At 41.0% G+C, this 266,781-nt stretch overlaps 2 protein-coding genes across 5 annotated transcripts; one reads left to right on the forward strand and one right to left on the reverse strand.

Annotated features, from left to right (window-relative positions):
- Positions 1 to 35,350: 35,350 nt before the first annotated feature.
- Positions 35,351 to 73,757, forward strand: brd7 (bromodomain containing 7). The gene is made up of 17 exons (XM_063066893.1): positions 35,351 to 35,470; positions 46,675 to 46,877; positions 47,751 to 47,871; positions 50,424 to 50,478; positions 51,069 to 51,213; positions 53,988 to 54,098; positions 58,983 to 59,170; positions 59,964 to 60,093; positions 60,295 to 60,370; positions 61,046 to 61,153; positions 61,487 to 61,622; positions 62,156 to 62,267; positions 66,601 to 66,657; positions 67,846 to 67,951; positions 68,485 to 68,628; positions 70,086 to 70,223; positions 73,531 to 73,757. Exons 1-17 carry the CDS (start codon positions 35,422 to 35,424, stop codon positions 73,635 to 73,637), a joined length of 1,986 nt encoding a protein of 661 aa, XP_062922963.1. The 5' UTR covers positions 35,351 to 35,421; the 3' UTR covers positions 73,638 to 73,757.
- A 12,234-nt stretch (positions 73,758 to 85,991) lies between these two features.
- On the reverse strand, positions 85,992 to 241,552 carry adcy7 (adenylate cyclase 7). Of its 4 annotated transcripts, none has more exons than XM_063066898.1 (28): positions 183,819 to 183,833; positions 167,105 to 167,198; positions 156,977 to 157,536; positions 151,349 to 151,546; positions 150,239 to 150,400; positions 146,107 to 146,256; positions 142,892 to 143,037; positions 142,404 to 142,515; positions 140,001 to 140,128; positions 138,652 to 138,810; positions 136,424 to 136,556; positions 128,007 to 128,198; positions 127,869 to 127,912; positions 126,841 to 126,921; positions 124,336 to 124,405; positions 123,166 to 123,263; positions 122,995 to 123,079; positions 121,749 to 121,880; positions 115,963 to 116,013; positions 111,115 to 111,165; positions 106,976 to 107,145; positions 103,051 to 103,141; positions 102,799 to 102,957; positions 98,763 to 98,909; positions 98,544 to 98,651; positions 93,067 to 93,181; positions 92,563 to 92,687; positions 85,992 to 88,696 (listed from the first exon to the last, which is right to left on the reverse strand). In XM_063066898.1, the coding sequence occupies exons 3-28, from the start codon at positions 157,148 to 157,150 to the stop codon at positions 88,565 to 88,567; spliced, it is 3,213 nt and encodes a 1,070-aa protein (XP_062922968.1). In that variant the 5' UTR covers positions 157,151 to 157,536; positions 167,105 to 167,198; positions 183,819 to 183,833; the 3' UTR covers positions 85,992 to 88,564. The 4 variants fall into 4 exon arrangements, with proteins under 4 accessions (XP_062922968.1, XP_062922967.1, XP_062922964.1 ...); XM_063066897.1 differs by lacking the exon at positions 183,819 to 183,833 and adding an exon at positions 176,403 to 176,419; XM_063066894.1 differs by lacking the exons at positions 167,105 to 167,198; positions 183,819 to 183,833 and adding an exon at positions 241,138 to 241,552.
- Between the last annotated feature and the right edge of the window lie 25,229 nt (positions 241,553 to 266,781).

A 266,781-nucleotide genomic window follows, 5' to 3' on the forward strand; every position in this document is an offset into this window, starting at 1 on the left:
TCGGGACCATCCGGCCCGAAACGTCGACTGTACCTCTTCCCATAGATCTGCCTGGCCTGCTGTGTTCACCAGCATTTTTTGTGTGTGTTGCTTGAATTTCCAGCATCTGCAGATTTCCACATGTCTGCATACTCTTTTCTTGCAGTTGCCATCAGGTAAAAGGTACAGGTGCCTCAGGACTCGCACCACCAGGTTCAAGAACAGTTACTACCCCTCAACCATCATGCTCTTGAACAAAAGAGGATAGCTACACTCATTTAAGGACTCTGTTATATTATTATTTCATGCTCATTATTTATTGTTAATTATTTATATCTGCATTTGCACAGTTTGTTTACAACTTACAGTTCCCGATGTTTACCGTTATGTTGATATAGATTTGCTAAGTATGCCTGCAGAAAAAGAATCGCAGGGTTGTATGTGGTGACGTGTATATACTCTGATAATAAATTTTACTTTGAACTTCAATGTCTCTGTGCCTTCATTCCCTACTTTATTGGTAGGTTTACATGAAACTCGGGCAATTCAGATAGTAAAAGGAGATGGAAAGGGGCAGATCCATTTGTAAGTGTATGTAAGTTAAGTACTGCTTATGGACCAGCATGAACAAGAGAGTTTCTTCTCTAAGCAATGAATATCCTGTAAGACCTCCTTTGTAATGGAAACCTGCTCCCACACTCCAAACAAACCAGAATATCATGATACCATCTAATCCTAACTAACCCCAAACGAAAACCTTATACTGCCTGCCACTCTGCTGTGGCTGCTGCAACTTAAAAGTGTAAAGTTACATTCACTTGCATGTAAAATGGAAAGCCAACTAACAGGAAAAACTACAAAAAAACAAAGTTAAAAACACTGTTTTTTCAATAAGTTCTGCAAAACCATGATTCTAGTTTTGTGTGCACAATTTTTTTCCTCTGTATATGTCATCATCATAAGATCTCATTGTCTATAGTATAGGCAATTTAGGCAAAAGATTGCTTGGAGAAGCATGGTCTGATTAGAGGTAGTCAACACGGCCTTGTGTCTCAAGAGGCTGATTGAATCCTTTGATGAAGTGACAAAAAATATTGATGAAGGCAAAACAATGAATGTGCTGTATATGGGTTTTAGTAAGGTGTTTGACAAGGTTCCCCATAGTAGCCCATTTAGAAAGTCAACAGGCATGCGATCCAATGAAACGGCTGTGTAGATTCAGAATTGGCTTGCCCACAGAAGGAAGAGGGTGGTAGCACAAGGGAATCACATCCATAGATCCATTGGGGTTGCAGTGCAAGTTGATAGGGTGGTTACGAAGGCACATGGTGTATTGGCCTTCATTACTCATATGAAACCCTGGTTAGACTACACTTGGAATATTGCCTCATTATAGGAAGGATGCAAAAGCTTTACAGAGGGTGCAGAGAAGATTTACCAGGATGCTACCAGGAGTTGAGAGCATGTCTTATGAGGATAGATTAAGTGAGCTCGAGCATTTCTCTTTGGGGAGGAGGATGACAGTGACTTCATAGAGATGTACAAGATGATAAGAGGCATTGGTAGAATGGACAACCTGAAACTTTTCTCCAGGGTGATAATGGCTAATATAAGGGGATATAACATTAAGGTGTTTGGAGAAAAGTACAGGAGGATGTCAGAAGTAGAGGTGTGCAATGTGCTGCCAGGATTGGTGGTAGAGGCTGATACATTAGGGACTTTTAAGGGACTTAAATAGGCACATGGATGAAGTGTGAGGTGGTACACTTTGGAAGGACAAACTCCAAGGCAGAGTACAAAGTAAATGGCAGGATACTTGGTAGTGTGGAGGAGCAGAGGGATCTCGGGGTACATGTCCACAGATCCCTGAAAGTTGCCTCACAGGTGGATAGGGTAGTTAAGAAAGCTTATGGGGTGTTAGCTTTCATAAGTCGAGGGATAGAGTTTAAGAGTCGCGATGTAATGATGCAGCTCTATAAAACTCTGGTTAGGCCACACTTGGAGTACTGTGTCCATTTCTGGTCACCTCACTATAGGAAGAATGTGGAAGCATTGGAAAGGGTACAGTGGAGATTTACCAGGATGCTACCTGGTTTAGAAAGTATGCATTATGATCAGAGATTAAGGGAGCTAGGGCTTTACTCTTTGGAGAGAAGGAGAATGAGAGGAGACATGATAGAGGTGTACAAGATAATGAGGAATAGATAGAGTGGATAGCCAGCGCCTCTTCCCCAGGGCACCACTGCTCAATACAAGAGGACATGGCTTTAAGGTAAAGGGTGGGAAGTTCAAGGGGGATATTAGAGGAAGGTTTTTTATTCAGAGAGTGGTTGGTGCGTGGAATGCACTGCCTGAGTCAGTGGTGGAGGCAGATACACTAGTGAAGTTTAAGAGACTACTAGACAGGTATATGGAGGAATCTAAGGTGGGGGCTTATATGGGAGGCAGGGTTTGAGGGTCAGCACAACATTGAGGGCTGAAGGGCCTGTACCGTGCTGTACTATTCTATGTTCTATGTTCTATGTTCTATGAAAGAAAACTGGAGGTCTATGTGGGAGGGAAGGGTTAGATTGCTCTTGGAGTAGGCTAAAAGGTTGGTACAATATTGTCAGCCACAGAGCCTGTGTTGTGCTGTATGTAAGCCATAATAGAAAGTATGCAATGTATGATTTAATATAATACATGCTTGTTGGTTTACCTTGAGGCCTAATATTTTGAAGGTGCATACTGGGTGCTAGGTATTAAACTATGACTCCTATCAACCTGACCAGGTAAACAATTAGGCTACTGGCCCAATGTTCAATAGAGCAAGATTCTTCTCCTCATGCTCCTCCTATACTCTTCATAACAGACTCCACTAAAAGCATATTATTGCATTCATCACAATTACTGTTATGGCACATTGATGCACTCACATTTTCTATCCTGCTACTTAAATATCAGCACTCACTGAATGATTACACCCCAAAACCTCAAACTGTGAACATCCAAGGTACGAAGCATGGAATAACTACAAAATTGAGAGGGCAAGGAATGAAACAGAGAACTGTGAATCAGATTTGGAAATTTGATCAAACTGGGAAATGTAAAGAAGGTAAGAGGAGAAGAAGAAATCTGGCAAGAAATACAGAGCAAGTGCGGTTTGCCTTACTCTGATCCACTAAGGCTCCATGAAATTCCAACACATGCAACTAACTCTGGTATCCAATCACTTTCTTCTTTGGACCAAGTCCACACTACGCCAACACCATGAGGTGACTGATGTGCAAAGGCAACCCCCCGCCCCCCATGTAAAGAAATAACACACAGGTAAGTCACCTTTGCTAATAAAGAAGAAGATAAAACATAAGAGTGTTTTCCCTTTCCATGAGAGCAAATGGTTAATTTTCCCAGGTCATTCATCAACCCAGTAACCACCAAATTAATACACAGAGCACTGAGAATCCTCTGTCATTTTTATTTTAAAATAAAATAGTCAAAAGGTTGCAAGTGTAATAGAACAGTAAACATGTTAAAATTATTTTTATAATAAGATGCATAATATATCCTTTTCATAAAGAAAACATCTGTCAGTGACTGTATTAATGTGCTGATTGAAGCTGACAGAACTATACTTGCACCTTTGACAGCACACTCTGAAAAATGCAGAGGAAATCTGAAGTCAAGTTTCCTATTAATGTGCTGACAGCCTTCTTCCCCATCTCTTATAGTGTTACATGCTCTCTCTGACCCCTCCAAAAAATATGTCTTGAGAAAAGTAATAAGAAATAAAAACACAAACAATTTACCAACCCATCCATCCAAATTGTGTAAACTGAAAGTAAGGGGTTGGAGAGGATTAAGCCAGAGAGCAGTGAAGGGGTTTGGGACAATGGGCTAGGATTACCAGGACACTGCTGCAGATTCTTGATCATAATCATGGAGAAACTAACAGAATTAGGATTTAAAAATTGAGGCACTGAGGAACTGGCATTCAATGTGGATCAGCATGAAGAGGTACTAATGAGGGAACAGTATTGGGTGCAGTTTACGATGTGGAAAACAGACTGTCGGGTATGTGAAGTTCATAGAAATGAGAGGATGGAAAGGAAGGTATTAAAAGGCTGGGTAAGACTTTCAGCAGAACGTGAAACTAAAATGTTGCAGATGGAAGCACTATTACAAAGGTAAAAGTAGGCAGTATTTGTGATAGAGGTAATACAGACTCGGAGGATCAGTTCAGCATGCTTTTGTCAGTATAACATTTAATTGCTTATTGACTAAATTCCTACGTTGTTCTCATTTTCACTTGATAACTTTGGACATCCATTATAACACCTTCAATCTTCCAAAACCTGCTTCCTTAGCTATAAAACACTTCAAGACAGTCCAAGGTTGTGAAACAGCCATACCTTTATTTCTTCCCTTCACTTTCCTTCTTTTCCCTGGTCTTTCCTTTTTTATCCCTACTTTCCATCTTTCTTTCCTTTCTTCTATTTATTTAGAGATACAGCACAGAACCATGCCCAACGAACCATGCCACCCAACAACCCAACAACCCACCTATTTAACATAGAAACATAGAAAATAGGTGCAGGAGTAGGCCATTCGGCCCTTCGAGCATGCACCGCCATTCAGTATGATCATGGCTGATCATCCAACTCAGAACCCTGTACCTGCCTTCTCTCCATACCCTCTGATCCCTTTAGCCACAAGGGTCATATCTAACTCCCTCTTAAATATAGCCAATGAACTGGCCTCAACTGTTTCCTGTGGCAGAGAATTCCACAGATTCACCACTCTCTGTGTGAAGAAGTTTTTCCTCATCTCGGTCCTAAAAGGCTTCCCCTTTATCCTCAAACTGTGACCCCTCGTTCTGGACTTCCCCAACATCGGGAACAATCTTCCTGCATCCAGCCTGTCCAATCCCTTTAGAATTTTATACGTTTCAATAAGATCCCCCCTCAATCTTCTAAATTCCAGAGAGTATAAGCCTAGTTGATCCAGTCATTCATCATATGAAAGTCCTGCCATCCCAGGGATCAATCTAGTGAACCTTCTTTGTACTCCCTCTATGGCAAGAATGTCTTTCCTCAGATTTGGGGACCAAAACTGCACACAATACTCCAGGTGTGGTCTCACCAAGGCCTTGTACAACTGCAGTAATACCTCCCTGCTCCTGTACTCAAATCCCCTTGCTATGAATGCCAGCATACCATTCGCCTTTTTCACCACCTGCTGTACCTGCATGCCCACTTTCAATGACTGGTGTATAATGACATCCAGGTCTCGTTGCACCTCCCCTTTTCCTAATCGGCCACCATTCAGATAATAATCTGTTTTCCTGTTCTTGCCACCAAAGTGGATAACCTCACATTTATCCACATTAAATTGCATCTGCCATGAATTTGCCCACTCACCTAACCTATCCAAGTCACCCTGCATCCTCTTAGCATCCTCCTCACAGCTAACACTGCCGTCTAGCTTCGTGTCATCCGCAAACTTGGAGATGCTGCATTTAATTCCCTCATCTAAGTCATTAATATATATTGTAAACAACTGGGGTCCCAGCACTGAGCCTTGCGGTACCCCACTAGTCACTGCCTGCCATTCTGAAAAGGTCCAGTTTATTCTCACTCCTTGCTTCCTGTCTGCCAACCAATTCTCTATCCACATCAGTACCTTACCCCCAATACCGTGTGCTTTAAGTTTGCACACTAATCTCCCGTGTGGGACCTTGTCAAAAGCCTTTTGAAAATAACAATAGCCTAACCACAGGACAATTTACAATGACCAACTAAACTACGAACCGACGCGTCTTTGGAATGTAGGAGGAAACTGGAACACTGAAGAAACCCATGCGGTCACAAGGAGAACGTACAAACTCCTTACAGACTGTGTCAGAATTGAGCTGCAGGATCCAGGACGTCCCAGGTTGTTAATAATATTGTGCTAACTACTACGCTAACATTTTTTCTTTTCCTTTCTTCACCTAATAAAGTTCTTCCAAATACAATTAATGTATATACACAATAGAACTACAGATATTGATCAAAATCAGAATCAGAACCAGGTTTACTATCACCAACATATGTTGTAAAATTTGTTGTTATGCTACAGGAATGCATAGCAATACATAACAATAAACTGTTAATTACAGTAATAAGTATACATATCTTTAAAAGTTTTATTAAGTACGTAGTGCAAAAAGAGAAGAAAAAGAAAATATAGTGAGGTAGTGTTCATGAATTCAATGTCCATTCAGAAATCTGAAGGCAGAGGAGAAAAATCTACTCCTGAATCGCTGAGTATGTGCCTTCAGATCCTGTACCTCCTCCCTGATGGTAGCAATGAGAAGAGTGCATGTTCTGGGTGATGGGGGCCCTTAGTGATGGATGCTGCCTTTCTGAAGATGCTGAATGCTGAGGAGACTAGTACCCATGATGGAACTGACTCAGTTCACAACTTCCTGCAGCTTATTTCGATCCTGTGCAGCGCCACCCCCCACCCCCCGCCATACCAAATGGTGATGCATTCAGTTAGACCATCCTCCACAGCACATCTGTAGAAATTTGCAAGTCTCTTTGGTGAAATACCAGTTTTCAAATTTCTAATGAAATATAGTCGCTGCTGTGCTTTCTTCATAACTGCATCCAGGATAGATCCTCAGAGATGTTGACCCCCAGGAACTTAAAATTGCTCATCCTTTCCACTTTGGATCCCTTGATGATGGTGTGAGCTCGTCTTACCCTTTCTGAAGTCCACAATCAATTCTTTACTTGAGTGCAAGGTTGCTGCTGTAGCACCACTCAACCAGCTGATCTCGCTCCGGTACATCTTCTTGTCACTATCTGAAATTCAGCCAACAATAGTTGTGCCATCAGCAAATTTACAGAAGCATTTGAGCTGTGCCTAGCCACAAAGTCATGGGTGTAGAGAGTAGAGTAGTGTCTAAGCACACATTCTTGAGGTGTGCCAGTGTTGATTATCAGTGAGGTGGAGATGTTATTTCTGATCCACACAGACTGGTATAGTGGTCAGGAAGTCAAGGATTCAGTTGCAGAGAGAGGTACAGAGGCTTAGGTTTTGGAACTTTTTTTTATCAGAACTGTAGAAATGATTGTTATAAATGCTGAGCTGTAGTCAATAAACAGCAGCCTGACATAAGTATTAGTCTAATAAGTATGGAAGTGCTTATGTGACTAATATGTGACATAAGTACGGAAGTAATTAAACCAAAAAAGGACAGCATATTGAAATCAGTGCAGCTGTGTACATTTGAAACAAAATAAATTGCAAATAGTAATCACTTGTGTTCTTTCAAATCTTTATCTGCATGTGCAAATTGCTTAAGGATTCTGGATTAAGTGCACAGGCTGGTGGGAAAAATCATAGAAATTCAAGTACATTGCCAGTTTCTCGTATCTTTTGAGTTGGTTAAAAATATAATGGAAGAAGGGCCAGCTTTCAAAATGGACCATGTATCATATAAAATTAATCATGAAGGCAAGTTTACACCAATTAATGTTTTTGAGGGCTTTACTAAATTACTCTGTTCTTTTAATAAGTGTAAGGACAGCAACAGATAGCAGTTAAAATACATGAACACGAGGAAATCTGCAGATGCTGGAACTTCAAGCAACACACATAAATGTTGCTGGTGAACACAGCAGGCCAGGCAGCATCTCTAGGAAGAGGTACAGTCGACGTTTCAGGCCGAGACCCTTCATCAGGACTAACTGACAACATGACCACGTTTTCCAGTGGATTTTTCAGGTTAAAAGTCTATATATAAAGATTGAAAGAATTTTTTTGCATTGACAATTATTAGCATTTCTGAATTATTTAAAGATCATTCTAGTTCATAATCCAATTTGTTCTTCAAACCATACACAAATAGTCATAATGTGGGCCCACTTCTCTCCATTTATATACAGTACAAGTTGGCACACCTATCACGTCTTTTCCTCCTGCCCTTCCTCACATCTTTTTATTCTGTGTTCTGCCCCTTTCCTTTCCAGTCCTAATAAGGGGTCTTGACTCAAAATGTTGACTGTTCATCTTCATAGCTTGTCACACCAGACAGCCAGCCACTCTAGTGTTGTCTGGTTGATGTTGAGCAGGTCAGTGTCAGCTAAATCAGGTGAGAGTGGACAGTTGCGCAGAACATGTTCAGTGTTCTGAACCATTCCGCGACACTCACAGGATTCGCTGGTCTTTAAACCCCACTTCACCATATTGTCTCCCGTCCTACAAACTCCTGCTCTCGCTCTGTTGAGAGTGCACCACTTCCGTCTGTCAAGCAGTGCCCCGTCTGGCAACATTTCTGTGGGGTCTTGCACTGTATTGTTTGGTGGGGTTCTGGCTTCTGTTTGTTGCCAGAGGTCAATCCTGTATGTTTGGGGGGATGTTCCGTGTGGTAGTTCCTCCACTGTTTATTCCCTTCCACAAATGTTATCTGACCTATTTTGTCTGAGTTGCTCATGGGGTTACATATGGCCGATGGATCCAGGAGAGGGTTGATCTTTTAGGAGAAGGCACCTCATCCTATAGTCTTTCTTTGCCTTGTGGTTTCCAGCATAAGACTGCCAAAAGGCTTTCATAGAGATATGGAGATTCCATTTTAAAGCTGTCTGTTGCTATTTTCATCACAAAATACAGAATGGAAGCTTCTTCGAGAATGTTACAGGCAATTCATATATAGGCCTTTTGAACTACCACGTCCATGCCAACTTATTTGTCCATATAAGATCCACTGCAGCTGGTGTCCACACCACTTCCTTTCACATTAAATGTCAATGATTTGAATGACAGAATTGATAACTTTGTGGCCAACTTTGCGGACAATACAAAGAGGAATTGAGGGATAAGTCATACTGAGGAAAGCAGAGAGTCAACCAAAGGATTTAGACAAATTAGGAGAATGGGCAAAGATGGAATACAGTGTAGAGAAGTGTCTGGTCATGTGTACGGTAATGTAATTGGTTGAAAGGTACATAATTCACAGCCTCTGACATTGAGTTGGGGTTCATTTTAGGAAGCTGGTCTGACATGATGATGCACAAAGTAATTACGTAAAGTACTTTTACTGAGCTTTGTGTTCAGTGTTTGCAATACAATAACTGAGCTGCTATGTTTTTTCTTAAACATAAAATATCTCCCCCATTTTTATTTGTGAAACTTACATTGGTGCCCCCAATGCTCTAGGACGATTCCAGAGTAATTGAAAATGTCATCCAATGCAGTCGCTTTGAAACTGCTGGAGTTTTGGGAGCAAAATGCCATTGCTTGGTTTGTACAAGCCAAGGTCCAATTCACGCCACAAGAAACCTCCACCAACACCACCAAATATTTCTAGGTGGTGGTATGGTTCAGAAACTCCACAGCTGTGAGAGTGGTGAGTCTACTAGAACAACTGCCTGAACACAATAAATATCGATCGCTGAAAACTCACCTTTTACAGACTTTTGGACTAATGAAGTCTGAGCACTCCAAACAGTTGTTCTCCCTCGCCCGGCCTCAGTGATGCTAAGCCATCATCACTAATGGACCATATGCTGTATCTCCTGGGAAATCACCATCCTTGTTTTATTTTTAAAGAACTCATCATGCAGCAAATGCCTGATCAAGCTTGCATAGTCCTCTCTAATGCACCCTTGAAGGACTATAGGGAGCTTTCTACAATGGCTAATAGTCTACACTCAGCCAGACAGTGGTGCATCAATCCTCCTTCTTTCACTGCCTCAATAAGACTGGTCAGCAAGGCCCCTAACAAGTTTGTCCACACCCATGAAACAGATGACGCCAGACCTGGGTTTTTATGATGCTTACTTAGGTACAAATGTTCAGAAGTGCCAACCGCCTTGCAGTTACGACAGTGCCAGCACTTCGGGACATCAGAGATCCGTGATCACCATGGGTTCCAGTTGCTAGGGTCATCTGCTGTTCTTTACAGATAACCTTTCAGGACGATGTTTCCTGTTGGACACGGCTGCTCATGTGAGTGTGCTGCTGGCATTGTCTATTGATGAGAAGGCAATGAAATCTCATTGGAGGCTGCCAACTTACAGGATACAACAGATGATGCTCTGCTTCAGTGGGTGACATTACACATGGCTCATTGTCCTGGCTAAAGTGGTTAGACCTCTGCTCAGTGCGGATTTCCTGTCTGCCCAAGGACTATTCGTCGATCTTAAGAACTGCCAGCTTGTGGATGTCAAGGTAGTTACCCTGCTCCCATAGTAAGTTCCCCACAACAAATCTGACAGGCACCTGCACCACTGCTTGTGAGTTTACTTGACTGCTGAGCGAATTCCCAAACCTCACCAAGCCCACGTTCTCTACTACAGTCACAAAACATGGGGGTCCAGCACCACATTTCTATAACTAGCCCACTAGTCCATGCACACAGGACCCAGAAAACCTGGCAGCCACGAAGGCTGAGTTTGCCAACATGGAAAGACTTGTCATTGTACGCCGGTTGAATAGTTCCTAGGTTTCGCCCCTCCATATGGTCTCTAAGTCCGATGGTAGTTGCCGTCCATGTGGTAATTACCAACACCTTAACGTGGTCGCCACCCCCAATTGTTGCCCAGTCCCATACTTCCAAGACTTTTCGGCACGTTTAGTGGGAAAGTTAATTTTCTCCAAAGTCCATCTACAAACGTTTGTAGTTAGGGGCTAACATCAGGTGCCTATGAACTCGGAGGACATTCCCAAGCAGCTGTGATAACCTCATTTGGTGCTTTGAGTTTGGGCTGAAAAATGCAGCACAGACTTTCCAACAGCTGATGGACTCTGTATTAAGACTTAGATTTTCCTTTTGTTGCTTGCATCCAAATCCGAACACGTTTATCATCTCCACACACTTTTCGTGCGCTTAAGCCAACACGGGTTGATTACTAACTCTACTAAATGCCAGTTTGGGTTGCCAACCATTGACTTCCTCGGCCATCGCATTTCTGCGGTGTGAAACCTCACCCCCCCCAAAAAAAAAGGATTTCCCACCGCCCTGCACTACTAAAAAAAAAATTACAGGAGTTTTTAGGAATGGTGAATTTCTATCCCCACTTCATTCCATGAGCTGCTGAACTTATGCACCCCCTGTATAGTGTGCTTCAAGGCAACATCCCTATTCAAGTGGTTGACTGTTCAGTGGACATGACCAGGGCACTTGATGATACCAAACAAGTTACTTCCAATATGACTCTGCTAGCACACTTACTCTCCAACACACCCATAGCCATTAATACTAATGTTTCTGACTATGCCATGGGTGCTGTGCACAAACAGTTGGTTGGAGGCACGTAGCAGCTGCTCGCCTTCTTCAGCCGGCATCTCTCTCCCCCCGATAGGAAGTACAGTATGTTTGACCGTGAACTTCAAGACCTCTATCTGGCTGACCGCCATTTTTGTTTTCTTTTAGAGGGTTGCCATTTCACAGCGTTTGTTAACCACAAACCCTTCGTGCATGCGATGGCCAAAATATCAGACTGTTGGTCTGCACAGCAATAATGCCACCTGGCCTACAGATTAGTGTTCACAACTGATATACAACATATCAAGAGGGCAAATAATGCCGTGACTAATTGCCTCTCATAGCCAACCATTGAGGTCACACACATAGGGGTAGACTATGCTGGCACAGCAGCCGACAAAGTTACTGACCTAGACGTCCAGGCATACTATATAGCAATCATGCGCCTGCATCTGGCTCACATTAAGTTCAGGGAAGTTGGGGTTCCTTTTGTGTGAGTTGTCTCAACCAGTCGCCCTTGCCCCATAGTGCTCACAAACTGAATGCAGACTATTTTTAACTCCATATGTAACTTCTCGCACTTGGGCCAGAAGGCCTCACAGAAATTGGTTGCTCTAAATTATGTGTGGCATGGCCTTAGAAAGGAGGTGCGCGATTAGGCTACAGCTTGTGTGGAGTGCCAGAGGACGAAAGTTAACCATCATGTTCAGGCACCGTTGGTACCTTTTGATACCCCTGAGTGATGGTTTGACTACGTCAATGTGGACCTTGTTGGTTCTCTTCCCCCACCCTTTGCAGTTTGACACACCTCCTTACCATGGTGGACCATAACACAAGGTGACTAGAGCTCTGGCATCGATGCCGGGCACATACATGGCTCGTACGTTCATCAGCACCTGGGTTGCTCAGTTTCCTTTGAGCAGATTTCCAATTCATTTCAGACCTCTGGGTTGCAATGGCCCAGAACCTTGACATTAGGCTATATCACGCCACAATGTATCACCCACAGTCCAATGGCCTATGCAAGCATTTTCACCACTCCTTAAAGGCTGCTCTGAGGGCTTCCCTGATGGATGAGTGTTGGCGTGACCATCTCCAGTGGGAACTGCTGCAACTCAGGACAGCTCCAAAAGAGGACCTGCAGTCGTCTGCAGCTGAGATGGTATAAAGGCAGACGTTACGAGTGCCAGGTGATTTTATTCCTGATGCCATGACTGCCTGGTCGGCCTCTCAACAGCATTCCACCCTCCTCAATAAATTCAATTCCTTTGCACCTATTCGTACCTCCCGTTATGGTATACAGTTCTCTTGGGTTCCCGTTGACCAACATTCCACCTCATTTGTCTTTGTCCTCCTTCTCAGACCCTTTACAATGGCCCATTCCAGGTTTTGGAATGGGGAGAAAAGTTTTATCATATATGAGGGGTAAACCTGAATGTATTTCAGTAGATCGCCTTAAACCGACCCACCAAGACTTGGAGCATTACACAAGACCCAAGGTGGACAGATCTTCCGAGCTCTGGACAGATTTACAATTCCGGTTTTAGTTGATTCTGTGTAGGGTAATGTAATTGGTGGAAACATACAGAATTCACAAGCAACATTGAGTCGGGGTTCACTTTAAGAAGCTGGTCTGACATGATGATGTAATTACATAAAGTACTTTTACTAGGCTTCATGTTTTTATGTGCGAAAACCTATACATGCACTTTGGTAGAAGGAACAAAGGGACAGAATATTTACTAAACAGGAAGAAAATTCAGAAATCATATAACCCAATCGCTGAATGGCCTAATTTGCTCCTGTGCCTTATAATTGACGGTCCTTCTATAGCCTTGTCTATTCAAGTTTCTCTCAACATCTCTCTTAAGTATAGTGAACGTATTATATTCCACAATATCCTCCGGACTCCAGATATTAACCATTTTCCCCTCAAATCCCCTTCTTTTCAGCTTAAACCTATGCCTCTATGCCATGGGAAAAAGATACTGACTATTCCTCATAATTTTTTATGCCTCTATAGGTCAGTCCACAGACAACTTCTTGCCAGGCAGTGGATAAACCCAGGCTATCCAATCTTTTTTCATAAGTAAAATCCTCTCATCCATACAACATCCAGACTATTCTCCCTTACACATTCTCTAGTATAATTGTATTTTCATATAATATTGCAACCAGAACTGAACATAATACTCAAGCAGCAGTCTAAATAATGTTTTGCAAAATTGCAACATAACATTCCAACTTCTATATTCTATGCTCAACCAATGAAGGCAAACACGTTACATAGACAAGAGGTGCTGCAGATGCTGGAAATCCTCAAGCAAAATGCTGGATGAACTCAGCAGGTCAGACAGCATCTATGTAGAGGAATAGAGAGTCAACATTTTGGACCGAGTTCTTTCCTCAGTACTAGGAAGCAAGGCAGAAGAAGCCAGAATAAGAAGATGGAGGGAGAGGAAGAAGTCCAAGCTGGCAGGTGATAGGTGAAGCCAGGTGAGGGGGAAAGGTAGGTGGGTCAGGGAGGGGGGAATGAAGTGAGAAGCTTGGTGGTTATAGGTGGAAAGAAGGAATCTGATAGGAGAGGAGAGTAGGCCATGGGAAAAAGGGACAGAGGAGGGGAACCAGAGGCATGCCATATGCGTTCTTCACCACCCTACCTGTTTTACTACTTCCAAAGAACAGTGGGCATAAACTCCAAAGTCCTTCTGTTCATTAGCAATCCTTAGTAGCCTGCCATTTACTGTATATGTCCTACCCTTATTGGACTTCCCAAAATGTATCATCAAACCTCTAAGAATTTATTAAACAAGAGCTAGATGCAAGATTAAATATGGCAATGAAACATGAAATTTTGGCAACCTTTGCTTAAAGCATCTTCAGCAATGTGGCAAGAGCTCAGTCTATATTGCACTGTCAGCCTAGACTGTTTTGTGTTCAAATCTCCAGAATGGGTTTTGAACAAGACTGCTGGCAATTGCTGCACAGTTGACATGAAAGAGTGATTACAGATGGACTGTTTTAGATGTTCAGTGGAACCATAATGAGATTTAAGATCACTAAAACAAAAATCAAATTGAGATTGGAAAGCTAATCTTGATACAAAAGATGGTTGAAATCTGGAATTATAAATACCATAAATTATTTCAAAGGGATTTAATAGCTGTTTGAAACACAATAGCTTGCATTTAGATGGTATCTAACATAAAATAAAAACATAAAAAGAAAGTAATGTCAAAGGAATGGAGAGAGGGCAGAATATTCAGATTAGACCGGATAGCTCATGTGGAGAAAACATCAGTATAGATGAGCCCGATGGTCTATTCCTATATTGTATCAAGCTTTGATTTTATTATATTCAGTCCCTTTGAAAATTTACAAGGGTTGGTATATAAATATTCTCACCTTATTTATAATGATTAATATTTGAGTAAATAATGATGTTGGTAGAAGGAGTAGATATACAATGTGGTGCAAGCTAGTGCATGAGAAAGCCTTTGATTTTTCTTCAATTATTTAATTCCAACAGTATTGGTAATGGCAGTATTACTATTCCTCAGCTTCATTGTACTAGGAAAGAGGACAAAAGCAAGTTAGACTCCTAACCAATGACTCTTACTAAGAAATATATGGTTATAAACATCAAGTAGGGATATTATCTGCATCTAGTGCAATGCCCCCTGTGGCTTATCATTCCAGAAAACCTTTATCTGTTTATTAACACATCATAGCTACAACAATAACTAAAAAACCAAAAGCTTCAGGTTTTGCACTTCAGAAGGAAGATTATTCCAATGCAAGATGACAATTGGCATGCAAATTGTTGATGGCCTGCTGATGCTCTTGAACTATAAACTAGCATATGTTAACAAATCAAAGATAGACAATAAGAAATACAGAACAAACTGCACAAACTTTTTTGGTCATATGCATTCAACCACTGGAGTTTCTTCTTGCACTTAGCATAAAAGGGAACTATTTTATGTTAGCGTACAGGAAATCATCTTTTCGTAAATATTTTAGGCTGAAAGGTCTCCACAAATACAAAATGTACAAATTTCATTTAATTTGATACCTGCTTTCTTTGATTTTATTAGATTCTTGTTTATAATTTCTTTGGACTGGTTGCAATAATTTCAAAAGATCTCTGTTCAATTGTCTTATAGCACCCCCAGGAGGAGAAGAAACATACATGCAAGATACAGTGCAATAATGTGATTGTAAATACAATGAAAAGTGACACACCAACATTTGAAGCACTATCAATTCCATATTAAAGTTCAAAACTCAGAAAGAAGCAAGCACTTAAATAAATTACCATATTGCAGAGTACTAATTACATCAAAATAGCTCCAGATATTATAGCTGACACATTTACTCTGGATTTTTGTTGGCTAGAAATCATCACAATTTCTCTTATCCCTCTGCAACTCTCAATAAAAAAAAATCAATTCTAATCTCCTACAAACATTCTTCCAGGACTACCCTGCCAATCAGTGAGTTAACTTGAATATATGGATTCATATATGAATTTTAACCACACATCAATAGGGTTATAAGTATGCTAAAAGTCTGTTACTTCACTTATCCTCATTATTACTATCAATCAAGCTAATTTTTCCTGTGGTTCCAATTACATTGTTTACAGATCCAATGTACAAGTAAATTATTAATCTAGTTCTTGCAAAGTTGAAATATATGGAATTATTTTGTATTTCTGTTGGATTTAAGGCGGTTTACAAAAGTATTTCATGTTTTTTTCCCCATTAACTTCCCTTATACTGTATTTAGTGAAGCCAGTTATTCATGCTGGGATATAATTCCAAAAGCAGAAGTAACCTAGTATTGCCTTCTTTCAATTCATTCTCATATTCACATTTCTAACACAGTTTGCTTTACAGCAGTAAGGATTAATAATTTAGGATATTTTTTTCCTCACGACAAACAATTGAAATCTCTATATTTTATCTTCAATTCCTGATTATTAGGATAAATCTGATTCAAATATTAGTTACAGTTGGATCCAGTTCTTTTACATCATTGATTGTATCTCACAATTACATTCTATTATTGAGTATTCATAAGGAAAGTTCAGGTTGCCAGTCTATGGAATAAATGAGGATGAAGAAGGAAATTTTAACACAGAGACAAACATGGGTTTTAATGCAGGTAGGAGTTTAAAGTCAGTGAGAATGGGTACAAACTCCCATCTTTGACTCACACACGTTAGTCTGGTTGAATGCAACAGCCTTGGGACAGCAAGATTTATCAATTAGCAAATGCTCATTGATAATATGAACTAAAACTCCAATAAATTTTTTAATTTAACACCATACTTATGGCCATCCCAAATTCTCTGAAATTTTCCAATGAAATAAAATAACAAGGCTAATTAATTGCCATTCAAATCCTTGAATAAATATTTAAGGATTTCAACTGTTTTTTTTAATCGACATCAAGTTCTGTAAGTCCCTCTGCTATGTTTTCTTTCTGCACCTTGGAAGTTTCCTGAATAAGGTTGCATGCCACGTTGTTTTCCTTAGATTGACACTTTCATGAGGAGAACAGCCCATGAAAGAGTGATCAGTAGCAGCAATGATCTACAGAGGATAGATCTGAAGCTGCAGAAGTGTAAGGTATTATTCACAAAGCAGGAGTTGCAGGCAGAACCTGAACTTCCTTGAGTTAACAGATCCGCAAAGATCCTGACACTCAGGTTGTAGTACAGATGTGAACTAACAGCCTGCACAATTGGGCAAGGCAGTCACAATCCACAATTAGGAAGTGCCCAATGCTTCCTCTGAAGCTAACACACAAAAGATTCACTACCTGCTCTTTGTAAAGATTTCAACATGCAACAATTGTTAATGCCCAGTGATCACCAGTTTCTGGAATGGCTGGCACAAGTTAAATCAAGGCCACTGTCATCTTCTGTTTTTTTTTCTATCATGAACCTAGAGTTCTAGTTGTTCTATAGGCTTAAAGTGATGCAGTCACACCTACTCTGTGAAACTGCAGAGAGGAAAAGAGAGCAAGTCAAAGCAGACGTGCAGGAAGAATAGAAAACATGGTTGATGGGCCAGTCAGCTATGGTAGAAGACAAAACACAGTTAATGACTTGTAAGCCGAACAAGTGCTACACATGCCCTTACACTTTCTCCCTCACCACCATTCAGGGCCCCTAGACAGTCCTTCCAGGTGAGGCGACACTTCACCTGCGAGTCAGCTGGGGTGATATACTGCGTCTGGTGCTCCCAATGCGGCCTTCTATATATTGGCGAGACCCAACACAGGCTGGGAGACTGTTTCGCTGAACATCTACACTTTGTCTGCCAGAGAAAGCAGGATCTCCCAGTGGCCACACATTTTAATTCCACGTCCCATTCCCATTCTGATATGTCTATCCACAACTTCCTCTACTGTCAAGATGAAGCCACACTCAGGTTGGAGGAACAACACCTTATATCCCGTCTGGGTAGCCCCCAACCTGATGGCATGAACATTGACTTCTCTAACTTCCGTTAATGCCCCACCTCTCCTTCGTACCCCATCCCTTATTTATTCATTTATTTATTTATCTCGCCCCCCCCCGTCTTTTTTCTCCCTCTGTTCCTCTCACTATAAATCCTCGCCCATCCTCTGGGCTTCCCTCCCCCCTTCTTTCTCCCTAGGCCTCCCATCCCATGATCCTCTCCCTTCTCCAGCCTCCTCTCCCTTTTGCCAATCAACTTTCCAGTTCTTAGCTCCATCCCTCCCACTCCTGTCTTCTCCTATCATTTCAGATCTCCCCCTCCCCCTCCCCCTCCCACTTTCAAATGTCTTACTATCTCTTCTTTCAGTTAGTCCTAACGAAGGGTCTCGGCCCAAAGCGTCGACTGTACCTCTTCCTGTAGATGCTGTCTGGCCTGCTGCATTCACCAGCATTTTTTATGTGTGTTGCTTCAATTTCCAGCATCTGCAGATTTCCTCATGTTTGAGTTTATATTGGATAATGGTTTCTCATCTGAGATGAAGATACTGTACTATTGTCAAAATGGTATGAACATGTCAAAAATGTGAGCAACGTGGTAGCTGGCAATAAAAGTAATGTAAATTTGAGTCTAAATGTGTGTAGGGAGAAGTACCAATATAGCCATCATTATAACAGACAAAGAGGAGAACCGAATGCTGAATGGAGCTGAAAAAAGGATTGTTCCTCATGTCCACAAAGTGCCTGGTTTAGCATAGTCTTGTGAAAGTACCATAGCTGTGATTTGGTGAAAGTTGCAGAAGAAAGTGTTCAATGCATTCAGCCAAGCAGAGAAGGGGATTGGTTGGACCTCTGTTCAAGGAAGAAGTGAATAGTCCTCAGGTCAACCTGGTATGGGACGGTGGATGTCCACAGTGAATATGAGTTTTTTGGATGAGGAAACTGAAGATGTCAAAATGGTAAATGCCATGGAGTTGTTGCACAGGAAGGGACTGGAGAAGCGGAAAAAGACAGAGTAAAAAGTAGGAAGGAATAAGTTTTATAGGTAAACAAAAAGCTGAAACATTGGATTTACCAGGACAGGCCTGTTTTTCAGGTGCTTGGGAAGGAGATAGAAGTAGCTTTCGGTGGTTGGTTGACTGTTAAGCTACCCAGAAAATGAGAGTAGTAAAGGTCAGAAATCATTGCCTTGATGTTCAATGATGACCATGGCTGCATTGGAAGACAACTGCCAGCTGACATTTGAATTTTATAAGTTAGAGATCTGTGAAACAACAAAATCACAACAATAATGCATTTGTCACCATGTTGGATGATAATATTGGTCTTTATTGAGCACAGTATTACAGGTTCAGTGGGACATAAATTAGAGTGTTTGTGGGCAATGGAAAAATTTAGGTGGTCAGCATTAGTTGGTGATTAATAATGAGTAAATCTCATCGCTGTGGCTATCCCTCGAGGTCGAGGATGATGGTCTTCATTGATCTACTTATGGGCTCTCAAGTGGCTTATGAGTCCAATCTTGGCTTTGAAAGTTCTTCCGCATTCAGGACAGGTAGTTCCAGATGGCAGATTGGGCTTTGGTTGTTGCTGCCTCTCTTTCCATTTTCTTCTCTTTTCTTCTAATTCTGCACATCTGTTGGCTTTGAAAGTTGCTGTTCCTTCTCGGATGATAGCTTGCTAGAGTTTCCTGTCCTTGGCATTGGATTCCCAATTGTTGATGTCGATGTTACATTTCTTCATGTTGGCTTTTAAGACATCTTTGAATCTCTTCTGTTGTCTGCCTCTTTTACATTTACCTTCTTTAAGCTGGGAGCAGAAGATTTGTTTCGGCAGACATTCGGCTTTCATCCGAACAACATGACCACTCCATCTTAGTTGGTTCTTGATGACAAGAAACTAAGAAATTAAAAGGAGATGTCCATACGGATATGGAGAATGGAGAAAGAGTCCCCTATCAGGAACAAATTCTACTGTTGAAAATATTGAGCACAAAGGTAAAAACAGTATAAGAACAACCCAAAGGCAAGAAATTCATTAAGAAGGGAAGGAAACTAAGGCATTTTCTAAGCAGTTGTTAAAGAAACTAATGTGCCTGTAGAAGCAGATTTTGATCAATAACCTATTAATAACAAAACCATTGAAGGTGGAGAAGGTAAATAAGACAGGTGAAAACCTATCCGAGAGAAGTTCTATCTTCAAGTTGGTATTCTTGGAAAGAAGAGGCAGTGTTCTGAAAGATAATTGAAGTCAAAACAGAGAAGATACTGGAAATCTGAAGCACAGCATGTAAGTGCAACTAGAAAGTAAGCATGGCAGCACTTCTACTTCATTAGGATGAACACAAGAAAGACTGCAGATGCTGGAAATCTAAAGCAACACACACCAAAATGTTGGAGGAATTCAGCAGGTCAGGAAGCATCTATGAAAATATATAAACAATTGACATTACAGACCAATACGCTTCTTCAGGACTGGAAAGGAAAAAGGAAGACACCGGAATAAAAAGGTGGAGGGAGGGGAAGGAGGATAGTTAAAAGGTGATAGGTAAAGCCAGGTGAATTGGAAAGCTAAAGGGCTCAAGAAGAGGACAGTGGACAACAGGAGAAAGGGAAGGAGGAGGGGAACCATGAGTAGGCAGGTGAGAAGAGGTAAAACGGCAGAGTGGAGAATAGAAGAGGGGAAGGAGAAGGATTTTTTTACTGGTAGGAGAAATAGATATACATGCCATCAGGTTGGAGGATACCCAGACGGAATATAAGATGTTGCTCTTCCACCCTGAGGGTGGCCTCATCTTAACACAAGAGGAAGCCATGGACTGACATGTAAGGACAGGAATAGGAACTTCCACTGGGAAGGTCCCTTTTTTTGTGGATGGAGCAGAGGTGCTCAAGAACATGGTCACCCAATTTATGATGGGTCCCACCAATGTAGAGGAGGCCATATCAGGAGCACCGGATACAGTAGATGACTCCAGCAGATTTGCAGGTGAAGCGTTGCCTCACCTGGAAGGACTGTTTAGGGCTCCAAATGAAGGTGAATGGGCAGCTGTTGCACTTAGGTTGCTTGCAAGGATAAATGCCGGGAGGGAGATTAGTGGGGAGGGATGAAGGAACAAGGGAATAACAGAGGGAGCCATCCCTGCAGAAAGCAGAGGGAAGGGGAAGAAAATATATGTTTGGTGGTAAGATCCCTTTGGAGATGGCAGAGGTTGCAGATTTACCAGGCTTCACTTATCACCTTCTAGCTATCTTCCTTCCCTTCCTCTCACCTTTTTATTCTGGCATCTTCGCTCTTCCAGTTCTGAAGAAGAGTCTCAGCACAAAACATCAATTGTTTATTCATTTCCATAGATGTTGCATGACCTGCTGAGTTCCTCCAGCATTTTATATGTTACTTCAATAAGGATTTGCGAAGATTCAGCATGACATCTAAAACTTTGAGACACTTTTATAGAGGTGTCATGGAGAGTGTATTGACTGGCTGCATCACAGCCTGGTATGGAAACACCATTGCCATTGAATGGAAAAGTATACAAAAAGTAGTGGATACAGCCCAGTCCATCACTGGTAAAGCTCTCCTCACCACTGAGCACATCTACATGGAGCGTTATCGCAGGAAAATAGCATCCATCCCCGAGGACCCCAGCAACCAGGCCATGCTCTCTTCTCACTGCTGACATCAGGTAGAAGGTCCAGGAGCCTTGGGACTCACACCACCGGGTTCAGGAACAGTTATTACCTCTCAATCATCAAGGTTCCTGAACCAGAGAGGATAACTTCACTCAACTTCACTCATCCCATCACTAAACTATTCCCATGACCTATGGACCCTTTAAAGTGACAGGAAACACACATACAGCATTTTTGAAGACAAAGAATTGATATGTCAGATCAACGACCCTTCGAAAGATTAGGATAAATGAAAAAGAAAGGACATTACAGCTGTGAGGAAGGGGGGTTGGAAGAGAACAAAAGGAACAAAGGTGATATACTAGGGAACAATGTTTTTCAGGTAATAATTACTTTCCATGCTGACAATTAGAGAGAGGGATAAGGAACAAAAGAACATGGTGGAACTTAGATGTAGGGACCAACAGATGTTAGAAATCTGAAACAAAAGAGTGTGCTGAAATACACAGCAAACCAGGTGGAACCCGTGGAGGGAGAAAATCTCAGCTCTTGCTCAGATAGTTGATTCTTCTTCAAAACTGTCCAGAAATTGGTTCCCAAAATTTATTGAATTCAATACCAAGTCATGAGCACTTCAATATACCTAGTCAGAAGTCGGAGCAATGCTCTTCAAGCTTATTGTAGCTAAAACATCAGCTGGAGCTACAATATTCTAGGCAATCTACAGTCCATAGAAGTCAACATTAAATTGATCCATTTCAGGTTGCCTGCTTCTGCTGTTTGTGACCAGACCAGAAAGCATTTATGAACATTAATGTAGTTTTCCTCTCTCCACAAATACTTGACTTTTTTCTCCAGGCCATTTTTGTTCCATATTTCTGGCAACTGCTGTGCTTAGATCCCATCAGTACCAACATTTGAAAACGCAAACAACAGGAAATCTGCAGATGCTGGAAATTCAAGCCACACACATCAAAGTTGCTGGTGAACGCAGCAGGCCAGGCAGCATCTTTAGGAAGAGGTACAGTCAACGTTTCAGGCCGAGACCCTTCATCAGGACTAACTGAAGGAAGAGTTAGTAAGAGATTTGAAAGTGGGAGGGGGAGGGGGAGATCCAAAATGATAGGAGAAGACAGAAGAGGGAGAGATGGAGCCAAGAGCTGGACAGGTGATTGGCAAAGGGGATATGAGAGGATCATGGGACGGGAGGTCCAGGGAGAAAGACGGGCGGGGGGAGGAACCCAGAGGATGGGCAAGGGGTATAGTCAGAGGGACAGAGGGAGAAAAAGGAGAGTGAGAGAAAGAATGTGTGTATAAAAATAAATAACGGAAGGGGTACGAGGGGGAGGTGGGGCATTAGCGGAAGTTAGCGAAGTCGATGTTCATGCCATCAGGTTGTTGGCTACCCAGACTGAATATAAGGTGTTGTCCCTCCAACCTGAGTGTGGCTTCATCTTTACAGTAGAGAAGGCCGTGGATAGACATGTCAGAATGGGAATGGGATGTGGAATTAAAATGTGTGGCCACTGGGTGATCCTGTTTTCTCTGGCGGACAGAGCGTAGGTGTTCAGCAAAGCGGTCTCCCAGTCTGCGTCGGGTCTCGCCGATATATAGAAGGCCACATCGGGAGCATCGGATGCAGTATATCACCCCAGCAGACTCACAGGTGAAGTGACGCCTCACCTGGAAGGACTGTCTGGGGCCCTGAATGGTGGTAAGGGAGGAAGTGTAAGGGCATGTGTAGCACTTGTTCCGCTTACAAGGATAAGTGCCAGGAGGGAGATCAGTGGGGAGGGATGGGGGGGACGAATGGACAAGGGAGTCGCGTAGGGAGCGATCCCTGCGGAAAGCGGGGGGGGGAGGGAAAGATGTGCTTAGTGGTGGGATCCCGTTGGAGGTGGCGGAAGTTACAGAGAATAATATGTTGGACCCAGAGGCTGGTGGGGTGGTAGGTGAGGACCAGGGGAACCCTATTCCTAGTGGGGTGGTGGGAGGATGGAGTGAGAGCAGATGTGCGTGAAATGGGGGAGATGCGTTTGACAGCCGAGTTGACAGTGGAGGAAGGGAAGCCCCTTTCTTTAAAAAAGGAGGACATCTCCCTCGGCCTGGAATGAAAAGCCTCATCCTGAGAGCAGATGTGGTGGAGACGGAGGAATTGCGAGAAGGGGATGGCAGTTTTGCAAGAGACAGGAGGAATAGTCCAGATAGCTGTGAGAGTCAGTAGGCTTATAGTAGACATCGGTGGATAAGCTGTCTCCAGAGACAGAGACAGAAAGATCTAGAAAGGGGAGGGAGGTGTCGGAAATGGACCAGGTAAACTTGAGGGCAGGGTGAAAGTTGGAGGCAAAGTTAATAAAGTCAACGAGCTCAGCATGCGTGCAGGAAGCAGCGCCAACGCAGTCATCGATGTAGCGAAGGAAAAGTGGGGACAGATACCAGAATAGGCACGGAACATAGATTGTTCCACAAAGCCAACAAAAAGGCAGGCATAGCTAGGACCCATACGGGTGCACATAGATACCCCTTTAGATTGGAGGAAGTGGGAGGAGCCAAAGGAGAAATTATTAAGAGTAAGGACTAATTCTGCTAGACGGAGCAGAGTGGTGGTAGAGGGGAACTGATTAGGTCTTTAATCCAAAAAGAAGCGGAGAGCTTTGAGACCTTCCTGATGGGGGATGAAAGTATATAGGGACTGGACATCCATGGTGAAAATAAAGCGGTGGGGGCCAGGGAACTTAAAATCATCAAAAAGTTTAAGAGCGTGAGAAGTGTCACGAACATAGGTAGGAAGGGATTGAACAAGGGGGGATAAAACCGTGTCGAGGTATGCAGAAACGAGTTCGGTGGGGCAGGAGCAAGCTGAGACAATAGATCTGCCAGGACAGGCAGGTTTGTGGATCTTGGGTAGGAGGTAGAAATGGGAAGTGCGAGGTGTGGGAACTATAAGGTTGGTAGCAGTGGATGGGAGATTCCCTGAGCGGATAAAGTCGGCGATGGTGTGGGAGACAATGGCCTGGTGCTCCTTAGTGGGGTCACAATCAAGGGGTAAATAAGAGGAGGTATCCACGAATTGTCATTGTGCCTCGGCAAGATAGAGGTCAGTACGCCAGACTACAACAGTACACCCCTTATCGGCAGGTTTAATAATAAGGTTAGGATTAGTGCGGAGGGAGTGGAGAGCAGAGCGTTCAGAAGGAGTGAGGTTGGAATGGGAACAAGGTGCGGTGAAGTCGAGACGGTTGATGTCCCGTCAGCAGTTAGTGATAAAGAGATCCAGAGCAGGCAGAAGACCAGAACGGGGTGTCCATGAAGAAGAGGAGGGTTGAAGACGGGAGAAGGGGTCATCGGTGGGGGTGGAAGAGTCCTTGCCGAAGAAGTAGGCTTGGAGACGGCGGAAGAAGAGTTCCGCATCATGGCGAACATGAAACTCGCTGAGGTGTGGGCGAAGGGCCTTCTTTCTGTACTCTCTATTTGCCATCACCAAACATAATTGGTCAACTCAGTCTTCAGCCCTTCACAGTTTGTTCACTCCAACCCTCCATCTCTGAATTTAAAGCATGCCTATTTTCTCACTTTTCCAGTTCTGATGAAGGGTTCAGTAACCTGAAACACTGCCTTTGTTTCCCTTCCAAAGGATGCTGCTGAACCTTTATGTGCTTCTGACACCTTCTACTTGTTTTAGATTTCCAGCATCTGCATATTTTTGCTTCAAACAATAGGTGAGACTGCATCACATTAAACTCATCAAGAAGCTGGTGCATGCCATTACTGGAATGACTATTATTGAGTCACATATAGCATCAGGACAATAGCTACAGAAGATGACAGCATACCTGTAAATACATATATGTCTTGTCCTCTATCTCGTGAAATATGCTGATTTACAAGCTGCTTAAGTTGTAAGCATGCATTCCTTACTCTCACATTGAACTACCCTTTAGTCTTAATCCTTTAATAGAATAATGTTAAGGAACACAGAGGAGTCATGCATTGACCTTGCACAGGGGTTTGTGCAGAATTCAGAACCCATTCTTTCCATCTTGAACAAACTAAAGATGTGATCATAATCCAACTGATGGCTGCTTTCTCAACCTCCACTGCAGCACAAACAAAGGCTGTGTGCTCCAGTGGAAACTCAGACATCTTATGCAATGTCAGCTTGCTACTCTGCACACTCATATTGCTATCATTGTGGCTTTTGATACAAGCTGAGTGTCACAGCCTCCATAAGATTAATAATAAAACCAGGGGCACCGGCAATAACTCCATGGAGCAGAGATCTGCTGCCTCTCTCTAGATGACAGCATTTGTGATCCCATCACTTCCAATCACTGGTATTGAAGTTCCCTGTCAGCAACCCAGCCAGCTCCAATCTATCAGGCCAAGCTGATGCAGTGCCAACACAGAGCTACTGAAGGTCATCTGCGAGCATTGAAAGTCAGTAGTCTTTCATAACAATGCTGCAGCCACTGGTGTATCAATGCACAGCAACATTGAAAATTGCAAATGGATACACACAATTGACAAATAGCACAATTTAGTTTCAAATTTGATTTTGATTACTTAGTTTACATTGTCTTTTAATGCTGGCTATGTGGCAGATTGAAGATTTGATGGTCTGCCACTAAAGAACGCAAGATGTGATCCATTGGTAAACAAGGGTTTCAAAGGTCAGCTCTTCATTTCCCTCCACAGAAGCTGTTTCTCCATCTCCTTTATATATTATCACATATAAAATGCCTTTACTTTTTGGTAGCATGAATGAATGAATTTGCTACAAACATTCCTGACCAGAACAGTTAGCCTGAGTTATTTCCACTTCTACTTTCTGTAAAGAGGCTAAATTTGATTCCTCTTTGGTATATGCTAAAACATGCAACACAAAATGAAAGTTTGTAAGACATAATGGTGTCAGCTTGGAATGTGGGAACAGCCTGGAGATGTGCATGAACACACATCCTTGGGATTAGATACTGATAAAGAATGTTTTCCTCTGACCAGACCCGTTGTCTCTGTTTCCAAGCTTTGTGCCTAGGGCAAAGGTCACAAGAGATAAGAAGGTACAGGCTTGTACCACTAAGAGATAGAAAAGTACTGGGATAAGAGTTATGTTACATTTTGGAAGGGTATAAAATGGGGCAATTTCTTCGTGCAAGTGAGAACCATTTCTTAGGCTGGGTCACAACTACTGCTAGAGCTGGAGAAAGAGACAAGATGCTGAGAGGAGGAGAAAGAAAGAGAGACAGAGACTGGAAAAGCTGTTGGACATTTACGGTTCCCTCCAGCAGTATATTGTGTGGCATAGCTTAGCAATTAGTTTTTAAATATTATGTAGTCTCTCCTCCAACATTATTAACCTTTTTTATTCCTGTATTTTATTCTTTGTCTATCACTAATAAAGTATAACCTTTAATACACGTACAGTGCCTCCTTTGTGGATACCTCTTGCTGTTGAATCAGAAAAGAACATGGAACAAATTTTAAAATATTCTCATTACACCTCCTCCCTTCTCTCCCTTCACTTTTCGCAGGTCTGATCCCTCATGTGGATAGCATCGCATGCAGCAGACTACCTTGTTGTTCAAGATTCACTCAGCCAAGGACTTGAAGGCCTTGTCAGCAGAATCATTATCCGAACATGGAAGACCCTTCTCTGTCACATTTTGTTTGATCTCAGATTGCAATACAATGAAGCTAGATCATTTGTTTTGTTATCCCCAGACTAAGAAGGTTTGGCTCCCCCCTCCCCCCGCCAAGAATCTTCAAAACCCAGAGATCATTGTCCAGAAGAATCTGCCTCTGCCAAAGGGAGAGCTTTTCATTGTAGTCCACAAGGAGTATGCAGGGAGTGTATGAAAAAATATTTCTGTTCCTTGGCAACTCTTTTTCAGAGCACTATTCTAAATGTTGACAATTCATGCTTGCAATTCACAACCCTCCACTGCCCCCTACTTCCTGCTATTTGTTTGCTGATGAATGTGAAGAAAGGAACTGAGAGAAACCAAGGTTGAAGCATGAGTTAGGGGTTATGGTACACAGGGCTCCTGGTTGTTTACAGGACTGCCTTAAGTTTCTGACATTAAATGGGTCGGTTGAGGAGACAGGGGATGTTATATTCCGATATGAATCCACTTGAGTGAATCTTTGATTAAGAAAAGCATTAAAATAGCAATGTGAACATTTAATGATTCTTCAGGAAGATCATTTTCCTCTTCTACAACTTCCTATATACAGTATATTCCCAGGCAATCTGTAACCTGTGTCCTCGTGCACCTCCTAAAGCATCGCTAAAAATATTTAGCATCTCAAAGGCTTGCAAATTTAATTGTAAAAAACCTTTCACTGAAGCACCCCTGAATTTCATTACTTTGTTTTTGTATTATCCAATAGGGAATCAAGAGATATTATTTTATTCTCATTCCTATCCCAGTCCCTCTCTGACACCTATGAGTCGTTGGCCTCTTCCACCATGATAAACAAATCCTAAAGTAAGCTTCAGCAACAGTATTTTATTTTCTGACTTTTCTGACTCAGGATTGTTCTGTCCCAATAAAAGATGATCAACCTGAAACATTAACTCTATAACAGCTGCCTAACCAGCTGAATATTTCCAACATTCTATGCATTTATTTCAGATTTCCAGCATTTGCATGGTTTTGCTCATCGAATTTATATTTCACAGGCCTAGTATATTTTCCTTTTCCTACACACTGCTCTAGTTGTAATTTTTCTTCTTATATTTACTCCTCTACCATGCATGTCAGCTATGATTAACAAGCTTTATCAAAAGCACAAGAGATTCTGTGAATACTGGTAATCCAGAGTAACACACAGAAAATGCTGGAGGAAATCAGATCAGGGAGCATCTCTGGAGAGGAGTAAACAGTTGACGTTTCAGGCTGAGGCCCTTCATCAGGATAACTCTTTTAACTGGGGCCTCATCACTTGTGTAATTTAGTCTTTCTTGTCCCCCATCTTGTCACATACACTCTCCTTTTTCTTTCCACTTTCACCCTTCTCTGCAGTATAAAAGTTTTTTTTTACCTTTCCTACTCTAAAGAAAGGTCATGGACCTGAAATATTAAGTTTGTTTCTCTCATCCCAGCTATTGTCTGACCTAATGAGATCTTTTTCAAATTTCATGATTCTATTGTCCAGCTCCATCTGGTGGTTAGATAACAACACAAAACTAAAATGACTTCGGCTGTCTGCTGATGCAGTCAAATGTGTTAAATGCAAGAGTTGTCAGTCAAAGTGTGTGTATACTGGCCTGTTTCACTGTAAGTGTTTTAATGTATGACCAGTCATTGAAAAGAAAATTTCTTGATTGCTAACAGGCTTTCTCAAGTCTTCTTCCAAATACAAAGAAATCAGGCATTTGGATCTCCTGAGGATAAAAACATACCCTGAGCTTATACATACCAGCTGCATAATGCGAGGGAGCTCTTGCTATACCTGACCACTACTGATCGACTGAATGCTGAGTACATGAATTGTCATTTGTGCATGGATGGCACACAAACCTGAAAGTCAGCTTAATCTCATAAGCATCAAAAATCAATATGACTAATTGTCGATTTGGGCAAGCAATTTATCAACCTTAAGTATTGTTGACACTGGCAATACCATAAAATTTTCTGAAGGTTCCTTGGAATGGATCCAATGGGAAGATAATCAATAATGGTCATTTTGACAATTACAAATAATGTGTGGCTGTTGTATTCAACATTGAGAAGGGACTTTTCTACGACAATAGAGATCTCAAACACAAGATCTTGCAGATGTTCAGGATCTTGAGCAACTCACACAAAATTCTGGAGGAACACAGCAAATCAGGCAGCATCTAGGAACCTGCAAGACTTATCCCAAAACGTCGACTGTTTATTTCCCTCCATAGGTACTGCCTGACTTGCTGAGTTCTTCCAGCACTTTGTGAGTTTTGCTCAATATAGAATTGGTTTGGTTCTTACATTTTGAACATAATTTGACCACAGTATTAATAAGATGTCAAAGTGTATCACACTAACCATTGCTGGAGATATAAAAAGTGTAACAGATAATGGTATCAGTTATGAACAGTGGCATGGTGACATAGTGTTTTAACCACTGCACCAATGGTTCAGAGTCTATCAGTCCAAATCTCACCAGAGCAGTTAAGATATTTAAATACATTTCATTAAATAATCTGGCATTTAAAACAAAAACAGACAAAAGAAAGCTAGTAAGTCACAAACACGGGAAAAATCTAGATGCTGGAAATCCACAGCAACACACACAAAATGCTGGAGGAATTTAGCAGGCCAGGCAGCATCTATGGAAAACAGTAAACAGTTGATGTTTCAGGCTGAGACCTGACGAAGGGTCTCAGCCTGAAACATCGACTGTTTACTCTTTTCATAGACATTGCCTGGCCTGCTGAGTTTCTCCAGCATTTAATGTTACAAAAGAATGCCAGTCCCAGTAATAGAAACCAAAACTACAGATTATAAAAACCTAACTAGTTCACAAATGTATTTCAAGAAAGGAAATCTGCTGTCCTTACTTGATGTGCCCTGAATGTAACTTCAGACTCAAGGTAATATCCAAGTATTACAAATATTTATGATTCTACAAAGATTTGGAGCTTTTCAGTTCCTTAAGTTTGCTGCAACCTCGGGAGTGAAACTGCAAATGCGGATACAAATACAGATACCAGTGCTGTAGCTCAACTCTGTTTTACATTGGAACCAAGAAGGACTCACATTGAATGGTAACTGGTGTTTGATCATTGATGGAACCTCTAGGTCATTTGGTCATGATGCCTTTATTCTGCAACAGCTTTTACATCATTTGTGCATGACCCATGACAATACCATAGGGTAGTTATCAAGTGGTAGGGTCTGTCTGCTGATGACATGGTTGTTAACCAGGGAGTGTGAGTAGTAACTTTGCAGTTGACACAAAAGTTGATGGAGTTGATTGTGAGGAGGGCAGTGTTCAACTAAAGAATGATCTTGATGATTTGGTAAATAAGCAGAACAATGATAAATGGAAAATAATCTTTTAAAATGTGAGGTAGTACATTTTCAGAGGATTAATGAAGCTGGGATGTACACACCTTTAGAAGTAATAAGGAAGAGAGTAACCTCGGTGAAGCTGGCCAAGGGATATTTACGTATCTTTAATAGCAAAGCAGAGAAGGTCAAGTACAACAGTATAAAATATTAGTTAGGCCACAGCTGGAGAACTAAACAACACATACAAAATGCTGAAGGGAACACAACAGGTCAGAAAATGACCTAAACTATGAAGATGTTTAAACAATCGACATTTCAGGCCAAGACCCTTCAAGAGGACTGCAAAGGAAGCGGGAAGATGCCGGACTAAGCAGATGGGGCGGGGGGAGAGAAGGAGAACAAGCTAGAAGGTGATAGGTGGCCAGGTAGGTGGGGGAGGGGTGAAATAAAATGCTGGGAAATGATAGGTGGAAAAGGTAAAGGGCAAGAGAAGAAGGAATCTAATGGGAGAAAGTGAAGGAGGACCACCAGCAGTAGGTGATAGGCAGGTGAGAAGAGGTAAGTGGGGTTCCAGAGTGGGAAATTGAAGAATCGGGGAGAGGGAGAAAAAATTACTGGAAGCTGCAGAAATCCATGTTCATGCCATCACATTGGAGGATATCTAGACAGAATATAAGGTGTCGCTCTTCCAACCTGAAAGTGGCCACATCATAGCAGAAGAGGAGACCGTGGACCAACATGTCGGAATGGGAATAAGTATTGAAATTATAATGGTGAGCCACCTGGAAATCTTACTTCTTGCAGATGGAATGCAGGTGCTTGACAGTCCCCTAGGCTATGTTGGGTCCCACTAATGTAGAGGAGGCTGCAAGAGGGGCACTGAATATAGTAATTAACCCCAACAGATTTCCAAGTGAATTGTTGCCTCACCATGGACTGTTTGGGGTCCCCAATGGAGGTGAGAGCGGAGGTGAATGGGCAGGTGTAGCACTTCTTCTGCTTGCAAGAATAAGTGTCAGGAAGGAGATTAGTAGGGAGGGATGAATAGACAAGGGAATCACGATTCCTGTGAAAATCAGAGTGGGGGGGAAGAGGTAAAAATGTCTTTGGTGGTAGGGTCCCAAATTAAAGATGGCAGAAGTTGTGGAGAATGATGAGTTGGATACAAAGGTTCATTGTGTGGAAGTGAGGACAAGAGAAACTCAATCCATGTTAAGGCAGCAGGAAGATGGGGTGACCGTGGGCCATCTTCTTATTCTGGCATCTTCCCAGTTTCTTGGCAATCCTGATGAAGGAACTTGGCCCAAAACACTGACGGTATATTCATTTCCATAGATGCTGCCTGACCTGCTGAGTTTCTCCAGAAGTTTGTGTGTGTTGCTCTTGACTTCCAGCATTTGCAGAATCCATGTTTATGATTTTCCGCTCACCATACTCATCATTGGAAGGGTACAGACAACATTCAGGAGTTTGTCTAAGATGTTGCATTTCAGCTTGACAGGATAGGCTGTGATTATTCTCCTTTGAACACAATAGGAATAGGACAGGGAGTAGAAAAAGATTAAAAAGTCAAGTTGCAGTTTCAAAAAGAGCTCTAATCTGCATGCTGTTGATGAAAAATTCTGGTAATGATAAGAGTGACACAGGACTGAGTAGCTTGATGAACAACCTGATAAATATGAAAGCAACACAGGAATGAGTAGCCTTAAGATTTACAACGTGAAAATTAACAATCAAGAAGCAATATAGCTTACACCAAAAGTGAATGGCAAATTAATTAAAACAGAATTGGACACAAGCTCAGCTATCCCAGTCATTCCATAAAATGAGTTTAAATGACATTTCAAAGATACTAAACTGAAGCCTGCAGATATTCAACTAAGAACTTACACCGGAGGAAAGATAACTCCTGTGGAAATGATATTCATGACAATAAAATGCAACAACCCACAAGCCTCATTGAGCTTGTACGTGATAAAAACAGAAGGACCAGCATTGTAGGCCCATGATTGCCTGAAACAGCAGCTTGATTGGAAATCCATCCACAGTTTGCATGCCACATCTCCTGCAATAGTTAACTGAAAGCAAATTAAGAAAGGTACTGAATAATGCCATAGCAGTGTTCAAGGATGGCATTGGAAAACTCAAACATATCAAGGACAAAATAGTGTTAAATGAAAATGCTACACCCAAGTTTTACAAAGCTCGTCCTGTTTCTTATACCATCCATGATAAAGTAGCCAGTGTGCTGGATCACATGGAAACTGAAGGAATTCATTCCAAGGTTGGAGTGGGACCCATGGGCAACGTTAGACGTCGCAGTAGCCAAGAAGGATGTGTGGTGATCTGTGGTGATTTTAAGGTTACCATCAACCCAGGATAGAGGTTGTCTTTGCAACCCTTTCTGGCAGGAAACGCTTCAGCAAAGTGGACTACGTTCAGATGGAGATAGAGTGGACTACGTTTAGATGGAGATAGAAGAGTCCCAAGTGCTTCTCAACATCAACACTCACAAAGGGTTTTATCGCTATAATAGACTTATTTTTGGAGAAGCACCTGCACTGGCATTCTAGCAGAAAGTTATAGACCAGGTACTGCCCAGGCACTCTGTTACCTGTGTGGTATTAGTGTTACTGGTAAGGATGCCAAGGGACATCTCCAATATCTGAAAACAGTGTTAAAAAGATTAGAAGCATATGGGCTCAGAGCACAACACAACAAGTGTGAATTCTTCAAACAAGCATCACTTACTGTGGTCACACCATTGTTGCACAAACATTACACAAGCAGCTGACAAAATTGAAGCAGTAGTGGATGGATGCCCCAAGGGCAAAGGATGTGTCACAGTTGCAGTCCTTTTTAGGACTTTTCAATTATTATAACAGGTTCCTGTCAAACCCAGCTCCTTCAACTCATCGGGAAGAAATGGCAACAGACAAAGCAATGTGAGGTGGCTTTCCAAAAGACAAAGGAAATGGTGTCGTCAGACATTATAATCCAAATTGTCCAGTAATGCCTGCCTGTGATGCCTCACCTTATGGTGTCGGTGCAGTCATGTCACATGTTATGAGTGACTGAAGTGAATGCCTCATAGCCTTTAAATCACATTCCCTTACATGTCAGTAATCTAGGCATTGTCAAAATCAAAGTGTTGGCTCAAAGCATTGTCTGATGGCCTGGGATAGATCAGAAGATTGAGCAGCTTGGACATGCACTGTTCAGGATGCCATCACATCCAGAAGATGCCAAGAGCAGTGCCTCTCCATCCCTGGGAATGGCCCGCATTGCCCTGGCAGAGGATTCATGTGGATTTTGCCAGACCATTCATGGGCACAAATTTCTTGGTAGTGGTGGATGCAGCTACAAAGTGGCCAGAACTGTTCCCAATAGCCTCCACTACAACCTTGCACACTGTTGATGTGTTGAGAAGCCTCACCTCAAGGACTGGTGTTCCAGAACACTTAATCAGATACACCGGACCACAGTTTGTTGAGGAACAATTTCAGTAATTCCTGAAAATGAATGGAATAACATGTATGACATTTAGACCATACCATTCAGCTACAAATAGCTTGGTGGATAGGTCTGCCCAAGGTATTATATGTAATGTAATACATTACATATTTGAGTTGAGATGCATTCTATATTGAGTTGAAGTTTTTGGCTAAGCAGGGAGGAGTGTAGCGTTCTCAATATTTCAGTAATATTTGAGTAGTATTGTAAATATATTGTTTAAGCATTATTTGCTTACATAATTCATTTTGAGTTACATGCAAGAAGAATGTGAATGCCTTGCAGCATCATGCCACATATGCGACCACCACACTAAAGAAAACAAACTAAGTAAACAAGTATCCCAGGCTCCTGTGTTTTTCTTTCAACTAGTTCATTAAGTTACAAAACACTACAGGCTAGTAGAGTGTGTGATACCTTTTCCCTCCTTTGCAAAGGTATACCTTTTCTCTCCCTTGCAAAGGTATGTATAACAAGAGGGCATAGACTCTTGTTACACATACATAGACTCTTGTAAGGGGTAGGAAATTTAGAGAGAAATTGAGAAAGAATTTTCACCACCAGGAAGATTGAAATACGGATCTCAGTAGTAGTTAGAAACGGCAAGAACTTCCAGTCTATCATTGTACAAGCTCACGGAATGTTTTTGTCTTAAGGCATCCTAACAGGGTGACGGAGGCAGTACTTTCACAGCATTTAAGTACTTAGATGAGAGCTTTAAATGACAAGGCATAGAAGGCCATGCACCGGAAAAATGACATCCGTATAGATAAGTACTGATGGTCTTTACGGATACACAGGGGCGAAGAGCGCGTTTCTCTTCAGTATTATTTGATATGTCTATGCCCTCGTTATCCGGTGACTACTTGGTAAATCAAAGCCAGGAGTCACTTAATTGTTTTCGTGGAAAATGTAGGAAGCTACAATTACACTCGTGGAATCGGTCTGAAGTATGGGTCAGGCCCCAGGTTCAATGTGGGCGTGGGCTGGGATCGGGATCCAGGATGCTAATGGTTCAGGTTGTTTTCTCAAACTAAAATTTTCTACATAGAAGTGATCGAATCCAGCAGCCTCGGTGATAACCACAGTTCTTCGTATTATTCGCAGGAAGTCCACGCCTCATTCTCGTACGAATTATGAGGAATATCTTAAGCGTTTCTTTTAACCCGACGGCCCTGATCGATCTGCCTTCAAAATAAATTGATGTTCTGCTGTTAACTCGTTTCTATTCTGAGTACCAGCGGCATCAATGAAACCCAAAACATTGACAATATTGACAAAGTCGACAAACAAACCTTGTTGAGCTGTGAGGGGAAAGAGAAATCCAAAAATAAAGGGGAAAGTGGGGAGAAAGCTATCTGCTGCCATTGGCCTCTCCTTGCGCCGGCCGCCCGGTCGCCTGGCGATAGTCCGGTCCGGTCCTGTCCTCTCCTGTCGAACGTGTGTGGGCGCTGCCGTCCATCGCCGACTGCGCCTGCCCGCTCGCTCGATTGATTGATCGATCGATCGATCGAGGTGTCTGCGCTCCTCTGCTCGCCCTGGCGGCTGTGGCTGGGCCGCGCATCGCCTCTATTGTCCCGGTCCACCGCGCTCACGATGGGCAGAAAGCACAAGAAGCACAAGTCGGAGAAGCACGCCGCCGAAGGTAAGGGGGCGAGGGAAGGGGCCGCGGCCACCCTCCCCAGGAGCTGCCCCACGGGCACCCGGCCTGCCAGCGGGATGAACGCTGCCATTTCCCTAGCGCAGCACCGCCGGGCAGCAGCTACTCTGCCTCCCCTCGGGTGGGTGCAGGCCTGGTACTTCTACCCTTGTCTGACCACCCTCCTCACCCCATTGTCTCTTAACGGAGAAGGTTGGCTGCGGTCTGGCCTGTTTTCATTGACTCTCCCTGTCGCATTTGTCCTGCGGAACTCGGGAGGGGGAAAGGGGAAGCTGGTGGGTAACAGCCCCATTCATATTAATTGAGGGGACCCTTCCCAACTCCCAAGAGTGTAGCAGCTGGGGAGGGTAGCAGAGAGAATCTGATTTAATTCTGATTTCACAACATGTACAGTGACTTTTTGACGTCAAAGGCGCCATTAATCGGCTTCTTTCTTTCCCCACCCCAATCTTTTTGCCCCGGTTGTAAACTCGCGTAGCGGGAAATTTGAATATTTTGGGGCCGAATTTTACAACATTGTGAAAGAACACGCAGCGTTCTCTACGCCTGAAGCTTCCATAGTTTTCAGCGTTTACTTATGTACTGTGACGTTGCAGAGCCAGAGAGATACTGGAAGAAAGTCAGCTGTACAGCTTAACAATTTGCTTTGTTTTAAACTATAAAAACACGAAATGAACCTCTCTGAAGCATTTTGGGAGCTTTTAAGCACCTACTGAAGAGTTTGATTGATGGCAAATATTTATGACATTTATGACATTCTCGTTGGTAATTTGATATCATTAAGACTTCGGTACCTCGGGTCAAGAATGATGAGTTCGGAGGAGGACATAAAGATACGGAAAGCACTGGCGTGGAGGGCTATGAACGACATGAAGGAAATCTGGAAGTCGAACCTGACCATAGGGCTTAAAAAGAGGATTTTCATAGCCGTCATAGAGTCCATTCTCCCGTACAGATGCGAGACGTGGACACTCACAAAGACTATGGAAGTCTCTAAATGTTTGCTATACAGGTATGCTCCAGATGGCTCTTGACGTGAGTTGGCAACAGCATATGATGAACGTCGAGCTCTATAACGACCTACCGATGCTCACCCCTAAAATCGAGGCGAGAAGACTGCAACGCGGGGCACTGTCTACGCCACCCTGTGCTACCTGCTAGCCTAGTCATCGTATGGGAGCCCAAGCATGGGAGGATGAACCCTGGGCACCCTCCCAAGACTATGGTCAACACACTCCTAGAAGACAGCGGCGCAGCTAATATAGATGAACTGAACACACTGATGAGGGAGAGGGAGAAGTGGAGAGTCCGTCATCGTGCCCGACGCCGGCCCCTAGACCTAAGTCAACATGGAAGTAGTAGTAGTATTGGTAATTTACAGTAATTTGAACTGCAGAACACCTATTTCATAGGAGCATACTGAATTTAGAAAAGAATGAATTTAGCAGTTAATGGCTGGCTATGCCACATATCAACGTGAGGAAGGGGAAATCTTTTAGATGATAGTCTACACTAGTCATTAGAATGTCAATTTATCTAGACCCATTTGTGAAAAATCCTATGCCCCACTGACAGGTTTTCACGGCACACCAGTAGGCTTGTTAGATGATCAACCTTATGTCTTTTGGGGTTCAGGATTTAATAATCTTGTTTCTCGCAAGCTTGCCCTATGTAAAAACTTTGCAATCGTTGAAAATCTCTCTGCTCCCCTGTGCTTTTAAAATCCTTGGCCTCACCCCAACTTTTTAACCTCTTAAGAGGCAATTTGCTTTTGCAACTCTACAGAATTTCACGCTCTACATCTCCATTCCTCTTTGTTTCTTCCGTATTAAAGCATTTAATTTCTTTGGCTCAACAGCATCAAACATAATGCCCAAATCCATTTGCATGGCTTTCTCTGATCTCCAAAAAGTTCCAATATACCAGTCAGCACGATGACCCATAATCATTGGGAAATCATGTATCACAAGTCTATTAGAATTTTTTGAAGGGGCAACCAAGAATATTGCTGAGTGCTTGGCAGTGGATGTTATCTACAGCAAGGTACAACATGGAAATTTAATCTGGAAGGTTAGATTGCATGGGATCCAGCGGGAGCTAGCTACAAATGGATAAAGTTAGCTTGATGGTAGGAAACAGAGAGTGGTGGTAGAAGGTATTTTTTTGGATTAGAAGCCAGTTACTGATGGTGTGCCATGGGTCAGTATAGGATGTTTTGTGTTTGTCATTTATATAAATGCTTTGTACAAGTATGGTTCATGAGTTTGTATACGACACTAAAGTGGGTGGTATTGAAGGCAGTGAAGATGGTTATCAAAAATTACAGGAGGATCTTGATCAGCTAGGTAAGTGGGCTGAGGAGCGGTAAATGGAATTTAATCTATATAAGAGAAAGGTGTATTTTGAAAGTCAAATCTGGGTAGGACTTTCACAGTGAATGGTATAACCTTAGGAAATGTTGTAGAACAGAGGGATCTTGGAGTACAAGTATATAGTTGCCTGAAACTGGCTTCACATGTGGTCAGCACAGTGAAGAAAGTATTTGGCATGCTGGCTTCATCAGTAAGGGCACTTAGCTTAATAGTCAGGAAGTTATATTGCAGTTATACAAGGTGTTGGTGTATTGTGAATATTTTGTTTCTTTCATTACAGGGAAGATGTTACTGGTAGAGTGGACAAATATATTCCAGTAGTGGAAGAGTCTAGGACCAGAGGGCACAGCCTCAGAATAAAGATGTCCATTTAGAAGAGAGATGAGAATTTTTTTTAACCAGGAAGTGGCAAATCTGTGGAATTCTTTGCCACATATGGCTATGAACGTCAAGACGTTGGATATACTTAAAGCAGAGGTTGACAAGTTCTTGGTTAGTAAGGATGTCAGGGGTTATGAGGAGAAGACAGGAGAATGCAGTTGCGAGGGAATGATCAATCGTGATCGAATGGCAGAGTAGAATTAAAGGGTTGAGTGGCCTAATTCTGCTCCTATGTCTTATAGTCTTAAAAGAGTGCAAAGAAGATTTTCAAAAATGTTGCCGGGACTTGAGGGGTTGGGCAGGTTCGGACTTCTTTCCTTATAGCTTTGGAGATTGAGGGGTGAACCTTGTAGAGGTGTATAAAATCACAAGAGGCATAGATAGATAGGTCGAGCGCATGCAGCCTTATTCCCATGAAAGGGGATCAAAAGGGCATAGATGAGAGGGGAGAGATTTTAAATAAATCTGAGGGCAACTTCACGCAGAAGAGGGTGCATATATGGAACGAGCTGTCAGAAAAAGTGATTGAAGCATGTATAATATTTGGGTAGCATGATAGTGTAGTTTTTTTGAATTCATTCATTTACAGGATGTGGGCATTGCCAGCTAAGCCAGCATTTATTACCCATCCCTAGTAGTCTTTGAGAGGGTGGTGATGAGCTGCCTTCTTGACCTGCTGCAGTCCCTGAGGTGTAGGTACACCCACAGTGCAGTTAGGGAGGGAATTCCATGATTTTGACCCAGTAACAATGAAGGTATGCTTTAAGTAGTGGTTAACATAATGCTGTTTCAGCACTGGTGTTCAATTCTGTCTGTCGGGAGTTCTACCAGGTGCTCCAGTTTCCTCACACATTTCAAGGACGTATGGTTTAGTAGATTAAATGGTCACATGGGTGTAATTGGATGACATGGGCACATTGGGCTGGAAGAGCTGGTTATTGTGCTGTGTCTCTAAATAAAAATAAATATATTTAAAGTTGGACAGGTCTATGGACTGGGAAAGTGGAGGCAGGCCAAATGCAAACACACAAAACTAACTTGCATGAGCATCTTTGTCGACATGGACTAGTTGAGCCAAAGGACCTGTTTCTTTGTGGTACTTCTCTATGAATACTTCATACCTACCCCAAATTTATTATAGCTCACTGGCCATCATTACTTCTGAAGTGGTTTGGTATGTTTTTTACAGTAACTGTTAATATAAACACAAGTTTTATCTTAAATCATACATGAATTTCAAAGTCACTTATTTGTGTGTAGATGATGGTTAGACAGCTGTCTAGTAATAAGGATTGCTTGCAGACCAGAATTGTGATTTATGAAAAAGGATATTGTTTCCAGAGCCTTGTGAAATCTCTCTCCTGCCACCAATAAAAGAACGTGGTTATTTATTTGTAAATTTAATTAATACTTTAAGCCATTCCATACTGAACTTTGTAAGAGGTATTGAAAGCACTGTGTTATATTTGTTGCATCAGTAGTTTAAATGACTGACCAGAAATGTGTATTACCTCATTATTTTTACATTGCAACAGAAACATAGTCTCAATGAAAAAAATGAGTTGACAGATACACCAAACTGCTCACATCTCTTAAATAGCAAGTTCAGTGACTTCAAAACTAAGACACCTCATGATTAAAGAAAACTTAATTTTTTGTCATATATTAACTTGTGTCAAGTCCTTTTCGTCCCTCTGTTGTTGACAGGGAGCCTGAGTCTGACAATATTTTTAAGAATTACAACACAATGTTCTATTTATCTTTTCTGTTACCTCCAACAATTTCCATTTCTCTTAATTCTGTTTCTTGCTCATCTGTCAAGTCCCCATATTTCATCATCTGGCACATTTTATCGATCATCCTTTGTAGAGGTTAATTGCTTTTATTGAGCATAAAATTTACTGCAGTTTCATTTTCTTTTTTGGATCCCTAAGTAACTACTCTATAATACCCCAACTCTATCTTTCCTCACTTAACTCATTATTTTAACATTGCCAGCTGTGAGTTAACGTTAGAACACAGTACTGGACTGGACAAGCCATTCAGCCCAGGATGATGCCAACTAATACTAAATGTCCTCCTATTTATCAACCATATCCCTCCATTCCCTTCATATTCCTCTGTCTGTCAGCCTCTTAAACTCAACCAAACCTCCTGCTTCCACGATTAACCCTGATACGCTCTTTCAGGCACCTACATAACCTCTGCTTGAAAAACAAATCACATCAGTCTTAACATTCTGCCATCCAACCTTAAAATCATGTGGTGTTTGCCATATCTACCTTGGGGAAAAGATTCTGAACCTACCCTATAACCATGCATCTCATAAAAACCTCATTGCTTAGCTTCCGACACTCTAGGGAGAACAACCCAATTTGTCCAATCTTTCATTGTAGCTCATTATCTCTAATCCAAGCAGCAAGCATCTTGGTAAGCCTCTTCTGCCCTCTCTCCATAGTTCACCACATCCGTTATGTAATGGGGTGATCAAAACTGCATGCAATACTCTCAAATGTAGTCTGACTGCAGTTTTATATAGCTACAGCACAACTTCCTTACTGTTATGCTCAATGCCCCTACCAATGAAGGGAACCATGCCATACACCTTCTTTACCACCTTATCCACTTGTGTAACTACTTCAGTGAACTTTGCTATTAAAGGAATCTACCATTAATGGTATACTTTCTCTTTTCATTTGATTTCCCAAAAGGGTAATGCTTCACACTTGGGCAGATTAAACTCCATCTGCCTCTTCTCTTTACATATCTGTAACTGATCTATATTCCCCTCCCCCCCGTATTCTTTATTATTCCTTTACAATGTCCATTCTTGGATTCATCCACAAACTTGCTACTCCACCTACCAATCTTTCTGTATTTTATATATATATCAAGAACATCAGAGATCCCAGCGCTGATCCTTGTGGAACATCACTAGTCCAGGCCTTCTGTCTGCATTCTGTGTCTGAATTCAAACTTAATAATTCATCCTGGATCCCACGCACCTTTACCTTCTCAATCAACCAACTATTAGGGACCTTATCTAATGCCCTACTGAAGTCTTTATGGATAATTTTCGCTGCTTTACTGTCATCAAACTCTTTTATCACCTTATCAAAAATTCAGTCAGTTTTGTAAGGCATAATCTATGCTGTACAAAGTCATACTGACTGTCCCTAAGCAAGCTATGCCTTTCCAAATGTGCGTAAAACTTGTCCATCAGTATACTCTCCAACAGTTTTCCTACCACTGGCATGAGGCTCACTGGCTTATAGTTATCTGGAATATCCCCATTTCCCTTCTTGAACAAAGGCTAGGTCCCAGAAGACTGCTACCCTCTAATCCTCTGGGACCTCACCTACGGACAGCAAAAGACTGGTGGGTAAACTATCCTCTTTGGGACTCAGCAGTGCTCATTCTGCTGCTGTTCACACTGCTGACTCACAACTGCACTGCCCGATTCAGCTCAAACGACATTATCAAGTTCACTGATGATATTACAGTGGTTGACCTCATCGGCAACAATGATGAGTTGGCATACAGAGAGGAGATAGACTTGAAAAGTGGTGCGAGAACAACTTGAGTCTCAACGTGGACAAGACATAGGAGATGATTATGGACTTCAGGAAGGCGCAGGTCAGCCACTCTCCATTGCACATCAGTGGCGACATCATGGAGAGAGTGAAGAGCACAGAATTCCTTGGTGTGCACATAACGGTGATCTAACTTGGACCCACAACACCTCACTAGTCAAGATAGCACAGCAGCGTGAAGGGATTGAGGCATGTAAGGCTCCATGCCCCCATTCTAACAAGTGTCTACAGGAGCACCATCGAGAGTGGCCTGTCTGGCTGCATCATTGTGTGGTATGGAAGCTGCAAGGTATTGGACTGCTAGACCCTATGGAGGAGAGTAAAAACCACTGAGGATCATTGGGATCTCCGCCCCCCCATTTGTGACATTTACCAGGAGCATTGCAGATGGAGGGCCCAATGATTTGTTGAGGATCCCTACCACCCATCCCACAATCGCTTTGAGCCACTAACATCAGGAAGGAGAGGTACAAAAGCTCAAGTCTAGGACAGCCATACTGGCTTACAGCTGCTTCTCTCAGGCTGTGAGACAAATGAATACCCTGCCACCACTGAAGTCTTGTCACAGGACAGTGACTCGTTTACTGATTCCCTGTGCTGTGCTTTACTATATGCATGTTGAATTTTTTTTTACCTCTAATATAATATTTTGGTTTATGTGTGATGTATGTTGTGTGGGTGCACCATGGTCTGTGTTTGGTTTATTATATATGTACTATTACGAGAAATAGTTTGTGAACCCTTTGCAATTACCCAGCTTTCTACATTAATTACTCACCTAAGTCACAATAATAGACAAACACAATCTGCCTGAGTGAGTAGCACACAAACAATTGTACTTCTGATCAGTACTGAGTACACCATTTGAACAATCACAGTCTAGGTTCAAAAGTATGTGAATCTCTGTGTAAGCTATTTGGAATCAGGCGTTCCAATCAATGAGATGAGATTGGGTTGTAGAGGTACGTCGTCGTTTCCTTCCACGCCGCTCTGACGTATTGGGAAATCGTGTACGTGGCAAGTTACAGCATTGCCTTCTGCCGAGTGAGTTTTTTTTTAAGAGATCACCAGCTCTTAACCCAGCACAGATGGAGCGCGTGCAAGGGAGCCGGCTGGATTCGAACTCGGGACCTCTCACCCCGAAGTCCAGCGCTGATGCCACTACACCACCAGCCGGCATTGTAGGGGTACACTGCCCAATAAAAAAGACACACAAAGTCAGGTTACTGACAGAGTCTGTTACTCTGAAGAAAGATCTGTTTATGTGCAGCATTAATCAAAACAACTTTCTGAGGGCCTTGGAAGAAGAATTGTAGAGATGCATAAAGCTGGAAAATGCTACAAAACCATTTCTAAAGACCTGAGTGTTCATCAGTCCACAATAAGAAAAATTGTCTACAAATGGAGGAAATTCAGTACTGTTGCTACCCTCCCTAGGAGTGGATGTCCTGCAAAGAACACACCAAGAGCACAACAGGCAAACAGGAAAAGACCTGCAGAAATCTTTAGAACTTGCTAAAGTCCCATTCACGTGTCCACTATATAAAAAAAACATGGAATAAGAATGGTGTTCACGGAAGGATACCACAGAGGAAACCACTGCTCTCCAAATAAAACATTGCTGCACATCTCAAGTTTGCAAAGGACTACTTGGATGTTTCGCAACACTTTTGAGACAATGTTCTGTGGACAAATGAGACAAACGTTGAACTTTTCAACAGAAGTGCACATTACTATATTTGGAGGAATAAGGGCACTGTACACCAACACCAAAACCTCATCCCAACTGTGAAGCAAGGTGGAAGAAGCATCAAGATTTGGGGCTGCTTTGTGGCCTTAGGGTCTGGACAGCTTGTAATTCTCGAAGGAGCAATGAATTCAGAATTGTATCAAGGTATTTTACAGGAGAATGTCAGGGTAGTGGCCCATCACCTGAAGCTTAATAGAAGTTGAATGATGCAACAAGACAATGATTTGCAAGACAAGAGTAAATCAACAATAGAGTGGTTTAAAAAGAAGAAAATCCATTTTTTTGGAATGACCAAGTCAGAGTCCAGATCTTAACCCAATTGAGATGCTGTCTCATGACCTGAAGAGGGCTGTTCATGCAAGGTATCCCAGAAATATTGATGAACTGAAACAGTTCGGATTGGAGTAATGGTCTAAAGTTCCTTGTCGCCATTGTGCAAGTCTGATCAGCAGCTACAGGAAATATTTGGTGGAGGTTATTGCTGCTAAAGGAAGTTCTACCAGTTATTAAATACAAGGGTTCACATACTTTTTCCAGGCTGGACTATGAATGATTAAACAATACGTTCAATAAAGACATGAAAAGTACAAATGTTTGTGTTATTAGTTGAGGCAGATTGTGTTTGTCTATTATTGTGACTTAAATGAAGATCAGACCACATTATATGCGTAATTAAGGCAGAAAACCCAGTAATTGCAAAGGGTTCACAAATTTTTTCTTGCAACTATACAGTCAGATGACAATAAACTTGAACTTTATCAAAGCCCCAGCAATCTCCTCACTTTTAATATTCTGGGACATATACCATCAGGCCCTGTGGACTTGCCCACCGTAATGACTTTCAGAAGACCCAGCACTACCTCCTCCTCAAACTGAATGCCCTGCCCCTGCACACTAGCATGCCCCACTCTGCTTTCACTATCCTCCAAATCTTTCTTCTCAGTAAATGCAAAGACACTCATTTAGTACTTCGGTCACTTGCTCGGACTCCAAGTTCAAAATTCCCTCCTTTATCCTTGAGTGGACCTATTCTCCTTAGTTATCCTTATCTAAAATAGTCTGGTTTTTGCCCTGTCTTTGGCACCAAAATAACTTTATGGCCACAATCACAATGGGTGAGCCCATGTTGTCCTATTAATCTCGCCAGATGCAGTCAGTGCAGTTCCAGCAGCAGCTGCTTTAAATCCTGCCATCATCACATCTAGAATTCCTGAATATCATTAATCTTCCTTATCAATGCATAATTATAGGCATAGAATCAAATTCCAAATATGTACTGTTGAGATTCAATTCAATTTCTCCAGCAGTCCTTTTAAATTAATGGCTACTTCTGTGCTGTTTAATTTCCAGTTGGCCTTCCCAATTGAACAGCAGTATTATAGATGCTTTTGTTTTCAGTCTTCACGCAGAAAATACACATTGTTGCGGACCACCAGTTCAAACTAACACAATTCATGCAAAGCATCTGCACTATGTGAAACTTATAGCTGTCCTCCAAGACAAGTTCTCCGGTTGTCAGTTTCCTTGCAAGCTTGTCCTACTTGCCAACCTTTTAACCACAGGCATAGGGTCAAATTTACCAAGTTTTAGTTAATAACACCAAATTGTCTACTTATTTCAATCTGTACATCCTCTTTGTTGCTAGAATGTTTCTCTAACTTTTGGTTCAGTTGAAATGTCCTTTCTTTGAAAATGGAAATATTAAAGTAAAAAATCTGGCAACCGTTACTGTTGTATTTAGAAGAGACCAACAGCTGAATTAAGTGTGGGGGGCGGTAGGACCTAAACAGCACATATGGGAGGGGTGAGGGGAGGGTAAAGCTGGGAAGGGGAAAGGAGACGGGGTGGTAGGGTTTCCTTTGCTTTTTGCTTGTTTACATACATTCATTTGATTTTCATTATGTTGTTATAAGGAAAAAGAAGCTTTGTACTTTAGGACTTTGTCTGTTGTGGTTAAGTTGATGTTGCTCCACAATAAAAACATTTGAAATGAAAATGGAAATATTAAAGTCATCCTGACCCTATCTCTTTACAAAATATTATCCGTTATTTATCCAAACAGTTTGCCATGGTGGTTTAGTAGTTTACCCAAAACAGAGCTTCTTCATTATTGAAGTTGAGTTTATTGTCATATGCACAAGTGCATGTATGCACAGGTACAATGATAAACTTATTTGCAGCAGCATCACAGGTACATAGTGCCATTCACGATAAGCAGCATTCATAAGAAAAATGTAAATTGAACATACATTGGACCCAATTTTTACAACAAAGCACACTGAACAAAACAAAAATCCTTTTTACGGCAAAGTAATCAAATGGGTCATAGTGTTGCTAAATTGTAGTGATTAAGGTTTTGCTGATTGGTTCAAGAGCTAAATGGTTGAAGGAGAGTAGCTGTTCTGTTGGTGGAGTACTTGAGGTTTTGGTACATCCTACCTAATGGTAGCTGCAAAAAGATGGCATGGCCCAGATGGTGGAGATCTTTGATGATAGATGTTGCTTTCTTGAGGTAACACTTCCTATAGATACTACAAATGTTATTTTTAGATATTTCAACTCTCTTCTGTCCAGACTTCAACTTCCATTCTTCTCAAAGTCAACTCAAAATTCTACTACTTTTATTTTTCATCATTCAGTTCTAAATTACAAAATGCTAATTCTGGCTTCTACTGTTTTGTAATTCTGACCACTTCACAACCTAAATGAGTATGTCATTCATCTCTTTCTTCCGCTTTTGCCTCTTCTAGCCTCTTTTGCATTCGTTCCCTTATGTCCTATCATCAGCGCCCATTTCTTTAACCAGCTTGGCCCATGTTCTGCCATTTCCTTTCTAAACCCTTCCATCGCCTTTTCCTTGAAGCTCAACAGATTAACAAAATGGCATCAATTTTAGTTGAATTGTAGTGTTGCAAAACTTTTTTATCTTAATGCTGTCAAGGTGCAAAACTTGTCTCTTGTCTAAAGTTTGTTAAACAGACCCATTGTTCCTAGCCTTACTAGACTGCATTGCTTTAAGTTTCCCCTATGCTTTGAATTTAAAACCGTCAAACATGTTCTCAAAATCCAAAACCCTGTTCTTCTGTTTTTCAGAATATACAGATAAGCCATTAAAGCTGGTACTTAAAGTGGGTGGAAGTGAAATAACAGAATTGTCAACAGCAAGTTTAACTCATGAATCTAGTATAAATGAAGACAAATCTGATCATGATAAACACAAAGAGAAAAAGAAAAAAAAGAAAAAGAAAACTGAAAAGGAGAAACGAGTAACTCCAGATGAACGAAAAAGGAGAAAGGTATGGATATACAAAGATATTTTCAGATACAGAGCTCTATTTATATAAGCATAATTACAAGATGAATATATGTTTCACATCTTAAAATGTCCCATCATTGTGACCAGCTAAGCAGTCAAATTCTGAAGAGTTAGTGCATCGAAAAGAAGTGTAGTTTGGCTTAGATTTTATAAATGGCACAAATACTAGCATTGTAGCTCAGACACTAGGGGATTCTGAGAACATATAAACAGGATAAACTATGTAGCTCTTTAACCAATCAGAATGAAAATTCATTACTGAGATACAAAGGATATCAGCCATGAAATTAAAATTCAAATTTTCCGTTGGAGTATCTAATGTCAAGTTACATGCAAGAAGCAAAATCTAAGGCAAGAAAACAAGGCTTATGGAAAAAATGAAATATATATTTTTTTAATCTTCAGTAATAATTAATTCTCAAGAAATAATACTCCATGCTTTTAAAAGTAAAATTTCTGTGCCAGCAAGAAGATTTGAGAATAGTTAAATAAAATACAATGAAAAGTTGTCTTGCACACAATTGGATAAGACCTCGTTTTCCTTCATATTTAGTGGGAATTGTATCATCACACACATCATAGATAGGAACGCCAAGTACCTTACAGTCAAGTCTTTAGAGAATCAAGACATTTCAGGCAGCCTGATATTTCATTGAAAGCTTGTCCGAGAACGTGTGTGAAATTGGTGTCCAGATTTGCCCATTATTAATCACCTCTCATAGTTTTCCTACTGCAAAAGGGACATTGTCTTTTTTACATTTGATAGATTATAACTTACTTTTGGCAAATAGGGATGAAGATAAAATAACTTGGTATGTTATCCAATTTTCTTCCCCCCTGCGAGGATGAAAAGAAAAGGCGGGAGAAAGAGCCTTCTGCAAGTGAACGGGAAGAGGAAGAAAGAAGTCGATCTCCTGCAAGGTTTGAAATGCCACCAGAAAGACACATGGCTTCTCCTTTAATAAAAGTGGAAGGTGAGTTTTTGATGTTTAGCAGCCTCCTTAATAATTCTAATTTCTGTACTGATATTTTTTCAATAGTATATATTGTATCCATAAATGTAAGGTATTTTAAGAAAATGCATGGTTAATTTTGATCAGTTGTCCACATAATTTCATATATTTGTTGATGATATTGATGGAGGATGTCAGTACAGTTAAATTCTGATAGCTAATACCTTGCTATTTGGAAATTCCAGTGGTTTAGCATCTGGCTTACTGAGTAATGTTTGTCAAGCTCCCTTTCCACTAACCCGAGACATAGTTCTTACACTCCCTTTCCATTCAGCAGCATCCCAGTTACCATTCTCACGTTCCCATCCCTTCATTCAGGTCCTCTGTTATTCACTTTTTAATACACTACGAAGGCTCTTCCAGTGCTGATCTTTTCATTCACTGGAGCTGATTTTTCTGTGCCAATCTTAAAGCAAAGGGGCTAGGTTTCCTGCACTCTCCAGGATTTACTCAGGCTTCCTTTCCATTCACCCTGGTCTTGGTTCCTGTGCTCTCTTAACACTCCTTAAAACACCAGGAAGCCTTTTCCTGCACTCCCTTTCAGCTTACTTGGTCCCTGGTTCACGCATTCCCTTCAACTTTCTATCAGTATTTACAAAGGAGGACATGGAGAATGGGGAAATTATTGTGATGCAGGCTAGTTTGCTAGGGCACTTTGAAATAAAGAGGGAGATACTGTTATGTCTCAAAAAAAAACACATTCAGATGGGTAAGGCCCCAGGGCCTGATGGGATATATATCAAGTTACTGAATGAGGCAAGAGATGAGATTGCTGGGCCTTTGTGAATATCTTCCTGCCCTCTCTAGCCACACACAAGGTCCCAGAGGACTGTTGAGTAGCTAAAGTAGTTCCATTACTCAGGAAGGGATAATCCTGGAAACTATAGACCAATGAGTCTCACCTCACTAGTAGGGAAATTACTGGAGAGGATTCTCAAGGATTAAAAAACTATGACCTAATTAGGGAGAGTCAGCTTGGCTTTCTGCAGGGCAAGTTATGCCTTACTAACTTGATTAGGTTTTTAAGGAGGTGACAAAGGTGATTGATAAAGGTAGAGCTGCGGATGACGTCTACATGGATTTTAGGAAGGCATTTGATAAGGTACCTCATGGAAGGCTCATCCAGAAGGTTAGGATGTGTTTTGGATTCAGAGTTGACTTACCCATAGAAAGCAGAAATAGTGCTTGATGGGACCTACTCTGGCTGGAGGTCTGTGACAAGTGGTGATCCACAGAGATCTATACCGAGACCAGCTACACAGATTGATATGGTTGTAAAGAAGGCATATGGCCATGCTTGTATTTTATTTGTCAATGAATCAAGTTCAAGAGTTAGGAGTTGTATTGCAGCTTCATAAGTCTAGTTATGCCACATCTAGAACATTGCATTCAGTTCTTGACATGCAGTTATAAGAAGGATGTCGAGGTTTTAGAGAGGTGCAGAAGAGGTTTACCAGAATGTGGCCACTCCGTGAGAGTGGCTACACAGATTGATAAGGTTATAAAGAAGACATTTGGCCATTCTTGCATTTTATCTGCCAAGGAATCAAGTTCAAGAGTCAGAAGTTATATTGCCAGGATGCTGCCTGGATTGGAGGGCATGTCCTATAAGGAGAGGTTGGAGAGTGTTGGGTTGCTTTCTCTGGAGTGGCGGAAGCTGAGCAGAGATCTGATAAAGGTTTATCAGATTATGAGAGGCATCAATAGAATAGAAAGCCGGTATCTTTTTTCCCTGGTTAAATGTTTAATACTTAAGGGCATGTATTTAAGATGAGCGGGACATTGTCTCCATCAAACCATTTCTTATTATTCCCCATGCACTTATTCCTGTTCATTTATCGGTCATTGAAATTTCTTCGTGGATGAGGGATATTCAGCTAATGTTACATGTTCTGTTTATTAGGAAAGTCATTTAACTTCGTTCCATAGGAATGTTCCCTGTAATTATTTTTTACAGTTGCAAGGACCAATCATTGCTCTGAGGAGGAATTTTTTATACGGCCTGAAAACCACATGGCACTTTAAACGTTTTTTTTATATAGTATGCATACTGTGAATATTTGGAATGAAAGTTGAAAAGTCACGTAATTTTGAGTTTATTTATTAATTGAAGAGTATAATATAATACAGTACAACAAAGAAAATATTTCACATTTCGTAAACTTTTTCGAATTGCATCCAATTCCAGCTGCGTGGCAACAAAAGCTTTGTGTATGGGAGCATTTCAGTTACTGCACAGCTTAAAGGGAACAGTGTTCATATCATTGTGTATCATTTTGAATATCTCTCCAACTCTCTTTACACTTAGTTATGAAGTTGGCTTTCACTGTCTTTTCAAATAAAAATGTATCTCCCCAAACTTTTCTCTTAATTTGGCAGTGACTGTAAATCCAAGATTTCATAAATCAAGGCTAGAAGGAACGTGCTTTATGATCAGAAGTTTGCAAGTTTTTGCATTGCCTTTTAACCATATACATTTCTAGCTAACATGTTTTCCTTTGTTTTTGTTAAAGAACATCAAACACCTTTCCAAGAGTTGCTCTATCAGCTTTTAAGACAACTTCAGAGGCAAGTAGTAACTACTTAAAAATATTGTTTGGCTAAGGGGAGGATAACTTAGGGGGAAAATAACTTAGAGGTCATTTACGAGTATAGTTGGAGACTTCGAGAAGCAGAAACTCTCTTCATTTTTAAAAACAATTGTAAAGTTATCACAAATGTTTTTGGATAGTATAATAGATATCTGGAAATTTGAGAGCATGTTTTCAGAAGGCACTTCAGTTAATGCGGGGCTTGTGGTTAAATTTAGATATTGATTTATCGATTCTGTGTCCTAATTTGGCCAGTTATTTTTTCATAATAGTTTCAAATGATGAAAACAGGTCTTAACATGCAAACCATTTTCTTGGTGTTTTGCAATAAGTATATTAATTTTGAACATGCTGTTTTTCAAAACAATTTGAGAACTTGGAAATAATGAACTTCATTTTGTCATCACATTTCGTTAGACTGAGATCCCAGTTTGGGATCTCCAAGAAATGAAAATAAATTGCCAAGATAAAATTAAGTTTTGAGATCTTTGTAAAGTTCATGTACATCGGCCAGTGGTATTTTTTTCGTAAAAGATCTTCTTAGATTTTCATTTTGCTTTCTTACAGGAAAGACCCCAATGCATTTTTTTCATTCCCAGTTACTGATTTTATCGCTCCTGGATATTCTCTGATCATTAAGCAACCAATGGACTTCAGTTCGATGAAGGAGAAGGTGAAGAAAAATGAGTATCAGAACCTTGAGGAATTAAAGGTATACTCATCAAACTATTGGTTCAATATGATTAACATTAAATATTGAGAAAAAATCTCATGATTTTAGAACATCAAGATACATAATTTCATTCAACATCAACTACATCATCCTATATCTAACCATTTGAGCCATCAAAAGAGCATCGATGAGAGGAACAAATTTCAAAGGTGGTTTGAGGGTGATTTTTTTCATTGAGCGTAATTGATATGCACTGTCAGGTGACATAGTAGAGTGGAATCAGATACAATAACTTCATTTAAGAGGCATTTAGACAGCATTTGAATAGACAAGACAGAAGGATATGGTTGTTATGCAGACAAATTAGTGTATGTGGGCAAAAAGATCAGCATGATTTTATCGCTCCTAAAAAGCTGTTTCCATGCTGTATGATTCTATAACTAAGATATAAAAGATTTAAAATGTTGTTTCAATAATTAATGTTGTTCCATTTTTTATTTTGTGTGGCATATTCAAAATATAATCAAAATGTGTAGTTATTGCTAATTTTCTCAGGATTCTTAATTTAATTGTTTTGTTAACCTGACTTAATAGGCACACTGTAGCCTGCATATGACAGCAGTCAGTGTTAGGAAAGACCAGTTATATACCACAACAGGGCTAGATCTGTGTAGGCAATTCTCTTAGAGGTCGGAGACAGGAATTGTTATTTCATCACTTAATTTGAGTCATATGTCATATTTCTGATCCATTATAATCCATTATAATTATTTTTAAGTATTTTTTATGTGGATTAGAAATGGGATGGTGTAGTTGGTGTTGAATAATTTTAATAATTATTTTTAAATGTCCTTGGTGATTATTTAAAAATTGACATAATCTGGTCACCTTAAATGCAAGTTTTACTTCAGAGTTATTCATTCATATGGCTGCTGGTTCTGAAGTTATGTCAATGGATGGCAGGAATTGAAAATTTATTTACTATTTCTATTGATGATGGTCAAACCCTCTTCATTACAAATGTGTATAATATGCAGTACTGTATAAAAGTCTTAGGCACATGTATATAGCTAGATACCTAATACTTTTGCACAGTACTCTATTAATTTTATGTATTGCACTGTACTGCTGCCACAAAAAAAAACAAATTTCATGACATATATGAGTGACAATAAACCTGATTCTGATATGGGTTCCTATAGTGCACTGATAATTGGAAGGAGGCAGGGAGAGAGGCGCAAATCCATGGTCTCGCGAGACTAATGGATGCCACCACCACCACCAGGGAGAGGGAAATCGTGGTTGGGAAAAGGGGTGGGGGCGAGAAGCACCAGAGAGACATTCTGTAATGATCAGTAAACTGATTGTTTGGAATCAAGTGACCTTTCCTAGCATCCACACCACTTCCTGCTCCTGGCACTCCTCTGCCACCTGTCTCACACCACTCCTGTGGCACTCCACCCTCACCATTCCTGAGATGCTTTGCTCCCAGATTTACAAATTCGTTCTCCATTTCACATTAACAAATACAGTACTGGGCACCCTAGCTCTATACATATCTCAAAGACTTTTGCACGTTACTGTAATTGGTACAAATACTGCAAATCTCCATTTGGTGGAGCGGGCATTTACTTGATAATTATTAAATTTTGAAAAGCAGTCTGCATCATATGATCATGTAAGCTGTTTGTGATTGTGTTGTGTCCTCATGAAATGGTATTTTCTTCTACAGTGCTTTGTGTAATGTCATAGAATGTATGAAGTATATTTTGGATCAGTACTGGTATTAAAATAAAGTAGTCATTATTATAGCAACACACATCAAAGTTGCTGGTGAACGCAGCAGGCCAAGCAGCATCTATAGGAAGAGGCGCAGTCGACGTTTCAGGCCGAGACCCTTCGTCAGGACTAACTGAAGGAAGAGTGAGTAAGGGATTTGAAAGCTGGAGGGGGAGGGGGAGATGCAAAATGATAGGAGAAGACAGGAGGGGGAGGGATAGAGCCGAGAGCTGGTCAGGTGATAGGCAAAAGGGGACACGAGAGGATCATGGGACAGGAGGTCTGGGAAGAAAGACGGGGGGGGGGGTTGACCCAGAGGATGGGCACGAGGTATATTCAGAGGGACAGAGGGAGAAAAAGGAGAGTGAGAGAAAGAATGTGTGCATAAAAATGAGTAACAGATGGGGTACGAGGGGGAGGTGGGGCCTAGCGGAAGTTAGAGAAGTCAATGTTCATGCCATCAGGTTGGAGGAACAACACCTTATATTCCGTCTGGGTAGCCTCCAACCTGATGGCATGAACATTGACTTCTCTAACTTCCGCTAGGCCCCACCTCCCCCTCGTACCCCATCTGTTACTCATTTTTATGCACACATTCTTTCTCTCACTCTCCTTTTTCTCCCTCTGTCCCTCTGAATATACCTCGTGCCCATCCTCTGGGTCAACCCCCCCCCCCGTCTTTCTTCCCAGACCTCCTGTCCCATGATCCTCTCGTGTCCCCTTTTGCCTATCACCTGACCAGCTCTCGGCTCTATCCCTCCCCCTCCTGTCTTCTCCTATCATTTTGCATCTCCCCCTCCCCCTCCAGCTTTCAAATCCCTTACTCACTCTTCCTTCAGTTAGTCCTGACGAAGGGTCTCGGCCTGAAACGTCGACTGCGCCTCTTCCTATAGATGCTGCTTGGCCTGCTGCGTTCACCAGCAACTTTGATGTGTGTTGCTTGAATTTCCAGCATCTGCAGAATTCCTGTTGTTAATAGTCATTATTATAATAGTATTAGATTCAAGAATCTGTAATAAACCTTTATTTTACAGGGAGATTTTAAAATGATGTGTGAAAATGCCATGACCTATAACAGGCCGGATACCATTTACTACAAAGCTGCAAGGAAGCTATTGCACTCTGGAATGAAAATTCTCAGCCAGGTAAAAACATTGAAATATATGTCAAAACAAACTAGTGCTATCATTTTACTAGTGCCCAAGGGAAAACACTACTATCTTTGTGGTGGATAGCATGTGACTCCAGACACACACCAATATCATTGCCTCCAAACTACCCGCTGAAACAAGGCACTTAGAAGTTCGTGAACGCGATTAGAGAGTGAGAACACAAACAAGAGAACATAAAAATTATGAAGCATAGAGCTGGAGGACAAGTCATTGAGCCAATATCAGAAGGATCAGCCTGTCCTGAGAAAGCAAGTTAACTAAAGCTGCTGAACTTGCATCTGGGCACTGCAATAAGTTGGTTAGACTAATGCAAGTTACAATGGGCAAAGGTGAATTTGGCTGTCAATATGAAGGGGGGGGAGAATAAATAGGAAAAAAAAAGCTGACTTCTATCGTTTTGGAAATATAACCATGATACCAGTTTGAATGGGCAAGCTTTTTGTTTAGTATTGGAAAGAATGGGCTCAGTGCAACAAGGTCCATTCCTTATTCCAGACCTTGTTACACTGTTATGTACTCAACAACTAGAATGTACAGACTGGCATTGTCTAATCTGGTAGATAACTGAATAGTGTTTTAGTTTTACCTGGTAGACCTATTGATGGTATGCAGTAGCAAATGGCAGGAAGTTCGTGGATAAGCTCTACAGTTAATATGCGGGACATGGATGTACCAACTTTTTTGGTGCATTGCAGAAGTACAGGAGAGGCCTGAAGTACTAAAACTTTCATGGCACAAGTCCAAGTGGGTTAGGAAGTACAAGATGGGCTGTGGTAGCATGCACGTAGCGGGAGATCCATGTGTTTTCAGAGCAGATCATCTACTTTATTAATACAAAGAGTTCTTGCCTACAGTTTGGGATCAAAATGAAGGGGGGCAATGTACTCGAGCAACACACACAAAATGCTGGAGGAACTCAGCAGGCCAGACAGCATCTAGGAAAAGAGTACAGTCGACATTTTGTCTGTATTGCTCAGATTTCCAGCACCTGCGGATTTTCTCTTGCCTGGGTGGATCAAGAACTGAGTTCGTTTCCTGGTCGAAAGGAATTTTGGCCTCATCTTTTGTGTTGTCAGTGGTTGTTAGCCCATAGTGCGTATATTGAAAACTGTTATAGTACTAACCCATGGCATCCCGTGAAGCCCAAGATAAGTTTTCAATGAAAAGTGGGTTCTGCTCAACAGCCGGGTCATCCATTGTCATAAGAATGTGGGGAAATCTCAGTGTTAAAGCTTTGAGCAGGAGTCAGTAGAAAACTGAAGAGCAGATTAGTCATATTTTCTCTATTTAAGCATAGACCTGGAAAAGAGAGAGAAATGGCAAAATTTCCATCTGCAGGATATCTTAATCATTCTTATGTGGACCATTGCCACCCCGGCATGTATTGTTAACTTCTAATTGTTCCTAAAATGAGGTGAAAGTTGAGTTGAACACCTCTTGCTACGGCAGTCTGAGGTATCCGCCTGTTTCAAGCAGGCTTCAATTATACCAGTGCCTAAGAAGAATGTGGCAGTCTGCCTCACTGACTATCATCCAGTAGCACTTGCATCCAATGTGATGAAGTGCTTTGAGAGATTAGTGATGGATATGCCAACTCCTGCCAGAGGAGTGACTTGGATCCACTCCGATTTTCCTACTATCACAACAGGTCAACAGCAGATGCCATTTCATTGGCTCTTCATTCAACCCAGGAACATCAGGCTGCTCTTCATTGACTATAGCTTGGCTTTCAATACTCTCAACCCGTCTGAACTATTCAACAAGCTCCAAGACCTAGACCTCAATACCTCCTTGTTCAACTGGATGCTTGATGTCCTTACTTTCAGATACCCAGTCAATTCGGATTGGCAATAACATCTCCTCCATTAGCACCATCAGTATAGGTGCACCACAAGGTTGTGTGCTTAGTCCCCTGCTCTACTCGCTTTATGCTTAGAGGTATGACTGTGAAGCTAAGCACAACTCCAAAGACATACTTAAGTTTGCTGATGACACCACTGCTGTTGGCCAAATGAAAGATGGTGACAGATCAGGATAAAGGAGGGAAATTGAAAATCTGGCTGAATAGTGCCACAACACCCACTGCTCCCTCAATATTAGCAAGGTCAAGGAGCTGATTAGTGACTTGTGGAGGAGGAAAATAAAGGCCCATGAGCCAGTCTTCATCGCGTATCTGAGGTAGAGAGGGTCAGCAACTATGTTCCCTCTAAGCTGTGCCCGTGTGCATGCGCACACACATTTTTCAACCAGCACACAAAGGTAATTAATGTGTGCACAAAAGGTTAGTTACCTAAAATAATGTAGTAATTAATAATTATACTTATTGAAAATAATATTTTAGCTAAATGTTTCTGTTAACTAGTTAGTCGGTTTTTCAAACACCACAATGCACATCACTAGTTTATGTCACCTGTTCCGGTTTGTACAGCTTCATCACGGTGGCAGCCATCTTTGGCGGACAGTGTTCATAGATGTAAAGTTTACAAAGATCTGTTTCAAGTCCTGTAGGTAGCTTACTAAATTTTTATTGGAAAAAAAATTGATTCATTATGTCAAATTCAAAAGAAGCGAAGGGCGTGAAGCACAAAAGAACTGCAAATTTGTTTAACAAAATAGTAGAAACTGCTACACCGAAAGCTCATGAGGTCATGAACGTTCAGCTGTGAGAAATATTAATGTATGATTCGGAAACTGGAGTTACCTGTTTGTATTGTCAATGATGCGAAAGTTGCTGGAGAATTTGTTAGTGGAAAGAAGTGGGATGATAGTTGGAAACTTGACTTTTTGAAGCATCATGTGGCAAGTAAATCGTATTTGGACGGTGTACAAAAGCTCAGGCAACAGAACCCATCATTACCCATTACAGGAGTGCTACACGTGTTACGGTTGAGTGCAGATGAGCAAGAGCGAAAACTAGTGCGGACTGTGAGTGAGGTTTTAGCCTAATGAATCAACTCAAAAACAAGCTGAGAAACTATTTAGGTAAATGTCATTTGGCTATGTTAATGAGAATCAAAAGCTGGATTGGATGGAAGTTGTATTAGTCTAGATAGAGTTTACAAAGAATGGGCAAAGACAGGAGAGAGAAAAAATAGCTGAGTGACTTATGTATGTATGTTACTTTGTGCAGTTTTATGTCAAATATTTTGTAAACCTACATAAACTGTGCCATGTGTGTGTGCATTCAGTGCGCACACACTTTTGTCACAGGAAAATAATCTGCACAACATAAGATTTTTACGCACACTGACTACTGAAAGTTAGAGGGAGCACTGGTCAGCAACTTAAAATTTCATTGTGTTATTATTTAAGAGGATCTAGCTTAAGTCCTGCATGTAAGTGCCATATGAAGAAAGCACGACAGCATCTCTACTTTCTTAGAAGTTTGCAAAGATGTGGCATGCCAGATAAAACTTTGAAGAGCTTCAATAGATATGTGGTGGAGAGTATATTGACTGGTTGCATAACAGCCTGGTATGGAAACACCAATGTCTTTGAAGAGAAAAGCCTACAAAAATAGTGGATATGGCCCGGTCCATCACGGTTAAAGCTCTCTCCACCACTGAGCACATCTATACAGAGTGCTGTTGCAGGAAAGCAACATTCATTATCAAGAATTCCCACCATCCAGGCCATGTTCTGTTCTCACTGCTGCCATCAGGAAGCAATGCAGGAGCCTCAGTATCCACACCACTAGGTTCAGGAACAAGAACTGTATAGGTGGTGCCACCACAAGGTCCTGCTGTCCCTTGCTGACACACTGGAGTGGGAGAGGTGTAAATTGAGACCAGCTGGCAGAGCAGCAAACAAAGCAGTTATTGTCATCGAGGAGAGGGCTACGCCAATCGTATCAAAGAGGCCTAAATCCATTCTGCTGCAAAATGAATAATCATGGGAGATGCGGGTCGATGTGGGTTGGAAGCTGCAGTTCCCAGAGGTGGTGCAAACCACACTTCAATCAGACATTGTACTTTGGTCCACCAAAGACAAGAAAATCATCCTGGTGGAGCTCACAGTACCATGGGAGGAAGGATGTGAGGAGGCTCACAAGAGGAAGGCCCTGAAATACCAGTCCTTAGTCTAGGAGTGCAGGGGCAAAGGGTGGCAGACGTAGCTAATCTCCAAGGTGATTGGCTGTAGAGGGTTCCTGGCAAGCTGAGCCTTGACGAAAAGAACAAGATCCAAGCAGCTCGCTTGCTTGGATATATAAAAGTGAGATGTTGCATTGTCGGAAGATAGTGTCAGACCTTCACAGTTAACAGTAGGGCCCTGGGGAGTGTTGTACAACAGCCAGATCTAGGGGTACAAGTATGTGGTTCCTTGAAAGTGGCATAAAAGTAGCGAGGTGAAGCTGGCCTTTGGCACTCTGGTGTTCTTCAGTTAGGGCACTGAGGTTAGAAGTCGAGATGTTGTGTTGCAGTTGTACAGGACGTTGGTAAGGCCGCATATGGAATATTGCATTCAGTTGTCACCCAAAGCTAGAATGAGTGCAAGGGAGATTTTTGAGGATACTGCTGGGACTTGAGTGACTGCGGTACAGCCTAGTTCTGCTCTAGAATCTCATGGATATGGGTCAAATACAGGCAGGTGGGACTAGCTCAGATGAAAATTTTGGGCCATAGGGTTTGTTTCCATGCTGTCTGACTCTGATTCTTGGACTCTATCTGCTCAATAGAGAATTGTGTTGTTGATTTTTCTGCATTTGACACCTCCATGACGAATGCAGGGAATATTTTCAGACACATAAGGTTACATGAAAGTGAATGAAGTAACATTTATGATTATGAATTCTGCATTGTCACCAGAATAGAACCAAAAATATTTTCTTTTAACCTTTGCAAATGATTGTTTTCTTAGGAGAAAATTCAAAGTTTGAAGCATAGTATAGATTTCATGCAGGATCTGGAGAAATCCCACAAGCAGGGAGAGAAGGTGAGAACGGGAGAATGCAGTGAGGAACACAAGAAGGATGACATGGATATCATATGGGAGACAATGAAAAATGAAGGAATAAGATCAGCTGATCAGAGAAATGAGGACAGAAGGTAAGGTGTTGTGAAAACTGCTTGTTACTTCCAGTATTTATATGGAGTCTTTAGTCATGGAAGAATACATTTCTATTTAGCTGGTTTGAAGTTAAAAGAATTGATCACTACGATTGGCAAAAGAAATGAATTCTCAAATGATAAGTGTCTCAGTGATTATGTTTTAACTCTTAACAGAGTAAATTTTTACAGTACGTCAGAAATAGTTACTGATTTGTTTTGAGAGTGTTACAATGTGATGAAACTAGAAATTAATATCTGTAGGTTCTAACCGTTCAGTATTAAGATGCATTATCAGTATCTTAGGTCATAAACAACTGCTGAGTGTTCTTTAAGTAATGGAATTTAATGAAGTGCGTTGTGTAATACAAACAGCCTAATTGTTACATCGTGTGATAAAATAGTCTGGAATGCTGAGCATCCAAGTTCATACCTAACGTTCACTCTGAGGTAATAGTGGTCTACTGGTATCTGAGAAACTATATTGCAGTAATTGAGGAATAAAGGAACAGACAGAATGAGATGATGGAAGTGACATTCATTGCTAGCTTTTAACTGAATCCAAATACTATTTAATATTTGAAAGAATTGTTCAAACCATAATATTATATTGCTACAGGAACAAAAATGTTGCTTTTTCTGGTCATTCGTGTACTACATTAAAATTACAAAGGTTCAGTAATTGAAGATTAAATTTTAATATAAAGCAGAGTTAATTGAGGCTGTGCGGAGGCAGTAGTGAAATGGTTGTGAACTCAAAGTGCTTATTTAGTGGTGGAAATATTTTGCACAGGTCAGAAAAGGAATCTGGGGAGGACCTGCCTGGCAGTGGCAGTAACGTGATTGACAGGGAGTTGGAAAAGGTTGATCGTGTTATTGAGGAATCAGCTGGAAAACTCACACGGCGTAAAGTAAACAGCAAGGTAATCACTTTTTGTAAGTTTACGTGTCAGGTACAAACTTGTACTTTTTAAAAGACTCTGTAAATCCCATTAAAGATTAAATAAGATATCAGAGAGTCTTAAACATGCCTGAAGTTTTATCACTACATCCAGGTTAGAAAAGCTGAAGAGAATAATATTTAAATGGTTCATGTTCCCCAAATTATTAATATTTATTTATAGTTTGAATTCCAGAGAAGAAAAATTGATGGTACTACCACTCTAGGAATTCTCAATCCAGTGGAGCCCGACATGGGAGGTAAGACCCAGTTAAATTGGTGTCAGAGCACTGTGACCTTTCACTCCAGTTGCAAGGAAAGCATTGGTAATTTGAACCTGCAGGTAGGCAATGCCTTGGATTGCACCTACAGGCCTTGTGTATCAGATCTGCAGTCATTTGCTCATTCTTGGGTTGGTCAGTGTTGTTTGCCTGCTCGCCTTTTTCACTAATGTTAGGGATCCTTGCCTTACAAAGCTAAATATTTTTGATTTAGCATCAGTTTCTACCAAGTCATAGAGGCCGCTGAGTGAATGTTGTTCATGTTCAACAGTTTTGAGCCCAGCCTTAGAGAAGCAGTCTCAGTTATCCCTCCATGGTATTTCTTGTTTCCTATGCTAGCCACTCTGGTGGTTGTTAGCAAAGCTGCAGATGTGTGCGTGCGTGTGCACGCTGATGTAATTGTTATATTGTGTGGATCTGTGCTGGGATGAATAAGCACATTTCCGTGCCCCTGCTGCCAGGAGAGTCGACAGCCCTTTTGTGAAATGTACTCATAGGCAAAGCCCAAGAATGAAACCTTTGTGATATCATACAGTGTTACATCTAAGTGTCTCTGTCATCTTACTTTATTTGAGCATTTGAACAGCCTTGTGCTCCCAGGTTTTCTATTCAGTTAGAGCATGTATTGTTAATTGTGCTTTACCTTGGTTACAGATACAAATTACTGCCCAGTGAAGCTTGGTATGATGGCTGGTAGATTACAGTCAGGTATCAACACTCTTCAGGGATTTAAGGAGGACAAACGTAATAAAGTCATTCCAGGTTAGTGCTGCCTCTGTGGTGGAAATGAGTGCTCTTACCAGTGTGTTGTAACATCTTTAAGAGTAAAAGCTCATAGAGAACTGATCCTGAGTTAACTTGTATGGGAGAGTTTATCATTTAATTGAGATTCCTAGTCATTTCTATCAGGAGTTTTTAAGATGAAAATTACTTTTGATTAACTTTAGTTTGTAACAGTCAGTTGCTAAAAGTTGAGGTAGTTAACATAAATTAAGGAACCTTTGTTTCAGTTGGGCTAGAACATGTCTTTCATGTGAAATTGCTTTCCCGCAACAATTTTCACTAGGTGTTTTTTTTTTCAACATTTTGCTGCAGTGACATATTTGAACTATGGACCATTCAGCTCTTATGCTCCAGTATATGATTCTACTTGTGCTAATCTCAGCAAAGAGGATTCTGACCTCGTATACTCAACCTATAGTAATGAATCGAGTCCTCCAGGTTCCTTTAGGTGAGTTTTCTTTCTTTAAAGAAAGCTTCTGGCATGCACTCTACAAGAGGCGTGATTCACAATCACAGTGTTTGTTTTGATAGTTTGCACCAGTGGATAATCCATCAATTCATAAGTGGTGAGATATCACAGCTAACAGCACAGAAGAACATTTATTTTTGAGGGTTAACCATTTTTTGAACTCCAAAACTGAGGAGAAGCTAAGCATTGCTTGTTTCTTGCCAGATCTATTTTTAGGTGTTTTAAATACAAAAGACATGATGTCACTTGATAAAATAATATATATTCTGTTAATTGCTAATGCATAGATTATTCAAGTGTAATAGCATGTTGCACACCACTGATTTATTCATCTATACTGTCAAAAGTGATATGAAGAATTACAACTCAGCTTAAGTTGTTAAAAAGGCCAAAATCACTCACTAAATTAACTGTGCTTAAGTCAGTTAATTTTGAATTTGTAGGAACAAATTACTATCTAAATAGGGCAAATAAGAAACTTTAGTGGTATTAAATAATCTGTTTGTTTGCAGTGTTCAGCAGTTCCTGGCAAGTAATGAAGACTACAGCGTGAATATGGTGGATAATTTATTGGATTCCCTGACTAATGGAGAACATTCTAAATCACTGAAAGAACTGGAACTAGTAAGTCTGCAATTCTCTGCCATAAATATTTTTTCCATTGGTATCTAAACATCGTCATTAAACTGAGTGCAGGGCTTTGTGTATTATTTCAGTTTTGTGGAGGTGAAACAAAATAATATTGAGTGCAATCGTTACCAATCACCAATCCAATCAAGAAAACTGCTAAACTATAACCATCAGGTCTCACCTAATGCCTCTCATACCATGCTGACTCTGATCAAACTCTGCTCGCTACTGCTGGTGTTTAGCATCATCATCGAAGCTGAAATTACATTGTGATTAGATGAATTTGTTTATTGGCAAGTAAGAGAAAAGATTTCATTTATGTGGATGGTTTCCATTCATTTTAGCATATCTACGGTACTCTTCTAACACAGTCACTGGCAAAGAAAACTAGAGTAAAGATTGCCTGTATTAGTTGGCTAAAGAATATTGTGCAGAACTGAGATAATACACTGTACGTAACATGTGATTGGACAGGAGAGGATGTTCACAAGGATGCTGTATGGAATATAACCATATAACAATTACAGCACGGAAACAGGCCATCTCGGCCCTTCTAGTCCGTGCCAAACTTTTACTCTCACCTAATTTCACCAACCCGCACTCAGCCCATAACCCTCCATTCCTTTCTTGTCCATATAGCTGTCCAATTTAACTTTAAACGACAACATTGAACCTGTCTCAACCACTTCTGCTGGAAGCGCGTTCCACCCAGCTACCACTCTCTGAGTAAAGAAGATCCCCCTCACGTTACCCCTAAACTTTTGCCCTTTAATTCTCAACTTATGTCCTCTTGTTTGAATCTCCCCTACTCTCAATGGAAAAAGCCTATTCACGTCAACTCTGTCTATCCCCCTCATAATTTTAAATACCTCTATCAAGTCCCCCCTCAACCTTCTACATTCCAAAGAATAAAGACCCAACTTGTTCAACCTTTCTCTGTAACTTGGGTGATGAAACCCAGGTAACATTCTAGTGAATCTTCTCGGTACTGTCTCTATTTTGTTGACGTCTTTCCTATAATTTGATGACCAAAACTGTACAGAATACTCCAAATTTGGCCTCACCAACGCCTTGTACAATTTCAACATTATATCCCAACTCCTATACTCAATGCTCTGATTTATAAAGGCCAGCATACCAAAAGCTTTCTTCACCACCCTATCCACATGAGATTCCACCTTCAGGGAACTATGCACTACTATTCCTAGATCCCTCGGTTCTACTGCATTCTTCAATGCCCTACCATTCACTATGTATGTCCTATTTTGATTAGTCCTACCAAAATGTAGCACCTCACATTTGTTAGCATTAAACTCCATCTGCCATCTTTCAGCCCACTCTTCTAACTGGCCTAAATCTCTCTGAAAGCTTTGAAAACCTACTTCATTATCCACAACTTCACCTGTCTTTGTATCATCTGCATACTTACTAATCCAATTTACCACCCCATCATTCAGATCATTAATGTATATGACAAACAACATTGGACCCAGGACAGATCCCTGAGGCACACCACTAGTCACCGGCCTCTAATCTGACAAACAGTTATCCACCACTGCTCTCTGGCATCTCCCATCCAGCCACTGCTGAATCCATTTTACTACTTCAGTATTAATACCCAATGATTGAACCTTCCTAACTAACCTTCCATGTGGAACCTTGTCAGAGGTCTTACTGAAGTCCATATAGACAACATCCACCACTTTAACCTCGTCAACTTTCCGAATAACCTCTTCAAAAAATTCAATAAGATTTGTCAAACATGACCTTCCACGCACAAATCCATGTTGACAGTTCCTAATCAGACCCTGTCTATCCAGATAATTATATATTCCATCTCTAAGAATACTTTCCATCAATTTACCCACCACTGATGTGAAACTCACAGGCTGATAATTGCTAGGCTTACTCTTAGAACCCTTTTTAAACAATGGAACAACATGAGCAATATGCCAATCCTCCAGCACCATCCCCGTTTCTAATGACATTTGAAATATTTCTGTCAGAGCCCCTGCTATTTCCACACTAACTTCCCTCAAGGTCCTAGGGAATATCCTGTCAGAACCGGAGACTTATCCACTTTTATATTCCTTAAAAGCGCCAGTACTGCATCTTCTTTAATCATCACAGTTTCTGTAGGATGGCAGATTATGGGTTAGAGGAGATACTGCCAAGAATCAAATGTCATTTCCAACAACAGAGACTGAGGGGAGATTTAATTGGTATGTAAAAAATTATGAGGTACGAACAATGTGAACAGGAAGGAGCTATTTCTCATGACATTAAGGTAAGTAACTAGGGGCATGGATTAGTAGAAATATTGTTTGAGAACAAATACTTCCATCCAAAGAGTAGTAGGTGAACTCACTGTAGTGTAGTACTATGGAAAGTGTAGTAGAAGCAGACACTGCTGTTACATTTAATAGTTAAATGGATAAGCATTTGAAGAGCAATGGCCTACAGGGCTGTGGGGCCATCAACACAGATACAACAGGTTCAACTTATTCCTATAAATCTTCACTATTTTGTGAGAGGATAGTTGATTGTCTAGATTATGGTTCATTTCATGCAGTTATGCTGAATTCATATCCAAGGAATACAGAAACATTTCCCAATCTCTGACCATTTTAATAAAACTCTACTTGTTTTTCTTAACATAGATAATTGAAAATTGCTAATTTCACATTTATCCATATCATACTGTATCTAACTTATAATTGCCTGCATTGTGAATTTATCTAAATTATATTGAATGCTTTTTTGCATTCTAACAACTCTTAATCCTGCCCAGTTTCACATCATTGGCAAATTTGGAGGTATATTCAGTTCCCTCATTTAAATCAATGCTACATACTGTAAACGGCTGGAATCAAAGCACAGAACCCTGTAGCATCTTCACCACCTTCCAAAGTGAAAAGGGCCATTTGTTTCTACTGTTTGTTTCCTGTCTGTCAAACAATTTTCAGTCTATACCAGTATATTACTCCAAACACACGTGCTTTAATTCTGAACTCGCCTCTTAGATGAATTTTATCAAGGACGATGCAAAGACAATGCATCCACTAAGGACCCCATATCTATTTATCGAGTTACATCCACAAAAAAATTGTAATGGATTTGTCAAACAATTTCTAATCTACATTGACTTTGTTTAGTATCTTAAGCTTCCCATGCTCCCTTGAAACTTTGAGGCGCCTTGCTTCCTGCACACCCTGAAAACCACATAATTGTTCCTTCCCTTGAAATACTTCCCTATTTTGTAGTTCCTTGTGTTGTTTTTTGTTTGCTTTTTTTAAAATTATTTTGAAACAACCTATTGTCCAGTAAATCACATGATTCAGCACCTGGCTTACAGGTGATGTTTCCCTGGGTCCCATGTCCCACTTACCAGGTTCACTGAGAAGTTGTTATATTGTTGTGTACCATCCAAAGGAAAAGTGAATTTCAAGTGTTTTGGGATATAATTAATAATCTCATCAATAGTCTGTTAATTTGCTAGTTCAGCAGTGCCATGTTGCTGGATTAATGAAGCTTTACAGTAATGGAGATACATTAGCCACTCTCTAATCTGCAGGAACTGTCAAATTATCTTTAAGGTTTAGGAAGATGACATAATCAGTAGACCTATTTCCATGGCCGTCTCATTTTAGTACCCTGGCATACAGATTATCAAGCCCTAAGGACCTAGAGGCTTTCAGCACTATTGTTTTCTCCAATACTATACTTTTCACTAATGTTAGTTTCCTTTAATTTCTCTTTTTATCTTTAGTTTGCTAACAGTTCTGGGAAGTTATTGGTTCCATATCAGTGAATGTACAAACATCCTTGTAAAGTTGCTATGCTGTTCGTTCCTTTTAATACTTCTTAATTTATTATCTTAGATAGTGAGTATATATTTTTATATAATGCAGTAACCATAGGTGTGTCTATTCATAGAACAGCACAGGCTCTTCAGCCCATCATGTTGTGCTAACCAATATAAACCTACATCGTGATCAATCTAGCTCTTTCCTCTTATACAGCCTATATAACCTTTCATTTTTGTTACATCCATGTGCCTCTCAAGAGTCATTTAGTTGTCCCTATTGTATCACTCAGCTACTACCATCCCCGGCAGTGCATTCCAGGCACCCACCACACTGTAAACAAAAAAAACTACCTCTGACATCTTCCTTCAACTTTCCTCCACTCACCTCAAACGGATGTCCACTGGTATTGGCCAGTTACTGATTTTAAATTAATATTGACAGTCATTTTTCAGTAGACATACTTCGAAGTACTTTTTCTGATGAAAATAGTAATTATTTTCATTATTATGTTTTTACAGTCCAGCGATAACCATGAAGATGAAGTGAGGATTCTTCACGGTACTGAAGACACACAGGTAATACTAACAATATCTGCTGATATAATACTGACCTGCAAATCCCTGTTAGTTAAATCTGAAAGGTGCAAAGTTTTTTTTTGCCAATATTCAGTCAATTTGTAATAGCACTGTTCGTTGTCTTGTTTCATAAAATGCTTTAAACATACTTTCAGTTCCTGAGATGGAGGGCATCAAGATGCAGTATAGTTGCAACTTTTTCACTTTTTTATTCACACTGTTCTAAAGATTTGCTGATCTTTCAAAGAGTACCACAGTGCATGTTTAATCATTCATTAACTGATTTTCAAAGCTCCCAGGTTGGTAAATGAGATGCTTGTGTATGTTCTTAAGGTTGAAACAGCAGCATAACTTCAAACAAACAGGATTGGGTTTTAGTTTCTGTAAAACTTAAAGAATGGAATAAATGAAGATCTCCAAAAGCTTAGTTCTAATTGCACTTAATGTGACTGGCAAAAGCTATCAAAAAGAAAAGGTGATTGTAATACAGACAAAATATGTGGTGAAAAAATTAAGGTTTGTTCAGCTCTAATGAAAACAACAACTGCATTCAAATTTTCGCCTAATAAGTGCCAATAAGACTTTATCCTTATTTCATTGAAGTTTAGGAGGATTTCATTAAAAGCTTGCCAAATATTCAAAGACCTAAATAGAGTGGGCATAGGGAGGATGTTTCCAATAATGGGTAAATCTAGGACCAGTCTCAGAATTTAAGGACGTCCCTTTAGAACAGAGATGAGAGGTTATTTCTTTAGCTAAGAGGTGGTGAATCTGTGGAATTAATTGCAACGTACGGCTGTGGAGGCCAAGTCTCTGGGTACATTTAAAGCAGAGGTTGTTAGGTTCATGATTAGTAAGGGCATCAAAGGTTACAGGGAGAAGGCAGGAGAATGGGGTTGAGAGAAAATGAATCAGCCATGATTGAATGGTTTAGCATGCTCGAAGAGCTGAATGGCCTAATTCTGCTCCTATCTCTTCTGGCCTTATTTACTATAACCCTCATTATCTACAGAATTGTGGAGACTTGAAAATAATTTTCTCATTTGTTTGGGGAAACAAAATAAACATGAGGTGTAGTTGAAGAATCACCATCTCCACATTTAGCATTTCACCCATGTTTGACTCCTTAATAAGATTAAACTGCAGTGCATGCTTGTTCTGTGTCACATATCATTTTGCTTTATCCAGGTTTCCTCAGCTGAGTCTCTGCAGCCATTGGAACATAGTTCTGGGCGTGCTTACGACAATTTTGCTTCTCTACAATCATTAATAAATGCAGAACCTGAATCAGCAGGTATGTAAGCTTTTCAGAACTGGTTTTATTAGACAGACACTACAGCAGAGAGCCGGCTGAACACAGAAAATGCTGCAATACTCAGCAAGTTGTGCAAATATTGTGGAATGGAAAGGAATTAATATTTCAGGTCCTGGACCCCTAGTTTAAACAAGAGAGGTGACAATTTAGTTTTAGGCAGCAGTGAAGTTGTGGGAGGGAAATGGGTGGAACAGATTTTTCTAAGATGAGGCCATGTGATCTAATGTGACTGCTAAAAACAGATTAAGCTTTTTTATTTGTGTAAAACAATGCAAATGAAAGGGCTGTGGAACCCATCCAACAGATCAGACTGTACAGACAATGTAGTCGGCATCTTGTTGTGCTTGTAAAACATTTTTTTATATCAGCTAGGATATTTACAATGCTGGAAGAACTTGGCTATCTGATATTAATGCACCATTCAGATGTCCTTTTGTGCTGTACCAAGTGCTGACAGGTTAGAGAGAGATCCTTTAAAAGTTTGTAATATTAATTCTGTTTCTGTATTTCAGAGTGTAAAATGTTTCAAAGGAAGCTTGATGAAACGACCAAACTGTTACAAGATCTTCAACAAGCACAGAATGAACGATTTGGAACCCGACCCCCGTCAGCTATGATTTGCCTATTGGGACCTTCTATTAGAGAGTTGTTACTTGGTAAGTCTGGTGTCTGTATGGCCAGCAGTACACATATTGGTTCAGCTGCAGGGAAATTTACAATGCTTTTAAGAATTTAATTTTCCTTCTGTTTAGAAAAGATGAACAAGTAGGGGTGGGGTGGGGAGATGTAGGCCATGTGCAACTAGATACGTAATTTAAATCAATGTCAAAAGACCGAAGGGACTTTTTCTGTGCTGTACGTTATGTTAAATGCTTTTTCCTTTATTTTTGTTGATTTCACCATGCTCCAGAGTTGAACTTGTAATCTTGAATATGTCAGTGTATCTCGCCGAGAAGAATATATCTTGAAACTGATAATTATACAGTTAATTACTTTTTGATCTAATCCTATTTATGAAAATAAGTAATAGTAGAAACAAAATATAAAGAACATCTTCTCTGATGAAAATAGACGAGACCCTTCGTCAGGACGAACTGAAGGGAGAGCTAGTAAGAGATTTGAAAGTGGGAGGGGGAGGGGGAGATCCAAAATGATAGGAGAAGACAGGAGGGGGAGGGATGGAGCCAAGAGCTGGACAGGTGATTGGCAAAAGGGATATGAGAGGATCATGGGACAGGAGGCCAAGGGAGAAGGAAACGGGGGAGGGGGGGGAAAAGCCAGAAGATGGGCAAGGGGTATAGTCAGAGGGAGAAAAAGGAGAGAGAGAAAGATGTGTGTATATAAATAAATAACGGATGGGGTACGAGGGGGAGGTGGGGCATTTGCGGAAGTTAGAGAAGTCAATGTTCATGCCATCAGGTTGGAGGCTACCCAGACGTAATATAAGGGATCTCCCCCTGCCCCTCCCACTTTCAAATCTCTTACTAGCTCTTCCTTCAGTTAGTCCTGACGAAGGGTCTCGGCCCGAAACGTCAACTGTATCTCTTCCTAGAGATGCGGCCTGGTCTGCTGCGTTCACCAGCAACTTTGATGTGTGTTGCCTTGAATTTCCAGCATCTGCAGAATTCCTCGTGTTTGTGTTTGTTAAACCATCCTTGGGTTTCAAAAATTAAATATTGATTAGAGCAATAATTTGGAGTAAAGCTTATTGAAGCACAAACATCAAATTACATTCCTGTGATAAATATGAACTATCTCTTAGAAGAATGATTTTTTTTTAAAGTTTTATAAGAATTTTAGGAGTGTCTCAATATATATGCCATGAATATCAGACTTTGAAGTCATCTTTAGCCTGAATTTAGGGTAAACTCCTGAATTCAACTTGAAGTGCTTTGTTGGTCAAAAGAGTTCATGTATTGTCTTTAAACTGGGTGAGAATGTTATGATTACAGAATGAACCAGTCAAATTTAAACATGGCTTTCACAATATGTCCTGAAAGGCCTGAGATAAAATATTGATAATTATAAATCAGGAATATTAAAATTGTACAGCAATGTGACCAATGCTATTCTACTTCCTACAACTACTGAAAAAAACTTAATTTTTGTTCAGCTGAGAAGGTAACTGGAAATCTGAAAGAATTGGCAAGCCAAGTAACTCCTGGGGACATAACCAGCACTGCTGGAATTCGAAAGGCCATGGGAATTTCAATCCCTTTAGAAATGATGGATTCTTTAGATCCACTGTTTGGTAAGTATGGGAAAATAAAGTTCAAAAACTACACTATAAAGCTGAAAATATGAAAATACATTGACAAAATTAATGGCACAAGTGGAATGACTATTACCTGTTCTCCTATTTTAAGGAATTATTTTCGGCGTACTCAGTTACATGAATTGGAGTAGTTTTCTATTTGTATTTGACAGTATTCCAAATTTCTTCTTTCTTGACATTAATTTTTTGGGAGAGTAAGAGTGTAAGAATGAATGAATACTGTTTTTGGGTTCTGGCACCCTTTGGTAATTTGCCCAAGTGGTAGTTCCTTTCGAAAGTCCCGAGATTAGCTCTGAAGCAGTTGGTGACATTGGGAGGGACTGTACCTGCTCCATTGCTTAACTTTACCCATTGTTAATTTGGAAAGAAACAGCAGATGGCAGCAGGAACTTAGTTTGATTATTTCCTTGTTACATCCCTGTGATCTGTGCATGACACATCGGGTGTTTTCAAGAATAAATACTTAAATTATCTCCCTGACACAAAGCAAATAATTGCTTTCATGTTTTCATTGTGATCCAATGTATAACAGTAAAATGGCTCCAGCCCAGTAAGTCATTGAGAATGTTTTTACTGTACTTGAGTTGTAACCATCTCTGCCAGCTGATAGGAATGTCACTCTCATGAGGTACTGGGGGCGGTTCTGCTAAACCATTATTCCTAATCGATTGGCATCCCCCTAGAGCAGGGGGTTTAAATGGGGTGGAGTTTGTTAAGTGTGTTCAGGAAGGTTTCTTGACACAATATGTGGATAAGCCTACAAGAGGAGAGACCGTACTTGATTTGGTATTGGGAAATGAACCTGGTCAGGTGTCAGATCTCTCAGTGGGAGAGCATTTTGGAGATAGTGAGCATAATTCTATCTCCTTTTACAATAGCATTGGAGAAAGATAGGAACAGACAAGTTAGAAAAGTGTTTAATTGGAGTAAGGGAATTATGGGGCTATCAGGCAGGAAATTGGAAGCTCAAATTGGAAACATGTTCTCAGGGAAAAATACAGAAGAAATGTGACAAATGTTCAGGGGATGTTTGTGTGGAGTTCTGCATAGGTACGTTCCAATGAGACAGGGAAGTTATGGTAGGGTACAGGAACCGTGGTGTACAAAGGCTGTAATAAATCTAGTCAAGAAGAAAAGAGAAGCTTACGGAAGGTTCACAGAGCTAGATAATGTTAGCAATCTAGAAGATTATAAGGCTAACAGGAAGTAGCTTAAAAAGGAAATTAAGAGAGCCAGAAGGGGCCATGAGAAGGCCTTGGTGGGCAGGATTAAGGAAAACCCCAAGGCATTCTGCAAGTATGTGAAGAGCAAGAGGATAAGATATGAAAGAATAGGACCTATCAAGTGTGACAGTGGGAAAGTGTGTATAGAACTGGAGGAAATAGCAGACATACTTAATGAATACTTTACTTCAGTATTCAGTATGGAAAAGGATCTTGGTGATTGTAGTGCTGACTTGCAGTAGACTGAAAAGCTTGAGCATGTGGATATTAAGAAAGAGGATGTGCTGGAGCTTTTGGAAAGCATCAAATTGGGTAAGTCGCCGGGACCGGATGAGATGTACTCCTGGCTACTATGGGAGACGAGGGAGGAGATTGCTGAGCCTCTGGCGATGATCTTTGCATCATCAATGGGGATGGGAGAGGTTCCAGAGGATTGGAGGGTTACGGGTGTTATTCCTTTATTCAAGAAAGGGAAGTAGAGATAGCCCAGGAAATTATAGACCAGTGAGTCTTACTTTAGTGGTTGGTAAGTTGATGGAGAAGACCCTAAGAGGCAGGATTTATGAACATTTGGAGAGGTAAAATATGATTAGGAATAGTCAGCATGGCTTTGTCAAGGGCAGGTCGTGCCTTACGAGCCTGACTTTTGAGGATGTGACTTAAACACATTGATGAAGGAAGAGCAGTAGATGTACTGTATATGGATTTTACTAAGGCATTTGATCGGGTACCCCATGCAAGGCTTATTGAGAAAGTAAGGAGGCATGGGATCCAAGGGGACATTGCTTTGTGGATCCAGAACTGACTTGCCCACAGAAGGCAAAGAGTGGTCGTAGATGGGTCATATTCTGTATGGAGGCCGGTGACCAGTGGTGTGCCTCAGGGATCTGTTCTGGGACCCTTACTCTTTGTGATTTTTATAAATGACCAGGATGAGGAGTGGAGGGATCAGTTAGTAAGTTTGCTGATGACACAAAGGTTGGAGATGATGTGGATAGTGTGGAGGGCTGTCAGAGGTTACAGCGGGACATTGATAGGATGCAAAACTGGGCTGAGAAGTGGCAGATGGAATTCAGCCCAGATAAGTGTGAAGTGGTTCATTTGGGCAAGTCAAATATAATGGCAAAATATAGTATTAATGGTAAGACTCTTGGCAGTGTGGAGGATCAGAGGGATCTTGGGGTCCGAGTTCATAGAACGCTCAAAGCAGCTACGCAGGTTGACTCTTTGATTAAGAAGGCATACGGTGTATTGGCCTTCATTAATCGTGGAATTGAATTTAGGAGCCGAGAGGTTATGTTGCAGCTATATAGGACCCTGGTCAGACCCCACTTGGAGTACTGTGCTCAGTTCTGGTCGCCTCACTGCAGAAAGGATATGGAAACCATAGAAAGGGTGCAGAGGAGATTTACAAGGACGTTGCCTGGATTGGGGAACATGCCTTATGAAAATCAAGTTGAGTGAACTCGGCCTTTTCTCCTTGGAGCGGCGGAGGATGAGAGGTGACCTGATAGAGGTGTATAAGATGATGAGAGGCATTGATTGTGTGGATAGTCAGAGGCTTTTTCCCAGGGCTGAAATGGTTGCCACAAGAGGACACAGGTTTAAGGTGCTGGGGAGTAGGTACAGAGGAGATGTCAGGGGTAAGTTTTTTACGCAGAGATTGGTGAGTGCATGGAATGGGCTGCCAGCAACAGTGGTGGAGGCGGATAAGATAGGGTCTTTTAAGGGATTTTTGGATAGGTACATGGAGCTTAGAAAAGTAGAGGGCTTATGGGTAAGCCTAGTAATTTCTAATATAGGGACATGTTCGGCACAACTTTGAAGGCCGAAGAGCCTGTATTGTGCTGTAGGTTTTCTGTGTTTCCTAATACTTGGGCCTGGTGGAGAGTAGGGAGCGACAGAAGGATGCTGCCCACCAGATACAAGTATCATCGCCCCGGAGGTGAAGCCTGGTTGGATAGTGAACAGGGAATCCTGCACTTCTATAATTAGATGAATCTGAGTGATGCATTAACAATTTACCGTGCTTCAGCATGCCTATAAACTTACCATTACAGGAGCCAAAAACAGCAACCAAGTGGAGGAGATGGAAATTGCAGAGCTGCCACAGGCTGAGCAAGCTGTTGCTATTACTAGAGAAGATCCTGTAGCTGTTGCTATGTGAGATGTCAGATGAAGTAGAAAAAATGTTTCATCTCAAAACATAATCAGTAATTTAATGATTTTGTATGAATTTTGTACTGTAAAGTGTATAATAAATGTGGAATTTTTTAAAAACTTTTTGCTCTATTATTTAGTCTTTATTGTTCATGAGCTGTTACATGTATATCATTATGACTGTTTTAAAAAATGAACACTGCCATATTAAATAGCTAAAAGGTCGATCCTTGGCTCACCAGCGTATCAATTGATAACCCCCAACTCTGCTACACACTGGTGATCTGAAGCATTTTGCTAGTGTGTTAAAGACACTGGAATCAACCACATTGCTCTGGACTTGAAATCATATCGATCAGGTAAGGATTATAGATTTTGTCCGTTAAAGGACATCAGTGAACCGAAGATTTTTTTTCCTGAACTTTATAGTTTTATGGGGACCGACACTAATACTTAAGTTCTAGTATCAAAGAAGATATTTCTGTTATCTAATTGTATGATTAAAATCATTACCTTTAAATCCTACCACAACCCCCTCCATTCCATTGCTATTAAACACAAGCATCTACCTGCCAGATGTCTGAAACTGAGCCCTTCAAGTTACAACTATTCAATCCCTCCAAACATACAACTCCTCTCACTAAATCAGGACTTGAAGCCCACATCCACGATTATGTCACATTGACTACCTTAATGTTCTTCTGACGCCTGACTCTGAGCTGGGTGCCACGGTTACAGGTGCTCCCACTCTTATTGTGCAGTTAAATATAGTATTTGTATTTTGTCAAACCTGATTACTTATGTTCATCAGTAAAGAATCGGATTTATTCCATGTCTTTTTGCAATATAGAGGATTTACCACTAAAGCTGCTTCCTACTGCGAGCAGTGATGCCTGCCAGAAAATGCGCACCTCCAAGAGGTATGGAGGTAAACGAGTAGGCGCTCTGGTACGCTGCAGCCGCAGAGGCTTCCTTACTGCTCTCCTGGAAATCTGCCTTTCAAATGTCCGCTCTCTTACAAATAAGATGGATGAGTTAGTGCTACTTGTCAGGACTAACAAGGGTTATACCCATATTTCTGCCTTTTGTTGAAACATAACTCAGACATACCAGACAACTTTGATCAAATGCCAGGATACCAGCTATCAAGAAGGGGTCTTGCAGCATGGTGTGCTAGTAACAGCTTGGAACTAATGCTATCAAGACAATGGAAATGGGGATTGATTTTTGCCTACTTGCCCATCACCCTCCCCCCCCCCCCGGGAAATTAATGGTCAGGCTGTATCTGTGGTTGATTCATTAACATTTCTAGGGACTACCATTACCAATACATTGAAGTGGGACAAGCACATTATGCTCATCACTAGGAAATCCCAGCAGAGATTGTTCTTTCTACGCCGCTTAAACATAACATCAGGCGGGAGGAGAAGATGGCAGCACAACGCAGCGCGCTCAGCTCTCCGGTGAAATGATATCGTATTTGTTAAATAGGGGCCGTGCACAATTCTGATTTGATGGAGACAGCCGTGAGAAGCACAGTGGAACATCTGGAGAAACTTCTGAAATGCCTGGTTTGCTGCCGCTGCTACTGTGCGATCAAGAATCTCCAGAGGGAAGGCCGCAAAATCCTCGGCTTTGCCTGCTGCTGGCGGCCGGGGCTGGGGTTGAAGCGCTTGACAGAGACGGTGCTCGGTGTCAGAGGCTCGAAGTTTTCGGACGACTCAGAGTCGGACTGTGGTCGGGCATGGCAGGGAGAGTTTTCTTCCTTCTCCCGTCTGCGTGAGATGTGGGACTTTCGAGAGACTTTGAACTTTTTTACTGTGCCATGGCCTGTTCTTCATCAAGTTATGGTATTGTTGCACTGTTGTAACTATATGTTATAATTATGTGGTTTTTGTTAGTTTTTCAGTCTTGGTCTACCCTGTGTTTCTGTGATATCACACCGGAGGAATATTGTATCGTTCTTAATGCATGCATTACTAAATGACAATAAAAGAGGACTGCGTGTCCTCATAATCTAATCTAATCTCAGGGTGTATCCTGATGAATTTTTACTCAGCCATCACTGACAGTGTTTTGACAACCTCTGTCACGATTTGGTTTCCTGCCGCCTCCTCCCTCTCCAAGTCCAAGCTCCAATAAGTGGTCTACTCAGTGGAGAAGGTTATTGGCGGTCACCTACCAACATTAAAAGACCTGCTCATTGCCAAAGTGAAGAGAATAGCTGAAAAAATTACTGCTGACTCTACCCACCCTAGCAGTCACCTATTCACCAAATTGCCATCAGGGAGATGCTGCAAGTCCATCAACACCAGGACTACATGTAGCTCTGAAGCTCTCCTGTAGCTATCCAGTTTCTCAACAAAACCACTCGTGTAATATCCTAACTATCCCTGTATATCTGTTCAATAGTCTTTCCTGCTCTCCTGTTGATTTAGTCTGTTCATATGTTCACACTTATTTAAGTTTAATTGCTGATCTATGAGTATGTGACTGTTCTGCTAAATGTTGATTACTCATGGCTGTTTGCACTATTGTCAAGTAAATTGTTGGTTGCTATTTTGTTTTTTGCTTGGCACTGAACCACCTTCAATTCTGGTATGTTTCATATACTGGCAATAAAGTGATTCTGACTATCTTTCAAGCTATAAGAACTGTGCCACCTATGTCAAAGGGCCGAATGGCCTACTCCTGCACCTATTGTCTATTGTCCTACTCCCTCCTCAACTTTCCCCATTGATATTTGTGGAGCTCTACTGTTCCTAGTCTTTAAACAGCACATTTTTACCTTGTCTTCCAAACCCCTTTGTGGACTTGCATCTCACTTTCTTCCTCGCCCCAATGATCTATAGCCTTACGACCCTTTGACCATATGATATAGGAGCAGAATTAGGCCATTTGGTCTGCCGAGTCTGTTTCGCCATTTCATTATGGCTAATCTAATTTTCCTCTCAGCCCCAATCTTCTGCCTTCTCCCCATATCCCTTCATGCCCTGACCAATCAAGAATCTATCAACCTCATATGAATCTATCAACGAGCACTTAGAAAATCTTTGGATTCTAAGTGCTACTTGAATTCAGGCCTGTAGCATATACCCAAAATTAACTGCTCCACTATTGAAAGATATGTTATAACTACGGAATCAAACTATTTTTTTCTCCCTTCCTTTACAGACCTTTTTTAAAACTGTACACACCTATTTATATGGATTTTAATCTTTCACTTCTCCACATCTTTTTATAGGCATCCGTTAGTCTCATGAGACCATGGATTTGCACCTTGGAAAGTTTCCAGGGCGCAGGCCTGGGCAAGGTTGTGTGGAAGACCAGCAGTTGCTCATGCTGCAAGTCTCCCCTCTCCACGCCACCGATGTTGTCCAAGGGAAGGGCATTAGGACCCATACAGCTTGGCACCAGTGTCGTCGCAGAGCAATGTGTGGTTAAGTGCCTTGCTCAAGGACACACACACTGCCTCAGCCAAGGCTCGATCTAGTGACCTTCAAATCACTAGACAAACGCCTTAACCACTTGACCACGCGCCAACACACCTCTCCACATCTATACACGTGCTTACTGACAGTTTTGTTTTCCAGGGAGAAAGCCAGCACCAGGACAACTGACAATGTAATCATCTTAGTGACACTAGCAGTCTGGCCTAAATCAGGAATAAACAAGTTGGCTGCAACCGACTTGTTACCTTGCAGTTACTTAACACAATAGACGTTTCATAACTTCATGTTCTCAAGGCTATGAGCTGCTACATTAATTCTCCCTTTAGGTCAGGGTTTCCCAACCTTTTTTACGCCATGGACCAATACCATTAAGCAAGGGTTCTGTGGACCCCAGGCTGGGAACCCCAGATCTAAATCCTTCTCGGCAGCAAATTTTGAAAGGAACTATGGAGTCTAATGTTTCACATGGCCTCTGGTTCCTACCTAGTTCAGAAGTATGTCTACCCCTAGATTAGCCTCAGCTGGGCCTTTGCAACGGGAGTCACCGTTACTCTGTGGGTTTTAAAAGCAGCTCGACCTGTTGCCTTTGAGACATGGTGTGTCCATCCAGAAGAGATTGATGGACCCTTGCAGGGACGCACATGTCCAGTCTGCTGGGCTACAGGCCACTATAATTGATCCCCACCTCTGAACCATGTGGGAGCAGCAAAAGCACAATGGGATTACTTTATTTTGCCTTCTCTCAGGATGTTCAAATATTTGCACCGTCTTCACCCCCTCCCCCCAGCAAAAAAAAATCATCAATATAATCATTAGGTCAGTCTAGCTAGTTTCAAAGAAGTGTGTAGAAGTGAACAATTAAAGCATCTCTAGAGTCAGTTTAAGAAACAAATCTGCTGTTAACTTTTCTAAAACTACAGGATAACAATTCAGAGGACTTGATTAAGAAAGCCAGTTAAACTTACCATTTTTCACCCTCTACAAAGGGAAGTCAAGACTGCCCAGCACATCACCAGCATCAGCTTACCAGCTGTATATTCAGAAATGTGCCTGAAAAGGGTCATGAAGGATCCCTCCAACCCTGCTCATTGACTGTTTGTCTCACTCCTATTTTTATATATAAGACATCGGAGCAGAATGAGGCCATCTGGCCTAGAGAGTCTGCTCTGCCATTCAATCATGGCTGATCCTTTTTTTTTATATATCTCCTCAACCCCAGTTCCTGGCCTTCTCCCCGTAACTTTTGATGCCATGTCCAATCAAAAACCTATCAATCTCTGCCTTAAATACACCGAATGACCTGGCCTCCACAGCTGCATGTGGCAACAAATTCCACAAATTCACCACTCTGGCTAAAGAAATGACTCCACATCTCTGTTTTGAAACGGTGCCCCTCTATCCTGAGGCTGTGCCCTCTTGTCCTCGACTCTCCCACCACAGGAAACATCCTTTTAACTCCTACTCTGTCTAGGCCTTTCAACATTCGAAAGGTTTCAATGAGATCCCTCCCTCATCCTTCTGAATTCCAGCGAATACAGACTCAGGCACATCAAACGTTCATATGAGAACACTTTCTTTCCTGGAATCGTCCCTGTGAACCTTCTCTGGACCCTCTCCAATGCCAGCACATCTTTTCTAAAGATGAGGGGCCCAAAACTGTTCACAATACTCAATGTGAGGCCTCACCAGTGTCTTATAAAGCCTCAGCATCACATCCTTGCTCTCGTATTCTAGACCTCTTGAAATGAATGCTAACATGGTATTTGCCTTCCTCACCACTGACTCAATCTGCAAGTTAACCTTCAGGGGTGTTCTGCATAAGGACTTCCAAGTCCCTCTGATCTCAGATTCCTGCATTTTCTCCCCATTTAGAAAATAGTCCTCACATTTATTTCTACTCCCAAAGTGTATGACCATGCATTTTCCAACATTGTATTTCATTTGCCACTTTCTTGCCCATTCTCATACTCTGTCTAAGTCCTTCTGCAGCCTACCTGTTTCCTCAACACTACCTGCCCCTCCACCAATCTTCACATCATCTGCAAACTTGGCAACAAAGCCATCTATTCCATCATCTAAATCATTGATATACAGCATAAAAAGAAGTGGTCCCATCACCAATCCCTACAGAACACCACTAGTCACTGGTAGCCAACCAGAAAAGGATCCTTTTATTGCCACTCACTGCCTCCTACCAATCAGCCAATGCTCTATCCATGTTAGTAACTTTCCTGTAATACCATGGCACTTAAATTGATAAACAGCCTCATGTGGCACTTTGTCAAAGGCCTTCTGAAAATCCAAATATACAATATCCGCTGCATCCCCTTTCTCTATCCTACTTGTAATCTCAAAGAATTCTAACAGGTTTGTCAGGCAGGATTTTCCCTGAAGGAAACGATGCTGACTTTGTACTGTCTTGTCCTGTGTCACCAAGTAAGTACTCCATCACTTCATCCTTAACATTGACTTCTAACATCTTCCCACCCACTGAGGTCAGGCTCACTGGTCTATAATTTCCCTTCTGCTGCCTTCCCACTTTCTTAAAGAGTGGAGTGATGTTTGCAATTTTCCAGTTCTCTGGCACCATGCCAGGGTCCAATGATTTCCGAAAGATCATTTCTAATGCCACCACAATCTCTAACGCTACCTCTTTCAGAACCCTAGGGTGCAGTTCATCTGGTCTGGGTGACTTGTGTATCTTTAGATCTTTCAGCTTTTTGAGCATCTTCTCTCTTGTAATAGTAACTGCACCCACTTCTCTTCCTTCACACACTACAACATCAGGCATACTGCTAGTGTCTGCCACAGTGAAGACTGATGCAAAATACTTATTTAGTTCATCAGCCATCTCCCTTGCACCCCATTATTATTTCTCCTGCCTCATTTTCTAGCGGTCCTAAATTTACTCTCATTTCTCTTTTATTTTTAACATACTTGGAAAAAACGTTCACTATCCACTTTGATATTATTTGCTAGCTTGATTTCATATTTCATCTCTTCCCCTCTAATGATATTTTTAGTTGCTGTCTGTAGGTTTTAAAAAACTTCCCAAATCCTCTACCTTTCCACTAATTTTTGTTTTGTTGTACACCCTTTCTTTTGATTTTACAATGACTTTGACTTCCCTTGTCAGCCGTGGTTGTACTATTTTACTATTTGAGTATTTCATTTTTGGAATACACATGTCCTGCACCTTCCTTATTTTTCCCAGAAATGCACGCAACTTGTGCTCTGCTGACATCCCTGCCAGCAGCTGCTTCCTATTTACTTCATATACAGTAAAGACCAATATGGTTTTGCACCAGCAGCATCACAGGAGTTGCCAGTCAGCATTGAACTCAATGTAGGACTGCCTTAGGGTCTCCAGCTCCAGATTTTTCCTCAGGGTTTACTCCTGAAGCCTTCTTCTTTGGGTATAGCCACAAGGCAGCGGAGGTTTGAGATCAGAGTTGCTTCCTCCTAGTTGAGCTGCCAACCAATCACAGCTAATGAGTCCCATCAGCTTGAAGCAACTGGTTTTAAGGCACCAGTAACCGACCTTTGCCCTTTCTCCTATCGGTAGAAACGGTCTTAGTAGCTAAGCCACACGCGAAGGCCAGGAGCTGGACTTGATTGTCAGAGGCTATTTGAGGTGCACACCATTGAGAGCATTTAATAGGTAAGGACATAGGAGCAGAATTAGGCCATTCAGCCCATTGAGTCTTCTCCACCATTTCATCATGGCCGATCCATTTCCCTCTTAACCCTATTCTCCTACCTTGTCCACATAATCTTTCACTCCCTGACTAATCAAGAACCTATCAACCTCCACCTTAAATTTTAAAAAGTGACCTGGCCTCCACAGCCACCTCTGGCAATGAATTCCACAGCCTCACCACTCTCTGGCTAAAGAAATTTCTCCTTATCTGTTCTAAATGGACGTCCTTCTATTTTGAGGCTATGTCCTCTGATCCTAGACTTCCGCCGCCACAGGAAACATCCTTTTCACAACCACTCTTTCTAGGCCCATCAATATTCAATTGGTTTCAACGAGATCCTCCCTCATTCTCCTAAATTCCAGTGAGTACAGTCCGAGTCTTCAATTGCTGCTCATATGATGACCCTTTCATTCCTGGAATCATTCCCATGCCTCATCTGAACCCGCTCCAATATCTGCACATCTTTCCTTAAATAAGGGGCTCAAAACTGCTCACAATATCCAAGTGAGGCCTCACTAGTGCTTTATAAAGTTTCAACATTACATCCTGGCTTTTCTATTCTAATCCTCACTACCGATTCAACCTGCAAAGTAACCTTTACAGAATCCTGCATGAGGACTACCACCCCAAGTTATAACAACCTTAAGGAACCATTAATTTAATATGAAATATACACACACACACACACTTTCTATCTTAGGTACTTACATTTATTGTATGTTTTATTATCATTGTGTTCTTTATCTTGTGTTTTGTTTTGGCGCTGCATTGGGTCCGGAGCACCAATTACATTTTGTTCTCCTTTACACTGGTGTACTGCAAATGACATTAAACAATCTTGAATCTTAATCTGTGTGGTTTTAACGCAGCTTTCAGATGTGCACTGTTTATGACTCTGTGACAAAGAGGTCTGTTAAATAGTTTCAATATCCTGCAACATTGCCCAAGAAATAGTGGATGCATTAGTGACAATTTTTCAAAACTCGTTAGATTCTAGACTAGTTCCTGAGGATTGGAGGGTGGCTAATGTAACTCCACTTTTTAAAAAAGGAGGGAGAGAGAAACTGGGGAATTATAGACCGGTTAGCCTAACGTCGGTGGTGGGGAAACTGCTGGAGTCAGTTATCAAGGATGTGATAACAGCACATTTGGAAAGCGGTGAAATGATCGGACAAAGTCAGCATGGATTTGTGAAAGGAAAATCATGTCTGACGAATCTCATAGAATTTTTTGAGGATGTAACTAGTAGAGTGGATAGGAGAGAACCAGTGGATGTGGTATATTTGGATTTTCAAAAGGCTTTTGACAAGGTCCCACACAGGAGATTAGTGTGCAAACTTAAAGCACACGGTATTGGGGGTAAGGTATTGGTGTGGGTGGAGAATTGGTTAGCAGACAGGAAGCAAAGAGTGGGAATAAACGGGACCTTTTCAGAATGGCAGGCGGTGACTAGTGGGGTACCGCAAGGCTCAGTGCTGGGACCCCAGTTGTTTACAATATATATTAATGACTTGGATGAGGGAATTAAATGCAGCATCTCCAAGTTTGCGGATGACACGAAGCTGGGTGGCAGTTTTAGCTGTGAGGAGGATGCTAAGAGGATGCAGGGTGACTTGGATAGGTTAGGTGAGTGGGCAAATTCATGGCAGATGCAATTTAATGTGGATAAATGTGAAGTTATCCACTTTGGAGGCAAAAATAGGAAAACAGATTATTATCTGAATGGTGGCCGATTAGGAAAAGGGGAGGTGCAACGAGACCTGGGTGTCATTATACACCAGTCATTGAAAGTGGGCATGCAGGTACAGCAGGCGGTGAAAAAGGCGAATGGTATGCTGGCATTTATAGCGAGAGGATTCGAGTACAGGAGCAGGGAGGTACTACTGCAGTTGTACAAGGCCTTGGTGAGACCACCCTGGAGTATTGTGTGCAGTTTTGGTCCCCTAATCTGAGGAAAGACATCCTTGCTTTAGAGGGAGTACAAAGAAGGTTCACCAGATTGATTCCTGGGATGGCAGGACTTTCATATGAAGAAAGACTGGATGAACTGGGCTTGTACTCGTTGGAATTTAGAAGATTGAGGGGGGATCTGATTGAAACGTATAAGATCCTAAAGGGATTGGACAGGCTAGATGCAGGAAGATTGTTCCCGATGTTGGGGAAGTCCAGAACGAGGGGCCACAGTTTGAGGATAGAGGGGAAGCCTTTTAGGACCGAGATTAGGAAAAAGTTCTTCACACAGAGAGTGGTGAATCTGTGGAATTCTCTGCCACAGGAAACAGTTGAGGCCAGTTCATTGGCTATATTTAAGAGGGAGTTAGATATGGCCCTTGTGGCTACGGGGGTCAGGGGGTATGGAGGGAAGGCTGGGGCAGGGTTCTGAGTTGGATGATCAGCCATGATCATAATAAATGACGGTGCAGGCTCGAAGGGCCGAATGGCCTACTCCTGTACCTATTTTCTATGTTTCTATGGACTAAGGGAGTGATTAAGGATAATGTGAATTAGTATCTGGACAATATGCAGAGAAATTTACTCACTGTATTTACATTTCTTGCAGCAAGATGTGAAAGCACTTTGTTCTACTGCTCCCTAGTGGAGATGGTGCAGCATGTACTGTGCAGCAATTCTTCAACATTCTCTCCCCCGCCCCCACCCGATTCTGAAGAGTTAAAATTGCCCTTACTGTCTTATCCTCACAGGGGTAAAATAGTGCAAATGGTTTTCAATATAGGGAAACATCCTGCAAAGACAACAGAAATTATTGCAATAGGACTATGTTTTCCGACATGCACATTAAGTCAATCAACTTTGGTATGGCAATGGAATTCTCAACTTCGCTTTTAAAGGACTGTTTGAATTTGAACTACCTCACATTCATTGACCACAAGATATAGGAGCAAAGTTAGACTATTTGGCCCATTGAGTCTGCTCTGCCATTTCATTGTGGCTTAACCATTTCCCTCTCAGCCCCAATCTCCTGCCTTCTCCCCATATCCCTTCAGGCCCTGACTAATCCAAATCTGTCAACTTCTCCCTTAAATATACTTAAGGACAGCTGCCTGTGGCAACGAATTCCACAGATTCACCGCTCTCTGACTAAAGAAATTCCTCTTCATTTCTTTTCTAAAAGAATGTCCCTCTATTTTGAGAGTTGCGTTCACTGGTCTTAGATTTGCATACCTTATGAAACATCCTCACTAACCGAGGCATGTCAAGATTCAAAGGTTTCCATGATATTCCCTCATTTTTCTGAATTCCAATAAGTACTGGCCAAGAACCATCAAACACTCATCATACGACAAGCCTTTCAATCCCTCAACATTACATCCTTTTTATATTTCAGTCATTGTTTACAATGGCCTCCAGCAAAACATTGCCTCAATTTCATTCTAACTTTCAAATCCCTTGATCTCTCTTCTTATATAAATCACCACAACCCTCCAATTCTGGCCTCTTGGATATTTCCAATTTTAATCGATGGCTCTGCGTTCAGTTGCCAAGGCCCTTGGCTCCCTTCAAAAACTAATTTACATCTACTTCTTTCTCTCTCAGACCTTGGCCAAGTTTATAACCCACCATCATTATCTCCTTAACACACTGTATGACAGTTTGTTAGATTTCCTGAGGACTCATTATTTATGTTAAAGATACTATCTATATGTGTTGTTGCTGTAGAATATTTAATGTTTAAGCATATTCAAAGTCAATTAATCTTTATTCAAGTTCCCTGAATATCAATAATTTTGACATGCACTGCTGCAGATCTGATTTATTGGTACAGTTCCTCAGAATTATCAGAAAAGTTTGTTTCTTCATTATTCACAAAAATGTACTTCACCCATTTGCAAGCAATGATGCAACACAGAAAATGACAAAAAACAGTTTCTCTCGTACTTTTATGCTAACAGTAGAATTTTAAACTCCATTAAATTTTGTTCTTTTCCTAAAATACAGTGCATACTTTTCTAGAATTCTTTAACTCAATTGTCATCTTATCAACACAGTTGAAATAACAGTCATATCATCAAAGCCAAAGTTAATGAGCTGGTATTAAAAATACAAAATAAAACAAACACATTGAAAATATTTTCCTTATCTCTACGATGAACAATATTTACAGTGCTCAACAATCTAAGACTGTTCCTCAACAAAATGTTGGAAAAATTCTGTGACAATAATAAAAGACTGTACCACACTTATCAACTATATTTTACTTTTATAAGACTGGTTAATAGTTAAGACAGTGTGTTTAGAATCACACATATTATTCAACTTAAAAGTGAAATTCATGCATTTCATAATCACATATTACATCAAAGATACTTCACTATGCAGTCAAAAGATCACATATTAAGTAAAACTCTACAACACTGTTTCAGTCATGAAACATTTTTTGAACACTAAACTGTTAAAGAAATTACACAGTAATTGGTTAGAGAGCAACATTGCACTAACATCAAGGGTCAATAAAGAGTTGCTTGAGGAGTTTTTGAATGTTGAGACGCAACATTTTTGAAAAAATTAAGGCAGCAGCGTTATGAAAATGCAACATGTAGTTCACAAGAACACGTAAGGAAATCGGAGTGTAAACTTCCTGCCCTGCCATTCATCATATTCATGGCCGATCCATGCTGGCCTCAACTCCTTTTCTGTGCAAATTCCTCATAGCCCTCAATTTGCCGATCTTTTAAAAATATCCTGTCTTGTAAAAATATATGTACCTTCGCTTCAGACACTTCTAATGATTTAGCTACAGTAAAGTGATTTTGTGAAGCAAACGAGTCCATTTATAACCTTTGGCACTGCGAGGGAGTATTCTGGAGTTATGTGAATATAGCAGATATTAATTCAAGGAAGAACCAGTCTTCAGTTCTTACTGTAAATTACAAGCAGTAAACCGAAATTAAATGACCCTCACACTAAGAGATATGGTTGCAAAATGTTGACCATGAGATACTTGCATATGTGTTAGACAATGGGGTTGTGTTAATTGCCCTGCAGGAACCTAATCCACTATGGGTAATTTGCGCCATTGTAAATAAGTTCAGGGAAGCTTGCAATTAGAAAAGGTATTTGAACATTCAGAAGCATCTCCCACTGTAGATATGCAATTCAAAAGAAGCACTGTCAACTCAAAGTATTAAAATTATCAATGTCATTGTAACTATTGAAGCCGTATTGAATCATCTACTATTACCATTGATGTTAAGGATAGAGAAATGTGATGTTTGTGAGTCTCTGCTGAGAGTGTCTCCAGAATGATGGCTGCTTGTTGTGACAAAGACGTCTATATCACCAGCTTCAGTGTTTCTCCAGTGACTTCAATCACAGTCACAACATTTTGCCCAGCCTTGGGTACTCCTCACATACTTGATATTTACACTCCACATAATCCATGACAGGCTCATCAGCTCTCTGAACCACTGACATTATCATTCCAGTTACTCTCACCCCCTCCCAGTCGCTGCCTCAACTTCCCCCTTAAAGCAGCGACCTCCCTCTTCGTTACTGGCATTCCAGAAGTGCATGGACCACCTCGCACTCCCTGGGCCATATTGTCCCACACATTCCTCGGGCATTTCACTTTTACCAGTACATGTACTGTATATCTTTGGGATGCATCTGGTGAATTTCAGTCATTTCTTCGAGCTTGCAACACAATTCTGAATTCCCACAAGCGATTTTAAGTGAGGGCAGCTCGGGCAAAATGCTCTGGTTTTTCTCGGGGGTGAAGGGCTTGTGAATGATAGCAATCAGGGTCAAGGGCTGGCTCAAGTCATCAGGATTCCCGACCTGTCATTGTCTGTCCTCAGTATGTGCCATCCCAACAGATATGCATGGGTATAACTTCTCCCTCAAATATTTCCACACTAATTACCATATTAAGCAAAATTTAAGGGATGGGTAAAATTAAACAGTACATATTTAAAAACCATAGAGTACGTACTCTGCAATATTCCACTTCTGTGCCACTGAACTCATTGATGCCTGTTGCATTTCCTTTCATACAAAAGTCTATTACTCTAAGTTTAAAAGCTTACTCTTAAAATACACATACACACTCACAAACAAGTATGCAGACTCCCAAACAAGTATACATAGAAACATAGAAAATAGGTGCAGGTGTAGGCCATTTGGCCCTTCGAGCCTGCACCACCATTCAGTACGATCATGGCTGATCATCCAACTCAGAACCCTATAACCTGCCTATACACTCGTCTGGTGTCCCGAATGGTCAATAACCACTTTCACAACAGGTGGCTCTGTCTCAACAAGCTACTCAAAAATGTCTAGTACCTTATACAAACACACACACACACACAGACATACACTTTTATATCTCCCAGTTCAGCTCTCTGCCATGTTCTTTGATATTTTGTGATCTTGTGATCATTGACCTGAAGAGATCTAAGTGTGGGTACTACTGCTTTAGTCACTGGCCACACAATGGATCATGAACGTATCCCAGACAAGCCCCCAAATGTGGTGACTGTGAACGAAGCCACCAGAGAGGCAATGAAGTTGGTGATACAGAAGTCTTTATTCTCCACAACATGCGGGCATCACTCTGGAGACAATCTTGGTAGAGACTCACAAACCCTAAAGTACATCACATTTTTATACACTTAAGATCAATGATTAGGTGATTTGATATGGTCTCAGTAGTTACAATTACATCAATACCTTTAATACTTTGGGTTGACAACACTTCCTTTGAGTTGCATATCTACAATAGGAGACAACTTTGAATGTTCAAATGCATTTCCTCGTTGCAAGCTTGCTTGAACTTATTTAAAATGATGCAAATTATTTCAGCCCATTGTTGCCTGGATTGCTGCAGGGCAATTAACACAACCCCATTATTCAACTCACATGCAAACATCTCATGTTCGCCATTTTGCAAACCATATTTGTTAGACTGGGGCCAGTTTAACTTCCATTTACTGCTAGCAATTTACAATTAAGAACAGAAGACTGGCTCTTCCTTGAATTAATATCTACTATATTTACATATTAACATAACTTCAGAATAATCCCTAACAAGCACTATGTCTGAAGTGATTTTTGTTGGTAAACGATAATGGAGAGATGAAAATAAATAAAGACAGACTTGAACTTTGTAGTAACTATTAATAAGCACTACATTATTGACTTATTGTGGCAGTACAGTTTACAGCTCTCAAAACTATTTTTAAAAAGTGAACACAGATAAGAGCATGTCTATGTAATGTAACAACTCTGCTGATTAGACAAGTACAATCCTGTTGACAATGCATTTGTTCAGTTTCAAAGTCCAAAAAAAATTATATAAACATCTCCATGGCATCACGTGCATTTACAATCTTGCAATCCATTTGTATCTTATTTATCTGTATATTATAATTCAGACCTAAAACACAGCAAAAGACTTGCTGCTAAAATTTACATACAATTGGACAGAATGCATTTTCCAAGTATAGCTTCTGTATTATCATCCAAATTACAACAGGCAGTGGAATTTAATGTGTTTTAAGAGATCATGAAACACTACACAGTTATTTAAAAAGTTTCTTGTATCTCAAATTTTTAAATAAAATGTAATCTCAGTATTAATCTTGTGTTTTTCATATTTGAAAATAACACTTATTGCTGCCACTTTTCTTAAAAAAATACATATAAATGCCTACAGTGCAACTGGCAATCTTTTGGTGAATGGAAATATCACTTTCTGCTACTAGAACTCAGTAGTCCATTTTGCATTCAGTGTGAGTGACTTGGTTATGTGGTCAGTCGAGGATTCAGTGTGGCTTGTTCATGTCAGTGCACAGAAAGTAAGTCTGTAGGTCCCCTTTCCCTTTCACGCTGATCAGTCCTCGAGATTCACAAGAATATCCTAGTTTTCGCAAAACATTGCAAGTTTCTTCTGTCACCTAAAATTAGAAAATAGTAATATAACACAGATCTACTAGCAACTTTCTGATCTCCCCTCTTATCCTCTCTAAGCTTGTCCAGAAACCCACTATTGTTCCCTTGACTTTACTCCCACCAGAACAGTCAAACACACTCGTCTTACCTTCCTCAGCCCCTTGATAGTTGATAAGAACATGCTTCATCTGGGGTATTCTTGTCCTAGTTGAAATCTATCATTATCACATCTATATCTTTTCCAATAAGATCACACCTCTTATTCTTCTTTCCTTGCAAACTAAATGTAATCTTGTGAGTTGTTCTCGTTACTGAATAAAACTATGTTGGAACTATCTTCTTCCTATAATGAAAGTTATACTACAGGTTGAGCACTCCTTATCCAAAATGCTTGGGACCAGCTTTTGGAATATATAATGAGATAGGTTAGGTTCGCCATAATTTCCGACTCTGAATTTATGTACTACCAGTAAGCAGTCTTTGTATTACATGTGTACTTAACAGTAAAATTATTACATACCATTAATATACTGAAAATATAATGTGTGCAGGGTAACAAAAGTAGCACAGCAACATTGAGAGAATATCTGAATCAGCTGTTACACAACAACAATGACAGGCTTTCCTTTTCCACCTAAATGCCGTGTATTTGCATTGCACTTTTTTTTGGGGGGGAGGTGTTATGTAAGGTATAAAAAACAATCAGCATCATAGACTTCAAAAGTTCAAAGTAAAATTTATTATCAGAGTACACACATGTCACCACATACAACCCCCAGATTATTTTTCTTGCGGGCATACTCAACAAATTTATAGAACAGTAACTGTAAACAGGATCAATGAAAAACAGACTGTGCAAATGCAGATATAAATAAATAACAAAAGCATGAAATAACAAGTTAAAGAGTCCTTAAAGTGAGATCTTTGGTTGTAAGAGCATTTCGGTAGATGAGTATAGTTATATTCTTTTGTTCAAGAGCCTGATGGTTGAGGGGTAGTAACTGTTCTTGAACCTGGTGGTGTGAGTCCTGAGGCTCTTGTACCTTCTACCTGATGGCAGCAGCGAGAAAAGAGCATGGCCTGGGTGGTGAAGATGTTTGATGATAGATGTTGTTTTTCTATGGCAACATTTTATGTGTATGTGCTCAATGATTTTATCTGTGATGTTCTGGGACAAATCCACTACTTTTTGTAGGATTTTCCACTCGAAGGCATTGGTATTCCCATACCAGGCCGTAACGCACTACACGTCTATAGAAGTTTGCCAAGGTTTTTGATGACATGCTGAATCTCTGCAGACTGCTGAGGAAGTAGAGGTGCTGTCATGCTTTCTTTGCAATTACATTTATATGATGGGTCCAGGACAGGTCCCCTAAGACTGACACACAGGAATTTAAGGTTACTGACCCTCTCCACCTCTGATCCTCTGATGGTTACTGACTCATGGACCTCTGGTTTCCCTCTCCTGAATTCTACAATCATTTCCTGTGCTCTGTTAACATTAAGTGAGAGCTTTTCGTTATGACACCACTCAGCCAAGTTTTCAATCTCCCTCCTGTATGCTGATCCATCACCCCCTTTCATACGGCCCACGACAGTGGTGTCATCAGCGAACTTGAATATGGTGCTGCAGCTGCACTTGGCCACACAGTCGGAGGTGTAAAGTGAGGGGAGCAGGGGGCTAAGCACACATCCCTGTGGTGCTCCTGTGCTGATGGAGATTGTGGAGGAGACGTTGTTGCCAATCCGAACTGACTGAGGTCTGCAAGTGAGGAAATCCAGGATCAAATTGCACAAGCAGATATTGAAGCCCAGGTCTTGGAGTTCACTGATTAGTTTTGAGGGGATGATGGTATTAAATGGTGAACTATAATCGATAAATTAATCGATAAGCATCCTGATGTATGCATCTTTGATGTCCAGATACTCCATGGTTGTGTCCAACTGCTTTGGAGATGGCAAATTAAAGTGGATCCAAGTTGCCATCAGACAGGAGCTGATATATTTCAACACCAGCTTCTCAAAATACTCCATCACTGTGGATGTGAGTGCCACTGGGTGCTAGTCACTGAGGCAGGTTACCATGCTCTTCTTGGGCACCAGCATGATTGAAGCCTACTTGAAGCAGGTGGGTACCACTCACTGCTGGAGTGAGAGGCTGAAGATATCCGTGAATACACCAGCCAGTTTGGTCAGCAGAGGTCTTCAGTACTCAGCCAGACCAAAGTGCTTTCCTTGGATTCACTCTCTTAAAGGCAGCCCACACATCATCTTCAGATACTGAGACCAAAGGATCATCAGGAGATGTGGGAGTGAGCGATGGTTCCTCCCTGTTCTGGTGGTCAAAGTGAGCATAGAAGGCATTGAGCTCATCTGGAAGTGAAGCTCTCCTGTCCCCCAATGTCGCAAGATTTAACTTTGTAGGAGGTTATGGCATTCAAACCCTGTCACACTTTGGACCCAGTCTGGTCCGGAATCTCCACTTCACACGAGAGATGCTGCACCTCTTGCAGCATTCTCGATCTCCAAACTTGAATGCCTGAGCTTGCTCTCTGCAAATTCTGGATTTTATTGTTCATCCAGGGCTTCCGAATGGGGGAAAACCCTCAACAATTTTATGGAGACACACTCATCTACAGCTGTTTTAATAAAGTCTGTTATAACCCTGGTGTAGTGATTCAGATCCTCAGTGAGTACTTGAACACAACCCAGTCCACTGACTCAAGGCAATCATGTAACTGTTCCTCTGCCTCCTGTGACTGCCTCCTAGTTGTCCTGATCTCTGGAGCTTTGCTGTTTAAGGCTCTGCTCTGTTCTGTTAGACTTGTTCTGGTACTAGGTTTTCGTACACTTTAAAAATTTAATACTGTGCCTTTTCTTAAATTTCTTCAAAAGATCTGAATATTCACAATTACCTTCTATTTTCAGTTCACTTTGCTTGTTTCATGATCAGCAAACTGTTAAGTGGTATGTGTTCACTCCAATGCTGATGACACACAATTGAGATCTTCATTTTGCATGTTATGCAGGTTTTCCATTCTTTGCATTTCTGGTCAGATGCTAAATGCATTTCATTGGCTTTGTATCTGTACTCGGCACAATGACAATAAAGTTGAATCTAATCTAATCTAATCTAATTTTTCATTAACTTCTGTTCATTACATGTGATGTCACTTCTCAGAACTGTCTGTGGTGAGCAGAGACCAGCCCAGTGTCTTGTGGAATTTTCCATTTGTGACTTCATGTCAGCACTCAAAAAAAAAATTTGGATTTCAGAGATTTTTGGATTTTGGAATTTTGGATAAGGGTTACTCAACCTGTAGTATTATGCATATACAATACCAATTTGAAGACACATTACATTTCCTAAGGGGGAGAAAGTTGATATAAAGTATTATTATATGATGAAAGGCCACTCATATATTGTATATGGCCATCGAAGCAGAAATGAATGAAAGCTTCATGAATAAAAGAGTAAGAATACACAGGAGAAGACAAGTGCATCAGATTACAGTCAATGCCTCTCTAGTGGGTGCAGCGACCCAAAATCTAGGTTGCGAGATTTTATATATTATTGGAAATGTCTAATGCACACGTTGGTAATAGTTACAAAATATACTTTTATTGCAATCATAGTGCTCCGTATTGCATTTCAAATGCATCAGAATCAATCACAAAAATATAACCTCAACAAATATAGTTTTTATGTTAAACTATATTTATAGTGGATTAATGTCTTTATGTTCAGAGTACAGTAAGAGTATGTTATCAGGCTAGGAGAATGTATGTGGATACTGTTTCCTAATCATTGCTCAAAGCTCCACACAACATCTGAAATGAATTCCCAGTCACATCCACAAGGAACGTTTACCTGGATTTTACCAAGTTCACCAGTACTTTCCATTCTGCTAGCAACATTAACTGCGTTCCCCCATATGTCGTATTGAGGCTTCTGTGCTCCAATAACACCAGCAATCACAGGCCCATGGTTTATTCCTGTCCAGAACAAAAATTGCATACTGAGGAAATTATCAAAAGACTTTGGGGGTAATTTATGACTTTATAGGATGGAGAAGGTACATTGTCTGTAATGAGCAACTAGTCTCATTAATAATAACATGATTGATGATATCTGATTTGTCAATAATAATTTTTCCATTTACCCCAGTGGATAAAAATTAGCTGGATAATGCTGCTACTACTATAAAAATATTCTCATAGTTGATTTTTTTCTGAATTTTGCCTGAATTATACATTAACATCTTTGGTACTATTTGTAAATAATCCAGCATGCAAACCTTTTTATGACTAACTGCCTGGTGTTATTAACCACAATTAATAAAGCAACCAACAATAATTATAGAATATAACATACCAACACGTAGTTTGAAATTATTGAAAGAATGTCTGTTGATGCCATCTAGTTTACTCATCAGAGCAGTGGCAAATTCCACCATGATGCCAATGTGAGCACAAGGCTTTTCACTATCCTGTCAAAACAATAAAGTGACAACATTTTAAAAACACAAAAGGAAAATAATAAAATGTAACCATAAAACATCAAGAGTACCAAGTAAGAACTCAAAAGTGCTGCAAATGCCAACAAATCAGGCCACATCTACTGGAAGAGAAAGGGAACAAATGTTGCAAATTATTTTCTGACTTGAAATAGCTGTTTTTCTCACAGAGTTGGCTTAACCTGCTGAGTGTGTCCAGCATTTTCTGCCTTTATTCTACAATTGCAGCATCTGCATTCTTTCTCAGGACTAATAAAAAGGGATCGACATTCAAATAGAGTATTTGGACCTAGCATTTGTTTGTAGAGAATATTTTTTACAAATGGAAAAGCAGAGATGATCAGGGATAGTCAGCATGATTTGGGTTTGGGAAATCCGGCCTCACTAATTTGATGGAGCTATAGAGAAGGTAGCTCAGAATATAGATAAAGGCAAGACAGCAGACATTGTCTCTATGGACATTAGTGAAGCACAGGGTCCTGCACGGTAGATTGGTTGAGAAGCTTAGCAACATGGGATTCAAAACTGGCTTGGTGATGAAACAGAGAACAGTGGTAAAAGTTGCTTTTCTGATAGGAGGTTTGTAACTAGTAGTGTACACAGCAACTACTGCTGACACCCTTGACTTTCGTGCTACCACTTGTTAGTAACATCAAGTGAGGTGTTTTTTATTATGGTTTTCTTTGGTACTACATCATGCATTTTGGGAAGTCATACGGGGATTGGATATGTACAATAAATGGTAGGAAGCTAAGGAACGTTGGTGAACTGTGGGTTCAAGTCCACTGTTTCCTTAAAGTGGCAACACAGATAGACAAGTGTTGACAGTAAAACTGAAAGTTGGGTCATTATGTTGCAACTTTGCAGGACACTGGTTGTACTGGAGTTGGAGCATTGTGTGCATCACTAGTCACTGCACCAAGGAGGTATGTGATCACACTGGAGAGAGTGCAGAGGAGATTCACCACAGTGTTGCCTGAACTAGAGGCCATTATTCATAAGGAGAGATTGGCTAGGCTGGATTTGTTTTCCCTGGAGTGAAAGAAACTGAGCAGCGACCTATCTGAGTATCGAAAATTATAAGAGCCACAGAGAGACGGAATCGATGGTCAGGATCTTATTCTCATTGTAGCTGTATCACAAAAGTTCATGGTGAGAGGAAGGAATTTTAAAGGGGATTTAAGGGAAGTGTGCGTGGCATGGTAGTGCAGCAGTTAGCACAGCACTTCACAGCGCCATCTATAAGATCGGGGTACAATGCCCGCCACTGTCTGCAAGGAGTTTGTATGTCCTCCCTATGACCTTGTAGGTCTCCTGCAGGCGTTCCGGTTTCCAATCCAGCCCTCGGCACAGGTACAGTGAAAATCTTACCTGCACCAGCATCGCAGGCACAGACATCACTGTATATAAGTGACAGATAGAAGGACTTCAGTATGGGAGGAACAGAGAGATATGAGCCTAATGTGATCAACAGTGTATTTGGGTAAAAAGGTTAGCATGGATACGATGGGTTGAAGGGCCCGTTTCTGTGCTGAACAAATCTATCACTAAATGAAAAGAGGATGATGAGGCAGCAAACCACCAGTGCTACTTCATATTCTCAATAAATCAATTGCCACCACTCCATGAAAGACTAATATAAATTAAAACAAAAACTGTGAGAAATGCACATCATCATCTCCTTTAGTAAAACTCCGCCTTCTCTTTCAGGGGTAGGAAAAATATACACCAGCATTTTTCGGTTTTATTCTGAATAATTAGGCACTGCAATATTGCATTAATATATATTGCTTCAACTTCACTTGAATTGATAACTCTAGACTCAATAAAGTGATTTTTTTTTAAATTACATGACACAATTGCCATCTTATCACTGACATTGAAATGAAAATGGCCAACATAAAATAAAAACAGGAAGTATCCATTTATTAGGAGGGAAATATCAGCTTTGTTTAACTTGCCCCACAAATGCTGCCCAACCTGCTATGTAGTTCCAGCACTTTAAGTTTTCAATTTCAGGTCAGAGACCCTTCAGAAAAACTGGAGAAAAAATAAAACAAATTAGCTTTCAGTAGCAAGAAGGTAGGAGAGGCCTGGGAAGAATAAAGGGAGTGTCTCTCATAAGGCAAGACTGGATGATATAACTTGGCAGTGAAGAAACAGATTATACTTCTTTGTCTCTGATGAGTAAGGCTCTGAAACACATCCAGCAGGCCAGATTATAGAAAACTGATGACAGGCAGACTTGCCAGATCAGTTACTGGAAGTAAAGAGCAAGCTACCCTAAACTGGAGAATTCAGTATGGAGTCTCAAAGGTGACATGCACAGACAGGTGTTGTTCCTCTGGACGGCATTGGACCTCATTACAGCAGTGCAGGAGGCAGAAAGGGCAAAGTGGAAGTGAGGTGGTTAATTAGAGTGGCGAGCAGGTCACTCGAGTGGACTAAACAAGTGCTCAACAAAACGTGCGGTTTCTACAATGAAAAAGGACATTGTGAAGAGTACACTAGCGTCACAGAGCAACACAGCACAGATACAGATAACACACATGAAAGTTGCTGGTGAACGCAGCAGGCCAGGCAGCATCTCCAGGAAGAGGTACAGTCGACGTTTCAGGCCGAGACCCTTCGTCAGGACTAACTGAAGGAACAGCTAGTAAGAGATTTGAAAGTGGGAGGGGGAGGGGGAGATCCAAAATGATAGAAGAAGACAGGAGGGGGAGGGATGGAGCCAAGAGCTGGACAGGTGATAGGCAAAAGGGATATGAGAGGATCATGGGACGGGAGGCCTAGGGAGAAAGAAGGGGGGGGAACCCAGAGGATGGGCAAGGAGTGTAGTGAGAGGGACAGAGGGGGAAAAACTCTCTCTCCCTCTCTCTATATATATACCCCATCTGTGTGTGTGTGTGTGTGTGTGTGTGTATATATATACACATACATACACACACACACACACACACACACACACACACACGGATGGGGTATGAGGGGGGGGTGGGGCATTAACGGAAGTTAGAGAAGTCAATGTTCATGCCATCAGGTTGGAGGCTACCCAGACGGATAATAAGGTGTTGTTCCTCCAACCTGAGTGTGGCTTCATCTTGACAGTAGAGGAGGCCGTGGATAGACATGTCAGAATGGGAATGGGATGTGGAATTAAAACGCGTGGCCACTGGGAGATCCTGCTTTCTCTGGTGGATAAAGATACAGATGGGCCCTTTGGTCCGTGCCAACCACAGGGTCTACTCAGTTAGTCCCAATTGCCTGCATTCCGCCATATCCCCACAAGCCCCACTCCTCCATGTAACTACTCAAGTGCTTCTTAAACTCTAACTGCCTCAGGCAGCTCGTTCCGTATACTCACCATGCTGTTCCTCCAGTCCCTTTTAATTCTTTACATTCTCCCTAAATCTGTGCTGTGTAGATCTAAACTCCCCTAACTTGGGGGCAAACACCGTTACCACCCACCTTATCTACACCACTTATAAATATAAAAATTTACCTCTATGAACCTTTACATCCCTCATTCCTCTAACATTCCAAGGAACAGGGGAGGGGAGGGGCTTGTTTTGTTGTTGCATTTTTGGTTTGTTGCTGCTGCTCGGGTGGTTCCGCCGAACATTGTGGGCATGCTGTGCCGACAGCAGAATGCGTGGCGACATGTGCAGGCTGCCTCGACACATGCTTAGACTGTGTTGATTGTTAACACGAACAAGGCATTCCACTGAATGTTTCATTGCAAATAAATCTGAATCTAATGTAATCTGGCCAATTTACCCCTGGCATCATCCTTGTAAATCTTTCCTGTACTCCTCCCAGTTTAACCAAGCTTTTCCTATAACAAGATGCCAAAAACTGTGCATTGTACCCCTAGTGGAGCCTCACCAACGACTTGAATAACTGCAACTTAAAGTCCCATCTTCTATACTCAATGCCCTGAGTGATGAAAGCCAGCATGCTAGACATACTTTTAATACCCTGTTACCTGTGATGCTATTTTCAGTAAACTTTGCTCCTATAGTCTTGGATCCCTCTGTTCCATTACACTCCTTAATGCCCCACCATTCACAGCACAGGTCCTGCACTACTCTGTTCTGTTTTCATCTCAGAACTAGATGTGTTTTCAACTCAGATTTCCAGCATTGGCAGCATTTTGCTTTTGCTTCTAAAAGCAACAAAATTACCTGCCCAGATTCACATGTGAACAATCTAGGTATCCTTGTTCCTTGAATAAGAATAAAACAACTGTTCAAAAGATTAAAGGAATAAAGGAATATATTGATTCAAAAACATATTGAACAGGATACTCATAATAAAAGGACATTTTCTGAGAACACAATTATTAGACTTGTTTCTTTTTGCATTTTTGAGATAAGATAAAGTGAGCTTGGAAGAGAAAGCCAAGTTTGCGAATGACTAAGTGTGACGCTTTAACTTATTCAAGGTTTGCAGTATCTGGAAACATTCAAGAACTTGCTAACATATTAAAAAAATTGATCCCAAAAAATACTAAGTGCATACAAGCAATTATCTTAGTTGCCCACAACCCTCAAAGTATTTAAGTGTGTTTAACGATAAATACCAGACAATGTGACAATGTGACATTGTGACAATGCCCTTTTGTGACAGAGTGGATGTGACCAACGTTTCCCTCTCAGGTGCGCGCACACACACATTTTTTACTACTAGCGCACAAAGGAATTTGAACTGCACACAAAAGGTTGTCGCCCTCTACCTCGTTGCCAAGTTTGGTATATTTCACGATCGTACACAATCACGTTTCCTTTTCTGGTCTCTGATGTGGACGGTGTCGACAACGTGGAGCTCGCGGTGTTTTGTCTACAGATTTTAGAACTGGCTTATTTATACTGTTTTTATTGAAGGAATTATTCAGTGCACACACGTTGTCACTGGGCAAAAAATTGCACAGCACAAGATTTTTGCACACACTGGTCATTACAAATTAGAGGGAACATTGGATGTGACTGAGTAATTGCACCATTGGTTAAACCTGCTGACAGAACTGACTCTACGTGACCAAGATTGTATTACAGTACATTACTCATGTTTCACTCTCCTCCAAGTTGCACTTCTGCCAAAGTAACCTTTTGTTACTGGGAGATGTTTCTGTAACTTTGTTCATTAGTTTTCTTTCCTCTACTTCTTAAACAGACTGTTTTCTATGTAAATTGATGTCAATGGCTACATATGTACTCAGATGTATGCCCAGACACTTCACCCTAACTTAATGGCCGAGACAATCTTGCCAACAGAGTCTGAATGCGGCAAGCTGCTAGTAGAAACTGCTGGTAACATACGTGCCAGTCAGTATTACCTGTTTATTTTCTTGACCTGTGCCAATACTAAGGCCTGCAGCTGCCATGTAGGTGCTTCCAATAGTTTTGATCTTTTCAACACCACTGAACTTTGGTTTTGACAAAAGCTGCAGAAAAATAAAATGACAGTGGAAAGAAGCTGTAAAAGTTAGCTGAATATACCATAAGCATAAATAGATTAAACGCCAGTTAAAATAAAATTGCTTTAATGTAGTTACCTCATCAAAATCTGCAATTATTTCATTTAATAGTCTCAGGCATTCAAGCCCTTCTTTGTTTACATCACATTCTGTGTAGAACTCTTTGAAGTCAGGAACTGAGGCAAACATGATACATACACAGTCATAAGACTGATGATACAAATCCTGTGACGAAAAATGTGAAAACAAGAAGGCAACATTAAATAAACATTTACATGTCTATACACATTCACCTCACTGAGCATTTTCTCACCTCAGCTGGCTTCTTGTTCACCCATGATCTGTGGTGATCTCACCAAAACATGGATACTCAGTGCAATTGTCTCTTCAGTCACTGTATTGTTCACCCATGGTTGAATATTACAGAGTACTTAACAGCATCAAAATCACTGTCACATGAGGGATACCATATATTTGTGGGGTCAGAGATACAATAAGTTGATTTGACAATGAATATACCAGAAGTTAAAGAATAAGTTAACCATAGTGCAATACTCACTGCAAGATTAACGTTTCATTTATGCTGTTATATTAATGCAAACACAAAGGTAGTGAGTGGCTGTAAAGGGTAAGTGCATTTGGCTAAAAGCAGTCAAGAGTAATAGAGTAACAATCTGTTCTAAAATTTCATTCCTGTAGTACTGGTTTTACTATATAAGCAGAATAACATTGAATTGTAGCACGGAGATTATCAGTGAGCTATAGAGGGCTCTACAAACAATGCAAATTCAGCCATGCTTTTAATATACAACATACATTGAGCCTGTTGCAGCATTCATCAGCATCATGGCCGATCAGATGTCTCCGCTCGATTTTCCTTCATTCTTCCCTTATCCTTCGATCTCTTTATTATTCAGAAACTGAGCAATTTTTTTTTCAACTCAGTAACTACATGAAGAAATTTCCACTCGTTTCAGTCTCGAGTTGCCCACTCTTTATTCTGAGACCGTGTCACAAATACTAAAAGATTCAACAACACTTCCAAATGCACACCCAAAGCATGCAGAATAAGAGAGCATAACAACCTTTCTATATCCATTCCGAGTTCCTAAAGAATTTTAAGCTCTGAATAGATCAACTCTCATTTTTCCCAAACTCTAAAAAATAACTCTAGTCCACTCAGTCTCTTATACAGCAAATGCAACTAATCTCTGGAATCAGTTTGGTGAACCATCACAGCAGTCAGTACATCTCTTTTTCTAGATAGTTGCATACAATTATAGTCTTACATAATAAATGAAGCTAATCAACACACAAAACTTATCTGATGCATCTCCAGCAAATTTGCTTTTTTTGTGTACAAACAACATTAGAATGTTGTGTCCTGCAATGTGAAACAAGATCTGAATGGTTGTTGAAGTCAGTATTGAAGCTACATGGGAGTGAAATTGAGAGAGAATTGGGAAACATTACAATTGCCATTTAATCACCTGATTACTACTCCTACCGCGCGCCTCCCCCACACACACAAACACACTATTGCATACATGAAAGTCTTATACAATCAAATAATTGTTGGACCTTCTGAGCTAGACGGTAAGACACAGGAGTAGAACTAGGCCATTTGGTCCATTGAGTCTGCTCTGCCATTTCATCATGGCTGATCCATTTTTCCTCTCAGTCCCAGTCTCCTGCCCTCTCCCTGTATCCCTTCATGTCCTGACCAGTCTAGAATCTATCAACCTCTGCCTTAAATATACACACAGGCTTGGCCTCCACAGATGCCTGTGGCAAAGAATTCCACAGGTTCACCACTCCCTGGCTAAATTGTAGGAATTAAATAGAAAGTTAATGGAAAACATTTCAGAGCATTTTCTAGTAGTTTTTCAACACTTGCCCAGTTGTGAATATTGATTTGTGTAACGCCCTACTTAACTTTTAGGTCTACTGTTAATGAGCTCTAAGTTTTCTCAGCCCACTGACATGAAACTTACGATTAGTAAATCGGTTTTGCACTTCGGAATTATTTTTGGAACAGATAATAATAGCCAGTTTGGCTAGTCAGAATTTCAAGCCTCACAATGTGAAGCAGTTACAAGAAAAGGTCAAGTGCATTTCTTATGATATTTTCTCTTGATCAAAAGATACCTGCAGAATCAGGTTTAATATCACTGGTACGTATTGCGACATTTGTTGATTTGTAACAACAGTACATAATAATAATAAAATTACTATAAATATATACATAAAATAAGTACAGTAGAGCAAAAAGAAAAAAATAAATGCTGAGATAGTGTTCGTGGGTTCATTGTCCATTCAGAAATCTGATAGCAGAGGGGAAGAAGCTGTTCCTGAACATTGAGTATGTGTCATCAGGCACCTGTATCTCCTTCTTGATGGTAGCAATGAGAAGAAGGCATGTCCTGGCTACTGGGTGTTTTTAATGATGGATGCCACTTTTGAAGGTGCCCTGGACACTGGGGAGGCTAGTGCCAATGATGAAGCTGGCTGAGTTTACAACTTGCTGCAGTTTTTTCCAAACCTATCCAGTGCCCTCCCCCCCAGTAACAGACTGTGATGCAACCAGTCAGAATACTCTCCACGGTACATTTGTAGAAATATTGCAAGCATCTTTGGTGACATACCAATTCTTCTCAAACTCCTGATGAAATATAGCTGCTGTCACACCTTCTTTGTAATTGCATCAATGTGTTGGACCCAGGATGGATCCTCAAAGGTGTTGACGCCTCTGAGGAAATTGAAACTGCTCAACCTTTCCACTGCTGATTCATTGATGAGGATTGGTGTGTTTTCCCACGACTTTCCTTTACTGAAGTCCACAATCAATTCCTTGGTCTTACTTACGTGCATTAGCAAATGCTGTTGCTGAGATACCACTTAATCAACTGATCTCTCTCACTCCTGTATGCCTGCTTGTCACCATCTGAAATTCTGCCACCAATAGTTGTGTCAATGGCAAATTTGTAGACGGTATTTGAGCTGTGCCTAGCCACACAATCATGGGTGCAGAGACAGCAGAGCAGTGGGCTAAGCACGCATCCTTGAGGCGCGTCAGTGAGGAGGAGATGTTACCTCTGATCCACACAGACTCCGGTCCCCCAATGAGGAAGTCAAGGATCCAGTTGCAGAGAGAGGTACAGAGGCCCAGGTTTGGAGCTTGTTGATTAGAACTCAGGGTTTGATTGTGTAGAACACCGAGATGTCATAAATAAACAGCAGCCTGATGTAGGTAATACTATTGCCCAGGAGATCAAAGGCAGAGTGGAAAGCCAGTGAGATTGTATCTGCTGTAGACCCATTGCGGCGATAGGCGAATTACAGTGGGTCCAGGTCCTTGCTAAGGCAGGAGTTGATTCTAGCTATGACTAACTTCTCAGAGAACTTCATCATAGTAGATGCGAGTGCCACAGACATGAATATCACCCTTTTGAAGCAGGTAGGAACCTCGGACTACAGCAGTGAGAGACTGAAGATATCCATGAACGCTCCTGCCACTTGGTTGGCACAAGTTTTCATGGCCCTACCAGGTATACCATGAGGGCCTGATGCCTTGCAAGGGTTCACCCTCTTGAAAGATGTTCCGACGTTGGCCTCGGAGACCATGACCTATGTCAATAATAGTCTTATTTTGATAGTCAATGGCACTGCATGTTAACATCATAATGACTCCTCCATGGGATCTACTCTTAATGCAAGAAGGATAAATAAAAAAGCCAAAGTGAAACTCTACCAATGCTGGACAAGGCAAGTCAGGTTAAGATTCCAGACAAAATCTATGTCTTTCACTCCTACATCGGTACCAGTTGAGCATTTGAACGATAAAATACAGTTAACTTTAAAAGATAGTATATTAATGGCAGAGTTAGAAATTAAAGATACTTAAGATTATTTCTTCAGTAACTAATACTCGGGTGTGCACATATCTGAACAGATTTCCCACAAAAATAAATCACTGCCAAGAATTAAACACTCCTTCAGATAATTGACATCTCATTTTGATTCTTATGAGATATTGCTGAATACATAAAAAAAAATCTCTGGCTATGATTAACATACAATTTGCGAGTGCTTGAGGGTGAGGAGGAATCCATACCTCATTCTTCTTATTTTCACCAATGAAGTGCTCGGCTACGTGCCCTGGCAGCACATTTTCCAGCAAAAGACGATTCAGGTTTTCCATGGTCTCAATTTCTTCCCTCTCCCTTTTAAATTTATTCTTCCATAGGAAGTCTAGTCTACAATAATATTCATTCTGAAATAAGAAAAAGAAGAACTGCTTTGTCAGCAGCCTGCTCAGCCATTTGCAATAGTCATGGTACTTTAATGCTGCAATTTTTTTTTTTACCTGTTTTATTAAAAGCAGCAGCGTAAATCCAAACAGGAAGAGGTAAAAGCTACCCATTATCTCTGGATTTTTAATGGGGCTTGGATCCACACTTTGAAACAAAAACAAAATTTACAAAATAAGTTGCACTTAATTACTGAAATATCAGTCTGACAAATTCACATCTTCTGTCACTATAGCCCCCAGTTATAATCAACTCACAACAAACACAAGCAAAAATGATTCTGCATTTTTTTTACAAATATACATTATTCATGGAGTAGGTTTTCAAAGTTCGAAGGTAAAGCACCATTTCTTCTCAGCATTTTGCAACTGAAGATGGATTTTCATCCACTAAGAGCTGAGGGCTTCCCCACCTAGCAAACCTGCAGGTCAAATAAAATACTTTCCTTGGAATTCTGCATTCCATGAAAAGTTCTCCGCAACATCTGTCAGTCTCCAGACAGCATACCTGAATCCAGCCCATACACCTCCAAGGGGATCCTGGTTTCTGATTCCCCGACATAAATTGTTTTCTTTTCCCTTCCCTTCCCTTCAATTCTACCCAAACAGAGCTGCAGCTGAACTCACTCATGGCCCCAGTCCTCCCACCACCATATGCAAGACTCCAGAGCTCTCCTGCCAATGCAGAGTAGCCACCTTTTCAAACCTGGCTCTGTACGCAAAGATTAGACACCATGTTTTGACCTGAGGGAAGGTACAACACCTAATGTAGAACGGCTGAGGCCTTGGACATCGGGCACAACTAACACTTAGTGTGGCAGGCCAGCAACCAAGATTGACCTAGAAAATCAAGTCAAGTGTATTGTTATTTAACAATATACAATGTATAGAACCATATAATGTATACAGAAATGAGACAAATTTTCTTCAAACCAGGGTGTAAAGCACAGTAGCACACATAACACAAGATAACTTATGAAGGTAAGGATAATATGTACAGATGAATCACATATAAAAATAACTAAAGTGCATCAATAGTAAATATTGTATGGTACGGACAGATTAACCAGTAACACTTCGAATATGATGCTACAGGAAGTTAAGAAGCCTAATGGCCTGTGGGAAGAAACTGTTTTTCACCCTGACCGTTCTGGTTTTGATGCATCGTAGTCTCCTGCCTGATGGTAGAAAGTCAAAGAGGATGCTGGATGGATGGGTGGATCCTTAATAATACGAAGGTCCCTGCAGTATGCAACGCTCCTGATAAATGCCCCCAGTAGATGGTAGGGACATCTCTATGATCCTCTCAGCTGTCCTCACAGTCTTTTGTAGGGACTTTTGCTCCGATATTCAACTGTTCCCATACCAGATGGAGATGCAACTTGTCAGGACGCTCTCAATGGTGCTCCTGTAAAACACAGTTAAGATGGAAGGGAGGAGGGAGCCTTGCTTGCCTCCATCATCTTAGGAAGTGGAGATGCTGCTGTGTCTTCTCGTTCCGGGAGATGATATTAAGGGACAAGGAGAGGTTATCTGTGATGTGAACCCCCAGGAACCTGGTGCACTTAACTCTCTGTTCAGAGGAGCCATATATTTGCAGAGGAGGATGGTTCATCTGCATCTTCCTGAAGTCCCCAGTGATTTCCTCTGTCTTCTCCACGTTCAGGCTTAGGTTGTTTTTCTCACACCAATCTACCAGTCACACAACTTCCTCTTTATACTCAGTCTCATCATCATTCTTGATAAGAACCAAAGATTCAATGTTATTTATTATCAAAGTATAATACAGAATACAACTCTGAGAGTGATCCTCCTGCAGGCAGCCACAATCCATGGAACCCGAGCAAAGAAAACATCAAACTCCCAATGCTCAATAAGAAGAACAAATTGCACAAATGGCAAAAAGCGAGCAAACAACACGTAGAATATCAAACACCAAACCAGGAGTCTTCAGCTTATTTCGATTCAGTTCAGCACCACTAGCTGATCGCAGGCCGCAGAGCCAGTCGTTGTCAAAATGCGCCAGTCCTCACTGATCGTCCTGATGAAACCACCCAAAAAACAGCAAGAAAAAGGGTAACCAGGATTGAAATACACATGCAACATGAACCTCAAAGTCCCCCAAAACAAGTCCACAGCCAGGAGCCTCACAGATCAATCCATGCAATGTGGAACCCAAGACTCCTGTATTTTCTTCTGATGGTAGCTAGCGAGAGAGTGAGGGAGGGAGGGAGGGAGACTGGTCAAAAGCAGGCAGGCAGCACTGAACACCTGCCTGCACTCCGCTCTTGTCTTCATCAATTTCAACTTGCTCGACACCTCAATCGGAGAGAAGCAATGAAGTTGATCATGGGGTCGCGCCCTGGTTCCAGGCCACCAGGCTGCACCAAACGCTTTCAGAGACAGCAAAGGGCCAGATGGCTCAATCAGCTCAAAGACACACCATCAAAATGTAAATCATAGGTTCCAAACGCTTAGTCATAGAAGCATATTCGAAAGAAGAAGAAATAAAAGTAGTAAAAGACATAATTTAGTGAACTCTCTGCAGGACATCAACATCGGCCACGTTGGTCGCTGGTGCCATCCTGAAGCAATTCAAGCTTTCCTTTATAGATGCTGTGAAATTCTTGGGTAAGCTATATGGCAAATCTGTAGTCCATTGTCTGAGTGCTCAGAAAATAAGTACTTCCAAATGTACATGAAATGCTGCTGTTTCCACAGCACTCCTCCACAATGTAAAACATGCTAACATCCTTAGTTTGGGAAGATTGTTGTTTACTTGAGGCTTGATTCCCACAGAGGGGAGTGAACACACAACACTGGCTCTCTATTTGTTGTGAGTTACCCAACTGATTTGATTTTAGAAATAATAAGTTAGTTCGAAAGTAAGTAAAGCAGAAGATAGACATGAGAAAGTCTGTAGATGCTGGAAATTCAAAGAAACACACGCACAGTGCTGGAGGAACTCAGCAAGTCAGACAGCATCTATGGAAATGAATAAACAGTCAACATTTTAGGCCAAGATTCTTCTTTGAGGTTGAGCATAAGGTGCTGATTCATAAGGTCCACAAGGCATTGAAGTATGCAGATGTAAGCTATTAAGAGAATGTGATTAACTTTTTTTTTTCCCCAAGATGAGCAAAACCACATTGGTTGGCAGAGTCTAGATTGATAAGATTTTTGGAAACAAACAAGGCTAGTTCAGTGGAAATGTAAAATCCTCCCTACACATGAATCATTGAGAAATAATTAATTTTTGAAATGTAGCTGGCCGGTATACATAGATTAGAAAAGAAACGTGGGCTTCCTTGATTATATAAGTGTGAACTGTGAGTGAGCTCATTGGACTTCTGTTCTCAGACCGGAATCGCCTAAACTTGCTTCAGATGTCCCATTCCTTGCATGCTTCCCAATGGGCACATGGAAGAACTCTAAAGGTTCAGCTATTAGGTGACCTGTTTGGTTAAAAAAAAAAGATACTTCGCAAACAGAACATAAAAATTAGAGGAAATGAAAAATAAGTTGGAGGCTGGAAATCTGAAAGAAAACATAGAAAATACTTGACAGTTCGTGCAGTGTCCATAAAGAAATTAACAGAATTAATCCCAAGATTGATGTTCTTTCTCTTAGTTATGGAAGGTTATTGACTTGAAATGGTTCTGACTCCACCAATTTTGCCTGACCCACTGGGTGTTTTCAGCAATCTCCTACATTTCAATGCAACTGGAAGATTTAATCCTTTCACTTGGCCCACACTGGTTTTTTTTTGTTTTTGCACTCCTGCATAAATTCTGAAATGACCTCCACACATATGCCTATTATTATTGTATTCTCAACCCAGAGCTTGCTAAAAGGTAACAATCTGGTTACCTGCGGTCGGAAGCAACAACGAGGAAAGCGATATTTCAGTGAATTGGCGATCAGAGAGAGAATACATACATCAACGGCAGAGGTTTACAGTTTTCCATTGGTAAAATCGTACCTGCCGTACAGAAATATCCTGTACTGCTTGAACAAGAAATCATAATTCTTCAGGAAAATGACGTTATAAACCACACAGGCAATAATTAAGAGGAGAGCTTTCAGTTCAAAGCTAATTCTGAGGAAGACTGAACAGGTGATGAGCCCCAGGATACAACAGCACACATAATACTGCCAAAAGTAAAATTAGAAGAATTAGAAAATGTACCTTCTTATTAAACAATCAATGATTTACAAACTTAATTATATCAAACTAATTTCAAACAGCAATCTAAATTAGACATTTACAAATATGCCGTGCACATTTTTGGTTGTAATCAACACATCTGTAATTAACCAGCTGACATAACAATGGCTCCAATGACCACACCCTGAAGGAAATCAACCACGTTTCAAGATTCTGATCTATTTCACAATGGCATGAGATTGCTTTTCACCAAGCTAAAAATATGTTCACATCAAGCTACTAATTAATACTACATTATCGACCTGGTTAGAAATATAGAAACATAGAAAATAGTTGCAAGATTAGGCCATTCGGCCCATCGAGCCTGCACCACCATTCAATATGATCATGGCTGATCATCCAACTCAGAACCCTGTACCTGCCTTCTCTCCATACCCTCTGATTCCTTTAGCCACAAGGGCCATATCTAACTCCCTCTTAAATATAGTCAATGAACTGGCCTCAACTGTTTCCTGTGGCAGAGAATTCCACAGATTCACCACTCTCTGTGTGAAGAAGTTTTTCTTCATCTCGGTCCTAAAAGGCTTCCCCTTTATCCTTAAACTGTGACCCCTCGTTCTGGACTTCCCCAACATCGGGAACAATCTTCCTGCATCTAGCCTGTCCAATCCCTTTAGAATTTTATACATTTCAATAAGATCCCCCATCAATCTTCTAAATTCCAGCGAGTATAAACCTAGTCGATCCAGTCTTTCTTCATATGAAAGTCCTGCCATCCCAGGAATCAATCTGGTGAACCTTCTGTGTACTCTCTCTATGGCAAGAATGTCTTTCCTCAGATTAGGGGACCAAAACTGCACAGAATTCTCCAGGTGTGGTCTCACCAAGACCTTGTACAACTTGGAAGCATCAAGTAGAACATGATAATTTATAATCAAGCTTTAAGGGCAGAAAGAAGTATTTTGAAGCAGTTACTGAAATACTGTACATCTACACATCCTGAATTGGGCACTCAAAGTGGATCACCTGAAGATTACACTTGCTCTCGACTACCTGGCAGCTGCTATAGTGAGGGATCAATTAGCTTTCATTAAAAAATTACATTGCCTTTTTCTCCCTTCTTCATGTTACCATTACAGTTCATTGTTTCACAAGAGAAAATGCTGCAAATCTTATTACTATAGAAAACAAATTTAGTGTTTTAGCAGTTATAATGGGTGACTTCAATCTACATGTAGATTGGGTGAACCAAATTGGTAAAGGTGCTGAGGAAGAGGATTTCTTGGAATGTATGCGGGATGGTTTTTGAACCAACATGTCGAGGAACCAACTAGAGAGCAGGCTATTCTGGACTGGGTTTTGAGCAATGAGGAAGGGTTAATTAGCGATCTTGTCGTGAGAGGCCCCTTGGGTAAGAGTAACCATAATATGGTGGAATTCTTCATTAACATGGAGAGTGACATAGTTAATTCAGAAACAAAGGTTCTGAACTTAAAGAGGGGTAACTTTGAAGGTATGAGACGTGAATTAGCTAAGATAGACTGGCAAATGTCACTTAAAGGATTGACAGTGGATATGCAATGGCAAGCATTTAAAGGTTGCATGGATGAACTACAACAATTGTTCATCCCAGTTTGGCAAAAGAATAAATCAAGGAAGGTAGTGCACCCGTGGCTGATGAGAAATTAGGGATAGTATCAATTCCAAAGAAGAAGCATACAAATTAGCCAGAAAAAGTGGCTCACCTGAGGACTGGGAGAAATTCAGAGTTCAGCAGAGGAGGACAAAGGGCTTAATTAGGAAGGGGAAAAAAGATTATGAGAGAAAACTGGCAGGGAACATAAAAACGGACTGTAAAAGCTTTTATAGATATGTAAAAAGGAAAAGACTGGTAAAGACAAATGTCGGTCCCCTGCAGACAGAAACAGGTGAATTGATTATGGGGAGCAAGGACATGGCGGACCAACTGAATAATTACTTTGGTTCTGTCTTCACTAAGGAGGACATAAATAATCTTCCAGAAATAGTAGGGGACAGAGGGTCCAGTGAGATGGAGGAACTGAGCGAAATACATGTTAGTAGGGAAGTGGTGTTAGGTAAATTGAAGGGATTGAAGGCAGATAAATCCCCAGGGCCAGATGGTCTGCATCCTAGAATGCTTAAGGAAGTAGCCCAAGAAATAGTGGATGCATTAGTGATAATTTTTCAAAACTCGGTAGATTCTGGACTAGTTCCTGAGGATTGGAGGGTGGCTAATGTAACTCCACTTTTTAAAAAAGGAGAGAGAGAGAAACTGGGGAATTATAGACCGGTTAGACTAACGTCGGTGGTGGGGAAACTGCTGGAATCAGTTATCAAGGATGTGAAAAAAGCACATTTGGAAAGCAGTGAAATCATCGGACAAAGTCAGCATGGATTTGTGAAAGGAAAATCATGTCTGACGAATCTCATAGAATTTTTTGAGGATGTAACTAGTAGAGTGGATAGGGGAGAACCAGTGGATGTGGTATATTCGGATTTTCAAAAGGCTTTTGACAAGGTCCCACACAGGAGATTAGTGTGCAAACTTAAAGCACGCGGTATTGGGGGTAAGGTATTGGTGTGGGTGGAGAATTGGTTAGCAGACTGGAAGCAAAGAGTGGGAATAAACGGGACCTTTTCAGAATGGCAGGCGGTGACTAGTGGGGTACCGCAAGGCTCAGTGCTGGGACCCCAGTTGTTTACAATATATATTAATGACTTGGATGAGGGAATTAAATGCAGCATCTCCAAGTTTGCGGATAACACGAAGCTGGGTGGCAGTGTTAGCTGTGAGGAGGATGCTAAGAGGATGCAGGGTGACTTGGATAGGTTGGGTGAGTGGGCAAATTCATGGCAGATGCAATTTAATGTGGATAAATGTGAAGTTATCCACTTTGGTGGCAAAAATAGGAAAACAGATTATTATCTGAATGGTGGCCGATTAGGAAAAGGGGAGGTGCAACGAGACCTGGGTGTCATTATACACCAGTCATTGAAAGTGGGCATGCAGGTACAGCAGGCGGTGAAAAAGGCGAATGGTATGCTGGCATTTATAGTGAGAGGATTTGAGTACAGGAGCAGGGAGGTACTACTGCAGTTGTACAAGGCCTTGGTGAGACCACACCTGGAGTATTGTGTGCAGTTTTGGTCCCCTAATCTGAGGAAAGACATCCTTGCCATAGAGGGAGTACAAAGAAGGTTCACCAGATTGATTCCTGGGATGGCAGGACTTTCATATGAAGAAAGACTGGATGAACTGGGCTTGTACTCGTTGGAATTTAGAAGATTGAGGGGGGATCTGATTGAAACGTATATCCTAAAGGGATTGGACAGGCTAGATGCAGGAAGATTGTTCCCGATGTTGGGGAAGTCCAGAACGAGGGGCCACAGTTTGAGGATAGAGGGGAAGCCTTTTAGGGCCGAGATTAGGAAAAACTTCTTCACACAGAGAATGGTGAATCTGTGGAATTCTCTGCCACAGGAAACAGTTGAGGCCAGTTCATTGGCTATATTTAAGAGGGAGTTAGATATGGCCCTTGTGGCTACGGGGGTCAGGGGGTATGGAGGGAAGGCTGGGGCGGGGTTCTGAGTTGGATGATCAGCCATGATCATAATAAATGGCGGTGCAGGCTCGAAGGGCCGAATGGCCTACTCCTGCACCTATTTTCTATGTTTCTATTACCTGAGAACCAGATTCAGATTTATTTATCAAATGTACATCGAAACATACAGTGAGATGTACCATTTGCATTAACAACCTACACACAAAAGGATGAGCTGGAAGCAGCCCACAAATGTCACCACACATTCTGGCACTAACATAGGATTGTCATAAAGGTACTTTAGAATAGCTGGTGGCATAATCTAATAAAGCAGGGCAAAATTCAAATTGCAAACATCAAAATAAACAAATGAAATTTATATATACTCACAGGAAGATAATAATTCTCACACGCTGTGTTGGTATTATTTTGTAAGTAGATCTAAAAATAAAATATTAACATTCAATATAACATAATCTTCACCCACACTGTGCAGTTCTAAAATATGGTAAATGACAGTCTTTAATCTAAATCATCCTTGGCCCATTAACCACTGTTAAGCAAAGATGCACAATTCTTTAGTAAAATGATATTATAAACCGCACAGATAATAATTAAGAGGAGAATTCTTTAGAGAGGTGCTCGAGGGTCTGCACGGACCTGGTGGGCCAAAGTGTCTGTATATGAGCTGTATGATTCTACTAACCCCAAGCCATGAGTAATGTTCCCTCTCAGGTTTTTTTAAAGGATGCACATACCAACCATAGCTCTGAGCAGGAAACTTTTACACAATCTGAAAACTGCGCTGCACTTTAATAAAACATTATAACAAAGAAAATTATAGCTATGTGGTAACAAGGGCTATGTGCATGGGAGTATTTCAGTTACTGTGCTGCTGCATACCCCACACCCGTGCGGCTTAGAGGGAACAGTGGCTGTGATTTTAAAACTAACCTTATTGAAGTCTAGATGAGTTACAGGATACAACAGCTCATATTATACCAAATAACATTAAAACTATTATATTTTTAATTGATTAAATGGTTAAACAATGATTCAGAGACTACATTAACTGAAAATAATTTCACCTAACAAATTAAAAGATTTGTTTTACACTGATATACCAGTTGTACAATGTACCTGTTGAAATCAACACATCAATAACTAATAAACTGACAGATTTGTAGAATACCTACAAAGTATTTCAACTTCAAACAATTTTGTTTTCAACTGTCACCTTCTAAAATGCTACACCAAAACGATAAATAATTCAACACAATTCATTTTAAGATAACTTCAATGGAGACTATCAGCCTGACAGGATGATTCAATTTATAGTCTCACTTAAACCATGGTAAAAGAGTTTGGGGAAATTGTAATGTCTTGGGCTATACCATGCTACATGAGAAACAATTGACATTTCTGGAGCAAGTCACTGATCTGTCAGAAATATTACAGATTAAGTGGGGGGATTGAAGTGTAATGGACAGAACAATTAACTAAAAACTATGCTGAGGTCTGAACTGACATAATTATATATAATTGTGAGAGGCATATATAGGTTAGATAGCCAGTATCTTTAGTCTATTGTGGAAATCCCAAATATTAAAGAGAATAGCTTTAAGAGGAGAGAGGGTAAATTTAAAGGCTGGTTTTTTTTTGCCTGGAAGGTACTGTCAATGGAAAATGGTGGAAGCAGGTATGACAGCAACATTTAAGAGGTACTGAGACAGACACATGAACAAGCATGGATTTCAGAGAAAGAGATCAGAGACTTGTGGTTTAAAATTAGCAACCATGGCATTGTGGGCCCAAGGACCTTTTGCTATGCTATACTGTCCCATAAGCTCCTTCACCAATGGAAACAACATGTAAAAAGATTGGCTACTGGTGTCCACTTTGACCTCCAGAATAGAGAGAATATTAATACCTCTTTGTGCTTAATCATGAAACTCCTAAAAAGCTAGTGAGTTACTTCACTTCTGTCTGACTCCTGCCCAGGCCTTTCCATGTGAAGGGAAAACAAGACAAGGAAGGATGCTCTCATCTCAAGAGTCCCTTCACTCAGCTTCACTCATTGCCTTGCCTTAATTTTACACAGACTCAGGGTTCTGAAAATTGGCCTTCAAACTGAAAGTCTTGTTTCTTTTCCCATAAATGTAACCTGGCCTCCTGAGAATTATCAGCACTTTATGTTCTTAATTTAGACTATCATCATCATCATGTGCCATGCCCAGTTTGAGCTTTGACTGCCATGGCCCACACACTCCTGTTTCGGGTCAAGTGGATCAATTCATTGGTATTCATTTCCAGTTCTCTGGCTGTTGTCTCCATCATCATTTGTCTTTGCCTTCCTCTTGCTTTCTTCCCTTCAATCTTTCCCTTAATTACCGTGCACTCTAACTCCTCTGTCCTAATCACATGTCCAATGAAGTCACGTTGCCTTTTCACGATCTCATACATTATTTCTCTTTTTGTGTTTGCTCTGTTCATGACATCCTCATTAGATGTTCGTTTCATTCATGATATTCTTTGCATCCTCCTCAAAAACCACATCTCTGCTGCTTCAATTCGTTTCCTCATGTTACTAGATATTGTCCAACATTCTGAGCCATATAACATAACTGGATAAACGTAACATTTCAGTACTCTGAGGCGGGTTGTCATGCCTAGTTTAGTATTGGTCAGTATACTCTTCATTCTCATAAAGGTGTCTTTTGCCATCCCTATTCTTCTTTTGATGTCCATGTCGCACCTGCCATCTGATGTCACCCAGCTATCTAAGTAGCAAAAGTTCTGTACTTGTTTTATGTCTCCCCCGTTTATTCTCAGCCTGCAGATAGGATTCTCCTTCTTTTTGATTATCACCATACATTCTGTCTTTTTTCAATTGATAGATAGACCCATTTTTGCACTTTCAACAACTGTATCAATTAAGTTTCGTAGTTCTTCCTCCGTACTTGCAATTAACAGTGTCATCCGCATATCTAAATTTACTGACGTTTTCACCACCAACTTTGATTCCTAAAATGTCTCTTATTTTTTGTAATATTGTTTCACTGTACACATTAAACAAATCAGGGGAGAAAACACACCCTTGTCTAACGCCTCTCTTGATTTTCGTAAACTCTAGATCTAGATTCGAAAAACTTCCGCCTAATCAGAAATCTGTACTGGGAACAAACTGCCACTGTAAGAATAGATGGAGAAGTGAGTCCGTTTACGAAATTTTAGACTACAGATACTCTTAATGATTTTAAATTTCTTAATCAAAATCTTTAGGAAATTCAACTACTGGTTATAAAGCTTCTTCCCATATACAAATACACTAATGGTAGTCTATCCTCATTGACAAGAGAACGTACACATATGGGCCTGGTCTTTCTTGATACGAGAGAAGCTAACAAGTGAACTTTACTCCAAAAGAGTCTGCCTAAAGATGATAGAACCCCTTCTTACAGAAGCCCTAGTTTTACACTGGTCAGTTTATGTCATGTCACCTTCCTGACTGTGTCTGGAGATTGTTCAATTACATGTCCATTCTTCTCACCATTTCCTGCCTGTGCATACTCAAGTATAAATATACAAATGCACAACTAATACAGTGAAAAATAGTAATAGTTTTAGGTCCTTCTCTCATCTCTTCTAATCCAGAAGGGTGCTTTCTTCAAAACGTGTAGTTCCAGTCCACACATCATGAAGAACATTTACTGAAGGTGATATTTATGCCCATGAGAATTCTCTGTACTAGGCTAAAAATATAGTCACACCACTGTACCAATTAAATCTGCACTCCTAACCTTGTTACCTGTAATAACCCAGTCTGAGCATGAAGCAACAATTTGGACAGGGCAATTTATATTAGAGGTTTAAGGGCAGAAATTAGTATTTTAAAGTGGTTACTGAAATGCATCCGCACATCCTGAAATGAGCACTCCTTGGGTCCTTCTTCTGAATTTGACTGCCCAAGTAGAGTGCTGTGAGAAATCAATTAGGTTACATTTTTAAAATGCATTATCTTTTATCTCTTTCTCATTATTATTATTACAGCAAAACATTTTAAATGAGAAAATGTTGCATATTGCAATGCTGTACTTCCCACAGTTTAGTGCTCCATTGCCTTTCTGAGAATCACTACGTGGTGGCAGAATCTAGTAAATCAAGGCAATATTTTGAGCCGTCTCTATTTCCTGAGGAGACTGAAGTCTTTTAGCATCTACCGGACGACGCTGAGGATGTTCTACGAGTCTGTGGTGGCCAGTGCTGTCATGTTTGCTGTTGTGTGCTGGGGCAGCAGGCTGAGGGTAGCAGACACCAACAGAATCAACAAACTCATTCGCAAGGTCAGTGATGTTGTGGGGATGTAACTGGACTCTCTGATGGTGGTGTCAGAAAAGAGGATGCTGTCCAAGTTGCATGCCATCTTGGACAATGTTTCCCATCCACTACATAATGTACTGGGTGGGCACAGGAGTACATTCAGCTAGAGACTCATTCCACCGAGATGCAACACAGAGCATCATAGGAAGTCATTCCTGCCTGTGGCCATCAAACTTTACAACTCCTCCCTTGGAGGGTCAGACACCCTGAGCCAATAGGCTGGTCCTGGACTTATTTCCCAGCATAATTTACATATTACTATTTAACTATTTATGGTTTTATTACTATTTATTATTTATGGTGCAACTGTAACGAAAACGAATTTCCCCCGGGATCAATAAAGTATGACTACGACTATGACTATTTTATTTGGAAGAATTAAAATGAAGACGTAGTGTTCTTTTCTACTCACAGCAGAGTGGTAGTTCTCATTCACCATAGTATTTGTCATATTTCGTAAGTAATGCTGAAAATCAAATATTTTTCAATATAGCACACCATTTTTAACGACACTGCAATAGTAGCTTCTGCACATCCTGAATTGCGCACTGAAGTTGGTTCACTTGAAGGTTAGATTTGATCGTGAAGTCCAAGTACAGTAGTACGAGAGATCAATTAGCTTCCATTAAAAGAAAATCATTTATTCTTTCTGCCTGGTTACTATTATGTTATTATATTTTATTGAAAGAAATATCGCACACCTTGTTATTGTAATTAACATCTCAAAATTTAGCACTCCATTGCCCAACTAAGAAACACAAAGATGGCTTAGAGTTATTCATGTCATAACCTAATAAACTAAGGTAAACATTTACCTGCAAAATTCAAAAGGTAAAAAAAATGTTTGTGTCTACTCACAAGAGTGCAGTTTGTCTCATTCACCTTATTGTGCACTTCTGACATTGAATACTGAAAAGACAGCAATAATATTCAATGCAGCATATAGTTTCCACTGATTATATACAGTTCTAAAACATGATAAGAATTCCTATCATATCGTTGGACTCAAAACTACATGGGCCAAATGAGATTTGCTTCTTTCATCCTTTTTGAGATGCATGGCTTTGTTATGGATAAACCCCGCAATCAGTATCAACAGCTGTTAATTTCTGAAAGCCCTGAACTATTAAATTATTTTTTTTTTATTTTACAGGAACAGCAAGGTAACAAGACAGGACCTTCTGGTTCAACGAGCCAATGTCACCCAATTACACCCATGTGACCAATTAACTTACTAACCCGTATGCGTTTGGAATGTGGGAGGAAACCGGAGCACCCGAAGAAAACCCACGTGGTCACAGGAAGAAGGTAAAGACTCCTCGCAGACAGAGGTGGGAATTGAACCTGCATTGCTGAAACTGTAATAGCATTATGCTGCCCACTATGTTACTGCGCTGCACTTAATTGTTACATTATTTTGTATTTAATACATGAAGCACAAGAGGATATGATATGCACCACTCCCTAAATTTCAAAAATATAATCAAATCAGTAATTTCACTGTCAGCAGTAGTTTTGTATGCAAGAAATGCAGGCTTGTGATGAGTAGAAAAAGGGAGCAGTGGGTCATGGCAGCACAACTAGAGCTTTGGCCAGGGACCGATCCGGACGTCAGAAATTTAAGAGGAGGTGGTTTCACTCAAGTCCACTGCCTGAGCTTTGACCAGCGATCAATCCACGCTTGAGATTGATTAGCAAGAGCAAATTAAAGGAAGCCAGGGACAAGCACAGCCACCATTGTCGCAGCGGCTGTCATCAGAGTGGACAGAGTCAGAGTGGTGATCTTGAGGCTTTAGCACCTCGAGGCTTCAGCGAAGAGAAAGCAAAAGAAGAAAAGCTCTAGGTTGTTTATCTTTCCTCCCCTTCTTTATATCTACTCAGCTAGGACAGTACAGATGCCAGAAAGGATCGTGGAATGCTTCGCTTGTGGGATGTGGGAAGGCAGGGAGACCTCCAGTATCTCTGACAACCACAACTGCAAGAAGTGCCTCCAGATGCAGCTTCTAACAAATCGCGCTAAAGAGTTGGAGCTAGAATTGGATGAACTCCGGATTAATTGGGAGGCTGAAGGGATGGTAGATAGGACATATAGAAAGGTAGTTACACCCAAAGTGTAGAACACAGGTGTCTGGGTAACAGGCAGGAAAGGGAAAGAGTTTAAGGAGCCAGTGCAGAGTATCCTTGTGTCCATCACCCTCAACAACAGGTATATCACTTTGGATACCACTGGCGGGGGAGGGGGTTGACCTCAGAGGAAAGTCACAGTGGTCAGATCTCTGGTACTGAGTCCAGCTCTGTAATGCAGGAGGGAAGGGGGGGATAAGAGGCACACTGTGGTGACAGGAGATTTGTTAGTTCAAGGAAACGGACAGGAGGTTCTGTGAGATTCCCAGGTGGTATATTGTCTCCCAGATGCTAGGGTCCAGGACATCTCGGATCGAGCCCTCAGCATTCTTAAGTAGGAGGGCGAATAGCCAGAGGTCATGTTCTACGTATGTACCAATAACATGGCAAGGACGAGTGATGAGGTTCAGCATAGGGAGTTCAGGGAGTTAGATGCTACGTTAAAGAGCAGGATATCCAGGATTATGATCTCAGGATTGCTACCTGTGCCACGTGCTAGTGAGGTAGGAATTAGGAAGATTATACAGTTTAATACGTAGCTAAGGAGTTGGTGTAGGAGGGAGGGCATAAGATTTTTGGGTCATTGGGCTCTCTGTACAGAAGGGACGCTTTGCACTTGAACGGCAGGGGGGGCTAATATCCTCATTGGAAGGTTTGTTAATACTGCATAGTGGGGTTTAAATTAGACTTGAAAGAGCATAGGAACCAGAGTGTCAGAACAGTTAGTGGAGAGGTTGTGGAGGCAAATGTTGGTGAGACCGCAAAGTTAGGAATCAAAGGGTTGAGCATGGTGCGACTGGTGTCCTGAGCTGCCTATATTTCAATATAAAAAGTGTCATAGGAAAGGCGGTTGATAGTGCTGAAGATGAGGTACAGTAGCTGGTTTACCAACAGAGGCAGTGTGTAGTGAGGAGGGCTGTCGACAGGGCATAAATTGCAGTTAACAGGATGAGTTGCAAGGTAAAAGGCGGACAAAATCGGAAAGAGTGAATACAGGACTGAAGGTGTTATACTTCAATGTGCACAGTATACGGCATAAGGTAGATAAACTTGTAGCACAGTTACGTATTGCGATGTATGACGTTGTAAGCTGAAAGAGGATCATAGCAGGGGAGCTTAATGTCCAAGGATACACATTGTATCGAAAGGACAGGCAGGAAGGCAGAGGGGTGGTGTTGCTGTGTTGGTAAAAAATGAAATCAAATCATTAGAAAGAGGTGACAGAGGACCAGATGGTATTGAATCACTGTGGATAGAGCTAAGGAACTGCAAGGGTAAAAAGACCCTGATGGGAGTTGTATACAGACCCCAAGCAGTAGTAAGGATGTGGTCAACAAATTACAACGGGAGATAGAAAATGCCTGCCAAAAGGGCAATGCTCTAATAGTCATGAGGGATTTCAATATGCAGGTAGATTGGGAAAATCACATTCAGGCTGGATCCCAAGAGGGTGAATTTCTAGAATGCCTGTGAGATGGCTTTTTAGAGCAGCTCATAGTTGAGCCCACTAGGGGATCAGATATTCTGGATTGGGCGTTGTGCAATGAACCAGAATTGATTAGAAAGCTTAAGGTAAAAGAACCCTTGGGAGCATGCAATCATAAGATGATCCAATTCATCCTGAAATTTGGGAAGGAGAAGCCAAAGTCAGATGTATCAGTGTTACAGTGGAGTAAAGGGAATTATAGACACATGAGCGAGGAGCTGGCCAGAATGGATTGGAAAAGAGCACAGGCAGGGATGACAGCAGAGCAGCAATGGCTATAATTTCTGGAAGCAATTCAGAAGGCACAGGATATAGACATTCCAAAGAGGAAGAAGTATCCAAAAGGCAAGATGACACAATTGTGGCTAACAAGAGAAGTCAAAGCCAGCATAAAAGCCGAAGAGAAGGCATATAATAGAGCAAAAATTGGTGTGAATTTGGAGGATTGGAAAGCTCTCAAAAACCAACAGAGGGCAACTAAAAAGGCATTAAGGTAAAGATGGGATACGAAGTTAAGTTTGCCAGTAATATTAAAAAGGATAACAAAAGTTTTTTCAGATACATAAAGTGTAAAAGAGGGGCGAGAGTTGATAACGGACACCGCTGGAAAACAATGCAAGAGAGGTAGTAATGGGGGTCAAGGAAGTGGCAGACGAACTGAATAAGTATTTTACATCAGTCTTCACTGTGGAAGACACAAGTAGTATGGTGGAAGTTCCAGATGTCAGGGGGCATGAAGTGTGTGAAGTTACCTACCATAACTAGAGAGAAGATTCTTGGGAAACCGAAAGGTCTGAAGGTAGATAAGTCACTTGCACCAGATGGTGTACACCCCAAGGTTCTGAATGAGGTGGCCTCAGTGGTTGGGAAAATGTTGGAGTCAATTGTGAAGGACAAGGTCTCAGGGTACTTGGAGGCATAAAATAAAATAAGCCATAGTTAGCATGGCTTCCTCAAGGGAAAATCTTGCCTGATAAATCTGCTGGAATTCTTTGAAGAAACAACAAGTAGGATAGACAAAGGAGAATCAATTGATGTTGTGTGCTTGGATTTTCAGAAGGCCTTTGACAAGGTGCCACACATGAGACTGCTGAACAAGCTATGACACCATACTAGAGGAAAGATTCTGGCATGGATAAAGCATTGGCTGATTGGCAGGAAACAAAGGGTGGGAATAAAGAGGGCCTTTTCTGGTTGGCTGCTTGTGACTAGTAGTGTTCCACAGGGGTCTGTGTTTGGACCAATTCTTTTTACGTTGTATGTCAACGATTTGGATGATGGAATGGATGGCTTTGTTGCAAAGGTGGAGCAGCAGGTTTTTTTGAGGAAGTAGAGAGGTTACAGAAGGACAGACATATCAGGAGAATGGGCAAAGAAATGACAGATGGAATTCAATGTCAGGAAGTGTATGGTCATGTATTTTAGTAGAAGAAATTACAGGATAGACTATTTTCTAAATGGAGAGAAAATACAAAAAACTCAGGCGCAAAGTGACTTGGAGTCTTTGTGCAAGATTCCCTAAAGTTTAATTTGCGGGTTAAATCGGTGGTGAGGAAGGCAAATGCAATGTTAGCATTCATTTCAAGAGGACTAGAATATAAAAGCAAGGATGCAATGTTGCAACTTTATAAAGCGCTGATGAGGCCTCACTTGGAGTATTGTGAGCAGTTTCAGGCAGTTTATCTTAGAAAGGATGTGGTGAAACTGGACAGGGTTCAAAGGAGGTTCACAAAAATGACTCCAGGATTGAATGTCTTATCATATGAAGAGTGTTTGATAGCTCTGGGCCTGTATTCACTAGAATTCAGAAGAATGAGGGGTGACCTCATTGAAACCTATCGAATGGTGAAAGGTCTTGATAGAGTGGATGTGGAGAAGATGTTTCCTGTGATGGGAGAGTCTAAAACCAGAGGACACAGCCTCAGAATAGAGGGGCGTCCTTTTAGAACGGAGATGAGGCGGCCACCTTTAGCCAGATAGTGGTGAATCTGTGGAATTCTTTGCCACAGCCAGCTGTGGAGGCCAAGTCCTCATGTATATTTAAGGTAGAGGTTGGTAGATTCTTGATTGGTCGGGGCTTGAAGAGATATGGGGAGAAGGCAGGAGATTGGGGCTGAGGGGAAAAGTGGGAGAATTGGCAAAGCAGACTCGATGAGCCAGATGGCCCAATTCTGCTCCTATATCTTTTGGTCTTATGAATCGCTTAGAACACATTATCCAGGGCATGGTCGCACTGCTGCTATTTTATTGGACTGGCATCAAGACCTGGACTATTGATCCAGAGTCTAAAGGTAGAATTTTTTTTTAAAAATCAGTAACGGTTACAGTGAATCATGATTTGTTACAAGAAACGATTTTGATCACCACTACCTTTCTGCAAGTAAGCCATTCTAAAACAATCTGCCTGTATGTGACTCTGGACCCAATATGATTGACTCTCAATTCTTTTTTAGGTGAGTGAGAACAATATCATCAGTCAGAAGACAAAAGCAAAACGGGCTTGTTACAGGAAAACTGCACATCAGAATACCTATCTTGAATTTCATAACGTACTAAGTGTTCTCTAAACACACGGTGCAGAATGGTGAAGTGGAGCTGGAAGATTACAATGATGGGTGCTCTGTTGAGATGTACAACTAACCAACAGAATGGTTGGTACTGGCTCTATGTAGAAATCATCACAACGAGCAGGCTGACTGAGCTGGCATATGGCATCTACATTGCAAACCAGCGGGGTACCCTCTTCCTAGAAGAGTTGCTTCAGATTTGCTCCCACCCAAAGTATATTTTGATGTGGTAAAATAAACTCCTCTTCTATTCCTTCCAAATTCTGGAATTGTCTGCCATTTGCACAGTTCCAGTTTTGTCAAAACTACTGTAGAAACCATCATCCTCCACTCATATAAGACAGCAAATGGCTCTACTCTTTCGGTTATTACCCCCAACATCTGGAAAAACTGCACCTTTTAGGGCTTTCTAGTTAAAACTTATTCGCATCTATACACACTTCAACGGTTTCATTAGAGTTACTCACCAAGTTCAAAACTGAAATGACCAATACAACAATTATGACAATGAGAGTCAATGTTAGCCGTAATATTGGTTTTGTTGTAATAGCCTCAGAGACGCCAGTGAATGGATTTGAAGACAAACAATTCTTCCATAGCTTTTGCATGGAACAGAAAAGAAACATGAATTGAAGCGCTGACATTCTTTAGCAAATTGTAATGAAAATTTTCCAATGAAAGCCAAATAAAAATTCAAAACTAATTAAAAGTTTTGAAGGTTTGCTATAGCAATGAATACTTAATATCACTTTGGACTCATTTGTCTCCATTTCTCCAGTTCAAATTTGAGGAAACACAAACATAGGAGAACTGATTGTTCAATCAGAACAAAATACTATTCCAGTCTGTTAGGAAAATCAGTGGTAACAATAATTACATCAATAGTGACAGTGACAATGCCAATGGGAATATGGTGATAAAAATATTGGTAGCAACTATAATCATTGGAATACTGGAATAGCAAAGGTTTCATTACCACAGAATTAAAAGAAACCTTTGAATCAAGGCCATAAAGGTCAAGCTATAGGAATTTGTAGTCTGATCACACGGAGCAAAGTAATAAAACCTTAGAAAAAATATATATTATTGAGTGAAAACTTGGGCTTCACATAATAAGAAAGATATTAATGTTTTAGAGAAAGCATAATGAATAACTCTTGCACCATCTAGTCTGGGGAAGTGCAAATAAAAACTTCAAGGATTTTGGAATCACAGTTAAATATGTTTAAAATAATGAAAATACAGGACAGTGATGGTAGGAGCAATCCACCTTTAACAATTTAAGCAACAAAAACATTTGGTCATGAACACATGATTAAATGCAAGAAATTGTAAAAAAAAAATGGGAATAAGTATTTTATGCAGAAAATTCTGGGACACTGTGGCAGAAACTAACATTCAACATGAAACTTTTTGGATGGATTACACAGAATGAAAGGTAACATGAATAATGTGGATAAATACATGGTTAGAATATTTCTTCACAGAGGAAAAGCACAGATGTAAACTAGTTAGCCCAAATAGCCTGTATCCAAGTTTGTATTTTAACTCTAATAGTGTATTGAACCGAGTATGCTTTCAGACTTCATTTAAAATAGCAAATGGTTTTAAACCGATGTTACAAAGAGTCAGCAATTCACTAATGTTACAACGGAAAGTTTACATGACAAAATTAATGGATTATCTTAGCTACAATATTTTGATTCAACTCACCTTCACATAACCAGCAAAAGAAATGAAGAGAATTATCAGAAGAATAATGGCAGCAATTCCAAATGATATCCCCAGTGTATCTGTTCTATTGAGAGAAACATATGTGGCAGAAGTTAGGTTAAAAATATTTTAAAACTTAAAAATATATTTGATTCCAAATGCAGTACTTACTTGGGCATAACTAGCAAGTGGATCACAAATATGCAACAGAATATCAACATGGCACAACCAGCATAATACCTCAGGGAGGGAAGACAGACTGAACGATACTGGAAGAAAGAAAAAAGGCAGCCAATACATGAAATGATGAACGTTTCTCTTCACTTTGTTTTCCCTTTCTTAAACAGAAACATAGCACAAGCTACCCAAGAGATGTATCAACTCATATGCCCAATCAGAAGGGGAGAAAGTTCAGCAAAACACCCATCAGGTGAACTGATGAAAATGGACATAGATGTGATTGAAAATATGGATTTTAGAAAAAGCTTGCAATGATGAAATGGCACAATTTTGTGGAGAAAGCTCTAGTAAAGACATGTTGGAGTTGTATTTATGCAAAATAGTTTAATTCAGATTTAATCCACAACAGAGAAGATTTTAACATCTTCGTTCTGAAAAGTTCTTGTTACCTTAATTTGTCAAGCATATCTTAGTATAAACTCTCATTCAGCTGAATTGTGATAAACACTGTATTGTTAAATGTTAAAACCAATGCTTCAAGGGAATTGTAAAGATATATTTTTGCATTCTATTAAAAATAAAATTGACTTCTAGTTCCTCAGATATATGCTGCAATGCACATAAACTTTCATAGAGATTATTCAAATCATCGTTTTTTTTTGAAGAACCAAGAATAAAGTACTAATAATATGCTTAAAATATTGCTATTTTATGTAAAATTGTTATTTCCCATGATATTGTCATTTTAGTTGTTTTGTGAACCAACTTCCAAGGTCAGTAAATTTTCTTTTTTTTTAAATTTTATTTTTATTTGGATAAGGAGTTCACAATTATCATGTACTTTTTTCACACATATAACCTTTTCCATTTTTTATATGTATAAAACTACAATTATTTATACATTCTTAAGTACACATTGAGATGATATAAAAGCAAAATAAACATTTAAATAGATAATTATGTACTGTGGTAAATCTAACCTATTAGGCTAAGTAATGAAATTAGTTGTTAAGAAAAATGGTAATAATAGTTTCCATACAACCCTTCTGGACCATTTCCACTGGTCCAAAATGTTGCATACAAGCCTATATACCTATATCAGTAAATTTTCATGAAAATTCTTGGACCTACAGCTCAATGAACACACCCTAGAATACTTACTATTTTTTCCAGACCCTTTTCATTGAATAAAGGCATCAGTCGGGCAAAGATGCCACATTTAATTGATTCTCTGTAGAAAGAAAAAATTGTAAATATTACTGGGTGGTATCAGAACTCTCACAGCCTGGGGTAGAAGCTGTTGTCCAGCCTCTCAGTCATTGTTCTTATACAGAGGTACCTTCTGCCTGACAGTAAGAGGTTGGGCACGGAGATTCGGGGAGGGATGGACATAGAACTAATAGTATGTATCCTGGAAAGGGGAAGAGAGACCCCAGTGATGCTCTCCGCAGTCCTTACTGCTCTAGAAGTAATCTAGGATGTAGATCATGAAAGGCTCTCCTACCAAGCCAATCTTTTCATCATGCAATCCATCCTTATGATCACCTAATGCTTATAATACTTGCAAATCCTCTGAGCAAATTGAAATTTTATACTTTAAACAAGTTGAATGAAGTTGTTAAACCCTCACCACTTCCATCCTCTCTCTGGCTCCCACCCTCTCCAAACTCACAAAGGATTTCCCACCAGAACTTCAGCAGAGAGGACTGAGGAACAACAAAGGCATTTATTCCAGGGCTTACGATGAATTGGAGTAAGATATGCACCTCAGCTTACAGTCCTGTATCATTTTAACATTGGTTAAAGCAGTGAACAAAGGAAACAGGGAAACTGGTGATGATTAAATATGTTCACATCTTAAATGTACATTCATCCACAAACATCTATTCGACAATGACCTCAGCTTCTCTGCATCCTTAATGGTGCATTTAAAAAAATCTTCATACGATGAAAAAACTACCATTTTATCACTGGGGTGGCCACAGAAAGGTCCTGTAGTGTCTGAAGCCCTGTACATCACCCACTTCATCACATGCTGCTGATCACGTATCTTCAGAGGCTACAGAGTGTCCTGGAACAAAGCCAAGTCTGGGGGCATGGGGCAAGGTGAAAGAAAATCAATGAGTGGTGAGGTGAGTGGAGGACAGGGCAATGGGTAGCATTGTGTTTATTACCAGAAATCAAAAGCTAATCAGCTTTCCAGCTCTTAGCTCCATCGCCACTCCCCCCCCCACCTCCTGTCTTCTCCTATCATTTCAGATCTCCCCCACCCCCTCCCACTTTCAAATCTTTAACTATCTCTTCTTTCAGTTAGTCAAAACGTTGACTGTACCTCTTCCTATAGATGCTGCCTGGCCTGCTACGTTCACCAGCAATTTTTATGTGTGTTGCTTGAAATTGCAGCATCTGCAGATTTCCGTGTGTTTACGCTAAAGTAGACATCTGTTGTGGTAGGGAAGTGGGGGGGGTGGGGTGTTGGTTAGCACTGATCATGGGAAGGTGTGATGGAACCACATGTACTTATCTCAGAAGGGTTTCCAGAGCTGGGCAGGACCTGCTCCTAAAGACCCCTTTTAAGTAGCATGAGACTGGAAATAGTTAACACTCCTCTGAACAATCTAACCTAATTTACCCAGCAACACTGCAAAATACAGTTGAAAGAATAATGCCAGCACTTGCACCAATGAATCTAACATCACATCATCTGTATACAAGGCTGGTTTACAATGTCAACAGCCAGTCAAAATTCCAGAGTGGCGCAATTTGGTTGAGAAATGTACACACAACTGCATTCCACTCTGGAAATCTGATATTCTGACTGAATGTTTTTTCCAACTAAAGTTCCACAAGTTAAAGCAGTGACCAAAATCAATCACTGAATCACTATTGAGAACTTTGATGCAAGACTTAAAGAAGGGAAGTTCTGTTAATTTGAAAAGAAACTTGGCTGGTCCACACCTAAAGCACTGCATATAATCTGTTCTCATTCTTATAAAAAGTAACATTGAGGTATTGGATGTCAAAATAAAATCAAACTGATAGCAGAGCGGAGAAATTATTTTCACCAGGAGATCTTGACTTTTGTCTCACTTCTACTCTGCCTTTGGACTCCTTCACTATTCCAACACATGTTCAACAATTAGTACTGCATCTTGGTACATTACTACTAAAATATTTTGTCAAAGTATGGAGAAATAAACTGTTGCAATACCAGTGTTATTTTTCAATACACTACAGGGCAATATTTTAACATACTGTTCTATATTTGCATAATGCATTAGAAAATGTTGCCCTCAGAGTTTTGAAGCAACAAACATTTGAAGAGGAAATCAGCCACATCAATTTACCCTCTATCCCAAAGCAACTTCAGTGCATTTAGACTAGACTCAATGAGGAAGCAATGATTTTTTATTCTTGAAAAGCTATCCTGCTTTCGTTATCTCTCTTCTATTAGCAATGGAAATTTACACCGAGATAGTCACTCCTCACATCTCAGCCCACGCAAGTGATTGCAATAGGGTGTACATGTACAGTACACACATGAAACAAGATCGTTGCCTTATTCTGGAGATTGAAATATTTGTTTGACTTCAAGTGATTGATCAATGTCCGAAGGGCTCTAAACCGCATTGTGAAAGAAGCATCGAAACGTAAAATGTTACATACTTTGGTGAATTTATCCCGTTGATTGTCGTTATCATTTTTTCACACAGTTCCTCTTCAAATCGTCTTTTTTGTGATTTGTTTCTAGACAGTGAAAATTGCAGTTGAGATACGGTACACACTACACGTGATATCTAATTAACATTCAAAGCTTTTCATCCTGTATGTGAGATAGATTGTTATTCATCATTTCTGTATCATAGAAGAATTGTATGCACAAAGCTCTATCAAATATAATTTGGCAGCCACCTCTGAAGACTGGAATGAATGAGAACTAAAAGAGGATCAATGTGGGTGTTAGTTAATACATCAACATCTCAGAATGTATAGAGTGTGACAACATGATATTAAAACATATCTATATTTTGTAACAGTGAAAATAATTAAATTCAGAATTGTTGGACTGACAATTTGTGTCACAGCAATTTGATGTGCACTATGCTGCACTCAGCTCTTCAGCTCCCAGACACTGCCACTGTGCCCCTGCCTTGGTGTCAGCAACAAGTTTCAGGAAGCACCAAAACACAGAATTAAGGTCTAAAGCTTCACCTTAATTTTTACTCTATATTCAGGAGAGAGCTAAGCCCTCATAGTGAACTCTGTGCCTGTCCATTTCAGAAGGTAAGTTAGAGTAAAGTGCACTGGTAGGTCTGGAGTCTGATCTGAACCACGTTCAGCAAGAACGGCTATTTTCGTTTCCTAGAGGATGATTTTAAAACAATCTGGGAGCTTCACAGTCACCATCATTCCAGCTTATATAAGTGAAGTTAAATTTCCCAACTTCCATGGTGGAATTTGACTTCTGCCTCTGAGTCTTTAGACTGTCATCCAGCAACCCAGTCTTGCAGTTACCATATCCCCAAGGTCCAACAGAAAGATAAGTGGCAAAAAAAAAATTGGATTTTTTTTGTTAAATGCTTTCTTTAAAGAACCAAATTATGCAAGATAGTCTGAGAATTATTGAATTCTGACTAAATATATTATAGCATCAATCTGCAAATGTTGATCTCATGTAGCTGATGAAAACCCACCGATCCAATGTCCTGTGGAGCCCAAGAGAATGCATTGGGATTTCCTAGAAAGATGAGAGGAAAGAAAAGACTGAGAATGTGTTGATTTGTTTCATAGATAGTACAAGTCTTCAACAGAATCCACGTTTTCATCTTTACCTTCCCAATCTTTCCACTCGGTGCTGAGATTTCAGAGCTAACATTGTCTCGTTGCTGAAGGTGGGCAAACGGTTTTGCCGCACCCCACGACTCCAGGTATCGCGTCATGCGGACAGACGCTCTCATTTTTAGTCCATCATTAACATGTCTTGGCTTCGGTAGGTGCCGACTCTTTGGGCTTTGCTGCTTTGTCTGTTGATGATATAACATTGACATGGAATCTATACTGTAATCATTAAGGCATAAGAATAATGACAGTAAAACATATCGGTGAAGCTGGACTTTGTGGATCTACAAAATGATTCAGGTGAATAGACAACTTACAATCATTTCCACAGAAAATTAGGTCTGGTGTGAAATTGACTACGAGTTCGTTTTGAGCATGCTTCACTCTATTAAAGAAGGTCAATTTTGTTCCTTTGCATGAGATTTACTTTTGAATATACTGTAAGTGTAAGTAAAATATTGATGCAGAAAGATCAGGTAATGAGGCTTCAAAGTTCAAAGTAAAATTTATTATCAGAGTACATACATGTCTAAAGTAAGTACATGTTCGGCACAACATTGTGGGCCAAAGGGCCTGTATTGTGCTATAGTTTTTCTATGTTTCTATGTCACCACATACAGCCCCGAGATTGTTTTTCCTGTGGAAATCTATGGAATAGTAACCATAAACAGGTTCAATGGAAGAGCAAGCAGAGCACAGAATTTAACCAACTGTGCAAATGCCAATAGGAATAAATAACAAGAGCATGAAATAACAAACTAAAGAGTTCTTAAAGTGAGATCATTGGCTGTGGGAACATCTCAATGAGTGTAGTTATCTTCTTTTGTTCAAGGCCCTGATGGTTGAGGGGGTAGTAACTGTTCTTGAACCTGGTGGTGTGAGTCCTGAGGCACCTGTACCTTCTATCTGATGGCAGCATGGCCTGGGTGGTGAGAATCTTTGATAAGACCATAAGAGACAGGAGCAGAATTAGGCCATTCAGCCCATCGAGTCTGCTCTGCCATTCCATCATGGCTGATCCCAGATCCCACACACCTGCCTTCTTGCCATATCCTTTGATGCCCTGACCAATCAGGAAATGACCAACTTCCACCTTAAATATACGCACGGACTCGGCCACCACAGCAGTCTGTGGCAGAGTATTCCACAGATTTACTACTCTGTCTAAAAAAAAATTCTCCTTCCCTCTGTTCTAGAGGGTCGCCCCTCAATTTTGAGGCTGTGCCCTCAAGTTCTCGATACCCCCACCATAGGAAACATCCTCTCCATATCCACCCTAACTAGTCCTTTCAACATTTGATAGGTTTTGATGAGATCCCCACGCATTCTTATAAATTCCAGCGAGTACAGGCCCAAAGCTGCCAAGCGCTCAAGTGTTAACTACTTCATTCCCAGAATCATCCTCATGAACCTCCTCTGGACGCTCTCCAAAGACAATACATTCTTTCTGAAATATGGGGCCCAAAATTGTTGACAATGCGCCAAGTGAGGCCTGACTAGTGTCTTATAAAAGCTCAGCGTTATCTCCTTGCTTTTATATTCTATTCCCCTTGAAACAAATGCCAGCATTGCACTTGCCTTCTTCACCACAGAATAGCCTGTAAATTAACCTTCTGGGAGTCTTGCACGAGGACTCCCAAGTCCCTCTGCACCTCTGATGTTTGAACCTTCTCCCCATTTAGAAAATAGTCCACACTATAGTTCCTTTTACCAAAATGCATTGCCATATATTTCCCAACATTGTATTCCATCTGCCACGTTTTTACCCATTCTTCCAATAAGTCTTGCTGCAATTGCATTGCTTCCTCAGCATGACTTACCTCTCCACTTATCTTTGCATCATCCACAAACTTTGCACAAGGCCATCAATTCCATTATCTAAATCACTGGCAGACAACGTGAAAAGCAGCAGTCCCAACCCTGAGAAACACCACCACTAGTCACTGGCAGCCAACCAGAAAAGGCCCCTTTTGTTTCCATTCATTGCCTCCTGCCTGTCAGCCATTCTGCTTATCCACGCCAGTATCTTTTTTGAAATGCCATAGGATTTTATCTTGATAATGGTTGCTGCATTTCCACGGCAACATTTCATGTAGATGTGCTCAAAGGTGTTATCCGTGATGTACTGGGCCAAATCCACTACATTTTGTAGGATTTTCCACTCAAAGGTATTGATGTTCCCATACGAGGCCATGATGCAGCCAGTCAATACACTTTCCACCACACATCTATAGTGGATGTGTTTGTCGAAGTTTTTGATGTCATGTCGTATCTCCTCAGACTCCCAAGTAGAGGTGCTGTCGTGCTTCCTTTACAATTATATTTATATGATGTGTCCAGGACAGGTCCTCTGAGATAGTGACACCCAGAAATTTAATGTTAGTTAACCCACTCCACCTCTGATCGTCCAATGAGGACTGGCTCATGGGTCTCTGCTTTCCCTCTCCTGAAGTCTACTATCAGTTCCTTGGTCTTGCTGACATTGAGTGAAAGGTTGTTGTTATGACATCACAGACCAAATTTTCAGTCTCCCTCCTGTATGCTGATATATCATCCCCTTTGATATAACCCACAACAGCGGTGTCATCAGCAAAGTTGAATATGCGGTTGGAGCTGTACGTAGCCACACAGTCATGGGTGCAAAGTGAGTAGAGCAGGGGGCTAAGCACACATCCCTGTGGTGCACCTGTGCTGGAGATTGTGGAGAAGTTTTTGCCAGTCCAAACTGACTGGGGTCTGCAAGTGAAGAAATCTAGGATCCAATTGCACAAGAGGGTATTCAGGCCTGGGTCTTGGGAGTTTACTGATAAGCTTTGAGAGGACAATGGTGTTAAATGCAGAGCTGTAATTGATGAAGAACATCCTGGTGTATGCATCTTTGCTGTCCAGATGTTCCAGGGCTGCCTGAAGAGCCAATGCGATGGAGCGGATCCAAATCGCCACTCAAGACAGGAAGCTGACACGTTTCAACACAAGCCTCTCAGAACACTTCATCACTGTGCCTGGGGTCTGCAAGTGGGGAAATCCAGGATCTGGGCAATAGTCATTGAGGCAAGCTCTTCTTGGACACCGGTATAATTGAAGCAGGAGGATACCACACACTGCCAAAGTGAGAGGTTGAAGATATCCGTGAACACACTAGCCAATTGGTCAGCACAGGTCTTCAGTAGTCAGCCAGGTACTCCGTCTGGATCGGATGCTTTGCTTTTTTAAAATTTTGCACCAGAGAAAAAGGGACGCACACAGGAGATGACTTGGCCCTACCGAATCTGCACCTATTCTACTGAAGAACATTCCCACAACCCTACAACTGCCCTGAAAATTCTTCAGAGGTGGGCTTCTTACTTCAATCACCTGACTAATCCTGTTTTGCAACCCTTTGATGAAATGAAGCTATTTACACCCCAGCATACCCTTTCCCTCTTCCTTTTCCCACACATTGGATATCTCCATGAAGCTCCGTCATCATATATGGAATTTCTGATGCTCGTTCGAATTATTGATCTCAGCAGTTTTTTTTTAATTTTTGCCTCCTATAGCTGACCTAGAGGAGGTCATCACCTCAGTGGGTTCTGTTCTAGCAAACTATCAATCATTGAACAAGTTATTTCGCAGTGTCTTGGTATTATACCACCAAGTAGTTTTAGTTCCATCCAAACAGCATCTAATTCATATCAAAGAAAGGTTTTTGATGAAAACATTAACTCCCATTTCTCTTTCCGCAAACATTTTCCATAAAATTTGTCTAATACTTTCCTTGCCTGAACCACCAAAAGAATTTTGCACAGTGAAAAATGCAATCAATCAGTCATAGCATTCTTCATCCAGGGAGTTCAAGTATTTTAATCCCCAGACCAGTGAATTCAAACTACCCACATATTAAAATCAATTCCAGGAATATTTAACCCAGAACCACTAAAGTCCAAGTGAAATCCATTAGTCACCAGACCAGAATAATATACAAATCTAATCTAACAGTGGGAGACAAACAGAAACTGTAAAAAAACTAACAAATCAGTCCTTGACTTGATAAATACAGTGCAATTAGCACACCACAACTCTAGCATAAATGATAATGTTAGTTATGCTGTCGATATTCTTTTACAGCATATTTATAATTATGATTGATTCCACAGCCATGTAAATCAATTAAAATGTCTTAAAGTTGAAAATGAATGACACTGTTTCAGGCTCTCCTAGGTCAACCACTTAGCATTTGGTTACTGTATATCATGGGTGCAAGCCTTCCACCCACGCTGCAACTGAACCTCAGCTATAACTCAGAACATTGCAACTACTTTGAAAAGGTTCATTACAAACAAAATGTAGAAGACAGCAGAACATTGTGCACAATGCACATTTCTATTTTTAACAGTACAACGATTTTTAATAAAGTTTGCGCATCTGGGACTTAATGATGGTGCTGCAGAATTTCCCCAGGTCACTTTTGACAAATAGAGTGAGCTGTAAACTAAATCTCCATTTAGACTAAAAAGCTGCTTATCTCACCAACTCCAAATTCTCACTGAGGCAGCAAATTTTCACGATTGCAAGTATCACTCATCAGCCCGCATCATTTCTAGGTATAAATGTCAAATCAGGATCACTTTTTCACAGGATTCTTACAGCTCTCACACAAGAGATAATTACTAATTCAGGCTGATACAACTAGTTGATGAGAGGTGAAAGATATATGTTCAATCTACACAGTCATTGTTAGGCTGAATAATTTTCCCTTCGTAGATTATAAAAGAAACAACACCAAAAATGGTGTTTACATTCTCCACTTCCAGCTGTACTCTCATAGCACAAAATGGCACAACTCCACAATCGTGAATTATCAGAAGGTCCATTCATCTCACCAACAAACAGGAATTTAAACCTGTTCCTATGAATCAAATGGTAATGTTGTGACAGAGCATATTTTACCTAAAATGCTGCAACGACAGACTGGTTAGCTATGGGTCTGTACCAGCGTATTCTCCACTCTGAAAATGTCCAAACCTATTAGAATCAAATTCAGAGGAAATTCACTTCGAGTTACATTGACTTATCCTCTGATAACTATTTACATAACTTCACTCCAATCCCACGCAACATTTTCTGAGAGATCCTTGATTTCATAGAACTAATAAATCAAATTCCGCAAATGTTTATTCAAGCTTGCATATTATAAGTGCTCTTACTCAAGAAATTCAAACAGGGTTATTTTTGCAGATACATCACCACCATTACTCCACTACAATACATACAACCTACACAGACGGTAAGGATATGGAACACAATGGTCCCGGTACAGGTCGATGGGAGTAGGCAGTTTAAATAGTCTGGCATGGACTAGATGGGCCGAAGGGCCTATTTCTGTGTTATACCTTTCTATGACACTATTACTCATAAATTAACTAAAAACAAAACTATTGCAAGAATTCTTTTGCAGATTCTTTCAATAAATATTCAACAGGAGAATCCACATTAAAACAAAATAATTACTTCAATCCCCTGAATGACAATTCTCTGTTCAGTATCTGACCAAGTTTCCACAAGTGGATGCTGGAAGGTGATATCTGGAGAACATCAAGCTTAGTGTCTAAGTATTACTATGTTTAAATTATAGATATAAATTTCTGAGATGTAATTACATTTGCAAGTTGAAGTTCAGCACATAACTCAACCTATAAATACATTTACCAATTTTTTGATACTGGTTAATTCTTCCCTTTTAAAAGAGGAGGGAGTGTGGTGTACCATCTACAGCCATCAAGGAAATCTACCCTAAAGTTGGTGGATTGCCACTACCTTAAGCCAGAGGTCCCCAACCACCGGGCCGCGAGGAAACGATATGATTTGGTGGTATGAGTCAGCTGCACCTTTCCTCATTCCCTGTCACGCCCACTGTTGAGCTCGAACGCACGCAAGCTCATTACGCATGCATCATCCATGTCAGAGCGGGAAGGAGATCAACTCCTTGAGCTTGCAAATGACGACGGGCTAAAAAGTATGTTTGACATAACATCTCTGCCGGCATTCCGGATCAAAGTCAAGGCTAAATATCCTGAGATAGACACAGAAGCACTGAAAACGTTGCTTCCATTTCCAACATATCTCTGCAGTGAATGCAACGAAAATTGAATTGCGGAATAGACTGGACATAAGGAACCCATTCGAGTACCGCTGTCTCCCATCACCCCTCGATAGGACCGTCTTGTTGCAGGAAAACAAGCCCAGGGCTCCCACTGATTCAGCGATGTTGGTGCGTTGCAATGATTTTATATGTTCATACGAGGAAAATATGCGCTACGTGTTTAATATCCAAACGTTATTTAAAATGTTATGATGCTATTGACTTAAGTGACTTACATAACCATATAACAATTACAGCATGGATACAGGACATCTCTGCCCTTCTAGTCCGTGCCAAACGCTACTCTCACCTCATCCCACTGACCTGCACTCAGCCCATAACCCTCCATTCCTTTCCTGTCCATATAGCTGTCCAGTTTAACTTTAAATGATAATATCGAACCTGCCTCTATCACTTCTACTGGAAGTTCGTTCAACACTTACTTCGAGCTCCCCTGTCCTCCCCTGATAATTGACTTATCGCTATCTTCATGTGAGGAAACTATGCGCTGTGTGTTTAATATTAAATTTGTTAGATAAACCCTTTTAGAAATGAAATTGAGTGTATTAGCCACTTATCACCTCTATTCCGGTCGTGATTAACAGCCCCCACCAAGCAAAGTTGCCAAAAACGACTTACAGAAAGGAAATCGGCAGGTGCACGCATGCGCACTGGTGCCCGCGCAAGGCTTCATGGTCATTGTAGTCCTTCTCGGGGTAAACACAATGTATTTGACTGCTACACTTGTCCGTTGGCAACCATTCCCCCCCCACCGGTCGGCCGGTCCGCAAGAATATTGTCATTATGAAACCGGTCCGCAGTGCAAAAGAAGTTTGGGGACCCCTGCCTTAAGAGATTATGTTACTTCATTGACAAAACTTTAAAAAGCTGCAGATACTGGAAATCGGAATTAAAAACAGAAAATATTAGATGCATTCAGCAGATCAGGTAGCAGCTGAAAAAAGAAACAAGAGTCAACCTCAATTCTCTCCCACACCACTCTCCACCCCAACAAATTTTGTCTGACCTGCTGCCTTGTTCCAGCGTTTCTGTTTTTATGTCACATGGTTACCACATTTACCACTGCCTGTTTTAGTTGCAAACAAGGTGCCTCAATAAATAGCTACATTTACTTAACGCTCTGTGTCTAAGGGAGTGGATGTGCAAACTAGCTCTGGGAACCAGTTTAAAACTCACATATACATTATCTAGTTAATCCTTGCCAGCTGTCCCCTCAGCAATTAGATATGAGAATTCATTCAATCAATATGTCAATACTTGACATCAATTGCTATAGATCACTATTGGTCCCTCAACCAATCCAGTTTTGAGAATTCATCGCAATCAGATTGGGGCTGGATATTCTGGCAGGAAATTTAAATTTCTAAGCAAACCAAAGACCATAGTAATGATTCTTTAAACAGGGATTATAGTTATCCAGACTGACTGAATGGACTCTCGTACTTTTACAGATCATTCAAATCCACAAGATTACATTCCAGACCACAAGTGAGCTCAATTATCTGATGTGCAGGAGATGATCCGGTGTAGAAGAATGTGGTAAATATGCAGTCTAGCCCTAACATCTGCACTTTGCCTTCTTAATACGTTTTCATTCTGATTCAACATATTTTAATCTTGCTTAACAACAGTACTTAACAACAAGTAAACTTATCAGAATCTAAGGTTTCTGACAACGTGAAAAATTGAATTGGTATTAAAGGCACAAACAGCGCCTCTTTCTCATCAGATGGTTGAAGAAGTTTGGTATGCCCCCCCCCCCACCAAAATTATAGGAACTTTCGACAGGGGTACGATTGAGAGCATCCTGACTGGCTGCATCACTGCCTGGTATGGGAGTTGTACTTCTCTCAGTCGCAGGACTCTGCAGAGAGTGGTGCGGACAACCCAGCGCATCTGTAGATGTGAACTTCCCACTATTCAGGATATTTATAAAGACAGGTGTGTAAAAAGGGACCGAATGGTCATTGCAAATCCGAATCACCCCAACCACAAACTGTTCCAGCTGCTACCATCGGGGAAACAGTACCGCAGCATAAAAGCCAGAACCAACAGGCTCCGGGACAGCAACTTCCACCAGGCCATCAGACTGCTTAATTCATGCTGACACAACTGTATTTCTATGTTATACTGACTATCCTGTTGTACATAATATTTATTATAAATTACTATAATTTCGCATTTGAGCAGAGACGAAACGTAAAGATTTTTACTCCTCATGTATATGAAGGATGTAAGTAATAAAGTCAATTCAATTCAAATACTCACCCTTGGATCAATAACTAGGTAAGTTTTAAGCTTCAATTCATTGAGGTAGGCATTTCTTTGGTGTCCATTTCCTTCTTCAACTTCATAGGCCTTATGCAAACAGCTCAGCGTTGCTGCAGTGATATGCACGCGACTGAAAACAGGACAAAATATCATCAGTAAGCTCAGTTATCATTGGATACACACAAAATGCTGGAGGAACTCAGCAGGCCAGGCAACATCTATGGAAAAGAGTACAGTCAGTGTTTCGGGCCAAAACCCTTCAGCAGGACTGGAGAAAAAAAAGCTGGGCAGTAGATTTGAAAGGTGGGGGAAGAGGGGAGAGATCAACATCAGGCAATAGGTGAAACTCAGAGGGGGAGGGATGAAGCAAAGAGCTAGGAAATTAATTGGTGAAAGAGACAGAAAGCCATGGAAGAAAGAAAAAAGATAAAAAGGCCTCACTCTGGTGCTCTCCCCCCCCCCACCCGCTTTTTTCTTTCTTCCATGGCCTTCTGTCTCTTTCACCAACTTCCTAGCACTTTGCTTCATCACTCCCCCTATCGCCCGGTGTTTATCTCTCCTCTCCCCCTCACCTTTCAAATCTACTCCTGAGCTTTTTTTTCCTCCAGTCCTGCCGAAAGGTTTCGGCCTGAAACATCAACTGTACTTTTTCCCCATAGATGCTGCCTGGCCTGCTACATTCCTCCAGCATTTTGTGTGTGTTGCTCTGATTTCCAGCATCTGCAGATTTGCTTGTTTGTCATTTATCATTGATACGGTTTTCCAGCAATAGTATTTTGGGTCAGACAAAGTTTAAACCAAGAAGCTGAAGCTATTGAACACCAAACTATTTATGGTGTTGGGACAGGTTTTATCCAAAAGAGTGAATTAACCAATTCACTACTTAAATTAACCTGTGAATAATTAGCTCCAATCATGCTCTCCAAGCTCCTCAATGCAAAAAAAGGAGAGAAATAAACAATGAAAGACAAAAATAATTGGAAATATAATGGTATAGGGAAGTTGAAGTATAATACAGCTGCTTATACCTATGGCTTACAGAACAGATTGATAAGATAACTCAGAAGGTCTACAAGATACATTCATTCATTCATTGTCCCAAGGCATATTAGCAACAGGAAGGTCAGGCTCAAATTAACAAAAGCATCACATAAGTCTCAGCTAGCATCCCAGACAAAATTTTGATTACCATCTAATTGAAATGATATCATTGGAATTGAGGGTACTGAAGAAAATTTTGAGGTCTTTGAAAGAGCTGAAAATGTATTAAGAAAGATCAACATTTTGCTTGGAAACATCAGCCGCAAAGGAAAATTTATTCAAGGAATATAAAGTTATGAGCCGCTAAGAATAAATGAATAGCAGGTTCTTACTTCTCTTGAAGAGATTACTTATGAGGTGGCTGGTAAAAGTGTTAAAGGGGAGTTGACAGCATAATTTTCCCCCAATTAGAGGAGGATGTATGAAAGTCACTCTAGAAGGTGGTAGAAACCCACATTATGTTCTAAAAGTACCTATTTACAAAACCACAGACCTTGAACCGGGATTAACATAAATGGTTCTTTTTCAGTTCTTGAGGCTAAATGGCCTCCTTCTGTAGGATGCAATATTGCTTATTTGCCAATTTGAACAGATAAACTGATTGTTAAGAGTATAAAGCAATGTTTCTCATATTAAGGATCAGCAGCTACCATCGAATTTGATTGTTCCTATTGGCACAGGAGGAGAATATTTCAGCCGCCTAATTCCATAGCAATAATCCATCCAATCACAATCCAAGCAGCAACTCCATATTCCCTCATTCATACAAATCTCCTTCTTCAATCTTCTTAACATTTTCCTAACTGATAGCACTCTGTTTGATTCTGAATGAGCAAAGAATTTCATATTAAAATTACTTGTAGTTAAATAAGACTACCTTGTGGAAAAGTTGTCTTGTATCAAAGACAATTAAGGCAAAAACTAGCAACGCACATGCTGGAGGAACTCGTCAGGCCAAGCAGCATCTATGGAAAAGAGTAAACAGTTGACGTTTCGGGTTGAGACCCTTCATTAGGAATGAGTCCTGATAAAAAGTCTTGGCCTTAAATGTTGACTGTTTACTCTTTTCCATAGATGCTGCCTGGTCTGCAGAGTTCTTCCAGCATTTTGTGCGTGTTGTTTGGATATCCAGCATCTGCAGATTTTCTCTTTTTTGTGATTTGATGGCAAAAAAAAATGCTTACCCAGGCACTCCCCCAGATTCCATGTGATTGGCTAAGGTTACGTCATGTGACCATACATCGTACTGCCACTTCCTCAGCCCAATTACACCACACAGTACATTGCCAGAATGTACTCCAACTCGCATACTGATGTCTACTCCTGTTGCATCCCGCACTTGCCTGCAAGGGACAAGAGGAGATAATTCACTCACCATTAATACATGAGATCAGGCAACACAAGCAATAGAAACAGAAGCAGATCACTCAGCCCCTGTGCATGTTCCACTATTCAATCAGGTGACAACTGACATCATACTTCCTTCACTAACCCCACTTCGCTCAATTTTATCAAAATCTAAGAATCCACTGAGTTTACTCGTGGAAATCCCAGTCTCTGAAACTAAATTATTTTAAACGAACTGTCCATTACCAGAAGTGCGAATCAGCTCCACAGAAATCAACTAGCAAAATGCATCATAAAGCTTTATATGCAACGTGCTTTCAGGTTGAAACAGTTCTATATCACAGTGATGCAATTTCTTTAGGCTGCCAATTCATACATCCTATTTTATCTGTTTTTAAAAAAAGTATTTCTTTAATTGCCTTAAGTTTATATCCTCTTAGTATTGACAATTTTACTTCCTGTTCATTCTGTCTATAGCTCCCAAATTTCTGTACATCTTGATTTAATTTTCCCTCAGCTTCTCTTTCCAAAGGAAATAATCTCTCCTCACAACATAGAGGGAACTGAGCATACTCAGTTCAAACAGTAGAAGAGCGAGACAATTAAAAATGCACAAGTGCAGAAATATTGCTGATGTCAATAGGACAAAGATAGCTAAAAATTAGCCATTACACAATCTTCTATAATGGAGAAAACAATGGTTTCCCCATTCTCATTTTCTGATGTGCTCGAGAGCTAGCAATAGATTTTCCTTCAAAATTCAGGAGATGACATTGCCAAAAGAAGACATTTAGACATTGACAAATTTTACATTTTAGGACATTTAGATAATATTAACCTTGATGGAACTACTGAGGAATAATCAAATACTTAAGCAAATAAAGTATATGCCAATAATTGGGTTAAGTTAATATTTGATGGAAACTGGATAAAATCAATTCACAGTTCAGTTTATCTGATCAGTTGTAAGTTCAAGTGCCTTTCCATTAATTTTTTTGATTCACTGTGTCTATATATATCACAGTGTAAATTTTATCACATTTATAAACTCTATTTTCATTTTAGCTTGAATTTTAAGATTCAATCCAATGTACAGTAAGATTCTGCAATTAAATGAGAACCTACAAAGTCAAAACAAAAGATAAATCACATTGATTTGAAATGCTTCTCAACCACCATTACATACTCAATAGCTTCGCACATGTCAAGTCCCATTTTAACGCAATTCTTGGCATGCTTTGGTAAAGATACAGGAAGTCCAGAGACGCAGTAATAGCAATCACCCAGTATTTTAATCCTCATACATTCATTCTCCTGCAAAAAACAAGCATGGTAAGCAACATTTGTCCACTTTTATTACATAGTGGTAAATAATGCAATAAACCATCCATACTAAGAAATACATTCAAATTGTTTTAACTTCTGAAATTGTTAACAATGATAATCTTTAAAAACTATTTAATTTCATATTTTACAAAATAATAGTAGAAATATATATTTAAAGTAACAGTGAAAACATCCAGATATTGAACTACAAATTTAAAGAGTACCTAATAATTACGATTCGCCACCAGGAATCTTTTGGATCTTTTACCTCAAGTCCCATGAACACATCTCCATTTCAGACATTTCATCATTTCCTGGCATAATCACTGCATGGAGCATTTTTACTAAAACATAATATTCCCTCTCTATAGAAAGAAATCCAGGCAGATTTACTGGCTGGATCACAAACCCTTTCTTACAAAGGTGAAAAAAATTGAAGAGAATGGGTGGGAAAGAGTGGGAAGAGAGACATAGGAAATAAAAATAAAATTATACATGTCTTTGTAATATTACATTTTTGAAAAGAAGCCCCCAGATTCATTGAAATTAAGTTATTCCTTAAGAAAAGGCAATTAATCACTAGGTCCCATCACAAACTTTTGAGAAAAGGAGACAGCCAGCTTGAGACGATTCTCTTTGTTCACTTGAACAAAGTAAAACTGGAGCAGGCATTTCCAGCCTACCAGACAACTTCGACCCACCACTATTCACCTACTGGCAAAACAGGTCAATGGTGAACACCACCTGTCTGGCCCTACGCTCATCTCAGGAGCATCTGGATATGAGGACTAGCGGATGATAGCTCTGCCTTCAGCGCCTTAATTCTAAGCAAACATCTCCAAATTCCTAGACCTGATACTCAGTTTGCAACACGATCCTGGACCACATTCAATAAGGATACCTACCGACACGTTTGCCATGATCACCTTCAACACCAGTCCCCCATGATGCTGGGTACTCAGCCCCCTATTCTACTTCCTGTGCACTCCTAACCTGACTACATGGTCAGATTCCGCTCCAACTCCATGTACAGGTCTGCAGATGCCTCCGCCACGGTGGGCAACATCTGAAATAATGATGAGTCACAGTAAAGGAAAGAGGGAGAGCTTAGTAACATGGTGCCATGACAACATCATCATTGTCAATAAAAGTGCTGGTCATTAACTTCAGGAAGCAGGGGTGGTACATACACTCCTGTCCACATTAGGAGCGACCATCACCAATAGCCTATACTGGTCCAATTAACTAGACCCCACAGCCAAGAAAGTTCACCCGCACCTCTATTTCACCAGGAGGCGAAAGAAGTTGAGCATGCTGTTGTTGACCATCACCATCGACGCAGCATAGGACGCATCTTGTCCAGATGCATTACAGATTGGTATGGCAGCTGCTCTGCCCAAAACCACAAGAGATTGCAGAGAGTTAGGGACACAGTTCAGCACATCAGGAAAACGAACCTTTCCTCCATGAACTCTGAGTTTACACTTCTCGCTGACTCAGTAAAGCAGCCAACATAAGCAAAGAACACTCTCTTCCCTGAATTCTCTCTTCTCCACCCTCCCATCGGGCAGGAGATAAAATAGTCTGAAAGCACGTACTGCTGGGCACAAGGGCAGCTTCTATCCAGCTGTTATAAGACGATGGGAAGGACCTCTTCTATGGTAAGATGGACTATCTCACAATCTACCTGATCATGGTCTTGCACCTTATTGTCTGCCTGCATTGCACCTTGTCTGTAATTGCAACTCTATATTCTGCATTCTGTTATTGCTTTTCCCTCCTACTATCTCGAAGTACTTCCTGGTGAGATGAAATAATCTGTATGAATGGTATGCACTTCAAATTTCCACACAAAATCTTCAATGAGTCTTCAGAATTTTTCTGATCAAGATACATGGTTCAGAATGATTAGTGGCATGTGGAACAACCCGGGCCACTATTTTTGGTTCAATATTAAATACAACAAAGGAAATTTGGTTAAATGCAGAAATACTTGAGAAATATTTGTCTCCCAAAACCCACATATGTGGCATCTTATTCCTGCAAATATTGAAATACTGTATACAAATCCTAAAATCATGAAAAGTTCACGTGCTCATTGTCCCCAAACATCTTACCCCCTCTGATGGACGTTTGCTTGCACGTACCTCACGAATTTCTTTCAGGTGCACCACTGCAAATCAGAGTTTTGCACCTATCTGGCACCACAGTGAGGAGTAACAAGGAATAGTTTTCTGGTGCATAAATATATGGAAATACCTACCTTAGCAATTTGGTCAAACTTCCCAAACAGCTCATTCAGCATGACAACCAGCTCCTTGGGCGAACAGTCGCTAGCCAGACGGGTAAAACCAACAATATCTGCATAGAGGATGCTGTTAACAACAAATGTAAAAATGGAAGAAAATAAGTCTGATAATCAATTAAGGCAACAATAATTAGAAATTGAGATAAAATAATTTCAAAGATAAGGAAATGACCAAGAAATGAGAGGTAAATATAGACTTTTTTAAAAATGGTTATATTTTATTTGATGTTCTGATGGTGTACAACAAAGTAGCACAAAATTTCATATAGCTGGAAGTCTATCACTGGAGACCTGCAAAATCATTGTGTTTTAGTTTGTTGTATTAAACACAAATGACAGATATAGACAGAACAAACAAATTCAAGATACAATTGGAAATAGATGGCATGCTCCCCAATCTTTGTGAATACGTACTACCAAGATCAAGAATATTGACACTGTACCTGACATTTTGATGTCTTTTCACATACAAGCTGTGGAAATTATCACGCTTATGTGGGTAGTAGTTGTTCTCTTTCAAACGCTCAATAATAGATAGTTTCATTTCCATTGATATACAAACAGGCAACACAGATAACAGCAGGCTTTCCTGGAATAAATACATTACAAGAGTACTCTGATATTTTTATTGCTACTAAACATTTACCATTACATTAAGCATTAAATTACACAAGAGTAATTGATTTAATTGTTTAAAACCCATGCTAGTGCCAGCAAAAGACAACTTTCCCCATGTCATAAACATTCAGCATACCCAAGACAGGAATAGAAGAAACTAGCTTGCTGTAATCACTCCAACAATTTCTGCACTTACAATGATGACATCCCTTCAGATAGTATTGCAAATGAACTGCCAATTACACACAGTCTTGTACTTTGCAGATACCAAAGGACCTCTTTGGTACTCTAATACCTAACTAATGTCTATACACTTCGCATAGGCTGCACTACCTGCCAGAAGTATGTATTGGATATGCCAAGGTACAGGGCCCAAGATCTTTTAACTACTTGCTGCTTCATCCTAAATGTTGGTGTTGTGTGCATATTTGGGGGAACAAAAAGCTTTGCATTGCAAACAGAGGCCACTCCTAGCCAGTAAACATTAGCAAACAGCTGCACACTACCAGACATCCCACCCTGCAAAAACTCATTTCAGGGAGGTAGCACCATCAATTTGCAGGAGACTCCGGGAACTTCCGGGAGAGGTGGGATGTCTGCAATAGAGTAGCTCCTTAGCAGCTAGCCAGCTAGTTTAAATAACGTTAGCTATGCTAATGAACGAATGACACCTGTTAAACTCACCTCAACATGTCTTTTATAGTCTTAACACACCATGGGCAATAGAAAAGTCACTGTTGCAAACAGTGCAGCGAGCAACACTGTCATTATTTTTGACCCCTATTAGGCAGGGGTACACTTTAGTGTAGTCTGGGGTGACGTACATTTTATATATTTTTTGGAACACTCTACCACTCTGACTTTTTTTGGAACTCTCTTGCTCTTGCTCTCGCTCTCTCTCTATCGCGCGCGCTCTCTCACTCGTGGTCGCTCTCACTCTTACTTGCTCTTTCGCGCTTGCTTTCTTGCTCTCACTCTCTCTCGCACTTGCTTTCTTGCTCTCATGCTCTCTCTCGTGGTCGCTCTCACTCGTGCTCGTTCTCTCGCGCTTGCTTTCTTGCTCTTGCGCTCGATCTCTCTCGTGCGTTCTCTCACATTCGTTCTCAAAAAAATCAATTTCTGGGACATTGTATATAATTTGCGGGCATCAGGGAGCCACTATTTATTTGCGGGAGACTCCCGGAAGTTCCGGGAGAGGTGGGATGTCTGCACTACTGTCTACACATCCATTAGTCAAGCATCTTGGGGATTTGAACACTTAGTATCCAGGTGTGCACGTCAAGATCACTGGCACACTCTTAATGGTGAATCTGTTAAAAATCTCTGCCACGACCTGATGCCAAGCATGAATTTGCCGAGAGTTCCCAGTATTGACACTGAGGAACCTGTTCACTGATCTCGCACTTGGTGATGCACATCTTGGTGTCATGATGTGAACCCAAGGCTAATGAATACTGCAGACCCCTCAAACAAAGCAGCTGCTGACTTAAGAATTGATGCATACATTGACATGAAAGGCAAGCAAGCTTATCGAGTCCTCTTTCAGGAAGGCGTTTAAGACTAGAATTTTAATGCAGGTAAATCTGCCTTTCTAGTCACAACTGCAGTTTCATGCTGTCACCCTACTGTCCTTCTGATTCCCAACACCAACCCTTCACCCCACAATGCTGACCAGATCATATAGCTAACCCCTCCCTTCCAGGCTCTGTTTAGTTGCACCTCAAATTCTCCTATCATTTATAATGACTAAACTCCTAAACTCAGCCGTTCTTCAATCCCCCATGCAATATCCTCTCCCAATGCTGCCACATCTAAAATTACCCCTCTCCAGATAACAGTCTTTCTCCCCTCTATTCTTCCTTGAGTCCTCAACACCAATCTCAGTCATCTCCCTGTCCTTTCTACCCTCCCTTAACCAGTGAGAGCAGTTTGAGGTAGGATCTGACTTGATGTAAAAAGTAGTAGTTAATGGATCATTTGGCGCATGGCCAAGTGGTTAAGGCGTCGGTCTAGTGATCTGAAGGTCGCTAGTTCGAGCCTCAGCTGAGGCAGCGTGTTGTGTCCTTGAGCAAGGCACTTAACCACATATTGGTCTGCGATGACACTGGTGCCAAGCTGTATCGGCCCTAGTGCCCTTGGACAACTTCGGTGGCGTGGAGAGGGGAGACTTGCAGCATGGGCAACTGCCTGCCGGTCTTCCATACAACCTTGCCCAGGCCTATGCCCTGGAAACCTTCCAAGGCACAAAACCATGGTCTCACGAGACTAACGGATGCCTATTTTTATTTTAAAAGATCATTGTCTTGACACTTCCATGTGATAACTCAACTGTATTGTCATTTACAGTCTTACAGCATGAAAACAGGCCCTTCAGCCCAATTAGTAAATGCTGACCAAGATGCCCCATCTAAGGTTGTTCCATTTGCCAATGTCTTATCTAAATCTTTCTAGTCCATGTATGTGTCTCACCATCCTTTAAAAGTTGTCATTGTTTAATTTTCCCCTTTGCTTCCCACAAAATCCGCAACTGTACTATTTCAGGCCCTGAGTTCTACCCTGAATGCACTTCATGGCTTCCATTACTCCAAGACCTCGATTAAGGCTTTATGATGCTGAAAACTTTAAGAAGTATCCCAACAATAGGAGACATTGAGGAACAGCCAAGCCAAGTCTGGCAGTATAAATATGATGCTGTATGAGTTGACCACACTGCAGCCTGTGTAATATTATCACTGTTTTCATTACTCAGATGTGTTCTCTACTTGATTTGGTCAATAATGATTTTACAACTGCTGTATAATCTAATTTTAACCTGTGAACGGCATTTGAATGTACAGATACCTTAGTACTGAGTAATAATCACACAAATTACACTACTCTCAACTTTGAAAAATTGTTGGGAATGCTTTATCGTACTTCTTGTTCACAATCTCTTCAAACTGAAGTTTAGAAATTGAGTCAACAATGAATTATTTTCTTCTGTGAACATTTTTCCCTTTCTTATGGGATGGAGAAAAAGTTGAGAACATGCCATCCTCACCTGCTGTTTTTTCTTCACATCCAACTGCATCCTGATTTGGATACAACTCAAGGTATCCTCATAAGTCTGTTCCAGGGCACGTTCCATTGAAAACTTATGAAAAAAGCCAACCAAGCAACCACATAAAAATATCACAGCGTTGGAGATCAACTGGAAGACCAAAACAACAGTATCAGGTCTACAACTAAATCAACCCCGGATGGCCCAATTCTTCTCCTATGTCTTGTGGTCTTATGTCTCACTTCTGTAACATAAGAAACATCAAACCATATGGCATCTTGAATTTCTAAACTTTACTGGACCTGATATTACCTTTCTGCTTTAAAAGTAAAGCGAAACTTTATTTTAATTTATGTAAGAAAGTTCAGTGACTCATCGGGTGGAGGAAGAAATGTTCTACACTTTATATCATTTTACACGTTTTATGTTTGGCAGGTGGCGGCCAAAGTAAATGCAGTAAACCCCCACTAGCATTTACAGAGAAATTTAATGATTTCACTTAGGCCTGATTTGGCAAGTTAACTAAGCTCTGGTCTCATGAGGAGTTGGGCTGGGAGAGCATCTGCCAGTTCATCTGCAGAGAAGAGTTAAAGTAAGCACTTAAAGAAGAAATGAGTACCCAAAATGTTGTGGCTTTCTGAATCCCAAAGCTGCTGAAGATCATTGATATGGTCATGTTTCGTAAGTCATTTTCTGGTCAAAGTGCAGAAGGCTATGACCTATCTCCTCCCACCTTCTCACTTCATCCCCCCCCCCCACCTATCAGCTGCCACTTAGTACTCCTTCCCTTCCCGCCATCCAATGTGCAAAGTGAATGACAAACAGCATTCATTATCATTTGCACAAACTTCTCCTGTTCAAATGAGGCCCAGATGACTGGTGAAACAGATTGTCACAGGAGGGTTGAGGCCTACTTTTGCATTAAAGGACTCTGCCCTATTGTTAAGTCCAGTGTAGATATGTTCACTTAACTGTGCAGTATTATTGATTGCCTCTGCAGTCCCACGATCATTTTTTAAGTTTCTCTCCTTCTGCCACATCCCATAAAATTTCCCTATATTAAGTGTTGCAGGTTATCTGCCCAAATGCCCCATCAGCTTCCTGACCTCACCCATTATAAAAGGAGCAATCCCACATAAATCATCACTGAGTCAGTCCTCAACCCCACCAAATACTCTACTCTCCGACCTTGACAACTATCAGACTGGAGTTATCAAGGATTAATGGGAGGCCATCAACCCTCACGTGGCCCCAAGAACCATATCATTGTCCAGCACAACCAAACAAAAATAAAGAGGGGAGAAGCTACATTCCGAGAATAAACACTTCATATGTTCTATCTAGGCACATGACACCGACAGTACCAACATGACATCCTGGGTGACTGAGATGACACAGAAGTTGACAGGCTCAGGATGACAATGACCTTCACCTCTCCGGTCACTGCAGTGCAGGCATACCCGTGTGGCAGACTGTGACAGAAAACCTTCCTACTGCCTGAATAACCAACTGAAGGCAGAGAGTTGGAATGAATGGGTGTTTCACTGGTTGACTCTCAGTGGTTAGTGGAGTGCCAAAGAGGTCGGTTCTGGGCCAGCATCTGTTCATAATATACATTAACGAGGGGACCAGGTGGAGCACATCTGCATTTGCTGATGATGCTAAATTGAGGGGAAAAGGAAATTGTATAGAGATTACAGAGATTGTACGGAGAGATACAGATAGCTAATTATCTATCATATGGAGTACACTGTTAGCAAATGCAAGGTCATCCACTTTGTAAGGAAAAACAGAAAATCAGATTATTAATTAAGTGGTGAATGATTGCAACATGCTGTTGTGCAGAGGAATTTGGGAGCGCTTGTGCATCAGTTGCAAATGTTTGGTTTACAGATGTGACTAGGTTATGAAGAAGGCAAATGGAACGTTGGCCTTCATTGCTAAAAGGATTAAATTTAAGAGCAGGGTAGTTATGCTGCAATTATACAAAGTACTGGTGAGCTCACACCTGGAGGACTGTGTGCAGATCTGGCCTCCTCACTTGAGGAAGGACGTACTGGCTTTAGAGGAGATGCAGAGGAAGTTTGCCAGTTTGATTCCGGAGTAAGGAGAGATTGAGTTGCCTGGGACTATGTTTGCTGGAATTCAACTTACAGAAACATATAAAATCATGAAAGATATAGACAAGATAGAGATAGGAAAGTTGTTTCCACCAGAAGGTGAAACTCAAACGAGGGGTCATAGCCTCAAGATTTAGGGGAATAGATTTAAGCTGGAGATAAGGAGAAACTGCTTTGCCAAGAGAGTAGTGAATCTGAGGAATTCTCTGCCCAGGGAAGCAGTAGAGGCAACCTCAGTAAATATACTTAAGACGCAGTTTGATAGATTTTTGCATAGCAGGAGAATTAAGAGCAATGAGGTAAAGTCAAGCAGGTGAAGCTGAGACGATACCAAGATCGACCGTGATCTTATTGAATGGCAGAGCAGATTTGACAGGCCAGGTGGGCTTATCACTGGAGATTTAACATTGATCTCTGAAGTAGCTTGGGGACCACTTTCCTAACCTAAGCTTCTCTACCCCTCCTCCCCCCAGCAGCTTAAGATATTCTTTTGAAAGGCAACTTGAAAGATTGCCAACCTAACCCGTTAGCTCAGAATTTGATCTCTCCATAGATGCTGCCTGATCTACAAAGCATTCCCAACATTCTCTTCTTTCATTTATGTATGTTATCCTTGCCGCCTGGTTGTCCTGGAGAACCAATGATTGGAGCACCCACTTTTAAAGTTAAGTGAAATGACTCTGAGCTCAAGCAGAAACTGCCATCAATGGTCATCCTGTTTTCTGAATTCAGAGAATAAAATTATGTGCAAACCCAACTGACAACTCTACGGGCGATTTGTGATCCTTTAAACAGGGCAGATGCAGAAATGTCTCCTGCAAAGACTTGGCACAGCCTACACTGCATTAACAGTAGTTCCTGAAGCAGCTTGACAGCTGTCAGTAAGACATCACACAGGGTCAACATCACTGGGCTTTACTCCACTCGCTGCACCCACATTCAGCATTCCCATTTTACTCTTTTAGTTCCTGACTGGGTAAGACGACTGATTTTGCTCTCCAAATCAGCTTAGACTTGAATTTCTGGTCCCCCGAGATAAATATAACAACCTATGTTTCATTCGACAACGTACAATAAACTTAACCTTCCACTTGTGATAAAATGACATTTTATCCTACCATATAAATAGGTCTGTGTCTAGACATACACTATACACTTGTTTGTACTCTTGGACACATTGGTTAAGGCTCATACAGGGCTTGAGGTTTGTGGCTGACATTTATACAAGGCATGAATCTTTTAGTTTTATTAATAATTTAAAAAAAAGCAAAATAGATCCTCTACAGTCTCAGTTTTTCTTCTCACCAATAAAATTCCACTTTGTTTACTTTGAATTGAGTATGTCATAAAATGCTTTAAAGTTGTTAACATAGATCAATGCCATTAGTTTGTGGGACGCATGAACCAACAGAGCAAATGGTTAGAAAAGAAACAGCAAAGAAGGAAAGAAGAAAGCTGTTCTCCATAACACTAAAGAAAATTAAGATCCTTTTCAAGAAGTAATTAAGGCAAAGTTTAATCTTTAGATTCATTACTATTTATTTCAATTTACTTATGCCTTACAGAAATACATGATAAATGAGTGAAATTTTAAAATATACAAGTCCGCAATTTTGCTAAAACACTAATAAAAAAAACAAAAAACCCAAACTGAATCAAAAGCTTTATATATAATATATCCAAGAATGCAAAGAAATGAAAGAGTCTAGTCACAGAAACTATTTGTATGATATAATAAAGTATTACTATGTTCCACTTAAATACGTTTACCACAGAAATTATATGATTTTTCAAAAAGATAAAAATTTACTACATTTCTTAAGGTGTGGAAAGTAAAAGTAAGTTTATTATTATTATGTACATTGCAGCATCCTTCCTCTTGTTTAAAATTAATGAAACAATGATTATTACATTTTACCCAATTAAAAATAAGGTTCTGATTCATACCTGGAGGTGGTCAAAAATCAGGGTCACTGTTCAGCACAGTTAAAAAATTAGTAAAGGAGACTCACCTGATGAGCAAGGTAGATGGGTGGTTTAGGTGCAGTTGAGAGATAAATACTGAGTGTAACTAAATGAGAGACAGACGACAGGAGACTGGCAATGATGGCATCCCGCATAGATAATGGCAGCATTGTATATAAAACAAAGACAATGTACAAAAAGAATGGCACCTTAAAGAAAACAGAAACTATCTTATTGTTTAAATTTGTAACTTATCCTCACCCACAAATTGTACATTCCCAACAAACATAAATATCTTTACATCAAAATTCAGCCTTTAAAATGCATCTTGCTGATCTGCAACCGTGAAAGCAAAATTGAGATTTATTAGTATTTAAAGAGTACTTCACAATTTTGCTTCTCTCCTCTCTGAACTCACATTTTATAAATAAAAAGCAGTTCTATCAACTGACTCAGGAGACCTGCTTCCCTAACTTTTGAGCGGAGTTCAAAATACCGATTTTGCAGTACAATCGTCACTACAGTAGGTATTTATTTATTTTGTGGATCAATGGAAAAGTGGCAAATGCACAGGCCCTGCCAAGTGGATCCTCACACAACCCTTCGAGATAACACAGCAGGCATTTGAAAATAAAACAGATGAAATTTTGTACCTTCCACCTACAGAATCATAAACAGACATTGCATAGCTCAGCATGCTATACAATCACTTAGAAACTTCTGAGACCTTTCAAATAACCTTGTAATGTACAGTATGAGCTTCCCTGGGCAAGCCCAGCAGTCATTTTGTTGGAACTTTATTCGTGGTCAAATTGTTTGAAGAAAGAATGTTGATCATGACGCAAATGTGGTCTTCTTTGTAATTCTTTTGCTTCAGTAAGAATCAGTTTGACAGCTCATCCAAAGGATGGCCCTTTGGTAATGCTGTACACACACTCTACTTCAAGAATGGGACTTACTGATCAATCAAACCAAACTGATGCTACAATAAAATGAACAGAATATTCATGAGAGGCAATAGCATCAAATTTCTTTTAGCGTTCTTCCAATCAGAACACCTTTTGCCAAAATTATCAGGAGAAACTTTGCTGAAATTCTAACCCTATTAGTTTACAGATACCACCATAACTGAACTTAAAAACTGAAATGAGTCATACCTGGTCCCAAGCAGAGATACTTTCACCAGTAAAAATGAAAATATACCCCATGGTAAGAAGGCAAAGCCAAATAAACAACGCAAATATCTTCATGCATCTTTGAAATAACGACTCAATGAAGACCAGAACAAAAATGACTACAAATATCCCCAGAGCGGTGCATAATGTAACAAAAAAGCGAAGATGATCCAGAACTGTCTGCATGAGAAAAAAAATGAAACATGAATGGGAAATACAGATGACCCCTTTCATTTCTGTGTAAAGTTATTCACTACTGTGCATTCATGAAATCATTGAAGAGTGCAAAATGAACTTCAGCTCACATCAAAGTACCTAATCAATTTTCAGTAATTCAAAGAATTATGTAACATGCAGATTTACAGTTAATGTCCATATTAAATTTCCATATATTAATAATAAAAACTTCCAAACTGGCTAATCAGCTTTCAGAATTTGACAAAATATTCATCATTAATAAATTCTTACAGTATAACATTTTACAAATAAAAATAATATAAACCTCTATCATTCTTTTTTGAAACAAATGATTATATTAAGTTATTCAATAAAATCAATTCAGATATTATACAGTCTTATCATTTTACCTTGTCTTCTTATAATGACACAGAGCTAATCAGGCCCTTGCTGGCTACATGGAGTGGAATTCACTCCTCCTTCTCATTTCCCTGTATCACCCGAATTTATTCTCAAACACTCATGATCATCCTTTTCATCATTTGATGGACACTCATCTTTGATTCCTTCTGCCATTAATCAACACAGAGGGGAAATTTATAGCAGCCAAATAACCTACCAGCACATCTTTGGGATGTGAGTGGAAAGAGGAGCCTTCAGAGAAAACCCAAGGTCCATATAATACGCAACATACATAAAAGTTGCTGATGAACACAACAGGCCAGGCAGCATCTATAGGAAGAGGTACAGTCGACGTTTCGGGCCGAGACCCTTCGTCAGGACTAAATTACAGTCAACATTTCGGGCCATCCCCCACCAGGAAGGTCTCAAAGCTCTCCGTTTCTTTTTGGATTCCAGACCTAATCAGTTCCCCTCTACCACCACTCTGCTCCGTCTAGCGGAATTAGTCCTTACTCTTAATAATTTCTCCTTTGGCTCCTCCCACTTCCTCCAAACTAGAGGTGTAGCCATGGACACCCTTATGGGTCCCAGCTATGCCTGCCTTTTTGTTGGCTTTGTGGAACAATCCATGTTCCAAACCTATACTGGTATCTGTCCCCCACTTTTCCTTCGCTACATCGACGACTGCATTGGCACTGCTTCCTGCACGCATGCTGAGCTCATTGACTTCATTAACTTTGTCTCTAACTTTCACCCTGCCCTCAAGTTTACCTGGTCCATTTCCGACACCTCCTTCCCCTTTCTATATCTTTCTGTCTCTATCTCTGGAGACAGCTTATCTACTGATGTCTACTATAAGCCTACTGACTCTCACAGCTATCTGGACTATTCCTCTTCTCACCCTGTCTCTTGCAAAAACGCCATTCCCTTCTCGCAATTCCTCTGTATCCACCACATCTGCTCTCAGGATGAGGCTTTTCATTCCAGGACGAAGGAGATGTCCTCCTTTTTTAAAGAAAGGAGCTTCCCTTATTCCACCATCAACTCTGCTCTCAAACACATCTCTCCAATTTCACGCACATCTGCTCTCACCCCATCCTCCCGCCACCCCACTAGGAATAGGGTTCCCCTTGTCCTCACCTACCACCCCACCAGCCTCCGGGTCCAACATATAATTCTCCATAACTTCCGCCACCTCCAACGGGATCCCACCACTAAGCACATCTTTCCTTCCCCCGCTCCATCTGCCTTCCGCAGGGATCGCTCCATACGCGACTCTCTTGTCCATTCGTCCCCCCCATCCCTCCCCACTGATCACCCTCCTGGCACTTATCCTTGTAAGCGGAACAAGTGCTACACATGCCCTCACACTTCCTCCCTCACTACCATTCAGGGCCCCAGACAGTCCTTGCAGGTGAGGCGACACTTCACCTGTGAGTCAGCTGGGGTGATATACTGCGTCCGGTGCTCCCGATGTGGCCTTCTATATATTGGTGAGACCCGACGCAGACTGGGAGACCGCTTTGCTGAACATCTACGCTCTGTCCGCCAGAGAAAGCAGGATCTCCCAGTGGCCACACATTTTAATTCCACGTCCCATTCCCATTCTGATATGTCTATCCACGGCCTCCTCTAAAGATGAAGCCACACTCAGGTTGGAGGAACAACACCTTATATTCCGTCTGGGTAGGCTCCAACTTGATGGCATGAACATTGACTTCTCTAATTTCCATTAATGCCCCACCTCCCCCTTGCACCCCATCCGTTATTGCCTATCCTCTGGGCTTCCCCCCTCCCCCTTTCTTTCTCCCTGGGCCTCCTGTCCCATGATCCTCTCATATCCTTTTTGCCAATCACCTGTCCAGCTCTTGGCTCCATCCCTCCCCCTCCTGTCTTCTCCTATCATTTTGGATCTCCCCCTGCCCCTGTCAAATCTCTTACTAGCTCTTCAGTTAGTCCTGACGAAGGGTCTCGGCCCAAAACGTCGACTGTACCTCTTTCCATAGATGCTGCCTGGCCTGCTGCGTTCATCAGCAACTTTTATGTGTGTTGCTTGAAATTCCAGCATCTGCAGATTTCCTCATGTTTGCATCCATATAATATGCTAGTCCCTGGAGATGGGAGGCAGTACCCCTACCTGCTGCAACATGAAGTCATCCCAAAAGACAGAATAAACATTCCTTTAAAAATTGTTTTTTTTTCCCTCATTAACCTCTTCCTAAAATCACAGGAATGCCCGCAGTTTAATACCGTTTGCATAAACCTGTTTTCCATAACGAGCGATTCTTAGAGAACAGAAACTCCCTTATTTCAAGGTAGTACTGACAAAACATTAGCCATAGACAATAATTACCTAGTTTACTAATTTTCACTTTTTTGTAGATTTGAGTGGATTTGTACAACAAGGAAGTTTCAGAACAGCAGCACTAAGTAACATTCTTCATCTTCAATACAGTAATTTGTATATATTTCATCTTGAGATTACAGCATTGGCATCTGAATATTCAAAACCCAAGCAATCACACAGCGGAAAATAAGTCATTCAGGCTATTGTGCTAATACCACCGTTCTGCTCTCCCTGTAATATCTATTTTTCTCTCTAATATTAAATTAATTATTGAAGTTGGTTCTTCTACCTTTCTACACAATGATGTCCATGTCGTAAATTGTTTCAGGATTTTCAATAAATCTTTCCAATGTTAGTATGCTTGTTACAAGCTGCTTGATATTCCACTAACTGCTTATTTATCTCGGTGTTAACTCATATAGGTGGACTCCCAGAGGAATCAGCTTCGTGAAGAGTAAAACAGGCAAAAGTACTTGGGAAAGGATTTGTTCTTCCCGCCCTCAAGATCTTTCTGCCAAAACTTTAATTTAGAAACTGATTGTTGTTAATTCCCTATATGATTTGCTGAATTAGCATTATATGCAGCCTCTTTATTCACTTGCATTTTCATCCTTCTTTTAACAAAACATTTATCTTTCTAAGTGTTGCCCAGGAATCTTAACTTCCTTATTACAACTTGCTAAAATCCCATCTTTGACATTCCACTGTAAATTTATGTAGCTAAGTTCATAAAGTCAACCAACTCCAAACTCCAGACTTCTCAAAGACCAACACTCTCTTGCAGGTAGTCACCTGCCAATATCTAGTTTCAGTGACTATGGTCATAACTACATATATTCATGCTCAGTGTCAATGTATCTTAAGCAATACGTGGCATGATAATACCATGAAAAACAGGAAGGCAGATTGTAATACAGCAGTTAACTTGTAAGCAGCAAAACTTCACAGGCAACTGTGTGACTATAATCAGATAATTACGTTTTTGTAATGCTGTCTTGAGAAATTAATTATTGTTCAGGATGCTGGAAAAACTTTCTTAATTGAAATCGTGCCAATGGAGTCAACTTTAATTCAAGGAGCACCTTTGGGTCCCCTTTTTCATATCATTTCTTGAAGGAATGATGCACAGTTTATAGGGCTTAATTTTTTATCTCAGATTTCAAAATATATATATATGTGTATGTGCTCAAGTGTTTGGGAAGGGACCTGAACCTATAACCATCTGACTTAGAGACAAGAGAGCAACCAAGCAAGCCACGCCTAATGGAAAAAACAACCCATAATTTTCTCAATCCAAAAAGCCTACATTACATCTTATAATTACACTGAATCCTGTCAAATCAAAACTTTAGCACAATGGGTTAAGCAAATTTTGTCCTTAGCAACAGAGTCTCTGTTGGCATTAACAGTTCATAGAGACACGTATTTAAAAACATACAAATGATTTATAATTTTCTCCTGGGTACAATATTTTTCTACAAGTGTAGCCTCAGCACTCAGATATCAGGCTCAAAGTTCCAGAAAAGCATTGGTAAACAGTTATTGCAAAATCTTCTAAAATGAAATACCTCATTTTCCCTTTCCCACCTATGCTCTGTGTCAAAATACAATACAAAGAGTACTTTTTAATAGGTTTATCCTATAAGTGTTCTTCATTATATTCTTAAGAGAATAAAAGATGGTGCCCCAAAAACCCATGGAAAATGAAGGATTAAACTAATACAATTACCAGCAATGGTTGATGAGCGTACAAAGGACTTTTAGAAACATTCGTATATTGCATTGTTTAATCTACCCCCCCCCCATAATCTACCCCCATAGTGATGCAACAAAATTAAATGATTTAATTATTGATTTTTTTGCCCAACAGATTTTAATGAATTCTGGTCTGACGACAAACACTGGCATCAGCTTCTGTCACATGTAAATATAAATAAAGGCTACAAGTAACAATTATGAAATTTTTAAAACTGAACCTGTAATTACACTTTCATTAAAAATTGCAACTGAATTTCAAATTCACAATGGTTAGAATCTATTTATTTGTTTTCAGCAAAATCAGAATTTATTGCCCATCCCCAGTCACCTTTGGCAAGTTGATTCCAGATCCATATCTGGCATTTTTACTTTTATTTATTTAAACTACAGTGGCCCTTTTGGCTCTTTGAGTCATGGTGCCAGCAACCCACCAAATTAACCCCAGCTTAATCACAGGACACTTTGCAATGACCAATTATGATGTAGTTAAAACAAGTTACCCTATTGTATTTTTAAAGAGGAAGCTACAGGATTTTCCCCAAACCTATTGAAATATTAAATAGTACATTTTGTTCCAATGGTGCATGACTTGCCAGGGAGCATGTTCCTGCGCCCATAGTAGATGCAGAGGGCACAATATTGCAAACATGGTCTTTGACCCTTGATCCAGTCCCATTTCTTAAAATGAAACTCTAAGTGAACAATATATTCAGAACTTAGCTTTTAAATTACAGTCCATCAAATAGTTAATGAGCCCCATGTTAAAACAACACTGATACTAAAAACCAACATTAAAAAACAAAAACAACAGGAATTCTGCAGATGCTGGAAATTCAAGCAACATACATCAAAGTTGCTGGTGAACGCAGCAGGCCAAGCAGCTGCTCAGTTACTTACAGTGCATAGACGAAACATTTTCAACTTACCAGTTCAATGACAAAGAAGATGACAATCAGGGCTATACAAGCCACAGTAATAATCAGCAGGAAAAGAAAAACAAGAGGGAATTGCTGGGTTATGCAGAAGTAGGTCTCAAAGAGTGAGTCTGTTCTTCGACGAGTCTCATTTTCATTAATAAAGTACTTCCCTCTGGACGGCATTGTTTATAATTCCAAGTTTTCTTCTTTAAGGTGAGACCGGCAGTTGGCAGCTCAGGGCTCCCTGTTAAAGGTATTTTTTATTGTCTGGCAAAGAAGGCTGTTCATTCATTTGCGCTCTGTCTAGTGCTTTCTCTTGTGATGTAAAAAAGAGAGAGTGGGGATGGGTTGGGGGAGGGGAGGGATGGTGGTAGGGGAGTGGTCACTCTTCCCAGTCTGTTCTGACGTTCCAACCCACCACGTGCACTTCATCAATTGTGCTGAGCATGATTTTTCAGTTTAAAATAATCTTTTTTCCTTTTACGTGCTTCTGAGTTATCCTTGCCAGACAATTATTCTTCTTAACATCCGGGAATGGATATTGACGATGTTCTCAAGTGGCATCAGTCCTACGAGGAATCCAATAAGAGATAAAGGGGTTAAAGAGAACCATCCACATGTTTCACTTTACTCAGTGTGCTTCCGTTAACCTTTCCTTTGTGAACCGCACATGTGTTATGTACCTGTCCTTTCAAATCCTCCACTAGATTTCTTCAAAAATAACATAAATATGCAACTACAGTATCTTATCTTCTGGGATCTATCAGATATTTAACTTATTTTTAATGTAGGCCTCTTGAATGGAATAATATTGTATATGCAGATCAACAAGATTTCTCTACACTTGAACTGACTCAGCCACGTTAGGCTAAAATATTCAAAGTCTTCCCCAATCTATAACAGAATTGCCTATTCTGAAACTTCATATTAGGATATAAATTAAAACGCAATTGCACGCTTTCTCATTATTGGGGACAGAATGTGTGTTAGCCCTTACACATTTAATTACAAACAGTTCCATGGTAACAGCAAGGCATGGAGAACAATGAACATTTAGAGTTGGTAAATATATTTAAAGAGCAATGACCAACAATTTGAGTGGATGTTTCAATGAACTCTTTTCAGCACTGCGGAAACTGTGGTTTTGTGACAGTAGCATGAAGAATAGGATTCTGGTAACGAGGGGTGCCAGAAGAGAAGAATAAATTGAGCAGAGCATTTTCATTACTAAATTACAATCACCATGGCAGTCTCTGACCCTCCTTCAGAGAGAACAAACACAAACGACAATACTAGCACTGAATTCAGAATGACATCAGAACTGTTTCAATCACCTACATATACAGCTGTATTCCTTAAGATTAGAGAGAAAATGTGAACAAAGTGGATCAATTTGTATCCATTAGGAAGAATTCTAACGCAAACAACAGGAATTCTGCAGATGCTGGAAATTCAAGCAACACACATCAAAGTTGCTGGTGAACGCAGCAGGCCAGGCAGCATCTATAGGAAGAGGCACAACTAGTCTGACGAATCTAGTCCTGACGAAGGGTCTCGGCCTGAAACGTCGACTGCGCCTCTTCCTATAGATGCTGCCTGGCCTGCTGCGTTCACCAGCAACTTTGATGTGTGTTGTTGTAGGAAGAATTCTAAGTTTTGTTTCACTACAGGAGTTTAGCACCAAATACAGAACTAGAACTATGGATGACAAGTAACCAAGTAATTCAAGAGTGAAACTGTATTTTGTACAACTAACCCAATACAAGATGCAATGTTTCATTTACATCACAGGATGATCATCTGAGCTACTCTACAAATCAACAGCAGTGTGCTTGCTCTACCAAGGAGTGCAGTAGCAATAGCAACTGTATCAAATAGCCATTGTTCTGCTTTTGTATTAATTACACACAAAGAGGTAACTTCAACCTAATTATGCAGATATTTGTAACTTTGGGCCAAATGTCATTTTATGGATAACATCATCTCTTTGTCATTCTGAACTTTCAATTTCCTACTCAATTATATCAGAGGGATCACCAGGGTTCAATCCTTTGCTAAATCCCATTTGATTTCCATGTTTGTTTTTTTAACAACATCAAATCAGGAAACAAGGACCGAAAGAAACTGCAGAAGGTTGTAAATATAGTCAGCTCCATCTTGGGTACTAGCCTACAAAGTACCAGGACATCTTCAGGGAGCAGTGTCTCAAAGGCAGTGCCCATTATTAAGGACCTCCAGCACCCAGGGCATGCCCTTATCTCACTGTTACCACCAGGTAGGAGGTACAGAAGCCTGAAGGCACACATTCAGTGATTCAAGAATAGCTTCTTCCCCTCTGCCATTCGATTCCTAAATGGACATTGAACCCTTGGACGCTACCTCACTTTTGCACGATTTTAAATCTATTCAATATACATATACTGTATGAAGTATACTGAATAAGATTTATTTATTACTCTATTATTTTATTTTTTTTCTTCTTATGTATTGCATTGAACTGCAGCTACTAAGTTAAGATTTCACTTTACATGCCAATGATAATAAATCTGATTCTGATTGTGTTACTTTGAACCAGGGTGTAAAACACAGTAGTACACATAATACACACATCATGCAAAAACACACAAGCCTCATTGACATATATGAACACTGTACCTTCCCCAAATCTGAGCAGATCACAATGCTTGTCCAACACTCAGGAATATCTTCTGCTTCATCATTAGAAGACAAAACTCATTGCCTTGGAACCTTGCTACATCCTCTGTCCTGTATCCACCAACTCTGTGCCTCATCATTCGGCCAAGAGTGAGGATGAATCTCAGCATGTCTAATCTTGGGATTCTGTTTGATACCGAACCTAGATACTGACCACATATCTATACCATCACCAGTTTCAGACATCTTTTGTCTTTGTGTCAGATAATGGGGTGGTTCTCTTTGTAAAAATAAATGAAATCAAATCCTTGAGAAAGAAGTGATATAAACCATAAGACATAAGAGTAGAATGAGGCCATTTGGCCCATTGAGTCTCCTCCACCATTCAATCATGGCTGATCCTTTCTTCCCCACTCCCAATCTTTCTTCCCATAACTTTTGATGCCATGTCCAATCAAGAACCTATTAATCTCTGCCTTAAATACACCCAACAACCTGGCCTCCACAGCTGCCTATAGTAACGAATTCACCATCCTCTGGCTAAAAAATTTCTATGCATCTCTGCTTTAAATGGACGCCCCTCTATCCTGATGCTGTGCCCCCTTGTCCTAAACTCCCTCACTATGGGAAACGTCCTTCCCACATCTATTCTGTTGAGGCATTTCAACATTTGAAAAGTTTCAACGAGATTCACATTCATCCTTTTAAATTCCAGCAAGTACAGACCTGGAGACATCAAACGTTCCTCATATGATAACCCTTTCATTCCTGGAATTATCCTTGTGAATCACCTCTGGACCCTCTCCAATGCCAGCACACCTTTTCTAAGATGCGTGGCCCAAAACTGTTCACAATACTCAAGGTGAGACCTCAGCAATGCCTTATAAAGCCTCAGCATCACGTCCCTGCACTTGCATTCAAGACCCCTTGAAATGAATGCTAACATTGCATTCGCCTTCCTCACCACTGACTCTGCCTGCAAGTTAACCCTTAGGGTGTTTTGCACAAGGACTCCCAAGTCCCTTTGCATCTCAGATTTTTGGACTTCCTCTCCATTTAGAATACAGTCTGCACGTTTATTTTTACTACCAAAGTGCATGACCATACATTTTCCAACATTGTATTTCATTTGTCACTTTCTTGCCCATTCTCCTAACCTGTCTAAGTCCTTCTGCAGCCTACCTGTTTCCTCAACACTACCTGCCCCTCCAACAATCTTCATATCATCTACAAACTTGGTAACAAAGCCATCTATTTCATCATCTAATTAATTTATATACAGCATAAAAAAGCAGTCCCAAGACCGACCCCTGCGGAACACTACTAGTCACTGGCAGCCAACCAGACAAGGATCCTTTTATTCCCACTTGCTGACTCCTGCCAATCAGCCAAAGATCTAACCACTTGTAATACCATGGGCTAACTTGGGAAGCAGCCTCATGTGTGGCACCTTGTCAAAGGCCTTTTGAAAGTCCAAATATACAACATCCACTGCATCCCCTTTATCTATCCTGCTTGTAATCTTCTCAAAGAATTCCAACAGGCTCATCAGGCAAGAATTTCCCTGAAGGAAACCATTTGACTTTGCCCTATCTTGTTCTGTGTCACCAAGAGCTCTGTACCTCATCCTTAACAATTGACTCCAACATCTTCCCAGCCACTGAGGTCAGGCTAACTAGTCTATAATTTCCTTTCTGCAAGAGTACAGTGACATTAGCAATTTTCCTGTCCAATGATTTTTGAAAGATCAATACTATTGCCTTCACAATCTCTACCGCTACCTGTTTCAGAACCCCAGGGTGCAGTTCATCTGGTCCGGGTGACTTATGTACCTTTAGGTCTTTCAGCTTTTTGAGCACTTTCTCCCTTGTAATAGTAACTGCACTCACTTCTCTTCCTTCACAGACTACAACATTGCTAGTGTCTTCCACAGTGAAGACTGATGCAAAATACTCATTTAGTTCATCTGTCATCTCCTTATCCCTCGCTATTATTTCTCTGGCTTCATTTTCTAGCAACCTATATCCACTCTCATCTCTCATTTATTTATTATTTACATACTTGAGGCTTTTACTATTCACTTTGATATTTTTGCTAACTTGCTTTCATATTTCTTCTTTTACCTTCTAATGATTCTTTTAGTTGCTCTCTGTAGGGTTTTAAAAGCTTCCGAATCCTCCATCTTCCATTTTGCATTGTTGTATGCCCTCTCTTTTGTTTTTACATTAGCTTTTGACTTCCCTTGTAGACAACAGTTGTACTATTTTGCAATTTGAGTATTTCTTCGTTTTTGGAATACAGTATATCAATATCCTGCACCTTTCTCATTTTTCTCAGAAATGCATGCCATTGCTACTCTGCTGTCATCCCTGCCAGCAGCTCCTACCAATTTACTTTGGCAACTCCTCTCTCATACCACTGTAATTTCCTTTACTCCACTGAAATACTGCTGCGTCAGACTTTACTTTCTTCCTATAAAATTTCAGTTTGAACTCAGTCATATTGTGATCACTGGCTCCTAAGGGCTCTTTTACCTTAAGCTCCCTAATTGTCTCCAGTTCATCACATAACACCCAATCCAGTATAACTGATCCTCGAATAGGCACAATGACAAACTGCTCTAAAAAGCCATCTCATAGACATTCAACAAACTCACTTTCTTGAGATCCATTACCAACCTGATTTTCCCAATTGTCCTGCATGTTAAAATCTCCCATGACTATATAGGATCAGAAGACACAGAATCCTTGTGGGCAGAGTTAAGAACCTGCAAGGGTAAAAAGACCCTGATGGGAGTTATATACAGGCCTCCGAAGAGCAGCCAGGATGTGGGGTACAAATTACAATGGGAGATAGAAAAAACTTGTCAAAATATGTTACAATAGCATTGGAGGATTTCAATATGCAGGTAGATTGGGAAAATCAGGTTGGTGCTGGATCCCAAGAGAGGGAGTTTGTAGAGTGCCTATGATATGGCTTATGGTTGAGCTCACAAGAGGAAAAGCTGTTCTAAATAGGGTGCTGTGTAACGAAACAGAACTGGTTCGGGAGCTTAAGGTAAAGAAGCCCTCAGGAGGCAGTGATCATGATATGATAGAATTCACCCTGCAGTTTGAGAGGGAGAAGCTAAGGTCAGATGTATCAGTATTACAGTGGAGTAAAGGGAATTACAGAGGTATGAGAGTGGAGCTGACCGAAGTTGATTGGAAGGGCACAGCAACAGTCATGAGGGCACAACAGCAATGGCTGGAGCTTCTGGGCAAAATTCAGAAGGTGCAGGAAAGATACATCCCAAAGGTGAAGAAGAGAGGATGATGCAACCATGGCTGACAAAGGAAGTCAATGACAGCATAAAAGCAAAAGGAAGGGCATATAATATAGGAAAAAAGTGGGAATTTAGAGGATTGAGAAGCTTTTAAAAGCCAAAAAGGCAACTAAGAAAAAGCCATAAGGAGAGAAAATATGAAATATGAGGGTAAGCTAACCAATAATATAAAAGAGGATACCAAAGTTTTTCAGATATATAAAGAGTAAAAGAGGAAAGAGTGGATATCAGACCACTGGAAAATGATGTTGGAGAGATAGTAACAGCCTGAATAAGTATCTTGTATCAGTCTGCACTGTGGAAGACACTAGTAGGAAGCCAGAAATTCAAGAATTTCAGGGGTAGAAGTGAGTGTAGTTGCTATTATTAGGGAGTAGGTGCTTGGAAACTGGGAAGGTCTGAAGGTAGATAAGTCACCTGGACCAGATAGGCTACACCCCAGGGTTCTGAAAGAGGTAGCTGCAGAAATTGTGCAGACATTAGTAATCACTAGATTCTAGAAAGGTTCTAGAGGACTAGAAAGTTAAAAACCTCACTCTTTAGGAAGAGAGGGAGGCAGAAGAAAGGAAATTATAGGCCTGTTAGCCTGACTACAATGGTTGGGAAGATGTTGGAGTCAATTATTAAGGATGAAGTTTTGGCTTTCTTGAGGCACATGAAAAAATAGGCTAAAGTCAGCATGATGAAATCCTGCCTGATAAATCTGTTGAAATTCTTTGAGGAAAAAACAAGCAGGATAGACAAAGGAGAGTCAGTGGATGTTGTTTACTTGGATTTTCAGAAGCATCAGACAAGGTGCCGTACATGAGGCTGCTTAACAAAATGAGAGCCTATAGCGTGACAAGAAAGGTACCAGAATGGACAGAAGATTAGCTGAGTAACAAGATGCAAAGGGTGGGAATAAAGAGGGCCTTTGCTGGTTGGCTGCCAGTGACTAGTGGTCAGTGTTGGATCTGCTTCTTTTCATACTATACATCATTCATCTGGATTATAGAATTGATGGCTTTGTGCCCAAGTTTGCAGATGATATGAAGATAGGTAGAAGGGCAGGTAGTGTTGACAAAGCGGGAAGTCAGCAGAAGGACTGAGACAGATTCGAAGAATGGGCAAAGAAGTGGCAGATGGAATATTGTGTAGGGAAGTGTATCGTCATGCATTTTGTAGAAGGAATAAAGGCATATGTAGACTATTTTCTAAATGGAGAAAATTATTTTTAAAAATCAGAGGGACAAAGTGACTTGGGAATCCTTTGCAGGATTCACTAAAGGTTAACTTGCAGGCTGAGTCGACGGTAAGGAAGGCAAATGCAATATTTGCATTCATTTGAAAAGGACTAGACTATAAAAGCAAAGACGCAAGTGCTGAGGCTTTCTAAGACATTGGTCAGACTGCCCTTGGAGTATTGTGAGCAGCTTTGAGCCTCTTATCTAAGTGATCATAATGCCTTAAGATGGACAGCGGTGCGGCTAATGTAGATGAACTGAACACACTGATGAGGGAGAGGGAGAAGTGGAGAGTCCATCATCGTGCCCTAGGCCTGAGTCGACGTCGTAGTAGTAGTAGTAGTAGTAGTTTCTAAGTGACGTTCTAATATTGGAGAGGGACCAGAGGAGGTTCACAGAAAATTTTTCATGAGCAGAAGGATTTACATGTGAGGAATGTTTGATGGCTCTGGACCTGTACTTGCTGTATTTTAGAAGAATGAGGGAGGATCTCATTGAAACCTACCGAATATTGAATGGCCTAGATAGAGTTGATATGGAGAGGATGTTTCCTACAGTAGTGGAGTCTGGGACTAGAGGGCACAGCCACAGAATGGAGGGACATCCATTCAGAACAGCGATGAGTAGGTGTTTCTTTAGCCAGAGGGTAGCGAATCTGTGAAATTCATTGCCACAGACAGCTGTAGAGGTCAAGACATTGGGCATCTTTAAAGAGCAGGTTGATAGTTTCCCGATTAGTAAAGGGATCAAAGGTTACAGGGTGAAGACAGGTTTGAGAGGGATAATAAATCAACCACGATGGAATGGCAGAGCAGACTCAATGGGCCAAATGGCCTAATTCTGCTCCTATGTCTTATGGTCTTAATGTGCTGATCAAACCCACATCTACATTTATGTTATCTCCAATGCTCTTTCAGTCAGCCTCCCAACACCATCCACTGTAAATGAGCTCATAGCAAGCAACATCTCCCCTACCGAACTATGATAACTAACCCCAGTTTCAAATCTGTGGCCTCATCCATCCCTTTCTCTGTGACATCTTCCAGCTGAATAACTGTCCAACTTCCCTGTCCAGTTTCAAGTTAGCATCTTTAATTCTCATCAATCCAGCGCAGGTGGTCATGTCTTCAGCTAGCAAGGGAAGCTCTTGAAACTATCCCTGCTTTACCTTTCTATCCCCAATTCCTTCAAGAAAACCTGCCTTTTCTAAAGCTTTTTGGTCCTCTATCTCAATACTTCTTTATAAATGTTTCATGTAAAATTTTGTTTGTCATTAGTAGGTCCCTTTGGCCACTCACACATGCCCCATCATTCATTACAACTGTGACTGCCCCGATACTCGTGTCCTCCACTATGCCAGTTCCCTTTGGTCCAATACACCCTGCTCTTTCAAATCTTTACGTACAAATATCTCCCACGATCTGGCCACCACAAACCTCCAGGATAGAGAATGTCAGAGCTTTACTACCATTGCTTCACACCCGAGCTTTAAACGTGTGTCTTCTAATCATTCCTCCTTCAAAGGCCTCCCATTCATTGAACCATCTCAACATTTACCTGTCGTACTCCCTAGCAATTGTATCATTTTTCAATAAGATCATCTCCTTTCCTCTAAACTCCACAGAATGTAGGTTCAGTTTCTTCAGCTGGTCGTAAAAGACAAAGAACAGTACAGTACAGAAACAGGCCCTTTATAGTTGATATCCCTTTACTCTCTGTCGATTATATTGCTTAAACATTGCTGTTGAATCTGCTTCTACCACCTCACCTGGCAGCAAGTTTCAAGTTTAACGAATGTGTTTTTTGGACTGCCTCCATTGCCAGTATATCAGGGAACTAAAATCATACATTGTACCCAAGGTGGGGCCTTACAACTATTACAGCAAGTCCCATGAATAAACACCAACCTTCTTGCAACAAAGGCTCACAAGCCATTTGCCTTCATAACCACTTGCTGTATCTGCTTGCTAACCATTGAGATTCATGCAGAAGACGACTTAAATCCCTCAGCACTTCTCTCACCTGCTACCTTTATACATTCAGATAAAAGAATTCCTTCAGATTCCTCTTACTGAAGTGCACTTCCCCACAATGAAGTCCTGTTGCCAAGATCCTGCTTACTTACTCACATGATCTACACCCAGCTGCAGAGTCCTCATCTGATTACAAAATGACCTCTCTCATATACACACTTCTATGTCATCGGCAAACTTGAATACATTACATGTCCTCTAGGTCATTAATTAGAAATAATTAGGGCACCACATTAAATCCTTTATGAAAAGGACCAATTTATTCTGTCTTTCTGTTATTTATACAATAACCTAGATTAAATACATTCTAATGCATTTTCCCTAATACAATGAGCTCTTACCATGTGTATCAGCCTTTTTAATGGCATCTTGTCAAATACCTTCTGAATATACTAATGTTACACCTACAGGTTCCCTTCCATCAATTCTTGTGACTTCCTCAAAGAACTCCACTGAAAATCCAATTTTTCAAATTAGACTCATCTTCAGAAAATCATGCTGAAGTTTCTCCAAATGACTGGTTATTTCTTCATTATAGACACCGGCAGATGTTAAGCTAACAGGCCTATAATTATCCATATTCCCCTTCTTTCTCTCTTACATAATGGAATCACAAATGTGGTTATTCAATCCACTAGTACCTTCCTACAACTCTGGAAAGGAAAAAACCTCAACTAATAACTCCAATATTTCTGCCGTTGTTTCATTTACATAAAACCCCTAGGAGCAATCCGTTGTGATCTGGTGACTTGTCTGCCATTAGTTCTCTAATAACTTCTCCCTTAAGATAGTGACAATCGCAAGTTCCTCCACAGTATTAAAACTAGCCTGTCGGAAATCTTCAGGTTATTTGCATTGTCCTTTACAGTGACGACATATGCAAAGTGTCAATGTAACCTACCTGTTATTTCACAAACAAGAGAAAATCTCCAGATGCCGGAAATCCAAGCAACATGTACAAAAATAATGGAGGAACTCAGAAGGCCAGGCAGCATCTATGGAAAAGAGGACAGTCGACATTTCAGGCTGAGACCCTTTGGCAAGACTGAAGTCAGAGGAAGAAAGTGGGTGGAGGGGGGAAGTAAAGAGCTGGAAAGTCATTGGTGAAAGAGATACAGGGCTGGAGAAGGGGGAATCTGATAGGAGAGAACAGAAGGCCATGGAAGAAAGAAAAGGGGGAGGAGCACTAGCGTGAGGTGAGGTGATGGGTAGGCATTTTCTGGCAGTTGAAGCATAGGTGCTTGGCGAAGCGGTCTCCCAATCTACGTCATGAGATGTCCTCCTTCTTCAAAGAAAGGGACTTCCCTTCCTCCATCAATGCCGCCCTCAATCACATCTCTTCCATTTCATGCACATCTGCCCTCACCCCATCTTCCTGCCACCCCACCAGGAATAGGGCTCCTCTTGTCCTCACCTACCACTCCACCAGCCTCCATGTCCAGCACATAATTCTCCATAAATTCCACCATCTCCAACAGGATCCCGCTATCAGGCACATCTTTCCCCCCCACCCCACCCCACTTTCTGCTTTCTGCAGGGATCGCTCCCTACACAACTCCCCTGCCCATACATCCCTCAACACTGACCTCCCTCCAGGCACTTAACCCTTGAAAGCAGAACAAGTGCTACACCTACCCCTACACCTCCTCCCCTGCTAACATTCAGAGCCCCAAACAGTCCTTCCAGGTGAGGCAACACTTCACTATGAGTCTGTTAGGGTCATATACTATATCTGGTGCTTCCAGTGTGGCCTCCTGTATATCGATGAGACCTGATGTAGATTGAAAACTGCTTCACCGAGCAGCTATGCTCTGTCCGCCAGAAGAAGCAGGATCTCCCAGTGGCAACACATTTTAATTCCACTACCCACTCCCTTATGTCAGTCCATGGTCTCTCCACTGCTGCGATGAAGCCACACCTGGGTAGCCTCCAACCTGATGGCATGAACATCCACTTCTCAAACTTCCAGTAATGTCCACCTGTCCTCACCCTCTGCTTCATCATTCCCCATTCCCATTTTTCCTCTCACTTTATCTCCTTACCTGCCCATCAAGTCACTCTGGTGCTCCTCTCCCTTTTCTTTCTTCTATAGCCTTCTGTCCTCTCCTATCAGATTCCCCCTTCTCCAGCCCTGTGTCTCTTTCACCAATCAACTTCCCAGCTCTTTACCCCACACCTCCCCCTTCCGGTTCCACCTATCACCTTGTGTTTCTTCCTCTGATCCCTCATCTCCTTTTTCTCCAGTCCTGATGAAGGGTCTGAGCCCGAAACATCACCTGTACTCCTCTCCATAGATGCCACCTGGCCTGCTGGGTCCCTCCAGCATTCTGTGTGTGTTATCTGTATTTTCTTTTTTTCCTGCTATTAGTTAGCTGAATCTCACTCTCATTGGTTCTCACACTTATCCAATGTACCCTCTTCCATTTTATATATCCATTAGACACCTTGCTGATTGATTTAACATTACTTACTAATTTTCCCTCAATCAATTTTCTCCCTTTTAACTAGAATATTAGTTTCCTTCGCTAATTATAAGCTGATAGATAAACTACAGAACCTGTACCTCTGTACCTCCCTCTGCAATTGGATCCTCAACTTCCTAACCAGAAGACACACAATCTGTGTGGATTGGTGATAATGCCTCCTTCTCACTGACGATCAATGATCAACACTCAGAGATACAGGAACCGCTTCTTCCCCTCTGCCATACGATTCCTAATTAGATATTGAGCCCATGAACACCACCTCATTTTTTAAAATATGTATTATTTCTGTTTTTGCTGTGTATGTGTGTGTGTGTGTGTATATATATATATATATATATATATACACATACATACATACATATATATATATATATATATATATACACACACACACATATATATATACACACACACACACACACTTACTGAAATTGTTTTACTTTTTTTCCTTTCTGTATCATCATGTATTGTATTGTACTGCTGCTGCTACAAAGTAAACAAATTTCATGATACATGCCAATGATAATAAACCTGATTCTGATTCTGGGTAATCTAATTCTTGTAAATTTCCTCATCTTCTGGCTTACCACCAGCTCTTATCATTTCATATGTTCCAGTATTGAATATTTTCTTTGACCTCCTTTGTAACTGTGATGGCTCATCCTTCTCCTGCGAATCACCTCAGCACATTTTGCTAAGTTATGGCCTCTTTCAAAATGAGTTGTTATTCACAGTTGAAATTATTGCTTTCGTATCTGAATACATCCCATGATCAGAGCGTAAATTCAAAGCAGTTTGTTAAATGCTGCGGAAATTTTCAGTCAAGCTGCAATTAGAATTTAATAAAATTATCATTAAACTTTATTTTTGAAGTTGTTCCAATATAGAACACACTTGATAAATACTGAATAAGGAAACAGTCCACTTGCAATGATGATTCGAATACTTAACTTTCCAATTAATTCTTCATTATTTAATTTGTTTTCATTATGGAACAAGCACTTAAGTACTTCATTCAGTAGTTTTTTTTTAAGAAAATAGGAGCTCATAGACTCATACAAGATGATTTAATCTCCACAATTTACCAAAGACAGAAATAATAAATGTAACTATAAATTGAAACAAGCACACCTTAATAAACTTCTAAAAGGCATTTCAAATCATAAACACAAGAGATTCCACAGATGCTGGAAATCCAGAGCAACATGTCAAAAAAGTGCTGGAGGAACTCAGCAGGTCAGGCAGCATCGATGAAAATGAATAAACAATCGACGGTTTGGCCCAAGACCCTTCTGCAAGGCTACAAAGGAAGAAGGGTGCCTGAATAAAGCAGGGGCAGGGGGCAGGAGGAGAAGATGACAGGTAAAGCCAGGTGAGGGGGAAAGGTGAAGGGCTGGAGAAGAAGGAATCTGATAGAAGAGGAGAGTGGACCATGGAAGAAAGGGAAGGAAGGGCACCAGGGGGAGGTGAAAGGCAGGTGAGGAGAAGAGATAACAGGCCAGAGTGAGAAATTAAAAAAAGAGGGCGGGCAGGAGAAAATTTTTACTTGAGGAAGAAACTGAAGTTCATGCCATCAGTTTGGAGGCTGCTCAATATCCTTACAAGTTAATCAGATTGTTTATGTTTCAAATTTATAAATACATTTATAATTTTAGCTTAATAGGAACTTGGACACACATTCCACTGTGTTCTCACCCAATCTGCAAATCATGGATCTGAGGCAGTGATCTATTTTCTCTCTTTGTTCCTGGAGGTGTGTAAGTTTTTAAGAGAAGGAATCATACAGTCTGAAATTCAGCCTAACTAAACAGAGTCATAGGAAAACACTCACCTCTTCTCTTCACCTGCCCATCACCTCCCTGCGGTTCCCCTCCTCCTTCCTTTTCTTCCATGGTCTACAGTCCTCTCCTGTCAAGATTCATTCTTCTTCAGCAATCTACCTCTTGCACCTACCAGCTTCTTAATTCTTCCTCCCCTCTCCCACCTACCCACTCGCCCCCCCCCGCCTGACCTGGTCTCACTTGTTACCTACCAGCTTGTTCTCCTGCTGCTAGCCCATAAAAGAACATCCCCTTCAGCAGCGTCACCTGTTAATGAGGGAAATAGCTGCAGAAGATCCCTAAATGGATTGCTCTTCCTAGTGTTCGCTCAGCTATCTGAAGCCCAAATTCTGAACTATTAAGATGTACTCTCCATGTGATGAGCATTGAATGCCTGGGGATAACAGCTGAAGACACAAAGTGAGTGTGGTCTAAATTGTATAATAAATTCATATTAATCATACATATAGCATAAAACTATTTTGTGAACATGAACTGAGGCAAAAGATAAAAAAGTAAACTGTCCTGCCAACTCAGTTCCCTCATTTGAAGATTACAAAAGTGAACTGGTCCCAATGGCAAAATCAGTTTTCGATAAGCAAGTAAAAACAGATCACTTTTGAACAACTTTTCTTCAGCCTTCCCTCCTGTTTTAGCTTGCAGCAGCAATCCATCAGAAACAGGAAGGATGTGGCAACTTCCCAATCCCTCATCTAGCTGGCCATCCACCGCAGTGAATTTACTTTAAAAAGCTGGCAGGCTAGTCACTCGCTGAGATATCACAGCTGTTCCACTTCTGCTCTGAGCTAATGTCTACATTTGTTTGCTTTAAAGTAGCAAGTCAGTAGATGGTCATCCACAACCAGAAAATTAACTCTTCTTCTTTATAGCCCCAAATCTTGCAGAACTGTCCTTACAACTTTAGGAGTAGAGGAAAACAAAGTAGGAAATATTCTAAGCAAATCTGATCTCTTAGATAAATAAATCAGCATGCTTAGATTTAACTGCATATATAGTCTTAAAATGAGGTCAAGATATGTGCCCTTCCCCTCCGCAAACCTTTGATAAGTAAATAAACAATTAACAAAACATATAGCCTGTTAAAGAGAATAACTAGTGCAGACATCAGGAGCTGCTGGTTTGCATTTGTTGGTATATTAGCTGCACTAGAATAGCTATTCAAACCAACTACATGTTAATAATCAAATATATATTTTCTGAAAGCCATTGCGGTAAAACATTACCAACAAAAGATTTATTTACATCAAAAGACATGATATTGGCTGACTTGCTGGTTGCTCCACTAATGGACTGCAGTGGAGGAAAATGTGAGGTCATCTCTTGTAGACTCAAAGCAAATAGAACAGAGTACTTACTGAATGAAGCAATAAATTCCAAACAAACTTAAGGATCATGTAACTACCGAAGAAAAACAAGTTCAAACTCCATCAAAGCAAGAGGGTATGAGGAGAGAGAAAATGCTTTGGGGACTTTTCAAAGCCTTCTTGAAAAGATAAACCATTCTCACTGACTCATGGAGACTGATGTCTCTGACTATCACGAGCAACCAGGAAGGCATTAAAATGATTCAATCTTTTTGATGCGAGCATGACAAGTCAAAAGGAGTGCAGATGTATTTAAAATAGAAGCAGAAATTGGCCACTTGTTTTTTTTTGAACATCCTCCACCTTTCAATATCATTGTGGCTAACCATTTGATTTAGTACCTAATCCTGCATTCTCCTCATATGTCAAGGGTAACCTAGCCTCCTTCATAAATATATTTAATTTCTTTAGCTCGGCTTTCTCCAGTGGAGAATTTCACAAATTTCATCCAGTCTCTGTTCTCAAGAACCCCATACCCTCAAGCAGTTCTGGACTCCAAGCAAATTAGGACCATCCTCCTTGGATAGGTTTCTGTTGTCCTTCCCCATTCTTCTAAATCCCTATGAATTATGAGAGAATGGATAGGTTGAGGCTCCCCATCTCCTCCCGCCTGGAGTGTAGGAGGCTGAGAGGTGACCTTCCAGAAAATCATGAGGGGCATGGATTAGGTCTTTCTCTCAGAGTAGGGAAGTTAAAATTTGCCAGAGAAAGTGATAGAGGCAGACACGATTGCAACTTATAAAATGCATTTGGACAGGTACTTGGATAGAATATGTTTGGAGGGATATGGGCCAAATGAAGGCACTGGGAAAACTCAAGTAGGCAACTTGATCAGTATGGAGGAGTTGGGCACTGCTGTCTAACTCAATGACTATGTAGTTGCTAATGTAGATAAAGAAAGCAACCAATTATACACATCTGAATCTCTTATTAGAAAAAATAAAGTAAATAAGCAGTTAATTTGCTTCACAGAAAAAAAATGGTTAAAACAGAACTTGCTCTTCAATTCACCCCTTGGAATCAAGTGTGCAGCTCAACTACTAGATTGGCCTTGAGTAGAGCCTCAGCTAAAACATTCATGACGACACCGCACTATCAAACTGCCCATTTCAACTGAGTGCTCAAATCACCAAATGGAGTTTGATTCAAGAGTCCTTGACCCAAGACAGACTAACTAGCAGCAAAGCCAAACTGAAACAAAGAAAACAAAAACCTCTTCCCCTTTTCTGCTAGCCTCCATGCCTATTTTTAATAGTTTTGTTTGTACACCTATCTAATTTCAAGGCAGATATGCAAACAATCTTGAGGGCTTTTAAGCACTGGAAAATATATGACATTTATTAAATGGAAAATATCACTTTTTGATTTCACAGAAGTGGCTCATACGCATTTTAACAGATAAATCACAATCTGTATGAGCAATTCGGGTTTAGCTTGTTTTAGAAAACTAGCTGGCCCAAGATTTAAGGAACAAAGTTGAAATTGAAACTTCTGCTTTCAAAGACAAATTCCGCTTGCATTAAGCAGAATACAATTTAGAACACAGAACAGTTCAGTGCAAGAACAGGCTCTTTAAACCACAATGTCTGCACTAAACTTAGAGCTGAATTAAACCTGATCTTCTGTGCATACAGCCAGCCAATCAATTTTCTTGCATATTCCAACAGCTCTTTAAATGCCACTTTTGTATCTGCTTCCACCACAATCCCAAGCACCTACCACTCTGTGTAAACACTTGCCTGCACATCTCCTTTAAAAATTCCCCCTTTCTAGAACTTGATATTTCAATCTTGGGAAAAAGATACACACTGTCTACCTTATCTGAACCTCTACTGAATTAATAAATTTCTATCAGGTCTCCCCTCGACTCCAGAGAAAATATCAATTTCTTTCCAACCTCTCCTTATAGCTCATTCCCTCTAAGTCAAATTTCCTGGTAAACCTCTTTCTGCACCCTTTACAATGCCTTTGATCCTTCCTGTAATGGGTTGAACAGAATTCAATGCAACACAAGTGTGGCCTAACCAAAGCCTTTTTTATAGCTGCAACATGACTTCCTGAATCATACTCATTGCAACACCTACCGAAGACAAGCATCTTAAACATCCTATGTGTACTACGGCCACTTCCTGAATCTGATAACTCGGACCCCAAGATCCCTCTGTACATCAGTACTGTTAACTGTTTACTTTCCCCTTGTGTTTGACATCCCAAAGAGCAAAACCTCACACTTACCCTGATTAAACTCTATCTGCCATTTCTCTGCCTATACCTATAACTGATCAATATTCTGCTGTATTCTTTAATATCCTTTCACACTGTCAACAATTCCACCAAATTTTGTGTGATCTGCAAATTTACTAACCCAATCATCTATATTTTCATCCATGGCATTCATATACATCAATAGAGGCCCCAGTACCACTCTCAGAGTAACTCCAGCCAGAATAACACTCTTTCACTGGAAGAAGTCAGAAAAGAGTATATATAGACAGACCCCAATGAGTTTGAAGATCTAATTTATGTGAGTAATTAACACACACTGTTCCAAAGAAGTCCAAGGAAAAAGTCAGAAATACATTTGTTAAATTTGAAAGAGAAAAATATAAATATTTTGAAACAGAGGAAAGTAAATGACACAATACAAATTAAAAATCAGGAATTTGTTAAACTGATCCTTTGTCAAAAATAGCAAGTGAATTCCTGAGAACATGCTGTTAACTTCATTAACTTTCTGCCCAATTTGCCATTCTTCTGTGCTGAACAAATTCCACAGGGGCACATTGACTTCAGAACTTCTAACCATACGGTAATGATTCAGGGTCTTGACTCCTTCTTTTCACATTTTAGGATTAGATGTTGAAGATACAGGGTATCTCAGTCACAGTGAGAAGGTATCAGCCTTTGTAGAGAATTATAGTGCTGGAGTGCAGAATGGACACTTCCCAACATGCTGGGATAGCCTGCTCCCCTTTCAGAAGAATTTTATCAATATATCAGGTCAGTGGATGCATCCAGACAAATGCATTTTTGATTTAAAAAAATAAAAAGGGATATAGTCATTGAACATCACAGCATTCACTGCAATAGTGTATGTTTGTGTACTCCATTTAATCTTTAATGTGGTGATAAAATGCAAAGATAAGAAAATTGAGTCCAAATGTTTAGTCATTTTGAGCACTTTGCTCATCACTGAATGGCTGAATGGTTGACATATGTTAAGTAAACATTAATGAGCTAAGTTCATATACACATGAAGGGTCCTTTGCAGCTGAAGCACATACAGCAAAAAAAATCTGCTGCAATGGCCACGCCCATAGATTACAAAATGAAATTTACTACCGTATGCACAGGTACATTATGCACTGGTGAAATAAAAAATACTTAGCAGCAGCTTCACAGGCACATATTGAATTGGAGTTGAACTGAATTGGTTTACTGTTGTCACTTGAACCAAGGTACAATGAAAACGCTTGTCTCACATACTATTCACACTAGTCAAATCGTTGCATGGTAAAAGGTACAAGGTTAAACAGTAACAGAAACACAGCATCAAATAAGCAAAATTCACAAGAAATACAGAAATGACACACAAATTAATTGCAAGAATGAACACAATTAGAACAGAAAAAAAAACAAAGACCATTTTAGTGTGAAGTGATCAAAGTGGTTACAGTATTGCTAAACTGAGTGATGAGGGTTTTGCCAATTGGTTCAGGAATTGAATGGCTGAAGGGAGGCAGCTGTTCTCCAGCCCAGTTGTGTGGACTTCAAGCGTCTGCATCTTCTGCATGGTGATGGCTGCAAAAATACAGCTTGCAATGCTTAGGGGCAATACTGGTTTAAACCTCCAGCATCCCTTCTTGCCCATCTTCTTGCCCTTCAGCCATACAGCTTCCTTGTTTTACATTGCCTTCGATGGGAAGAAATTATTCCTCTGATAGTTCCCACATTAGATCTATTATAAATACTAAAAGATCCTTTGAATCAGGAGTAGTATGAGCCTTTTACTAATCCCTTTTGCCTTCATTGGGTCCATATCCCACCCTGCCTTGCCTAACTAACTATCTGTCCAAATAAAGGTAATAACAATATCTGATTCTACCACCAACTCTGGCAGCTCTAGATATCCACCACTCTACATGTAAAAATGCTTACCCTTCAAATCCCTTTAAAAATCCTCCTCTCACCTTAAACCTATACATAGATTTTCTATGTCTAACCTATCCATGAACCTCATAATCTTTTATACTTCTGTCAGGTCACCTCTCAGTCTCCTTCATTCCAGGGAAAACGAGACCAGCCCTGTCCAATCTCTCCCCATTACTAAAAGTTCACCAATCCAGGCAGTATCCTGGCGAATCGCCTCTGCAATCGCTCCAGTACAATCACATCCTTCTTATAACTCGGTGATCAGAATGGCACACCATACTCCTAGTGCACCCCAATCAGTGTTTTGGAAAGAGTTAGCATAATGTCATAAGCTTTGTTATATTCTATGTCCTTACCAGCGAAGGCAAGCATGTCTCAAGCCTCCTTCTTCACTACTCTATAGACCTGTGTTGCCGCTATCAAGGAACTATGGACTTGGGGCCCAAAGTCTGTTCTCTGTTAATTAGTTAAAATTCCATTCTACTCATTAATATCCTACCGAATTAACATTTGACAAAAAAACAAGGTAAACCTTTGTGGATAAAGGGCAAGGAGAACAGAGAGAAAAGACACTTGAGGTCTAACAGTTCCCCTGGAAATAATTCTTTCACACGGTAGATTGCCTTGGTTAGTCCACATGATGGGACTTGCACCTAAAGGTTAACCTGAAGTAAGTGCTACATGAAATGGGCTTTATAAATAACAGGTGCAGCCAACTGAACTAACATAGGCACAGGCACCAAGGAGCACCCAAGAACAGGCACTAAAAGAAGAGGAAGTTAATTGTTCATATATAGACCAAGATATAGAAATTGTTTCACATGATAAACTTTTTTTTTGCACAATACGTAATGAATCTAATCTAAATCCGCTGTGCATGAGCTACCTCTGCTCTGAATCAGAAAGAAAGACCTATGAAGCCACTGGACTATTATATAGATGTCAAGCAGATTGCAAGGTGCACAGAATTATCTTGCACAATCGAGGCCCATGAATAAAATGGGCCACTCCCATCAAAGCAGTCTGGAACTGCTGAGGTAAACACTACTCTAACCTGGGTAAAAAGGACATGGTTACCGGGTCTCTGACCAGTTGATCTTGCTGCAGGAAGCCCCACCCCGCAAAGTATTTGGCTTGATGCTCATTCTTCATTTTGCTCTTTTTCAAGCCCCTTTTCTATCCAAACACATTCAGTGGATCCTAACCTGATCTCACTACTCAACCATCATATAATTGGGACTCCAAATAACACCAACTACCTAATCATACAGTAACCATTTTCCACCACCACCATTCAACCTTCCCATCTTCAGATACTGCCCCATTCCATGACTTCAGACCCAATCCAAATATAGGTGGCACAGTTTTGGACATCAGCTTACATCAGATAAATGAAGAATGAAAAACTCTGGTTTCTTGCAGCTCACCTGGTGTCCTCAGTTTTCAATTACACTTGCTTATTCACTGAAACTGGATCACACAGCATTTGAACCTGCAAAGATATTGTACAATACCTAGATAACAGAATTGCAGCTCGGCTTTGAGCAACTGGACCCATCGTGGGATTTGAAATGTGAGAGATAATTAGGAGAACATATACGTGATACAGATATACTCAGAAACCACTCTAAATGATGACCTCTGGAAGAAAGGATGCAATATAAAATTGAGTCATTCGAACAGACTGAAAGTAGCAGGAAGATTAAGCACGAATAATCAAAGCTTTAATGTTAAAACAGGAAAAACATCAAAATCAAAAATTGAAACTTTGATCGACAACCAGTTACAGAGAATGAAAACAACTTGGAAACTTGGAATGGAAGCTCCCTAAAAATAAAGTGAGAAACAGCAGCAGTGAGTGAGATTGGTACAGCAGCAACATTCTAATAAACAAAAACAGACCACACCTATGATCACCATCCCAAGAACATCTAGTCAGATACAAAGGTCTAAAAATAAATCCTAAAATGGCCGTCTGTGATAAAACTAAAACTGGTGACAAAGATGAATGAAACAAGAATTACTGGGGAAAGAATTTATGTAACGACTACAACTAAGTTTCATTTTAAGATTATGGGTTCCAGTGTGCAGCAGATCTTCAAACCACAACCATCTTACTCTCAGGTTTACAATGAAAAGGTACAGATAAAGAAAACTACAAGGGCTTAAGAAAACATATGTGGTTAATATTAAAAAGACAATGCAGAGCCTTGCAAGTACATTAATAAAGTAGTGGAGCATTAAGAGGGTGGGTTCACTCAAAAATGAAGATGATTTGATCATTTGGGCAGAGGGGAAAACAGCAGAGCTGCTTCACAAATAACTTGAATCAGTATTTACCAGAATGGGGGGAGTTAGAGATTTGCAAATGAAAGGAAATGAAATCTATGGACAAAAAATTAATCAAGAGATGGAGTTCTGATCAGTTCTTGTGCAGGATCAGACAGCACACAGCCCAAATTTGAAATATGTGTTAGTACTATGAAGCTAGAAGGGTTATGGGAATAGGATGTGGGTACACCAACAAATGAGTTAAAACTGCACGATTTTGGATTGATAAACCAAATACAAAAACAAAATGTTCACTATAACTCTGCAAACATGTGATTGGTTTACATCAGTAATACTATTAACAAAGTTTTGCATGCCCTATGATGTTGAGGATGCATTAGCTTTGGAGAAATTCCTTCCCAGGTTACAAGCATGCTGACAAGAATGGAAAGTGAGGGGGTGGAATGTTGAGTTGTGAGAAAAGGTCAGACTGATACCAGACAAGCATTCGATACAGAACTTCAAAACTTGAAATGTGCTGGAAAAAGTAAACATGTTTTAATCTAACAATGGATATTATAGAAGATAAGAGGGCATAAGATCAATTTGCCTAGCGCACCAACAGGTCAACAGAGGACGCCATCTCCACAGCACTTCACTCTGCCCTGACCCACCTGGACAGCCCCAACTCCTACGTGAGAATGCTGTTCATTGGCTTCAGTTCGGCATTCAATACTGTGATCCCCTCCAAGCTGATCACCAAACTTTGCCAGCTTGGTATCAGCGTATCACTCTGCAATTGGACCTTGGACTTTCTGACTAACAGACCCCAGTCAGTTAAGTTAGACAACCTCTCCTCCTCCACTCTCACCCTGAACACCAGCGTGCCTCAAAGCTGTGTGCTGAGCCCTCTCCTGTACTCCCTTTTCACCTATGACTGCATTCCTGTACATGGTTCTAACTCCATAATCAAGTTCGCAGACGACACCACGGTGGTTGGGTCTGATCAGAGGGGATGACGAGACGGCCTACAGGGACGAGGTCTAGCACCTGGCTGCATGGTGTGCCGACAACAATCTGGCCCTTAACACCCAGAAGACCAAGGAGATCATTGTGGACTTCAGGCATGCCTGGAGTCACATTCACATCCCCATCTACATCAACGGAACTGTAGTGAAGCGTGTATCAAGCTTCAAATTCCTTGGTGTCCACATTTCCGAGGATCTCACCTGGTCCCTGAACTCCTCCATCCTGATCAAAAAGGCGCAACAGCACCTTTATTTCCTGCAAGGCATCAAGAAAGCTCACCTCCGTCCCAGGATACTGACGGACTTTTACCGCTGTACCATTGAGAGCATACTCACCAACTGCATCTCAGTGTGGTATGGCAGTTGTCCCGTATCGGACTGCAAAGCACTCCGATGTGTGGTGAAAACTGCCCAGCGGATTATCGGCACCCAATTTCCCACCATTGAGAACATCTACCATAAACGCTGCTGGGCAGGGTGAAAAGCATTATCAGGAATGCATCTTACCCTAACCATGGACTTTTTAACTCTCCTCCCATCCAGTAGGCGCTACAGGAGGCTCCACTCCCACACCAGCAGGCACAGGAAGAGCTTCTTCCCTGAGGCTGTGACCCTGCTGAACCTCACATCACAGCGCTAAGCAGTATTGCATCCATATTGTACTGTCTCAGTACTTTTATATTTGTGTGCTGTAGCACTTTTTTTATTCGCAGTTATTTTGTAATTAACTAAGGTCTTTTATAGGTGTAACATTACCTCATGGCTCTTGAACTCAATCCCACAGTCTACTTAATCTCCTCTCTTGCAGCTGCAGGCTATCCTTGATACCAGTCAAGTGAGTATTACTGTTCTCCCTCTGTAGTAAACACATCCTTTGTCTTTTTTTTAGGTAAGCAAACCAGAACAGTACACCATACTCCAGGGAGTGTTTCACCCCAATTGTAATAGGACTTCCATTTTCCTGTATTCAAATTGCCCTGTAAAAATGACAGAAATTTACCTTCTCTTGATTTTATAATTTGATGGTGTAATTTCAGTTCAACAACTTGTACTTATATGGTCTATTTAATGAAATGTTCCAAGCATTCTACACTGCCAAATTCAAAGTAAGTTTTAGCTAACATTAGAAATTAGGGTGGATGATCTGGCATTTAAAGTGATGAATTTTTAAAGAGTCTTAAAATCAAAGAGGTCTACTGGATGAAAAGGACAGCATCGGACCGAGGTTGTTGAGGGCACAACTGCAACTGCACTGATTAAGGAATGCTGAAGAGGACAGAATTGAAAGAAGTAACAGAAAATTGTAGGGCTGTAAAAAATTGTGGAATTAGAGAGGAAAGTATCACTCTAATTGAGATCAGTACAGATTAGGTTTGAATAGGAAATTAATTACCTTTATATCCTCATGGCATATTAATTTACCCACAAGGACAACTGGATATTTTTGCTTCTATAAAGTGGTCATAAGGCATCATACCACACTTCTAATGAAGGTCACCTTACCAAATGTGTTCACCCTGATTCTCTTTCCACAGACGCTGCCTGGCCTGATGAATGTTTCCAACATTTTCCATTGTTATTTGTGAAATGTACTATATGGTAGAGAACAGCAAATGATATGAAGCAGCTGTCATTACTATTATGGAAGCAGCAGCAGAGCGAGAACTTTCAACTCCACAGTTAAAAAAGTTTTAGTGCCAGATGAGTGCTATTACACTCAGTCGCCACTTTATTGATACACCTCTTTGTTAATGCAAATATCTGATCAGCCAATCAAGCGGCAGTAACTCAATATATAAAAGCATGTAGACATGGTCTAAAGATTCAGTTGTTGTTCACACCAAACATCAGAATGGAGGAGAAAAGTGATCCAAGTGACTTTGGAATGATTGTTGCCAGATGGTGTGGATTGAGTATCTCAGAAAATGCTGATCCCCTGGGATTTTCATGCACAACAGCCTCTGGAGTTTACAGAGAACAGGGTGAAAATTTTAAAAAAACATCCACTGAGCAGCAGTGCTGTGGACAAAAATGCCCTGTTAATAAGAGAGGTCAGAGGTCAGAGGAGATTGGCCAGATTGGCTCAAGCTGACAGGAAGGTGACAGTAGCTCAAATAACCAGGTGTTACAACAGTGCTGTGCAGAAGAGCATCTTTTAACGCACATGTCGAAACGTGAAGTGGATGGGCTACAGCAGAAGAGCATGAACATAATTAAGGTGGCCATTGAGGATATGTTGCAATTTCTTGCGTTGTTTTTTGCACGTGGCCCAGCAGATGCACTCTTTGAGGCCTGTTCCTAAAACAACGTCCTTCGAGCTCCAGGGGAATGTTATGGTGAATGAATAGATGCAGCAATGGGAAGACTGCTCTGCCAAGGGGTGAGAGATATTTGAACAAAAATGGTACACCTAAGCTTTCTACATGCAAAAGGGCCATGCAGCCTCCCCTTGGTCAAAGTCTGGCACTTCTGGCAAGAATACTGAGACTGAAGACATGTGCTTTGGAGGTACATGCGTACAGGGACTAAATACCTGTGCTGTGGGACATGTACAGGGACCGAGAACCTGTTCTTTGGGGGGAACCTGTGAGACAAGTAAATGTGTGCACCCAATCTTCCTACTCAGTCAGCTGAAGGAACCGAGGATCAAGTCTCTTTGAGTACAACAGAGTTCCAGTATCTTCCCTACCAGAGCCCTGAGCAGCAAATGGAGCTACAACAGCAGCCAGCATGTCCCCGAGTCTGGGAACCTGTAAGCGACAGTGCTCCTGATCTCAACAGTAAAATCTGTCAAGGCACAATTCAAGTTAGATTTGAGGTCGCAGTAGGGTCACAAGTTTCAGAAAGGAGAATTGCCGTTTGCGCGTTAGTCCCATGGTTTCGAGGAAATAGTGTTAGCAAAACATTGCTATGTGAAGAAGCAAGAACGGGGAAATCTGCAGACGCTGGAATTTCAAGCAACACACTTAAAAGTTGCTGGTGAACGCAGCAGGCCAACAGCATCTTTAGGAAGAGGTACAGTTGACGTTTCGGGCCAAGACCCTTCGTCATGACTAACACCAGCAACTTTTATGCGTGTTGCTTGAAGAAGCAAGACATTGTTTTTCAAACTAGTAAGACTGGAAATCTCAAGGTAGAAGACTAATTTTGCAACTTATACAATTCATGATATTCAGATGAGTTTTACATTGGGAAAGAAAGTGCTTGGGAAAACAGAAATTCCAATGAGATGACTGATTTCCCCAATGAGACCCAGAAATGCGTGCAAAATGTTCTACCACCTTGCTAATCCAATCACAAACAAGAGAAAATCTGCAGGTGCTGGAACTCCAAGCGACACACACAAAATGCTGGAGGAACTCAGCAGGTCAGGCAGCTTTTATGGAAGAAAAAAGGTACAATACACTCATCTTTTTTACTCCAGTCCTGTTGAAAGGTCTCGGCCAAAAACATCGACCGCGCTTTCTTTCCTCAGATGCTGCCCGGCCTGCTGAGTTCCTCCAGCATTTTCTGTGTGTTACCACCTTGTTAAACTACTTTTCCACAACATATTGACTCATTTCCCACCCCCCCCCCAAGGAGGTGGGTGAAAAAATTTGCAGCTTAAAGTGTATGCAAAAATGCTTAAAATGAGTTGGAAAGGCACGTGGTGCATGCAGCAGGTAGTGATGCTGGCTTACTGCTCTGGGTTTAACCCTAATTTCTGCCTCTATCCATGTAGAATTTGCATATGCTGCCCATAACTACATGCAGTCCCATCCCCCTCAGCACTCTAGTTTCCTCCCATCTCTCAAAGTTATACAGGTTAGTAGTTTAATCAATGACAGTAAATTAACCCTGCTGTCGGTGCTTTTTGGAAATAGTGACAGAAAGAAGGTGGGTAGGCAGGGGTATTAATAGAGAATTGAGAGAGCATAGGCTACAAGGAAGCTAGTGAGGGAATGAGATGGATGCAATTGCTCAGACAGCTAGCAAAGATTCAATGGGCTGAATGGCCCTTTCGCTATTACATGAAATAAACTGGCATAGATTTTATCTTGACGTTCCTGAATATTACTGCTGCGCATCTCCTAACCTTCTAAATAGACCTATGGTGAGAGTCTTTGGAACTTCAATAACTAGTGCTTCAAATACCTGCTTGATAGGCAGTGTAATCTTGTATAAATCTGAACTGACTTGAATTTGAATCTCAATTGTCACATTAGAAAAAGATTAAATTTGATCAGATTTGTGGATTAAAATATCATTCACCCAAAAAGCAAAATAAAATAAGCAATATTATTAGATTTCTTAGATAAAGCAGAGTTTTTGAAGAAACTATAAATAGGTTCAGTGAAGTTGATGACTGCCACTTAAATATCCACAAGTAACTGAAGAATAAATACAATGATCCCCTTATATTGGCCAAGAATTCATAATACCAGACACAATCTCATTTAAATGCTTTGATCACAATTTTTTCATTAGACTTACCAGAATAACATACAAGCTTTGGCAACTGCCAATACAAAAATGTGCAGCTTTCCACAGTTCCACCCAGAAATCTATTACTTATCCAAACTGCATATTGGGTAACTGAACTAAGTTTTAACTTAACTTATTACAAATAGTGCTGACACAGCCACAAGATGTTCAACTCATTTATGGTATGAAGCCTACACATAATTTGATGTGCTTTTTGAATGCAATGACGACATTTCGCATTTAACGTGTTCAGAGCATTCCCACAACTGTTCATAGAAACTTTATTTTTTTTTAGTACATAAGCAATCATACAGAACCAAATGAATTAAATCTACAAGTAAAATATTTGATCTAATGTATAGAGTTATAAAACAAGCAATTAAGGAAGAGAAGCATTGAATCACAACTATCAGAGCATAGTTCTATAGGAGCAATATTAATTTTTCAATACAGAAAATGAAATTGCATTTGACAATTACAATAATCCTAAACATACAATTTAAGAGCTTCAAAAAAATGTAATAAATTTCCATTCAGAAGAATTACCTGAAACTAGTCAGTAAATAAACTCGTTATCCATTCACAAGACCTGGGCTTTAATGGCAAGATCAGCAGCTATCATTCATCCCTGTCTGTACGGGAGAAGGTGAGACTGAGCTACTTTCTTGAACTGTTACAGCCTACGTATTGAGGATACACACACACTGCAGCAATGAAGGAGGGTGGAATATTTCCAACTCATATGGTGTATGACTTGAAGAGGAAACGGAGGCGGTGAGTGTCGATGAACCCATTGCTCTTCCTCATCCAGGTGATTGGGCTCAAAGTTTGAGAAGTGATGTTGGCGCTTTGTTAAGGTCTAGCCTTCCTCAGTTATACAAAGGTAATTTGCTGAAGTTGTGGCTCTTCATTTAAATTCATTCCTTTTATAAGAGCAACTTTAAAAACAGAAACAATATTGGGCTGGATTATACCCAAAAATAAAGCATTAAAACAGGAACTGTGTAACTTCCAGTTGATTTCAACTGAGCAATCATATTGTCAGCCCTTTACAGCAAACAACAGCAACTCCATATTGGTTGCTAAGGAAAATGGCAGCAGATGAAGAGGAAAGTGCTGCCAGATTCACGGACATGTTTACAGTCTGAAAACAGTACAGGAATCCAAATCATTTCTGATTATAAAGCCAGACTCCAGGCCTGATTCTGTGTAGGGTCGGAGGTTAGATGCAGAGCCCATCTGTAGGTTCTGTACTTCTGAACTACAGTAGACAAGTATGGAAGTCAAGAACGTGCTGAACTGCACAATGCTGACATTCTCTAGAACCATGAAATGAAATCCAAATCAGGGCATCATTTCCAGCTCAGGCTTCAGGCCTTTAGTATAATTTGTTCCCCATTTCTTCTCTCCGGCTATTGTTGCAATAAAACTATACTATTATGCCTTTCCAATCATACTGACGATTCAATTTCTTTTGTACATTCGTCTTACTGTGCTTTTTTTTAATCCATCTCTGCAAGACTTGTACAGGCTGTTTTTCTTTTAATTATATGTTTACTTATCTTGGCACGCATTAGTTTAGCCTGAACTCAGATTTTTAAAGGTCGTATTTACCCTGCGTACCTACAACTTCTGCAGAGATCCTTACAAAGGAAGGCCCCAAGAAACAGTGTAGCCTGCCAGCTCCTTTACACTAATACTAATCTTTCGCCGACATGATGATTGAGAGCCCCATAGAATATCAACAAATCTTTTCAAATGTTTTCAGTATTTTCTAATGAGGTGCTGTTGAAAATTTCCTTGCTTGTGTTGCTCCCATGTTTTTCAAAGTCATCTTTGTTCATGTGCTGACTCCTGATTCTAAATAATTCTGCCTCCAAAATAATGTTAAATGTAGTGACTCTATGGTCACTGTCCAGAGATACTTTATGGATTCATATTTTGTACATGTTTGGATCAAGAAAGCAGCGAAAAACTGTGACTAGTTTTTTTGCTGTTGAGAAACTGTTCGTGCATTTGGATCTGGGAACACAAATTTGTTTAAAAGAAAACAACATTCTATGCGTCTTGAGATGGGAGGGGTGGAGATCTTGTTCTTCTTCATCTTGTGCATCATCCTCCCATCAGACTCTTAACTCACCTTTAGCCCTTCACATTTTGAGATAAACTGGAGGCCTCATTATACCCTTGGTGCAGATTTGGGGGGGAAGAAAACACCATCATTCCCAAAACCAGGTATAAAGAAAAGAAATCACCTTGTCATAAAGAGGAATTTGACTGAGCATGACGTCAAGAAGGTTGGATAATACCAGAAACAAAAAAATCAAAACTTTATATAATGAAAGATGGCTTTAGTTTATAAAAAGTTCTTCAAGCCCAATACACCACTGGAGAAGATCTCCAAGGCTTGTGACCTAGCAGAACCATCTTCTGCTACTTCATTAGTCACCTTCAAGATCACATGCAGCAACACTTGCAGTCGTTGGAACAATTTTCAAACCACTTGCAGCAAGATAGAGATAACATGTGACATGGGCCGAAAAGTGCCAAGTAATATTCACACCAAGCAGTTACCACCTTTAACACAATAGAATCTAATCACACTTGTGACATTCAACAGCACTGCATCACCAAGAATCCCACCATGGCACCTAACCGTGACTCTTTTGCTTGCATCTTCGGAAACAAGCTCTGTTACCATCTTTAATATCTCCATTTTCCCCTTCCAGGGTTCTTTTGAAGACCCTGATCTGGAGTTACACGCTAACTACGGTTCTTTGCTGGAATGGGACCCGCTCTCGGGGGTTTCATGAATGGCCATTGTTTGGCAAGCCAAGGGCTTGGCCTAAGAGCTTTGCCTGCCTTCAGAGGCCCGAGATTTCGTGGCTCTGGAGATGAGTGGATTGAATGTCAGTGTCACAGCAGGAGATCGATGTGTCACCGGGAGAGTTGGAAGATCTACGACTGTGTGCCCAGAGACCCGAGATCTTTGGGCACAGAGCTTGGAAAAAGCGGCGCAACAGACCTTTATCATCGTAAACCAGTGAGTTGTTCGTTATGTCTCCCCTCTCGCTGTGAAACAGAGACACCTCTTTCTCCCTCATTAGGGAGAGAGAGAGACTGTGGTATGTTGCATACTGGGTGAACAAATAGTCTTTGGGGGTAATTGCAAGTCTGGGTCTTTGCTGTTGCTTTGCTCATGCTTGAGTGCTCGATGGTGGGTGCCAATGCTTTTTTTTTGCCAGTGGGGGGAGGCGGGGATTGTTGCTTGCTGCCGCTTACATGCGGGAGGGAGGGGAACTGGGGGGGACTTTGGGGTTTTAAGATTTAACTGTCATTCATTCTTTGGGGCGCTCCTCTGTTTACATGGATGGTTGCAAAGAAAAAGCATTTCAGGATGTATGTTGCATACATTTCTCCGACATTAAATGTACCTTTGAAACCTTTGAATCACAGTCGTGGAAATCATCTAATACACTCACATTAAGTATTTTTATTCATGCAAGAACAATGAAGGAATACCTTTCACGTGCCTGGATTGGTACAGCTTCAACAATACTCAAAAAGTTTGACATTATCCAGGACAAAGCAAACCACTTTATTGGCACATTATTCATCGTATTAAACATTCCAACACAAACAGGCAACGGCAATAATCTATACATTTATACTGCTAAAAGTTTGGGAAGGGATTTTTAACTGTACCTCCCAAATATTTGACATCTAACCCTTAGAAAGCCAAGGGCAGCAGATGCAAGTGTAACTCTTGCTTCGGCTAGCAGCTAAATATAGGGGGTGATAGCCCCCGTCCCGGCCAAACTTAGAAACCTCCTTTGGGTGGATGCTGCACGATGTGTCCCCTGTTACAAATCAGTACCACGAAATAACAAACAGTACACAATACGTGATTAAACCATAAAGCTTTATAATTCTTACTTTGACTATGTGGTTAGTAAATAAAACAAAAAGAAGAAAAATCCCCATTCTTATGAAACAGTCTATTGTGCAATGTTGGAGCTCACTGATAAGCCGATTGTCCACCATCGACCTCCTCCAAGCGACACTGACCTTCGGACACTCGCTCCAAGCCCACCCATCCAGTGGTCTACCAACTCTCTCCATTCGTGTCTTCTCTCCTCATCTCTCCTCGGCAAAAGAACCGCAAAAATCTCTCTTCCAGACTCACAAGAAAGAACAACAGCATTCCAAACCCCGTTATCTCTAGTCGTAACCCAAACATTGCTGCTACAGGGAAACCATTACATTATCAGTGAAACCTTACAGCATGTTACACAAGCAAATGCCGCTGTCACCTGCAAGCTCTCCTCCATGTCACACATTGATCCAACATCACTGCTCTTTCATTGGCAAGGGTTGAGATTTACGACTCTCAACCCTGGTGCACTATGTTACTACCCGAGACAGAATTTGTCAGTGTAATTCTATACGATCCTCTCAATGGAATGGGATAGATGATAAATTTTGGCCTTGCCAGCACTACCACGAACGGCAAAAAAATCCAAAAAAGAACAATCTGCTTTTCATACTACATCACCTTAATCTACAAACACTTTGAGGCAGATCCATTTTCTCATCCTGAACTGCAATGATCCGAAAAAAAAACTTGTATGCTATTTTCAACAATTTAGTCCACAGGCAATGGCTCACATTTCACACGCATCATGAAACCACCCATTCCTATTTTCCAACTAGCCTTACCCTAATTAATATCCTCACAGTTTGTGCTGTCAGATTCCACGTAACTCTTGATGCCCCAAACTTAACTCCAGTTGAAATCTGGTGAAAGAAACTGTTGTGCCCTACCTCCAGACAGAGTCCCCTACAATCCAATTCCAACTCCATCTAACCAAATATATATTCAGGTTAAGTTCTAAACAAACCTTTTACTCAAAGCTAGGCTTCTAACATTATCTATTAACTGTCATCAAAACTATTATAACTATCATTGCACTATCCTCCATTCTAATACATTAAAACCTTCATGTCCTAAAGACTGCTCGCTACATTTCTTGCTCACACATTACCCCGATTATGCTATCTACAGCTGAAATAATTTTAAATTGCGGCTGCCATCTGATAGCATGTCCAAGGTCTCGCCGACTGCAACCATTGACCTGTTGCCCACTTTCAAGGTGCTCATTACTCAGACACCATTCACTTGTTCTATTTGCATCCTCCTGATCACTTTCTACAAACCCATCTGTTCATCCAAATGCTTAGCCAAGCTTACTAACTTAACCACAACAATAGTCCATCAAGAGTTTATAGAGTCACAGGTTCATTGCTGTACAGCAGAGGAACAGGCCCCTCTGCCCATCATTCCCATGCTGACCCTTTTGTCCTTCTATACAATCACATTTGCCCACATTGGATCTGCATCCTTCTACACATTGTCTATTTAAATGTCTGTCTAAGTTAGGGGTCGCCAACCCATCGATCGTGATCGACCGGTCGATCTTTCAGACTTTCCCAATAGATCCCGAAGAAAAATCAAAAATAAAATACACAAATACTGTTGTAATGTGAGCATTATAAAAGTAAGTAATACTAATTAGGATAATGGTAATATAGCAATATTTTTGCTAAAAAGCTGTTTGTAAAGAGAGATTGTTTCCGGGTTGCGGGGGTTTAGTTCCGTTCTTTCTGCCCAGTGCGCATGTGTGTAGTTCCCCCTGCCATGCACCGCGTTTTCAGCGTAGCCTGTGCTGCATCAAAGTGACCAATTAGATTAGATAACAGTACAGACTGTCGCAAACATCAATATACGGCAGTGTCTCCAACCTCCGGGCCACGAAGCAGGCAGTGGTGCAGCGGTAGTCGGGATGCACACAGCACATTTTTAAGAAAAAAAGCCGAAATAAACAAGCTAACTAATTAGGTGAATGTCGGCTCAGATCAGAGGCGATGCAATCGGCAATTGCTCGTGATATCCTGATAGTATAGTGGAGGCTCCACGAAAAAAGGCAAAAACATACAAATTCCATGCAGAATGGGAAGAAGAATTTCTATTTACCTTGGTGAAAGACAAGTGTGTATGTATGTTGTGCCACCAAACACAAGCACTGACTAAAAGAGGGAGTCTGGAGCGGCACCACAACACCAACCACCAGGAATTTAAAGACACCTACCCCCAAAGAGTGCAAATTGTGCCTGGAAAGTTGAGCTGAAATCGGGGTTGAAGGCCCAGCAATCGTTTTTCACAAAACATGCTGCTCAAAATAAGGCTGCTATTGAAGCATCATTTCGGGTAAGTCACCTTTTGGCTAAATACAAGAAGCCTTTTACAGATGCCGATTTATTCAGGGAAGCAATGGTCATTACCGCAGAGAGTGTTTTTAATGACTTTAAAAACAAAAACGGCATCACAACCGCAATACATAATATGCTGCTTGGCCCTGCAACAGTGACAAGGAGGGTAGAGTCACCGTCAGAGGACGTGAATATTTTTCACTACAGTTCGATGAATCCCTGGATGTAATGCAAACAGCTCAGCTTGTTGTATTTGTCAGAATGGCTTTCCAGGATTTTACAACAAAGGAGGACTTCCTCACTCTTTTGCAATTAAAGGAAAGAACGAGAGGTGAGGATATTTACAATGCGTTTAAAAAAATATGTCCGTGAAAATGACATCCCCATTCATAAACTAGTGGCAATTACTACTGATGAGGCCGAACAATGCGCGGTGTGTGCGTTGGTTTTATACCACTAAAAGTCAGTGCCTGCTTTGGGTCAACTTATCAATGTGAAATTGCATTTTCACAGATGAAAATTATTAAATCTAAGTACAGGAGTTGACTTACTTTCAGACAGCTCACTAGGGTTGCCAACTTTCTCACTCCCAAATAACGGACAAAAGTAGCAGTCAAGTCCCGGGACATTTGTGTTTACCCCAAGAAAGACTAGAAAGGACCATGAAGCCTCACGCGGGCACCTGTGTGCGCATGCTCGTACGTGCCGATTTCTTTTTCTTTACCCCACCAATCGGTTTTGGCTTAATTTTCATTATTTCTACTTTACATAGGCTGTGTATTTATCATATCATTCCTGTTTTTACTATATATTAGTGTTATTTTAGGTTTAATGTGTTATTTGGTATGATTTGGTAGGTTTTTTTTGGGTCTGGGAACGCTCAAAGTTTTTTTCCACATAAATTAATAGTAATTGCTTCTTCGCCATAAAGCATTTCGGCACAAAAGGTTTCATAGGAACGTTCTACCTTAGCAGGGGGAATACGGGACAGTTGGCAACCCTACACCTCACAGACTGTCTCAGACTGGCTGTCTGTAGTTATGAGCCAAATTTCAGGGAACTAGCAGAAAGTATTCAGCCCCAGTCATCACACTGAGTGCAACAGTCAATTTTTATTCATTTATTTTTTGTGTTGGAATAAAATTAAATAATGAAACTTAGAATTAAAGGTGTGAAGTATTGTAATATTCTTAAAGAAAGACAGCTATGGCCTGTTTGATATGCTAGTTACAGTGTTTTCTTGTTTGAACTAATTTGAAAGTTTGACAAAAGTATTTGTGTAATTCAAATACAATTCGCCCAAATAAAAGGCCTCAAATTGGAAGTACATCTGAGCTGTTTTCTCTCTAAACGATTTAGTAGGTAGATCACGCCTTTCACTGAGGTCGAGGTAGGGGATCTTGGGCTTAAAAAGGTTGGTGACCACCACTCTAAGTAATTTTATCCAATTTCACCAACTCCGCTAGCACCATATTCCAGGTTTTGACTGTTAACTTGATCTATGTCTCTCGTAATCTTTTATATTTCCCACAGGTCAATCCTCATCCTCCGTTGCTCCACTGAAAACCAGCCCAAACTATCCAATCTATCTGTATGGATAAAATTCTTCAATCCAGTTAAGACCTTGATGAATCCCCTTTGCACTCCCTCCAGTGAAATCACATCCTTCCAACAGTGAAATGACCAGAGCTATTTATAATACTCCACGTGAAATCTAACTAGTGCTTGAAAAGCTGCAAGATAATATCCCAACTCATATATTCCATATCCCGTGCCTTATGCTTTCTTCATCCCCTATCAACCTGTGATGCCACTTTCAGCAAACAATGGGCTTGAACCCCAATGCCTCTCTGTTTACCAATATTCATTAGTGTCCCACTATTTATTGCACATGTCCAGCCCCTATTTGGCTTTCCAAATGCATCATGCAATACCAAAGAAAACCAAGCATAATCTTATTATTAAGTGGTTCCTGCACTTTCTAAATTTGCTGTAGTCATATCATTAAATTTATATGCACACTTCCTTTTAGCATGTACTAATTAATATTTTTAAATTTATTATACAGAGAACAAAGTATTGTTCTGACACCATCAGCGATCCAAATGCTCGACCAGCTAATTTTAGTGCAAGGGCCCAAATAGGGTTGGAGGCAAAATAATTATTCATAAAACTTTGGAAAAGTGTCAGTGTTGAAGTAATTAAAAAAATGCAACGTTTTTCCATTATTGAGATTTTGAAACTGAATGTTAATAGCAAATAGTGAATAGCAATTTAAAACACAGTATCTGGTCAGCTCTGCTTTAAATGATAAGCATAGTCCTTGTGGTTTATGAATTAAAATGATCAACAACATGCCTTATGTCTTCTTCACTACCCTATCAACCAATGTTGTCAACTTCAACCTCCTGCATATTAAGTTGATGATCATCCCAATTACTGAACCATAAGGCAGAAGCGTATTATTTGTTTCTGTAGTTCTAGAAAAACTCTAAAAGTAGTTATAAAAACTATGATAAGTAAACACATGATAAAACTAATGGGAAGACCACTTGGGATTGAGCTCCGTATCACCTGGTCTTCCTGACAAGAGGTCCATGTACGTCCTCAGGAGAGCCATCTCACGAGAGAAGCGACAATTCAGGACCAAACTTGCTTGAATCTATGCTCAACAGCAGTGGCAGGGCTTGAATGCTATCACCTCCTGCAAGGTGAAACCAAGCAACAAGGTTTTGCTCCCAGATGAGCTCAAAGCCTTTTATGCTCGCTTTGACCATCAAAACATGGAGACACATTCAAAAACCCCCCACCGTCCCGGATAACCCTGTGATTTCAGTCTCTGAGGCTGAAGTGAGAGCATTCTTCAAAGTGGTGAAGCATCTGGCCCAAAAACAGTACCTGGCTGAGAGTTAAGCCTGATTTATACTTCTGTGTTAACTCGACGCCATAACCTACGCAAGTGACTTACGCGCATTGTGAGCATTTATACTTGTGCGTCGGTGCGGCTGCGTCGCTCTGCAATTCGCGCACGTCACACATGCCCACACACCTGCCCGTGCAAGGCTTCATGGTCATAGTAGTCTTTCTCAGGGTAAACAAGAAGCGAGCGTCTTTTCTCGTAAAAGCAAAACGTGTCCTCCATAATTTCGGAGGTCTGTAAAGCTTTATGGAAAGCATTGCAGCCAGAGTTCCTTCCCTGCCCTTCAGTCGCCCAATGGGAAGCTACTGCAGTGTAGGATGAAATGTGATGCTACCAATCACAGCTGTTGTGATCTGCATTGCCACAACACGCGGTTACATTTTGGGAGAGGTGCACGTCGCAGCAACGCAGGCTCTGGCATAGGGATCCGTGTCGGCTTTGCAGCGACACAGTACTTACGGCGTCACATTGACGCAGAAGTATAAATCAGGCTTTGCAGACCTGCGCTGATCAACTGGCTGGAGTGTTCACTGATATCTTTAACCTCTCGCTTCAGCACCTGCTTCAAACAGGCTTCAATTATACTAGTGTCCAAGAAGAACATGGTAACATGCCTCAGTAACTACCATCCAGTAGCACTTACATTCTCTGTGATAAAGTGCTTTGAGAGGTTGGTGATGAAACATATCAAATCCTGCCTGAAAAACAACTTGGAACCACTCTAATTTGCCTACTGTCACAACAGGTCAACAGCAGATGCCAGTTCATTGACTCTTCGCCCAACCCTGGAGCATCTGGATAGTGAAGATACATGTATCACAATGCATTTCATTGACTACAGCTCAGCATTCAATACTATTATCCCCTCAAAACTAATCAATAAGCTCCAAGACCTACGCCTCAATTCCCCGGTGTAACTGGATCTTCAATTTCTTTATCTGTAGTCTCCAGTAACTTTGGATTTACAACAACATTTCTTCCACAATCTCCATCAGCACAGGTGCACCACAAAGCCTTGTGCTTAACCCCCTGCTCTGCTTGTTTTATGCTTATGACTGTCAGGTTAAGCACAGCTCCAATAACATATTTAAGTTTGCTGATGACACCACTATTGTTGGCAGAATTAAAGGTGGTGATGAATCAGCACATAGGAGAGAGATTGAAAATCTGGCTGAGTGTGTAACAACATCAAACTCTTGCTCAATATCAGCAAGATCAAGAGCTGATTATTTCAGCAGGAGGAAACTGGAGGTTTATAATCCAATCCTCATCAGGGTATCGGAGGTAGAGAGGGTCAGCAATTTTAAATTCCTCAGTGTTATCATTTCAGAGGTTCTGCCCTCGGTCCAGCATGCAAGTGCCATTACAAAGAAAGCACAGTAGTGCCTCTACTCCCTTAGAAGTTTGAGAAGATTTGGCATGGCATCTAAAACCTTGACAAACCTTTATAGAAATGTGGTGAAGAGTATATTGACTGAATGCATCGTGGCCTGGTATGGAAACACCAATGCTCTTGAACGGAAAAGCTTATAAAAAGTAGTGTTTACAGCCCAGTCCATCGCAGGCAAAGCCCTCCTGACTAGTGAGCACATCTACATGGAGCATTGTCGCAGGAAAGCAGCATCCATCTTTGAGGACCTCCACCACCCAGGTCATGCTCTCTTCTCGCTGCTGCCATGAAGGAGGAGTTACAGGAGCCTCAAGACCCACACCAGCAGGTTCAGGAATGGTTATTACCCTTCAACCATCAGGCTCTTGAACAGAGGGGATAACTCCTCTTAACTTCACTTACCCCAACGCTGAACTGTTCCCACAATCTATTGTTGCACAGTCCAGGATTCTTCATCTCATGTTCTCAATATTTATTATTATTTTATTTTTGTTGCTTGGTATTTACTGTGAATGCTGCAAGAAAATGAATCACAGTGTTGTATTTGGTGACACATATATACACTTTGATAATAAATTTACTTTAAACTTTGACTTTGCTAAGTCATCTTCATTAATATCCACGGGATTGTGTTCAAATTGTGAATGATATCCCATTGACTCTTATTAAATACAATAGCCAGACACAAGGAAAATTTTGTACATATGCCAATAAGCCAAAATCTGCAATCACTCTCATGTGCATGTATCCTTAGATACCCCCCCTCCAACGTGCCACCGGATGTAGTGGTTTTGAGAGTCCTATACACTCTGGACCACGTAGCACCAGGGCAAAAGCGAAAAAGGAAACCTCGCACTGACATCATTGTGAGCCCTCCTCCAGCAGATAAATCAGTTTTCCTCCATTTTGAGCATCACTTGGAAGAACCGCTGAAAGCAGAACATACTTTGAGTGAGAAACTATTGTGTATACAAGCAAATGTACCACAACCGATTGAGTTGGCAAAATCCTTGGACTTAACAGCCAGAACTGGATATGGAACATCTAGGGAAAGACTGGACACAATGACCCTACCAGTATCAATTTAACTGTTCATAATAGATTTACGAAATAAACAGCTTCTAGAGAAATTGTCCCAAGTACACACTATCCCTCGTGCTAAATCTAGCAGCTCAGAACTAGAAATTCGCTTCGATTTGTGGACTGTCAGAAATGTGTCCTTTGCAGTTTTGTTTCCAACCTTTCAATTTAATTGATTTTTCTGATTCAGAGGAAAATTTCAGTTTCATAAGTAACCCATTTGAATTCATAACTTGGAACAAATCTGGCAACTCTCCAGAAATGGCTCAAGAGCTTCTGTTCATGCCAAGCTTGCAACTTCCTCAAACTTTGCTAGGTGATGCTACACAGCAGATACCTAATTGGATCCTACAGCCTGCAAGTTTTAATAACCTAGTAAGTACAAAGACTTCCAGACTTTCTACCATCTAACTTACCCAAAGGTAAGTCGATAAAAATGTATAGCTTTTCTCGCCATCTCTCACCTAACAGATAGATCTGCAATGTGCAAGCAGAAAGCGGTAGCTAAACTGTCTATTTAACTGGTTTTGAAGTATTGTGGCTAACTCAAACAAAAATAGAGTCAATAACTAACTGACTTCAGTACTCTCCAACCCAAATACCAAATTACACATTTAAACCACACCACATCCTGATTAAATAAGTTACAATACATTCAGATTACATTTGCAGTCAATGCATATACTTGTTATTAAAACGCCAGTGGTTTTCTATGGAATACGATCTAGTTCATTAACTCCAAAATTACACAAAGTACTGTACCTCATAGTGACAGCCAATATTTAATCTGTAGTCGATTCTAGCTTTAATTTGAAGTGCTACCTATCAGTTTAGATGTCCTTTAGAGGAGGGGTGGGTAGATATAAATGGAAGTCAAACATTTTAAATTACCATGAAGACAGATAGGGTTGCCTTAGAAACTGTTCAAGATGATTAACATTTTCCAGCCAGTACAAACTGTACTATGAACAGGAAGGCAGAGATCAGCAAGAAAACAGAAGTTGCTTTGCAGAGAATTACAGAAAGGTTATAGGATGGGAAGAGGCCTTTCAACCCATTAAGACTAGGCTGGTTCTATACAAGAGCAATCCTGCCAGTACTATTCTCCTCCTTCCCCCGCATCCTCCATATTTTTCTTTCAAGTGCTTCCATTGTTCTCAGAATGAAGCAATGATCTCACGAGGAAAGGATGAGCAGTTGTGGCCCACTGTTGCGATAATTTCTTACGTGTTGTTACCTCCTCCTTCTACCATTTACTGAGATCTCAGCTTTCAACCAATCCTGCTCGCTTGAGCATCCCTCACTTTTATCTTGCATGAAGAGATAATGCAGCTTCTAGAACCCTAAACTTTGCTGAAAGCGCAATATTTCTAATGAAAACTGATATGAGGATAGTTGCAGATATCAGTTTGTTGTCACTCACAGTTATCGTAAATTCCAAGGAAGATTTTTTATTAGTATACTTCCCTCTCAGCAAGGAGTTCATAACAAAGATTCATGAGTTAGAAAACATAGAAAACTTACAGCACAATACAGGCCCTTTGGCCCACAATGCTGTGCCGAACATGTCCTTACTTTAGAAATTACCTAGGGTTACCCAGAGCCCTATATTTTTCTAAGCTCCATGTACCCATCCAGGAATTTCTTAAAAGACCCTATCGTGTCCGCCTCCACCACCATCGCCAGCACCCTACTCCACGCACTCACCGCTCTCTGCGTAAAAAAAACTTACCCCTGACATCTCCTCTGTACCTTCTTCTTCCAAGCACCTTAAAACTATGCCCTCTCATGTTATCCATTTCAGCCCTGGGAAAAAGCATCTGACTATCCACACGATCAATGCCTCTCATCATCTTATACACCTCTATCAGGTCACCTCTCATCCTCCGCTGCTCCAAGGAAAAAAGGCTGAGTTCACTCAACCTATTCTCATAAGGCAAACGCCACAATCCAGGCAACATCCTTGCAAGTCTCCTCTGCACCTTTTCTGTGGTTTCCACATCCTTCCTGCAGTGAGGTGATCAGAACTGAGCACGGTACTCCAAGTGGGGTCTGACCAGGCTCCTATAAAGCTGTAACATTACCTCTCAGCTCTTAAACTCAATCCCACAGTTGTTGAAGGCCAATGCACCGTATGCCTTTTTAACTACACAGTCAACCTCACAGCTGCTTTGAGTGTCCTATGGACTCGGACCCCAAGATCCCGCTGATCCTCCACAGTGCCAAGAGTCTTACCACTAATGCTATATTCTGTCATCATATTTGACCTACCGAAATGAACTACCTCACACTTACCTAGGTTAAACTCCATCTGCCACTTCTCAGCCCAGTTTTGCATCCTATCGATGTCCCACTGTAACCTCTGACAGCCCTCCACACTATCCACAACACCCCCAACCTTTGTGTCATCAGCAAATTTACTAACCCATCCCTCCACTTCCTCATCCAGATCACATAAAAATCACAAAGAGAAGCGGTCCCAGAACAGATCCCAGATCCATGGAGTGTTACCAACCTCCATGCAGAATATGACCTGTCTACAACCACTCTTTGCCTTCTGTGAGCAAGCCAATTCTGCTGAATCCACAAAGCAATGTCCCCTTGGATCCCATGCCTCCTTACTTTCTCAATAAGCCTTGCATAGAAAGTAAGATTCGCTGGTCTATAATTTCCTGGGCTATTTCTACTCCCTTTCTTGAATAAGGGAACAACATCTGCAACCCGCCAATCCTCCAGAACCTCTCCCATCCCCATTCGTGATGGCAAGATCATCGCCAGAGGCTCAGCAATCTCCTCCCTCGCCTCCCACAGTAGATTGGGGTACATTTCAACTGGTCCCAGAGACTTATCCGGGACCGGTTGACATTTAAGTTGAATACAATTTAAATCAGCTAAGGCATCTTGCACTATGCTAGGTACTTTAACAACATTGTACTTTGGGAAAACATTGGATATAAAAATAAGCAGAATGCCATGACATTATTGGTACCACAAATAATATCAACTCCTGCAACAGTGAATCAGTGATGAAGATTGTGAACAGAACGGCAATAATCAGTTAACACTGGCACTGAATATAAATTCCAAAGCTACAGTAAATACCATTAGCACTGGATGTCTCATCCATTCACACAGCAAGGCATTCAGGGTGCAAAGTCTGCTGCCCCCAGACTTGCCACCTACACAGATCCTATCCTGGCAGGATAAATCCAGTTGGTACAAGTTTGCAGAGGAACATCCTTCAGAATCTCATCGTAACGCCGCTGGATTTCATGTTGACCCCAGTGAGAGAGGAGAAATTAACATTCTGGTAACTCGGTTCACCATGGACTGATGTCAGGGCCGCTAAACTGGCAGGTGTACGTCCGCAATGGGCTGAATGGCAGTAGTTTCCTTCGGCTACAGCCAGCTCCACTCAGGCCAGAATTAGCCCACAAATTATCTGGGTACCCTTGCAAATCCTCTGGGGTCAAATTAATTCCATGTCATTTCATTAAAAGCATGGCCTTGAAGGATTTAGAAATGGGGTTGGAAAATCTCGCTCCTCATCCCCTGTGTAACAAACTCTGCCACAGGCATACTGAGCATCCATTGTAGCTTCTACAATTACATGAAAGAAAGCTTGGTTTCGGCTTTAAGGTCATAGGCTTCCCATGAATAAATTCTATTATTAAATGGCCTCAATGATTGGATAACTTGCATTGCCCAACAGTCACAAATTGTCAATATGCTGGTAAGTCAAGGGAATATTCTTGGCAACTACAAACACAAAAGATAGCCTATCACATGCCTCCCCGTACCCCTTTGCAGCCACTGCTCCAATTTAAGTAAATTCATTTCAGTCTTAAATGGTTTGTACAAAAGTAATTAGCCCCCAGGATGAAGGGGATTATTGTTCTTTTTTCACAAGGGGCTATATGCAAAATTAAAATAGGATTCTCAGAGGATATCGTTGGATCTCAGTGCTGGTCCCTTAAGTTCCCAATACAAAACAGCCAATGCAGTGGAATTGCTTGAGCAGGGGTGACTGAAGAACTACTTTTAATGATGGTCTATAAATGTCAAACATAAAAGACAAAGGCAGACACACCTAGTGTGAAGAACCTGCAAAGAAAAACGAAGTTATCCCTGCCATTGATAGTTCCCTTGTTCAAAGATAATGGCTGCAGACATCCCACCCGGCAAAAGCTCATTTCAGGGAGGTAGCACCATCAATTTGCGGGAGACACCGGAACTTCCAGGAGAGGTGGGATGTTTGCAATAGAGTAGCTCCTTAGCAGCTAGCCAGCTAGTTTAAATAACGTTAGCTATACTAATGAACAACTGACACCTGTTAAACTCACCTCAACATGTCTTTTACATTTTAACCCACCATGGGCAATAGAAAAGTCACTGTTGCAAACAGTGCAGCGAGCAACACTGTCATTATTTTTGACCCCTATTAGGCAGGGGTACACTTTAGGGTAGTCTGGGGTGACGTACGTTTTATATTTTATTTTTTTGGAACACTCTGCCATGGCGCACTCTCTCTCGTGGTCGCTCTCCCTTGCTTCCTCTCTCACTCTCTTGCTCGCACACTCTCGCTTGCTTTCTTTCTCGCTCTCTCGCTTGCTTTCTCTCTCGCTCGCGTGCTCTCGCTTGCTTTCTTTCTCGCTCTCTCGCTTGCTTTCTCTCTCCCTTGCTTCCTCTCTCACTCTCTCGCTCGCACACTCTCGCTTGCTTTCTCTCTCGCTCTCTCGCTTGCTTTCTCTCTCGCTCTCTCGCTTGCTTTCTCTCTCTCTCTCTCTCTCACTCTCTCGCTTGCTTGCTCTCGCTCTCTCTTGCGCTCTCTCTCTCGTGGTCGCTCTCAAAAAATTTGATTTCCGTGATATTGTATATAATTTGCAGGCATCAGGGAGCTACTATTAATATGCGGGAGACTCCTGGAATTTCCGGGAGAGGTGGGATGTCTGTGGCTGCTGTTATCAGAAGTCGTGCATGCAAGGCAAAGAAACAACTGGCTGAAGTGTTGTCTGGCCAGGGCTGAGGGCACACATTGTTGGGCAGCAGCTCCAGTGGGCACTCTGTTCAGCAAGCACACTGTAAGTGTTGATTAGAATCGAATGGCTGAACCTTTGGTGAGTAGCTTACCCAGATTTACCTTTCTGGTTCTTATTCCAGTACCATTTTGTGTTTGTCCAATACAGTGGGTGTTGCAGAGCCACTGGCAAATAAACTGCTTTTTTTAAAGTTTAAAATTAATAATTTTGTCCTGACACTTGAAGCTCTGATGAAAGATGTCAATGTTAGAGTCAATCAATACCCAGGTATGGTTGGACGATTCGGGCAGTGCAAGCCATTTTTCATTTCACCTTGTACTAACTAATGAGATTAGTTCCTATGGTTACAGGGAGTTGTTTCTGTTCCCCAGCAACCACACATTCAGGCCTTTTGGCCCTTTCAATAGTGATTGAGCTGAGAATAACCATAAAGAACACATCATGGAAACCTCCACAGTAATGAGCATGGTTCAACGATTTGCCACAGTGATGGGAGAGGAAACTATTCAAGAAAGGGTAAAAAAAAAGAAAATATAAACTACTTCAGTCTGGGGTCAAAGTGAAACAAGTACACCATCAATACATTCAGAGCTGTCAAGAATCTAGGCACATATAAAGTGTTTTGCTCCATTTTCTAAAAAGGAAGCTAATAAAGTGAGAGACAATGAATACGCACTCATTAACAGCATAAAATAATGAAGCACTATAAGCTGGGAATTCAGTCAAATATCCCAATGCAACTCTAACTGTAGAAGCTCATCACGGTCTGTATTATAAGAGCTGCCGTTCCACAGGAATGTGCAAAGTAAAACACTGGCTCCCTTGCCAAGTTACAGACCCCAAGTTCTGATTTTATTCATCACACGCCCAGAAAAGTAAGTTCTCAATCATGTCTAATGGTTTTTCTGCTGAAAGCTCTGCCTTTCCTTCCATTTCCCCCAAAGGGGATCGCCCTCCGTTTGTACGTGATGTTCAATTGTACATCATCGCTCCCTACCTTAATCCCCCTAATGTGTCCGAAATGCCAGACTGCCTTTCTGACATCCGGTAAATGTACAGCAAAAACGTCTCTGTGGTTCCCAACAGAGACTCCATTCCCTTTCCAACAGTCCATGCCTTTTTCCTGGCACCTGTCTCCAGCTCAGCCAGTTACTCGTCTTCCCACAGACAGCCAAGAAACAAAGAAAGCCATGGAACCTATTCAAAGAATAAACATCACCACCCACCCCCACCACCACATGCAAAAAAACCCCCACAAAACTGTGCAAACAACAAAAAATATTATCGAAAAACACAGAATATTAAAAAAAACAAAATCGAAAGAGCCCAGGCATATTCCGTTCTGCTCAGCCCAAATAGCAACAACAAAAAAAGAGCAGCCAGAAACACATCATAACATGAGCTATAGATTCCAATCCACAAACCACATTTATTAAACCTTGCCCAGGACTCAAGCCTCATCCTCCAAAAGCACCAAGGGAGAGAGAGAAAGCAGATTTTTATCTCAAATACTTAAATGTTTATAATTCTTGGCAAATGTCTTCATGGACTCACCCAACCCTATCTTTGCAATCTAGGACAGCCTTGCAACCCTCAAACATATCCAACCCTCCTTCAACTCTGACCCAAGCTTCTTGGCCCATAATGTCAACTGTTTATTCTCCCCCATAAATGCTGCCTGACCTGTTGAGTTCCTCCAGCATTTTGTGTGAGTTGCTCTCATGTTGTTTGCTCCCTTCCATTTCATTCAATACAGTCAGATTGGGAAGGATGTCCAAGCTCCTCTTCGAACATCTGGAGTTTCTTTTGGGGAAAATGGCACAGCCCAGTTTCCAACTAAATCTCAAAATGGCTCCAACATGTTTCACTGCCTCCCTTCTCCCACAAGGGAAACATGCTGCTGAACTTGGTAGCTACAACAATCAGTGATAGGTTTAACATTAATAGTAAAGTTCCACTTTGAAGGAAGGTGCCTCGCAACTAACTTCCACTCACTATTGTGAATGAAGCATCAATTACAAGTATGGCATTATGTAATATCCAGTACTACCATCTCTCTGCTTTGCTACCTCTATACTATCTTCACGCAGCCTTGGATCAAGCACAACATCCTTGATTTATTAATCCATGCCAGGATGCCATCCAGGTCTTGCTACACGTACACTTGTACTGCTCTATATCTCAGAAGATGCAGATCAAAGTGAACATTCTGCATTCATCAGCAATCGTCCCCATTTCTGACCTAACAATGGGAAGGTGGTCAATGATGGAGCAACAAAAAATAGTTTTTGGAAAAAGTCTGTGCCAATAGTGTCTAAAATAGGATGAATGACTTCAACAACCATAACTATTTTCTTTTGGGCTAAGTATGACTCCAAATGGTTAATAGTTTTCTTCCTAAATTCCCACTGATGCTGCATTTTGTCAAAAGTTGCCTTGATGTCAAGAGCAGTTGAATGTATTAGCTCTTTAAACAAAAGACAAGTTTAGTCAAGGGGACTAACGCAGTCTGAAGTTTGGATTTCTTTGTGAAATCCAAGTACCAATGAACAGATTATTGGCATAAATGTCAATGACTCCTCCTTCATTTCTGACAGCTAAAAGCAAACCATTAGATGACAAGTAGCCAGATTTAGTCTTAAGAGCAATTTTTCATGTGCTCATGTAGACAGTGTTATAACTGTATTGGACCAACTGAGTACAGATATAGCTAGTTCTAGCATGCAGGTCTACAACACTACCAACAAAATCTCATCACCTTGGTTAATAGGTACCTTTCAGTTGGGAGGAATTCAATGGGTTCTACCAAATGTAAAGCTTCTGTTTAACAAAATTGTCAAAAAAAATAGAAATTTACACCTCTCTCTACTGTTCCAAAATTAACAAACTAATAGTAAATGGCTGCAGTTTCTCATTTTGGATCTTACCTTACAACTCATAGGGAGACACGTTTTCAGAATGTGTGCATAGGACCAAACCGTTCAGCAAGTATATATGACCAAGATTCCTGAACTCTTCTTCTAATTTCCCAGCTTCTGGATTTCTTTTTAATCATCTATTTTCCATGTTTCAAAATTAAGGCCTGCAGATTCCATCTTGCAGTCTCATGACTATCTGGATTTTAAGAGTGAGAACTATAATTTAGGTTTGAAAACACCCTCTCTTTATGCTATTAAACAATGGGTTACTAGTGATTTCCACTTGGTCTTTGTCCTACACCCATCCCTGCAGAATATCCCTCCACTTTGAAACTTTGATGAAAACATGAGTATTTGCCATATAGAAAGAACCAAATAATATTATTTTATCAACTTTACAGATGGCTAGATTCATAACAAGCAACGCAGCGCACTTGAGAAATTCAGAAATTACTTGAAAATATTAAATGCAAAGCAAAAATATATCACAAGACCTGGCCAGAAGGTGCCACCTCAGCGTTGCAGGACTGCTTCGAAAGCACGGACTGGAGCATACTCAGGGAGGCCACTACCCATGATCATCACGTCAACATTAATGAATATATGGGATCCGTGACTGGCAACGTAAGAAAATGCACTGAGGACATTACCGTGATTAAACACTACAATGCCATGACATAGCAGAAACCATGGCTGACTGCAAAAGTTCGTGCACAGTTAGGGATCAGGACGCTGCCATCAGATCAGGGGGCAGGACCTCTCTGAAGTCAGCAAGAGCCGCAGTCTCCCAAGTCATCAGGAAGACAAAGCATGAGTATGTACAGAAAATCCAGACACCTTTGTGATGCCAAGGACACACAAGGTATACACCCCATAACCAATTACAACAACAGCAACAACTCCCTTCCAGATAGGCTGAATGCCTTCTGCGCACGATTTGACGTAATGAGTGATGTGACATCGAGGAACCCCCTGAAGAACTGGCACCCTGTCTAGCCACAGCTGAGTTGAGGAGGATCCTAGTCAAGGTAAACCCACACATACCTGCAAGGCCAGACACCATACCTAGTCAGGTGTTGAGAGACAGTGCAGCCCAGCTAACAGAGGTCTAATGGATATCTTTAATATCTCTCTGTAACAGCCCACTGTTCCTGCAGGCTTCAAGGCATACAACCATTATTCTGGTGCCAAAGAGAGCTGGCCTAAACTATTACTGCCCAATGGTAGTAACTTCAACAATCATAAAGTGCTTTGAACGGCTGGCAATGGATTGTATAAAATACCGCCTTCCAGCTACTTTGCACCCTTTCCAGTTTGCCTACCGCTTATACTGGTCCACCAACGATGCCACAGCCCCAGCCCTGCACTCCATCCTGTCCCACCTAGAAAACAATGCCTCACACACCAGGATGATGTTCAGCTTGACATTTAACACGATCATCCCTCACAGCCTGATGGGTAAACTGTCCTCGTTGAGACTCAACACCCCGCTCTGTAACTGGATCTTGGACTTCTTGATGGAAAGACACCAGTAGGTCCAATTTGGCAGCGATATCTCAAGCTCCACTACGCGGAGCACCGGTACCCGCCCCCGCCGCCCGATGCTGTGATCAGCCCACTGCTGTTCATGCTGCTGACTCACAATTGCACTGCTAGATCCAGCTCAAACTGGATCATCATTCGCTAATGATACAACAGTGACTGGCCTCATCAGCATCAATGATGAGTCAGCATACAGAGAGGAGGCTTGTCAAATGGTTGAGAACAACAGCCTCAGTGTGGACAAGAGAAGAGAGAGAATTGTGGACTTCAGGAAGGCACAGGTCAACCACTCTCCATTGCACATCAATGGCTCTGTTGTGGAGAGAACGAAGAGAACAAAATTCCTTGGTGTGCATAACAGACCATCTAACCTGGACACACAACAGCTCCTCACTAGTCAAAAAGCTACAGCACAGTCTACGTGTTCTGAGGAGACTGAGGTGTGCAAGGCTCCCGGCCGCCATTCTAACAGCTTTCTATAGGAGCACCATCAAGAATGTCCTGTCTGGCTGCATCATTGTCTGGTACGGAATCTGTGAGGCATCAGACTGCAAGACCCTGGGGAGGACTGAAAAAACCAGCGAGAGGATCACCGGGGTCTCCCTCCCCCCATTTGTGACATTGACCAGAAGTGTGGCAGATGAAGAGCCCAAAGCATTGCTGAGGATCTCTACCACCCACCCCACAATCTCTTTGACCTACTACCAGCAGGAAGGAAGCACAGGAGCATCAGGACTAGGACTGCCAGTCTGGGTAACAGCTTCTTCCCTCAGGCTGTGAGACTAATGAATACCCTGCTACCACCGAGGTCTCGTCACTAGGACTGCTAGCTATTTACTGTACCGTTTACCTGTGCTGCGCACTACGTGCATTTTGAATTATAGTTTATTTAATTATTTATGGTAATATTTTCATTTATGTGCTCTGTGATAGCTGTTTTGTAGGTGCACCAGAGGAATGTTGTTTCGTTTGCTTGTACGATGACAATGTAGGATGTCTTAGGATGATGAACTTGAACCAAAAATATAATTTAACTAAATTAAACATAACTGTTCTTTTTTGAAAAAGGAGAAAATTGAAATCTCTCTTCTTGTTTCTGCATATTAATTAACAGATTTAAGTGTTCAAATGATTTTAGAACGTGAAGACATCGTGAATGTGTCGCAATAGCGAGATTATCAAGGTATTGCAAGTAATCCTTTTCATAATTTATTGCTTAGGCAAAAAGGTAGAGCCTGTCCTTCTGAAGACATCATGTCAAATCAGAGATTAATTGTCTTTTTAATTAACTACACTATGAAAGTGATGAGCCGTGAGGTAGGTGTATGGAATCAGATCACAGATTAGCTGAGATTTTACGGCATGGTGGACCGAAGCAAGAGGCTCCCCTCTCCACCCCTCCGAAGAAATTTACCTCACTTTTAAGTATTAAAATAGGGAGTCCCTTCAGGTTCAAGGATATTTTGGTACTCCATCACAGGCAGTAGCCTCTCCACCATTGAGGCTATTTTCAAAGGCAGTGCCTTAAGAAGGTGACATACCATCATTAAAGATCCTCACCACCTGTCACACACCCTCTTCTCATTACCAGCAGCAGGGAGGAGGTAAAGAAACCCACACTCAATATTTTAGGAATAGCTTCTTTCCCCACCCGCACTATTCCTCTTTTGCATTATTTATTCTTTATTGTAACCTATAGTAATTTGCTACGCCTGCACTGTACTGCTGCCTCTGGAGCAACAAATTTCACGACTAATGTCAATGACAATAAGCCCAATTCTGATTCAGGTTCAATGATCATTGTGACAATTCTCCTGTCTTGCAGTCCAAAATATTTATATTCCTTACAGGATACTGAGACAGAGATTCAGGTGATTGGCTTTGGGATATTATTGTTACATGTACCAAGATACAGTGAAAAGCTCCCCTCACCCGTATTTTCTCCATATCCCGAATGTCTGCATTCACCCATCTTCCCACCACCTTAACAGTATAGAATTCCTCTTATCCTTATCTATATCACTGAGCCTTTGCATCTAACACATCATTCTCCGCAACTTCCGCCATCTCCGAAGGGATCCTAACACAAAACATACCTTTACCTCCCCTCCCCACCCCTCTCCTTTCCATGAATCCCTTGTCCATTCATCCCATCTCACTAAATCTCCCTCCCGGCACGTCCCTGCAAACAGCCAAAGTGCTACTCCTGCCCCTACACCTCCTCCCTCACCTCCAATAAGGCTCCAAACAGTCCGTCCAAATGAGGCAACGCTTCACCTGCGAATCTGCTGGGGTCGTCTATTGTATCTGGTGCACCCTATGCGGCCTCCTCTACATTGCTGAGACCCATCTTAAATTGTGGGGCCGTTTCTTCCAGCACCTCCACGCCACTCGTCAAAAGCCTAACTTTCTTGTGGCCAAATATTTTGATACCGATTCTCATTCTGACATGTCAGTCTATGGTCTCCTCTTGGCCACGATGAAGCCACCCTCAGGGTGGAGGGCCTTATATTCTGTCTGGGTAGCCTCCAACCTGGCGGCATGAATATTGATTAACTATGTTGGCTGCTTTACTGAGAGATCGAGAAGTACAGACAGAGTCCAGAGAAGGGAGGTTGGTTTCCAAGCTATGCTGAGCTGTGCCCGATAGTCTCCACGGTTTCTTGCGGTCACAAGCAGAGCAGGCGCTATACCAAACCGAGATGCATCCAGATTGGATGCTTTCTATGGTGCATCAATAAAACTTAGTGAGGGCAATGAGGACATGCCAAATTTCTTTAGCCACCTGAGGAAGTACAGGCGCTGGTGAGCTTTCTGGTCTGTGACATCAACATGTTTGGACCAGGACAAGCTGATGGTGATGTTCACACCAAGGAACTTAAAGCTCGCAACGCCTATTATGTATTCCCATTATTGATCCAGTATTTTTAGCCAACTAGCTCTGTTTCAGTATTTTGAGTAGAAATACACTATTTAATTAAGTATGCTCATTTGATAGTTAACATCAAAAAAGCTGCGCTTACGTGGACCTATTTTCTACCACTTACAAAGTTCCTCAGCAAATTAACAATCTTAAGCCAAGTGACCTGCTTGACTAATTGAACCCTGAAGACATTGTGCACATTTACAGACTAGTGAAACAAACTTTAGAAGCTTTGTACTTCCCTGTATCCCGCATGTATAAGTATGTAGTTTCGTGGCTGTTACTGGAGCAATCACTTAAAGTAGGTGGCAAGGAAAGAGAAACAATAATGAAATTGTGTAAAAAAGCAGAAATCAGTGTAGACTATCAGGGTTCAAGGAAAGAATGGAACTGGCACTTCTTTAATATGAATATTAAAACTTGACAATCTAATACATTAATGTATATTATGGTAGAACAAAGGGATCTGGGAATACAGGACCATAATTTGTTGAAATGGCATCAAAGGTTGATAGGGTTATATAGAAAGTTTTTGGCACATTGACCTTCATAAGTCAAAGTATTGAGTACAGAAGATGGGATGTTATGTTGAAGTTGTAAAAGATGCTGGTGAGGGCTAATTTGGAGTACTGTGTTCAGGTTTGGTCACCTGCCTACAGAAAGGATGTAAATGAGGTTAAGAGAGCACAGAGGAAATTTACAATGATGTTGCCATGTCTGGAGGACCTGCGTTATAAGGAAAGATTGACAAGGTTAGGAATGTGTTCTTTAGCACGTAGAAGATTGACAGCAGATTTGATAGAGGTATACAAAATGATGAGGAGTATAGATGGCTTAAATGCAAACAGGTTTTTTTCCAGGGGTTGGGTGGGACTACAACCATGGGTTAAGGGTGAAAGGTGAAAAGTTTAAGGGTAACATGAGGGGGAACTTCTTCACCTAAAGGGTCATGAGAGTGTTGAATAAACTGCTAGCACAAGTGGTCCATGCGAGCTTGATTTCAATGTTCAAGCAAAGTTTGGATAGGTACATGGATAGTAGAGATATGGAGGGCTATGGTCCCAGTGCAGGTCATTGGGAGTAGGCAGTTTAAATAGCTTTTGGCATGGACTAGATGGGTGTTTCTGTGCTGTACTTCTCTATGACTATTAGACACAAGTTTCAATTAGATCGACAACATTGTTGAACCTGCCACTTCTAGGCTCAACTTATGCCTTCGCAGCTCACTCCGTCATTGCCATTTTGTCAGCATTTGTTTTCTAAATTTTATTTGACGGGAAAAGATAAACCAATGATAGCAATTGTAAGGGAAAACTAGTTGTTGAATGATTAAGTTGGCAAACCATTGACAGTTGGACACTTTCAATGTCCAACTGCCCCAGCCTAATTTCTTGTTAATGCAGGTATGTGAAACTCTTAATGGCTGAATGCAACAGGCAACTTCAGCACTAAAACGGAAATAAAACACATTTAAGCTCAAAAACGGAGAGAAGTCTATGTTTCTAAATTCATGTTAATTATTACAAGAAGCATAACCAAATATAACATTTTAAACAATATGGCCAATGAAACCACATTTCAGAACCAGGGGACGATGTGCAGTCGAAACCATGCATATTAATGAAAGCTGAGAGATTTCAACTTCTGGCCCTGATGAGCTGCGGCACTTACATCTGCTGAGAAATACACCTGTAATCTAATGGATATGGTATTCTTGAGTCAATGTGTAAAACATAGTGTCAGAATTTGGCATCACGAGCATTCTGTGAGACACTGTGAAGTGCATCTCTCCTCTCAGCTTCCTACTGTGGACACGTTCAAAGCAGATGTTGTAAGCCTCAAAATATTACCGTTAGATTCATTACCTATTTATTTCTTAGGTCAGTCTAACCTCATGAATGTTGCCTGGCTTCAGTCAAGGTTGACACGACAGTGCATTCCAGTTAACTGGGACATATCAGGACCAGTACGTTTGAGCCCAATCAACTCAAGTTTCATGGAAATAATTTAAAAGATATAAAAATGACAAACTACCATTTAACTGAATAATAAATTATGTATTTAAATGAAACACAGAATAAACTAGAACACTACCAATTCTACTACAGTACTATCAAACTGTGTATTGGTTCCAGTAGTTATTGACGGAGGAATTTATCCAGTGTACGCTGCCGTGTTCTTTTGATTGATTGTAGATGAACAAAATCCGTACAGACACCGAGTGCAGATAGAGAACTACCTTCAAACAGTGCTTTCAATGATTGCATCACCCAAATCTTTATTTTAACATTCAAGATGATTCTCAATATCTTCAGATTCTTTGTAATTCCAAACTTGAGGAAGTGAAATTTTCACTCCTGGCCATTTCTGGCATCTCAAACCCTGAATGCTTGAAACTGCAGTGAGCAGAACATTTCTGAATTGTCTTGCTTTTTATTACTTGCCAACTCCTGCCTCAAGTAAGCGGCATATTGTCCCAAATAAACAAAAGGAATTCCAGCTATTTTCTCGATTTGTTTTTGTTAAGAGTTGCACCAAGTAAGAGGCTGTCCCAATGAACCAAAATCCACTTTATGGTGTGTTTCTTGTTCAATGATATAACAAGAAGGGAGACATATTAACTATAACATTAAACACTCAAACCAAAAGTATGAATAAATACCATAACACATCGGAGCAGAATCAGGCCATCTGGTCCATCAAGTCTGCTCTCTCACTCCATTATGGATTATTTATTATCCCCCTCAACTCCATCCTCCTGCCTTCTCCCCATAATCTTTGATACCCTATCAACTTCCGCTTCAAATATACCCAGTGGCTTGGCATCCACAGCAGCCCATGGCAATGACTTCCACAGATTCACCACCCTTCGGCTACAAAAAAGTCCTCATCTCTGTTCTAATGGACGACCATGAGTTCTGAGTGTGTGTCCTCTGGTCTAGACTCCACTACTATAGGAAACATTCTCTATTCCAGACCTTCAATCTTCAGTAGGTTTTAACGAGAGTCATAGAATCATGGAAAAGTACAGCGCAAAAACAGGCCCGACCACCCTTCTAGTCAACGCTGAAACCATTTAAACTGCCTACTCCTATCGACCCGCACTAAGGCCTTATCCCTCCATACACCCACCATCCATGTACCTATCCAAACTCTGCTTAAACGTTGAATTCGAGCTCACAGGCACCACTTGCGCTGGCAGTTCGTTCCACACTCTCACAATCCTTTGAGTGAGGAAGTTTCCCCTCATGTTCCCCTTTTCAACTTTCACCCTTAACCCATGACCTCTGGATATAGTCCCGCCCAACCTCAGTGGAAAAAGCATCCTTGCATTTACCTTATCTATACCCCTCATAATTCTGTATGCCTCTATCAAATCTCTTCTCAATCTTCTACATTCTAAGGAATACAATCCTAACCTATTCAATCTTTCCTTATAACTCAGGTCCTTCAGACCCGGCAACATGCTTGTAGATTTTCTCTGTACTTTATTAACCTTGTCTACATCTTTCCTGTAGGTAGGTAGCCAAAACTGCACACAACACTCCAAATTAGGCCTCACCAGTGTCTTACATAACTTCAACTTAACATCCCATCTCCTGTATTCAATACTTTGACCTATGAATGCCAATGTGCCAAAAGCTTTCTTTGTGACTCTATCTACCTATGGTGCCACATTCAATGAATAATGAACCTGTATACCCAGATCCCTTTGTTCTTCTGCACTTGTCAGAGGCCTACCATTCATTGTGCAAGATCTACCCTGGTTGGTCCTACCAATGTGCAACACCTCACACTTGTCTGTATTAAATTCCATCTGCCATTTTTCAGCCCATTTTTCCCAGCAGATGCAGATCCCTATTCAAACCATGATCAAGTCGTCACTTTTTATTGTCATTTCGACCATAACTGCTGGTACAGTACACAGTAAAAACGAAACAACGTTTTTCAGCACCATGGTGCTACATGGACAATACAAAAACGACACTGAACTACGTAAAACAACACAAAACTACACGAGCAACACACATCAAAGTTGCTGGTGAACGCAGCAGGCCAGGCAGCATCTCTAGGAAGAGGTACAGTCGACGTTTCAGGCCGAGACCCTCAGTCAGGACTAACTGAAGGAAGAGCTAGTAAGAGATTTGAAAGTGGGAGGGAGAGGGGGAGATCCAAAATGATAGGAGAAGACAGGAGGAGGAGGGATGGAGCCAAGAGCTGGACAGGTGATCGGTAAAAGGGATATGAGAGGATCACGGGACAGGAGGCCCAGGGAGAAGGAAAAGGGGGGGGGGGGAAACCCAGAGGATGGGCAAGGGGTATAGACAGAGGGACAGAGGGAGAAAAAGGAGAGAGAGTGGCCACATTTTAATTCCACATCCCATTCCGACCTGTCTATCCATGGCCTCCTCTACTGTAAAGATGAAGCCACACTCAGGTTGGAGGAACAACACCTTATATTCCGTCTGGGTAGCCTCCAACCTGATGGCATGAACACTGACTTCTCTAACTTCCGCTAATGCCCCACCTCCCCCTCGTACCCCATCTGTTATTTATTTATATATACACATTCTTTCTCTCTCTCTCTGTCTCCTTTTTCTCCCTCTGTCCCTCTGACTATACCCCTTGCCCATCCTCTGGGTTTTCCCCCCCCTCCCTTTTCCTTCTCCCTGGGCCTCCTGTCCCGTGATCCTCTCATATCCCTTTTGCTAATCAACTGTCCAGCTCTTGGCTCCATCCCTCCCCCTCCTGTCTTCTCCTATCATTTTGGATCTCCCCCTCCCACTTTCAAATCTCTTACTAGCACTTCCTTCAGTTAGTCCTGACGAAGGGTCTCGGCCTGAAACATCGACTGTACTTCTTCCTAGAGATGCTGCCTGACCTGCTTTGTTCACCAGCAAATTTGATGTGTGTTGCTTGAATTTCCAGCATCTGCAGAATTCCTCATGTTTACAAAACTACACTGGACTACAAACCTACCCAGGACTACATAAAGTGCACAAAACAGTGCAGGTATTACAATAAATAATAAACAAGACAATAGGCACAGTAGAGGGCAGTAGGTTGGTGTCAGTCCAGGCTCTGGGTATTGAGGAGTCTGATGGCTTGGGAGAAGAAACTGTTACATAGTCTGGTCGTGAGAGCCCGAACACTTCGTTGCCTTTTGCCAGATGGCAGGAGGAGAAGAGTTTGTATGAGGGGTGCGTGGGGTCCTTCATAATGCTGTTTGCTTTGCGGATGCAGCATGTGGTGTAAATGTCTTTAGTGGCGGGAAGAGAGACCCCGATGATCTTCTCAGCTGACCTCACTATCCGCTGCAGGGTCTTGCGATCCGAGATGGTACAATTTCCAAACCAGGCTGTGATGCAGCTGCTCAGGATGTACTCAATACAACCTCTGTAGAATGAGGTGAGGGTGGGGGGTGGGAGATGGACTTTTCTCAGCCTTCGCAGAAAGTAGAGACGCTGCTGGGCTTTCTTTGCTATGGAGCTGGTGTTGAGGGACCAGGTGAGATTCTCCGCCAGGTGAACACCAAGAAATTCGGTGCTCTTAACGATCTCTACAGAGGAGTCGTCGATGTTCAGCGGAGAGTGGTCGCTCCATGTCCTCCTGAAGTCAACAACCATCTCTTTTGTTTTGTTCAGATTCAGAGACAGGTTGTTGGCTCTGCACCAGTCCGTTAGCCGCTGCACCTCCTCTCTGTGTGCTGACTCATCATTCTTGCTGATGAGGCCCACCACGGTTGCATCATCAGCGAACTTGATGATGTGGTTCGAGCTGTGTGTTGCAGCACAGTCGTGGGTCAGCAGAGTGAACAGCAGTGGACTGAGCACAGAGCCCTGGGGGGCCCCATGCTCAGTGTGATGGTTTGATGGTGATAGCCTTCCTCACTGTGAAATACATGCCCAATCTTGGTGTCATCTTCAAATTTGCTGATCCAGTTAAGCACATTACCATCCAAATCATTGATAAAAGATAAGATAAAACTGTGCTTATCCTGAAGGAAATTATTGTTGCTAAGTTGCTCAGTCAGAAATACAAAATGTAGGCATATCAATGACGAACAAAAACGGACCCAGCACCAATCCCTCTGGCACTCTAGTCACAAGCATCCACTCAGAGAAGCAACCCTCTACTACCACTCTCCGGCCAATGTCTAATCCAATTTACTACCTTATCTTCAATGCCAAGCAACTGAACCTCCCATGCGGGACCTTGTCAAATGCCTTGTTAAAGTCCAGTAGACAACATCCACTGCCCTGTCTTCATCCACTTTCTTGGTAACTTCCTTGAAAAACTCTATAAGATAGGTTAGACATGACAATAGCACAAAGCCATGCTGACCAGCCTTAACCAGTCCACGTCTATCCAAATGCTAGTCTCTTACAAATATATCCGGTCCCTTAGAATATGTTCCAATAACTTCCCCACCACTGATGTCAGGCCTATAGTTTCCTGGTTTATTTTTAGAGCCTGTCTTCAACAGCAGAACAACGTTGGCTATCCTTCAATCCCCGATACTTCACCTGTCACTAAGTGATTTAAATATCTCTGCAAGGGCCCCAGTAATTTCTGCACTTAACTATCACAGGGTCCAAGGGAATACCTTGTCAGACCCTGGGGATTTATCCACCATTATTTGCCTCAGGACTGCAAACACCTCCTCCTCTGTAATCTGCACAGGGTCCATGAAGTCAAGCCACTTTTCCTCCTGCGTAAATACAGATGCAAAAAAAATCATTTAAGATCTCCCCCATCTCTTTTGATCCTCCAGAGGACCCATTTTGTCCCTTGAAATCATTTTGCTCTTGACATATCTGTGGAATCCCTTAGAATTCTTAACCTTGTGTGCTAAGGCAATCTCCTGTGTTCTTTTAGCCCTCCTGATTTCTTTCTAAAGTGTTCTCTTGCATTTCTTGTACTCCAGAATCAGGGAGAGACCCTTTCTCATCTCCCCGGTGGTTCTACAAGTTCACTGCCTGATGTCAGAACTGTCAGAAGTTATAAGGCGACCGATACAAAAGAACAATCAGTTTGTTAACCATTCCGGTCAAGTCAATGGACTATTGATACAGAGAACAATCAGTTTGACAACTATTCCGGCCAAGTCAATGGACTATTGATACAGAGAGCAATTAGTTTGATAACTATTCCAGCCAAGTCAATGGACTATTGATACAAAAGTACAATCAATTTGTTAGACACTCCAGCCACCTTAATTAAAGAAAAGAATGTCCTATCTGGTTTGCTGGAGCCACAACTTAATTACAAAGATAAGAACATCCGTCAAATTTGTGCTTTAATTAAGAAAGAAATGTTCTGTCTAATTTCCATCAGGTACTGCTTTTGTCAAAATCAAAAGGTATGAAAAGCCCAGAGACATCTATGTAAGTCTGGGCGAACTTTAATCATCTTGCTCCAAAGAAGGCAGCTGTGGGACATTATTCAAACACACTGCAGTCACAGACATAGTCAGTACTTAATTCATTGTTTACAGGGATCTGAGAATCCCCTATTCCCTTAAACTTTATCACAGAAGCACCTTATTTGTTCCTACCTACCATGCACCTCTTATTTTTTTCTTAACTAGGGCATCAATATCTCTTGAAAACCAAGGTTTCCTACAGTTGTTATCTTTTCCTTTTATTCTGACAAGCTTATACAGTACAAGCTTTGTACTTTCAAAATTTCACTTTCAAAGACCTCCCACTTTCCGAGTACATCTTTACCAGAAAATAGCCAGTCCCAATCCACTCTCGCCAGATTCTTTCTGATAAAATCAAAACTGGCCTTTCTTAGAATCTCAACCCACAGACCAGACCCATTTCTTTGCATATTTACTTTGACACTGATAGCATTGTGGTCCACAAACTGTTTCCCTACACAAACTTCTGTCACCTGCCCTGTCTCATTTGCGAATAGCAGACCAAGTTTTGCACACTTTCTTGTTGGGACTTCTACGTAATGACCAAGGAAACTTTCCTGAACACATTTGACAAATCCTATCCCATCTAGTCCTTTTACAGTATGGGAGTCCCAGTCAATATGTGGGAAGTTAAAATCTCCTACTATAACAACCTTGTATTTCTTGCAACATTCTATGATCTCATAGAAACATAGAAAACTACAGCACAATACAGGCCCTTCAGCCCACAAAGTTGTGCCGAACATGTCCCTACCATAGAAATTACTAGACTTCCCGATAGCCCTCTGTTTTTCTAAGCTCCATGTACCTATCCAAAAGTCTCTTAAAAGACCCTATCGTATCCGCCTCCACCACCATTGCTGGCAGCCCATTCCACGCACTCACCACTCTCTGAGTAAAAAAAAACTTACCCCTGACATCACCTCTGTGCCTACCCCCCAGCACCTTAAACCTGTGTCCTCTTGTGGCAACCATTTCAGCCCTGGGAAAAAGCCTCTGACTATCCACATGATCAATGTCTCTCATCATCTTATGCACCTCTATCATGTCACCTCTCATCCTCCGTTACTCCAAGGAGAAAAGGCCGAGTTCACTCAACCTGTTTTCATAAGGCATACTCCCCAATCCAGGCAACATCCTTGTAAATCTCCTCTGCACCCTTTCTATGGCTTCCACATCCTTCCTGTAGTGAGGCAACCAGAACTGAGCACAGTACTCCAAGTGGAGTCTGACTAGGGTCCCATATAGCTGTAACATTACCTCTCGGCTCCTAAATTCAATTTCACGATTAATGAAGGCCAATACACCATATGCCTTCTTAACCACAGTGTCAACCTGTGCAGCTGCTTTGAACGTCCTATGGACTTGGACCTCAAGATCCCTCTGATCCTCCACACTGCCAAGAGTCTTACCATTAATACTATATTCTGCCATCATATTTGACTTGCCAAAATGAACCACTTCACACTTATCAGGGTTGAACTCCATCTGCCACTTCTCAGCCCAGTTTTACATCCTATCAATGTCCCGCTGTAACTTCTGACAGCCCTCCACACTATCCACAACACCTCCAACCTTTGTGTCATCAGCAAACTTACTAACTCATCCCTCCACTTCTTCATCCAGGTCATTTATAAAAATCACAAAGAATACAGGTCCCAGAACAGATCCCTGAGGCACACCACTGGTCACCGACCTTCATGCAGAATATGATCCGTCTATAACCACTCTTTGCCTTATGTGGGCAAGCCAGTTCTGGATCCACAAAGCAATGCCCCCTTGGATCCCATGCCTCCTTACTTTCTCAATAAGCCTTGCATGGGTTACCTTATCAAATGCCCTACTGAAATCCATATACACTACATCTACTGCTCTTCCTTCATCAATGTGTTTAGTCACCTCCTCAAAAAATTCAATCAGACTTGTAAGGCACGACCTGCCCTTGACAAAGCCATGCTGACTATTCCTAATCATATTATACCTTTCCAAATGTTTATAAATCCTGCCTCTCAGGATCTTCTCCATCAACTTACCAACCACTGACGTTAGACTCACTGGTCTACAATTTCCTGGGCTATCTCTACTTCCCTTTCCTGAATAAGAGAACAACATCCGCAACCCTCCAATCCTCCGGAACCTCTCCCGTCCTCATTGATGATTCAAAGATCATCGCCAGAGGCTCAGCAATCTCCTCCCTCGCGTCCCACAGTAGCCTGGGGTACATCCCGTCTGGTCCCGGTGACTTATCCAACTTGACGCTTTCCAAAAGCTCCAGCACATCCTCTTTCTTAATATCTACACACTCAAGCTTTTCAGTCCGTTGCAAGTCAGCACTACAATCACCAAGATCTTTTTCCATAGTGAGTACTGAAATATTTATTAAGTATCCCTTCTCCTTCCTCCGGTTCCATACACACTTTCCCACTGTCACAGTTGATAGGTCCTATCCTTTCACGTCTTATCCTCTTGCTCTTCACATACTTGTAGAATGCCTTGGGCTTTTCCTTAATCCTACCCGCCAAGGCCTTCTCATGGCCCCTTCTGGCTCTCCTAATCTCTTTACAAATTTGTTCATCTTATTCCCTTGGATGTGTAACATAGCCCCATTACCACAGTCATACCTTTTTATTACTCATTTCTACCCATAACACCTCACAAGACAAGTTCTCCAATCTGTTCTGACTAAGCACTGCCGTGACAATTTCCCTGGCTAGTAATGTCACCCTTCCTCCTTTAATCCTTCCAGTTCTATCATGTCTAAATCAACGGAACCCCAAAATATTGAGCTTCCATCTTGCCCCTCCTGCGACCAAGTCTCACTAATGGCTACAATAGCATAGTTTAAAGTGTTGGTTCATGTCCTAAGCTCATCTGCCTTTCCTGGGATACTTCTTGCATTGAAATATATGCAGCTCAGTGTACTAGTTGAACCATGCTCAACCTTTTGATTCCTGACTCGGTCTGAGGTCTTAAAAATATGTCTCCACAACCTCTCCACTATCTGTTCTGGCACTCTGGTTCTCATCCCTCTGCATGAGATCCCCACTCTTTCTTCTGAACTCCGGTGAGCACCGGCGCAGAGGTTAACCCTTTCATTCCCAGGATCATTCTCACAATCCTCCTCTGCACCCTCTCCAATATCAGCACATCCTTTCTGAGACAGAGTTCCCAAAACTGTTCACCAAGTGAGGTCTGACCAATGCATCATAAATCCTCAGTTTAAAAAAAATACAGGCTGAGAAATTGAGGTCCAACATGTACTTGGTGAAGTAATTGTAGCAGTTCCTCATGTAATCTCTATGGGCCAAATCTGCAGCTGTTTGTTTGCAAGTACATTCCTAGTTATTTCAAAAGCTTATTAACATTAAGCAACAATTTGAAAATTATGAAATGTATTTGGGCATAAAAAGTAGTATGAAATTGAACTTGCATGCAGTCAAAAAGGAAGTTCACATTGTCTTGGTCTCAGCATTCTAATGTGTGCAATACTCTAAATTGTACATTAAGGCCAAAGGGAGAACTCAGTTGACCTCAGTAACTTAACTTTTCCTGTTGTGGAATACCTCCAGCAAGACAACACAGATTACCCCTTGATCGCTGGCTTGGCAAGAGAGGATCTCCAAGCAATCATAAGGAAATTTAGCTCATAACTTCCTGTATTGGATAGCCGGTAGCATTAAGTACCCAACATGGTGGAGATTTTTATCTGTGGTGAACCAGGCCCAATTTAAGCAAGGCAATCTGCAGCTGTTTGCAGATTAGAATATAAAACACCCGCAGGAACAGAGAAAAAACTGTTTTTTTTAAATTGAGTGCTGTAAATGATGCCAGGATAAGCTCACTTAACAGACCTGCACAATACACTCCACACCATAAACTTCTGTTCAGCAGTAACACATTATAAAATTGGGAAAAATCACACAGTACTTTGCAACCACAAAGGCAGCACAGCACCATCTCCACTCTCAAAGAGGCTTAAAGAGATCTGGTATGTAGAAGACTCTAACAAACGTTTACAGATTTACAGTGGAAAGCATTCTGGTTGGTTATATCATGGCCCGGTGTGGAAACGCCAATGGGCAGGAACACGAGATGGTATAGAGAATGGTGGACTCAGCCAATTCCATTATCGCTCTTCCCACCACTGAGGACACTTACAGGAGGCAATGTCTCAAGAAGGCAGCATCATTAGGGACCCCCTACCCTCTTCCCAATGATGCTATTAGATAGAGGGTACAGAAGCCTGAAGACCCACACCTCACGATTCAGCAACAGCTCCTTTCCCATTGCCGGTCTCTTGAACTGACACAAGAACCTTAACACCACCTCAGCGTACGTTTTTCTCTCTCTTTCTATTTTGCACTAGTATTACACTTATTTTGTTCATTCTGGTCATATCTAGTTATGAATAATCAATGCCAATTTAGGAAAGGAAAGGTACGTTGCATCTGGAGGTTCTCCAGTTAGCGGACGATTTCCCTCCACGCCTCTCTGACTTAGTGGGGAATTGCGCACGAGGCAAGTTACAGCAGTGGTTTTGCCATTGCCTTCTGCTGGGTGAGTTTCCAGAGATCACCAGCTCGGATGGAAAGCCTGCAGGGGAACCGGCTGGATTTGTACCTGCGACCTTTCGTCCCGAAGTCCGACGCTGATGCCACTACACCACCAGCCGGGTCAATCCAATTTAAGCTTACGTTAATATATCTTTATCCTTGTGTTGTAATATACTGTGCTGCTCTTGCAAAAAGTTAATTTTCATGGCATTTAGAATCAGAATTAAGAGTCAGAATCCGGTTTAATTATCACTGACAATGTCATGAAATTTGTTCTTTTGTGGCAGCACTACAATGTATTACATAACAAAAATTACCAAAAAACAATAAATATTTAAAAATAAATTAAATAAGTAGTATGAAAGGAGGTTTTGAAAAAATACTGGGCTATTGTCCATGGGTTCATTGTCCATTCAGAAAACTAATGGCAGAGGGGAAGAAGCTGTTCCCAAAATGTTGAGTGTGATGGTATCAATGAGAAGCAGGCATGTCCTGGGTAATGGAGGTTTCTTAATGATGGATGCTGCCTTTTTGAGGCATCGTCTTCTGGAGGTGACCTAGATGCTGGGGAAGCTAGTGCCTATTATGGAGCTAGCTGGGTTTACAACCTTCTGTGGCTTTTTCCAATTCTATGCAGTAGCCTCCTCCATACCAGATGGTGATACCACCAGTTGGAGTGCTCTTCAGGCTACATTTGTAGAAATTTGCAAGTGTCTTTGGTGACAAACCAATTTTCCTCAAACTCCAAATGAATTATAGCCATTGTCTTGCCTTCTTTGTAATTGCATCGATATGTTGGGCCCAGAGCAGATCCTCAGAGATGTTGACGCCCAGGAACTTCAGACTGCTCAATCTCTCCACTTCCGATCCGTCGATAAGAACTGGTGTGTGCTCCCTCAACTTCCCCTTCCTGGTAAATGTCAGCTCACTGACCGTGACACCGAAAAAGTTGATAACGTTTAAGTTAGTCCTTGGTGAGCAGAGTGCTCTGCAAATCCAGTGGGGACTACATTAGAGTGAGGGAAGGAGGACAGTGAAATGGCAGCAAGGGACACAAGCTGGTGCAGAGGCAGATGCAGCGCCAGAGGAAAGTGAAGAGGAAGCTGAGTCACAAGAACAACTTCTACATTAAAGCCCTTTTCAGATCGCCTTTTCTGCAAAGCTCTTCCAGTTTGACTAAAAGCTTAATTAATGCTTAATTTATGGGAGTGGTTTTGTAAACAATATTCATATGTGTTTGTAGTAACCCGATATATGAGCTATGGCATATACAAAACAGGTAAATAATAATCAGTGACAAGGAAGCAAAAACAGGAAACCCCTGCTCCTTCAAGAACATGGTTGCCTGTCTTGTTTCCTTCTACACCCACTCCATATGAGAAATCGTAAAATCCAAACTTCAGGGCAAACGTTGAATTTTACTAAAATTAATATATTAACGTCTAGACGCTGTGTGACCACACTTACGACTGGACTGATAGACTAACCAGAAACTGGTGCACAGCCCAAAATGTGAATCTGAAGTTAATCAGGCCTCACATCCTGACCATGGATTACTCATTTTGCTGACTGCATAGTGTTAACATTACCTTCTCCTACAGAATGAGGAGTGTTAAGCAGAGGAATTAAGCAGCTCCAAAGCCATGGTAAAATATGTGCCTATCACAGTGGTGGCTGTTTAAGTACCGAAGAATTAATGCAAAACACTTAACTAGGAACAAACAGCAACGTATTAGGAAACATAAGCTGATTAAATCAGAAGTTGCAACACACAAAAGGAATTATTAGTATATGAACAGTCTGAAAGAATGGGTCAAATTGATTTCCTGTACTCCTGACACACAGAACATGGTGAGCGTACACTTCAAAAATATGGATTACTAATGATTGTGAAAAATCTGTAAAGGTTTTAGTCTAGACCTCAACAGCATTGTTTCTTGGTTACAAAATAAACTGCAATTACCTATCCAATCTCTCTGACTGTACATATGGTGTAATGATGTAAATGTTGGAGGTTGTTTGTATTCCGGTAACCTTGTTCTATTAAGTGAGCAGACTGAAATGCAGCACCGCTCACAAATGTTATACATTAGCAAGTAACATGAAGGGTGAATCCAATGAACATACTCGCTAGCAGATAATTCATTCTGTTCCCACAAACTCGATTATAAAGAGTTATAAATAAAAGATGGCACTTTATTGTAATGTACCTTTCACAACCTCAAGGATGTCCCAGATGCTTTTTTGCCAAAGGATTTCTCATGCTTAATCACTGTTCTAATGTAAAAAATACTACAGCTAATCTGCACACAGCAAGATCTGATATGCATTTATGAAATAATAGCCAGAAAATGTATTTTTAATGTCAGATGAGAAATAACTACTGTCTGGGATACCAGGGGTAATTTTGTTGCCCTTGAAACATTATGGCACAAACTTTTGTCAAACCTGGAAGACAAATATTCTAATCAGAGCCATGATACTGCCAACACTGCGCTGTTCCTTCAGAATTGGCCTCGAACATTGGCTCAATGAGGAGCTCAGAATTGCCCAGTAAGCTTTGAACTCACAACTTTTTGACCTAAAGTAAAATCATGTACAGTTAATTGGTCTGTTGGTTAAGCAGGGCAGTCACTTATTTGGGACTACGCTTAGAGAACAAAAACTAACCAAGAAAATAGACAAGATTCCCTTCATTTACTTGGGACAATAATTTAATTAAGACAGCAGACTATTGCCAAATAGTTTCTACCTAACGTTACTCACTTGAACTTTTGTGGCCATTAGACACTACACCGTGCTTAGAGTAAACAGTTTTAAATAGGGTGATTTGCATGTGTTTGTGTTCAAAAAGCAGTGCTCTTTGTGACTAACAGTTGGCGAGAAATAAACAGTAAGAGAAATCAGAAGTACTTTGCTTACTGTGGTTTCAGATACACAGGTTTGGAGATGCCAAAAATGGCCAGGAGTAAAAACGAAACAATTTCACTACTTCAACAAGTTGGGAACAACGAAGAATTTGAAGGCATCGACAATCACCTTAAATGTAACAATGAAAATGCAGATTTGGAGGATGAAATTGCTGAGAGAACTGTCTAATGGCAGTCCTTTATCTGCACTATGTATTTGTGCAGACTTTGTTCATTTACAGTCAGCCAAAAGAACATCGCAGCATGTCCAATAATGTGTCATAAACTGGGTCTTCCTTGGTTACAGAGGATATCCGTGACTTCTCCTCGGCCTTATCACGCCCTTCGCTCTCCACGAAGTGTGCAGAATCGCCTCTTGGCCGTTGGATATCACTGTTGACCTCATCCGCCGGAGCTCACTTCACATTCCAGAATAGACATGTCCCTAATTCACCAGGGTACAAGGCCTTTTGACTACCCTCACCTGGCTTAGCCTGCCTGTCGAAGCATGCAAACAGCTACTTTGCAGCCATAGGTAAGAACTGAGTGTTCAGTGGGGACCGAGGTGAATGAGCTGCCCCAAAATGGACACAACAAGCCCCTCCCCGGATACCTCATACACAGCAGCATACACCAGATGAGTATTAGAAACTACTAACAGCCTTGTAGTACTGTAGTAGTATTAGCGGTGTTCTAATTTGTTCTGTATTTCATTTAAATGCATAATTTGTTACTTAGTTAGATGGTTGTTTCTCTTTGTAATAATGGATATTTCTGTATGATCCAAGGTACTAAATGACAAAACAAACATTATCATTGGTGAATGCTTCTGCATTCCATCAGTTTTTTTTTCCAATTTAAAAATTGAATAAATTCAATGCACAAGAGATAATATAGAGAGAAGCAGAGCAGACTACTCAGCTGCTGGCTGCTCTGTTCAATAAAATAAGGACAGATCATCTCGGTAACATTTTCCTGCATCAGCCTAGGTTCACTTAATGTCCAAAATTCCAACAGTCTCAGCCTTTACTGAGCTTACGAACTGAGGGGGGGCTAGCTTTCAGATTATTAGTTAAGGCAATGCTTCATTTAGTCTGTCAGAGAGTAGATCCCAAGACACTATTTCAAGATGGGGATTATCCTCAGTTTCCTGGCCAATATTTATCCCTTAGCAATATAACTTAAAGCGAAACAGATTAAAGTCAAGTTTATTGTCATATGCACAAAGTCATGTATGCACAGGTAAAATAAAAAACTTAATTTACAGCAGCATCACTGGCACACAGCAATGTACAAGCAGCATTCACAAGAAAAACAGATCTCCCATGTTGACAGTAGAAACCCACAATATTATTTCTCAAAGAATGGGAGTTACCCCTGATGTTTCTGTCATAAGTCACCCCAGTGCAGGACTGACAGAAAACTATATCAGCATGTCTGACAACATAGTTCCCATCCGCCCTGCACTGGGATAACATGGAGTTTTGTTTCCGAGCTCAGGCCTCTCAGACTGGAACCTACAGCTTTCTGGCAACCAAGCTTCAATTGACATAAATAAAAATAAAACCTAATTAAAAGGCCAAATGGGAGCTAATGGTCTATAGAGAGTAAGAGGCTTAAAGTTATTACATTAAAAAAAGAACTGAAGAAATGAGTGCAACTAAAATCAATGCACTTAAGCTGATGGCCTCCAACCAAAGCAAAGATAACCTCAAATAAAGTTCATGCATTATTAATTATCCTCCAACTTTCTGGACCTATATGAGTGAAAGGTAGCAAATGTAATAACAGTATTCAAGGGAGAGAGGCACAGGAGATGGAAAGGAATGAAGACAGACCTGAGATGTTCTCTGGTCATCTACTGATCATGTTTCCTACATTTTAATAATACAGCAGAGACAATGGATTGAGTTCAGCACTTGCATTAAGATCCTGACAACACTAAAACAGTTCAGATTTCAAATTGTTAAACTGAAAATCTATAAAAGCAGTCACATGTGAACGAATGTTGATTTTTTTAATGAGAAGTCAAGAGTTTATCAAATGGTTTGTATGGAAGAAAATTTATTCAATGCACAAGAAAAACAATAATTCTTTAGAAGGAGACAGCAGCTTATGAGTAGCAGTTTCCTCTCTTCCAAAATTACAGGTGTATTTATGAAGAAGGTACAGTTTTGTGCATTTTCACCCTAGGTCTATCAGCACATATTTTATGAGCTGTTCATTTACTTTATGCAAAGCCAAAACTGCTAAACACATCTTTGTTTAAAATTCTTTGACCGAAAATGTGGATTATGTTACAATTAAGCAAACAGTGAAATGATTCAACTCAAGTCATCATTAAGGCAACGAGCAGCCACTGAATCAAATCTTAACAAGATTTAATAACTTCAGGACAGGAAGTGAAAAGTGAATTGACTGAGATACAACATGTATTTGTTCTTGCACATATCTAAGTCGTAACTACTTGTTGCCTTATTTCTGTAATTATTTTTAGCTAACTTATTCGTGGAAAGTTTCAATAAAGTGAATTCTTCATTTTTTCAAATCTTCTGCAAGATTTGAAACTCCTGGTTTGACTATGACAACTACTTTAAAACAACCAATCACACATAGTCCAAAGAAAGTACTGTATGTAATCAGCTCCCTTCCACAATGAGGAAATGGTGTTCAGCTTTAACTAAAATGAACCACAAGTTCACGTGATACATTCTACAAATGAGCAACAAAACTACACTTTGTTAGACATTCCAAAAGAAAGCTGAGTGAATTGACCTGTAAAAATCACAGGCATGAGCACTGAGTCACACTGTAGATCATTTTTAGTTAGCTACGAAGTCCACTGTGTATTCTATATTTATACTGTTCAACTACACAATCAGCCACTTTTGATTTAAAATTAACACAATGTTCTCATTCTCTGCTGTGCTTAGTGTTAACGAAATTGAAGTGATCAGAGATTAACAGGATAAAGCTTACTTAAGTTTTTAATTAACTATGAACAGTCTGATGGATATTCACCAAGTTTTCTGAAATAGCATTTTCAACATATCAGTCCAACCAAACTCTCCTCATCAGCTACTTGATACTGTACTGCAAGAGTAGACATTTTATGATTAATTCTTGTTAAAGGACACTCTTAATCTTTGCCTCCATCTAAAGCAAAATTCAACTTACAAAATTCAATGTGTTAACAACATATCACACTTAGATGAGAGAGGTAATATAAACATTAATCAAACATGGGTAAATCCTTGCAACTTTATAAAATGTATTCATCTGTGATAATAAAATCAACATTTCCTCATGTTTCTGAATACACATGATTATAGAAATTGCAGAGTATTAGAAGGCAATACTCTAAAGATTCAAATAAATTTACAGAGCTGCACAGTGAGAGACTGCAAATAAGCTGAAACTGCTCTGTAACCTGTAGGTAAATATGTCAGAATCATACCATTCAATCCGACTCCCCCACCCATCCAGATACAAACTGCACAATGTCACAATAGGATTGATCTGTGTGAAGCCAATACAAAGAGCAGATCCTTAGACTTCAATCAATCTCCTGTAAACATTGAGTTTTGATTTATTTAACTCGACGTCTGAACTCTATAATGCTTCAAAAATGCTTTCAAATCATTGCTCACATTTTATTGTTATGCAGCATATTACTTTTCCTCTCTTAAATAAAACATAAACTTTAGTTAATACTTGTGATCATTTTTACACAATGCTTGAAGTAACTAGACACAAGATATTTTTCAATTTATTTGAACGCATTCTTTTAATCATGACCCAGTTTTCACATGGACATACAATAAGACTGTTTTGATCAAAAAGAAAGAAAAACAACCATCTCCACGCCTCTTGGAACTCTGACAATCACAGCCCTGAAAATTCTATTCAGATTGTTGTCATGCCAGCTCTCCATAAATTAGCCTGAACTAGAGAAGCACTCAAAACAAGAGAACCAATCAGTAAATAGCAACAGCATGTCACAGGTGTACTTTGAAACAAAATCTCTGCTTGTGGTTTACCACAAAGCAAGCTCTCCCATTACCATTCAGCCATAATCCACACACACACTGACAGGTATAATGCCCAATTATTTTGGGCATTACGTGTTGCTTATGGGATTGGAGGTCCTATAAAGAAGTAGATTAAAGATCACTGACAGACAGAATGCAGACAGGACAACACAGCCATGCAACGAGTGGTGTTGCTGCCTCACAGTTCCAGTTTAATCCCGACTTCTGGTGCCGTCTGCCTGCAGAATGCATGCTTTCCTTGTCGGTGTTGTCCAGGTGCTCTGGTTTTCTGCACATCTCAAAAGATATGAGGGTTGGTAGGTTAACTGGCCACGATAAATTGCCCCTATAATGGAGATTTACAAGATGACAAGAGGCATAGATAGAATGGAAAGCCAACACCTTTCTCCCCAGGGCAGCCATGCCCAGTACAAAAGGGCATAAGCTTTAAGGAGATTCAAGGAAGGCACTGGGGTAGGATGTCAGAGGTAACTTTGCTTACACAGAGAGTGATAGGTGTGTGGAATGCACCGCTGGGTGTGATGGCAGAGGCAGATACATTACAAACTTCTAAGAGATTCTTAGGCACATGGATGAAAGAAAAATGGAGGGCTAGTAGGAGAGAAGGGTTAAATTGATTCAATACACATCAAAGTTGCTGGTGAACGCAGCAGGCCAGGCAGCATCTCTAGGAAGAGGTACAGTCGACATTTCCAGCCAAGACCCTTCATCAGGACTAACTGAAAGAAGAGCTAGTAAGAGATGGCAAGACCCGACGCAGACTGGGAGATCGTTTCGCTGAACACCTATGCTCTGTCCGCCAGAGAAAGCAAGATCTCCCAGTGGGCACACATTTTAATTCCACGTCCCATTCCCATTCTGATATGTCTATCTACGGCCTCCTCTACTGTAAAGACAAAGCCACACTCAGGTTGGAGGGACAACACCTTATATTCCGTCTGGGTGGCCTCCAACCTGATGGCATGAACACTGACTTTTCAAACTTCCGCTAATGCCCCACCTCCCCCTCGCACCCCGTCCGTTATTTATTTATATACACACATTCTTTTTCTCTCTCTCTCCTTTTTCTCCCTCTGTCCCTCTCAGTATACCGCTTGCCCATCCTCTAGGTTTCCCCCCCTCCCCCTTTTCTTTCTCCCTAGGCCTCCTGTCCCATGATCCTCTCATATTCCTTTTGCCAATCACCTGTCCAGCTCTTGGCTCCATCCCTCCCCCTCCTGTCTTCTCCTATCATTTCAGATCTCCTCCTCCCCCTCCCACTTTCAAATCTCTTACTAGCTCTTCCTTCAGTTAGTCCTGAAGGGTCTCGGCCTGAAACGTCGACTGTACCTCTTCCTAGAGATGCTGCCTGGCCTGCTGTGTTCACCAGCAACTTTGATGTGTGTTGCTTGAATTTCCAGTATCTGCAGATTTCCTCGTGTGAGGGTTAAATTGATCTTGGAGTAGGTTGAAAGGTGGGCTGAATGTCCTGTACTGTGCGGCACTGGAGAGGATAGCTCGCGAAAGTGGCACTGATGTAGAAGATCAGCCATCCTCCGATTGAACTACAGAGCAGCCTCAAGCAGCAACACACCTCAAATGCTTCTAGAGTTCTTCCGCTGTACTTCACCAGAGACAATCTTATTACAATTGCTAGTGTACTTACGATGCGAACAGTACAAACCCTGGGCTTGCCAAATAGACAGAATAAACTTGAAGAGCAAAGGTTTAAACTGCAGATTATTTTCAATCCATCTGATGTAATAAAGTCATAATTATTAAACTCTGATGATGTGGTGTAAAATTACTGTGATCCATTGAACTTGAGTATATAAAAAGCCATTGTGATAACATTATCACAAAATGTGACAATGAGTGACATAAAGGGATATTGCAGTAGAAGATCAGGTTTAATCAAAAAGGTAGATGTTAAGCAAAGCTTTAGATGAGAAAAGCTGAAGGTTGAAAGAGATTGAATGAGGGAACTCAGACCTCAAGTCAAATGAAGGTGATGCAACTAAATGTGCAAAATTTAAAGTTAGTCATGATCAAGAGGTCAAAAGCTACAGATGTTTTACCAGGCTGTGAAGTTAGTGCAGTTAAATGGAAATGAGGAGATGAAGGAATTTGAAATCATCAACAAGCAACCAATGTAGGGCATTGAACGTACAGGTGATAAACAAAAGGGATGGATCAAGTTGGGCTCCAGGCTGCAGAATATTGAATGATGTCACATTAAGAAATAAACGAAAAAAATAGAATGAGAAACACCAATCAGGAACAAGTTGGAATTAACAAGTTCAGAAGTTATAAAGCATAAATGAGAGCTTGGGGTGCAACCCTACAAAGGCAAGGAGAGAGTCGAACAATGGACAAGATGTCTTTATAGAATCACTGCCTTGTGTACCAACTGTCCCCTGGGCTGACAATTATTAGAGGCATTTTTATTGTGTGCCATATCACAAAATAATGACAACATAATGCAGTAGTATAAAATCATTAGAGTTTATTGGTTTTTCAGAAAGAGATCAACATTCAGCACATCCAATGTAAAGAAGGCATACTCAGAGGTTGCTTAAACAATGAACCAATGGATATAGTTTAATAAGGAGATATTACAGCAGAAGATCAAATGTTATTACAGGTCTCACAGAGAGGACTTAGATGAAAGATGGACTGTTACCTACCCAGGACAGGAATATTAGCAGGTGAGGAGGATGCAAAGAGTCTGGAAGGAGGCAATTCACAGGCTGCATGAGCAGGTGAGAAGGTAGCAAATGGAATATGTGAGGAACTGAAAGGTCGTTCTAGTTAGTAGAAACAAAGGAAAAATAACACCTTTTTGAAAATAAAATGTTAAGACATAAATTAATGTGAGTTTAGCAACTCTAAGTACGTGGGTTCACAAATTGCACAACGTAAGCCTACAAGTCCAAGAAGCATTTTGGAACTCTAACGGTACATTGGGTTTATATCGACATACAGCACAGTGACAGACACTTCCAGCCCAATGACCCCACACTGCCCAATTAACCTACTAACTCGTACATCTTTGGGCTCTGAGGGAAACCCATGTGCTCACTGGGATAATGTACAAGCTCCTTGCAGACAGCGGTGACAAATGAACCTGGGTCGCTGTTGTAAAGTATTACACTAACCACTACGCTATCGTGCTGCCCCACGGAAGGTTGAATTGAAGTACAGTCGGCCCTCCTTATCCGTGAGGGATTTGTTCCGGGACCCCTCATGGATTCCAAATAACGCGGATGCTCAAGTCCCTTATTCAACCTGTCTCAATCCAGTGGACCTTAGGACCCAGTGGAACCCCGGACCTTATTTAACCGGTCTCAGTACGGTGGACATTAGGACCCGGCAGCGGAGCTCTGAATCCGCAGTGTTTCTGTTCGCGAAAATGATCATGATTTAAAATAAAGTGGAAATAATAAAGAGGTGAAACGCCATTGGTCATTGAAAAAGCGTTAGGCTACAGTCGGTCAAGAATTGGAACAATTTTAAAGGATAAAGTGAGAAAACCCCTCTCCCGATTAAAGCTGTAATTATTACTAAGCAACGCAGTGGTTTAATTATTGGGTTTTGGGGATTTGGGTTTTTGATCCTCCACATCAACCCAGCAGGGATGGAGAGCGCTCGGGAGCGGTCTGTCACTGCATCAAACTCGGGAATTTCCGTTCCCTAGCCCAGCGTTGAAACATACGTTTCTTAAGTGTTTTATATGCATAGAAAGGTAAAATATGTACTATATACTAAGACAAACATTTCACTAACTGACGCTAAATAATACCGGATGTACCTGTTCTGAGTTACTTAGTAAAAGAACTTCCATTTTGGCTCAATCTCGATCCACGATAAACTACACACATCCTCCTGTATACTTTAAATCATCTCTAGATTACTTATAATACCTAATACAATGTAAATGCTATGTAAAATAGTTGTTATACGGCATTGTTTAGGGAATAATGACAAGAAAAAAAAGTCTGTACATGTTCGAACAACAAGTGCTGGAAGAGCACTTCCAGGTTTTCTCAATTTGCGGTTGGTTGCATTTGCGCATGCGGAACTCACAGATAAAGAGGACCACACTTCATTACCAGCGCATCATGGGCATCTTATCTACAGGAAGATAAATTCCTGAGTTTTGAAGATCAAACTGCCTTTCAGCCCAAATAGACCATCCCAGCAATTATTCTCTTCCTCAAAAAAATGAATGAAACCAAAGCAGACTATGTTAAATGTACTTCAACTTTCAAAAATGTACGACTTCCATTATAATAAATGACTGAGCAGACAGGGTAAGTGTCAATTGTTTATATACCCAAGGAAGCAACTCCAGTAGTGAATACCTCGAAGAGGTTTAAATTGAGATAGAAGGAAAATGAAGGGGTATCTTGGGCTGTGGAACTTTTTATTTGGGGTAGGGATGTACTGAGGACCATATTCTTCCAGCAACCCATCCCAAAAACAGCTTAAAACCAGTGCTGTTTTGTTTCTAACCAACCTCTCCCCTCCCACTCAGATCAATGAAAATCATTTTTTAACATCACCATTCAAGGCAGAAAATACAGAACTTTGTAGAAAGAGTTAACAAGAAACCGAGATTTGACAAATAGAAGCATCAGATCTAAGCAAGTGTGACTACACGTATTTGACATTTCATTTGTAACTCGATCCAAAATCTACTTCTTAAAAAAATGAAATGTCACTCCAGCAATTTCTAAATCTTAATACACTGTATAATATGTTATGACAAGAAGTTACAAGTTGTAAAATAAGGAGCTACTGTATAGATCAGATGGAGTTCCAATCCTGGATTACTCAGTCATAGCGTCACAGAAAAAATGCTTTTATCCCACCACATCCAAGCATCCGTTCAAACTAATCCATTTCTCCTTTCACATTGATGCTAATTCCCATTCCCCATTCCCTTCCTACTCCCTGCAATTCCGTTTCTCTTGAAATTTGTACACACACAGATGCCAATTGAGGATAGAAAAACTTACTTTATCGTCCGAAATGATAGGAGAAGACAGGAGGGGGAGGGATGGAGCCAAGAGCTGGACAGGTGATTGGCAAAGGGGATATGAGAGGATCATGGGACAGGAGGTCCGGGGAGAAAGACGGGGGGGGGGAGAACCAGAGGATGGGCAAGGGGTATAGTCAGAGGGACAGAGGGAGAAAAAGGAGAGTAAGAGAAAGAATGTGTGTATAAAAATAAATAACGGATGGGGGACGAGGGGGAGGTGGAGCATTAGCGGAAGTTAGAGAAGTGAATGTTCATGCCATCAGGTTGGAGGCTACCCAGACGGAATATAAGGTGTTGCTCCAACCTGAGTGTGGCTTCATCTTTACAGTAGAGGAGGCCGTGGATAGACATGTCAGAATGGGAATGGAATGTGGAATTAAAATGTGTGGCCACTGGGAGATCCTGCTTTCTCTGGCGGACAGAGCGTAGGTATTCAGCAAAGCGGTCTCCCAGTCTGCATCGGGTCTCACCAATATACAGAAGGCCACAGAATTCTTTGAAATACATAAAAAAATTGCTATGTGATTAACTAAGGCTATTAATTAAATTGTATGCAAGGCTTACTTTTGTCTAGTACAGTATGTCTATGGAATCACAAGAATTATAATTGCCAACAAGTCTCTTGTACTGCCAATGTTAAAGTACTGCATTTAAAACAGAAGGAATTCATTTTTCCCACTGCACCAGGAGTTCTCAACTATTTTCTGCCCGTGGCCCACTTCTGACTTTCCCCACCTTCCATAGTCTCTGTTAGTTGCTAAAGTTTGTTTTGGTCAACTGTACTAATTATTCTAAAATACAGTCAAAATTCATGTTTAAGCAGCTTACATGCATATGTTAAATATAATATCACAGGTGAATCTGAAAAATAAAACTATTTCAAAGCTCTGAATAGGATTATATATATTATAATATATCATATTCTTCCAACCAACAATGAAAAGGCGCTTAATATTGTTACTTTGGGCATTTAGTGAAATCCTTGAGAATGATACAAACCACCAAGTTTTTGAATATCTGATTGCAACTTGGTTAAAGAAAGTCAAAGATCTCTTTTCACAACATCAAGACGGTTAAGAGTTTTTGATAGCAGGTGAAGAGCTTGACTAAAACCACATTCAACGAGATAAGGGCTGGGAATCCAAATAAAAACAACTTTGCTTTCTCCCAGAGCTGTGAAAACTTATTTTGAATATCACTAGTTATCCAGAAACTTTGCTTGCTGTGTTTGAATTTTGCTTGAGTTGTTATATCACTCTGCAGCTCAATAAGACATTCTTGCAATGTGATGTCAACATCATTCACATTCACCCCAAATGGATCCACCACCCAATCTGGAACATGCATCTCCAGCTGAAATTCCATATCAGACTGCAGTTGTTTCAAATGATCAAGATATACAATCAGATCGTCATCTTGCAATTCTAGTTCATGAGTGGCCAGTGAAGGAAATTGCAGCAACTCGCGACGTCCAATTTTTCTGCTGAAAGGTTTGAGATTTCCATGGAAAGGAGTAATAATAGCCTCTTTGCATGGTGTGAGATTGCAGTTTATTCCTTGTAACTGTTTAATAAATTCAGTTTTTCAAATCTGACAAGTAAAATATGTCAGACTTTGCAGTGACAACTTGTTCTCCAAGGTGCTTATGGAAACACTGTAATACTATTAAGAAAAGTGTTTGAACTTCCTTTCAAAACATGACAGGGAATTAATGGAAGTTGTAGTGGTAGATAGAGATGCAGTGGTAGACTTCACTTGTCCTGGCTTCTCTGCAGTCTAGCCATCTCTGGCAGTCGACCCCACTGCAGTAACTGCAGCCTTCATGTCACATTTTATTAGTATTAGAACACGCACAGGTCAGTGGAAGGCAAAGAGACTCAGCCTCCTGCTGTATACTCGCTGACTGGCCTTGCTGCAGGCAGCCCAGCCCAACCTGCAGTTTGTGATTTGGGAGTGATGTGAAGTGAGGCTCAGCAGGCCACCCTGCAGGGACTGAACGGCAGGAGCAGAGATAACAACTGACTACCCCCCCCCCCCCAAAACACGGAGGCTAAACTGCTTGGCTGCCTCACTTGCATAACCTAGTATATTTTTCCATTCACTTCATTCAAGGTTCCAACTAAATAACATGTATCCAATTCTTTTTTATTTATATATTTTATAATGACTTCAGTAAAACAGTAAACTTAACATAGCTTATTCAGAAACTCCTGTAGCCCCTAGTCCTCAGTTTCTTGTTTTTTACTTGTGGCCCTTACAAGTTCAGCCATGGCCCGGGAGGGGGAGAAAGGAGAGAGGGCATATGACTCATATGGAGAAGCACTGCAGTGCATGATAGTTTAACAATGTCACTGTTGTTGCTTTTTTCCATATGCATAGTGAAATCTGATTGTAATCTGCACTTTCTATTTCAAATATGCAGATTTTTTCCAAATGCAAAACAACAAATGTCATGACATAGCAACACACATCAAAGTTGCTGGTGAACGCAGCAGGCCAGGCAGCATCTCTAGGAAGAGGTAGTCGACGTTTCAGGCCAAGACCTTTCGTCAGGACTAACTGAAGGAAGAGCTAGTAAGAGATTTGAAAGTGGGAGGGGGAGGGGGAAATCCAAAATGATAGGAGAAGACAGGAGAGGGAGGGATGGAGCTAAGAGCTGGATAGGTGATCGGCAAAAGGGATATGAGAGAATCACGGGACAGGAGGCCCAGGGAGAAGGAAAAGCGGGAGGGGGGAAAAACCCAGAGGATGGGCAAGGGGTATATTCAGAGGGACAGAGGGAGAAAAAGGAGAGAGAGAGAGAGAAAGAATGTGTGTATATAAATAAATAATGGGTGGGGTACGAGGGGGAGGTGGGGCATTAGCGGAAGTTTGAGAAGTCAACGTTCATGCCATCAGGTTGGAGGCTACCCAGACGGAATATAAGGGATCTCCCCCTCCCCCTCTCAAATCTCTTACTAGCTCTTCCTTTAGTTAGTCCTGATGAAGGGTCTCGGCCCAAAACGTCGACTGTACCTCTTCCTAGAGATGCTGCCTGGCCTGCTGCGTTCACCAGCAACTTTGATGTGTGTTGCTTGAATTTCCAGCATCTGCAGAATTCCTCGTGTTTGGGTTTTTAAATGTCATGACATACATCAGTGAGAATAAACTGTTTCTACTTCTGAATCTTCAAATGAGAAGATGTCACTTTCTAAAGATTAATTTAGAAATCTTAAATTTTTAAATTTTAATTATTTTGTGTTTGCTATTTTTATCCGTGAGGTCATGTCACAGCTATATAAGACCTTAGTAGACCCCACTTGGAGTACTGTGTTCAGTTCTGGTCACCTCACTACAGGAAGGATGTGGATACTATAGAAACAGTGCAGAGGAGATTTACAAGGATGTTGCCTGGATTGGAGAGTATGCCTTATGAGAATAGGTTGCATGAACCTGGCCTTTTCTCCTTGGAATGACGGAGATGAGAGGTGACCTGATAGAGGTGTATAAGGTGATGAGAGGCATTGATCATGTGGATAACTAGAGGCTTTTTACTCGGGCTGAAATAGCTAACACAAGAGGGCACAGTTTTAAGGTGCCTGGAAGTAGGTACAAGGAGAAGGTCAGAGGAAAGTTTTTCCACACAGAGAGTGGTGGGTGTGTGGAATGCACTGCCAGCAATAGTGATAGAGGTGGATACAATAGGGTCTTTTAAGAGATGCTCAGATACTGAGGGAACGTTGTTGTGCTTAGAGGACTATGCGGTAGGGGAATTCTAGTCAGTTTCTAGAGTAGGTTCAGCATAGGGTCGGCACAGCATGATGTGCCAAAGGGCCTGTAATGTGCTGTTAGCTTCTATGTTTCATTTCAAAGTCAGCTGCTCATTGTCTGCTGATAGAAATTATGTACAATCACTGCTAATTTTCATCCCTGTGGAGGTCCTAAGTCCTAATTTTTCACAATAAGAAATAAAGGAAACTGAGTGCACTGAATTTGCAACATAGAATTACCTACAGCCATAAGACCACATAACTGGACAGCCATTTAAATGTATGCTGATACAGATTGTGGCAAGATTGTGCCAGTCTTTGGGAAAGTAAATAGATCAACAAAACTTCCCTCAATATCTTAAATCCATTCATCTATTGTGTCCTCCAATGAACACAAAGATTTTGATTCTAATATTCTCCACTACAGTGCATGACTCTTCATCAAAGGTTCACCAATATCATTTCAAAGGTTTCTATTTGGAAAAGAGGTTAAAATAATGTAATCTCCATTTCTGGTCAAAACCTTGTCTTTAATCAAAGTCATTAATTCTGTAAATACACCATACCCCACAATCAAATAGTGATATTTTCCCAAGCCAACCAAAAATGTTCCTCACTCGAGAAGTTACACAAAAGAGTAACAAACATTTCGTATTTGCATTTATATATGTTATTCGTAAATTAGAAATTTCGAAAACCATTTGGGTTTACTACTTCAATTGAAGTGATAAGATTTTAAAGAATACATTTTATTTTTGTTGAACCAGAAAAAGAAACCTTAAGTTGGATTGAATTGTTTTCCGATCTTGGTAATTTACTTGCAAACATTTCATCACCATACAAGGAGACATCGTCCGTACACTTTTAACTGGTAGCACACTGATGATGTCTCCTCATATGGTGACAAGACATTTACAAGTGAATTCCCAAGATCAGAGAACAACTCAACAAAACTATCAACCACCCAAGCTACATACTTTCCAAATTATTTCCAAACCTTAAGTTCTTCACATTGTCAGAGAAATCCTTGCTGGGCATCTTCAATTAAATGGAATCAGGTGAGCTTATCAAGGACACACCAATATATAGTACAATTATTCAGTACAATTCTAATCAACATTAGGTGTTGTGATTCATGGAGATAAGGCTACAGAATTGATAATCCTTCACAAAGTAACCCAAACTAATATAAACATGAGAAAATCTGCAGATGATGTAAATCAAAGTAAAACACACAAAATGCTGGAGGAACTCAGCAGGCCAGGCAGCATCTAGGGAAAAGAGTAAACAGTCGGCATTTCAACCGAGATCCGTCATCAGGACTTCTGAGTCTTGTTGAAGGCTGTCAGCCCGAAACGTCGACAGTTTGCCTTTCCATAGATCCTGCCTGGCAAGCTAATACAAAGGGCCTATTTGCTTTCACTCATTTATTGGGTGATGGTGTCCTCTCCAAGGCCAAGATTTAATTTCTGTCCCAAAACTGCTTTTGAGAAGACAATGATGAGTGTCCTTCTTGAATGCTGCAATCCTTTCTATGAAGCACTTGTGAGCAGGAACTTACGCAATTAGATCCAGTACTGAAGTAGGAGATTTAATCTATCTGTGAGTGAGGATGGTGGAGTACTTGACGGGAAACTATAGATTAATGGTAAGACTCTTGGCAGTCGGGAGGATCAGAGGGATCTTAGGGTCCGAGTCCATAGGACGCTCAAAGCAGCTGCACAGGTTGACTCTGTGGTTAAGAAGGCATACGGTGTATTGGCCTTCATTAATCGTGGAATTGAATTTAGGAGCCGAGAGGTAATGTTGCAGCTATATAGGACCCTGGTCAGACCCCACTTGGAGTACTGTGCTCAGTTCTGGTCACCTCACTACAGGAAGGATGTGGAAACCATAGAAAGGATGCAGAGGAGATTTACAAGGATGTTGCCTGGATCAGGGAACATGCCTTATGAGAATAGGTTGAGTGAACTCGGCCTTTTCTTCTTGGAGGTGACCTGATAGAGGTGTATAAGATGATGAGAGGCATTGATCATGTGGATAGTCAGAGGCTTTTTCTCAGGGCTGAAATGGTTGCCACGGGCTTAAGATGCTAGGGAGTAGGTACAGAGGAGATGTCAGGGGTAAGTTTTTTTACTCAGAGAGTGGTGAATATATGGAATAGGCTGCCGGCGACGGTGGTGGAGGCGGATACGATAGGGTCTTTTAAGAGACTTTTAGATAGGTACATGGAGCTTAGAAAAATAGAGGGCTTATGGGTAAGCCTAGTAATTTCTAAGGTAGGGACATGTTCGGCACAACTTCGTGGGCCGAAGGGCCTGTATTGTGCTGTAGGTTTTCTATGTTTCTATATGGTGTCTGCACTTATGTCATTCCTGGAGGCAGAGCTTGAAGATTTGAAAGCAGCCTTGAGAAGGCGGGGGCAGAGTTTAGGAGGATGATGGCACCTAACGGCAACTCCTTTGTTTGCATCTTCAGAAACAGCTCTATTTCCATCTTTGATATCTCTTCCCCCGCTTCAAAGTTGTTTTGAAGACTCTGACTTTGTTTCTCTGCGGAAATAGGACCCGCTCTGGGGGCCTCACGACTGGCTGCTTTTCGATAGGCCAAGAATGCGGCCTGGAAGACTAGGGTGGCAGATTTTAATGGCTCTGGAGGCGGGCGGATTCAAGGTCAGTGCCGCCACCTGATATGTCATGGGAGACGGAAGATCGTAAGCAGCGACCTGGCTGCATGTCCGGAGACCCGAGTTCTTTGGGCAGAGTTTGGAAAAAGCGACACAACAGACTTTTAACACCATAAATCAGCAAGTTGCTTTGTTATGTCTCCCCTCTCAGTGTGATACAGGGACACTTCTTTTTCCCTTATTAGGGAGAGAGAAAGCCTGCGGTATGTCGAATTACCGGGTGAATGAATAGTCTTTGAGGTACTGCAAGCATGTGTCTTTATTGATGCTTTGCTGCACATTTGAGTGCTCATGGGGGCGGGGGTGATGCTTGTTTGCTGGTGGGAGGGTCATTGCTTTGCTGCTGCTTATGTGTGGGAGAGGGGAGTTGTGGGGGCATTGGGGTTCTAACATTTGACTGTCATTCATTCTTTGTGGCACTCCTCTGTTTTCATGGATGTTTGCGAAGAAAAAGAATTTCAGGCTGTAAATTGTACACATTTCTCTGACATTAAATGTACTTATTGAACCGCAGAACATTTTGTGGATGGAATAAACTGCATTCAGTGGGACAGTTCTATAGATTCAGACACGTTATCCATTTGACAGGTTTCAAATCTGCATCAACTTCAGTGAATGGTGATGTAGTTCATTATATTTCTGGACTAGTAATCCAGAGGTTTCAACTATGATTACAAAATAAGTTTTCAAATTCTATCCTGACAACTGTGGAACAACATTAAATTGATTAAATATTTTGGTGTTTAAAAATAATCTCAATAATGAAACAAATGGATTGTCAATAAATGCTCCTCTATTTCAAACACCTATACCCAGTCTAGCCAACAAGAAAGTCCAGACCCACACTCCTGACTGCCATTTGAGCAAACTAGCAGGCTACACAGTTACAATAAAATATCCATTAAACAACATATAAATAATGTCATCAGCCCAGATGCCAAATGTAAACAGCGCAAATTCCATTTACTGTCCACTCAAGTTGGAGCAGAAAGGGACCATACCAGGAGAATCTTTCCACAGATGAGTCACACTCACAAAATCGCACTCCACCACAACCCCCAGATAGATCTCATCTTATCAGTGAGACACGCCCACCAGAGTTGGTGGTGCATCTTTACACAGCTCGGAAGGAATGGCATTGGGAATCCTTGGCATTAACTCCAGACATCACAGCATCTTATGGCATCAGGTGAAAAAGTGAGCAGGGAGACCCTCCTGCCATTTACACCTAGCATCCTCCCTCAGCGGATAAAACAGTGCTCCTCCATGTTGAAGAACACTTAGATGCAGCAGTGGGTGTATCTTGGGCTCAAAATATACTCTGGTGGGGAACTTCAAAACCATCGATAACCCCCCTCCATTACCTACAGGGCATGACAGAAATATGGCAGCTTATAATGGTTCACCAGCACCTTCTCAAGGGCAATAAATGTTGCCAGTAAAATCCAAATCCTGAAAATACATCTTTAAAAATCATTACATTAAACTAATTTTGGACAAAATGTTACTCATAATCTGAAGAACTGCAAACCTAATTTTAGTGATTATTCTAAAAGATGTGGTATTTTTATAACATGTTTTACTATCTGGAGACCAATTAAATACTTCTGGCTCAAGGGAAAGGGCAGCCAAATAATGCACACCATTGTCCTTCAAACGGCAAAGAACTAAATTAGCGAGGCTGATGGAGGGATTAATGTTGGTCCAGCATAGAGGGAACTACCTTGTCATTCTCGATTATACAAAGCACAAGAAACCTTGATTTAATGACACATCCATTCGGCTGGATACAATCTTTCATCAACTTCACCTCAGTCACAGTGGGGAAAAAAATTATTCTTGACAACTGGAATATAATCATAAACCAAACATCAGGCAACACACTTAACATGGAACAGATGAGATCGTATTTAATTCTTGTACACTTATTTCTTATTGCAACACCCACTCGTTAAATAAACAATAATTTAAAGAAAATTAATGATTTTGAAAATAAAGACGTAAAATTGTTGTTGGTACCTGGTCATTGATAAATGTGACCAACACTCCAAATAGAATCAAAACCTTAAATATCAGATTTCAAGGCATTTAAATAAATATATGTATATATATTTACAGTATATGTATATATATATCTCTACATACACACATAAGCATCTACATACGTGTATATATATATACTGTATATACACATACAAGTGTGTGCATATATAACGCGTGTATATGCAAATACATAAACTATACCTATTTAGATGCATCAAATTTTTGCCATATTAAAGCACCTCCGTCAGTATACCAGTCTTGCACTGGGTTATCGAGCTGCTTCGCATACTGTATTCTGTTTCCTGGACCAAGGTTTTTAGCTCTAATATTAAAGGAGACAGTGGACACTGTGTCGAGCCTGGAGTGTAACCAGGAGAACTATCTAAAATTTATTCTCCCAACGACGTAAATGTACTTCCTTTTAGGGAAGACTTCTGCATCTGCCTATACAATTAATAACTTAACTTCGATTGCTACAATCTTTCTTTTGGCAAGTATGCTTTTTAGTGTGCCTTCGTCGTCGTTCCTGAAAGTCAATCCGATTAAAACCAAGCAATTTTAGAATTGTGAACTCTCCTTTGTGCTTGTTTAATTCATAAAAGCGACACGAACAAATGTTATTTGAACGATTTCCTGTGCTTCCCCCCAGAGGAGCGTTTCAGCAATATACCTGAAATTCTTATTCTACTCTTTCAATCTTGTGTTTGTATTTATTAGTCCAATCTCATTCGTTCCCTGCACCTGATTGTTGGGTTTGATACCTAACCAACTACAAAAAAAAAACACAAAAGGCAAGGCAACTTACCGGCGATTTTGAATCGTTTTCCTCTTAACCGTTTGATAGTCGTAGTAATCAGATGAAAGCGCTTTAAATAAACAGGAAATTTTACTACCAATTCGTCAAAAGGCAAGCATTTGGCTTCAAGTCTTAAACGTGGATTGCTGCACCGAGCTCAGAAGTAGCAATTTCTACTTTTCGGGTCCTTTTTCCACTTCCGTTTGTCAGCAGCCTGCCTTCCCCAACAGGAAAGGTGCCATTTCAGCTGGGGTTAAAATGCGGAAATGATTCGCAGTATTCACGCGGTAGCATTAACGTTTGTTAGTTTCACACCGGCGCTGCAGTGACCGGTGTACGAGTCTGCAGGCGTGAGGTCCGCAGTCGGTGCTCGCAGCCGCTGCGAATGCGATGCCTTGCCAGGTTGCCCCTTCCCTCCGGCACCGGAGACAATCCTGGCTGGCAGAGGTGTCGGCAGTGCGCTGGGCGGCGCCCCCCAGGTGGGTGAGCGCTAGCCCCCTACAGACCGAAGGAAGGGACGGCGCTCGCCCGGGCACGCTGATACGCCAACCTGAAAATAATTTGTGTAATCCCCTCCGTGAACAATCGGGAGTTGACTTAATCTGGTGCTTTCGGTATTTGAGAAAGACTTTTGGAAGGAGGTTTCGCGTAACTGGGTGCCGTTATTTTCCTATCCGGAATGTATGTATGTATGTACGTTTAAAGAAGACGGGGAAAACATACCATCACAATCTATTAACATAAAACAAAAAGAAACTGGGAAGACTCAATTAGGACAGAAAATGCTGGAAATTCTCGGTATGTCAGGCAGCACCTGAGGGAGGAGAGAGAACAAAAGCAGACCTCATAGGTGAATTCGTGTTTCTTTCTCCACAGTTCCGTGACTGGTTGAATTACTCCTTTCTTCGGTCATTTTCAAGACCGTGGTGTTGCTGGCAAGGCCACCATTTATGGATGAGAGGGGGCTTCATGGAGGTACTGTATAAAATGATAAGAGGCATAGATTCAATGGATAGCTGGTACTTTTTTTTTGTCCCCCAGAGTGGCAATTGCTAGTACCAGAAGAAATCATTTTAAGGCGAGTAGAGGAAAGTTCAGGAGACATGTCAGAGTTGTTTTTTTTACACACAGAGTGGTAAGTACCTGGAATGGACAATGGGGTAGGGGCAGATATATTGGAGCATTTAAGAGACTCTTCAATGGGCATATGGATGAAAGAAAAATGGAGGATTATTGATTGTGGAGTAGGTTAAAAGGCTGGCATAACATTATGGGCTGAATGGTACTGTTCTAGGTTGTGTTCTTCCTGCCTGTTCCAAGAGTAATTCTGATGAGCCACTGCATTCCCTCCAAAGTGTAGCCTTTAGTGAGGTAGCTTCCAGGATTTAGACCCAGCAACATTAATGCTAGGCTGGAGTGCTGTTTGGTGGAGTGTCTGTAACCGTTCATGTTCCCATGTACTTTCTGCTCACGTCCTTTTTAGCAAGGAAGGGTACCAATTTGGGAGGTGCTACCAGATTGTCATGGGTGCATAACTAAGGTCCATTTCTCAGGTGGCACGTACTGATGCTAGGGGAATTAAATGTTTGAGGTTTTTCTTGGGACACCAAGTTTGTCCCAGAAGGTGTCAGGCTTCCAGAAAGTTGTTTGTGTCAGTAACTCTTATCCAGGCATTTGGAAGTATTCTATCGTGTTCCTGACTTTTGTCTTTTGGGTGATGAGTAGGCTTTGGGGAATGAGTAATTATATTGTGGCAGGTCCATTTGGATATCTGACCCTTAGCATAGTAGAGGATGCAGCAACGATAATACTATTGAATATCAAGAGTGGGTAACTAGACCCTTGCTGGACCTTGCATTTCCATGTGTAAAGTTTGTTTGCCATTTATCAACCCATACCTGAATGTTGTCCAACTTTAAGTACAGGCAGGCATCATTGGTTAAGAATGTGTGAATAGAACAGAACATTGTGCAACCATCACCAAATATCACCAAGAAGGACAAGAACAGGAGATAATGGGACAGAATCAGTTACAGATACCTGTCCAAGTTGCATTCTACCCTGAAGTGGAAATATATTGACAATTCTTCAGTACTGCTGGGTCTAAATCCTAGAAATTGCTACCCCAAACACTGTGAGAGAACCTTAAGTGGAGGGACTGAATGGTTCAGGGTAAGTATCGATGACCTTCTGAAGGAATGGTCATTAATGAAGGTCATTGGAGATCAGACATGGTCCCTAAGAATCTAATGTGGTGACGTTCTGAGACTAGGATATTTAACCAACAACAAACTCAACTACCTTCCCTCATTCGAGGGGTAACTATCTAGAGACTTGTTTGTGACTTTGATGTCCTTTGACTTCACTTTGATTCCACATTCAGTCAAATGCTGCCTTGATGTTTAGGGTAAGCATTGTCATTTCACCTCTGGAATTCAACACTCTGATCCTTGTTTGGACTCTTGCAATATTTTTAATATATTGTTTGCCATTGGTGGTAAACTATTCATCTGAATAGGTCAAATGATTTTTGTTCAGAAAGTCCCATTTAAAGGTTATTTTATTATCAAAGTGTGTACACGGAGTGCAACTCTGAGATTTGCCTTCTCCGGATAGCCATAAAATACAAAAAACCATAGAAGCAGTTGAAAGAAAGATATTAATCCCTCTCCGCATGAAGAGAGAAACAAAAACTCTCAAACCCCGAACACCCCCAACCCTTCCCTCGCACAAAATCTGAAAGATAACCCCAAACCCCCAGCCCACCAATCGGCAACAAGAAAGATTGGGCAAGAATGGAAAAAACAAACAGAACTGAAAGAGGCCAAAATAAACTACAGTTAATTTGAAATATAGTCCCATCCATAAATCTCAGAATTTCGATAACATCCCTAAGAGCATTGGGACACAGTAGCCTCCCCGAGGGCAGTGAATCAAATCAGTGACCTCTCCGACGGACGTGACTCAGAACAGCGACCCCTCCGATGGCAGCGAATTGAACCAGTGGCCTCTCTGAGGGAAGCAACGCTTTCTGAGGTTGAGGACTTCAAGTTCGGTTGTTCTTGGAGGTAAAAAGGGAGGTGACAGTCTGACAAAGGCTGAGATAAAATGGGGGATCTTTTAATAAATTAGATGACTACAAAATGAGTTGAGCATCTGGGAATCACTAAATAACGCAAGACAATGCTTCTGAAAGCTAAAAATCTGTAATATTTTGGGCTGGCAAAAGATCAGTCCAAAAATTCCTCATTTACATTTCCTCCAATCTAAATCCAGTTTTAACATCATTGTTACTGAGTTGGGTGTGTTTAATTAGCCGACAAAGCAAGGACTTTCAAATGGAATATACCCAGGAGAATGTGAAGACTATTTTAGCTGCATTCCTCTATTGGAAGTTGTAACTTTTGTTAAGCCACATGTTAAATTGTAGTCCAGGAGACATTGCTGATTAACCACAATGACGACTGCCAACCCCGTTCTTGCAACACCCAATAACATACAGAAAAAATGGCTTACACACAACTTGTGTAAATCTTTCCAGCTACATATACACTTAAAAAAACCTACTGAAATGATTATGAACATACATTTCAGATATTGCTTTCACAAAAAAAAATTTCATTAGATCTTAGTTGGGGTTTTGAGCTCCTTGTTCAGTAGCTTCCACAGTGTGCCTCAGAGTGATTGTGGACAATATTGACAAAGTCAAGATATTTTGACTTCAACACTTTAATTCTATCTAAGACAAAACCAAGGCTGATAATTTAATGCAATTCTGTGAGCAGGGTACTATTAAAAGAGCTGGAGGAACTCAGCAAGTCAGACAGCATCTCAGCCCAAAACATAGACTGTTTACTTTTTTTCCAAAGATGCTGCCTGGCCTGCTGAGTTCCTCCAGCATTTTGTGTGTGGATCCCCCAAAACTCCAGATTTTCTCATGTTTGTAACGTTAACAGAGATTGTGCCTTCTGCAATGATTGTGAGAACTTGGTGTGCACAAATAGCTTATATGTTACCACAGAGTTCTCACTTCAGAAGGAAGTTGCTTTGAGACATTCTGGAATCAGTGAAGAGTTGCAAGTTGCATGGCTTTATTTGCACAGAAGCAAACCTACAAGTGCTGAGCTACAGGACAAACTGAAGTGACCTGGAGGTGCTAATTACTTTTGGTTTGTTTTTTCAACTGTTGTAAAGTAGTTAGATTGTTAGATGTGTTGATTATAGTTTGAACTCTCTTCTTCTGGCAACCTTTCTGTTTCTGTGGCAGGATGGTATTTCAGCCATTTTGCATTGTATTTTAGCAAGTAACCAATAGGCCTTAACCAAAGAGACAAAGCACATATGATAGGGCTAATAAACAGATCAACTGCACACTAACAGAGAACAACTGTGCAGAAGATCTGAAATAAAGAAGAAGTAGTTCTGGAATCACTCAGCAAATTTGACAGCAACAAACAGTAACTCATTTTTTTCTCTTTAAGGATGCTGCCTGATTTAAGTAGTAGAGTGGATTCCCACTTATATTGAGCAATTCTTAAAGAACAGAAACTAAACAAGAAAATAGCTGGGATCTACTCATTTATTTAAGACATGTTCCACTTAATTGGGACCTGAGACAGTTGTTGAGTAGTTTCCAACCAGCATCAGTCATGTGCATTTGTGTGGCCGTTAAACACAGTTTGTGTTCAAAAAGCAGTGATTTTTCTTACTAATAAGAAGAGAAGTCAACAGTAAGACAATTTGGAAATGTTTTCGAACGAGAAAATCTGCAGATGCTGGTAATCCAAGCAACACACACAAAATGCTGGAGGAACTCAGCAGACAGCATCTATGGAAAAAGTACCCTCAACGTTTCAGGCTGAAATGCTTCAGTAGGACCCAAAGGGTTTCGCCCCAAAACATTGACTGTACTCTTTTTTCATAGATGCTGTCTGGCCTGCTGAGTTCCTCCAGCACTTTGTGTGTGTTGCTCGGATTTCCAGCATCTGACGATTTTCTCGTGTTTTTTCACTACTTCAAGTTAAGAACTACAAAGAATTTGAAGATATTAACAATCATCATGAATGTTACAATGAAAATGAAGATTTGCAGGATGCAATTGGCAAAAGCTTTGTATGAAGGCAGTCTATTATCTGCACTAGGTGTCTGAACTAATTTTGTTAATTTATAGACAATCAAAAGAACATGGCAGTGTACAATGCTTGAATTCGTCCATAAGTAGGACAACCTATGGACTCTTCATCTCATGTTCTCAATATTAATTGCTTATTGATTTATTAAAATTATTATATTTGCAGCATTTGTTGTCTTTTCTACATTGGCTGTTTGTCCATCCTGTTCAGTGCGGTCTTTCATTGATTCCATTGAGTTTCTTGGATTTACTGTGTATGTTTGCAAGAAAATGAATCTCAGAGTTGTATATGGTGACATGTAAGTACTTTGATAATAAATTTACTTTGAACTTCTGATCATGATTATCAGCTACTACAGTTTTATAGTACTGTAGTAGTATTGGTAATGTTCTAATTTGTTCTGCATTTTGTTTAAATACATAATGTGTTACTCAGTTAAATAATTTGCCTTTTTAACTATTTCCACGAAACTTCAGCTATTTGGGGAATCTGCTTAATTGGATCAAAATGATCTGGCCCTGATGGTCCTGATGTGATGTGTACTGTATTTCCATCATTTTTGTATTTTTATTAATTAAGCTTGTTTGGTATGCTATTTACCAACATTGTGTAACAAAGTTAAAATTAACAATCCTGCCCATTTTTGAAATGAGAATGGACAGATGCCTGGCACTCATTGTTATTCATTAATCAAATGTAATTAGGTCATTAGGGAATTTTAATTAGCCACATGCATGTCATGGCAACATATTAAGCTATTGTTAAAACAGAAAATGCCACTTGCCCAGTGTGGCAGGTGGAGAGTTTTCACATCAAAACTAAATATGTAACTAAGAAACTAATTTGAATGAACAGATTCCTACTCCTATTGTCTAGAGACCAAATTCTTCAGGTGAATATACCAGCAGCATTGAGTTGACCAAAATAGTTAGACACTCACAGGAAAAACTCATTTGAAAGTGAAATTCCACTTCGTCAAATAGATATGAATCACTATTCTGCATAGTTAAACAATGCAGTATTTTAAACTAATAAATTCACTCATAAGAATGTGGCTGACCTGATTCATTTGTATCTTAAATATTTTCCCCATGATTAACTGTCCAGATCCTGTTGACTTCAGTACTCTAGCACTGTCATGAATTTTTCCATCCTTATTCAAAAACCATGTATCTGTGAGATCCAATTTATACTTTTATCACTGGTAAATCATTTGAAAAATGAACATTAAATCCTTCATAGCTGGGAACCTCAGATCCACTTTCATGTTTAGCACCTATTCACAATATCTCTCACTAATTGTCCCAAATCATTAAACACCATAATTTTTTCCTCGAACTTAATATCTGAGCACCAGCCTACAGTATTCTCCTTCAGGCTTTTCTGCAGACCCAACTTTACATGAAGGTAACCTTACCCTGAATACTTCTGCTCTGTTTAGGTTAACTGTCAATTCTTAGTTCTTGCAACAAGTTCATGCATTATAATTTTATTTGAATCTATAACAGCTGGATAGTTAACCACCTCTACTTCTAAAATGTTTGGTAAAATAATGGTAAAGGGAAAATATTTTTGTTGTCATCTATATGCCCATCCCATAAAAAGAAACATTTTCTGACCTGCTTTTTGCACGTGCAGAGCTTACATGAGAAGTCTGTTTAGTTTTATACAAATAGTACACAGATAGTATAATGGTTATTTTCTACTTCATCTTGTGTAATAAGATGGACCTATTATGTTCCTCCATAGTAAGGGATAAATGAACGCAGTATGATAGAATTGGATATCCTGTTTGGGAAAGACTTAAATCCTTTTATGTGGGTTGATGGATGCTTTGGCCACGTTCCACAAGAACAAGACCAATACAGTTTACTCATTCATGAGTAAGGTGACGGAGGATGTTGCCAAAAATTCAGTCATGCAACTCTCACTCTCCAGTACCCTGCTCACTATAGACCAGTATGTGTTCAACAGATGCACTCAGCTCCAGACCTCCATAGAACACTACGGCACAGTAAACAGGCCATTTGGCCCTTCTAGTCTGTGCCGAAACATTATTCCGCTAGTCCCATTGACCTGCATCCAGTCCATAACCCTCCAGACCTCTCCCATCCATGTATCTATCCAATTTATTCTTAAATCACAAGAGTGAGCCACACTTACCACGTCAGATGGCAGCTCGTTCCACATTCCCACCAGTCTCTGAGTGAAGAAGGTCCCCCTAAACCTTTCACCCTAAAGCCATGTCCTCTTGTATTTATCTCTCCTCATCTAAGTGGAAAGAGCCTGTTCACATTTACTCTGTCTATACCCCTCATAATTTTGTAAACCTCTATCAAATCTCCCCTCATTCTTCTACGCTCCAAGGAATAAAGTCCTAACCTGGTCAATCTTTCCCTGTAACTCAACTCCTGAAGACCTGGCAACATCCTAGTAAATCATCTCTGCACTCTTTCAATCTTATTGATATCCTTCCGATAGTTAGGTGACCAGAACTGTACACAATACTCCAAATTTGGCCTCACCAATGTCTTATACAACCTCCCCATAACATCCCAACGCCTATACTCAATACTTTGATTTATGAATGCCAGGATGCCAAAAACTTTCTTTACAACCCTGTCTACCTGTGATGCCACTTTTAGGGAATTATGTATCTGAACTCCCAGATCTCTTTATTCCTCCGCACTCCTCAGTGCCCTACCATTTACTGTGTATGTCCTACCTTGATTTGTCCTTCCAAAATGCAACACCTCATACTTGACTGCATTAAATTCCATCTGCCATTTTCTGGCCCATTTTTCCAGTTGGTCCAGATCCCTCTGCAAGCATTGAAAGCCTTCCTCGCTGTCCACAACACCTCCAATCTTACTGTCATCAGCAAACTTGCTGATCCAATTTACCACAATATCATCTAGATCATTGATATAGACAACAAACAACAATGGTCCCAGTACAGATCCTTGAGGCACACCACTCACAGGCCTCCAGTCTGATAAGCAATCATCCACTACCACTCTCTGTCTTCTCCCACACAGCCAGTTTCGAATCCAGTTTACAACCTCTCCATGGATACCTAGTGTCTGAACCTTCTGAACTAACCTCCCATGTGGGACCTTGTCAGAGGCCTTACTAAAGTCCATGTAGACAACATCCACAGCCTTTCCTTGGTCTACTTTCTTGGTAACCACCTCAAAAAACTCTACAAGATTCATTAAACACAATCTACCACTCACAAAGCCAGACTGACCATCCTTAATCAGCCCTTGGCTGTCCAAGTATTTGTATATCTGATCTCTCAGAACACCTTCCAATAATTTACCTACTACTGATGTCAGGCTCAGCGGCCTATAATTACCTGGTTTACTTTTGGAGCCTTTTTTAAACAATGAACAACATGAGCTACCCTCCAATCCTCCGGCACCACACCCTTGGCTAAGGACATTTTAAATATCTCTGCCAGGGCCCTGCAATTTCTACACTAGTCTCTCTCAAGGTCTGAGGAACTATCATGTCAGGCCTGGGTGATTTATCTACCTTTATTTGCTGTAAGACAGCAAGCACCTCCTCCTCTTTAATCTCTGTATGTTCCATGACACTGCTGCTTGTTTCCCTTCCTTCCATATACGCTATGCCAGTTTCCTGAGTAAATACTGATGCAAAAAAATTGTTTAAGATCTCCCCCATCTCGTGAGGCTCCACACATAGATGACCACTTTGATCTTCTAGCCGACCAATTTTGTCCCTTACTATTCTCTTACTCTTAATATACTTGTAGAAACCCTTCGGGTTTACCTTCACATTATCTGCCAAAGCAATCTCATTCTTTTTGCCTTCCTGATTTCCTTCTTAAGTATTTTCTTACATTTTCTATACTGTTCAAGTACCTCATTTGTTCCTTGTTGCCTATACCTACTATGCACCTCTCTCTTTTTCTTAACCAGATCGCCAATATCCCTTGAAAACCAAGGTTCCCTATGCCTGTTAACTTTGCCTTTAATCCTGGCAGGAACATGCAAACTCTGCACTCTCAAAATTTCACCTTTGAAGGCCTCCACTTACTGAACACATCCTTACCAGAAAACAACTTATCCCAATCCACTCTTCCTAGATCCTTTCTCATTTCCTCAAAATTGGCCCTTCTCCAATTTAGAACCATAACTCGAGGACCAGACCTATCCTTATCCATAATTAACTGGAAACTAAAGACATTATGGTCACTGGACCCAAAATGTTTGCCTACACATATTTCCGTCACCTGACCTGTCTGGTTCCCTAATAGGAGATCAAGTATTGCATCTTCTCTCATTGGTACCTCTATATATTGATTTAGAAAACTTTCCTGAACACATTTGACAAACTCCACACCATCTAACCCTTTCACAGTGTGGGAGTCCCAGTCAATATGTGGAAAGTTAAAATCCCCTACTAATACAACTTCCTGCTTCTTACATCGGTCTGCTGTCTCTCTACAGATTTGCTCCTCCAATTCTCTCTAACTATTGGGCGGTCTATAATACAACCCTATTAGTGTGGTCACACCTTTCCCATTTCTCAGCTCCACCCATATGGCCTCAGTAGACAAACCCTCTGGACTGTCCTGTCTACGCACAGCTGTGATATTCTCCCTGACTAGTAATGCCAGTCCTCCCCCTTTCATCCCTCTTCCTCTATCACATCTGAAACAACGGAACCCGGAACATTAAGCTGCCAGTCCTGCCCCTTCTGCAACCAAGTCTCACTAATAGCAATAATGTCATAATCCCATGTGCCAATCCACACCCTAAGCTCATCTGCCTTACCTACAATACTCCTAGCATTGAAATAAATGCACCTGAGAACATTTCTATCATGTACAAACCTTTGATTATTGTCTATACATACAGTCCTCGCATGACCTTTGCTCTAACACTCTGGTTCCCCTCCCCCTGCAAATCTAGTTTTAATCCCCCTGAGCAGAACTAGCAAACCTACCCGCAAGGATGTTAGTCCCTCTCCAGTTCAGGTGCAAACCGTCTGGTCGGAACAGGTCCCACCTTCCCTGGAACAAAACCCAATTGTCCAGAAACATGAAGCCTTCCCTCCTGCACCATCTCCTTAGCCACGTATTTAGCTGCATTATCTTCCTATTTCTAGCCTCACTAGCACGTGGCACAGGTAGCAATCCTGAGATTGCAACCCTGGAGGTCCTGTCCTTCAACTTTGCACCTAATTCCCCATACTCTCTTTGCGGGACCTCCTCCTCCTTCCTATCCATGTCATTGGTCCCTATATGGACCATGACATCTGGCTGCTCACCCTCCCTCCTGAGAATACCGAGAACTCGATCCGAGATATTGCGGACCCTGGCACCAAGGAGGCAACAAACCATCCGGGATTCTCAATCTGTCCCACAGAACCTCTTATCATAGAAACATAGAAACATAGAAAATAGGTGCAGGAGTAGGCCATTCGGCCCTTCGAGCCTGCACCGCCATTTATTATGATCATGGCTGATCATCCAACTCAGAACCCAGCCTTCCCTCCATACCCCCTGACCCCTGTAGCCACAAGGGCCATATCTAACTTCCTTTTAAACATAGCTAATGAACTGGCCTCAACAGTTTGCTGTGGCAGAGAATTCCACAGATTCACCACTCTCTGTGTGAAGAAGTTTTTCCTAATCTCGGTCCTAAAAGGCTTCCCCTCTATCCTCAAACTGTGACCCCTCGTTCTGGACCTCCCCAACATCGGGAACAATCTTCCCGCATCTAGCCTGTCCAATCCCTTTAGGATCTTATACGTTTCAATCAGATCCCCCCTCAATCTTCTAAATTCCAACGAGTACAAGCCCAGTTCATCCAGTCTTTCTTCATATGAAAGACCTGCCATCCCAGGAATCAATCTGGTGAACCTTCTTTGTACTCCCTCTATGGCAAAGATGTCTTTCCTCAGATTAGGGGACCAAAACTGCACACAATACTCCAGGTGTGGTCTCACCAAGGCCTTGTACAACTGCAGTAGTACCTCCCTGCTCCTGTACTCGAATCCTCTCGCTATAAATGCCAGCATACCGTTCGCCTTTTTCACCGCCTGCTGTACCTGTATCTGTCCCCCTAACTATCAAATCCCCTATCACTACTGCTCTCCTCTTTTCCCTCCTTCCTTTCTGAGCTGAGGGTCCAGTCTCGGTGCCAGAGATGTGACTACTACAACTTGTCCCTGGTAGGTGGTCCCCACCAACATTATCCAAAACGTTGTACTTATTATTGATGGAAACAGCCACAGGGGTGCTCTGCTCATTCTGTCTACTCCCCTTCCCTCTCCTGACAGTCACACAGCTTCCTGCCTCCTGACTTTTAGGGGTGACTGTCTCCCTGAAACTCTTGTCTATTTCTGCCTCTGCCTCACAAATGATCCGAAGTTCATCCAGCTCCAGCTCTAATTCCCTAACTCGGTTTGTCAGGAGCTGCAGCTGGATGCACCTTTTACAGGTGTAGTCATCAGGGACAATTGTGCTGTCCCTGACTTCCCACATACTGCATATGGAGCACTGCCCCCATTACCTACTCCTAAGTTAATTAAATTAATTAAAGGAACTTACCCAGCCTTACCTCACTGGGAGCAGGCTCGTCCTCAGCTCGCCGAAGCCTCTTGAGGCAAAGCCTCAATGCTCCACTCCTACCCTGAGCCACTCACACACTGGCCGCTCCTCTTCAGTTACCCCCCCCTTTTATTAGTCCCTGCCAATTATCTGAAGTACCCACTCCCTCTTATCAACTAATCAACATTCCGTTTAACCCTTCAGTTGCCCTCCACGCTCCTTTTTAAAGCACAGTCACCTGAGCTGCTTCCCAGCACTCAGCACTCGCTCTCCCGAGCCTCTCACTCCTCCTGCTGCAACCCTCCTTGATCACACTGCCCATACCTCATCATACTTCTGGTCTAAATATGTACCAGAAAGCTGAGTTTCAAGATGAGGTGAAGTAACTGTCTATACTCAAGGTAGCATTTCGGTATGGCATCTAGAAAATATGATAAGATTGAAATTATTAGGTATTAAGGGAAACGCACTAATAGATTGAATCTTACCTCACATAAAGGAGGATGGTTTTGGTTGTTGGAGTTTCTGATTACTGGAGTTTCTTGGGGCTGTGTTCTAGGCAGAAGTGACTCAAACTGTTTTATCAATGACTTTCCTTCCATTGTAAGTTGAGAGACGGGGCGGTGGGGGGGTGCTAATGATTGCATGGTATACAATTCCATTGGCAATTCCTCAACAAAAACAAAGGTACCCAGGTGTATGTGCAGCAAAGCCTAGACTCTCACCAGAAAATTTTCAGGCTGTGACCAAGAGGAAATCCATTTTCCGACCCTTGACTTTCAACAGTATGTCCAATACTGACTCCACCCTTCCTCTGCATCCTGCAGATTATCACCGAATTGGAACTACAAGAACTACTGAAAAGCTAATATTCTGCCTTAATGACTCACTTCCATACACTCTATTCTTTTCCATGTTCCACATGCCACAGGAATACGATACTTGCCTTGTTTCCAAGATAACTCAAGAAAATGAACACTCTGCACTACACAGAACAGACCAACCCAGTTTACTGGCATCCTCATCCATCTTTCTAAACACGCCTTCGCTCCATCGTGGATATGCAGCAGCTGCAGACTGTACTACACCCTATCCTCGTTATATGCGTCTTCAGAATATGCGGATTCACAGTTATGCGAGGAACTTATTTCTACCAACGTCTCATTATATGCGTCCAAAATTCACAGTTCTGCGAGGAGCACTGCTTTCCCGCCAATACGAGTCAGGTGCGTTTGCCTCACAATTTCACTCCCGCCACTCTCGCATTGGTTTTGACAAGGTGTGGGTGCGCGATCTTAAACTTTTGTTGGTTTTACCTATGGTGCAGTGATCTTGTGCTTGAAATATTTAATTATTCCTCCTAAACGTCCAATGTCATGTCTTGGGCCGTCAGCCGAGCGGCAGAGAACCACTTTAACACTTGAAAAACAGTTGGAAATTATAAACAGCGCGGCATCAGCTGAAGGTAACACAGCTCTGGGATGCTATTGCCGGAGACAGAATCTTGCCTTTAAAGTTCTTTTGTTGCTTGACAATGCGCCAGCCCATCCTAGACATTTGGACAGCATTCATCCTAACATAACAGTGCGTTTCCTGCCGCTTAACACAACATCGCTGATTCAACCACTCAACAAAGGTGTGATCCACATTCAAGGCGTATGTATTTTTTTACGGCGAACTATCTCTCAGATGCTGCAAGCAACAGACGATTTTGAAAATCCCAGGAGTTTACCAACGGTGAGGGAATGGTGGAAGTCAGAACACTTAACACAAATGGCGATGGACATGGACCCACGTTTAGAACGGAGTCAGCATTTCAGTCGTTCCCTTCCGTCAGCCCTTCTCCCCTACAAGCAAATTTATGCTGAAAAATAAAATGCTGCCAAGCAAACAACCCTCACCACTTCATGCAAATCGCTGTAATCTTTTGCTGCCGGCAGTTCTAAGAGTTCTGTGAGTCTTCCTTCACCCCTTGCTGTGCTTGATATTATCCTGACGACCACAACCATCCACCTTATCCGTGTAAAGCTGCCCGACACCACAACAACCACTCATCTCCCGGAGCGAACACACCTGCCACTGTTGGTGAGTACTGTACACCAGAGGATGTTAACTTTCTATGATTTATAACATTGAATATTACCTTAAATTGATTAAGTATAATACGAAAATTGGCTTGTAGTACTGCTTTTGTGTGGTATTGGTATAAAAATGTGAATACAGATAAAACATATTTAGGAAGCCCTCTGGAACGCATCCCTATTTTCCCCATTTAAATAATTACTCATATTATGCGATTTCACATTATGCGTCAACTTCGAGGAACGTATTCCTCGCATATAACGAGGATAAGGTGTATCTAAAAACTGAACTGCATGTAATTGGCCAGCCTTCTGTGAAAGTGCCTTTTAATTCCACAATCACTCTGAGTTTGTAATTGTTGAATGGCAATTTGGTTCTTTGTTGTCACGTGTACCGAGGGATAGTGAAAAACTTGTTTTGCAGATAGTTCATGGAGATTAATTCATTACCAAAGCACACTGAAGTAGTACAAAGTAAAAATAATGAAGTGGTACAGTTAGAGAAAGTACATTGCAGGTAGACAATAAGGTGCAAAACGAGATAGATTGAGGTCAATAAACCATCTTATAGTACGGAGAACTGGTCAATTGTCTTAAAACAGAAGAATAGAAGGTGATCCTTGTTTTCAGGCTTTTTGTTTCTTCTGCTTGATGGGAGGGTCCGGGTAAGAAGAGAGAACATCTGGGGTGATTGGGCAGGTTGCTCTACTGAGACATTATGAAATGGAGACAGAGTCCATGGAGGGGAGGGTGATGAGCTGTGTCCACTCCTCCCTGCAATTTTTTTTCGCCGTCATGGACAAAGCTGTTGCCATACTAAGCCATAATACTCTGGAGAGGATGCTTTCTATGCTGCGTCAATAAAAATTGTTGAAGGTTAAAGGGTACATGTCAAATTTCTTTAGCCTCCTGAGGAAGTGGAGGTGCTGGTGAGCTGTCGACATAGTTGGACCAGGACAGGTGATGGTACAATATTTGCAGAACATCTGTTAGGGTGTATTCTGGACTTAAGGTGTATAGCAAAATATTAACTTCAGCAACCAATCCTTAGACCTGAACATAGACTGTAGATTGCATTTAAAATGCAGCTCTGGACAACTGGTTGCAAAAGCTGAAAACGGTAGTTAATTGAAAAAAACACACTGCTAATTAACATTGTCTGGAGTGTGGGTGAGAAGAAAGAGGTGTGAACATTTTATGTAATTCAAATAAAGCATTGTAAATACAGAATTTTCCTTTGATCTTTAGCATATAAAATGTCATGTAATGTTGGGTTAAGCAGATCTCTTCCTCCAAAAATGTCTCAGTATGATGACTGCTGCTTGTTTTTTTATTGAATAAACCACTTCTGAATCTACTAGCTTCACATTACAATACACCAGATTACGCAACGTTTATCAAGCTGCCATAGAAGTAGAACTGCCAATTTCTACAATGCTCTGTACTCTTTGGTGATCGTACAATTGTCAGTGCATACATCTGCCAAGTCAACACAGTGGAAGAGCAACAGCAGGTTTCATTGCAACTTTGATGTTTGCACCCTATTATCGATGGAGCTGTGTCCGACCTCATATAACTGATTTTTTTTTGTGATGGCTGCAGTTGTTGTTAGACAAGGGATGAAATGAAAGCAAATCAGCAGGGCTTAACTTCCTTGGCTGATATAAAACTTGAAAATCATACACCTGGGCCTGAAGTATCTGGTGCTTAGTGCCAGTGAGCATTTGCATTTGGGAGCATCAAGCAGACAGCCATACAGCACAGAAACAGATCTTTCAGCCCACAATATTAAAGTTTAGCTTCACTTGTTACATGTACATCAAAATACAGTTGTGTGTTGTTTGCATCAATGGCCAATACTGTCCAAGAACGTTCCGGGAGCCGTCTGCAAGTGTCGCCGTGCTTCAAGGAACAACATGGTATGCCCACAACTTACTCACCCTAACTGGTACATCTTGGAAATGTGGGAGAAAATCAGAGCACCTGGAGGAAACCCATATCATTACAGAGAGAAGCTTCTCACAGACACAAATTGAAATCCCACTGTAAAGTGCTATGCTAACCACTACACTACCATGCTGCCATCTATAGTGACCATCTGCAATAGTCCCATTTCCTAGTACTTGGTCCATAACACACTGTGTTTAGGTGATGCAAATGCTTTTTCAAAATGGGCGTACAAGAGTCTCTGCCTCCACCTCCACCACCTTCTCAGGGGGCACATTCCAGAAGCAATCACCCTCTGGGTAAAAAAAAATCTTCAGATTCCTTCCAAATCCTTTTCTCTCAAACTCTTCCCACTGGCTTTATACATCCTTGCCACGTGGGAAAGAGCGTCTTACTATCTTCCCTATCCAAGGTCTCCCTTCAGCCTTATGAAATCCAAAGAAATCAACCCTATCTATCCAGTCTCTCCTCAGGCAACATCCTGGTGAACCTCTTTTGCACCCTCTCTCATGCAGTCATTTCCTTCCAAATGTGGTGCCCAGAATTATCCTCGTTATCCCATCTGTGGTCTAACTAATGCTTTATCAATTAGTACCAAGGTCTCCCTGCTGTTATACTCTGTGCCCCCGCTAATGAAGGTAAGCATCCTTATGACTTCTTCTCCAACCTGTCTACCTATGCTGTGACTTTCAAGGGCATTTGGACTTGTATGTCAAGGTCCCTCGAGCAAGCTTGTGAGCCTAAAGTTAGATAAGTCCCCTGGTCCTGATGGAATGCATCCCAGGAAACTGAAAGAAAATGGCAGAAGTTATGGTAGAGCCTTTGGTGATTATTTACCAAAATTGTCTGGACTCTGGGCTGGTCCCGGTGGATTGGAAGATGGCGAGTAACTATAGGCCAGTTAGTTTAACACTTGTAGTTGGGAAAATACTTGAAGCTATCATTAAAGAAGAAATAGCGAGGCATCTGGAAAGAAATGGATCCATCAGGCAGACGCAGCATGGATTCAGCAAAGGCAGGTCCTATTTGACAAACTTATTGGAGTTCTTTGAGGATATAACAAGCGCAGTGGATAGAGGGGAACAGATGGATGTTATTTACTTGGATTTCCAGAAAATATTCAATAAAACTTATCCATAAGATAAAGATGTATAGAGCCAGGGTGGGGTGTGATGTATTAATATAGATAGAGGATTGGTTAACTAATAGAAAGCAGACAGTTGTGATACATGGGTGTCACTCTGGTTGGCAATCAGTGGTGGGCAGTGTGCCGCAGGGATCGGTGCTAGGCCGATATACATTAACCATCTGGAAGAGGAGAATGAGTGTAGTGTATCTAAGTTTGCTGATGGTACTAAATTAAGTACAATTAACTGTGCTACACACACCAATATTTGTACCATCTGCAAACTTATACCCTCCTATATTCATAAGACATAGGAGTAGAATTAGGCCATTTGGCCCATCGAGTCTGCTTTGCCGTTTCATCATGGCTGATCCATGTTTCCTCCCAGCCCAATTTCTTGTTTCTCCCCACATCCCTTCATACTCTGACCAATCAAGAATCTATCAACCTCTGTCTTACATAAAGATATGGCCTACACAGATGCCTGTGACAAAGAATTCCACAGATTCACCACTCTCTGGCCAAAGATATTTCTCCTGATCTCCGTTCTAAAATGACGTCCCTCTATTCTGAGGCTGTGTCCTCTGGTCTTACACTCTCCTACCACAGGAAATATCCTCTCTTCATCCATTCTATCAGGGCCTTTCACCATTTGATAGATTTCAATGAGGTCTCCTGTCATTCTTCTAAATCCTAGTGAACACAGGCCCAGAGCTATCAAATGCTCTTCATATGACAAGCCATTCAAACTGGGAATCATTTTTGTGACCCTCTCCAGGTTCAGCACATCCTTTCTAAGATAAGTGGCCCAAAACTGCTCACAATACTCCAAGTGAGGCTTCACCAGTGCTTTACAAAGTCTCAACATAACATCCTTGTTCTTATATTCTAGTCCTCTTGAAATGAATGCTAACATTGCATTTGCCTTCCTCACCACAGACTCAGCCTGCAAATTAACCTTTAAGGAATCCTTTACAAGGACTCCCAAGTCCCCTTACCCCTGTTTTTTGTATTTTCTCTCCATTTAAAGAAATGGTCAACCCTTTCATTTCTTCTACCAAAGTGCATGACCATACACTTCCTGACACTGTATTCCATCTGCCACTCTTTATCCATTCTCCTAATCTAAATCCTTCTGTAGCCTCCCTACTTTCTCAAAACTATCTGCCCCTGCACCTATCTTCATATCATCCGCAAACTTTGCAATAAAGCCATCAATGCCATCATCGAAATCATTAACATATAACATAAAAAGTATCAGTCCCAACACAGACCCCTGTGAAACACCATAGTCATCAGCAAAGCCTCTCTTTATTGCTACTCTTTGCCTCCTGCAGTCAGCCGCTGCTTTATCCATGCTAGAATCTACCCTATAATACCATGGGCTCGTAGCTTATTAAGCTGCCTCATGTGTAGCACCTTGTTTAAGGTCTTCTGAAAATCCAAATACACAACACCCACCAATTCACACCTCGCCCATTCAGATATATTAAAAACCACAAGGGTTCCCACATTAAACCATTTAATACCCCACTAATCAGAGACTTCTCGCAATAGCAACCCTTTACCATCCCCTCTGTCTCCAGTTTTGGATCTATTTTGCCAACTTGCCTTGTACTCTACCCTTTTGGCAGAGGCTTGTCAAAGTCCTTACTGAAATTCATGTGAACAACTTCAACAACATTGCTCTCATTAACATATTCAGTTATCTCCTTGAAAACAACAACACACATCAAAGTTGCTGGTGAAGGCAGCAGGCCAGGCAGCATCTCTAGGAAGAGGTGCAGTCGATGTTTCAGGCCGAGATCCTTCGTCAGGACTAACTGAAGGAAGAGGAGTAAGAGATTTGAAAGTTGGAGGGGGAGGGGGAGATCCAAAATGATAGGAGAAGACAGGAGGGGGAGGGATGGAGGCAAGAGCTGGACAGGTGATAGGCAAAAGGGATACGAGAGGATCATGGGACAGGAGGTCTGGGAAGAAAGACAAGCGGGGGGGGGGAACCCAGAGGATGGGCAAGGGGTATTTTCAGAGGGACAGAGGGAGAAAAAGGAGAGTGAGGGAAAGAATGTGTGTATAAAAATAAGTAACAGATGGGGTACAAGGGGGAGGTGGGGCATTAGCAGAAGTTAGAGAAGTCGATGTTCATGCCATCAGGTTGGAGGCTACCCAGATAGAATATAAGGTGTTGTTCCTCCAACCTGAGTGTGGCTTCATCTTTACAGTAGAGAAGGCCGTGGATAGACATGTCAGAATGGGAATGGGATGTGGAATTAAAATGTGTGGTCACTGGGAGATCCTGCTTTCTCTGGCGGACAGAGCGCAGGTGTTCAGCAAAGCGGTCTCCCAGTCTGCGTCGGGTCTCGCCAATATATAAAAGGCCACATCGGGAGCACCGGATGCAGTGTATCACCCCAGCCGACTCACAGGTGAAGTGTCGCCTCACCTGGAAAGACTGTTTGGGGCCCTGAATGGTGGTAAGGGAGGAAGTGTAAGGGCATGTGTAGCACTTGTTCCGCTTACACAGGTAAGTGACAGGAGGGAGATCAGTGGGGAGGGATTGGGGGGGACGAATGGACAATGGAGTCGCGTAGGGAGCGATCCCTGCGGAAAGCGGGGGGGGAGGGAAAGATGTGCTCAGTGGTGGGATCCCGTTGGAGGTGGCGGAAGTTACGGAGAATAATATGTTGGACCCGGAGGCTGGTGGGGTGGTAGGTGAGGACCAGGGGAACCCTATTCCTAGTGGGGTGGCGGGAGGAAGGAGTGAGAGCAGATGTACGTGAAATGGGGGAGATGCGTTTAAGAGCAGAGTTGATAGTGGAAAAGCTGTCAGATCCCCAGCAACCTTCTTCCTTGTCTTGCTGGGATACATCTCATTAAGTACCTGGAATTGATCTACTCTTAACCCCAGGTAACCTCTATATGCTATAAACTTTCATTGTCCCAGCTGAAATCAGCTCCTACTGTATACTGTCTTTCTCTTAGGTGAATATAGATAATTTCAAACCTCACTTGGGACTTTGAATCCTCTCTTTCCCTGGTTATCTGCTTGCTACTCATGAAATGTCTTGTGATTTTCCTTAATCGTATCTGCCAGTGATATTTCATGGTCCATCTTCACCTTTTTAAAATTTTAATATCCCTTACACCCTCTATCTTGCATAAGATTCTCTCCTGCTTCCAGTGCTCCGTACCTACAATTTTTCCCTCCTTTACCGGACCCCCCAATATCCTCTGACTTGCCACTCTTACCCTTCAACCTGGCAAAAAACTTATTTTCCCTGGGCTCCCCTTATTTCATTTTTTTTAAAGATTCTGTCACATCGATATGCAAGCAATACAGCCACTCTGTGTTTGCTGGGGCTAGTCTAATCAGAGTCAGGTTTATTATCACTGATATGTGACGTGAGATTTGTTTTGCGGTAGCAACACATTGGAAAGACATAAAAATCTATAAGTTACAAAACTAAATAGAGCAAAGAAAAGAAAGAACACAGGGTACCTTTCATGGGTTCATGGACATTCAGAAATCTCATGACAGAAAGGAAGAAGCTATTTCTAAATCATTGAGACTTCAGGTTCCTGTACCTCCTCCCTGATGGTCATAACAAAAAGAGGGCATGGCCAGAATGGTAAGGGCCTTCAATGATGGATGCCACCTTCAAGAGGCACCACCTCTTGAAGATATATTTAGTAGTAGTTGAATCTACAACCCTCTGTCACTTCTTGTGTTCCTGTGCATTGGAGGCTCCATACCAGGCTGTGATTCAAACAGTCAGAATGCTCTCCACTGTACATCTATAGAACTCTGTAGGTGCCTTTGGTGACGTATGAAATCTCTTCAAACCTCTAACAAATAAGCCATTGGTGTACCATCTTTATGACTGCATCAATATGTTGGCCCCAGGAGAAATACTCTGAGATGTTGGAGGCCAGGAAATTGAGACCCTTTCCATCACTGACCCCTCATTGAAGATTGGTGTGTATTCTCCCAACTTCCACTTCCTGAAATCCACAATCAGTTCCTTGGTCTTACTGACATTGAATGCAAGGTTGCTGTTGTGACACCACTCAGCCAGCTGATCGATCTTACTCCTGTACACCACCTCATTGCCATATGAGATCTTATCAACAACAGCGGTGTCATTGGAAAATTTATAGATGGAGTTTGATTTGTGCTTAGTCACACAGTCATGAAAGTAAAGAGAATAGAGCATTGGGCTAAGCACACATCCTTGAGGTGTGCCTGTGTTAATACTGAAATCAACACTCTCCAAATTCAGACACTTAATTCCTGGTCTCACCTTATCTTGTTCCATAATTATGTTGAATGTTACTGATTTATGGTCACAATCAACAAAATGCCCGCCCAATTCATCCCTTGGATTAGATGATCACTTCCCATATCTTTACTCGGACTGTGTACTTGTGCTAAAAGGTTTGCTATGTGTACCCTTTCTACTCCTTTCATAATAAGATGATCCTAGTTAATAGTGGAGAAGTTGGTCAGACAGAATGAACAAAATTATCACCACAGAGGTACAGATGAAAATGTAAAACCACAATTGACACTGATTTACTTGCTTTCATGACAACAGATATTTGACTGTCATTCCTTTCACTACAACATGAAAACCTAACAGTGTGGAAGCTCAGAAGAGTATCACAGTTACCCAAGTTTAAATAGAATGCCATATTAACATTCTTGGATTAGGGCATCATCTGTGACAAAGGCATTCTCAGAACCATCAACATTGTAATACTATTGTAAAGAAATACCTTGGCCTTTTGACATCGATTGAGGTTAGAATAGTGAGGATCATTCGGGGTTTGTTCACTCAACACATTGGCAGATGCAGCTGCATCAGCCAGCACATTGATTCATGAGCTGCAAATATTTAATTCAAAGGTTCATTTATTATCAAAGTATTCTTCAATTCTCTATGTAGCCATGAAACCATGAAAGAAAAGAAAGGCAGCACAATTATCAACCCCCAAATCCCACCTCCCACAAACAAGAACGAACAAAAAATAAGAGAACAGGCACATCAACCCCCAAATCCACCCCCCGCCCCCAGAACAAAAGCTGAGCAAAATGGATCAGGCACATCAACCTTCTCCGTACAGCAAAACACAGGCTCTGACAGTTCCAGAATCAATTCCACCCTGAATACAATTCTATCAATTCAGGCTGGTTGCCCTGAAGACTGGCGAATTACAAATAAGTATTCAGGGTTATTAAAATGGTTGATACCAGTAATTCTCAATCAATACCAGAGAGTTCACATTTTGCAGGAAGTTATCTCAGAAGCATGCAATGTTAATAACATTATCACTTTTTGCTTCTTGCTTTGAATGATAAAGTACAATTCTCTCTTATCTGCATTAGGGAAAATATGCAGTCAAAGCAATTTTTCTTCTCTTAAGTTATTAATTGCGGGTGACAATGTTTCATAACTATCCTGTAGATGATTAATTAATCATTATAAAATTAAGCATGGAAATAAATAGGGTCTTTTTCAGATTGACAGATGAAATGCTGGGGTCTCACGGGGAGCAGTAGTGAGAAATAAGGTAGTAAGAGTTTATAATCGCAACTTTGATAAATGAGGCAGTGTTTTTGGCAGGGATTGACAATCTTAATTATTTCTAAGAGCCAGTGATATGAAACACGCTTTATTTAATTTAATCCATAGTTAAGCAGATATTGAAATACTTAGTTGTGTATTGAAAGGCACATGCTGGAACTTGTTAACAGCCTAATTACAGACCAAATTGTTTGCATCAGTACTTACAACATATTGATGTGAATTCAGTATCGGAGGAACTGCAATTACACACAGGCATAGAGTCAAACAATGGAAACAGATCCATCACACCCATGCCAGGCATCAAGTACCCATCTATGCTAATCACAGTTGCCATCCATACTAATCAGTGTTCCAAGTATTTGGCCTGGACACTTACATCATTGACATTAGCATCTAAGTTCTTCCTAAACCATTGTGAAAGTACTTGTCACCCTTAAGTTAATGTATTCCAAATCTCAACAACCCCTGGTAAAAAAAATTCTTTCTCAAATACTCCAAAATCCAGTGGCCATTGGCACCTCAGAAAAGGGGAAATGTTTCTCATTATCTAGCCTACTGTATGTCTCTAATAAATTGTAGACCTCTAACAGGTCCCCATTCAGCTTTATCTATTCCTAAGTAAACAAACCTAGTTCACCCAGCCCTTCCTCATAGCAATATCCTGGTGAATCTCCTCAGCATCCTCTATAGTTCAATTATGTCCTGACAATACAGTAACCAGATCTGCACATAGTGCTCCAGCTGACCGGCGCTTGCATAAGGATGTGATCTACTGCCCTCTGTGACCACTGTTTGAAGCTAAACCTGTACCTCACAATTTGGCATACTATTTATTCCTGATTTTAGGTTCAGGCTTTCCATAACAAAGATTACCTATTTCCAGCACAAAATCAACTGCAGGAAGAGCTCATTAGGTCATTAACATCTGTGGAGGCAGAGGGATGTACCAACAGTTCAGGTCCAGATGACAGCATCTCGAGTCTCCATTAACTATTTTCACTTTGGTTAGTATAATAGCTAGTGGGCCAAGGGTCACTGTGGCCTTCATGTATATCTTCATTCATCTGCATCTCATCTCTATCTGCCTGAAACCTTTAAGCCTCTCGTCTATATTTTTTTAAACCTAAAGATCATAAATTACTCAGAGTAAAGGAATAAAATTGTTCTAATTGGCTCACAAATATTAGCTATTGTAATGATTCCAATATTTATTACATCAAACAATATGGTACAGGCCCTACAGTCCACACTGAACATCATGCAGCTATTGACACTAATTCTACACCAGACCTATTTAACCCACATTGTCATTAATTCTACCTCCACCCCCCTGGTTACTTTACCTATATGAGGGGCAATTTATCATGGCCCCTTTAACCTACCAACTTACACATGTTAGGAATATACTAATAAACCAGAACACCAGGAAGAAACCAGTGTGGTCACAAGGAGAACGTGCAATCCATACAGATACTGTAGCACCTGAAACATCATTGAACCCAGGCTGGTGAAACTCTGGAGCAGCAGCTCCATCAGCTGCACCACTACAACACATACCAATGATGATAATTTTAAAAACACATAGGTTGTCTAGCAAATCTATTCTTAAGCCCTTTAACTTGTTTTTAACCACTTCTGACTTGGCTCTTAGATGCTTTTTACTGATAAAGTATTTTCCATAGTCCTATCTGAGTCTCTGATTTGAAATTGACCCCTAATGTCACTGCTTTATAGCAACAGAAAAAGATGCAAGCTGATAAATAATATACCAGAGTCAGCAGTACTTAGCAATATTTTGAGATTGGTGACTTCCCTGCATGCAGTAAAACCTGATTTCTATGCCTGATGAGACAACAGTATTTGTGCTAAATACATTTAGACCAGTGTTTGATACAGCTTTAAACAATAACATAATTCATAGATGTGCATTTTAATGTCTTAAGGAGAGAACATAGGGGCAACAAAATTATTTTTTTGCAATCATAAACCAAGAAATCAATGAAATGTAGCATAGAGAGCATACTGCATGAATTAAAATTCAATGACTCGGCAATGGAGCTGCAACGACAGGCCATGATAGCATGGCAGGATAAATTGCAAGTGGTGTTCATCTCCAAATAAAAAAATTAATTAACAAAATAGAGTTTTGATTTTCATTCTGGTGAATTTTCTGCATATAAGGTTGTGAACCATTCACTGACCCAGCACAAGGAATGGTATAGAGGTGGGTTTTAAAAAAGTGATCCATTTCTGTATTCCCCTCAAGCAACTTTGCTTTTTACTCCTGCCTATATAAGCTAAGCTGTGGCCAAATGAGCAAGTTTGTGTAACATTGGTCTATAATGTTCATGGGGCAATAGATCCAAAACAATAGGTCAGTCTTTGACATATGCAACACTGATAAAAAACCAAGATGGTTGGGTTCAAGGAGTAAGGGTGTGATCACATTAATGAGAAAAGTTCAGGGGTAGTTTCCTCAGCACAGTTAGAATTTTCATGTTGGTTGTAACAAAATGCCTGCTGCAGTCCTGAAGAAAGCCAGATATAAATGCAGACAAGTGAAAAGGCATATCCAAGTTTGCAAATGAAACAAAGCTAGATGGGAAAGGAATGAAAGAATCTGTAAAGGGATAAAGATAGAATGAGCAATTAGACAAGGATGAAGCAAAATAATTAAAATGAGATTATGCAATTTCAAAAGTAGAAAAAATACTCAGTAAATGGTGAGAAGCTAGTAAATGTTAGCAGACGGTTACATCAGTTTACAAGGTTTCTACACATATTGGTACTGTAAGGGGATAGGAAAGCAGATGATATATTCATCTCTATTGCAGGCAGATTAAGTGAAAAATATGGATGTCTTGCTTAGATTATACAGGGGTTTGGTAAAATGTCTTAGTTCCTGTGTGTAGCTTTTCTCTCCTTTAAAAGAGCATGCTAACCTTGGAACCATCATAGATCAGATTTATTGCATTGAATCCTGGGACAATTAGGTTGTCTTAGGAAAGGGTACATATTAAGTTTAGTCTTTATTCACTGGATCGCACAGAATGAGAGGTGATTTCAGACGAGATTCTGAAAGAAATTAACAGTTGTTTCATTTGGCTCAGAACAGGGCATTGACCACTTAGGATTGGTAATGAGGTTTTCTTTATATTGCTGGTTGCAGATTTTTCAGTTATCTATCTCATTAGGC

Source organism: Mobula hypostoma, chromosome 14, assembly GCF_963921235.1.
Source record: "Mobula hypostoma chromosome 14, sMobHyp1.1, whole genome shotgun sequence".
Lineage (NCBI taxonomy): Eukaryota > Metazoa > Chordata > Chondrichthyes > Myliobatiformes > Myliobatidae > Mobula > Mobula hypostoma.

Excerpts from the sequence above, each read along its gene's own strand:
- brd7 (XM_063066893.1), top strand. The coding sequence starts at position 35,422 with ATGGGCAGAAAGCACAAGAAGCACAAGTCGGAGAAGCACGCCGCCGAA. Across the intron at positions 54,099-58,982 it reads GAATGAAAATTCTCAGCCAG|GAGAAAATTCAAAGTTTGAA; the intron begins GTAAAAACATTG and ends TTGTTTTCTTAG. Across the intron at positions 60,371-61,045 it reads AGTGGAGCCCGACATGGGAG|ATACAAATTACTGCCCAGTG; the intron begins GTAAGACCCAGT and ends CCTTGGTTACAG.
- adcy7 (XM_063066894.1), bottom strand. The coding sequence starts at position 157,150 with ATGCCGTCCAGAGGGAAGTACTTTATTAATGAAAATGAGACTCGTCGA. Across the intron at positions 138,811-140,000 it reads GACATGTGCGAAGCTATTGA|GCAAGTGCGGGATGCAACAG; the intron begins GTATGTAATGGT and ends TGTCCCTTGCAG. Across the intron at positions 123,080-123,165 it reads CACTTGCTAGTTATGCCCAA|AACAGATACACTGGGGATAT; the intron begins GTAAGTACTGCA and ends TTCTCTCAATAG.